A 226,750-nucleotide genomic window follows, 5' to 3' on the forward strand; every position below is an offset into this window, starting at 1 on the left:
TGTTAGTGGTAGTGTTACTGATGATGGTAGTGGTGTTATAGTGGTAGTGCTACTGATGATTTTGGCGGTGTTATAGTGGTGGTGCTACTGATGATGTTAGTGGTGTTATAGTGGTAGTGCTACTGATGATGTTAGTGGTAGTGCTACTGATGATGTTAGTGGTGATATAGTGGTAGTGCTACTAATGATGTTAGTGGTGTTATAGTGGTAGTGATACTGATGACGTTAGTGGTGTTATAGTGGTAGTGCTACTGATGATGTAAGTGGTAGTGCTACTGATGATGTTAGTGGTAGTGCTACTGATGATGTTAGTGGTGTTATAGTGGTAGTGCTACTGATGATGTTGGCGGTGTTATAGTGGTAGTGCTATTGATGATGTTAGTGGTGTTATAGTGGTAGTGCTATTGATGATGTTAGTGTTAGTGCTACTGATGATGTTAGTGTTGTTATAGTGGTAGTGCTACTGATGATGTTAGTGGTGTTATAGTGGTAGTGCTACTGATGATGATAGTGGTGTTATAGTGGTAGTGCTATTGATGATGTTAGTGGTGTTATAGTGGTAGTGCTATTGATGATGTTAGTGGTGTTATAGTGGTAGTGCTACTAATGATGTTAGTGGTGTTATAGTGGTAGTGCTACTGATGATGATAGTGGTGTTATAGTGGTAGTGCTATTGATGATGTTAGTGGTGTTATAGTGGTAGTGCTACTGATGTTGGCGGTGTTATAGTGGTAGTGCTACTGATGTTGGTGGTGTTATAGTGGTAGTGCTACTGATGTTGGTGGTTTTATAGTGGTAGTGCTACTGATGTTGGTGGTGTTATAGTGGTAGTGCTACTGATGTTGGTGGTGTTATAGTGGTAGTGCTACTGATGATGTTGGTGGTGTTATAGTGGTAGTGCTACTGATGTTAGTGGTGTTATAGTGGTAGTGCTACTGATGTTGGCGGTGTTATGGTGGTAGTGCTACTGATGATGTTGGCAGTGTTATAGTGGTAGTGCTACTGATGATGTTGGCGGTGTTATAGTGGTAGTGCTATTGAGGATGTTAGTGGTGTTATAGTGGTAGTGCTACTGATGATGTTAGTGGTGTTATAGTGGTAGTGCTACTGATGATGTTGGCGGTGTTATAGTGGTAGTGCTACTGATGATGTTGGCGATGTTATAGTGGTAGTGCTACTGATGATGTTGGCGGTGTTATAGTGGTAGTGCTATTGATGATGTTGGCGGTGTTATGTTGGTAGTGCTACTGATGTTGGCGGTGTTATGGTGGTAGTGCTATTGATGATGTTAGTGGTGTTATAGTGGTAGTGCTACTGATGATGTTGGCGGTGTTATGGTGGTAGTGCTATTGATGATGTTAGTGGTGTTATAGTGGTAGTGCTACTGATGATGTTGGCGGTGTTATGGTGGTAGTGCTATTGATGATGTTAGTGGTAGTGCTACTGATGTTGGCGGTGTTATAGTGGTAGTGCTACCGATGTTGGCGGTGTTATAGTGGTAGTGCTACTGATGTTGGCGGTTTTATAGTGGTAGTGCTACTGATGTTGGCGGTGTTATAGTGGTAGTGCTACTGATGTTGGCGGTTTTATAGTGGTAGTGCTACTGATGTTGGCGGTGTTATAGTGGTAGTGCTACTGATGTTGGCGGTTTTATAGTGGTAGTGCTACTGATGTTGGCGGTGTTATAGTGGTAGTGCTACTGATGTTGGCGGTTTTATAGTGGTAGTGCTACTGATGTTGCATTTGATAAAGCCATTTGTATCTATGTGTGAGGCCCCGGGGATGTTGTGTCTCTGAACCCCTGACCCATTTCTCCCATCATCCCTGATCTGTCGTGTGAGTTTATTTTTGTGTGTTTGACCTTCCCTCCTGCCCTCTATAACTCTATATTGATGAAGGTGAGGGAGTCACCAGTCGATTGACCCACATCAGCTGCGACTGCAGCAGAGTGATTGTCACTGGGGGTAATGAATTCCTCTAGGCTGTGCGTTTGCACGCATGTGTGTATGTGTTGTCAATATAGGGTCTTGTGTGTGAGAGTATGTGGGGCATAACAATTATTGTGGGATTGCTTCGGTTTAGAAGGGGATATGAGGGCCATAAATACATCTAGTGTGACATTTAAGGGTTAAACTAGACATTTGCATCATTCATAGTCTGAAGGAAGTCCCAGGCTGCATCTAAAATGGCACCCGATTCCCTATAGATGTCAGTCGCAAGATAAGCCTCCTTACTTAAACTACCCATTCACACGTAGAAGATTCTTTAAGATGGGTTCCATTTTTTTTCCTGGTCGGTGTTAATTATTCCCCTTGTTCTTTGTGTAAATTAACACTCTGTGGCAGCCTGGCTGGTTAGTCTCTGTTCACGTTTCATATGAACATTCTGGCAGTAGACTCTCTTAAAGGGAGAAGTCTGCTGCCGAGAGAGGGATGAAAGAAAGGCGTGGGAGAGGAGACAGTATAGATGGAAAGAGAGTGGAGGAGAAAGGGGAGCAGAGGAAGAGAAGGAGAGGTCGCATTATTTTTGTTATTACCTAGGAAAAGGAAAATGGAGGACTCTTAGCTGTGCAAATGAATGTGCTAGGTTTAAAGAGTAAGAACGAGGGTGTAATTGCATATTTTCTCTGGTGTATTAAACTCCCAAATGTAGGGCTGAGTGCACAGACACGCTCACACCGCAAACCCTAAAATACACCCGGCCTGTGACGGACCTATTCACAGGGGATGACATCACCACTTTGGCTCAGTAACCATGGTTACCATTGCCTCTCTTTCTCTCTACTGAACATCAGCCACACCCCTTTTCCCACCTTTTTTTCTTCCCGCTGTCTTCCTCTTCTCCTTCCTCTCTCTCTTTCTGTTTCGTTCTTGTCGCTCTCCGTTATCTTCCTCTTCCACCTGGCTCAGTTTCCTTCCTTTCCAACATGTCTCTCCTACTGTTTTCCATCCTCTCTCTCTCCCATCTCCCAGTGTCTCCCTGTGTATGAAGTGGAACAGTCAGAGGGCGTCATATATAATGGAGGAAACAGAGAGCAGCAGACAGAACAGCTCTCTGACCAGTGAAATGCCATGCGGTCAGCCTTGACCTTTCAAAGGCTGTACTGAGACAAGACAGATAGGAGAGTGACATGGTCAGTGGCCTGGTCGCACTGGGACCAGACAGAAAGCAAACAGGGCTACGAGAGAGAGAGAGAGAACAGAAGTGTATTAAAGACTATTAAAAAAAAGACAGAAAGGTATTTGATCTAGGAGGGCCATATATGGAGGGATGAACATTGAGATAGTTCCTTTATATTGCATATACAATCAATTATTTATAGGATCTTTATGGGAGAGAGGTTTTCTAGTCCAGGACATAGAGAGGAAGGATAGGACATGAAAGGGGAAGCGATGGCAACGGGGCCAGTAAAATGGAGACACGGCAGATAGTAAGGAGCAGTGAAATGAAGGATGAGACCGTGTTAATAGGGCAGCAGGTATAAGGCTTTATTAAAGCCCCTTCTGCAGCTTTCTTACAGTAAGCAGCTTACAGTCCCTCTGCAGGCCTGGTCTTTGGGAGAGGGACAGGGATAGGACAAAGCCCAGCCACAGGAGTGGAGACCATGGGACGGAGAAGGCAGGTTGGGAGGGCATGGAGCTATCGCTTTCTCTATTCCTCTCCATCTGTTGTCTTTTCGTACTTATTCTACCCCTCTCAATCCGTCATCTTTCTCTCTCTTTCTCTCTTTGTCTGTCTCTCTCTCTGTTAACTAATTAGAGTCTGTGCATACACCAGGTCCTGGCCACGTCTGAGTAACTCTGTTAGGGTCTCTTTGGTTTCACCTGCCCGTACATGATACCGCTAAGGTAGCTAGTCACAACCATACACAGAGTCTTGGGGAAATGGTGGGGTTACCATGGAAACTAAGGCTGTGGCCTCACTCGGAGAAACAACATCATCTGTCGCTCGGCGGCACCCAGCAGGCACATGAATTATTGAGCTTGATTTACACCGACACGCGGCACTCGCCAGCAAAACGCCGATTCACAAACCTGTCATTTAATCTGGGAAAATAGGGAAGAGGAGGAAGGTCAGAGAAAAGGAAGGTTGAAAAAAGAATTCGCATACCTAAAATATTTCATCTGGGCGAGAGAAAAGGAGAAAGAGAGATGTAGAAAATGATTGTTAGGATAAAGAGGCACACAAATTGCCAGAGCAGGAAGTGAAGATGGACAGAGAGAAAGATGGATGGGGCACAGGGGAGGAGGAGGGGTTGGAGAGCGAGAAAGAGCTTTGAGACCAGTAAACTAGGGCAGTGGAGCTGCCTTGGCTGTGATGAGCTGTTTTTTTTCTCTCTTCTTTCTTTCGTTCCTTTCATTTCTTGGAAGATCTTGTAGCATCTTCTAATTAATCCTCTCGGCAGGCAGTCTGTTTCCTCTCCAGCCATGAGAAGTACTGACTCTCTCTCTCTCTCTCTCTCTCTCAGGCAACGCTGTCTAGATGGAATTTGTATTTGTGGTCCTGGCAACTGGACCTCTATTGGAATACCATTTTTTTTTGTCTTACTGAGATTTACTGTCAGGGCCCAGGTCTGACAGAATCTGTGCAGAAGATCTAGGTACTGCTGTAGGCCCTTCTTGGTTGGGGACAGAAGCACCGGATCATCAGCGAACAGACATTTGACTTCAGATTCTAGTGTGGTGAGGCTGGGTGCTGCAGACTGTTCTAGTGCCCTTGCCAATTCGTTGAAGAGGGTGTGGCTTAAGCTGCATCTGTGGAAAGAAATGTGTGTATTTTTGGCCAATTTTAACCACACACTTGTTTGTGTACATAGATTTTATGTATGTTTTTCCCCCAACACCACTTTCCATAAATTTGTATAGCAGACCATCATGCCAAATTGAGTCTAAAGTTTTTTTTTTAAATCAACAAAGCATGAGAAGACTTTGCCTTTGTTTTGGTTTGTTTGTCAATTATGGTGTGCAGGGTGAATACGTGGTCTGTCATATGGTAATGTGGTAAAAAGCCAATTTGACATTTGCTCAGTACATTGTTTTCACTGAGGAAATGTACAAGTCTGCTATTAAAACTTCTTAGGGATAGGGGACGACATTTTCACTTTCGGATGAATTTGTGCCCAAATTAAACGGCCTCGTACTCTGTCCTAGATCTTATGATATGCATATTATTATTACTATTGGATAGAAAACACTCTGGAGTTTCTAAAACTGTTTGAATTATATATGTGAGTAAAACAGAACTCATATGGCAGGCAAACTTCCAAACAGGAAGTGAAAATTCTGAAATGGGTCGCTGTGAAAGGCATCGCCTATTCAATTGCCTTATATTTATGGATCTGTATGCACTTCATACGCCTTCCACTAGATGTCAACAGGCAGTAGAACGTGGAATGAAGCATATAGCTTCATGTGGGACCGGATGAGAGCCTTTGGAGTGACAGGTCAAGCAGATTGCCAGTTCTTGCCACACGCAGAGGGCATGTGATGTCTTTGTTTGCACTGCGTTAGATAGACATGAAGAAATGCTCCGTTTGGGACGTTATTGGATATATATGAGAAAAACATCCTGAAAATGTATTCTCGACTGAGTTTGACCAGTTTATTCGATTTGTAATATCACTTTTTGAAGTTTTCGTTCATTAGTGTAAAGTTCGATGGACACGTGAACTACACATGCTAGCCAAAGTTGCTAATTCGACAGAAGTAATGGACATTATGAAACAAAACAACGATTTATTGTGGAACTAGGATTCCTGGCACTGCATTCTGATGAAAGTTCATCAAAGGTAAGGGAATATTTATGATGTTATTTCGTATTTCTGTTGACTCTGTTGACTCCAACATGGCGGAGAATGGCTGAGCGCTGTCTCAGATTATTGCATGCTGTGCTTTTTACTAAAAAAATTTTTTTAAATCTAACACAGCGGTTGCATTAAGAACCAGTGTATCTTTAATTATATGTTAAACATGTCTCTTTCATCAAAGTTTATGATGAGTATTTCTGTATTTCACGTTGCTATCTGTAATTACTTTCGCTATTTTGGAGCAATTTCTGAACATGGCGCCAATGTAAAACCACGATTTCTGGCTATAAATATGCACATAATCGAACAAAACATAAATGTATTGTATAACATGATGTCATAAGACTGTCATCTGATGAAGTTGTTCAAAGGTTAATGATTAATTTTATCTCTACTTGTGGGTTTTGTGAAAGCTAACTTTGCTGTGGAAAAAATGGCGGTGTGTTTTGGAATATTGTGGTGAGCTAACATAAATATATGTTGTGTTTTCGCTGTAAAACATTTAAAAAATCGGACATGTTGGCTGGATTCACAAGATGTTTATCTTTCATTTGCTGTATTGGACTTGTGATTTCATGATATTATATCCCTGTGGCGATAGGCTAGGCTATTCTAGTCAGCGTTTCTGATGAGAATGACCCCGGATCCGGGATGGGTGGTCCGTAGAGGTTAATGATAATGCAGAGGATTTTCCCAAGGTTGTTGTTAACTCATATACCCCGGTAGTTATTGGGGTCAAATTTATATCTACTTTTGTGGAGTGGGGTGATCAGTCATTGGTTTCAAATATTGGGGAAGATGCCAGAGCTGAGGATGATGTTTAAGTATAGCCAGAGGCAGAGAAAATTACCGTTTACAGGGAATTTATAATTCCTAACACGGTATTGTGGGGGAAATTAAGCAGAATACTTTAAGTGAACAATTTCAATAATCAAAAACACTAAGTCCTATTGGCATACACATACCTCAGAAGTAGCTGCTACAAAATACTTTCAACAAAACTTTCACTGACTAACAACCAACACAGGACATCAAAGAAGCTCTCTCTTCCTGACAAAGGAACACTGGCTTTTATCCAGCTGGAGAAGGAGTTGGTAATTGAAGACAGCTGTTTCCCCTGACGAGAGGGAGGGTCAGAGCTCCAATCATCGATGGGGCCGACCAATCAGCTGCTTGAGGAATCCAGGATTCCATTTCCTGAAATACACACACACATACAAACCCACGACAACACAGAAACTGGGGAACATATCAAACCCCACAGGCCTTTTTGGGATTGTCCTGTAGGTCATTCAATGTAATTGGAGAATCTAGTGTGTTCTGGTAGTCTTTAATAGTTGATTCTAAGACTTGTATTTGATCATGTATATGTTTTTGCTGTTTGTTCTTTGTTATATAGCCAAAAAGATTGGAGAAGTGGTTTATTCATACATCTGCGTTTTGGATAGATAACTCTTAGTGTTTTTGTTTAGAGTTTTCCAATTTTCCCAGAAGTGGTTAGATTCTATGGATTCTTCAATTACATTGAGCTGATTTCGGACGTGCTGTTCCTTCTTTTTCCGTAGTGTATTTCTGTATTGTTTTAGTGATTCACCGTAGTGAAGGCGTAGGCTCAGGTTTTCTGGGTCTCTGTTTTTGGTTGGATAGGTTTCTCAATTTCTTTCTTAGGTTTTTGCATTCTTCATCAAACCATTTGTCATTGTTATTAATTGTGTTAGGTTGTCTACTTAACATTTTTAGATTTGATAGGGAAGCGGAGTGGTCAAATGTAATGTTTATGTTTTCTACTGCCAAGTTTACACCTTCACTACTACAGTGAAACCCTTTGTCTGGGAAATTGTCTAGAAGGGATTGAATTTGTTGTTGACTAATTGTTTTTTGGTAGATTTCCTCACTATTTTCCTTCCATCTATAGTATCTCTCAATATTAGTCAGTTCCTTTGGCGTTGATGCCTCATGATTGAGCACAGCTCTGTTCAATTAGCATGCGATTTTACTGTGATCTGATAGGGCTGTCAGTGTACTGACTGTGAACGCTCTAAGAGACTCTGGGTTGAGGGCAGTGATAAAGTAGTCTACAGTACTACTGCCAACAGATGAGCTATAGGTGTACCTACCATAAGAGTCCCCTCGAAGTCGACCATTGTACAAAGTCATACTCAGCGTCCGACAGAGCTGCAGGAGTTGTGACCCGTTTTTGTTGGCTATGTTGTCGTAGTTGTGTCTAGAGAGCATATGGCGGAGGGAATGCTGTCACCTGCGGATAGGTGTTTGTCCCCTGTGTGCTGATGGTGTCGGTTTCTTGTCCAGTTCTGGCATTTAGGTCGCCACAGACAAGTACATGTCCCTGAGCCTGGAAATGTCTGATCTCCCCCTCTAGGATGTAGAGGCTGACATCGTTAAAGTATGGGGATTCTATATGGGGGATATAGGTAGCAAAAATTAGGATATTTTTCTCTGTTGAGGTAATTTCCTTATTCATTTCTAGCCAGATGTAAAATGTTTCTGTTTTGACTAATTTAATAGAGTGGGTTAGGTCTGCTCTATACCAAATTAGTATACCCCCTGAGTCTCTTCCGTGTGGCACATCTGGTAGTTTGGTGGGACTACCAGCTCTCTGTAACCTAGAGGGCAACCAGTGGGTCCGTCTCCTTTATACCATGTTTCTTGTAGGATGACAATGTCTGTATTTCCAATTTCTTTGATGAAGTCTGGGTTCCTGCTCTTTATGCCAAAGGCAGATGACTTCAGACCTTGTATATTCCAGGATGAGAAAGTAAAAGCTTTGTGTTCCGTAGTGTGTAGTGTTGTTTTTGTGTGGTTTAGGCCCGGACCATCACAGTGATGTGAGCAGAGCATATTGAGCATCTGATACATACCTCTTAAGTCGCAGGATGGGGCTTGGGCGGGTGTAATAGTGGGAGTTGGGCCGGATGCTCTGCACGGGGCCAGATGCTCTGGTCTGAGTGGGGTGTCTGTTGCTCCTGTATGAGGTGCTGGGGCTACGGTTGAGGGTGATGTCCTTCAGGGTCCTGGCAAAAGTTGGGATTGCTGCCTTGTAGAGGTGGACCTGGTCGTAAAGGCTGTTCAAGTCCAGGGTGGAGTGGTGGGCCAGGTATATATTAGGTTTTGAGGCACAGTCTCGAGAAATGCTTGCATTAACCCACTGTATGGTGGCAGGCTGAAAGTATTTGTGGTAGCAGGGTGGAGATAACCACTTGTGTGTTGGGGAAAGGGGAAGACGCTTTTTCAATCTCTCCCTTGAGTGCTGTTGCCACAATTTCCTGCTGGGCCCTCAGGTCATTTGTGTCCATGTGAATTATGATGTGGCTGGGGGACCATTGCTGGTTGAGTCAATGAGGAGCACAATCTCTGGCTTTTGTGTGTCCTCAGTGGATGTGAGGGGGTTGTCAGGAGGGCTGTTGTCTGTCCCGTTGTGGTCCGGGTCTGAGGTGGGCTGTTCTGCTGGCTTCTCTAGGGGAGTGTCCTGCTCTCTGTCACACCTCAGGTTTCTCACCTCTTCCTTCAGTGCCACGTGTGCCTCTTTAAGTTCTCTCACCTCAGTCCGGAGAGCAGCCAGCTCTCTGACAGCCGTCCATCTCCACCTTCAGCCCTCCGGGTTTTGTTGGGGTGGGGGGTCTTGTTGTGCTGTTTTTTTTTGTGGGTTGGTTCTGTCTGGATTGTGTGGACTAGCTCTCTGAGCTCCATCATGTCTCTGTCCAGCGGTGAATTTATCCCTCTCAATGATAGAGGAGCAGTGCAGTTGTGGGACCTGGGTGTGTTCAGTGCTGGGGGGTTGACTATCCTCGTCTGCAGGACAGTTTGAAGACGTGTGATCAGACTCACTCAGGATGGGGGAGTCGTCACAGAGAGAGAGAGAGAGCTTTTCCTGCTGTGCTCTCTCTTTGATCCTGTAAAAGTCCTGCTGGAACTGCTTGAGGATGCCCTGCACCATTACTGTCCCAGACTTGCACACGTTGACAGAGGTTGTTTCAATTTCCTCAATGTCTAGTATTCTGAGTTTCCACCCTGGGCTAATACCCTCTCTCATGGCATAGGGGTAGTGTGCTCTTATAGCACTGTGCCATGCCAGAGGATGGTCTGCGTGGAAAATGAAGTTGCTGGCGTTCTCCTCTTTGTAGCAGTCGGCAAATAGTGTCTCTGAATTGTCCTTGAGGAGCTTTTTTTTGTACTTATTCCTTGCAGTGTTATTTTTAACATCCATGGGGTACTGTATTGTAATGACCTCTGGACAGGGATAAGCCATTGGGGCTTCAAAGTCCTCTGCATTTGGGTGGGTGGGCTGGGAACCTCTCCTGCTATTGTTGGGCTTAAGAGTTTCCACACACCTCTTCAGTGCTAATTGAAGGTGCCGCCAGGTCTATTCTGTCCTAGCATCTTGGTAGCTTAGTATACGTATTTACTTAGCTATACAGTTGAAGTCGGAAGTTTACATACACCTTAGCCAAATACATTTAAACTCAGTTTTTCACAATTCCTGACATTTAATCCAAATAAACATTCCCTGCCTTAAAATAAAGTGGTGATCCAAACTAACCTAAGAATGTGAAATGTCAGAATAATAGTAGAGTGATTTATTTCAGCTTTTATTTCTTTCATCACATTCCCAGTGGGTCAGAAGTTTACATACAATAAATTGGTATTTGGTAGCATTGCCTTTAAATTGTTTAACTTGGGTCAAATGTTTCGGGTAACCTTCCACAAGCCTCACCTGAAGTTGGGTGAATTTTGGCCCATTCCTCCTGCAGAGCTGGTGTAACTGAGTCAGGTTTGTAGGCCTCCTTGCTCACACACACTTTTCAGTTCTGCCCACAAATTGTCTATAGGATTGAGGTCAGGGCTTTGTGATGGCCACTACAATACCTTGACTTTGGTGTCCTTAATCCATTTTGCCATAACTTTGGAAGTATGCTTGGGGTCATTGTCCATTTGGAAGACTCATTTGCGACCAAGCTTTAACCTCCTGACTGATGTCTTGAGATGTTGCTTCAATATATCAACATACTTTTCCTTTCTCATGATGCCATCTATTTTGTGAAGTGCACCACCCACAACATGGTGCTGCCAACCCTGTGCTTCGGCTTGTAATCATCCCCCTTTTCTTCCAAACATAACGATGGACATTATGACCAAACAGTTATATTTTTGTTTCATCAGACTAGAGGACACAAAAAGTACGATCTTTGTCCCCATGTGCAGTTGCAAACTGTAGTTTGGCTTTTCTATGGCGGTTTTGTTTATACTTGCGTATTATTGTTTGTACAGATGAATGTGGTACCTTCAGGCGTTTGGAAATTGCTCCCAAGGATGAACCAAACTTGTGGAGGTCTACAATTATTTTTCCTGAGGTCTTGGCTGATTTCTTTTGATTTTCCCATGATGTCAAGCAAAGAGGCACTGAGTTTGAAGATAGGCTTTGAAATACATCCACAGGTAAAATTCCAATTGACTCAAATTATGTCAATTAGCCTATCAGAAGCTTCTACAGCCATGACATCCTTTTCTGGAAGTTTCCAAGCTGTTTAAAGGCACAAGCAACTTAGTGCATGTAAACTTCTGACCCGCTGGAATTGTGATAGTGAATTGTTAGTGAAATAATCTGTCTGTAAACAATTGTTGGAAAGATTACTTGTGTCATGCACAGAGTAGATGTCCTAACTGACTTGCCAAAACTATAGTTTGTTAACAAGAAATGTGTGGAGTGGTTGAAAAACAAGTTTTAATGACTCCAACCTAAGTGTATGTAAACTTCCGACTTCATCTGTATATAACAAAATTGTCTTTTACTTTTTGGCTTCAGACCAACTATTTCTCTCTCTCTCTCAAACACATGCAAGCAGGAACACAGACTTCACACACGGCAGTGAATTATCGGAGGAGTTGTGTGTGTGGGGTGGGGGGGCTACTCAATATGACTCTTCAGTCATCATTCACTTTTGGGAATGGCAGGGTTTGTGTTTGTCTAAGGTCTGGCTGAAGGCTGGACTAGGTGGCGTGGCAGGATAAGGATCTAATTTGATCAACCATAATCTCCATTGTAAGCTTGTCTTTAAAAGCCACTTCAAAGTCTTGCAAGACGTTAAGGGCTTTAGGCTGTTACAAGCCTGTTTCATGAAAGTTATTTTATAGTTATTATCATCGTCATACTATACTCACAGAGGGACTTTTGCAAATGTTGTTAGTAGTCAGGCCTGGGGAAATGTAGCCTACTGCAGCTGTAAGCTGTTATGTAGTCCAATGGCTGTAGCTTAGGAAAGTTAGATAAATGTTTTGGATAGTTTCTCCACCGAATGCGTTCCAGCCTCTGATCCAAGGGAAGGTTTGGTTTGGTTTGGGGTGAAAGAGAAGGGGTTTATATTGAACGCTTATTATCCTCAAATATCCATGCGACAGCTGCCCCATTTCCTCGGCAACCTCTGTCGCCATGGCGCTTCGATGTCGACATGCCTCCATGTCAAAGTCTGCGTGTCTAACACGCTCTGCATTCACTGGCCGACGAGCGGGTGAGAAACACACACACACACACACACACACCACAGGAGGCTGCGGACGGCAGGACGGCTCGTAATAATGGCTGGGATGGAATGGTATTAAACACATGGAAACCACGTATTTGATGCGTTCGACACCATTCCACGGATTCCGTTCCAGCCATTACTATGAGCCCGTCCTCCCCAATTAAGGTGCCACCAGCCGCCTGTAACACACAAACGTATTTTCTCCATTACACAAAGACGTTAGCATGCATAAAAACATTCACCAGTTTTATCCACTTGTCAACACCCTCCCGTTCTAGCTTTATGAATACATGTAGAACACACATTAACGTCAGACCCCGTTCACACACAGAGATATGCAGACAGACACGGTCACACACAGACACATGCAGACAGACACGGTCACACGCACAGCAGTCAGTTCAACACCTGGTGAATGTGTGAGGCTGGTGTGTGGTGTGAGAAAATGGTGTGTTTGTGGGTGTGTATGAGGGGCCAGTCTCCTAAAGACACAGCTACACAACAGCACTCGGAGACTTTGGCCTGTTCCTCGAATCCTTCAGGGAAGATCGCTCCCTTTGTTGTTTTTAATCTCTCCTCCTCATTAACTCTCCAGCCCCCCTTCTTCCTCCACTGTCAGAGGGGGGGAAAGCAGCGTTTCCATGTCAACTGCAGAGCTGGAGGAAATGGATTTCTGCTGTGCTGAGTGCTGATGATGTGTTTTGCAGCTTGAACAGGGAGAGCAACCGGGAATAGGGGGAGGGGGATTGGAATGGGATTTGGGGGAGTAGGGAAGGAAGGGGTGAGTGAGATTGGGGACAGGGGTGGTTGGTAAGAGGAGGGTTAAGGGGAGCTAGACTAGAAGGGTATTGGAAATGGGAGTGGGGGGGGGGGCGATTTCCCCAAAAGCACAGCACCAGATGGGAGCTTTTGATCCCACAAATGAGTCTCTCTTTCACTCATGATTAACGGATGCTATTCTACTCCCTTTGATTTAGTTCAGTACTGTTCTACGCAATTTCGACTCACTGTTTGGAGCTTTTCATAACCAAGTCCTTGAGGCGCTTGAGTTCCTTCCGTTTCCACATCAGCTGCCTCGTATAGCACTGCAATCGGCTGAGTGAATGAATTTCGCAACATGGATCTTTGACTTGTGCTCTTGTTGGGGTTAAATTGGGACAGCCAGTACCTCATGGAGGAGTGAGAATACTTTTCTTCCTCCTCTCCCTCCTCAGTTCCCTCTCTCTCGTTCTCTCTCTCCCACTCTCTCGGTCTGATTTCCTCCCAGCTGAGAAAACAGGCGCGGGGACTCTTGGCAGAGGAGACAAGGAGAGGGCTTTTCCGACGGCGAGAGAAGTGAGTTTGCTGCAGTGAAAGAGAGCATTGTGTTAGCCTTTCACTGGGCTAGGCCGTGCTAGGGTACATCTCTCGGCTCTAGCTGAGTTAGCACCCACAGCATTACTGTGCCTCTCTAAAGCAGAGAGGTTAGCCTTAGCAACGCGGTGACTGCTTCCCAGGGCTTTCACTCAATGGCTTTCTCCATTTCCTCAGTCCATCACAGGTCAAGTTCACTTCCCGCCATTTTTCCTTTACGTCACCGGAGCCACTTTGCATGAGTGAATTAAAAGGACATTTTGTTACCAGTTGTATGCATGAACTTGTTCAAACCTCCGCGTGTGTGTCAGTGTGCTGTATTTGCTGTATGTGCTGTATTTTATATGACCAAATATGCGTAAGTGCAAAACCATATGTTTGTTTGTTTAGAAGTATGTGTGAGTTTGACCATGTATGGTATTGTTTCCTCTCTGTGTGAATGGTCTGACACTAAACTGCTCCCCTGTATCCCCTGTTCAGGGGCCAACAACAGAAACAGATGTTGCATTTCCCCTCTGCTTAAATCTTCATAAATCTCTCTCTCTCTCTGCAAGTCCTGTTATGTTGGCTGGTGTCTCCACGTGGAGATGAACACACAACTCTGCTGCAGTCATCATTACACAGATATCCTCATCTTGTATTTCTCTTTGGGTTACCTGTTGATGCTCTGGAGGAGACATACACCTCTACCAGACATAGACATAACATAGACTTTATATCACAACACAGACTTTCTCCCTGTATTTAATCCTGTGTCTGTCCAGAGCTGTAATTTCTATTTGTGTTCGCCTATATTACTCTATAAAAGCACTGTGGCTCTTCATCCTGTGTCAGTGGGACAGCTGCCCGGATGCTGGGTAGGATGCTGGGTAGGGGGGGGGGGGGGGTTCCTGGCCCCTGGATGGGCCAGAGCTGTAATGGCAGCATAAAGAGCTTAAAAAGACGCGTACATGTATTTCCCGTCCCGCCATACACATATCGCATCACATCCTGCTTTCCTCACAATGGATCAGACGGCTGCCCATGAAATCAGATCCCTGTTCCCGAGCCTTCATTTGCTCCTCTGTCTTCCCCTTCCCTTCTTACGCCTCTTCTGCCGCTGCCTGGGTGGTTTAGGTGAGAAGTTGTTACTGTCCTTCCTGCCTCTGCTTTCTGTGTACATTTGTTTCTTTTTTGTTCATTTGGTCTTTCTCGAGCAGTTTAAGATGGACTAAGCAATCCATGCAAGCTAGATTTTTTCTGTTTGTTCCATATTGCCACTTTTATCTTACCCCACATTAGTTTTTTTCTCAGAGGGAGCCATAGGGTCTGTGTGGAAGCCTGCGCATGGTGTTTGTGTTCAATGTATGTGTGAGTCTGGTGTGTGTCACTCAGGGTATGATGATGTGTGATGTCCTGCGCCCAGAATGTCAGACTAACGTTATTACCACACAAAGACAGCCTATTGTCAAGGCTACCGTCAGACTGGCTAGGCCTGGGTTTTCCCTAATGCTTTTCCCAATGGATGACCCGGCTATACATTCCATATCTGTGTGTGTGTGTGTGTGTGTGTGTGTGTGTGTGTGTGTGTGTGTGTGTGTGTGTGTGTGTGTGTGTGTGTGTGTGTGTGTGTGTGTGTGTGATTGGTGGGAATGTGTCTAATGAAGGGAGATGAGGGGGTAATAAAAGAACAATCCCCCCTTTCTGTTGTGTTCCACCCAAGGCAACGCATCACTTCCTGTTGCACAGTTACAGGAAGCAGGAAATCTGTGGCACATGGAGACCACGAGGACCGTCACTATCCCTGTCACTGGGAGAATCAGGAGCCCTTTTTATACCTGGTGCTAACATATGTCCTTTGTCCTGATCTTGTCCACATTCTGATTGTGCCCACATTTTTGGACCGGTGTAGACGATTAAAAGATGCATTGTGGTCAGATTGTGATCACATCTTCCATTTAAATCATCATTATCCCATCCTATAAAACAATTGACAGGGGGCACCATTGACTTGTGGCATCAATATGTGTCTTAAAATAAATACATATTATTTTTGAAAGAATATCTGTAAAAGAAATTGCGTACAGGGAGGGACCATTCAATGTGGACGAATAAGAGGGACGTTTTAATGCAATGTGTCTGAAAATGTGGGCACAATCAGAATATGGACAAGATCAGGAAAGGGATGCATGTTAGCACCAGGTATAAACGTGTGCAAGGGGGACAGGTTGACAGAGAGGGATGGCCCCCCCACCTCCAAATTACCAATTGAACCCATGACATCTACTTTTACAGATTTTGGCTTGGGTTCCAATCAAGTGCTATGCTATTGACTCATGTTTGTGTCTGTGAGAGTGTGTGGGGGGCACATTCTAGAATGTTCCCTGCACATGGTCCTGCGCTGTGCCAAGGCTGACTAATAACAGCATATGCTTGTTTTCCAGAGCCCATTCTCTCTGCCAGTTCACCCAGAATTCATTGGGGCTGAGCTAATGATGTCAACTGGAGGGTTTAATGAAGAAGCTGAGAAACAGAACCGGGCCCTTTCAGAACACTAGAGCGACCATTACCTTGGCAACAGCACACAGGAGTAGTGTAGCGCGAGGGGGACGAAATGGTCATTTTGGGTTTAAAGGTACATCCACTGTCGCAGGCTAGCTAAGTCATCATCCGAATCGAAGGATGAGTTCCCCTCGTGGGGAAGGACTCGACCCCTGATTCACCTGGCTCACATTAGTCCTTCCTCCCTGAGTCGGGACCCATTCCCTTGGTTTTGGTTAGCGATGTGCACCGGGATATTTATAGATGTTTTGTTATTGTGTAACCTCTTGTATAAGGCAAAGAGTGTAACCTCTTGTATAAGGCAAAGAGTGTAACCTCTTGTATAAGGCAAAGAGTGTAACCTCTTGTATAAGGCAAAGAGTGTAACCTCTTGTATAAGGCAAAGAGTGTAACCTCTTGTATAAGGCAAAGAGTGTAACCTCTTGTATAAGGCAAAGAGTGTAACCTCTTGTAAAAGGCAAAGAGTGTAACCTCTTGAGCAAAGAGAACGCAAACCAGGAAAAGAGGCCTCACTGCTATGAAGAAGGGCAGGAAAAAGGACTTTCTTTATGTAATTCTGGAACTGCCCGGTGTTTTATTCTTGTGCCGTACAATAGAGGTTTCCTGTGTCTCTGTTTTGACATTGAACTGACTGTCAATGTGCAACCAATTTCTAGTTATCTTGTTGCAACTTCAACTATTTGCAGTGCAGTCGGCCACGTACTTCAAGCACCTGTAGAACAACAATCTCCCTCTTGTTTTTTTCCTTGTTCTTTTATTGCTGCTCAAGTGGTGTTGCATGTGCTTCCCAGTAGGTCTACAACTGAAGATTCTGGCGAGAGCTGGATTCATACTCGTGCCGCGAGGACTACGCACATGCAGACCCCCCCCCCCCCCCCCCCCCCCCTGAGCTACACCTGACCTCTGAACCTACCTGCTCATTTCTTCTCCTTAACCAAACAGTTTAGGCTAACAGCGTTAAAGGGACAACTCCACCCAGAAATAATCTTTCGGTATTTCTTTCACTAGTCCGTTGTTGACATAGTCCCTCAAGTGTTTTGCTTGTCAGCGATCCAGTATTCAAGCTATGCAACTTTCAAAATACAGAGATCGTCCCCGTAGGAGGCATTTTGCATCGTCAGATGCTACGCAAATTGCGTCATACGGGGGATGGTTTCTGTATTTTTGGAAGTCGCATAGCTTGAAAACTGGATTGCTGACAAGCGAAACATTTCGAGACTGTGTCAACAATGGACTAGTGAAAGAAATTCCCCAAATACCATTTTTGGGTGGAGTTTTCCCTTTAACGCAGTTTTTGGCTGGAATTTTCCATTAAGTAAGAGCAAGATTTAAGCCCATGTTGCAGGAACAGAGCCTGTAGTGGTTGACACCTGCCTTAAGCCTCTGATCCGAAACCACATCTCTGATCTCACTGGCTTTTTCGTCCTATTACAGGCTAACAGACGAGTACGGGTGGGGATTTGAATCTGTGTTTGCCATAATGACACTGGTGCTGGCCACATGCATTAACCTCCCTGAGCCACGCTAGTGGCCTGATGACACCTTCCTGTTCATCATATTTAAACAATCCCCCTCAGGCTATAACAGATAAAGACGAGCGGGATTTGAACCCTTGTCGGCGGAATTTAATCACGCTCGCAGGACAACAGCCGTATCCCTCTGATTCACACCCCAGCTCTGTCTACACCACCAGAATAATGAGCTCAAGGGGTTTCTCAATTGGGTTCCGCGAGGTGTCGCCTAAGGCCTAGATTCAAAATGGGCCAAGGAATGGTAAACGCTGCGTGTCTGCTGAATCGGCAAGCTCCTTGAAATGTCAACCCTGCTGTAAGTAACGCGGATCTTCTGCGGTCCGGATTGAAGCCCCTAGGATCCCACTGATGCTAGTCAAGCAGAAGCCACGATGTGTTATCGTATGAATGATTCTGTATTATAAACTGGGTGGTTCGAGCCCTGGATGCTGATTGGCTGACAGAACCGTTATTGTTGCTGCTCTAAATACGTTGGTGATCGGTTTATAATAGCAGTAAGGCACCTCGCGGGTTTGTGTTATATTGACAGTATTTTGTATTTTATTAGGATCCCCATTAGCTGTTGCAAAAGCAGCAGCTACTTTTCCTGGGGTCCAAAACAAAACATGAAACATAATACAGAACATCAATAGACAAGAACAGCTCAAAGACAGAGCTACACACAGGGCTAAGGGCTGTATCTAAGAACAGCCTTTAGCCATGGTATATTGCCCATATACCCCACCCCCTCGTGCCTTATTGCTTAATTAGATCACTGTGTGACGCTAAAGTAGTTCAACAATTACATAGAATTGTGTAGCCTAGTATAAAAGTGTAGTGGTTATATAGCACTGGGCTAATGTACCTAAAAGCTCAACATTTGACCTTCTTCCCATACATTTCTGTATACTGTTCTGCATAGTTCCATAGATTGCCCTACATACGTATGGAATGTGATTCATTTAAATCCCCAAATTAGTCTTCAGATATGTATTGCATAAGGTGTGTCCACATTCACTTAGAAGACTGTAGGAGAATAACACATTTCTGCTGAGGAAACATTGTCTCCTCTTTCACCCTCCCCTCATCCCATTTCCCTCCGTATTCACACTGCAGAAGATACTTCAAACGGGCGTGGGAGGGAGCGGAGTCTGCTGGGAGCAGAGGATTGTGGGAGAGCGTGGTGCTGATGAAGCTTGGTGGATGTGGGCCACAGTTAAAACGGAGAAACACTACAACCACTCAGTGAACTGATGCAGAACTACTGCCACTTAAAGCCCCTGGCAAACAAAAGACTGGAATACTTACTTATTTGATGGACTGTAATGCCTTGGGTAGGCCCATCTATAATCATGATACAGATTTTAAATTGTAGCATAATCACGTAAATTCGTATTTACAATGACGGCCTACCCCGGCCAAACCCTCCCCTAACCCGGACGACACTGGGCCAATTGTGTGCCGCCCTATGGGACTCCTGATCACGGTTGGTTGTGATACAGCCCGGGCTCAAACCAGGGTCTGTCGTGACGCCTCTAGCACTGAGATGCAGTGCCTTAGACTGCTGCACCACTCAAGGAACCCAATTATATTCATAGGGACTTTGTGTTTGTCTTGAATACTGTATCATTCTGCACTGTGAATTGTGTAGACTTTTTGTATTGTGATTTTATACAGAACAAAAAGACACCCTCTTAAGTTCCCTCGGGAAAAATAAAGTTATTGTATTTTAGTTACCGTACAAACCGAGACGGATGTTTAGAAAAGAAGGAAGATGAGCATTTAATGATTTCAGAGCCTTTTATTTGAAATGTCAGTGTTCAAGAGAAAATAAAACAGCAATATAAATATTAGCATAAAAATGAAGAGATTAACACCGGGAGGAGCGTAGGAGATCTAAGCATTTCATAAGAAAGATATTACAGCACGAGAGAGGATTAATTCAGCAGCGGACGGACGTACACACATATATAATATTTATAATAATTTGCTCATATGGACAGAGAGGCATTCTTGCGCAAATGCACAAGAAATATAAAGCACAGAAAAAGGTTACAGAAGGATAGAAACATTTTTTCAATATCATTTTTTTGTTTCGTTTCTTTACAGGGTAGTAAAATAGAGATAGAGAAAATGAACACAATAATATGCGCAACACATATCACAAGTTAACTAGTCTACGTGTGTGTCACTCTGTTTACTTATCGTCTAAAGTTATTAGCAACTTTCTTTATATTTACACTGAAGAGTTAGTTAGTTGGCCTTCGTGGTGCTTAGTTACTACATTGCAACAAAAACTGTTGAAGAACATTTCAGAGATCGTTTTTTTTTCTCCCGCTGTGGTTTTCTTATTTTTCTTGAAAAACAAATACAACACATTCCAGTAAGCCACGCCTTGAGGAGAAGGGACTTTTAGTTTGAAAATTCTGGATGTGGTCCGTACTATACAAACAATTGGCTCATACCATCGACAGGACTAGTGTTTATTTACAGAGGGGGAGAGCCTTCACAGGACCAAGGGGTGGAGGGATGGAAGCAAGGGGAGAGTCTGAGGTTAGCGTTGCCAGAAGGGATTTACACTGACGGGATAGGTACAGCGAGGAGCTAACTCTGTCCACCCTCCCTGCTTCTGAAGTGGTATCTCCTCTGTGACATGGAGGGATGTGCTTGTCTCTGTTGACCTCTAACCTGGGTCAGTGCATTAGAGGACGTTTAGGGGTGGACTAGGAGGGAGGGTCAACAGTGGTGCCTGTGTACATTCAGTGAGTAGGGCCAAGGTCATTTCCCCCCTCCCCGTCAATCTAATTGTACCAACCCAGACGTCGTACCCCTCAGCCCACCCCTCTCCACTCCCCCTTGAACCCAGCCTGCAAGCTGCCTCTTCATGCAGTGGTGTCCAGCTAGTTGCCGGACAGACGGACGGACTGACGGCAAAGAAAAGACTTCATACTTATCTTATACTACTGAGTCATCAAAAAAACACTTCCCACATCAAGAAATATAGTCATCAGCACTTCAGGGTACGTAGCAAGGGATGAACGCTCAATCTAGACTCTAGCGGCCTAAGAAGTGACTAACTCCTAAGCACGCCGTTAAAGATCTCTACTTTGAAGTTATTTTTGTTACCCTGCGTCTCATCTTTATAGTATGAACAGTGCATCTCTATGGTCTGGCTCTCAAAGTGGGACAGCCAGTGAGGGGAGGGCACATCATCTGGTTGAGGAGGGGATAGAGGTGCATGGGTGGACAGCAGGAGGGTCTCTATACCCATCTGGGTCGTTTTAAAAGGGGGCAGCGCCTACTATGCCACCAAGCCAGCAAATAGGGCTGATAGTACTATAACATGCCCTTCCCCCTCAGTGCTAGTTTTCTAATAGGGTTCATGCTCAGGTCATAAAAACAGTGAAAGATTGAAATCTTACCATTTAACTATGCTTACAAAATAATATTTATCATTTTTAGCTACCACGTCAGGTAAATGCTACGAGGGCATTCGTCGACCTGTATTTTTTTTAAGGTGGTCGTCCTCGTTGCAACACTAATTCAATGCATAGTTGAATATTCTAGAAGGTCTGTGGTTTGAACACATAGGGACATGCAGAGTGGAATACTACTGTACCAGTGCAATGGAATACCCGTTCCCGTGTCCCAAAGAGCTGTGGTGTAGGATCCTATAAGGCTGATCCTATATAGGAATCTTATCATGGCAATCTAGTATAGTCAGCAAGGATCTACTTTCCATCTCAGGAAAATAAGGAATTATAATTATAATCCAACATGAAACATCTTATGGAACATCGTTAAAATATCCACCTGTGAATACGTCACTGGCCAAAGCCTTGTTATCCAAGCAAAGTTGCTTACACTCAAACTGTTGTGTCTGAAGTGAATTCAAATTCATTGATTTAACCAAAACACAATCCCCCCTGAACCCGCATGTCTTCCGTATCTGCAAATAGTATTAATACTTTTTTTTTTTTTAAGAACACAGGCTTTCCAAAAAAACAACTGTTTCTAGATAGCTTTCAGAAAGAAAACAAAAACAAAAAACAAAATGTTAACGCTGTTCGCTCTTAAACCTTCAACCCATTCCAGAGCCCAAAGACAAACATTCGCAAACATCTCCACATTTCCTGTTATCATATGAGCGTGACCAATAGAATCCAGACCCTGGTTAGAGTAAACGCATTGAGAGGAGGTGTAGGGGATGGGGCGGTAGAGAGGGGGGGGGGGGACGATTTCAGTTCTCATCGGGTCGGTTTTCTCTTTTCTCATCGTATTTTCCATATCTATCCATCCTCCACCCATCCTACTTCTTCTCCTTCTTGGTGGACTTCTTCTTGGAGGCGGGGGTCTGGGCAGCCTTGGGGGGTTCAGGCTGAGCCGAGGCCTCGGAGGGCTGGGCCTGCAGGGCCTGATGTTGGGCTGCCATCTGCTGCTGCATCAGCATCTGCTGCTGCTGCTGCTGCTGGGGGTTGGAGGTCAAGGTGGCGGTGCTGCCAGGGATGTAGACGTTCTGCCGGTAGTCCGGCACGTGCTGCAGGGTGAACTGGGGGCTGTAACGGGTGCTTAGTCCCATGGTGCCCGGCCCCAGGGTTGCGGTCGCCTCGCTCACTTCTGGGGGAAAGAGGGGCAGAGCGGGGAGGAGGAGAGGAGAGGAGAGATGGAACATATGAATAAGGTGTTCTGACATTGCAGTGATGACCTGCAATATGCATTGATGCTCACGATTTGTTACATTTCCATTGTGACTTGTATATATGCTAAAGCACTCATTGCTTTGGTGAAACTGTTAGCATGCTTATGTGAAGCTAATTGGACTGAAAATAAGAGAATTGAGAGAGACTGCAAGAGTGTGAGTGAGGAAAAAAAAGAGAGAGACAGAGAGAGAGACTGGTGTTACAAAATGGTGAATGTGCTGACATTTTGTCGAGGTGGAGAACATTTTGCATTTATGGTGTGCATCTGTGTTCATTGCTGTGTGTGTGTGTGTGTGTGTCTTTTTCCATTATGTGTGCTCTGGCTGTGTGCGGGTGACGTAGCTTCTAGCTCGTAATTCTCTCCCAGCCCCTGCATTGCAGAGCTACAGAGACACACACACACGTCCCCTCCGCTATTCCCTGCTCTCTGGCTCTGCTCCACACAGCCGTAAACACACACACGCTTACACACACACACACACACATCTATATATACTATATGTACACACATGCTTACACACACACAAGCTCTCTCTCTCACACACACACACACACACACACACACTCAAGCTAGTATAATTAGACTTCAGAGGAAAAAAATCTGGGACAAGAGCTTCTTCCACAATGTTGTTTCTGCTTTGTAACTGGCTGTGCTATCCTGGTTGTGCAACCGCTGTTTGATAGTGTCAAGGAACAGCAGGCACCGATGGCACTACTGCATAAACATCTAGCTGCCTTGAATAACATTCTGATCGCTCTGTTTCCAGTCGTCATCGTGACTCGTCTGGCAGCCAGGCTCCGGCTCTGTCTGAGGGAGTGTTTCCTCCATCTCATTGTGATGACCAATAGACATCATCCAGCCAGAGACAGAACGTTCTATCACTCTCCCAATGGAAACCTCAGGATCATGTCCGGTGTGTGTGTGTGTGAGCAGCGTCTAGGAGGGAGGAGTGTGTGTGTGTCTGAGGGAGGGGGTAGCACTCACATCTTTAGCACTCACCCCCGCAGCACTCACATCTATAGCCGTGAAATGCTTTGAAAAGGCTGGTCATGGCTCACATCAACACCATCATCCCAGACACTCTGGACCCACTCCGATTGACATACCGCCAAAACAGATCCACAGATGACGCAATCTCTATTGCACTCCATACTGCCCTCCCCCACCTGGATAAGAGGAACACCTATGTGAGATTGCTATTCATGGACTTCATGGGCTCTGCGTTCAACACCATAGTGTCCTTCAAGCTCATCACTAAGCTCAGGACCCTGAGACTGAACACCTTCCTCTGCAACTAGATCCTGGACCTACTAACGGGCCGCCCTCAGTCGGTGAGGGTAGGCAACAACACATCCTCCACTCTGACCATCAACACGTGGACCGCACTTCAGGGGTGCGTGCTTAGTCCCCTGCTGTACTCCCAGTTCGCCCAGGACTGCATGGACACGCACAACTCCAACACCTTCATCAAGTTTGCTGACTACGAGACGGTGGTAGGACTGATAACCGATGATGAGGCAGCCTATAGGGAGAAGGTCAGTGACCTGGCAGTGTGGTGCCAGGACATCAACTTCTTCCTCAATATTAGCAAGACAAAGGAGCTGTTCGTGGACTACAGGAAATGGAGGGGCGAGCACGCCCCCATCCACATTGACGGGGCGATAGTGGAGCGGGTCAAGAGCTTCAAGTTCCTCGGTGTCACCATCACTAAGGAATTAACATGGTCGACAGTTGTGAAGAGGGAACGACGATGCCTTTTCCCCCTTAGGAGGCATAAAATATTTAGCATGTGCCCTCAGATCCTCAAAAAGTTCATTTGGACTGGCCGCATCACCGCCCGGTACGGCAACTGCAAGGTATCCGACCGCAAGAGGCGCCACCGAGTGTGGTGAGTACAGCCCACTACATCACTGGGGCCTAGCTCCCTGCGATCCAGGACCTTTATACCAGGTGGTGTCAGGGGAAGGCCCAAGAAGTTGTCAAAGACTTCAGCCACCCCAAGCCACAGACCGTTCTCTCGGCTACAGCATGGCAAGCGGTACCAGTGTACCAAGTCTGGAACCAACAGGACCCTGAGCAGCTTCTACCCCAAAGCCATAAGACTGCTAAAAAGACTGCTACTAAATTACCTCGTACCCCTGCACATCGACTCGATACTGGTACTCCCTGTATATAGCCATGTTATTGTTACTCATTATAGTTATTCACTGTATATTTATTCCTTGTGTCATTCTTTCTCTTTACGTTAAACTCTGCATTGTTGGAAAATGACACGGAAGTGAACATTTCACTGCTGGTCTACACCTGCTGTTTTATGAAGCATGTGACAAATAAAAATAGATTTTATTTGATGTGTCAATGGCAGTAATCACAATGGAAACAATGACAGGAGTCTCTGTGGTAATAGGTCTTACCACACAGAGGTGTGTGTGTTAGTGGGCCTTGCTCTCAAGGCCAATCTGATGTGTTTCTGTGTTAGACTGATTAGAAGGCAATCTGCAGCAACAGCCCAAGAATGAGTCACTCGCAGTGTGTGTGTGTGTGTGTGTGTGTGTGTGTGTGTGTGTGTGTGTGTGTGTGTGTGTGTGTGTGTGCAGTAACTGCGGCAGAAAAAGCATAGGGGGAAGGGAAGGGCTGTGATGTCATAGAGCTCTGAATCGTTTGCTCTGCACGGGCAAGAGAACATGTGTGTGTGTGCTAACACTGTGTGTGTCTGTGTCATGTGTGTGTGCTAACACTGTGTGTGTGTCTGTGTCATGTGTGTGTGCTAACACTGTGTGTGTCTGTGTCATGTGTGTGTGCTAACACTGTGTGTGTCTGTGTCATGTGTGTGTGCTAACACTGTGTGTGTCTGTGTCATGTGTGTGTGCTAACACTGTGTGTGTCTGTGTCATGTGTGTGTGCTAACACTGTGTGTGTGTCTGTGTCATGTGTGTGTGCTAACACTGTGTGTGTCTGTGTCATGTGTGTGTGCTAACACTGTGTGTGTGTCTGTGTCATGTGTGTGTGCTAACACTGTGTGTGTCTGTGTCATGTGTGTGTGCTAACACTGTGTGTGTGTCTGTGTCATGTGTGTGTGCTAACACTGTGTGTGTCTGTGTCATGTGTGTGTGCTAACACTGTGTGTGTGTCTGTGTCATGTGTGTGTGCTAACACTGTGTGTGTCTGTGTCATGTGTGTGTGCTAACACTGTGTGTGTGTCTGTGTCATGTGTGTGTGCTAACACTGTGTGTGTCTGTGTCATGTGTGTGTGCTAACACTGTGTGTGTGTCTGTGTCATGTGTGTGTGCTAACACTGTGTGTGTCTGTGTCATGTGTGTGTGCTAACACTGTGTGTGTCTGTGTCATGTGTGTGTACTAACACTGTGTGTGTGTCTGTGTCATGTGTGTGTGCTAACACTGTGTGTGTCTTTGTCATGTGTGTGTGCTAACACTGTGTGTGTGTCTGTGTCATGTGTGTGTGCTAACACTGTGTGTGTCTTTGTCATGTGTGTGTGCTAACACTGTGTGTGTGTCTGTGTCATGTGTGTGTGCTAACACTGTGTGTGTCTGTGTCATGTGTGTGTGCTAACACTGTGTGTGTCTGTGTCATGTGTGTGTACTAACACTGTGTGTGTCTGTGTCATGTGTGTGTGCTAACACTGTGTGTGTCTGTGTCATGTGTGTGTGCTAACACTGTGTGTGTCTGTGTCATGTGTGTGTACTAACACTGTGTGTGTCTGTGTCATGTGTGTGTACTAACACTGTGTGTGTCTGTGTCATGTGTGTGTGCTAACACTGTGCATTCTGTTTGCCAATATATGTTCGCAGGTGTGGGAACTGTATACAGTGCAAACACTAAGCACTGTAATATTATTGCATTAAACAGGTTTCTGTAATAGTTACTGTATATATCTGGAGTACTGCTGGTAGCATTTGATATAGTCTTTGAACTTGTGTGTGTGTGTGTGTGTGTGTGTGTGTGTGTGTGTGTGTGTGTGTGTGTGTGTGTGTGTGCGCCAGTACAGTGGGCCATAGAACATCAATGAGGATAGAGAGGGCTTTATCAATGAGTCTGGCTGCATGCCCTCTAACCAAACAGGAACAAACCCTGACCCCTCCCTACCTACCTTCCCCTCTCCCCCAACTCTGCCCTTCTCTCCATTATACAACACTACAATGAGAGAGAGGAAATTATTGAATGTCAGAGGCATAGGCATGTGGTGGTGATGAAAGGAGAGGGATAGAGTATGATATGGAGGGTCTGCAGGTAGACCATAACAAAAGAGGGCTTGAGAGAGTGGTAGAGGATGTGGGAACAAGTGATAGAAAGATGGGATAGAAAAATAGAGAGATGAATGGAGAATTGTTGGACTCACCGTTGGCTGCGGCCATCAGGGCTTGGAGCTGCTCGGCCTCAGTGGGGGGGTTGGGCCAGGGTCCTGTTCCCATGGCCATCTCAGGGGGACCTCCAGCCCTGCAGGGACAGAGCGAGAGATAGGACACATATGTCAACAACCAGCGGCCATTTTAGAACTGTCATCTTTTCTGCTTGTGTTATTGTGTGTTGCTGGTCCCTGGTGTGACGGTTGGTGGTCTTTGATGTCAAGTTACAGGGTCTGATCATTAGCAGACACAGCCTGCAGGCAACGCAGAGAAACGAAGATGGCGTACACACACACACACACACAAACGCACACAAGGTCCAGGGGACCTAACTATACAATATTATGCTGATACTTACAGTACCAGTCAAAAGTTTGGACACACCTACGCATTCAAGGGTTTTCTTTATTTTGACTATTTTCTACATTGGAGTAGAATAGTGAAGACATCAACACTATGAAATAAACCATATGGAATAATGCAGTAACCAAAAAAGTGTTAAACAAAACAAATTAGATTTTAGATTCTTCAAAGTAATCACCCTTTGCCTTGATAACAGTTTAGCACACTTGCTATTCTCTCAACCAGCTTCACGAGGAATGCTTTTCCAACAGTCTTGAATGAGTTCCCACATATGCTGAGCACTTGTTGGCTGCTTTTCTTTCACTCTGCTGTCCAACTCATCCCAAACCATCTCAATTGGGTTGAGGTCGGGTGATTGTGGAGGCCAGGTCATCTGATGCAGCACCCCATCACTCTCCTTCTTGGTCAAATAGCCCTTACACAGCCTGGAGGTGTGTTTTGGGTCATTGTCCTGTTGAAAAACAAATGATTGTCCCACTAAGTGCACACCAGATGGGATGGCGTATCGCTGCAGAATGCTGTGGTAGCCATGCTGGTTAAGTCTGCCTTGAATTCTAAATAGATTACAGACAGTGTCACCAGCAAAGCACCCCCACACCATCACACCTCCTCCTCCATGCTTCACAGTGAGAACCACACATGCGGAGATCATCTGATCACCTACTCTGCGTCTCACAAAGACACAGCGGATAAACCAAAAATCTCAAATTTGGACTCATCAGACCAAAGGACAGATTTCCACCAGTCTAATGTATATTGCTTGTGTTTCTTGGCCCAAGCAAGTCTCTTCTTATTATTGGTGTCCTTAAGTAGTGGTTTCTTTGCAGCGAAGCAACCATGACAGCCTGACTCATGCAGTCTCCTCTGAACTGTTTATGTTGAGATATGGCTGTTACTTGAACTCTGAAGCATTTATTTGGGCTCCAATTTGTGAGGCTGGTAATTCTAATTAACTTATTCTCTGCAGCAGAGGTAACTCTGGGTCTTCCTTTCCTGTGGCAGTCCTCATGAAAGCCAGTTTCATCATAGCGCTTGATGGTTTTTGCGACTGCACTTGAAGAAACTTTCAAAGTTCTTGAAATTTTCCGGATTGAGTGCTCTTGATGTCTTAAAGTAATGATGGACTGTCCTTTCTCTTTGCCTATTTCAGCTGTTCTTGCCATAATACGGACTTGGTATTTTACCAAATAGGGCTATCTTCTGAACACCACCCCTACCTTGTCACAACACAACTGATTGGCTCAAACACATTAAGAACGAAAGAAATTCCATAAATGAACATTTAACAAGGCACACCTGTTGAAGCTGGCTGAGAGAATGCCAAGAGTGTGCAAAGCTGTCATCAAGGCAAAGGGTGGCTACTTTGAAGAATCTCAAATATAAAAACGTATTTTGATTTGTTTAACACGGTTTTGGTTACTATGCGATTCCATACAGTTGAAGTCGGAAGTTTACATACACTTAGGTTGGAGTCATTAAAACTCGTTTTTCAACCCATCCACAAATGTCTTGTTAACAAACTATAGTTTTGGCAAATCGGTTAGGACATCTACTTTATGCATGACAAATGTAATTTTTCCAACAATTGTTTACTGTTTGCAACTGCACATGGGGACACAGATCATACTTTTTGGAGAAATGTCCTCTGGTCTGATGTAACAAAAATAGAACTGTTTGGCCATAATGACCATCGTTATGTTTGGTGTAAAAAGGGGGAGGCTTGCAAGCCGAAGAACACCATCCCAACCGTGAAGCACGGGGGTGACAGCATCATGTTGTGGGGGTGCTTTGCTGCAGGAGGGACTGGTTCACTTCTCAAAATAGATGGCATCATGAGGAGGGGGAATTATGTGGATATATTGAAGCAACATCTCAAGACATCAGTCAGGAAGTTAAAGCTTGGTCGCAAATGGGTCTTCCAAATGGACAATGACCCCAAGCATACTTCCAATGTTGTGGCAAAATGGCTTAAGGACAACACAGTCAAGGTATTGGAATGGCCATCACAAAGACCTGACCTCAATCCCATAGAACATTTGTGGGCAGAACTGAAAAAGCGTGTCCGAGCAAGGAGGCCTACAAACCCGACTCAGTTACACCAGCTCTGTCAGGAGGAATGGGCCAAAATTCACCCAACTTATTGTGGGAAGCTTGTGGAAGGCTACCCAAAACGTTTGACCCAAGTTAAACAATTTAAAGGCAACGCTACCAAATACTAATTGAGTGTATGTAAACTTCTGACCCACTGGGAATGTGATGAAAGAAACAAATGCTGAAATAAATCATTCTCTCTACTATTATTCTGACATTTCACATTCTGAAAAGAAAGTGGTGATCCAAACTGAACTAAGACAGGGAATTTTTCCTCTGATTAAATGTCAGGAATTGTGAAAAACTGAGTTTAAATGTATTTGGCTGAGGTGTATGTAAACTTCCGACTTCAACTGTATGTGTTATTTCATAGTGTCGATGTATCCACTATTATTCTACAATGTAGAAAATAGCCAAAACAAAGGAAAACCCTGGAATGAGTAGGTGTGTCAACTTTTGACTGGTACTGTATGTGCCGATACTAAATGTATTGTGATTCGACACTGTGGTTTTATGTTACAAACATTTTGCTCAAAATGTCTGCTGGAAATGGAAATAAAAGTACCTGAAACCTGTTGGCTCACTATTTAAACAATGGCCACCAGCACAACAAAACATAGTAAATGTGATGAAACATAATGGCACCACATTAAAAGGGAACAGCTGGCTACACAACACACACACACACGGAGCGTTGAACATTTCCATATGGGCAGCGTAAATCTTCAAAGGGCTGTTTTGTTTAAAGTCTCATTTTGCATGCAGAGGAAGAAAAGGAGTAGACCTGCTCTTGATTACACTCACCGACTTACACCAACTCCCATACCTCTTAGTGAGAGAGACACACACACACACACACACACACACACAGACAGAGAGAGATTGAGGTCTGGCATTTCTACTGATGGTTTTGATCCACATCAGTCCCTCAGTGATTGGACCATTTCAGTAGCTGTTTGATGGTCTAAAGCAGTAGCACCAGGGGGTTGTGGGTAAAGGCTGTGCCCCTGCTTGAAGCGCCAGAGAAGAAACAGAATGGCACGCGAGGGGTTAAAAGGACGTGAGAGTCTCACATCCAGCTTACTGCCTTCTATGAGCAGCAGTAAAAAAAGAATGTGTGTGTGTGTTATTGGCTGCAGTAAAAAAAAATAAGCGAATGCCCTTCCTTTGGTCTCTGCTTGGAACCAATTAAAAACCCACTGGACAAAGGCATATGGACTGAGAAAGTAACCAGGATGGAGAGAGGGAGATCAAGATTTTTGTTTTTAAGAAGTGGTGCGGTCCAGCTTGCCAAAATGTTCAGCCACATTTTTAAAGGGGGTATTACTTATGTGCCAAAGTGCGAAAGAGTCCTTGACCAGTGCCAGCATCCAAAATGAGAACCAGACCAGGTTAAAGCATGGTAAGTGGAGCCAGCAGGACTGCCATTTTGATTGGTTTCCTTTTGTGGACTAGAGAGACAAAGAGGACGCCTTGTTTATCACTAATTAGCCTCTCCCAGCTCTATGACTTCCTGTGGTCCATATAATCACTTCCTGCTTTCAGGACTATCTCTTCCTGTGGCTGAGATGATGACTGGTCATGTCCAGAGGAGTCATTCTAACTGGTCAGTCAGAGCTGCTTCTGTAACCATGCATGAAACAGGCATCTTATCTAGATAAGCCTTTCAAACCGCTTCCTAAACTCTACTGTCCACTTCAACTATGGGAACTATTGTCCAATCCTTCTATAAAGTAGATTACATTCCCTTCCTTCTTTAGACGTTCCTGTTCAATGCCCTCTCAGCCAGCTGGGTCCAATCTCTCATCAGACAGTCGTTTCAAAGCCCTCTTTTCTGGTCACCAGGAAAAGGCATATGAGAAGAAGACCACATCGTGATATAGGATATCTACAAGTGTCATTGTGTCTGGGGAACGCAGCAAACTCAACGCACCCGCTCTACTTGGGATTAACCTGTTATGGCTGCACGCTGAATATTGAAAAAACTGGAAAATGTGTGCACATTTTCAAACGGCCTCCTAAGAAACTTTTTATTTTCCAATATGCATATATTTACTACTGTTGGATAGATAACAGTCTGTAGTTTCTAAAAAGGTTTGAATTGTTTCTCTAAGTCGAACAGAAATAATTTTACAGCCATTTTCCCAGCCGAATTGAGTTTCCCAAAATGCGATGTGTCTCTTTAAGACCTTCTCTATAAAAGGCCATTTGACTTGTGACCATAGGGACACGTCAGAGGCGTTCGTCAGACTGTAATGCGGAAGTGAGAATTGAAAGGAGTCGAATATCTCGTCCCTGGACTGAATAACACAACTTCTTGTGAGACCTGCGCAGTTAAAATAAAAATCCGGGCGCGAAGGATAATTTGATCTCGGCTTCTGGAACAAGGTAGATAACGTTGAATATGATGCCTGACTACGATATTATTTGATACATGTCACAAAATCATCCTAAAGTATGTTTTTTCAATATACTTTAATTATATTATTGCAATTTATTCTGGACTTTAGATGTGAAACGACGGAAGAATTTTTTGAAGAAAAGCTTTCTAGCGCAGCAATGCTATCGTGCTAGCTAACCAAAGAGGGAAATAATTCGTTCTGGAACCCAACTAAAGACTCTACTGGACATTGGACCCCGTTACAACATTCTGATGGAGTACCAAGAAAGATAAGACCCAATTTGGGATGCTTTTTCATATATATGTCGAACTGTTGAATGCTAACTCTGCTAACTGTGCTAGGCTAGCGCTTGACTAGAATCAATGCTGCCTTATGCTAGCTTATGATGTTAGCTAATATAACGATATATTGTGTTTTCGCTGTAAAACACTTCAAAAATCGGAAATGTTGTCTGTATTCACAAGATATCTGTCTTTCATTAGTTATCCACCATATGTTTTTCTGAAATGTTTTATGAGGTGTAATTAGTAGCCGACGTTGGTGTATGTATTTTCTCTGGCTACTCCCGGCTGGATTCAGACTCAAGCTATGTATTAGCATTTTTGGGTAGCATCAATGTAAAACTGATTTATAGCTAAAATATGCACTTTTTATGAACAAAACATAGATTTATTGTGTAACATGTTATATGACTGTCATCTGAGGTCGTTTTTTCTGGGCTCTTTAGGTTGGTTTTAGTTTATTTCGGTTGGTTGTGCATGCTACTTCAATCATAATTCATACTTCATAATCATAATTCATACGTGTCTGTCCACTTTTGTATTTGGTGGTGAGCTAACATAAATATATGTGGTGTTTTCTCTGTAAAACATTTAAAAAATCGGACATGTTGGCTGGATTGACAAGATGTTTATCTTTCAAATGCTGTATTGGACTTGTTAATGTGTAAAAGTTAAATATTTTTAAAAAATAGATTTTGAATTTCGCGCCCTGCAGGGGTGTCATTTTCGGTCCGAGGTCGGGCTTGCACGCCAAACAGGTTAAACACATTTTACACCAAACTAAAAAGGACAAATATTCTATAGTCTTTGATTACACAACCACGCCACGCTAAGTAAAACTACCACGAAATACACACAGAGCACAAACTACAAACATCACACTGCACCGAAGTGAACCAATCGGAGATCTTCATCAAAGTCGGACTTTCACAGAGAGACCAATAGCCCAGTTCGGCACAGGCTAGTGAATCTGCGCTATGGCTAACGGGTCAGGGGTATCTACACACAGTACTGCAGAGCTCTACCTACCTACAGGAAGAACCACCGTAGCTTCTCTCTGCCCTTAACAACTGGTTTTAGATCAGTTTCCCTTACAAACAGTTTCAACATGACCTATTTACGGGTGCCTCAAAACAAACTGATCCAGAACAAGTTGTCGAGGCCATGAAGTGACCACACTCTCTATGCTGACACACACGTCGGTACCTTGTGCCTCGCTTCGGCGTCCATCTCATGTGATCGCCGTTGTAGTTGTAGAGACTGGAAGAACAAGAGGAGTGTTACACTATTCTATCTGGATCTACAGGCCAGGAAGAAACCAGGCAACATCAGCTCAGCGGAGCTCCGCGTTTCTGTGGAAAGTGTTGCGCCTTTGACATCCATCTCAAAGAAGAAGCCAGTTTTTTCCAAATGGATCGTTTTCCAATGTATCCATGACCTCAGTGGCGTCCAATATGGAAAGCGCTCATGTTTTTGTTCCTTGTTAAAACTGTGTGTGTGTGTGTGGGTCCCGAGTGGTAGGAGAAGCAAGCTAGGACAGGAGAGCCCCCCCCCCCCCACCCACTCACTTAGATGGTTCTTGACTCATGGAATGTGTTGTGTAAATGTTCTGTTTTGGGAACTGTTGCGGCGTGATCAGCAGTTTGGCACACAATCTAGGCCAAATAACCGATGAAAGAGGCAAACGGTCACAGACACACACAAACTGATTTATGTCAGTAGATGCAGTTTCCCCTCTACCACCATGAAACAGCCAATCACTGATGTCCAAACAGTAAATCACAAGTGATCAATCAGATGCTATCACCCAGATGGAAACACAAACGCGATCAATGAGCTAGAATGTGTATATGTTAGTGCACTTCTGTTCTCCCTTCCCCCCCCTCACTCTGCTCCTCTACTCTCCTCAGCAGTACTGAGTGATGGCACACAGACTCTGTGAGAGTAGAGGGAGGGAGAGGAATGGCGGCCATTTTGTGTGTGAGGCAGAGAGCAGCCTGGAGAATCTGACTGTTCACTCAGAGGAGTCAGGGCTCAGATGGAATCTCAGGAGCTCCAGATTCTCATCTACACAAAGTCAATGTGCTTCAGTTGCTGATATCACCTCCGCTGCGCACAATGAGTATGTTCCTACTGCTTCCTAATATAATGTATTTTTTGTATTTGATTATTTAATCTTTATGTATTTAACTAGGCAAGTCAGTTAAGAACAAATTCTTATTTACAATGACGGCCTACACCGGCCAAACCCGGACGATTGCTGGTCCAATTGTGCGCCGCCCTATGGGGCTCCCAATCACGGCCGGATGCGATGCAGCCTAGATTCGAACCAGGGACTGCAGTGACGCCCCTTGCACTCCCGAGTGGCGCAATGCCTTAGACGGCTCCGCCGCTCAGGAGCCCAATGCCATTTAGCAGATGCTAAATGATTCAAAAACGACTGACAGTCATGCGTGCATCCATTTGATGTATGGCTGGCCCATATGCTCTACCGACTGAGCCTCACAGGACCACAGCTTCTCCTTAATCCCGTCTCTCTCTCTCCCTCTCTTTGCTAGCCATCGCTCAATCTATGTCTCCCCATCTCTTGTGTGTGTGTGTGTGTGTGTGTGTGTGTGTGTGTGTGTGTGTGTGTGTGTGTGTGTGTGTGTGTGTGTGTGTGTGTGTGTGTGTGTGCGCAGAAGAGTCTATGTACTCACCCACTGGGTCCAGGTCTCTGTCCTTGGGTGAAGCGCCAGTCGGCGTTAGGAGGCTTTTGCTGTGAAGAGAACACAAAATACAACGTCAAATCTCTGTTTCTACACACCAACAGGACGTTATGCGTGTATCGTTCCAGTCTCTGTCCATCCATGTGTGTGTCAGAGGTGGCATGCCAGAGGGGCTATAGGAGGACTGTCTCATTGTAACGGCTGGGATGGAATCAATGTAACGGTATAAAACATATGGAAACCAAATGTTTGACTCCGTTCCATTACAATGAGCCTGTCCTCCTATAGCTCCTCCCACCAGCCTCCTCTCGCGTGTAGTCTTTCTGCCTGTGGTCAGGGGGCTGAATAAAAAGGCATACATCTCTCAGCCTGGATGGGTGGCCATTTTGTTCTGAAATCCATGGAGCAGAAAACGTCAGTGAAGCGCACAGAGGCACACACAGAGACGGGGACTCCGCTCCCAATTACGGGCACAAAACAAAAACTCAACCAAATGTATGGGATTCCACAAGATATGCAGTAGAGATCGGTCCCTGTTGTTGCATTAATGACTCTGTCCTCACTACAGTGCGTCAGACTTTATAAAGCCTCCACTGAAGCTTTTACATGATCAATGTCTGTGTTTCTCAGATTCAGACAAGACGAGGGCTTCATTGATGACAAACTCCCTAACATTGATCCACCGGGTTCAATACAAATAGGTGACACACAAATAGTGCTGGTCTAAAATGTGGTCTTGGCTGATTCACAGCGATGAGAACTCTGACATGCTACTAGAGCCATTAAGATCCCTAGGGCCATGACTGAGTGCCCAAAGGACTCCTCATGCAGTCAGTGGTTGTTGGGAGAGATGGAAGCTAATTGAGTGCCTGTGTAAGAGAGAGAGACACAGGGAGACCGAGAGAGAGAGAGTGACATGGGGGGTGGGGGGAGAGAGCAGTCATAGAAAATAAGCGTCCGCTGAATATAGCAGCTGTTTGTTGTTTTAATATGAACAGATACAGTTTGCGAAATTGACCAGAGAGGGAAGATTTGTTTTTTTTTAGAAGAGATAAAAGCCTCTCTCTGACCTCCTTCTCTTTCACCCCCATTTCTCTTTAATCCTAAAGTCCCAACCCACATCCATTTTTCTTCCGCCTCTACCTCTTGTCCCATCCCATCTCTCTCTCCTCTCTTTCCCTTCCCCTCTCCCTTCCTCTCTCTCCCTCTCTCTGTGGCTTGGCAGTGAGGCGGTGAATAGACCCTTGGCTGTGTTCCAGACTCTGTCTCCTAATCGACAATGGTGGAGAGAACAGGAGAGAAGAGAGAGGCTCCCCAGACAAACTAGCACGGCCGCCGCCCGCCTCCCCTGCATTATTAACACAAGTGTCCTACCACAGAGAGACCAGAGAGGGAGAGGGCAGAAGAGAGAGAAGAAGAGGGTATGGGGAGAGAGCGAGAGGGGTAGAGCGAGAAACACGCTATCCAATAACACCTTCACCACCAGCGTGTCATTTACAAGCTGCGCCAAAATGACCCAGTACGGGTGTACATGTCAGTCTACCCCAGGGTCTCTGATTTCATCGCATGTAACACAATAATACACATCACTCGCTTTGTGTGCAAATTCTATCCTGTTATGGATTCTGTAGACGGATCCAGACGAGCAGATGGACTCGAGGCGGCCATCTTTAATGGTTGGCTATCTGGTTACATATTATTTGCAAGAATGTAAATAAAACGGGAACACCCAGGTCTTTGAACTATCAATAGACCTCGAAATTACAGAATGATGACTGGGAGGGAAGAAACAGGGGGGTGGACGTGTAACCTAATCTTCTCCGCTCGTCCAGTGGGCATTTTGTCTCAATCTGAGAGACAGACTGACAGATGTATATTTCCCCCTTTCGCTCTGCTGGTTTGGCGGCAGTCGCCATGGCAGTAAAAGGGGAAAAAGAGAACAAGTGATTTTTCATCTGAAAATTAGTAGGGGGTCCAACATTCCAGCGGTGTGACGCTCACTGCAGCCACAATAAAAAATGTAAAAAACCTGTCTCACTCCCAGAGGTCATTTCCAAGGTCAGGTACCGCCACAGGCATGTAGGGAATAAAAGGAAACCGACTCGCGGCTCGGGTGACGTTCCACCGGAACGCTATGAGATCTGAGTAAGCATGTCCTATACTGTGACTGCGTTCACAGATCACACATTAAAAGGGTCAAGTGGCGTTACTAAGAGCACAACCTTCTGTTAGAACATCAACAGTTCTCAAGTAAATGTGTTCTTACTTTCTGCCCTTATAAATCCACCCATAATACTCCTGATGGGGACCAGGGCTCCAGATAGCTGATCCAGAGTCAGTTATTATTATTATTATTATTTATTTATTTATTTTTTATCCCCTTTTCTCCCCAATTTTCGTGGTATCCAATCGCTAGTAATTACTATCTTGTCTCATCGCTACAACTCCCGTACGGGCTCGGGAGAGACGAAGGTCGAAAGTCATGCGTCCTCCGAAGCACAACCCAACCAAGCCGCACTGCTTCTTTAACACAGCGCGCCTCCAACCCGGAAGCCAGCCGCACCAATGTGTCGGAGGAAACACCGTGCACCTGGCCCCCTTGGCTGGCACGCACTGCGCCCAGCCCGCCACAGGAGTCGCTGGAGCGCGATGAGACAAGGAAATCCCTACCGGCCAAACCCTCCCTAACCCGGACGACGCTAGCCCAATTGTGCGTCGCCCCACGGACCTCCCGGTCGCGGCCGGCTGCGACAGAGCCTGGGGGCGAACCCAGAGACTCTGGTGGCGCAGTTAGCACTGCGATGCAGTGCTCTAGACTACTGCGCCACCCGGGAGGCCCTCAGAGTCAGTTATTAAGGGCAGAAACCAGAAAGTGACCAGAGTAGATGAAAACCCACTGAACTCCCTCAGTGAGAAGCTCTGTCTGCTCTGAGGTCAGATAGGGATTATGGTTCTCCTGTTCTGATCCATAGAGACTTACCAGACTGACTGCTTCTAACACAGTTACCACTATCACTGGACAGAGTTACACTAATAGGTAGAGAACCTACTGCCTTACAACCTGTGCATGTCCCTAAGCTACTACTATACTAAACAAAAATATACACACAGCATGTACAGTGTTCGTCCCATGTTTCATGAGCTGAAATAAAAGATTCCCGAATTTTTCCGTACGCACAAAAAGCCTATTTCTCTCAGATTTTGGGCACAAATTTGTTTACATCCCTGTTCGTGAGCATTTCTCTTTTGCCAAGATATTCTATCCACCTGACAGATGTGGCATATCAAGTAGCTGATTACACAACATGATCATTACACAGGTGCACCTTGTGCTGCAGACAATGACAGGCCACTCTAAAATGTGCAGTTTGGTCACACAGCACAATGCCACAGATGTCCCAACTTTTGAGGGAGCGTGCAATTGGCATGCTGACTGCAGGAATGTCCAGCAAAGCTGTTGCCAGAGAATCGAATGTTCATTTCTCTACCATAAGCCACCTCCAATGTTGTTTTAGAGAATTTCGCAGTGCGTCCAACCGGCCTCACAACCGCAGACCACGTGTATGGCGTTGTGTGGGCAAGCAGTTTGCCGATGTCAACATTGTGAACAGAGTGCCTCAAGGTGGCGGTGGGGTTATGGTATGAGCAGGCATAAGCTACGGACAACAAACACGATTGAATTTTATCGATGGCAATTTGAATGCACAGAGATACCGCAATGAGATCCTAAGGCCCAATGTCGTGCCATTCATCTGCCGCCATCACCTCATGTTTCAGCATGATAATGCATGGCGCCATGTCACAAGGATCTGTACACAATTCCTGGAAGCTGAGAATGTCCCAGTTCTTCCATGGCCAGCATACTCCCCAGACATGTCACCTATTGAGCATGTTTGGGATGCTCTAGATTGACATGTACGGCAGCGTGTTCCAGTTCCCGCCAATATCCAGCAACTTCGCACTGCCATTGAAGAGGAGTAGGACAATTTCCACTGGCCACAATCAACAGCCTGATCAACTCTATGTGAAGGAGATGTGTCACACTGCATGAGGCAAATGGTGGTCACACAAGATACTTACTGGTTCTCTGATCCACGCCCCTACCTTTTTTTTTTTAGGTGTCTGTGACCAACAGATGCATATCTGCATCCTAGTCATGTGAACTCCATAGATTAGGGCCTAATTGACGTATTTCAATTGACTAATTTACTTGGTTCATGTATACTATCCTTCCTGGCCAGGTCTCCCTTGAAAAAGAGACTCTGGGAGTCAATGGGCTTTTCCTGGTTTAAATAAAGGTTAAATATATATATATTTTTTTAAATAACTCAGTATACATGTTGCCTTGATATTTTTGTTCATTACACATGAAAACAGTATCATTTGTACAGACAACGGCAGAGAATTGTATGAACTGAGGATTTATCTCAGTCCATATCTGATCTTTATCTGATAAAGAAGGACGATCACAGAGTGAAAGCTCTGGACACACAAGAGAAAAAGGCGCTAATCGCTGGGACATGAACATCTGGGCTCCATGCCAGTGTGCGTCCCGAGTCCGACCCCGGAAAAGAAAGCACATCTGGTTCAGTGGATCAATGAGAGGTTAACTCTTTGAGCACTGGCCATAATCTGATGAATGGGAGGACATTCATCGGCAGGATTCTTCCCGCTGAAACACACACACACGCGCGCGCGCGCGGACACACTTCACACACAAACCTTCCGCCGGCATGGTTCTCACACAGGCTGGGCCCCACCTGGTGCTGTGTGTCGTGTGAGGAAGTTACGGTTTCCAAACGCAAACACACACCAAAATACACACGCTCACACCCACACCTCTTGGCATTGACAGAACTGCGGCTAGACTGCACCTGGTGCTCTGTCTGAAAGAGGAAGTCTTTCTAACAGTCTCCCAACCCAAATCCCCACACGCTAACTCCCACACAATATTCTCCCGGCTATCACAATAAATGCTTTTCAGTTCCATTGTCCTCCTAAGCCATTCAGATGATGACACTGGAGGAAAAAACAGATTATCATGAATCCTAATGCTGAAAGCTATACGGATCCTAGAGACAGAGTTGACAATGTAGGACCCGCCAGGAGGCTAAGTCCAGGACTGGAGACAAAATGAGAGATGAAAAGGAAGGCTTTTGGTGAGATTTATACTGACACACAGGACCACACTGAGACACAGTCTCACACCATGTGATCCTGTAGATGACTCGGGGACGGATTCACCGAGCCACGCGGCCCAATTGGCAGCATGTGCTGCTTCTTCATCCGTAAGAACAGAGTTTTTACAACACGCTCCCACATCTAGTTGTCGCACGTGACCACACGCCCTGTAACCTGATCTCATAGTTTCATTTCGGAATGTGCCGTAATTGGATGATAACCAATTCATTCTGTGTGGTTACAGAGTTAATTCGGAATGGTTACAGGGTTCAAACAGAAACAACTCAAAGGGTTAAGTTTCGGAATGAATTCCAAGTGGTTAAGGTCAGGGCTGTGGCATGGCGAAGGCTTAAAACAAAACAATTCAAAAACAATACGCTGTTTCCATTAAGTATCATTCAAGCACTCCCTGCTCGCTGGAGAACTGAACTGCCACGGCGCGGTGGTCTGAAACAGTGCACTCTGGCTCTGAGCCTGGCCAGTTTGAGCCAAGTGCTGTGCCATCTTTTGTTTTTGGGGAGCGCCAACGAAGGCACCTGTCGACGTCCTCGGGACCTTTACAAACGTCCAAAATCGGCGTCTCTTTCTCGTGACCAGCATGCGCGCCGACCCTGACATACAGATCTAGCCACATAATGTAAATGCGACCGCACACACATAGCCTGAAGGTGGGGGTTTGCACTACACACTCAGTACTACACGTTCACAACTACACACTCCGGCGGTTCCATATACAAAAAGCCTTTGCGGAGGAACTACACACTGCTATTGAAATGAGAGGAGAAGTCACTCTGTTTGTCACAATGGGACCCTGGGGACCTAGGGCCCTGCTAAGATTACATCTTGCTGTAGGGCTTGGAGCGCCTGACTATACGCTGTTTACACACACACACGCTGATTGTGTCCTCTCTGTGGCTCTAGTCCATTAGAGGCCAATCTGTCTGTCACTGCGGCACACGTGCGTAATGTGATTCCCTCACTGTCTTTCTCTCCATCCTTCTCACCCTCCCTCTATCGTTGCTGTACTACACGTGTCACTGGAGCAGGGAGACAGATGGTACCCTAACGACCCCAGTGGACAGCCTAAGAGAGAGAGAGAAACACAGAGAGAGAGAGAGAAACACAGAGAGAGAGAGTGAGAGAAAAGAGAGAGAGAGAAACAGAGAGAGAGAAACAGAGAGACACACAGACAGAGACACACAGAGAGAGAGAGACACAGAGCGAGAGACACACAGAGCGAGAGAGAGAGAGAGAGAGAGAGTCATGATGACCATGACAGTCACGAAAGGAAAAACAGACCAATAGAAAATCAGATAACCAGGAAAACACCCGTGCTCTCCCATCATGAGATATAAGCTGTGTAATTCACCAGAGACACATAGCCTACACAAGAGGCATTATCACAAACTAAACCAGCACACTACCCACTGCCCTCTTCCTGTAGGGACTTTACCAAAACTATAATCACTAGCTAGGCTAAATGAAAAAGGGATTAAACAAATGAAAAAGGAGAAGGAGGCCACTGAGTCTCTCTACATGAATCATCAAAACTAGAGCACTGGCAGCCATCTTGGAAATCAAGATATACACAGTTAGTCAGTGAACAGGGAGAGGTCCTCTGCATGTACTGCATGTGGACAGTCAGAACATAACTTTCCATCCACACCCCGGAACACAGAGTGAAATGGTATTTCCTAACAAGTGCCCTGGGAATGAGGTTTGGGAATGTTTGACTAGAGCTGCTGCCACAGGCACACAGACAGCCACACAGGGTGAGGTCACGGTTGGCCATGTGACTCAGACATGGCATGGAACCACGCAAGGTTCAGAGGACAACAGGAAGTGAGAGGTCGCGCGCTGACCCCTGGAATTCCTTCTTTTTTTTCAGACACTGCTTTACTCTTTAACTCATTCCCCCTTTTCTCTCTTTCCTTCCCTCTGTTCCATCCTCCCCCTTCCTCACACCCCCTCTCTCTTTTCCACCCCCCTCTCTCTTCCTCTCTCTCTGTCGTCCGGTTCCCCTCCACTTCCTATCTCACTATGCTATTACTCTAAGCTCTGGTATCTATTTTCATCTGTCGTTACTCTCCTCCTCTCCATCTGTCAAAACCACCCCATCCCCTCTTCCCCTCTACCCCTCTCTGCACTCCTATCCATCCATTCCCTCTCTCTCTCTCATTCTCTTGCAGAACATTGCTTCCCTGCTGATCCTGTTTAGTAATTGGAAGTCAGAGAGAGCGAGGGAGACTGCATCCCCTATGAAATATTAAAGCAATTCTTCTCTCCTTCATTGCCTCCCCTCACTGGCTGGCAGGGCGACACAGTTGTATGAGCTATCTACTATACCACACACATCATAAAGAGAGGGTTGAGGGTCAACAACACGAGGCTTTAGGATAAATACTGCATTGCTACGTGACTTAGTCAGTCTAGGTCAGCAGGCTCAATTGGGTAAGCTAAGTCAACAAAGACCAGGATCTTTGGATAAAACCTTCAATGCCAATGCTTATAACCTAGTACTTACAGACCTATGTCATTGGTCAAGTGATTTTCACAATACTCCATTGGCCAGTATCCTGCCTCCTCCCCCCAGCGCCCTCACCTCAATGGCTGAGTTCATTAGGTGCTTCCTGTTGAGTGTCATGCTGAGGGTGTTGTTGTGACTCATCACGGGCGTCTTGACAAACACAAAGTCACTTCGGCTGGAGATGGTGGAGTAGCAGGGTCTGTAGGTCCGTGTTCCTGGGGGGTCCTGAGCCCCTCCCACCACCTCCATGTAACGGATGGGTCCGTCTGTGTTGAGCTGCAGGTGGAGGTCCTTGCTGGGCCTCTGATGGTGGGCCCGGCTGGGCCGGTGGCGGCTGTAGCAGCAGCCTGTCCCTCCGAGGTCGCTGCGGTGGCGGAGGCATCGCACCATGAGGATGAGGAAGGTGAGGAAGAACACGGCCGAGACACAGGCCAGCGAGATGATGAGGTACAGGGTGATGTCAGGCATGCCGGTGGGACGCATCACAGACGTCTTCCGGTTGTCCGTGGCGGCGTCGCTGGTGCCCTTCTCCTCCACGGTTACTGTGATGGCCACAGTGGTGGAGAGAGTGGGCTCGCCGTTGTCCTGGACGACCACGATGATGTCATAGGCGGAGCCGCCCTCCTCCTCGGCTAGTTTGCGGGCGGTGCGGAGCTCCCCAGTGTGGGGGGTGATGCGGAAGAGACCAGCGTGTGGCCCTGGGGCGATGGAGTAGAACAGCCAAGCGTTATGTCCACTATCAGAGTCCACCCCTACTAGTTTATTAATGAGATGACCCGGCCCAGCCGACTGGGGTACACTCAGCAGCAGCCCCGTGTCCTGGGGGAAGGGGGGATATACGATGAGGGGCGCGTTGTCGTTAAGATCCACTACGAACACATGCACGGTGACGTTGGCGGTCCGGGGTGGCGCCCCGGCGTCTCGGGCCTGCACCTCGATACGGAAGGCATTAAGGGTCTCGTGGTCTAGGGAACGCATGCTGTAGATATGTCCAGTCTCTGGGTTGATGTAGACATAGGAGGAAATGGAGGAGCCCTGAACCATGCTGGGCAGGATGGAGAAGGAGACGCGGGCGTTGTCCCCTGTGTCCGGGTCAGAGGCCGTCACCATGGTGATGGGGATGCTGAGATCGTTGTTCTCGGGGACGTCCACTGAGTAGGAGGGCTGGGAGAATGAAGGAGCGTTGTCGTTCACATCTGAGAGCTTGACCACGAAGGTCGTCCGTGACGACAGGGGAGGGGAGCCCGCGTCGGTCGCCATGATGACCACAGTGTACTCCGCCATGGTCTCTCGGTCCAGGTTGCCATCCGTGACGAGATTGTAGTGCTCACCAAAGGCAGAGTTGAGTTTGAAGGGCAGGCCGGACTGGACCTTTAATGTCACCTCCCCATTCTTACCAGAGTCCAGGTCCCTTGCACTGATGAGGGCGATGACTGTACCAGGAGCTGCGTCCTCTCTGATGGGACTGGTCAGTGACGTCAACGTTACCTCTGGAGAATTGTCATTCACATCAGTGACGTCAACTATGATGTTACAGGAACCCTCCATGGCGGGGGTTCCCCCATCCCTGGCCTGCACGGTGATGTGATATTCATTCGCTGTCTCATAGTCCACCTGGCCATTTACACGGATCTCCCCGGTTTTAGAATCCACGCTGAATAGCTTGAGCACCCGGTCCTGCGTGTATTTACTAAACAGGAAGGAGATCTGCCCATTCTGACCGTAATCCGCATCGGTCGCGTTCAGTTTCGTTACTAAAGTGCCCGGTTCAACATTCTCCAAAATGCTCACTTTTTTCACCGGCTCTTCAAAGACGGGCGCATTGTCATTGACATCCAGAATTTTTATGAGTAAAAGAGTGGACCCAGACTTCTCGGGCTTTCCCCCGTCTACCGCGGTGAGCAACAGGCGAAACGAGGCCTGCGTCTCCCTATCCAAAGCCTTCTCTAAAACTAATTCCGGGAACTTACTCCCGTCACTTTTCGTTTCCACATTCAAAACAAAGCAGTCATTGGGTGCAAGGTGATAAGTGCGCAGAGAGTTGATACCCACATCTGGGTCGTGCGCACTCTCCAGTCGGAACCGAGTGCCCGGCGCGGCCGCCTCTGATATCTCCAAGGAAATATTCTTAGTGGAAAACTGCGGCGCATTGTCATTCGCATCCACAATATCCACAAGAACCCGGTGTATTGCTAAAGGGTTCTCAAGTACAATCTCAAGATGTAGTGAACATGTTGAACTTAATTCGCACATGTGTTCCCTGTCAATTGTCTGTCTAATAACCAAATCCCCAGTCGCATGGTTTACCTCGAAGTACTGCGCGTTAGATTCCGAGATCACCCGCAATTTTCGCTGAATTATCCTCTGAACCGTGAAGCCCAAATCCTTAGCGATATTCCCGACCACCGCCCCGGGTCTAAGCTCCTCCAAAATAGAGTAGCTGAGCTGCGCGGTCGCGCCCGTAAAGCACGCCAGAGAAAACCAGAGCCTCAGCACTGGCCACCCTCCGTAGCCTTTCCTCTGTCTGGATTCCATTATGAGGGGTCCGGGGGATGGAAAATGTTCAAAGTTAATATTTTACCGTAACTCATCTATAGTCTCGGGAAAACGACGCTACCGGGCTGTCGGTAAACACTTCCGTTTAAGAAAAAGTGCGGTGGGAAGTTTAGAAGTTATCATGACGCCCTAATTCTATACGGCAAATAAAAAATAGGAAAAGTAAAACTCCATGAAGAATCGGCTAAAACTCTCCACACTCGTCTCCTCTGCTCTGCTCCTCTCTGGGGCGGGGACACAGACACAAAGAGCCGTATCCTATTGGCCGAGAAGCCGTGACTCGCTCCCCACACAGAACTCTCTCACAAAGCATTGAGTGAGTGAAAACTTAAGAGGCACTCATTTTGAATTTACCATCAAGTTAGAGACATGTTACACGCTAAAGACATTACCTTCAGAGCAAAAATAACTCCGAATTCACGACGACGAGGCCATGGAACGCATAAAATAATATCATAAAAAAACCAAAAACTAATTATGCCATTTCCAAGCGCTTAATGCACAGACCGGCACGAACAAGGGTAGGTATAAACCACAAGACTAAGTATGAACTTGTTGCTATGTTTTGTCAACGAACAGAACTAATTACATTGAATATAAGCAAAGTTACGCAAAGTAACTGATGGACTCATGGTCAAATTGCAATGATGGACTTAGCCGCAAGGCGGCATGGTTATCAAATGATTTACTTTCCAGTGGTGTTGATAACGCTTGAACCGTGTGCCATGATGTAAAGCACCGATTGGTCTTAGCAAGGAGACAGCAATGCCGTTGATAACCAGCATAACAACCTTTGGCCTACTTACATCTCTTTGTATTTATTAGGCCTACTAAAACAGATAATGAATGACACATGAGCTTATCACGTTTGATCCAGTGCAATTTCTACTGTAGGCTTATTGACAAAATACTTGAATGAGAAAGTATAAAGCTATGATATAGGCCTAAAGAAATCCGCATTGTTCACTGGTAAGCTAATGAAGTAATCATTTGACTGATGTCAATTCCATATTTTGATAAACCTCCATGTAATTACTGTTATGAATAGCCAAATATATTTCACATAAAACCATAGGCCTAAAACAAAATGATGAGCTGTTGATAAGTGTGAACAATTAATCATTTTTCTGGACTACTTTACAAACATTTATTAACCTGCAGATCCAGATACCATCCATTCTCATAGGCTACAACATGAAGGTGAATGTAGATACCGGTAAGAATGTTTTAGTGCTAATATTAGGCCAACATTATATCTAATCCCGCAGCATCATTGAATACTCATTTCTGATTGGCTAGAAGGGCATTCTAGAATGGACATTTATAACCAGACAGCGGGACAGTTGGAAAAGATATCTGGACAGTTGGAAAATATATCGGGACACCTTGCAATCATGACGCAATATTTGCCTAGACATGCCAAACGTTCTCGTTACAAAGTGACAACACAAACCGTAATTGGATACATTATAAACACAGGTCAAACAAGGAAACATGTTGGTAGTTAAATAGAATTGATTTGTTTTTTGCAGAAAAAAAATATTTTTTGGTACATCTGATGAACTAATGTGGGGAGTGATGAACATGAATTTCTCCGGCCCCATGCAACAAATATCTGAAGTTTTGAGGGAGTGAGCAATTGGCATGCTGACTGCAGGAATGTCCACCAGAGATGTTGCCAGAGAATTGAATGTTCATTTCTCTACCATAATCCACCTCCAATGTTGTTTTAGAGAATTTGGCAGTACGTCCAACCGGTCTCACAAACTCAGACCACGTGTAACCATTTCCAGCCCAGGACCTCCACATCCGGCTTCTTCACCTGCGTAATCACCTGAGACCAGCCACCCTGACTGCTGATGAAACTGTGGGTTTGCACAACTGAAGAACTTCTGCACAAACTGTCAGAAACCGTCTCAGGGAAGCTCATCTGCATACTGTCATTCTCACCAGGGTCTTAACCAGACTGCAGTTCGGCGTCGTAACCGACTTCAGTGTGTAAATGCTCACCTCCGATGGCCACTGGCAGGCTGGAGATGTGTGCTCTTCACGGAATAAATCCCGTGTTCAACTGGCAGATAGTATGGTGTTGTATGGGTGAGCAGTTTGCTGATGTCAACGTTGTGAACAGAGTGCCCCATGGTGCCGGTGGAGTTATGGAATGGGCAGGCATAAGCTATTGACAATCAACACAATTGTATTCTTATTGACGGCAATTTGAATGCACTGTGACAAGATCCTATACTCTACAAATGAAGGATTCAACAAGGGTTCTTCTAAGATCCTCAAAGTTCTTTGAATAACCTATTTTCAGTTCTTGGCACTGAAAATAGCCCCCAAAAGGTTCTTCCAAGAACACCATAGGAGGTGGGGTTCATCGAGGAACCTCCTTAGTTGGTGGCGATTCTTGCGGGAACCTAACTGCCCAACAAACATTTGGATTTGAATTTGAAAGGACAGCGGGTGCAGGCAATTAACTAACAAATGTAAAGATCCCCTCAATTAAAGGTAAGTTTTGTCCCTTGTGTGATATCAATCAATATTGGTTTATGATGATACCATCTATCTTTTAATATTTGTGCAAATCTTTCTAAAACAGAAAGTGGACACAATTCATTGGATATCAATCAACAAAGAGGTAAGACTATGTAGGCTTTAAGTATATGTTGAAGACTAGCTGCATTGGGTGCAGGTGACTGAACGGCTCACTTTTGTGTATACAGGTATACCAACAAGGAGGCATACAAAGGTATGTCAATTGGTATTGGTATGTTATGCAGAGCCCACTTAAAACCCGACTCCCTTACCTCTTCAATGAATAGCCCATAGGCTTCTACATTATGGACAAGGTATGTGTAAGAATACTGTCGTGTGTATGTTTTGTTAGTCATCTGTATAATTACTATTTTGGGGATTCACAGACTTGACCCTCCCTACACTGATGAATATAACAGGAAACCTGTTCGATCACCATTCACTGGAAAAATCGTTCTGCCGATGGATACGGAGAACATCAACACATTAACATCAACACGCCAGAGCATATAACCATTGTACTTGGGGCTCTGTTGGGAGTTTACCTCATATTTGGATGTTTTAATTCTGCTTTGCCACTAAAATCATAATGAACACTGACAACTAAAATATTGGGATATTGTTGTTATCGTTATGCGTATCATAATAATAATAATAGTAGTAGTTAAAACATTTACCCCAAAAGGTTATTCAAAAGATTCTTTGAGGAACCATTAAAAGGGGTTATTCAAAGAACCCCACAGTTTAAATTTGAAGAACCCCTATGGGATTCTCCAAAAACGGTTTATTTTTTAGAGTGTAAGGCTCAATGTCGTGCCATTCATCCGACGCCATCACCTCGTGTTTCAGCATGATAATGCACGGCCCCATGTCGCAAGGATCTGTACACATTTCCTAGTAGCTGAAAATGTCCCAGTTCTTCCATGGCCTGCATACTCACCAGATATGTCACCCATTGAGCATGTTTGGGATGCTCTGGATTGACATGTTCGACAGCGTGTTCCAGTTCCCACCAATATCCAGAAACTTCACAAAGACATTAAAGAGGAGTGGGACAACACTCCACAGACCACAATCAACAGCCTGATCAACTCCATGTGAAGATGTGTCACGCTGGATGGGGCAAATGGTGGTCACCCCAGATTACTGACTGGTTTTCTGATCCACGCCTTTTTTTTTAAAGGTATCTGTGACCAACAGATGCATATCTGTATTCCCAGTCATCTGAAATCCATAGATTAGGGCTTAATTCATTTATTTCAATTGACTGATTTCTTTATATGAACTGTACCTCAGTAAAATCTTTGAAATTGTTGCATGTTGCGATTAGATTTTTGTTCAGTGTATTTATAGCTTGTAGCCTTGTGTTTGATATGCTCTGCCTCGTCCTGCTGCCTCATCAATTATTTCCAAGGCGGTATAGGCTACAGAGCGTTTATTTTGTACATAAGCTGCACCCTGACATTTTAAACGTCTCGAGGTTGGTTGGTCTCCACTCACTGATTATGACATCATAGCATATAGGAAAACTAAACTCTGAATCCGCATGATAGGACGTCATATTAAAGGCACTAGAGTCAGGAATCATAATCATTACAATGGTACAGCTCACCGCTCACCTGTTGGCTCTCAAAGGTCCAGGCGCTGTCGGGTAAAGACGCGTCTAGGACGTTGATCATCTCCTTAAAATCAGTGGTGCTGCTGGGCTTAACGAAGGTGAAATCACTGAACTCTGACATGGGAGAGAGATATGACCTGAAGGACTGACTCTGAGACAACATATCCTCTCCCAGGACCTCCACGTACTTAATCGGCCCGTCAGTGTTGAGCTGGATCTGCAGGTTTCTGTTGGGGTTCTTGTAGCCGTCCAAGTCGTCCCGTCTCATGCAGCAACTACCGCTGCTCCTGCTGTTTCTAACGCACTTGACTGCTAAGATGACAAAAGTCACCAGAGACAGCACGGACACCGAGGCCAGAGAGATGATCAAATACAGGGCGATTCTCCCGCTTTTCTTGCTAGGCTCTGGCGCTTTCTGCCGGAGATCCGAGATGGGTTCATGGAGCCCGTCCTCTACCAGTATGGCCAATGTGACTGTGGCAGACTGGACCGGCTCCCCGTCATCCTGTATCTCTATAAACAGCCTCTGAGAGGAGTCGTCCTGCTCGGACACAGCGCGTTTAGTCCTCACCTCCCCCGTGTAAAGATTGACACTGAACAGAGACGTGTCTGTGGCCTCCACCAGTTTATATGAGATCCAGGCGTTATGGCCCGAGTCTGCGTCCACGGCCGTTACCTTAGTAACCAGGTAGCCTGCTTTAGCGGAGCGGGGCATCAAATGGTGAGAGAGCGAGCCCAGGGCAGCGGAGGGGTAAATAACAGCGGGGGCGTTGTCGTTCTGGTCCAGGATAAAAACATGGACAGTGGCGTTGCTGCTCAGAGAGGGAGAGCCGTGGTCTTTTGCCTGCACCAGAATCTGAAACACCTTTAGTTTCTCATAGTCAAAGGAGTGCGTACTATAGATGCTGCCGTTGTCAGAGTTAATGTACACATAGGAGGATAGAGAGACGTCCTGCACTTTGGACTCTAGGATGGAGTAGGAAATCTTGGCATTATCCCCGAAATCCAGGTCAGATGCAGATACTGATGATAACATGGAGCCTGGTGGTCCATTCTCTTTTAAAAATACATTGTAGGAAGGCTGAGTGAATTTAGGGGGGTTGTCGTTGACATCAATGATGCTGACCGGTATAGTTTTCTTGGTAGTCAGTGGAGGGGAGCCTGAATCAGTGGCTGTTATCTCAATATTATACTCTGAGAAACTCTCTCGGTCTAAAACACCGCTTGTGACCAGTGCGTAATTATTAGAAAAGGACGGTTTCAGACTGAAAGGATGGCCTTTTGGAAGTTGTAACGTTACTTTACCGTTATTCCCGGAGTCTCGGTCCCGGGCACCGATCAAAGCCACTACCGTGCCTCTAGGAGCGTCCTCGCGCACCGGGCTCGGTTTGGAGGTGAGGACAATTTCTGGAGGGTTGTCGTTTAAGTCTATTACTTCCACCTGCACGCTACAGTGTCCTTCCATCTCCGGAATACCTTCATCTTTAGCAACTACATCAATTTCATAATTTGCAGCGCTTTCAGAATCTAATTCACCTTTCAAAAACATTTCCCCCGTAACTGGATCAATATCAAATGTGGAAAGCACGGACTCGGGTGTACGCTCACCAAATGTATATTTTACCTCACCATTTTGTCCTTCGTCGTTATCCGTCGCTTTAAGTTTAACCATGAAGGTACCCTTTGGACTATTTTCGTTAATGGACACTTTATATACATTGTTTTCAAATAGGGGAACGTTGTCATTGTTATCAAGCACTATGATAGTTATCTGTGAAGTCCCGGATCTGACGGGATTCCCTCCGTCTAACGCTGTTAACAGCAGCTGATGGACAGATTTTTTCTCTCTATCAAGTGCTCTTTCTATGACCAGTTCAGGGAGTTTTCTTCCATTACGAAGCTCGTTTACTTTTAAACTGAAACAGTCATCTTTACTAATAGTATAGGACTTGAGCGAATTGCTTCCAACGTCTGGGTCCTCTGCGCTCTCCAGAGGAAAACGCATGCCCGCAACTGTCGATTCTGCTATTTTCAATGTGAGCTCCTTTGTTAAGAAACTAGGTGAATTGTCATTTATGTCGCGTATTTCCACCTCAATACGGTGCAACTGTAACGGGTTCTCAATGACAACCTGCAGAGGTAAAACGCAGCTGGCGCTTTGTCCGCATAAAGTCTCTCTGTCTATTCTCTCATTCACGACCAGCTCGCCCTTCCCCGCATCCACATTGAAATACTGCTTACCAGCCTCAGAGGCGACACGTAGCTTACGGTCAAAAACCTCAGAGAGTCCCAAACCCAGATCTTTGGCTAGATTTCCTACCACAGAGCCCTGTTTCAGTTCCTCCGAGATGGTGTAGCGAGTCTGCCCGTCTATTGTACTCCACAAGAGAAAGAAATGATGCCACCAAAGAGCCAGCCATCTCCAGTCTCGGTATCCCATTCTCTTTGTCATCCCTGATCCGTTATAACACAATTCCCATTGAAATACTGTCCAGAACGAAGAGCTTCATATCAAAAGACATCCCCAGTGTGTATATTCCAGTTAGCATGTTTCCATACATTTTGTATAACAAAAATAATGTTGTGTTGAGATTTTATTCTATCTCCGTGTATGTGAGCGCATCACTCTCTCTCTCTCTTGCAGCTCTGAGTATTGTAAGTGTTAGGTGCTGAGGCTGGGGGGGGGGGGGGGGGGGGGGGGGGGGGGGGGTAGAAGGCAGTGGGAGTAGATCTCCTTGTACATTTCTGTATGCTATTGGTGCACAGCGTGTGTCTCTAGCATCCAATAAGGGGCTAACAGAATATTTCTCTTAAAGCCACAGCAGCCAGACTAAGCGTAGAGGTCTATCTGATGCACCACAACACAGAGAGCGGCTAAAAAGACTGATTTTATATTGGAAAACACCCTGTTAATATTGGCTCGTTTGAAATGTATTATGGGCAGCCCATAGCCTGTAGATAAAAATAGGGAAAAGTGTAAGACATGTTCAAAAATATAGTCTCCCATTGCGCACAGATATCATCCAAAATACTGCCATTCTAGAAGAGTCTGTGGAAGGAAACACATTTTTGACGATTATAGTTTGCATAAAATATCGATTGAGCTTCAGTCAATCAAGTCAAGCTCAGTCAAGCTTCAGTCAATCTGAAAATATATATATTTTACAGCAATTGTATAAGAATTTCTGTCTGCCCTCTTACACACAAAAACCACACAGTTCGTTCAGCCGGGTCACTGTCCATGGTGCTGAAACCCATACGCGTCCACTAGCCAGTCAGAAAGACACAGAATGACGCTACACAGCAACTACAGTAACAATATAGATTACACAATAGCTCTCTAATGGTTACAATCAACAGGGTAGAATAATGAATTCAATATTTAGAATATTATAGAATTTTGATCAATCTGAAGGGAAGAAACATTGCAGCATTCGGTTCAATCGGGAAAATATTAGAACCGGAAAAAGTACCGTTTGAATTCAACGTTTCACTGCGACTTCAATGGTAAAACTATCCATTATTTATTTACATCCTTTTGTATCAGACATAGTCTAAAGGATAAGCTACCATAATATTAACATCTTCAGTAAATGAAAACACTGCCAAAAGAACAAGGTTTAGAGGTGTGGAATGTTGAAACACAAAAACACACGCATGTTGTTTGTGTGTTAATATCAAACGTCATAAAACGGTCTACATCCAACAATCCAATTCGTCACAATGCAGTTTACCGCTCACCTGTTGGCTCTCAAAGGTCCAGGCGCTGTCGGGTAAAGACGCGTCTAGGACGTTGATCATCTCCTTAAAGTCAGTGGTGCTGCTGGGTTTAACGAAGGTAAAATCACTGAACTCTGACATGGGAGAGAGATATGACCTGAAGGACTGACTCTGAGACAACATATCCTCTCCCAGGACCTCCACGTACTTAATCGGCCCGTCAGTGTTGAGCTGGATCTGCAGGTTTCTGTTGGGGTTCTTGTAGCCGTCCAAGTCGTCCCGTCTCATGCAGCAACTACCGCTGCTCCTGCTGTTTCTAACGCACTTGACTGCTAAGATGGCAAAAGTCACCAGAGACAGCACGGACACCGAGGCCAGAGAGATGATCAAATACAGGGCGATTCTCCCGCTTTTCTTGCTAGGCTCTGGCGCTTTCTGCCGAAGGTCCAAGATGGGTTCGTGGAGCCCGTCCTCTACCAGTATGGCCAATGTGACTGTGGCGGACTGGACTGGCACCCCGTCGTCCTGTATCTCTATAAGCAGCCTTTGAGAGGAGTCGTCCTGCTCGGACACAGCGCGTTTCGTCCTCACCTCCCCCGTGTAAAGATTAACACTGAACAGAGACGTGTCTGTGGCCTCCACCAGTTTATATGAGATCCAGGCGTTATGGCCCGAGTCTGCGTCCACGGCCGTTACCTTAGTAACCAGGTAGCCTGCTTTAGCGGAGCGGGGCATCTTCTGGTGAGAGAGCGAGCCCAGGGCAGCGGAGGGGTAAATAACAGCGGGGGCGTTGTCGTTCTCATCCAGGATAAAAACATCAACAGTGGCGTTGCTGCTCAGAGAGGGAGAGCCATGGTCCTTTGCCTGCACCAGAATCTGAAACACCTTTAGTTTCTCATAGTCAAACGAGTGCATGCTGTAGATACTACCGTTATCGGTGTTCATGTACACATAGGAGGACACAGAAACGTCCTGCACGTTGGAGTCTAAGATGGAGTAGGAGATTTTGGCATTACCCCCGAAATCCAGATCAAATGCGGATACTGATGATAACATGGAGCCTGGTAGTCCATTCTCTTTTAAATAGACATTATATGAGGACTGGCTGAATTTAGGGGGGTTGTCGTTGACATCAATGATACTGACTGTTATAGTTTTCTTGGTAGTCAGGGGAGGGGAACCTGAATCAGTGGCTGTTATCTCAATATTATACTCTGAGAAACTCTCTCTGTCTAAAACACCACTTGTGACCAGTGCGTAATTATTAGAAAAGGACGGTTTCAGACTGAAAGGATAACCTCTCGGGAGCTGTAACGTCACTTTACCGTTATTACCGGAGTCTAGGTCCCGGGCACTGATCAAAGCTACTACCGTGCCACTCGGTGCATCCTCACGCAGAGGACTTGGTTTGGAGGTTAAAATTATTTCGGGAGAGTTGTCATTTACATCTGCTACATCTACCTGCACACTACAATGCCCCTCCATTCTTGGGCTACCTTTGTCTTTCGCACTGATGTCAATTTCATAATTTGCAGCGCTCTCATAATCTAATTGCCCTTTTAAAATGATTTTTCCTGTTAGAAAATCAATCTCAAACACAGATAGCACCGAGTCTGGCGTATGGACACCGAACGAATATTCAATCTGTCCATTCTGTCCGCCATCGGCGTCTGTTGCTCTAGGATTAACTATGAAAGTGCCCTCTGCGCTTTTTTCACTTACAGAAACTTTATACACTGCATTTTCAAAAACGGGCACATTATCATTTACATCGAGAACTGTAATAGTTATTTGCGAGGTTCCGGATCTCACTGGGTTGCCCCCGTCTACAACTGTCAACAATAGTTGATGGACAGTTTTTTTCTCTCGGTCCAGAGCTCTAGTCAACACTAGTTCTGGTACCTTTCTGCCGCCAGAGAGTTCTTTTACCTTTAAAGTAAAACATTCATCTTTACTAAGAATGTATGACTTTAGAGAATTACTCCCCACATCTGGGTCTTGTGCGCTTTCCAAGGGAAAGCGTACACCTGCCACAGTTGATTCAGCTATCTCTAACGGGTGTTGTTTGGAAGGGAAACTTGGAGAATTATCATTTATATCTTGTATTTCAACCTCAACACGATACAGTTGTAACGGGTTCTCAATGACAACCTGCAGAGGTAAAACGCAGCTGGCGCTTTGTCCGCATAAAGTCTCTCTGTCTATTCTCTCATTCACGATCAGTTCGCCCTTCCCCGAATCCACGCTGAAATACTGCTTACCAGCCTCAGAGGCGACACGTAGTTTACGGTCAAAAAACTCAGATTGTCCCAAACCCAGATCTTTGGCTAGATTTCCTACCACAGAGCCCTGTTTCAGTTCCTCCGAGATGGTGTAGCGAGTCTGTCCGTCTATTGTACTCCACAAGAGAAAGAAATGATGCCACCAAAGAGCCAGCCATCTCCAGTCTCGATATCCCATTCTCTTTGTCATCACTGATCCGTTATAACACAATTCCAAAAATTCTGTCCAGAACGAAGACGTTCATATCAAAATGCATCTCCAGAACGCATATTCCATTTAGCATGTTTCTATAAATGTTGTATCACGTTAACGTTAAAGTGTTTTAGATGATATTGTGTCTCCGTGTGTGTGAGCGCATCCCTCTCTCTCCTGCAGCTCTGAGTATTCTAAGGGTTACGGTAATGAGGCTGGGGGGAGGGAGTAGATCTCTTTGTACAGTTCTGCGCACTATTGGTGCACCGCGTGCAGCTCTAGCATCCAATGAGGGGCCTCCAGAATATACTTCTTAAAGCCACAGCAGCCAGGCTCTGCCTAAGCACTTTAACTGGCATAGAGAGAGGGAGTGGATAAAGTGACTGTATTTTTCATTTAAACAATAAGGCCCGAGTTGGTGTGGTATATGGCCAATATACCATGGCTAAGAATAGTTCTTACGTACGACGCAACGCAGAGTACCTGGACACAGGTCTTAGCCGTGGTATATTGGCCATATATCACAACCCCCCGAGGAGCCTTATTGCTATTATAAACAGCTTACCAACGTAACTAGAGCAGTAAAAATACATGTTTCGTCATACCCATGGTCTATGGTCGGATATACCATTGCTGTCAGCCAATCAGCATTGAGGGCTCGAACCACCCAGTTTATAATATACAATATAGCACAGGGGAGAGTGGGGTACGTTGAGCTGCCTTTGTTTCTAGGGAACCATACACAAAATGCATAATTGGACCAAATGCTTAAGAAAAGGTCATCATTTCATGGAGTCTGAGAAGGAAGAAACCACATTGAAAAAGTGGTAAGCATTTTATGTCCAAACAACGGATTTTCTGTACATCAGTTGGGTCTCTATAAGCTTCAACATGAGGTCCTAAACTTAATATGAAAGGGCATCCTTTTACAGTAGCTGTGTGGGCTAATATAGTCCAAAATGTTTGCCTTGGGGTAAGTTGAGGGATAACGCACAGCATTGTTGCTGGGGTACGAGGTAACAACAGGGCCTGGGGCCTCATTTATAAAACGGACTTACGATCAATTTTGATCTTAAGTATGACTGGCGCAGAAAACCACGTATAAGTAGTTATTTATAAAACCTTTCCTTGACGTGGAAATTATCTTATCTCTATGTAAAGTCTCGACTTGGCGTAAGTGATTTTCCTGCTGGTTATGTAGGGGGATTGCAGTTTGGGACGCATATGCCTCCAAGCCTGTGGTGAACTTTGCATTAGCTTTATGAACAATTTGTTAGGAATTATGAACTAAAGGTGTGAGGAATGAATTGCCAGGCGCAAGGTGTTTTGAATTAATAACAGGATGTGGTGTTCTATTAAAAAATGTGTCAAATTGGACAAAAGTAACCATGGCTGTTATGTGTTATTGGAAGACATTGAAAACCGTACTTTTAGAAGGGAGAGAGTTTTCAGAGACCGGAATGACTTTTTTTGCGTATTATGATCCATGGCTATTCCTGACTAAATCCTCAATTGTGGTATTAGGGGACATCGCTGATTTAAGGCGCGTTCAGGTGCCGTCAATTTTAAGTTCCTTTGAGATTTATAGATCACAGGTGCATAAGTTACAAATGGGCTTCTTAGAACCTGCGTGAGCAAGTTTTCTTTTATGCTCAGTATCTTTTATGAATCGAACGCAAGCACACCGTCGGAAACGATCTTACGACTAAGTTCAAGTATAAATCTAAGAACATTTTTACAAACGAGGCCCCTGGCCTACGCTAAAAACAATTTTTCAAGTACATTGTGTTTATTAGGTGATGCGTCTGCGTTAAAATAAGCTTAAAATTATCAAAAGACAAAAAAAGCTATTGTGATTATATTGAATTGTGTGTTGGGAATAAAATATATCAAACCAAATCACATTTTGTTGGTCACATACACATGGTTAGCAGATGTTATTGCGAGTGTAGTGAAATGCTTGTGCTTCTAGTTCCGACAGTGCAGCAATATCAACAAGTAATTTAACAATTCCACAACAACTACACAATACACAAATCTAAGTAAAGGGATGGAATAAGAATATGTACATATAAATATAGGGATGAGCAATGACCGAGCGGCATAGGCAAGATGCAATAGATGGTATAAAATACAGTATATACAAATGGGATGAGTAATGCAAGATATGTAAACATCATTATTAAAGTGGCCTTAATAAAGGGACTAGTGATCCATTTGTTAGAGTGGCCAATGATTTCAAGTCTGTATGTAGGCAGCAGCCTCTCTGTGTTAGTGATGGCTGTTTAACAGTCTGATGGCCTTGAGATAGAAGCTATTTTTCAGTCTCTCGGTCCCAGCTTTGATGCACCTGTACTGACCTCTCCTTCTGGATGGTAGCGGGGTGAACAGGCAGTGGCTCGGGTGGTTGTTGTCCTTGATGGTCTTTTTGGCCATCCTGTGATATCGGGTGCTGTAGGTGTCCTGGAGGGCAGGTAGTTTGCCCCCGGTGATGCGTTGTGCAGACCTCACCATCCTCTGAGAGCCCTGCGGTTGTGGGCGGTGCAGCTGCCATACAAGGCGGTGATACAGCCAGACAGGATGCTCTCAATTATACATCTGTAAATGTTTGTGAGGGTTTTAGGTGAAAAGCCACATTTCTTCAGCCTCCTGAGGTTGAAGAGGTGCTGTTGCGTCTTCTTCACCACACTATCTGTGTGGATGGACTATTTCAGTTTGTCCATGTTGTTTGCTAGCTTCACCATCTGGAAGTCCAGAACCCAATAGCACAGGGCGGGATTGACACCCAGGGCCTCAAGCTTGGAGGGTACTATGGTGTTGAATGCTGAGCTGTAGTCAATGAACAGCATTCTTACATAAGTATTCCTCTTGTCCGGATGGAATAGGGCAGTGTGCAGTGTGATGGCGATTACATCATCTGTGGATTTGGTTTTAAAAAGGTAGTGGTAGTGGTAATATTTCATTCAGTACAGAAATGTGTATAGGCGCCATAACATACCCTGTCCAGCTGCTCAACTTACACAACTAAGTTTTGCCAAGAGACCAACATTTGTGGACAAGCTATGTTGTAAAAGCTGTAATATTTACATGAATTCTGATTATTTTCAGTGATACACAACATCCTGAAATATATGAAGATACTGTATCGTTGTTAGAAATAATACTATATTTCCCTTTTTTTTTTATAGAGTGATGCTGAATATTAAAAATGGCTCAATTTACCCCACTCTCCCCTACTGTCAATATTGGTGGTAAAATAAATACATTAGTAAGGACAGAATTTAGTTAGGCCGAAAGAATGAGTAAACATGTAAAACAGGATAAAACAAATATACAGAACATATTTATGTGAACATTACATATGCAGAGTTTATATAAATATTAACTGAGCAGCACTTATCCTCTACCTCTCAAACTGTTTGCAATCGCTTCCACAAAACCGCACAGTTGATTTAGCAACCAGAGTGTGTCGCTGTCCACAATAATGGTGCTGAAATCCTGAGCCTTTTAGATAACGGATCCCTGATAGAGCAAACATCATGCACAACACACAAGTCATTTGATATGTTGTATGTACTCAATAGGCCCAATGTAAACGTGGCCGTATGTCAGCTGCTAAATAATACACATGCGAACTTGGATGCGTCTAAAAAACACACCATTTGAGCATTTGTTCTTCTGTGCTGAGCTCATGATACTACAATAACGACATGTTTTCAATTATAACCTTGTAGCCAATTACTGCCAAGATATCATTTCGTATAAATCAGAAAGACTAGAACCAAATACCACCAGAAAAGCAAACTTCGACTTTTCATGGTTGGCGAGCACAGAGATCCGATTAAATTACAATACTATGGCTTCAGTATAGACATCCTAGTATTCTAATTCCTAATTATATGGCTGATAGCCTATCCGTCACCAATTAACAAGCATCACAGACCAGAAAATAGGTTGTTTTCAATAGCCAAGTGTCACAATTAAACTACACGTCACTACAGTGCTCACCTGCTGGCTCTCAAAGGTCCAGGCGCTGTCGGGTAAAGACGCGTCTAGGACGTTGATCATCTCCTTAAAATCAGTGGTGCTGCTGGGCTTAACGAAGGTGAAATCACTGAACTCTGACATGGGAGAGAGATATGACCTGAAGGACTGACTCTGAGACAACATATCCTCTCCCAGGACCTCCACGTACTTAATCGGCCCGTCAGTGTTGAGCTGGATCTGCAGGTTTCTGTTGGGGTTCTTGTAGCCGTCCAAGTCGTCCCGTCTCATGCAGCAACTACCGCTGCTCCTGCCGTTTCTAACGCACTTGACTGCTAAGATGGCAAAAGTCACCAGAGACAGCACGGACACCGAGGCCAGAGAGATGATCAAATACAGGGTGATTCTCCCGCTTTTCTTGCTAGGCTCTGGCGCTTTCTGCCGGAGGTCCGAGATGAGTTCGTGGAGCCCATCCTCTACCAGTATGGCCAATGTGACCGTGGCGGACTGGACCGGCTCCCCGTCATCCTGTATCTCTATAAGCAGCCTCTGAGAGGAGTCGTCCTGCTCGGACACAGCCCTTTTCGTCCTCACCTCCCCCGTGTAAAGATTGACACTGAACAGAGACGTGTCTGTGGCCTCCACCAGTTTATATGAGATCCAGGCATTATGGCCCGAGTCTGCGTCCACTGCCGTTACCTTAGTAACCAGGTGGCCTGCTTTAGCGGAGCGGGGCATCTTCTGGTGAGAGAGCGAGCCCAGGGCAGCGGAGGGGTAAATAACAGCGGGGGCGTTGTCGTTCTGGTCCAGGATAAAAACATGGACAGTGGCGTTGCTGCTCAGAGAGGGAGAGCCGTGGTCCTTGGCCTGCACCAGAATCTGAAACACCTTTAGTTTCTCATAGTCAAACGAGTGCATGCTGTAGATACTACCGTTATCGGTGTTCATGTACACATAGGAGGACACAGACACGTCCTGCACTTTGGAGTCTAAGATGGAGTAGGAGATCTTGGCATTATCCCCGAAATCCAGGTCAGACGCGTAAACTGAGGAGAGCATTGAGCCTGGTAGTCCATTCTCTTTTAAATATACATTATAGAAGGGCTGAGAGAATTTAGGAGGGTTGTCGTTGACATCAATGATAGTGACTGGTATAGTTTTCTTGGTGGTCAGGGGAGGGGAACCTGAATCAGTAGCTGTTATCTCAATATTATACTCTGAGAAGCTCTCTCGGTCTAAAACACCACTGGTGACCAGTGCGTAATTATCAGAAAAGGACGGTTTCAGACTGAAAGGATAACCTCGGGGGAGCTGTAACGTCACTTTACCGTTATTACCGGAGTCAAGGTCCCGGGCACTGACCAAAGCTACTACCGTGCCACTGGGCGCGTTCTCGCGCACCGGGTTTGGTTGGGAAGTGAGGACAATTTCAGGCGAATTGTCGTTAACGTCTATTACCTCTACCTGCACGCGACAGTGTCCTTCCATTTCAGGAGTGCCTTTGTCTCTCGCCGTGATATCAATGTCATATGTTGTCGCTCTTTCGAAATCTAAATCCCCCTTCAAAAAAAGATCCCCTGTGTCTGGATCCATATTAAATGTAGAAAGGACAGACGCAGGGGTGCGCTCACCAAACGAAAACTTTATCTCCCCGTTTTGACCCTCGTCAATATCTGTCGCTTTAAGTTTAATCATAAGTGTCCCCTTTGAACTATTTTCGTGGATAGACACTTTGTACACAGACTTTTCAAATACTGGAAAATTATCGTTTACGTCAAGCACAGTGATAGTTATCTCTGCCGTCCCGGATCTGACAGGATTGCCTCCGTCTAGCGCTGTTAACAGTAGTTTATGGACAGATTTTTTCTCTCGGTCTAAGGGTTTCTCTAAAACTAGTTCTGGTATTTTCTTTCCATTACCAAGCTCCTTTACCTTCAACGTAAAACACTCATCTTTACTAATAGTATAGGATTTAAGGGAATTACTGCCCGCGTCAGGGTCCTCTGCACTCTCCAACGGAAAACGTGTGCCTGCAACAGTCAATTCGACTATTTTCACTGAGAGCTCCTTTGTAAGAAAACTAGGCGAATTGTCATTTATGTCGCGTATTTCCACCTCAATACGGTGCAACTGTAACGGGTTTTCAATGACAACCTGCAGAGGCAAAACGCAGCTGGCGCTTTGTCCGCATAACGTCTCTCTGTCTATTCTCTCATTGACGACCAGCTCGCCCTTCCCCGCATCCACATTGAAATACTGCTTACCAGCCTCAGAGGCGACACGCAGCTTACGGTCAAAAACCTCAGAGAGTCCCAAACCCAGATCTTTGGCTAGATTTCCTACCACAGAGCCCTGTTTCAGTTCCTCCGAGATGGTGTAGCGAGTCTGTCCGTCTATTGTACTCCACAAGAGAAAGAAATTATGCCACCAAATAGCCAGCCATCTCCAGTCTCGGTATCCCATTCTCTTTGTCATCCCTTATCCGTTATAATACAATTCCAAAAATACTGTCCAGAACGAAGAGCTTTATATCAAAATGCATCTCCAGAACGCATATTCCATCTAGCATTTTTCTAAAGTTTGGATATCGGAAAGGATACGGTTTTTAAATTACTTTATATATTCGTCTGTGTGAACGCGTCCCTCTCTCTCCTCCAGCTCTGAGTATTCTAAGGGTTACGGTGCTGAGGCTGGGGGGAGGGAGTAGATCTCTTTGTACAGTTCTGCACACTATTGGTGCACAGTCTGCATGTAACATCCAATGAGGGGCCAACAGAACAGACTTCTTAAAGCCACAGCAGCCAGGCCTATAGGCACTGTGACACAGAACACACACAGAGAGAGAGAGAGAGAGAGAGAGAGAGAGAGAGACAGAGAGAGAGATGATAAAATGACTATTTTCGATTACACAACAATAATAATGTGAAATATGGTATGGACATGGCAGCCGATAGCCAACAGATAGGACCAGATAGGACTGCGTAAAAGTGTAAACAATGATCAGAAATAGAATCTCCCATTACGCACAGGCATCATCCAAAACATTGCTATTCTCAAAGAGCCCACTGGAAGGAAACACCTGTTTTCCCTATTATACATTAAATATTGAATGAGCTGCAATCTATTTGAAAATCGTACAGGCCATCCTATGGGCCCTGGTCAAAAGAAGCACACTATATAGGGCATAGGGTGCCAATTTGGGACGCAGCATCTGTCTGCAGTAGCGACCACAAGAAACACAGTTGATTCAGCGCTAGTGTCGCTGTCCATGATGCTGAAACTCTCAGCCCTACGGCCAAATAGAAACAGAATCACGGAAATCACCCAATACAGTAATAATATATGTTACACCGTATCTGTGACTGTGGATCACAACCAACAGATTAAAATCATTCACATGATATTTTGACATCATTCAAGTATTGGCAATATGTTTACTGCTAAAATTATTCCAAGATCATTTGGTAACGCTTCATTTTAAGGGTTCCCTATTACATTGTAGTTACATGTGTAACTACACTGTAACAAGCGCTGTAGTTAACTGTAACAACCCACAGTCAGTGTCATAACAACATGTAACTGGTAGTAATTGCGTTGTGTAATTACAAAGGTGTAACAATGACTGCTTGTTACCATGCTTACCCATTAATGTGCAATTTTGAAAATACATCTCCACACAACGTTATTTCTAGCACTTGCCACCAAAATAAAGTGTTCCCTCTGGGTTAACTTGGTCATCCCAGATGAGGAATAAGACACTGTTCCAAAGCACATGTAATGTTTGCTTAAGTGCAACTCAATTACTTGTTGTTACACTGGATTCAGCTAGTTAAAATGAAGTGTATATTGAGGGGTACTTACTTTTAACTCATGTGTATTTCTACAGTACATTACCCATCCTGAAAACCTGGCCCTCATTTTCAAGCTTCTGGACGTTTCACTTCATTTCTGTACCTTATTGGGAAATGAAGTGAAACGTCCTGAAGCTTTAAAATGAGGCCCAGGTTGTCAGAATGGGTAATGTACTGTATAAGTACACATTCATTACAAATAAGTTCTCCTCGTGATACACTAGATTTAGCTCATTAAAATGAAGTGTAACAACTAGTAATTACATTGCACGTAGGCAAACAATGCGTGCACTATGCTTTGGAATAGTGCATTTTTCCACATCTGGGATGACCACCCATTTTAGATCCCAGTCAGTGAGGTTGACCTACTGATCTGTTTTTACCTGCTCAACCAAGTTAACCCAGATGCTGCACTTTATTTTGGGAGCAAGCGCCAGCAACAACACTGGGAGATAAAGTTTGAACAGTGCACATTCAAGGGTAAGTAATTAGAGCCCATTGAGCACAGGCTGTAATCTCTCAGACGCCCAGCGCATCCACGAGGGACCACAACCTTGGTGACAGTTGTAACTGTATGCAGCTGAGAAGAAGCGAAACACCAAGTTGGTGAATTTAGTGGAAACCTGCCCATTTGTAACACGCACGGTAACAAGCATTCATTGTTACACCTCTGTAATTGCATACCACAACTACTACCAGTTATGCGACGTTACAGTTCACTACAATCCTCGTTAGTGTAATTACACGTTACTACACTGTAATTAGGACCCCTTAAAATGAAGCGTTACGATCATTTTTTATAAATCTGAATGGAAGCACCGTTGCATCGTTTAGTTGAACGCTGAAATCATTTTAACCTAAGGTTGCAAAGTTCCAGTACATTTCCCAAAATTCCCTGGTTTTGGGAAAAGATTGCCGGAATTAAGAGGGAATACGCAGGGAATCTGAGAATCATTCAACCAAGATCTTTTTGGAAGACAATGGGGAAAATTGCCATAATTTTGCAGCCCTATTTCAATATGACAAAATACTGCTTGAATTATAAATTGCACTTCAACGTCTGTTGCATATCGTTAATCGCCAGCCTATTTATTTACAGGCTGTAGCATGTCACATACTGAGTCTCAACATTAACCTGCAGTAATATTCCTATGTCATAATGCACCAATGAAAATACTGCCAAAAGGACAAGCTTCCATTCGTTGAATGTTGAAGCCCAAAACACGCATCCCACTGGGCACAGACATACAATTCAACGTCTAATCCACGTTGGTTCACATTACGTGGAATCGACGTTGATTCAAGCAGTGTGTTCCAAGCAGGATGTTCGGTAGGCTTGTATGTTGATCCTCCACATAACAGAACAGTCCACAATAAATTATAGGCCAACTTTCTCACCTGCTGGCTCTCAAAGGTCCAGGCGCTGTCGGGTAAAGACGCGTCTAGGACGTTGATCATCTCCTTAAAGTCAGTGGTGCTGCTGGGCTTAACGAAGGTAAAATCACTGAACTCTGACATGGGAGAGAGATATGACCTGAAGGACTGACTCTGAGACAACATATCCTCTCCCAGGACCTCCACGTACTTAATCGGCCCGTCAGTGTTGAGCTGGATCTGCAGGTTTCTGTTGGGGTTCTTGTAGCCGTCCAAGTCGTCCCGTCTCATGCAGCAACTACCGCTGCTCCTGCTGTTTCTAACGCACTTGACTGCTAAGATGACAAAAGTCACCAGAGACAGCACGGACACCGAGGCCAGAGAGATGATCAAATACAGGGCGATTCTCCCGCTTTTATTGCTAGGCTCTGGCGCTTTCTGCCGAAGGTCCAAGATGGGTTCGTGGAGCCCGTCCTCTACCAGTATGGCCAATGTGACCGTGGCGGACTGGACCGGCACCCCGTCGTCCTGTATCTCTATAAGCAGCCTCTGAGAGGAGTCGTCCTGCTCAGACACAGCGCGTTTCGTCCTCACCTCCCCCGTGTAAAGATTGACACTGAACAGAGACGTGTCTGTGGCCTCCACCAGTTTATATGAGATCCAGGCGTTATGGCCCGAGTCTGCGTCCACTGCCGTTATCTTAGTAACCAGGTGGCCTGCTTTAGCGGAGCGGGGCATCTTCTGGTGAGAGAGCGAGCCCAGGGCAGCGGAGGGGTAAATAACAGCGGGGGCGTTGTCGTTCTGGTCCAGGATAAAAACATGGACAGTGGCGTTGCTGCTCAGAGAGGGAGAGCCGTGGTCTTTTGCCTGCACCAGAATCTGAAACACCTTCAGTTTCTCATAGTCAAACGAGTGCATGCTGTAGATGCTGCCGTTATCAGAGTTAATGTACACATAGGAGGATACAGACACGTCCTGCACTTTGGAGTCTAAGATGGAGTAGGAAATCTTGGCATTACCCCCGAAATCCAGGTCAAATGCGGATACTGATGACAACATGGAGCCTGGTAGTCCATTCTCTTTTAAATAGACATTATATGAGGACTGGCTGAATTTAGGGGGGTTGTCGTTGACATCAATGATAGTGACTGGTATAGTTTTCTTGGTAGTCAGTGGAGGGGAACCTGAATCAGTGGCTGTTATCTCAATATTATACTCTGAGAAACTCTCTCTGTCTAAAACACCACTGGTGACCAGTGCGTAATTATCAGAAAATGACGGTTTCAGACTGAAAGGATGGCCTTTTGTAAGTTGTAACGTTACTTTACCGTTATTCCCGGAGTCTAGGTCACGGGCACTGATCAAAGCCACTACCGTGCCACTCGGTGCGTCCTCGCGCACTGGACTAGGTTTGGAGGTGAGGACAATTTCGGGAGCATTGTCATTAACGTCTGTTACTTCTACCTGTACCCGACAGTGTCCCTCCATTTCTGGGATGCCTTTGTCTACAGCAGTAATGTCGATACGATAAGAAGCCGCACTCTCATAATCTAATTCCCCTCTTAGAAACATTTCCCCCGTTACTGCATCAATATCAAACACAGATAACACCGACTCTGGTGTATGCTCGCCGAATGAATATTCTATCTCCCCGTTGACACCCTCGTCTGAGTCAGTAGCTTCAAGCTTAATCAAGGAAGTGCCCTTTTCGCTATTTTCATTAACCCGTACTTTATATACAGCTTTCTGAAATACGGGATTATTGTCATTGTTATCAAGGACAGTGACCGTGATCTGTGAAGTTCCAGACCTAGCCGGAGTGCCTCCATCTAGAGCCGTCAATAAAAGCTCGTGGACAGCTTTTTTCTCTCTGTCCAGTGGCTTCTCTAACACGAGCTCTGGGATTTTTCGTCCTCCTTCAATGTCTTTAACTTTTACACTGAAACATTCGTCTTTACTAAGAATGTAGGATTTAAGTGAATTGCTTCCCACGTCGGGGTCCTCCGCACTTTCCAACGGAAAACGAGCGCCTACAGCTGTCAATTCAGCCATTTTCAGAACACGATCTTTTGTTAAGAAACTAGGAGAATTGTCATTTATGTCGCGTATTTCCACCTCAATACGGTGCAACTGTAACGGGTTTTCAATGACAACCTGCAGAGGTAAAACGCAGCTGGCACTTTGTCCGCATAAAGTCTCTCTGTCTATTCTCTCATTCACGACCAGCTCGCCCTTCCCCGCATCCACATTGAAATACTGCTTACCAGCCTCAGAGGCGACATGCAGCTTACGGTCAAAAATCTCAGAGAGTCCCAAACCCAGATCTTTGGCTAGATTTCCTACCACAGAGCCCTGTTTCAGTTCCTCCGGGATGGTGTAGCGAGTCTGTCCGTCTATTGTACTCCACAAGAGAATGAAATGACGCCACCAAAGAGCCAGCCATCTCCAGTTTCGGTATCCAATTGTCTTTGTCATCCCTGAGCCGTTATAACACAATTCCGATTGAAATATTGTCCATAAAAAAGAGCTTCATACCAAAATACATCTCCAGAATGTGTATTCCATTTAGCATTTTCGATTAATTTTGTATAGCAGAAATGATGTTGTTTTTAGATTCGAGTGTATCTCCGTGAATGTGAGCGCGTCCCTCTCTCTCCTCCAGCTCCGAGTATTCTAAGGGTTACGGTGCTGAGGCTGGGGGAAGGGAGTAGATCTCTTTGTACAGTTCTGCACACTATTGGTGCACAGAGCACATATCTACCATCCAATAACAGACCAACAGAACAGACTCCTTGAAGCCACAGCAGTCTGCCTCTATCAGCACTCTATCTCTCACAAAAAAACAGGGAGATGGGAGAATGTAACTGTATTTTCCAATATAACATACTGTCCATATTGATGTGAAAAAATATTAGCGGCAGCCAGAAGTATAGAGAGTTATGCGTAAACAAGGATAAAAAAATATATAAATATATATATAACATTTAAAACATTTCAATTCTGATGGAGCCCCGTGGATCGAGACGCATTTTTTTTATGCCGTTATAAATGTTTTTCTTCACATAAAATATTGAATGAGCTAAAATTTGTCTGATATATATAAATATATGTACACACAGTCCCAGCCAAACGTTTTTACACACCTATTCATTCAAGGGTTTTTCTTTATTTTTACTATTTTCTACATTGTATAATAAAAGTGTTAAACAAATCAAAATATATTTGACATTTTAGATTCTTCAAAGTAGCCACCCTTTGCCTTGATGACAGCTTTGCACACTCTTGGCGTTCTCTGGACCAGCTTCATGAGGAATGCTTTTCCAACAGTCTTGAAGGAGTTCCCACATATACTGAGCGCTTGTTGGCTGCTTTTCCTTCACTCTGCAGTCCAACTCATCCCAAACCATCTCAATTGGGTTGAGGTCGGGTGATTGTGGAGGCCAGGTCATCTGATGCAGCACTCCATCACTCTCCTTGGTCAAATAGCCCTTACACAGTCTGGAGGTATGTTTTGGGTCATTGATCTGTTTAAAAACAAATGATAGTCCCACTTGCACAAACCAGACGGGATGGCGTATCGCTGCAGAATGCTGTGTTGCCCTGCTGGTTAAGTGTGCCTTGAATTCTAAATAAATCACTGACAGTGTCACCAGAAAAACATCCCCAAACCATCACACCTCCTCCTCCATGCTTCACGGTGGGAACCACACATCCGTTCACCTACTCTTTTTTTCACCCCTTTTTCCCCCCAATTTTGTGGTATCCAATTGATAGTTAGGGACAAGAACATCCCTGCCGGCCAAACCCTCCCCTCCCGGACGACGCTGGGCCGATTCTGCGCCGCCCCATGGGTCTCCAGGACTGCGCCACTCGGGAGGCCCCTCGTTCACCTACTCTGGGTCTCACAAAGACACGGTGGTTGGAACCAAAAATCAAAAATTTGGATTCATCAGACCAAAGGACACATTTCCACCGGTCTAATGTCCATTGCTCGTGTTTCTTTGCCCAAGCAAGTCTCTTCTTCTTATCGATGTCTTTTTGTAGTGGTTTCTTTGCAGCAATTCGACTATGAAGGCCTGATTCATGCAGTCTCCTCTGAACAGTTAATGTTGAGATATCTGTTACTCGAACTCTGTGAAGCATTTATTTCAGCTGCAATCTGAGGTGCAGTTAACTCTAATTAACGTATTGTGGCAGTCCTCATGAGAGCCAGTTTCATCATAGCGCTTGATGGTTTTTGCTACAGCACTTGAAGAAACTTTCAACATTCTTGACATTTTCCGGATTGACTGACATTCATGTCTTAAACTAATAATGGACTGCCATTTATCTTTGCGTATTTCAGTGGTTCTTGCCATAATAGGGACTTGGTCTTATACCAAATAAGGCTATCTTCTGTATACCACCCCACAACACAACTGATTGGCTCAAACGCATTAAGTAAGAAGGAAAGAAATTCCACAAATGAACTTTTAACAAGATACACCTGTTAATTGAAATGCATTCCAGGTGACTACCTCATGAAGCTGGTTGAGAGAATGCCATGCGCGTGCAAAGTTGTCATCAAGGCAAAGGGTGGCTACTTTGAAGAATCTAAAATCTAAAACATATTTTGACTTGTTTAACACTTTTTTGGTTACTACATGATTCCATATGTGTTTTTTCATAGTTTTGATGTCTTCACTTTTATTCAACAATGTAGAAAAGAGTAAAAATAAAGAAAAAGCCTTGAATGAGTAGATGTGTCCAAACTTTTGACTGGTACGGTATATATATATATATTGCAGCAATAGTAAAATATGCTGTCTGTCATCGCGCACACAAAACCACACAGTTGATTCAACGGGAGTATTGCTGTCAATGGTGCTGAAACCCTCAGTCGTCCACTAGCCAGTCAGATAGGCACAGAATCACGCAAAACACCCACTACAGTAACAATAGCTATTACAAGGTCTCTGAGGATTACAACCAACAGGTTAAAATACATCACAGGCTATTTTGAAATCATTCAAACCGCACGAGTATGGGTTTTAGTAATTACCAGTAGCCTATGTTGAATGCTAAATTATTACAAGATAATATGGATTGTACTGAAGGGAACCATTGCACCATTTTGATGAATACTGACAATTAATTATTTTAAACTGAATGAATAACCTATTGCTTAAATGATAACAACTGAACACAAACGTCAGTGGCATATTTATTCACAGATGGGAGTCTGTTAAATACCGAGTCATGAAAATACTGCCAAAACATCGAGCTTTGATTTGTGTAATGTTACAACACAAAACTGTATGTTGACGTCATAAAACAGCCTACATTCGATCATCTTAATCATCACAATAAATGATACGCCACTTCTCACCTGCTGGCTCTCAAAGGTCCAGGCGCTGTCAGGTAAAGACGCGTCTAGGACGTTGATCATCTCCTTAAAGTCAGTGGTGCTGCTGGGCTTAACGAAGGTGAAATCACTGAACTCTGACATGGGAGAGAGATATGACCTGAAGGACTGACTCTGAGACAACATATCCTCTCCCAGGACCTCCACGTACTTAATCGGCCCGTCAGTGTTGAGCTGAATCTGCAGGTTTCTGTTGGGGTTCTTGTAGCCGTCCAAGTCGTCCCGTCTCATGCAGCAACTACCGCTGCTCCTGCTGTTTCTAACGCACTTGACTGCTAAGATGACAAAAGTCACCAGAGACAGCACAGACACAGAGGCCAGAGAGATGATCAAATACAGGGCGATTCTCCCGCTTTTCTTGCTAGGCTCTGGCGCTTTCTGCCGAAGGTCCAAGATGGGTTCGTGGAGCCCGTCCTCTACCAGTATGGCCAATGTGACCGTGGCGGACTGGACCGGCTCCCCGTCATCCTGTATCTCTATAAGCAGCCTCTGAGAGGAGTCGTCCTGCTCGGACACGGCGCGTTTCGTCTTCACCTCCCCAGTGTAAAGATTGACACTGAACAGAGACGTATCTGTGGCCTCCACCAGTTTATATGAGATCCAGGCGTTATGGCCCGAGTCTGCGTCCACTGCCGTCACCTTAGTAATCAGGTAGCCTGCTTTAGCGGAGCGGGGCATCTTCTGGTGAGAGAGCGAGCCCAGGGCAGCGGAGGGGTAAATAACAGCGGGGGCGTTGTCGTTCTGGTCCAGGATAAAAACATGGACTGTGGCGTTGCTGCTCAGAGATGGAGAGCCGTGGTCCTTGGCCTGCACCAGAATCTGAAACACCTTTAGTTTCTCATAGTCAAACGAGTGCATGCTGTAGATACTACCGTTGTCAGAGTTTATGTACACATAGGAGGACACAGACACATCCTGCACTTTGGACTCTAGGATGGAGTAGGAGGTCTTCGCGTTATCCCCCAGGTCGGAATCAGTGGCGGAGACTGAACATAGTAGTTTCCCTGGTGCGTAATTCTCTTTCACGTACACTGTGTACGAGGGCTGAGAGAACCGCGGTGGATTGTCATTCACATCTAACACATCAACAATGATTGTTTTCTTGCTGGATAAAGGGGGTTTCCCTGAATCACTGGCACTGATTTCTATACTATACTGCGAGTAACGCTCACGGTTAAGAGGAGCAGTAGTTACCAGTGTGTAATGCTTGGATACGGACAGGTTCAACTTGAATGGAGATTTTGGTGACACGCTTAACCGCACCTTCCCATTGTCCCCCGAGTCGGAGTCTTTAGCGCCTATCAAAGCTATCACGGTTCCGATAGGTGAATCTTCTGGAACAGGTGTCGTTAGAGACGTCACAATTATCTCTGGAATATTGTCATTAACATCAATCATTTTAAATTCAACATCACAATGCCCGTCCATATCCGGGTTGCCTTTATCTTTAGCGACGATGTCAAATTTATATAAGCTCGTCTGCTCATAGTTGAGTTGTCTTTTTATTACAATCACTCCTGTGGAAGAATCTATATCAAACAATGCAGTCACTGAGTCTGGCGTCTGTTCTCCAAATGCATACGCTATCTCCCCATTTAGTCCCTCGTCCGGGTCTGTCGCTTTTACTCGTAAAATCTGAGTGCCAGGTGCAGCATTTTCGTTAACATTAGCCTCATAAAGTTGTCTCTCAAACTGGGGTGCGTTATCATTAATATCAAGTACCGTGATACTAATCTCAGAGGTTCCTGAACGCACTGGATCCCCCCCATCTACAGCGGTGAGAATAAGCGTATGAACAGGTTGCTTCTCCCGGTCGAGAGACCTTTCAAGGACCAGTTCTGGGGTTTTGCTACCATCCTTGTGATCTTTGACATTCAATTTGAAATGGTCGTTTTTGTTAATGCTGTATGAGCGTATTGTATTCGCAGCGACATCAGGATCCAGTGCGCTTTCGAGTGGAAATCTTGCTCCTGGGTTTATTGACTCTGCAATCTTTAATACTTTTTCTTTGGTGAGAAAGCTGGGAGAATTATCATTGATATCCTGTATTTCAATATCAACTCGGTGAAGCTGCAAGGGATTTTCAATCACTATCTCCAAAGGCAAAACACACGGAACTCTTTGTCCACACAGTTCCTCTCTGTCTATCCTCTCACAGACGACCAGCTCTCCTTTCCCCAGATCCACACTGAAATACTGCTTACCAGCTTCCGAGGTTATTCGTAATTTACGACGATAAATCTCAGATAGTCCCAAAACCAGATCTTTGGCTAGATTTCCTACCACAGAGCCCTGTTTCAGTTCCTCCGAGATGGTGTAGCGAGTCTGTCCGTCTATTGTACTCCACAAGAGAAATAAATGATGCCACCATAGCAGCACCTGCCACACGGGCAGTCTATTCCACATTGTTCCACGACACATCAAAACGAATATATTATTTCACCCAAAATTCGAGCCTTTCGCAGGAGTGGTGATAATCAATCTGTAATCGAATGTCAATGTCTCTCATATTTGACTGTGATGGAGACGCTTTGTGTCGAGGCACATCCCTCGTTCTCCTCCAGCTCTGAGCATTGTATTGTAAGGGTTTACGGTGCTGAGGCTGGGGGGAGGGAGTAGATCTCTTTGTACAGTTCTGCATGCTATTGGTGCACAGCGCCTAACACAAGCTACCAATCAGGATGTACCAGTCATTTAAAGCTATACAGTGAAAATACGGGCTCTTGGGAAACATATGAGGGACCATAACAATTCAACATGAGAGAAAAACAGTACTCCATTTAATGTGTAATACTATTAGTACTGCTACTATACTATTCATATCACTTAGTGTTAGTAGCCGTTCAGACACCCATCTATACCCCACAATACATGCCACCAGGGGTCTCGTCAGAGTCCCCAAATCCAAAAAGAATTCACGGCAACGCACAGATTAATACCAAGCCATGATCACATGGAACTCCCTTCCATCTCCGATTCCTCAAGCAAACAGCAAAATTACCTTTTAAAACGGGATTAAGCAACAACTCATGGAACCGCGGGGACTGTAAGGACACACACGCAACAGAACATTATTCTCGAAGTATTCTATATGCATTCCCACCGTTTCAATGCTTCCTGATATCTGTGTGGGTGACAAAGGCTCTCCGTTGCCGTCCTGTGGTAAAAGAAAGCAAGCGCAGCAGGAGTATGTCGTCAAAGCAACCCACGTGGCTCAGAATAATAATACATCGCACGGCCGGCTTAAAAAAAATACCCGTATGGAGGTCTGGAGAGCAAAGGAAAAGGGTTGCTCTGATGACTTGCTCTTCTCTCACTCTCTCTCTCTCTATCTCTCTCACACACAGACCCTGGGACCCAGGAACTGGTAAATCATGTTAGACCCTGGGACCCTGGAACTCACTCACTCCACTGTAATATTTCCATGACATGAACTAATTACCTGAGAGCTGAATAGTGATTACATAAATAAATAAACTCGATACCATTAACCATTATACACAATCACAAGCTGTAACCTACATCATATCACAATACTACAACGAATGTATCATCATATGAAAACAATAATGCATCAGCTTTGCTATTGGTTAATCCGTGCTCGTCAAGGCGACGGATGTAGATGTAGAGAGGGAGGGGGGAGCACGCTGCCACTGAGCTCTAGAGCGTGTTTCAGAACCACGCGGGTGGACAGCGCCACACAGGCGGCCAGCACGTGCTGCTGCATACTGGTGGAATGAGCGGCGACCGCGTGGTGGCTGCTACACAATAACTCACAGCTAGCTCTCGCTCTCTCTCTCTCTCGCTCTCTCTCTCTCTCTCTAGCTCTCTCTCTCTCTCTAGCTCTCTCTCTCTCTCTCTAGCTCTCTCTCTCTCTCTCTCTCTCTAAGGTGAGTCGTTTTATTTATTACAGAGATTTAAGTTACTGTCATGTACATTTTCCCAATCTATATTACAACTCAACTCCACCAGATGAATCGGCCCACATATCAAACCTCATCCACAAACAAAATGTTACCCAGATTCATTAAGAGCTCCAGCCTTATATTCTGCTTCTTGACTGTGTGTGTGACGTCAAATAAATGGTTTATTATGTCCATATGCATATTATGTTAACCCTCCTGCTGTGTTCTGGTCGAATTGGACCGATTTACAAGTTCTCTCTGAAAAATGTAGTTCATTTAATCTGATTGGCATAAGGTTCCATGACTTTGTCCACACAGAGCATCTGAAAACACAAAATACATTTTGATGATTTTCATTACATTTTGGGTGTTTTATTTAACTTTTGTACACCTGTGGTGTTCCCGGTCATTTGACTGGTCATTAGAAATGAATGGGTGAGACTACAATTAGTGTAGAAAATTGAGTTCAGGCACATGCCCATTCATCAGATGGACACACTTCCTCTCCCAGACCCCTATATACATGTGTGTTTGAGCACACACACACACACACACACACACACACACACACACCCACACACACACACACCCACACACACACACACACACACACACACACACACACACACACACACACACACACACACACACCTTCTTGGCTTCCATGGCAACCCCCAGAGGAACCTTTCCCCAATAGAATCTTTCCCCCACGGGAACAACACCTGTTGGCAGTCTCACAAACAATCGCAACATTGTTTCAACTTTTCTCACAGTTCTGGTATATAAAGCTTTTTTGAGGCCTTGCTCACAATTTCTTCTGTGGCAGCACAATGACCATATACTGTATGTGAGGCTCTTGATCATATCTTTGATCATGACACTGGTGGTGAGGAGAGAGTCCTTGTTAAACTTTGACACAAAGTAGTCTGTGATAAATAGCACAATATGCTTCATCTGAGTATTTGTTATAGTCAAAATAATCCATACATGATGCTTTTTTTTAACTAAAAAACGAGTTGTATGAGCTCAGGTCAATGAGGCCATAAATAGCATATAGAAGTTCAAAACGTGTCATGTTGACAAGAACTTAAGTTGATAAAAAGATCTAACACAACATTAGGTGATAATATACACATTATTATGGATTTATAATCAGCTATAACGGGGTGGTCATTTTGGACCGGGAACACAGAATGAATTAAGATGAAACGAACAGGAGGGTTAAGTGAGTTATTCCACTCACATGTTGGGTGATACAACACTCAGTGCTGAGTGCTTGTGTCTACGGATCACAGCGGTGGTCTTTTTAGTTCTCTTACTTCCAGTCGGAATCAGTAAGGTCATGCATGTGTTTACTGTCTATTGTCTTGTGATGGTGGAGTCATTATTACTGAAAGTATTTCTTACCTTATTTGGAGAGACGGAGGACGACAGGAAAACACGTCAGCAACAGCAGCGAAGGGAAGACATGGAAGAGAAGAACAGAGAGACAAAAGAGACACGGGTTAGAGGGATGATCAGCAGATAAAAAGAGAGTCTTGGGACAGAGACATCCCTGATACTCACCGTTCACCTTACATTGGTAATGTAGCCTTGACTGGTTCCAGAGGTGGTGACTGTGTTGATTTGCATTGCGATACCTGTGATATGTGCCCTAATGATGATGTCCCAGAATGCTGTCGCCAGTAGCTCGTTATGTGTCTCGTTAGGTGTGTCTCGTTTAGGTGTCTGTTTGCGTGTGTGGCACAGAAAGGTGGGCGAACGTAAAAGCAACACAAACAACAAAATGGATATTCAGTCAAGTTCCGATATCACGGTGTGTCTTAGCTTGTGCCCGCTGTTGCATTTTGTGAGGTGTGCTTGTTTATTTGTGGAGAGAAAGGGAAGTAGAGAGCATAGGGCATGACCCATAGGGATAGAGGAGCAGAGAAAGAGAGAGAGGGGAGGGGAGAGAGAGAGAGAGCGAGAGAGAGAGTGAGGGAGAAGAATACTTAATAAAAGAGAAATACGACAATTGGCCCAGTCCCTCTGTAACAGGAGTATGAGCAGTGCAGTATCTCATCTGCATGTCCCAGCCAGGATCATGATAGCACCATTTTGAAGGAGACTAAGGGTGTCCCCCAAATGGTACCCTCTTCCCTATATAGTGCACTCCTTTTTACCAAAGCCCTATGGGTAGCTGGTTGAAAGTAATACACTATATAGAGAATAGGTTGCCATTTCAGACGCAGTGAGTCCATAGGGGGGGTGTGTTCTCTCCCAGAGCGGCAGGATAGCATCACTACACTGCAGTACAGCACACTGCCATGCTGCAGAAGAACAGCTCCTACACAGCAACAGCAGAGGCACTCTAGGCGATGCCCAGGGATGCTGTATGCTTAATTAAGGAGATGCTTTCACTGTGTGTGTGTGTGTGTGTGTGTGTGTGTGTGTGTGTGTGTGTGTGTGTGTGTGTGTGTGTGTGTGTGTGTGTGTGTGTGTGTGTGTGTGTGTGTGTGTGTGTGTGTTTTCAGTGTTCCAGACCAGGCAGAATGAAGCTTCAGCCAAAGATGGTCAACACACCCTACTATAGCTGGAATGTTACAGTGAATATGAATATATGAATAGGAGTTATATGAATGTGATCATTATCATAGCACAGATAACCACTATGTTAGATACACAATGTGTGCATGTGAGTTCTTGTGCACAGCCACACACACAAGAATAGACATGTATCAGTCAATAAGAAATAACTGTACACCCTATAATAAAACAGCACAACCTCCACAGTGCCTTGTGGGCTTATTTTAGACAGTGTTTTCACAGTCCCAGTCAGAGCAACGGGGAGGTGAAACAGTGAGAGGCAATCAGTCCATGGCAGCATCCATTTTACGGAAACAGAGAGGTAGATCCTTCAACCTACCCCCACCCCACCCTGTCATACACCCTCTCTCTCCCCCCTCCCCTACCAATCCAGGCCAGAGCCCCTAGGACACTGCACCTCTGTGTCCTAAACAGGGGTGTGTCTGCCCCCTTTAAACCAACAGCTGCCTGTATCCTATCAGACACCAGACCCTGCATCTGCTGCTGCCCCCCTGTGGACCAAATCACAATGGTACAGTCCTGACAGTGAGTCAGCTTGTTGCTACGGCAACACATCCCACCTCTCTTCCAGAGAGCCATGAAAAAAAAGGAGCTCTAAGGAAAACAGCATGGAGGGAGGAAGAGAAAATGAACAGATTACTCAGGAACCTTCCTGTCCTTTCTTATAATAACTTATCGCTCACAACGATACCGAGGAAGCTAGTGGCATGTCTAACGGAAGAATGTACAGGCTTGTGGAAAGCGGTGTTACCATATTGACTAGTTACAGAAAGAGTCCTCTTCATGAGAAGAAAGAGCATCTTCTTCCGATTAAAACAACGCAGTGGAACACAGATGCGACTTTGGACGCATCATGGGTTTATACACAGAACAGAGGAGAGCTCATTCGCTCTCTCCTCCATCGCTCTCTCACCCACTGCAGCAGAATGGTGCAGCTGGAGAGGGGGAGGGGAGGGAAGCAGAGAAAAAACGAGAACAGAAAGAAAGAGGAGAGAAGAGGACACACAAATCCACAATGCCTCATAAAGGATACAGTTCGCCAACAAACATTCCTTTGCTACAAACATACATACATTGAGTACATTAAGACCACCTCCTCTTTCCATGACATAGACTGACCAGGTGAATCCAGGTGAAAGCTATGATTCCTTGTTGATGTCACTTGTTACATCCACTTCAATCAGTGTAGATGAAGAGGAGGAGACAGGTTAAATAATGATTTTTAAGCCTTGAGACAACTTAGACATGGATTGTGTATGTGTACAATTCAGAGGGTGAATGGGCAAGACAAAATATTGAAGTGCCTTTGAATGGGGTATGGTAGTAGATGCCAGGTGCACCGGTTTGTGTCAAGAACTGCAACACCGCTGGGTTTTTCACACTCAGCAGTTTCCTATGTGTATCAAGAATGGTCCACCACCCAAAGGACAACCAGCCAACTTGACACAACTATAGGAAGCATTGGAGTCAACATGGGCCAGCATCCCTGTGGCACGCTTTCAACACTTTGTAGAGTCCGCGCCCCGAAGAATTGAGGCCGTTCTGAGGGCCAACTCATTAGGAAGGTGTTCCTAATGTTTGTATATTCCGTGTACATGTTGAATCAAAATCATCACTATTGTTGTGACCTTTCTCCATAGACATCATCACTGATGATCATGACAATACTGGCATCATTGACACGGCCACTGTTAATACTGGCATCAATGACCATCTTGTGATCACCATAATAGTCATATTGATTACATACACAGTAAGCATATAGGTCATAACCCACAGCAACTCCTCCTTCCTGCTGGTGGTTGTCAGGGCTCAGCCTCAGGGTCTGACTGAATGAATCACTCGACCTGGTTTTCAGATCACAGAACAATGTCAGCGGTGAGTCTACCCAGCCTGACAGATCAGAACAGCGTCATACACAGCTACACACACACAGTGTGTTTTTTGTGTGTGTGTGTGTGTGTGTGTGCCGCTATTGTGCAAAGGTGTGCGTCGCGTCGCAGTGTGTATTGTGTGGAACTCAGACGGTGTGTATGAGTGTGTGTGTGTGTGACGTATAAGACAAGTCTGACTATGCCCCGCTGTTCCACCGCCCTGTATAATCCCCGGTGTAATCCTTTCCAGAGGATCAGCCTGTACAAACTCACTAGGCTTCATTCACTACTGGAAAAGTAACGACCATATACCCACACACAAACAATCAGCGTGTAGATATCAATAGGAGGGAGGGGTGTGGAGTCCCTCCCCCGACTTTATTTTTGAAAGGAACTCATTTGGGCAGTCAATTTAGTCGTGAAGGTTGTAAGAGTAGAATACACAAGTTGCGATTTGAAATTGGGCAATGCATCAGCAGTCCTCTTCTTATATCCGTCATTGTGGACCTCAGAGAGCTCTGTAGAACTTGTCGGGAATGTCCAGGTCAACGAGCGCATGTCCGCTAACGTGTCTTAGCTAGGTTTCTTAACCCATTGATGTCGTTGTGACCGTTTGTGTCAATCCGATAGCACATGAACACACACAAATGAGCTTTCAACTGCGACGTGTTCTCTCCACCCCATGTATGTTTCCCAATGATGGAACGGGGACGTTTGCAAAAAGTTTGGGAACCACCGACCTAGAACAATATAATATGTGTTTGGATGAAGTATTTAGGCCTGTCCTTAATGTATGTCAGTGTCCAACTCTATATACATGTCTCAATAGGCCAGGCTGAAGCGGTACAGATTGCGCGGTAGAATTTGAAAGGTCATTTCTTGATTGAGCCGACACGTGCGCCGTTTACCGCGAAGGCAGTCTCCGCTAACGCGGAAGTTCACGCTGTGACGCTGAATAGAGCCCTTAGGTCTCATGTGTACCAGATGCGTCAAACTCTTTGCGTTCCCGGGGGAAGTCATTCGTTCGAGGGAGTAGTCCACGGCCGTTAAATCGAGGATGCCCCACTAGGCTGCGGTGCGTTCTGTGTACTGCATTCGTTAAAAATGTTCAACTCGTGCGTTGCTTTACCGTGCGGCGGCACAAACGGAAGTACACACACACACACACTCCAACTGGCTAGCTTTTAGCTAGCTGAAAAGGGAAGCGCATGTGCATCAAGTACAAAAAAATGCGGGCTAGACATCCCGAAAAACAAAACGCATATGGTGGACATCGGGCGTTAGTGTCGAGAGGACATCTGCCCCATCATCAGAGCCAAAACTACCTCGCTTCTCTTCAGGCCTGCACACAGAGGAAATATTTAGCATGATAGACCACCAGTCATTCCATCTCTATGAGTACACCGCAAAGGTCTGAAGTAGCTTCCTCTCCTTACGTTTAGCAGATGCGACTTAAAAGAGCAATTCGGGTTAAGTGCCTTTGCTCAAGGGCACATCAACTGATATTTTGCCTTGTCGGCTCGGGGATTCAAACCAGCAACCTTTCGGTTACTGGCCCAACGCTCTTAACCACTAGGCTACCTGCCCCTCAGTGACCTGAAAACATAGGATAGGTGAAAGCAGTATAGCATATCTCAGCTATTTGCTTCCGCCTGACCCTCTCTTTCACGTCAGTGCAGACAGACAAATGAGAGGAAGCCGCTCCAGACTATCGAGACACAGCCTGGGCCGGTAGGACACATCCAAGGACACGGCAGGGAAACAGGACACTTCTACTACCAGGCCAGGGAGAAGAGCCTGGGGGTTTACTGTAATGACCTAAATAGACCGAGTGAAAAGATGTTAAGATTCAGGGGTACAGAACAGTACAGGCAGAGTTGCCTCCCTCCAACGGCCTCCATCATCCAAACCTGAACTGAGATGACATGACACCGTTTGAGTGATTCCATAAAAGTCGAAGAGGATGTAAGGAATGGAGAACGGATGGATTCACTCTCTCTAAAACGAAAATGTACACTCCCTGTTCCCGCTTCTCTTTACTAACATCAGATCACACAAAGTGACAACACAGATGGCTGGAGTTGATCAGAAACCAGCAGTGCTGTTTTAACTCCCCTTAGCTAGATTTCCAGTGGAGTGAGTGAGAATGTTTGAGTGTGAGCAGGCGCGTGTGTGTGATAGAGGATGAGGTCAATCACAAATCTACCAGGCATCCCTGATATCTAATCAAGGATCAGGTAATGGGGCAGGCGAAGCTGGGGAAGCAGATTAGATCTTCCAACCCCACTTTCCAGAATACTAGTTAAGAAACACACACACACACACAGCTCAGTGCATCCTGATCACCATACACACCAATCATAAACACTGCTCAAAAATCCAACATCCAACGTTAATCATCAGACACAGCAACGCACTGCTGCAGAAACAGCTGCACACCAGACGGCTGGGCCGGTGACGAAGGAAGTACAGTATGAGCAACAGCTTGGGGCTGTGGGGAAGCAGCTTCTTCCCATAGCAGTGTGGATGATCACAAGGTCAGGAAACTACAGGCCCTTGGCTCAGGGTGGGATCCAAAATGGCTGTCAAGGCAGTGGTTTGCTAAATCCTTCCTCAGAGGGAAAACCACTGTTCTACAGTTCAGAGTACACCAAAGTGGGGATCAGAACCAGAAGCAAGAAATCATACCCAAAGGTCTCCCACATGTTTACTGGACTGAACTGAACCAGACTGGACGTAGGGGTGTATGGGTCGGTGGGGTCTGACCCGCACAGAGACACAGTGAGTTCCCGGATTTACGGTCCATAGTAAAGCCTTCCTCGCTAATGAGCCTGAGAACCAGGGTTTAGCGGTAAAATGTGGTTAAAATGGATAAAGTGGACACAGATGTGGGGTGATAATGATGATAGACTGTTTCCAGAGGGACAGAGGTTTCCTCAATAAAACCTCAAGCATTCCTGTGTCGTGCCAGATGTTTATGAGAGCCATGTGCTACTCTTCTACACATAAACAGTGAACACACACACTTCCTGAGCCTATACCGTATAAACTGGGTGGTTTGAGCCCTGAATGCTGATTGGCTGACAGTTGTGGTATATCAGACCGCATACCACAGGTATGACAAAATATTTATTTTTACTGCTCTCATTACGTTGGTAACCAGTTTATAACAGCAATAAGGCACCTCAGAAGTTTGTAGTATATGGCCAATGTACCACGGCTAAGGGCTGTATCCAGGCAATCCGTGTGGCATCGTGCTTAAGAACAGCACTTATGCCTCCCGGGTGGCGCAGTGGTCTAGGGCACTGCATCGCAGTGCTAACTGCGCCACCAGAGTCTCTGGGTTTGCGCCCAGGCTCTGTCGCAGCCGGCCGCGACCGGGAGGTCCGTGGGGCGACGCACAATTGGCATAGCGTCGTCCGGGGTAGGGAGGGTTTGGCCGGTAGGGATATCCTTGTCTCATCGCGCTCCAGCGACTCCTGTGGCGGGCCGGGCGCAATGCGCGCCAGCCAAGGGGGCCAGGTACATGGTGTTTCCTCCGACACATTGGTGCGGCTGGCTTCCGGGTTGGAGGCGCGCTGTGTTAAGAAGCAGTACGGCTGGTTGGGTTGTGCTTCGGAGGACGCATGGCTTTCGACCTTCGTCTCTCCCGAGCCCGTACGGGAGTTGTAGCGATGAGACAAGGTAGTAATTACTAGCGATTGGATACCACGAAAATTGGGGAGAAAATGGGATAAAATTTTTAAAAAAGAAAAAAAAAAGAAAAAAAAGAACAGCACTTAGCCGTGGTATATTGGCCATATTGCTTAATTATACCAGACAGACAGCCTATATGCCAATGCCTTTATCGGTCATGCACCAGTGATTCTGCCACACCACCTATCTATATACATTTACCCACTGCAACTGGGTCAATTACACCACCACCATCTAACATTACATAACATTTCTACCCCTACAACAACATCATTACAACCTACTAATGTATCTACTCACATTGACCTGTACTAGCATCGCAACCTTGTGAAAATGAGGGTTACTGTCACCTATTTTAGGAGGTAGCCTTTTGGTTGTCGTGATGACTTCCTGTGTGTGGCGGTGGCCTGGGGTTAGTATTATGGGATGCATGTGAGAGCCATATGGAGGGCATTACCTCTCCTGTGTGTGTGTGTTACCCAGTACATATGGAGGCATGCGGGCCACGGGGCTATTATAAGCCCTTTATGACGCTGTCTGCCGTGAGAGGGGGGAAGGAGGGGTAGAAGAAAATGAATTAAAAGCTCTCCTCAGTGATGCAAACATGTGACCTGCACCATATTCAGAAATAGAGCAATGTCGTCTTATCGTTCTCTCTCTCCATCTCCCTCCTCCTCCCTTGTTCTCTCTGTCCTTTCAGCACTCAACCTCATTCCTCCTCCTCTCTTGTTCTCTCTGTCCTTTCAGCGCTCAACCTCATTCCTCCTCCTCTCTTGTTCTCTCTGTCCTTTCAGCGCTCAACCTCATTCCTCCTCCTCTCTTGTTCTCTCTGTCCTTTCAGCGCTCAACCTCATTCCTCCTCCTCTCTTGTTCTCTCTGTCCTTTCAGCGCTCAACCTCATTCCTCCTCCTCTCTTGTTCTCTCTTTCCTTTCAGCGCTCAACCTCATTCCTCCTCCTCTCCTGTTCTCTCTTTCCTTTCAGCGCTCAACCTCATTCCTCCTCCTCCCTTGTTCTCTCTATCCTTTCAGCGCTCAACCTCATTCCTCCTCCTCTCTTGTTCTCTCTGTCCTTTCAGCACTCAACCTCATTCCTCCTCCTCTCTTGTTCTCTCTTTCCTTTCAGCGCTCAACCTCATTCCCCCTCCTCTCTTGTTCTCTCTGTCCTTTCAGCGCTCAACCTCATTCCTCCTCCTCTGTTGTTCTCTCTTTCCTTTCAGCGCTCAACCTCATTCTTCCTCCTCCCTTGTTTTCTCTTTCCTTTCAGCGCTCAACCTCATTCCTCCTCCTCTCTTGTTCTCTCTGTCCTTTCAGCGCTCAACCTCATTCCTCCTCCTCTCTTGTTCTCTCTTTCCTTTCAGCGCTCAACCTCATTCCTCCTCCTCTCCTGTTCTCTCTATCCTTTCAGAGCTCAACCTCATTCCTCCTCCTCTTGCCTTTGCTGAGCTCTCATATAGCTTTCTTTCCTTCACTTCTTCCATCTTTCCCCCATATATCATTTTCTATCTGCCTCATTAAGCATAACCTCAACCCTTTCAATTATTTATAGTCGTTTAGCCAACCCCTTCCCACCTTATGCTCTCCTCATAACCTCTTCCCCTGCAAACACTGCAGCTTGTGGCGCAAAATGGCTGCCGTGCATCACTAACGCGGGTGCTGCTGCGCATGAACGGCGGATGAGATAAACTACAACACGTCTCCTCCTCCCCTCCCCCGCATTCTCCCTCTCTCTGGCTCCCTGCTACTGCCTCTCCCTGTCTCCATCCTAAATCCTTCTCTCATCACGTTTTCCACCTCTAAATCCCTGTCCTCTCTCCTTCCCTACCACTCCTCGATATGTTCTCCTCTCCCGCCCTTCATCCCTCTCTCATCCTCTGCACGGTTCAAAGACAGGAATATAACAGCAGCGTGTGAGAGAGAGGAAACTAGGTCAGTGAAATATAGTGCAATGTGTGTGAGAGAGCGAAAAAACCTCTGCAGTGATGCTTCTCCACAGCCCCAACCCAGTCCAGCCACAACACCAGCCCAGTATAGTTCGTTATGCGTCTATTGTGTGTGGCCCCTTCACCAGCACTAACCCTCTATGTCTCTATATGTTTTTATTGAACCTTTATTTAACTTGGCAAGTCAGTTAAGAACAAATTCTTATTTTCAATGACGGCCTAGGGGGCAGAACGACAGATTTTTACCTTGTCAGCTCAGGGATTCGATGTAAAAATACTTTAAAGTGCTACTTAAGTAGCTTTTGGGGATATCTGTACTTTACTGTACCATTTATATTTGTGACAACTTTTACTTTTACTTCACTACATTCCTGAAGAAAACTATGTACATTTTCCCACATACATTTTCCCTGACACCCAAAAGAACTCGTTACCTTTGGAATGCTTAGCAGGACATGAAAATGGTAAAATCCACACACTTATCAAAAGAACATCCCTGGTCATTCTTACTGCCTTTGATCTGGTCGGACTCCCTAAACATACATGCTTAATTTGTCAATGATGTCTGAGTGTTGGAGTGTGCCCCTGGCTATCCGTAAATTAATAAAAAACAAGAAAATAGTGCCGTCTGGTTTGCTTAATATAAGGAATTTGAAATTATTTATACTTTTCCTTTTGATACTCAATTAAGTATGTATTAAACCAAATACTTTAAGACTTTTACTCAAGTAGTATTTTACTGGGTGACTTTCACTTTTACTTGAGTCATTTTCTATTTATGTATCTTTAGTTTTACTTAAGTATAACAATTGAGTACTTTTTTTCCACCACTGCCTATATCACAAAGGGTATTATTGCAGGGTGAGTATAGAGGAATGTGATTACCTAATACCTGGTACAGGCATGATTCTGTTATCAAAGTTGACACACACAAATCTGTGTAAAATGAGTAGGTACATGTACGGCCTAGCTAACCACTTGTTCTTGTAAGCACGTTACAAGGATATTCGTTTTTTTTCCACTGGTAAGTTACAATGCTCACCTGACTTTCTGAAATGTCACTGATCAGTTTGTCCCTCTGCGCATGGGGGAGTGTCTGGGTTCCGTCCAGACTAATGATGCTCTGACTGTAAGGTGTGGCATATTTCATATCACTCTTCCTGGGGTCGGTGGTTCCACACACCTCGTAATTGAACACGTGCTTCAAAGTACCTGTTCCTCCTACGTCAGCGTAAAGGGGCGGGTAATACGGAATAACTGGGAGATTCCCGTTGGATTTGTAAAACATGCGCTCACGTCTCCATCTGTAGCATTTCACTGACAGGATGGCTATGATGGACACGATAAAGAAAAAAGAGACTACAGCCAGAGCCAAGACTAAGTAAAAAGTCAGGTTGTCATTGTACTCCTTGTCGTGCGTAAAGTCAGTGAACTCCGAGAGCACTTCAGGGAAACTGTCCGCCACCGCCACCTTAACATTGACTGTAGCTGAACGAGAGGGCTGCCCGTTGTCCTCCACTACAACAGTGAGCCTTTGTTTCACAACATCTTTATCATTGACTTGGCGTATAGTTCTTATTTCTCCATTCTGTAAGCCCACTTCAAACAGCGCCCTGTCTGTCGCTTTCTGCAGTTTATACGAGAGCCAGGCATTCTGTCCAGAGTCCACATCAACAGCCACCACTTTAGTGACAAGATAGCCCACATCTGCTGAACGAGGCACAATTTCAGCCACCAGAGAGCTGCTAGTCTGGACTGGGTACAGAACCTGAGGCGCGTTGTCGTTCTGGTCCTGGATCATTATTTTCACAGTTACATTGCTACTGAGTGGAGGGGAGCCTCCATCCTGCGCTTTTACGCGAATGTGGAACTCTTTCATTTGCTCATAATCGAAAGAACGCACAGCAAGAATCGCCCCACTCTCTGCATTCACTGAAACGCACGCAGACGCCGGCAATCCATTTACTTGATACTCATCGAGCAAATACGAAATATGCGCGTTGTTGCCAGAGTCTTTGTCGCTGGCCTTGACAGAAAATATTGACATTCCAGGTGAGTTATTCTCAACAACGTAAACTGTGTACGACTGTCGTGGAAACAGGGGGGCGTTGTCATTCACATCTGATATTTTCAGTGTTACTGTCTTATTAGTGGAAAACGATGGAGACCCTTCATCAGCGGCTGTTATTGTTATGTTATATTCAGACACAGTTTCACGGTCCAATGCCTGATCAGAAACTAAACTGTAGAAATTAGTAGAGGATGACTTTATACCGAATGGTAAATCAGGACTAATAGAACACTTCACCTGACCGTTTTTACCGGAGTCTAAGTCTTTGATATTGAGCATGGCTATGACCGTCTCCGGGGCAGAGTCCTCGGGAATAGGGTTGGAGAAGGAAATTATGCTAATCACTGGTGCATTGTCGTTTACGTCCGCCATTTCAATGAGCACTTTACTAGTGTCTGTTAAACCCCCTTTGTCTGTAGCCTCCACATCTATCTCATAATGTTTTACTTTTTCATAGTCAAGCATACCATTAACTGTAATATCGCCTGAAAATGTGTCAATATTAAACAGGCTTGATGCGCTACTACCAGTACTTCGAGAAAACGAATACGTCACCTCACCATTTGCTCCTTGATCTGCATCAGTTGCACTGACTCGCAAGACAATGGTGCCTTTTGATGCATTCTCTGGTAAGGTGACCCTGTATACAGACGTGCTGAACACTGGAGAATTGTCGTTTGCATCTAAGACAATTATGTTGATTTTGACTGAGCCAGATTTCTGGGGGGTCCCGCCATCATAAGCAGTTAAGATTAATTTATGCTCTTCCTGCTTTTCTCTATCAAGTGCGATCTGAAGAACCATTTCGACATATTTTGTTCCATCTGGACGAGATAGGGTATTCAATTTAAAATGATCGGTGGGATTCAGTTGGTATGTTTGGAGAGTATTTATGGCTACGTCGGGGTCTTTAGCGCTATCTAACGAGAACCGAGCACCGGGAGGAGCAGATTCACTTATCTCGAATCTGATTTCCCTCCTCTCGAAAGCAGGAGCATTGTCGTTGATGTCTAATATTTCCACGTCAATTCGATGAAGCTCCATCGGATTTTCGACGATGATCTGGAAATGCAGAGAGCAGGGAGACACTTGGGCGCACAGCTCCTCTCTGTCTATCCTTTCTTTCACCACCAGCGTCCCTTTATCCGCATTCAGACGGATGTACTCGCTGCTGTCCTCAGTAAAGATCCGCGCTCGACCAGATTTCAACCTTTTAACATCCAAACCCAGATCCTGCATGATATTCCCCACGAGCGAGCCCTTCGCCATCTCTTCTGGGATGGAATAACGGACTTGGGCGCGCGCTACCCCTGCGCCATAGAGACAGATGAAAAGCACGAGCCATGTCTGCCATGTCCATGTACGCGAGCTGGTTCTCCCTGCGCCATGACAATAAAGAACGTCCATTATCATACTCCTCAGGCTGAAAACAATACGATAAAAAAAAAACACGTTGTTGTTCACAATAACGAATATTGTGTCACCAACAGGTCCGCAACGATTGTGTGCGCGCTTTAAAGAGGATAGTTCTTATAATATAGAAGGGGAGTCCGCTGCACTGTTTTTGATTGAAATAGGAGAGGGAGGATCTACTAATGCCTGAGCCTTATATATCCTCACATTAACCAACAGTGACCCTTAGAGCGCTGAATAGATATTGCAGAAATATCTGCACCAAAAAATATCAGGATGCCATAAATTGTCAACGATGTTTGAGATTATATATAAAAGGCAGAAATTAAAATGATAAACTGTGAAATGTCCAAACCCCTGCAAACGTCAAAAACCCTTGCCTTCATCAGAAGTTTTGAATGATAAATATATTTTTTGATATCGGTACAGGGAGGCTTAATTAACCTTTGATTGAAATCAAAGGCCATTGATGACTCAAACCGTAGCGCACATGAAAAATAAAATATAGGCTGATGATGTTCTCACCTGGTTATCATCATTGATAAGTTTGTCCCTCTGCGCGCTGGGGAGTGTCTGGGTTCCGTCCAGACTAATTATGCTCTGACTGTAAGGTCTGACGTATTTCATTTCACTCTTTCTGGAGTCCGCTGTTCCACACACCTCGTAATTATACACGTGTCTCAGAGTGCCTGTGCCTCCTACGTCTGCGTAAAGGGGCGGGTAATACGGAATAACTGGGAGATTCCCGTTGGATTTGTAAAACATGCGCTCACGTCTCCATCTGTAGCATTTCACTGACATGATGGCTATGATGGATACGATAAAGAGAAATGAGACTACAGCCAGAGCCAAGACTAAGTAAAAAGTCAGATTGTCATTGTACTCCGTGTCGTGCGTAAAATCAGTGAACTCCGAGAGCACTTCGGGGAAGCTGTCCGCCACCGCCACGTTAACATTGACTGTAGCTGAACGAGAGGGCTGCCCGTTGTCCTCCACTACAACAATGAGCCTTTGTTTCACAGAATCTTTATCATTGACTTGTCGTATAGTTCTTATTTCTCCATTCTGTAAGCCCACTTCAAACAGCGCCCTGTCTGTCGCTTTCTGCAGTTTATACGAGAGCCAGGCATTCTGTCCAGAGTCCACATCAACAGCCACCACTTTAGTGACAAGATAACCCACATCTGCTGAACGAGGCACCATTTCAGCCACCAGAGAGCTGCTAGTCTGGACTGGGTACAGAACCTGAGGCGCGTTGTCGTTCTGGTCCTGGATCATTATTTTCACAGTCACATTGCTACTGAGTGGAGGGGAGCCTCCATCCTGCGCTTTTACGCGGAACTGGAAATCCTTGATCTGCTCGTAGTCAAAAGAGCGCACTGCATGGATGACTCCACTATCAGCACTAACGGACACATATGAGGAGACGGGCACTCCGTTAACCGAGGAGTCCTCCAGTATGTAAGAAACACGGGCATTCTGGTTCCAGTCAGCGTCTCTGGCTTTCACTGTGAATATAGAGAGGCCCGGTGTGTTGTTTTCTATAATGTAGGCCTCATATGAGCTCCTCTCAAAGACAGGCGCGTTGTCATTCACATCTGATATCTGTAAGGTGAGAGTGACGCTGCTGGAGAGCGAGGGCACGCCCTCATCAGAGCACGTCACACTGACGTTATACTCAGAGGCTCTCTCTCGGTCCAAGTCACTGTCAGTTACTAGGCTGTAAAAACCATTTGATGTCGATTTAATAGTAAATGGGATATTTTCATTTATACCACAGTGTACCTGACCGTTACTATCAGAGTCAGGATCGTGGACGTTGAACATAGCTACAACCGTATTTTGAATTGCGTCCTCTGGTATTGAACTAGATTTCGAAAGTACACTGATTACTGGAGCATTGTCATTGATATCGATAACATCAACTATTACCTTACTGGAATCTGATAGACCACCATTGTCTATTGCTTCGATATCGATTTGGTAATGTTTGGCTTTTTCAAAGTCAACCTTGCCGACTAATATTACCTCGCCATTTGCATGTATATGAAAAATGTCCGATACACTATCCATATTATTCGATATGGAATAAGACACTTCACCATTTGAGCCCTTGTCTGCATCAGATGCACTAACTGTCGTCAAATAGGTTCCTTTGGGGGAATTCTCTGTTATAGATGCCTTATAAACCGGCTGCGTAAAAACCGGAGCATTGTCGTTTACATCTAACACAGTGACGTGTATCTGCACTGTTCCAGACAACTGAGGCTCGCCTCCATCTACAGCAGTCAAGACTAAAGATATCTGCTCCTGTTTCTCTCGATCTAAAGGCTTCTGTAAAACCATCTCTACTTTTTTACTCCCGTCGACCTGATTTTCGAGTTTCAAGGCGAAATTGTCTGTGGGTTTCAGCGAGTAGCTTTGGAGACCATTTAAACCCATGTCTGCATCCCCGGCTTTCTCTAACACAAATTTAGATCCAATCACAGCTGATTCACTGATCTCAAAGCGTTTCTCGTTCTTTTTAAAGCTCGGAGCATTGTCATTGATGTCTGTGATCTCTATAGTTATTTGAAACAACTCCATGGGGTTCTCCAGAATGATTTGTGAATGCAGTGCGCAAGGCGTTGTCTGTCCGCAGAGCGCTTCACGGTCTATTCTCTCTTTGATAAGGAGCACTCCCCTTTCTTTATTCAGCTCGATGTATTCTGCGCTGTCTCCAGTATGAATACGAGCTCTACCTGATTTCAGTCGTTTGACATCTAAACCCAAATCCTGCGCTATGTTACCGATTAAAGAGCCTTTGGCCATTTCCTCTGAAATAGAGTAACTGACCTGCCCGTGCACTGAACTGAGAGAGAGGACCGAGATAAACAACAGTACTTGCCGTGTCATTGTTTTGTCCGACATTTTCTCAAAGATTGCACACGTTATAATCCGTAAAGAATTCTGTAAAATTCCATTAGCTTTCGTGGTATAAAAAATTCAAGGAAGATGTGCCCCAAGTCCACCACTTTGGAACAAAAGAATCGCAGCTCGGGGTATCCGTGATTAATGTTCTCTGTAACCTGGATTTGGTGCTCTGCGTGCGACTCTTTCTCTCCCTAATATATCGAGATGATGGGGGAGGTACTGCTGCAAATCTGCTCTAAAACTGCAACACACTAACCAACAGCGTCCCTCTGAGTTTAGGAGTGTAAAGTACACACAGAATATGCAAACCACATATGCTCGCCAACCATGCGTAATATACGCATATCCACACCCCAATACATATACACTATTAACAAGGCATGATAACAGTGACCATTTACCTTATATTTAAGCAGTGGTGGAAAACGTACCCAATTGTCATACTTGAGTGGAAGTGAAGATACCTGAATAGAAAATGACTCAAGTGAACGTGAAAGTCACCCCGTAAAATACTACTTGAGCAAAAGTCTAAAAGTATTAGGTTTTACATTTACTTAAGTATCCAAAGTAAAAGTATAAATCATTTTAAATTCCTTATATTAAGCGAAGCAAAATGCAACATTTTGTAGTTATTCTTTTTCCTCTGGATATCCAGGGTTACGCTTCAGCTCTCAGAAATAATTGACAAACGAAGCACGTGAGTCCGCCAGATCAGAGGCGATAGGGATGACCAGGGTTGTTTTCTTGATAAGTGTGTGAATTAGATCCTTTTTCTGTCCTGCTAAGCATTCAAAATGTAACGAGTACTTTTGGGTGTCAGAGATACCGGATGGAGTAAAAAGCACATTATTTTCCTTAGGAATGTAGTGGAGTAAAAGTAGTCAAAATGATGTATAGTAAAGTCAAGTACAGATACCCCAAAACTACTAAAGTAATAATTGAAAGTATTTTTTACTTAAGTACTTTACACCATTGTATTTGAGCTTTTATACACAACACATTAACTGATGAGCGTGAACTATTTGCTGGTTACAATTAGGCCATTATCTACTATCACTGAATGCGCGGTACAGGCATGATCATAACGGAAAGCTGCCAATAAGATAATTGGAGTAAAACAATCCATAGGAATCACAATTCAGACGTTCAAGTGTGAAGCCAACTACACAATATTTGGAAAATAATCAGGGCAACGAACCATAAAAATATTTGCTTGTGAAATCATTGAAGTGTAAGATTATGAAACGAAAAACAGTGACATCATTAATATTCTGAGGTTATGAGAGCAGATTGTTCATGCTCACCTGGTTATCCCCATTATCATTGATCAGTGTGTCCCTCTGCGCGTGGGGGAGAGTCTGTGTTCCGTCCAGACTAATGATGCTCTGACTGCAAGGTCTGACGTATTTCATATCACTCTTTCTGGAGTCAGTAGTTCCACACACCTCGTAATTATATACGTGTCGCAGTGTCCCAGTGCCACCTACGTCTGCGTAAAGGGGCGGGTAATACGGAATAACTGGGAGATTCCCGTTAGATTTGTAAAACATGCGCTCACGTCTCCATCTGTAGCATTTCACTGACAGGATGGCTATGATGGACACAATAAAGAAAAAAGAGACTACAGCCAAAGCCAAGACTAAGTAAAAAGTCAGATTGTCATTGTACTCCTTGTCGTGCGTAAAGTCAGTGAACTCCGAGATCACTTCAGGGAAGCTGTCCGCCACCGCCACGTTAACAATGACTGTAGCTGAACGAGAGGGCTGCCCGTTGTCCTCCACTACGACAGTAAGCCTTTGTTTCACAGCATCTTTATCATTGACTTGGCGTATAGTTCTTATTTCTCCATTCTGTAAGCCCACTTCAAACAGCGCCCTGTCTGTCGCTTTCTGCAGTTTATACGAGAGCCAGGCATTCTGTCCAGAGTCCACATCAACAGCCACCACTTTAGTAACAAGATAGCCCACATCTGCTGAACGAGGCACCATTTCAGCCACCAGAGAGCTGCTAGTCTGGACTGGGTACAGAACCTGAGGCGCGTTGTCGTTCTGGTCCTGGATCATTATTTTCACAGTCACATTGCTACTGAGAGGAGGGGAGCCTCCATCCTGCGCTTTTACACGGAACTGGAAATCCTTGATGTGCTCGTAGTCAAAAGAGCGCACTGCATGGATGACTCCGCTATCAGCACTAACGGACACATATGAGGAGACGGGCACTCCGTTAACAGAGGAGTCCTCCAGTATGTAAGAAACACGGGCATTCTGGTTCCAGTCAGCGTCTCTGGCTTTCACTGTGAATATAGAGAGGCCCGGTGTGTTGTTTTCTATAATGTAGGCCTCATATGAGCTCCTCTCAAAGACAGGCGCGTTGTCATTCACATCTGATATCTGTAAGGTGAGAGTGACGCTGCTGGAGAGCGAGGGCACGCCCTCATCAGAGCACGTCACACTGATGTTATACTCAGAGTCTCTCTCTCTGTCCAAGTCACTGTCAGTTACTACAGTAAAGAAATTAACAGATGTCGATTTCATTATAAAGGGAATGTTTTCGTTTATCGCGCACTGGACAATGCCATTTTCACCGGAGTCTGGATCTTGAATGTTTATCATTGTCACAACAGTACCAGCTTTAATGTCCTCTGATATGACACTAGACTTCGACATCACATTAATAGCTGGTTTGTTATCATTTTCATCAACGACGTCGACCATGATTTTACAAGAATCGGTGAGGCCTCCATCATCACTGGCCTGTACATGTATTTGATATTGTCGTGCCTTTTCATAATCAATATTTCCTACTAATATCACCCCACCGTTATCCTCATTTATTTCAAACAATTCGTGATTACCATCCTGTGAATTGGAAATCGAATAACGTATTTTACTATTGGAACCTTGATCAGAATCAGACGCACTGACAGAAATTAAAACTGTGCCCTTTGGTGAGTTCTCTCTTAGGGTAGCCTTGTAGATCGCCTGTGTAAAAACAGGTGCATTATCATTGGCGTCTAGTACAGTAATATGAATCTGCACGGTTCCAGACATCTGTGGCTCACCTCCGTCTATTGCGGTTAATATCAAAGACAAATGCTCCTGTTTCTCTCGATCTAAAGGTTTCTGTAAAACCATTTCCACTGTCTTTCCACCATCAGGTTGGTTTTGTAGTTTCAGGATGAAATTATCGGTCGGTTTTAGTGTATAGCTTTGGAGGCCATTAATACCAACATCCAGATCCATCGCCCTCTCTAACGCAAATTTTGCACCAGTAACGGCCGACTCACTAATTCTGAATTTCATTTCACTCTTTATGAAAACAGGTGCATTATCGTTTACATCGGTTACCTCAATTGTGATGCTATAAAATTCCATCGGATTCTCTAGAATGATCTGGAAATCTAGCGCACAAGGTGTAGTCTGTCCGCAGAGGGCTTCGCGGTCTATTCTCTCTTTGATGAGGAGAACTCCCCTTTCTTTATTCAGCTCGATGTATTCTGCGCTGTTTCCAGTATAAATACGAGCTTTGCCTGATTTCAGTCTTTTGATTTCTAAACCCAAATCCTGCGCTATGTTACCGACTAAAGAGCCTTTCGCCATTTCCTCCGGAATGGAGTAACTGACCTGCCCGTTCACTGAACTGAGAGAGAGGACTGAGATAAACAACAGTACTTGCCGTGTCATTGTTCTGTCCGATATTTTCCCTTCACCATGAAACAACAAGCAGGTTATGAAATCCGTAAATAAGTCAGTAATATTGCATTCGTTTCTAGTTCAAAACATCAAAGGTAAACGACTCAACAATAAACCATTTTGGAACAAGAGAATGGCAGCTCTGTATCTCGGTATTAATGTTCTCTGTAACCCGGACTGTGCGCTCTGTGTGCGGCTCTGTCTCTGTCTAATATATCGAGATGATGGGGGAGGTGCTGCGACAAATTTGCTATGGAACTGCAACACACTAACCAACAGCGTCCCTCTGAGTTCAACCCACTGAACTACTGATATAGTTTAAAAAAACATTCCAACACACTTGGGAAAGTTTGAGTCTCCAAACTATAAAACACAGTACAACTATGCCAACAACACAAACAGGCCAATGTATTGATGATAAATGAAAACCAATATGTCAATGAGATGTGAACAAACAAGGTCTAAAGATAATACACGTTGAGAGAAACTGCTACTTTAGAAAACTGCAGGCTCTGTGATTGAAATACAGATTATTTGCAACGCACCGCTGTCCATCGCCGTGGTGCTGAAATGACCACATATTAGTGGAATATAGAGCATTTTTGACCATGGAAACTTCCCAGGTACACAGACTTGATTTCAAACAGATGAAATCACCGATAGCCCACATATAGACCTATATGAAACATACAGTTTTAGGGAAAATAACTATTATTCAAATATAACAGACCTCTATTGGGGAGTCTGGTTCATCCAGGATGTTCTTTTCGTTCTGCATCCGCTGCATCGTCCCTGTAGAACTTGGGTCCATTATCAGTACGTTCTGACTACAGGGTCTGGCGAACTGACAGTCACTCTTTCTGGAGTCAGTCGTCCTGCACACCTCGTAATTGTACACGTGCTGTAGAGTTCCTGTCCCCAAAGTGTCTGCGTAACGCGGTGGATAATACGGAATAACCGGGAGGTTGGAATGATAGAGGATACGAGACTGTCTCCATCTGTATATTTTCACTGATATAATAACAACTAAACATGTGATGAACAGAAATGAGACTACAGCCAAAGCCAAGACTAAGTAAAAAGTCAGATTGTCATTGTATTCCTTGTCGTGCGTAACGTCAGTGAACTCCGAGAGCACTTCAGGGAAACTGTCCGCCACCGCCACGTTAACATTGACTGTAGCTGAACGAGAGGGCTGCCCGTTGTCCTCCACTACAACAGTGAGCCTTTGTTTCACGGCATCTTTATCATTGACTTGGCGTATAGTTCTTATTTCTCCATTCTGTAAGCCCACTTCAAACAGCGCCCTGTCCGTCACTTTCTGCAGTTTATACGAGAGCCAGGCATTCTGTCCAGAGTCCACATCAACAGCCACCACTTTAGTGACAAGATAACCCACATCTGCTGAACGAGGCACCATTTCAGCCACCAGAGAGCTGCTAGTCTGGACTGGGTACAGAACCTGAGGCGAGTTGTCGTTCTGGTCCTGGATCATTATTTTCACAGTCACATTGCTACTGAAAGGAGGGGAGCCTCCATCCTGCGCTTTTACGCGGAACTGGAAATCCTTGATCTGCTCGTAGTCAAAAGAGCGCACTGCATGGATGACTCCGCTATCAGCACTAACGGACACATATGAGGAGACGGGCACTCCGTTAACCGAGGAGTCCTCCAGTATGTAAGAAACACGGGCATTCTGGTTCCAGTCAGCGTCTCTGGCTTTCACTGTGAATATAGAGAGGCCCGGTGTGTTGTTTTCTATAATGTAGGCCTCATATGAGCTCCTCTCAAAGACAGGCGCGTTGTCATTCACATCTGATATCTGTAAGGTGAGAGTGACGCTGCTGGATAGCGAGGGCACGCCCTCATCAGAGCACGTCACACTGATGTTATACTCAGAGTCTCTCTCTCGGTCCAAGTCGCCGTCAGTTACTACAGTAAAGAAATTATTCGATGTTGATTTCATCGCAAAGGGAATGTTCTCGTTTATTGAGCACTGAACTTCGCCGTTTTCACCGAAGTCTGGGTCTTGAATATTCATCATAGTCACAACCGTACCACGTTTAATGTCTTCCGATATGACACTAGACTTCGACATCACATTGATTGCTGGTATATTGTCATTTGTATCAAGGACTTCGACCATGATTTTACACGATTCGGTGAGCCCTCCGTCATCACTGGCCTGTACATGTATCTGATATTGCCGTGTCTTTTCATAATCAATATTTCCTATTAGTCTAACTTCACCATTGTCCCCATTCATTTCAAACAATTCAGACACATCGTCGAGGGAATTGGAAATAGAATATGTTACTTTACCATAAGAACCTTGATCATTATCTGACGCACTGACTGATACTACAACTGTGCCTTTAGCCGAGTTCTCTCTTAGGGTAGCCTTGTAGATAGCCTGTGTAAAAACAGGTGCATTATCATTGGCGTCTAGTACAGTAATATGAATCGGCACTGTTCCAGACATTTGAGGCTCACCTCCGTCTATTGCGGTTAATACTAAGGACATATGCTCCTGTTTCTCTCGATCTAAAGGTTTCTGTAAAACCATTTCTACTGTCTTTCCGCCATTAGGTTGGTTTTGTAATTTCAAGATGAAATTATCGGTCGGTTTTAGTGTATAGCTTTGGAGGCCATTATAATCAACATCAAGATCCATCGCCCTCTCTAACACGAATTTCGTTCCAGTAACGGACGACTCACTAATTCTGAATTTCATTTCTCTCTTTTTGAAAACCGGAGCATTATCGTTTACATCGGTTACCTCAACGATAATGCTGTAAAATTCCATCGGATCCACCAGAATAAGCTGGAAATGCAGTGCACAAGGCGTCGTCTGTCCGCATAGAGCTTCACGGTCTATTTTCTCTTTGATAAGGAGAACTCCCCTTTCTTTATTCAGCTCGATGTATTCTGCGCTGTCTCCTGTATAAATACGAGCTTTACCTGAATTCAGTCTTTTGATATCTAAACCCAAATCCTGCGCTATGTTACCGACTAAAGAGCCTTTCGCCTTTTCCTCCGGAATGGAGTAACTGACCTGCCCGTTCACTGAACTGAGAGAGAGGACCGAGATAAACAACAGTACTTGCCGTGTCATTGTTCTATCCGACATTTTCCCTTCACCATGAAACAATACAAACGCTATAATCCGTAAAGAAGTCTGTAATGTTCCGTTAGATTCCAGTGGAAAACATCAAAATAAAATGTGCCCCAAGTCCACCACTGTGTAACAAAAGAATCGCAGCTCGGTGTCACCGTGTTCTCTACAGCCCAGACTACAGCGCTCTGCGTGCGGATCTGCGTGCGTATCTTTCTCTCTCTAATATATCGAAATGATGGGGGAGGTACTGCTGCAAATCTGCATTAAAACTGCAACACACTAACCAACAGCGTCCCTCTGAGTTCAATGCACTGAACTACATAAAATAAAAACAGTACAACATACTTGGGATGGTTTGAGTTTACAAACGATAAAATACCGTACTACTATTATATCAACATATAAGCCAATGTATATATGACAAAACAATGTCAGTGAGATGTTAACAAACAAGTTCTAATGAAATACTGGTCTAGTAAAATACACGTTGAATGAAAATATTCTATAGTAGGAAACTATTTGCTACGCATTGAAATAATCCCTATTTGCTGAGAGCCGCTGTCCATGACCATGGTGCTGAAATGGCCCCACATGTAGAACGAAGAGCATTTCTGACCATGGAAAGTCCCCATGTACCACACATACTAGATTTCAAACAGATGAAATCGCCGATGCATTTAGATAGACACGTGAAACATAGTTTTAAGGAAAAGATAATGACTCAAATATAACAGACCTCTAGTGGGGAGTCTGGTTCATCAAGGATGTTCTGTTCACTCTGAATCCGCTGCATTGTCCCTGTAGAACTGGGGTCCATTATCAGTACGTTCTGACTACAGGGTCTGGCGAACTGACAGTCACTCTTTCTGGAGTCAGTCGTCCTGCACACCTCGTAATTGTACACGTGCTGTAGCGTTCCTGTCCTCAACGTGTCTGTGTAACGCGGTGGATAATACGGAATAACCGGGAGATTGGAATGATAGAGGATGCGAGACTGTCTCCATCTGTATATTTTCACTGATATAATAACAATTAAATACGTGATGAACATAAATGAGACTACAGCCAAAGCCAAGACTAAGTAAAAAGTCAGGTTGTCATTGTACTCCTTGTCGTGAGTAAAGCTAGTGAACTCCGACAGCACTTCAGGGAAACTGTCCGCCACCGCCACGTTAACATTGACTGTAGCTGAATGAGAGGGCTGCCCGTTGTCCTCCACTACAACAGTGAGCCTTTGTTTGGCTTGGCGTATAGTTCTAATTTCTCCATTCTGTAAGCCCACTTCAAACAGCGCTCTGTCTGTCGTTTTCTGCAGTTTATATGAGAGCCAGGCATTCTGCCCAGAGTCCAAATCAACAGCCACAACTTTAGTAACAAGATAGCCAACATCTGCTGAACGAGGCACCATTTCAGCCACCAGAGAGCTGCTAGTCTGGACTGGGTACAGAACCTGAGGCGCGTTGTCGTTCTGGTCATGGATCATTATTTTCACAGTCACATTGCTACTGAGAGGAGGGGAGCCTCCATCCTGCGCTTTTACGCGGAACTGGAAATCCTTGATCTGCTCGTAGTCAAAAGAGCGCACTGCATGGATGACTCCACTATCAGCACTAACGGACACATATGAGGAGACGGGCACTCCGTTAACCGAGGAGTCCTCCAGTATGTAAGAAACACGGGCATTCTGGTTCCAGTCAGCGTCTCTGGCTTTCACTGTGAATATAGAGAGGCCCGGTGTGTTGTTTTCTATAATGTAGGCCTCATATGAGCTCCTCTCAAAGACAGGCGCGTTGTCATTCACATCTGATATCTGTAAGGTGAGAGTGACGCTGCTGGAGACCGAGGATCACTGTCCAAGTCACTGTCTCTTACTAGGCTGTAAAAACCATTTGATGTAGATTTAATAGTAACTGGGATATTTCATTTATACCACAGTGTACCTGACCGTTACTATCAGAGTCAGGATCGTAGACGCTGAACATAGCTATAACCGTATTTTGAATTGAGTCCTCTGGTATTGAACTAGATATCGAAAGTACACTGATTACTGGAGCATTGTCATTGATATCGATAACATCAACTATTACCTTACTGGAATCTGATAGACCACCATTGTTTATTGCTTCGATATCTATTTGGTAATGTTTGGCTTTTTCAATTTTTTTATCACCTCGCCATTTGCATGTATATGAAAAATGTCTGTGGGTTTCAGCGAGTAGCTTTGAAGACCATTTAAACCTGTCTGGATACCCTGCTTTCTCGAACACGAATTTAGATTAAATCACAGCTGATTCACTGATTTCAAAAGGTTTCTCATTCATGTTAAAACTGGAAGCATTGTCATTGATATCTGTGATCTCCACAGTTATTCAAAACAACTCCATTGGGTTCTCCAGAACAGTGGCAACCCATCATTCAGTGGGCCCCATCAGTTTTTTCTTGGTTGCCTGTTTTGCATGTTATTTTGGCATTAATATGTGTCACATATCAGTTTGCAAACAATGTAAAATAAATAAATAATTGAGTTAACAAAGCCACATACAAACATATTCTCTTTTTTGCTTTCGTGAGTAAGGCACCTCCAAAATGCAGGTCTTTCAGCCTAGCTCAATGCTTTCTGTGGTGGTGGGGTAGCCAGCGGAAAATACGGAGCGTAGGGGTTAGTAATGCTCTCTAGTTGCGCCGTGATTGGCTCAGTCTTCTGTCACTCATGGGGACACTATGTCACCGCAAAATCAACCGGGAGAGCTGGAAAATTTAAGCCCCTTGGATGCTGCCATAGAGTTACATTAGAAGTTAAATACAAGAAGGCTCAAGGTCATTGGCCACAGATAAAATGACGTCAAATCACATTATATCTGCCGTAGATTTGAAAGGACTGATCATGTCAACGTCATACTTTCAAAATCTTAGCCAGCAAGCTGAGAGTCATTATTATGAATCAAGACGACAATCTACTGGTAAATCCTTTTCAATCCTTGTCATATGAAGAGAAATTATGAAGAGAAATCATAGATAAACGTATCGGTGCTCATTGGTCATTGGACATAAACATTACACAACAAGTTGGAAATCGCAAATTCAACAATGAGTGGTTTGGAAGGTTTGGAAGGAGTCAGTGGCTAATTGCAAGCATTGCAAAGCAACCACTAGCCTGCTATTCAGTGGAGTGGGTGTGTGGTCCAAGTATGGGTTTAAGGGCCTCTTTTCCAAGCTTAAAAGGATAAACATTCAACATTGGCCATGCTGTCAATACAGCATGACTTCTGCCGCATTCAAAACAACTGGAAACTTGGAACTGGGAAATATCCGACATCAGTTAGTTCAAGACAACTGGGAACTCGGAGAAAAATGATCTCCGACTGGGAAAATACGTTTTGAACGGTCATCCAACTCGGGAACTGGGGCCTCTTTCTAGAGCTCTGACCTGAAGATCACTGACGTCATGATTCAAACTAGTTTTTTCAGAGTTCCCAGTTGTCTTGAAAGCACCATAAATCCAGCGAATGTCAGACTTTGATGATAAAGTTTGATAACAAAATTTGCCCACGAAGGACCGCCGCGCCACCTTCCTGTTCTAGTGAGCACAGCACAACAAGGTGAGTCCAAAAATGTTTTGAATGCTGCTGCATAAATGATGTAATATGCCAGGGAGATATGTATACTGTAGCTAAGAAAGTAATACTAAGTGTATGTTGTGTAGCAAACTGTTTGCTGTTGGTTGTGCACATGTAGTCAATAGCCTGTTTTAGAGAAATGTCATCATCGAATATTGTATTAGCTTTCATTGTCTGCTTATATGCCACCGCTATTTATCCTACGGTTCTGAATTGGTGTACAGGGAGATTAATGTAAGAACGGCCCATGTTCTGAATTCTGTCGCTGTACGTTTCAAAACTGCTTAAAAAATAGTTATACTGACTATGTCCGTCATTGCTCGCTCATTAATGTCTTCATCGAATTTACGGATTTTCTCTTGTCATCTTGTCGACCCCTTATGCCATAGTTTGTACATCTCAATTGTCAGTAGAAACCACATTTGTTTAAGCAAGTCAGCCATATCAGCTAGGTTTTTTTTAAAGGCAGTAAATGAGGCAGAATGAACTGTTTCGCTGCCAGACAAGGCTCCGCTGATAGCCAGGTGTAGCAGTGGTAAGGATTCACCTGCCCGTGCACTGAACTGAGAGAGAGGAACGAGATAAACAACAGTACTTGCTGTGTCATTGTTCTGTCCGACATTTTCTCTACGATATCAAACAACACACATATTATAATCCGTAAAGAATTCTGTATTATTCCATTAGATTCCGTGCTAAAGAATTACAGGAAGATGTGCCTAAAGTCACCCACTTTGGAACAAAATATTCGCAGCTCAGTGTTTCTGTGTTTAAAGATCTCTGTAACCATGACTTTGTGCTCTGCGTGCGGCGCTTTCTTTCGCCAATATATCGAGATGATGGGGGAGGTATTACTGCAAATCTGCAACACATTGACCAACAGCGGTCCTCTGAGTTCAGGAGTCTAAAGTACACACAGAATATGCAAAGCACATACGCTCGCCAACCATGCGTAATATACGCATATCCAAAACCAAATACGTATGCACTATTATAAAGGCATGATTACAGTGACCATTTACTGTTATGTATGAGCTGTTATGCACAACACAGTAACTGATGGTTATTGAGCATGAACTATATGCTGGTTACAATTAGGCCATTATGCACTATCACTGAATTCGCAATACTGGCATGATCACAATGGAAAGCTGTCAGAGTGTTGAACTAAACAAATCCATAGGAAACACAGTTCAGACATTCTAGAGCGAAGCCCACTGTTCAATATTTGAAATACAACCACAGGGCAAGAGAACCATAATAAAATTTGCTTGTGAAATCATTGAAGTGTTTTTTTTTGTTTTTGTTTTGTTTTTGTGAATGAATAATTTGTCTTATATATCTATTACAACAAGATTTCTCAAGTAAGCCCACACCTTCCAATCTGAGTTCTGGATAAACGTTGTGATCATTCCCAAAGCTAAGATGAGTTTTCATTAGTGTAGTTAGACCACTGGGAACGGCTTTGATCACAGAAAGAAAAACTCTCTGAAAGGTATTGGAAACTCTTTCAATGTTATAAATTGTTCATATGTGAGAATATTGCCCCTGTTGTTGAAAACATCAAAAACAAAGTCAATGTTCCTCTCATGCCAGCTGGGGTCGAACAATGACTTATTCCTTACAGTTATGTCTGAATTATTCCACAAAAGAGCTTTATGTGGGGAAAAATTGTGCAGGAAACATATTTTCCAGGCCATTAAAAAGCTTGTAGGTGAAACCTAGCCAATTTAGCAGGTAATCTTTCAGGAATATAATTACATTTCAGCAAAAACTGAAGCCCTCCCAACTTAACAAACACATTATTTGGAATGAAATACCATATTGAATTAGTATTATTCAAACATATTTTCAACCAGTTTATATTGAAAGTGTTATTTATGTCAACAAAATCCAACACTTCCAGACCGCCTTCAGCTCTTTAGTTAGAAAGGACTGACTTTTTTAGTTTGTGAGACTTATTTTTCCAGATGAAGTCAAGAAAGGTCCTATTGATCTCTTTACCAGTAGCAGGATTTAAACATAACGATAATGAGGGGTACCCAAAACGAGACAGTCCCTCTGCCTTGGACAGAAGTACTCTCCCAAAAGATCTCTTTGTAGCCAATTATTGAATATATTTTTGAAATCATTGAAGTGTAAGATTATGAAATGAGAATCAGTGACATCATTCATATTCTGAGGTTGTAAGAGCCGATTGTTCATGCTCACCTGGTTATCCCCATTATCATTGATCAGTGTGTCCCTCTGCGCGTGGGGGAGAGTCTGTGTTCCGTCCAGACTAATGATGCTCTGACTGCAAGGTCTGACGTATTTCATGTCACTCTTTCTGGAGTCGGTAGTTCCACATACCTCGTAATTATATACGTGTCGCAGTGTCCCAGTGCCACCTACGTCAGCGTAAAGGGGCGGGTAATACGGAATAACTGGGAGATTCCCGTTGGATTTGTAAAACATGCGCTCACGTCTCCATCTGTAGCATTTCACTGACAGGATGGCTATGATGGACACAATAAAGAAAAAAGAGACTACAGCCAAAGCCAAGACTAAGTAAAAAGTCAGGTTGTCATTGTACTCCTTGTCGTGCGTAAAGTCAGTGAACTCCGAGAGCACTTCAGGGAAGCTGTCCGCCACCGCCACGTTAACATTGACTGTAGCTGAACGAGAGGGCTGCCCGTTGTCCTCCACTACGACAGTGAGCCTTTGTTTCACAGCATCTTTATCATTGACTTGGCGTATAGTTCTTATTTCTCCATTCTGCAATCCCACTTCAAAGAGGGCCCTGTCGGTCGCTTTCTGAAGTTTATACGAGAGCCAGGCATTCTGTCCAGAGTCCACATCAACAGCCACCACTTTAGTAACAAGATAGCCCACATCTGCTGAACGCGGCACCATTTCAGCCACCAGAGAGCTGCTAGTCTGGACTGGGTACAGAACCTGAGGCGCGTTGTCGTTCTGGTCCTGGATCATTATTTTCACAGTCACATTGCTACTGAGTGGAGGGGAGCCTCCATCCTGCGCTTTTACGCGGAACTGGAAATCCTTGATCTGCTCGTAGTCAAAAGAGCGCACTGCATGAATGACTCCACTATCAGCACTAACGGACACATATGAGGATACGGGCACTCCGTTAACCGAGGAGTCCTCCAGTATGTAAGAAACACGGGCATTTTGGTTCCAGTCAGCGTCTCTGGCTTTCACTGTGAATATAGAGAGGCCCGGTGTGTTGTTTTCTATAATGTAGGCCTCATATGAGCTCCTCTCAAAGACAGGCGCGTTGTCATTCACATCTGATATCTGTAAGGTGAGAGTGACGCTGCTGGAGAGCGAGGGCACGCCCTCATCAGAGCACGTCACACTGATGTTATACTCAGAGTCTCTCTCTCGGTCCAAGTCACTATCAGTTACTAGACTGTAAAAGGCGTTAGATGTCGATTTAATAGTGAATGGGACGTTCTCATTTATGTCACAGTGAACTTTACCATTACTTTCTGAATCAGGGTCGTTCACGCTCATCATAGCTATTACTGTGTTCGGACGGGAATCCTCTGGTATTGAACTTGATTTGGAAATCAAATTGATAACAGGACTATTATCATTCATGTCACTAACATCTATGATTATTTGACTCGAGTCTGACAGACCTCCCTGATCTTTTGCCTCAATAAATATTTGATAATGTTTTTGTTTTTCATAATCTATATGACCAATCAATTTCAATTCGCCGCTGTCACGGTCTAACTCAAACAAATCCGATACACCAGCGGTGCCACTTGACGTAGAGTAGGTAACAAGACTATTAGACCACTTGTCCGCATCAGATGCGCTGACCGTAGTTAACACGGCTCCTTTAGGAGTATTCTCAACAACAGTGGCTTTGTAAATCTCCTGGGTAAAAACCGGAGCATTGTCATTCACGTCTTGCACTGTGACACGGATTTGCAGCGTCCCAGTCATCTGTGGCTCGCCTCCGTCCATTGCTGTTAGCACCAATTCAATATTCCCTTGTTCCTCTCGATCTATTGGCTTCTGTAAAACCATCTCTACCTTTTTACTACCATCTGGCTGGTTTTTCAGTTGTAATTTAAAGTGATCCGTGGGTTTAAGGGCGTAGGTTTGAAGACCGTTAACACCAACATCCGAATCCACTGCCCTCTCCAGCATAAATCTGGCTCCGGTACCTGCAATTTCACTAATCTCAAATTTCATTTCATTTTTTCCAAAACTGGGAGAGTTATCGTTTATATCTGTGATCTCAATCGTTATTGTATATAATTCCATTGGATTCTCTAAAATCATTTGAAAGTCAAGGGCGCAAGGCGTCGTCTGTCCGCAGAGAGCTTCACGGTCTATTTTCTCTCTGATAAGGAGAACTCCCCTTTCTTTATTCAGCTCGATGTATTCTGCGCTGTCTCCTGTATAAATACGAGCTTTACCTGATTTCAGTCTTTTGATATCTAAACCCAAATCCTGCGCTATGTTACCGACTAAAGAGCCTTTCGCCATTTCCTCTGGAATGGAGTAACTGACCTGCCCGTTCACTGAACTGAGAGAGAGGACCGAGATAAACAACAGTACTTGCCGTATCATTGTTCTGTCCGACATTTTCCCTTCACCATGAAACAACAAGCAGTTTATAATCCGTAAAACAGACTGCAATATTCCATTAGTTGCCAGTCGAAAACGTCAAAGGTAATTGACTAAAAATGTCACAATTCTGGAACAAAAGAATCTCAGGCTGGTGTCTCCGTGCTTGGTGTTCTCTCTAACTCGGACTGTGCGCTCTGCGTGGGGCTCTTTCTCTCTCTAATATATCGAGATGACGGGGGAGGTACTGCTGCAAATCTGCTCCAGAACTGCAACACACTGACCGACAGCGGCCCATTGAGTTCAATGAAATGAACTACACAATATTAATTAAAGAAAATGTATAGAGGTATTTTCGGTCAACAACAGTACTTTCAAGTTTAAACTAGCCCACTGACAGAACATATCAAACATTACACGACCTTAATTCTCATCACTCAGCAATATAAATCTAATGCCATATATATTCTGAAATACTTCAGCGTTCTATTAAGTTAAAGTAACATCACAAAGCATATCCCATGGCAAGAAAAATGCATGAAATATTAAACAAGAAGCTAATGCAGAATCTAAATGAAATGACGACACACTATATCAGAGGAGAATGACAAGATGAATGTGAGTGAAGTGGGCCGATTGAATGTTAACACGGAGTCAAATAGCAACACGTCTTCACTTGAATCATGTCACCGACATAACACATTGAAGGTACATAGGCCTGTCAGTCGTTGCTCAAAAGAGATTTAGATTGTTCTAGACAAGCGGGAAAATGTTGACACACTCGTGTAGTTGTGAATTATGCGCTGAGAACCATCTCTGACTTTAGTTCTACATCACACTTTGACGTTTGAATGGAACTCTCACTGGAGCTCAATGGAAGAAAAGCGGCGCTGTCCACAGCCCTGGTGCTGAGAAGGACACAAGTAGGCGATCTGAAAATGCAACCGGCATATGACGAAAGGCTGTAAGCAAGAACACTTGAGTCAATAGTACAAATCGTTTTCATTAACACCAACCTCTAGTGGAGAGTCTGGTTCATCCAAGATGTTCCTTTCACTCTGCATCCGCTGCATCGTCCCTGTAGAACTGGGGTCCATTATCAGTACGTTCTGACTACAGGGTCTGGCGAACTGACAGTCACTCTTTCTGGAGTCAGTCGTCCTGCACACCTCGTAATTGTACACGTGCTGTAGCGTTCCTGTCCCCAAAGTGTCTGCGTAACGCGGTGGATAATATGGAATAACCGGGAGGTTGGAATGATAGAGGATGCGAGACTGTCTCCATCTGTATATTTTCACTGATATAATAACAACTAAACATGTGATGAACAGAAATGATACTACAGCTAAAGCCAAGACTAAGTAAAATGTCAGGTTGTCATTGTACTCCTTGTCGTGCGTAAAGTCAGTGAACTCCGAGAGCACTTCAGGGAAACTGTCCGCCACCGCCACGTTAACATTGACTGTAGCTGAACGCGCGGGCTGCCCATTGTCCTCCACTACGACAGTGAGCCTTTGTTTCACAGCATCTTTATCATTGACTTGGCGTATAGTTCTTATTTCTCCATTCTGTAAGCCCACTTCAAACAGCGCCCTGTCTGTCACTTTCTGCAGTTTATACGAGAGCCAGGCATTCTGTCCAGAGTCCACATCAACAGCCACCACTTTAGTGACAAGATAGCCAACATCTGCTGAACGAGGCACCATTTCAGCCACCAGAGAGCTGCTAGTCTGGACTGGGTACAGAACCTGAGGCGCATTGTCGTTCTGGTCATGGATCATTATTTTCACAGTCACATTGCTACTGAGAGGAGGGGAGCCTCCATCCTGCGCTTTTACACGGAACTGGAAATCCTTGATCTGCTCGTAGTCAAAAGAGCGCACTGCATGGATGACTCCGCTATCAGCACTAACGGACACATATGAGGAGACGGGCACTCCGTTAACCGAGGAGTCCTCCAGTATGTAAGAAACACGGGCATTCTGGTTCCAGTCAGCGTCTCTGGCTTTCACTGTGAATATAGAGAGGCCCGGTGTGTTGTTTTCTATAATGTAGGCCTCATATGAGCTCCTCTCAAAGACAGGCGCGTTGTCATTCACATCTGATATCTGTAAGGTGAGAGTGACGCTGCTGGAGAGCGAGGGCACGCCCTCATCAGAGCACGTCACACTGATGTTATACTCAGAGTCTCTCTCTCGGTCCAAGTCACTATCAGTTACTAGGCTATAGAATCCATTAGATGTAGATTTAATGGTGAAGGGAATAGTTTCATTTATCCCACAGTTTAACTGACCGTTGTGGTCTGAGTCCGGATCGTTAACGTTGATCATAGCTATAACTATATTTGGGCTCGAGTCCTCAGCTATTGAGCTAGACTTTGACATTATATTAATAACGGGACTGTTGTCGTTGACGTCAATAATATCTATGATTATTTTACTAGAATCGGATAGCCCTCCCTCATCCATTGCCTCAATAAACATTTGATAATGTTGAGCTTTTTCATAATCTATTTGACCAATGAGTCTAAGTTCACCACTGTCGCTGTCTAACTCAAACAGATCAGTACTGCTGGACAAAGAATAGCTAACGAGACTATTTGATCCTTTATCCGCGTCAGATGCGCTGACTTTCGTCATCAAGGTTCCTTTCGGCGAATTTTCAACAACGGTTGCTTTGTATATCTCCTGCGTAAAAACCGGGGCATTGTCGTTCGCATCTAATACAATGACGTGTATCTGCACTGTTCCAGACAACTGAGGCTCACCTCCATCGAGGGCGGTTAAGACTAACGATATCTGCTCCTGTTTCTCTCGATCTAAAGGCTTCTGTAAAACCATCTCTACCTTTTTACTCCCGTCAGGTTGATTTTTCAGTTTTAACTGGAAATTAGCAGTGGGATTAAGGATGTAGCTATGGAGACCGTTCACGTCAACGTCAGGATCCATCGCCCTCTCTAGCATAAACGTAGAGCCAGTAACAGCGGTTTCGCTAATTTCAAAACGTCTCTCGTTCTTTTTAAAAGTAGGAGAGTTATCGTTTACATCTGTAATCTCAACAGTTACTCGAAAGAATTCCATGGGATTTTCTAAAATAATCTGAAAATGTAGTGCACAAGGCGTCGTCTGTCCGCAGAGCGCTTCACGGTCTATTCTCTCTTTGATAAGGAGAACTCCCCTTTCTTTATTCAGCTCGATGTATTCTGCGCTGTCTCCAGTATAAATACGAGCTTTACCTGATTTCAGTCTTTTTATATCTAAACCCAAATCCTGCGCTATGTTACCGACTAAAGAGCCTTTCGCCATTTCCTCTGGAATGGAGTAACTGACCTGCCCGTGCACTGAACTGAGAGAGAGGACTGAGATAAACAACAGTACTTGCCGTGTCATTGTTCTGTCTGACATTTTTCCTTCCCCACGAAACAACAAGCAGGTTATAATCCGTAAAAAAGTCAGTAATATTCCATTCGTTTGTAGTTCAAAACATCAAAGGTAAACGACTCAACAATAAACAATTTTGGAACAAGAGAATGGCAGCTCTGTATCTCGGTATTAATGTTCTCTGTAACCCGGACGGTGCGCTCTGTGTGCGGCTCTGTCTCTGTCTAATATATCGACATGATGGGGGAGGTACTGCTACTGCTACACATTTGCTATGAAACTGCAACACACTAACCAACAGCGTCCCTCTGAGTTCAACCCACTGAACTACAGATATACTTTTGAAAAAATTAAAATATTCGAACACACTTGGGAAAGTTTGAGTCTCCAAACTATAAAACACAGTACAACTATGCCAACAACACAAACAGGCCAATGTATTAATGATAAATGAAAACCAATATGTCAATGAGATGTGAACAAACAAGGTCTAAAGATAATACACATTGAGAGAAACTGCTACTTTAGAAAACTGCAGGCTCTGTGATTGAAATACAGATTATTTGCAAACCACCGCTGTCCATGCCCGTGGTGCTGAAATGACCACATATCAGTGGAATATAGAGTATTTATGACCATGGAAACTTCCCAGGTACACAGACTTGATTTCAAACAGATGAAATCACCGATAGCTTACATATAGACCTATATGAAACATACAGTTTTAGGGAAAATAACTATTATTCAAATATAACAGACCTCTATTGGGGAGTCTGGTTCATCCAGGATGTTCTTTTCGTTCTGCATCCGCTGCATCGTCCCTGTAGAGCTGGGGTCCATTATCAATACGTTCTGACTACAGGGTCTGGCGAACTGACAGTCACTCTTTCTGGAGTCAGTCGTCCTGCACACCTCGTAATTGTACACGTGCTGTAGCGTTCCTGTCCCCAAAGTGTCTGCGTAACGCGGTGGATAATACGGAATAACCGGGAGGTTGGAATGATAGAGGATGCGAGACTGTCTCCATCTGTATATTTTCACTGATATAATAACCACTAAACATGTGATGAACAGAAATGAGACTACAGCCAAAGCCAGGACTAAGTAAAAAGTCAGGTTGTCATTGTACTCCTTGTCGTGAGTAAAGTCAGTGAACTCCGAGAGCACTTCAGGGAAGCTGTCCGCCACCGCCACGTTAACATTGACTGTAGCTGAACGAGAGGGCTGCCCGTTGTCCTCCACTACGACAGTGAGCCTTTGTTTCACAACATCTTTATCATTGACTTGGCGTATAGTTCTTATTTCTCCATTCTGTAAGCCCACTTCAAATAGCGCCCTGTCTGTCACTTTCTGCAGTTTGTACGAGAGCCAGGCATTCTGTCCAGAGTCCACATCAACAGCCACCACTTTAGTGACAAGATAGCCCACATCTGCTGAACGAGGCACCATTTCAGCCACCAGGGAGCTGCTAGTCTGGACTGGGTACAGAACCTGAGGCGCGTTGTCGTTCTGGTCCTGGATCATTATTTTCACAGTCACATTGCTACTGAGTGGAGGGGAGCCTCCATCCTGCGCTTTTACGCGGAACTGGAAATCCTTGATCTGCTCGTAGTCAAAAGAGCGCACTGCATGGATGACTCCACTATCAGCACTAACGGACACATATGAGGAGACGGGCACTCCGTTAACCGAGGAGTCCTCCAGTATGTAAGAAACACGGGCATTCTGGTTCCAGTCATCGTCTCTGGCTTTCACTGTGAATATAGAGAGGCCCGGTGTGTTGTTTTCTATAATGTAGGCCTCATATGAGCTCCTCTCAAAGACAGGCGCGTTGTCATTCACATCTGATATCTGTAAGGTGAGAGTGACGCTGCTGGAGAGCGAGGGCACGCCCTCATCAGAGCACGTCACACTGATGTTATACTCAGAGTCTCTCTCTCGGTCCAAGTCACTATCAGTTACTAGACTGTAAAATGTGTTAGATGTTGATTTTATTGTAAAGGGGATTTTCGCATTTATGCCACAGTGAACTTTACCATTACTTTCTGAATCAGGGTCGTTCACGCTCATCATAGCTATTACTGTGTTCGGACGGGAATCCTCTGGTATTGAACTTGATTTGGAAATCAAATTAATAACAGCACTATTGTCATTCACGTCACTAACATCAATTATTATTTTACTTGAGTCTGAAAGGCCTCCATTGTCTATTGCTTCTATATCAATCTGATAATATCTGGCTTTTTCATAATCAATTGGGCCATCTAATATCAAATCCCCATCTGCATTTATATGAAACAATTCTGAACCACTGTCCATACCATTCGAAATTAGATAGGACACTTCACCATTTGTTCCTTCGTCTGCATCAGAAGCACTAACTGTAGTGACAACAGTTCCTTTTTGTGAATTCTCTGTTATTGTTGCCGTATAAACTGTTTTGGTAAAAACCGGCGCATTGTCGTTTGCATCTAACACGGTTACGTGTATCTGCATTGTCCCAGACATTTGAGGTTTGCCTCCATCCAAAGCAGTTAACAACAACGACATATGCTCCTGTTTCTCTCTATCTAAAGGTTTCTGTAAAACCATCTCTACCTTTTTACTTCCGTCAGCCTGACTATGTAATTTCAGAATAAAATTGTCTGTGGGTTTCAGCGAGTAGGTTTGGAGACCGTTTAAACCTATGTCTGGATCGACTGCTTTCTCTAACACAAATTTAGAGCCAATCACCGCCGACTCACTGATTTCCAATCTTCTCTCAGCCTTTTTAAAACTGGGAGCATTATCGTTTATATCTGTGATCTCAACAGTTACCGGGTACAATTCCATCGGGTTTTCAAGAGAAATCTGAAAATCCAGTGCACAAGGCGTCGTCTGTCCGCAGAGCGCTTCACGGTCTATTCTCTCTTTGATGAGGAGAACTCCCCTTTCTTTATTCAGCTCGATGTATTCTGCACTGTTTCCAGTATAAATACGAGCTTTACCTGATTTCAGTCTTTTGATATCTAAACCCAAATCCTGCGCTATGTTACCGACTAAAGAGCCTTTCGCCATTTCCTCCGGAATGGAGTAACTGACCTGCCCGTTCACTGAACTGAGAGAGAGGACCGAGATAAACAACAGTACTTGCCGTGTCATTGTTCTGTCCGACATTTTCAATGCGATATCAAACAACACAAACGTTATAATCCGTAAAGAAGTCTGTAATATTCCACTGGTTTCCAGTGCAAAACGTTAAAGAAAAATGGTCCCAAAATCCACCACGGTTGAACAAAAGAATCGCAGCCCTGAGTCACCGTGTTAGTGTTCCCTGCAATCCGGACTGCGCGCCCTGTGTGTGTCTTTCTCTCTCTAATATATCGAGATCATGGGGGAGGTACTGCTGCAAATCTGCTCTAAAATTGTAACACACTGACCAACACCGTCTCTCTGAGTTCAATGCACTCCACTACATAAAATAAAAACATTACAACATACTTATGGTTTCAGTTTACAAACGATAAATACCGTATTGTTCTTATATCAACAACTAAGCCAATGTAAATATGACAAAACAAAGTCAGTGAGATATTAACAAACAAGGTCTAGTAAAATACACGTTGCATGAAAATATTCTACAATAGGAAACTATTTGCTACGCATTGAAATAAACCCTATTTGCCAAGAGCCGCTGTCCATGACCATGGTGCTGAAATGGCCCCACATGTAGAACGAAGAGCATTTCTGACCATGGAAAGTCCCCAGGTATGACACATACTAGATTTTAAACAGATAAAATCGCCGATGCATTTAGACAGACACGTGAAACATATAGTTTTATGGAAAAGATAAAGACTCAAATATAACAGACCTCTAGTGGGGAGTCTGGTTCATCCAGGATGTTCTTTTCGTTCTGTATCCGCTGTATCGTCCCTGTAGAACTGGGGTCCATTATCAGTACGTTCTGACTACAGGGTCTGGCGAACTGACAGTCACTCTTTCTGGAGTCAGTCGTCCTGCACACCTCGTAATTGTACACGTGCTGTAGAGTTCCTGTCCCCAAAGTGTCTGCGTAACGCGGTGGATAATACGGAATAACCGGGAGGTTGGAATGATAGAGGATGCGAGACTGTCTCCATCTGTATATTTTCACTGATATAATAACCACTAAACACGTGATGAACAGAAATGAGACTACAGCCAAAGCCAAGACTAAGTAAAAAGTCAGGTTGTCATTGTACTCCTTGTCGTGCGTAAAGTCAGTGAACTCCGAGAGCACTTCAGGGAAGCTGTCCGCCACCGCCACGTTAACATTGACTGTAGCTGAACGAGAGGGCTGCCCGTTGTCCTCCACTACAACAGTGAGCCTTTGTTTCACAGCATCTTTATCATTGACTTGGCGTATAGTTCTTATTTCTCCATTCTGTAAGCCCACTTCAAACAGCGCTCTGTCTGTCGTTTTCTGCAGTTTATACGAGAGCCAGGCATTCTGTCCAGAGTCCACATCAACAGCCACAACTTTAGTAACAAGATAGCCAACATCTGCTGAACGGGGCACCATTTCAGCCACCAGAGAGCTGCTAGTCTGGACTGGGTACAGAACCTGAGGCGCGTTGTCGTTCTGGTCCTGGATCATTATTTTCACAGTCACATTGCTACTGAGTGGAGGGGAGCCTCCATCCTGCGCTTTTACGCGGAACTGGAAATCCTTGATCTGCTCGTAGTCAAAAGAGCGCACTGCATGGATGACTCCACTATCAGCACTAACGGACACATATGAGGAGACGGGCACTCCGTTAACCGAGGAGTCCTCCAGTACGTAAGAAACACGGGCATTCTGGTTCCAGTCATCGTCTCTGGCTTTCACTGTGAATATAGAGAGGCCCGGTGTGTTATTCTCTATAATGTAGGCCTCATATGAGCTCCTCTCAAAGACAGGCGCGTTGTCATTCACATCTGATATCTGTAAGGTGAGAGTGACGCTGCTGGAGAGCGAGGGCACGCCCTCATCAGAGCACGTCACACTGATGTTATACTCAGAGTCTCTCTCTCGGTCCAAGTCACTGTCAGTTACTAGACTGTAAAAACCATTTGATGTAGATTTAATAGTAAATGGAATGTTTTCATTTATGGAGCACTCTACTTTACCATTATCACCCGAGTCTGAGTCTTGAACATTGATAATTGTTACAACTGTGCCAGACACAGAATCTTCTAATATTGCATTTGTCTTAGACATTATATTAATGATTGGTTTGTTATCATTTAAATCAGAAACATCGACGATTACTTTGCAAGAATCTATGAGTCCTCCCGCGTCTCTAGCTTGAATGTCAATTTGATATTTTTTCATTCTTTCGTAATCAATATTTCCTAATAGACTCACTACACCGTCATCATTATCAACTTCAAATAATTCAGCACCGCCTTCGACGATGTTTGATATGGAATATGTCACTTTTCCGTATGAATCTTGATCAGCATCAGTCGCGCTTACTGTAGCTACAATGGTGCCTTTAGGCGCGTTCTCTGTTACACTAGCCTTGTAAACGGCTTGGGAACAGACAGGTGCATTATCATTGGCGTCTAGTACAGTGATGATTATCCGCATTGTTCCTGATAGCTGAGGCTCTCCTCCATCTACTGCTGTTAAAATCAGCGATATCTGCTCCTGTTTCTCTCGGTCTAGAGGCGTCTGCAAAACCATTTCCACATTTTTACTCCCGTCAGGTAAAATGTGTGATTTTAATATGAAATTATCGGTTGGTTTTAGGGTGTAGCTCTGCAGGTCATTCACACCAACGTCATTATCAACTGCTCTATCCAAAACGAACCTAGCTCCTGGCTGTGATGACTCACTTATTTCGAATTTCATTTCATTCTTTTTGAAACCCGGTGAATTATCATTGATGTCTGTGATCTCAATCGTTATGCTGTAAAATTCCAATGGGTTTTCAAGTATAATTTGATGGTGTAAAGCGCATGGCGTCGTCTCTCCACACAACGCTTCACGGTCTATTCTTTCCTTGATAAAGAGCACTCCCCTTTCTTTATTCAGCTCGATGTATTCTGCGCTGTCTCCAGTATAAATATGAGCTTTACCTGATTTCAGTCGTTTTATATCCAAACCCAAATCCTGCGCTATGTTACCGACTAAAGAGCCTTTCGCCATTTCCTCAGGAATGGAGTAACTGACCTGCCCGTTCACTGAACTGAGAGAGAGGACCGAGATAAACAACAGTACTTGCCGTATCATTGTTCTGTTCGACATATCCTTTTCACAATTAAACCATAAACACCATATAATCCGTTAGACAATTTGCAGTATTCCGTTAAAAGTAAGTTCAGAAAATAACACAATTCTCTGCCAATAATCCGTCTCACTGGAACAAAAGAATCCAAGATCGTAGTCTCCTTGCTCAGTGTTCTCTGTAACCGGACCGTGCGCTCTGCGTGCGGCTCTCTCTTTCTCTTAATATATCGAGATGATGGGGGAAGTACTGCTGCAAATCTGCTCTAAAACTGCAACACACTAACCAACAGCGTCCCTCTGAGTTCAATCCACTGAACTACAGATTGCCTTAAAACAATAAACGCACCGCAACATATTGTATATGAGTGTCACGCCGTGACCTTAGATATCTCTGTTTTTCTATATATTTTGGTTAGGTCAGGGTGTGACTAGGGTGGGTACGCTAGTTTTGTATGTCTAGGGTTTTTGTATGTCTAGGATTTTTGTATGTCTATGGGTGTTGTATGTCTAGGGGTTTTGTATGTCTATGTTGGCCTGATATGGTTCCCAATCAGAGACAGCTGTTTATCCTTGTCTCTGATTGGGGATCATATTTAGGTAGCCATTTTACTCGTTTGTGTTGTGGGATCTTGTCTACATTGAGTTGCCTGAGTGCATACCAGTAGCGTCACGTTTCGTTTGTTCTTTATTTTTTTGTTTTGTTTTGGTGAGTTTTGATTTATTAAAAATATGTGGAACTCTACCCACGCTGCGCCTTGGTCTCATCCTTACGACGATCGTGACAATGAGAAGGTTTGAGTATCCGAAGGGTAGAATACAGAATACTATTAGGTGAAATCCACACATATAGGCCAATGTATGATGACAAATGTAAACCAATATGTCAGGGGGATGTGGGCAAAGAATGTATAACGAAAAGCACGTTGCGTGAAACTAGACTACTGTGGTAGACAACAAGCAACCATTTGAAATTCACCCTCTTCGCAAAGCAACTCTGTCCATGATAGTGCTTCTGAAATGGCCACATATCAGTGGAACGAAGAGCACTTCTGACAGACTCGATTGCAAATAAAATGTAGACATTTACGGAAAATGTAATGACTAAAAAATACCAGATTTCTATTGGGGAATCTGCGGAGGGCCCACATCGTGCGCCTTTACGCGGAACTGGAAATCCTTGATCTGTTTATAGTCAAAATTATAGTCCTATCAAGTTTAACCCAACCCAGTCATGTGACCTGTATTAACACATGAACAACTGTAAACATAGAGCCCAGAGGATGTGGACATGCAATCTCCAACAAGATACACGTTGCTGAAACGACAGAATAGAAAACCGGATGTATGGACGCTAGTGTGCTTTCTATAGAAATACACATGACTGATATAGATTTAGGAATTGCACTCTTATAACAGCGAACTATCCATGTGAGTTGGTGATGAATTTACAACATCAGTGGAATAAATAGCATTTATGTACACGGACAGTTTCCAAATTAAAATGACTCGATTGTAAACAGTTAAACACGATTAAACAATAAATTAGACATACAAATATAGCTTTGAGGGAAAATGAATTATTTAAATATGACAGACCTCCAATTGCGAGTCTGGTTCATCCAGGATGTTCTGTTCACTCTGTATCCGCTGCATCGTCCCTGTAGAACTGGGGTCCATTATCAGTACGTTCTGACTACAGGGTCTGGCGAACTGACAGTCACTCTTTCTGGAGTCAGTCGTCCTGCACACCTCGTAATTGTACACGTGCTGTAGAGTTCCTGTCCCCAAAGTGTCTGCGTAACGCGGTGGATAATACGGAATAACCGGGAGGTTGGAATGATAGAGGATGCGAGACTGTCTCCATCTGTATATTTTCACTGATATAATAACCATTAAACATGTGATGAACAGAAATGAGACTACAGCCAAAGCCAAGACTAAGTAAAAAGTCAGATTGTCGTTGTACTCCTTGTCGTGCGTAAAGTCAGTGAACTCTGAGAGCACTTCAGGGAAGCTGTCCGCCACCGCCACGTTAACATTGACTGTAGTTGAACGAGAGGGCTGCCCGTTGTCCTCCACTACAACAGTGAGCCTTTGTTTCACAGCATCTTTATCATTGACTTGGCGTATAGTTCTTATTTCTCCATTCTGTGAACCCACTTCAAACAGCGCTCTGTCTGTCGCTTTCTGCAGTTTGTACGAGAGCCAGGCATTTTGCCCAGAGTCCACATCAACAGCCACCACTTTAGTAACAAGATAGCCCACATCTGCTGAACGAGGCACCATTTCAGCCACCAGAGAGCTGCTAGTCTGGACTGGGTACAGAACCTGAGGTGCGTTGTCATTCTGGTCCTGGATCATTATTTTCACAGTCACATTGCTACTGAGTGGAGGGGAGCCTCCATCCTGCGCTTTTACGCGGAACTGGAAATCCTTGATCTGCTCGTAGTCAAAAGAGCGCACTGCATGGATGACTCCACTATCAGCACTAACGGACACATATGAGGAGACGGCCACTCCGTTAACCGAGGAGTCCTCCAGTATGTAAGAAACACGGGCATTCTGGTTCCAGTCAGCGTCTCTGGCTTTCACTGTGAATATAGAGAGCCCCGGTGTGTTGTTTTCTATGATGTAGGCCTCATATGAGCTCCTCTCAAATACAGGCGCATTGTCATTCACATCAGATATCTGCAACGAGAGAGTGACGCTGCTGGAGAGCGAGGGCACGCCCTCATCAGAGCACGTCACACTGATGTTATACTCAGAGGCTCTCTCTCGGTCCAAATCACTATCTGTTACTAGGCTATAGAAGCCGTTAGATGTAGATTGAATGGTGAAAGGAATGTTTTCACTTAAAACACAATTCACCACTCCGTTGTTATCAGAGTCTGGGTCGTGGACACTCATTACAGCGATAATCGTATGAGAAGGGGAATTTTCTGCTATTGATTTAGAAGTTGACATCATGTCAATCAAAGGGTTGTTGTCGTTAACGTCTACAATGTCCACTACTAATTTACTGGAATCTGAAAGACCGCCTTGATCTTTTGCTTCTATGTCAATATGGTAATGTTTAGCTGTTTCATAGTCGACCTTGCCTATCAAACGCACTTCGCCATTGCTTTCATCTATTTCAAATAGATCCAAAATACCATCGATACTACTTGATATTGAGTAAGTGACTAAACCGTTTGATCCATTGTCTATATCAGTTGCACGAACTGTAGTTAATAAAGTACCCCTCTTCGAGTTCTCGACAACACTCGCCTTATATATTGCCTGTGTAAAAACCGGAGCGTTGTCATTTACATCCAAGACTGTGACGTGTATCTGCACTGTTCCAGACATCGTAGGCTCACCTCCATCGAGGGCAGTTAAGACTAACGATATCTGCTCCTGTTTCTCTCGGTCGAGAGGCTTCTGCAAAACCATCTCTACCTTTTTACTTCCATCAGCCTGACCTTGTAATTTTAAAATAAAATGTTCGGTTGGATTAAGGGAGTAGCTTTGGAGTCCATTTGCTCCTATATCAGAATCAAAAGCTCGTTCCAGGACAAATTTAGCTCCGGTCACAGCTGATTCACTTATTTCGAATTTCATTGCATTGTTTTTGAAAACAGGAGCATTATCATTGATATCGATGATCTCAATTGTGACTCGATAAAATTCTATTGGGTTCTCCATAATAATCTGAAAATGTAGTGCGCACGGCGTCGTCTGTCTGCAGAGAGCTTCACGGTCTATTCTCTCTTTGATAAGGAGAACTCCCCTTTCTTTATTCAGCTCGATGTATTCTGCGCTGTTTCCAACGTGAATACGAGCATTACCTGATTTCAGTCGTTTTATATCCAAACCCAAATCCTGCGCTATGTTACCGACTAAAGAGCCTTTCGCCATTTCCTCTGGAATGGAGTAACTGACTTGCCCGTGCACTGAACTGAGAGAGAGGACTGAGATAAACAACAGTACTTGCCGTGTCATTGTTCTGTCCGACATGTTCCCTTCACCATTAAACCACAACCACCATGCAATCCGTTAAGCAATTTTAAATATTCTGTTAAATATAAATCCAGAAAACAACAATAATGTCTTCCAATAATCCTTATCGCTGGAACAAAAGAATCGCAGCTTAGTGTCTCCGTGCTTGGTGTTCTCTATAACCCGGACGGTGCGCTCTGCGTGCGGCTCTTTCTCTCGGTAATATATCGAGATGACGGGGGAGGTACTGCTGCAAATCTGTTCTAAAACTGCCACACACTGACTGACCAACAGCGTCCCTCTGAGTACAATGCACTGAACTACAGCTATTCTTAAGAAAGAAACAATTCTAAAATGTTTGGGAAGGTTTGAGTCTCTAAAAAAGAATGTACAGCCCAATCATGTTTTACCCAACCCAGTCATGTGGGCTATATTAACACATGAACAACTGTAAACATAGATACCACAGGATGTGGACAAGTAATCTCAAACAAGATAAACGTTTATGAAACTATAGGGTACATCACAAACGGAAACGACTTTAGAAAACCGGATGTATGGTAGCGTGGTTTTTATACAAATACACAATTAGTTATATAGATTTATGAAATGAATTCTTATTTTATCAAATGTTTGCATGATCTTGACAACGGTGAAGACGTCAATACAATTCACCGTTTCCTATGTCAAAGGTCCCTCTTTGCGAAGCACCGCTGTCCATCTCAGTGGTGCTGAATTGGCCACATCAGGGGAATGAACAGCATTTCTGTCCACGGAAAGCTTCCAAATGTAAAGACTCGATTTAAAAACAGTTAAAGACGATTATAAAAATGCATTACACACAAAAATACAGCTGTAGGGGAACATTCATTATTTAAATATAACAGACCTCCAATGGCGAGTCTGGTTCATCCGGGGTGTTCTGTTCACTCTGCATCCGCTGCATCGTCCCTGTAGAACTGGGGTCCATTATCAGTACGTTCTGACTACAGGGTCTGGCGAACTGACAGTCACTCTTTCTGGAGTCAGTCGTCCTGCACACCTCGTAATTGTACACGTGCTGTAGCGTTCCTGTCCCCAAAGTGTCTGCGTAACGCGGTGGATAATATGGAATAACCGGGAGATTGGAATGATAGAGGATGCGAGACTGTCTCCATCTGTATATTTTCACTGATATAATAACAACTAAACATGTGATGAACAGAAATGAGACTACAGCCAAAGCCAAGACTAAGTAAAAAGTCAGGTTGTCATTGTACTCCTTGTCGTGCGTAAAGTCAGTGAACTCCGAGAGCACTTCAGGGAAGCTGTCCGCTACTGCCACATTAACATTGACTGTAGCTGAACGAGAGGGCTGCCCATTGTCCTCCACTACAACAGTGAGCCTTTGTTTCACAGCATCTTTATCATTGACTTGGCGTATAGTTCTTATTTCTCCATTCTGTAAGCCCACTTCAAACAGCGCCCTGTCTGTCGCTTTCTGTAGTTTATACGAGAGCCAGGCATTCTGTCCAGAGTCCACATCAACAGCCACCACTTTAGTGACAAGATAGCCAACATCTGCTGAACGAGGCACCATTTCAGCCACCAGAGAGCTGCTAGTCTGGACTGGGTACAGAACCTGAGGCGCGTTGTCGTTCTGGTCCTGGATCATTATTTTCACAGTCACATTGCTACTGAGTGGAGGGGAGCCTCCATCCTGCGCTTTTACGCGGAACTGGAAATCCTTGATCTGCTCGTAGTCAAAAGAGCGCACTGCATGGATGACTCCGCTATCAGCACTAACGGACACATATGAGGAGACGGGCACTCCGTTAACCGAGGAGTCCTCCAGTATGTAAGAAACACGGGCATTCTGGTTCCAGTCATCGTCTCTGGCTTTCACTGTGAATATAGAGAGGCCCGGTGTGTTGTTTTCTATAATGTAGGCCTCATATGAGCTCCTCTCAAAGACAGGCGCGTTGTCATTCACATCTGATATCTGTAAGGTGAGAGTGACGCTGCTGGAGAGCGAGGGCACGCCCTCATCAGAGCACGTCACACTGATGTTATACTCAGAGGCTCTCTCTCGGTCCAAATCACTGTCTGTGTCTAGGCTATAGAAGCCGTTCGATGTAGATTGAATGGTGAAAGGAATGTTTTCACTTAAAACACAATTCACCACTCCGTTATTATCAGAGTCTGGGTCGTGGACACTCATTACAGCGATAATCGTATGAGAAGGGGAATTTTCTGCTATTGATTTAGAAGTTGACATCATGTCAATCAAAGGGTTGTTGTCGTTAACGTCTACAATGTCCACTACTAATTTACTGGAATCTGAAAGACCGCCTTGATCTTTTGCTTCTATGTCAATCTGGTAATGTTTAGCTGTTTCATAGTCGACCTTGCCTATCAAACGCACCTCGCCATTACTCTCGCTAATTTGAAATAAGTCCAAAATACCAACTTTGCTACTTGATATTGAGTAAGTGACTAAACCGTTTGATCCATTGTCTATATCAGTTGCACGAACTGTAGTTAATAAAGTACCCCTCTTCGAGTTCTCGACAACACTCGCCTTATATATTGCCTGTGTAAAAACCGGAGCGTTGTCATTTACATCCAAGACTGTGACGTGTATCTGCACTGTTCCAGACATCGTAGGCTCACCTCCATCGAGGGCAGTTAAGACTAACGATATCTGCTCCCTTTTCTCTCGGTCGAGGGGCTTCTGCAAAACCATCTCTACCTTTTTACTTCCATCATCTTGCCCATGTAATTTCAGAACGAAATGATCAGTTGGATTAAGGGAGTAGCTTTGAAGTCCATTTATTCCTATATCAGAATCAAAAGCTCTTTCTAGTACAAATTTAGCTCCGGTCACAGCTGATTCGCTTATTTCGAATTTCATTGAATCCTTTTGGAAAACGGGAGCATTATCATTGATATCGATGATCTCAATTGTGATTCGATAAAATTCTATTGGGTTCTCCATAATAATTTGAAATTGTAAAGCACAAGGCGTCGTCTGTTCGCAGAGCGCTTCGCGGTCTATTCTCTCTTTGATAAGGAGAACTCCCCTTTCTTTATTCAGCTCGATGTATTCTGCGCTGTTTCCAACGTGTATACGAGCTCTACCCGACTTCAGTCTTTTGATTTCTAAACCCAAATCCTGCGCTATGTTACCGACTAAAGAGCCTTTCGCCATTTCCTCCGGAATGGAGTAACTGACCTGCCCGTGCACTGAACTGAGAGAGAGGACCGAGATAAACAACAGTACTTGCCGTGTCATTGTTCTGTCCGACATTTCTCACTGCACAATGAAATCACAAATACCGTAAAGGTCCGTTAAGCAATTTGCAATATTCCGTTTCACGTAAATCCAGAAAATAACACAATCTTCCGCCAATAATCCGTATCTCTGGAACAAAAGAATCGCAGCTCGTTCCGTGCTTAATGTTCTCTGTAACCCGGACTGCCAGCTCTGCGTGCGGCTCTTTCCCTCTCTAAGACATCGAGATGATGGGGGAGGTACTGCTGCAAATCTAAAACTGCAACACACTGACTAACAGCGTCCCTCTGAGTTGAACGGAATGAACTACAGAAAACGAGAAATATTCCACCATATTTGAGATGGCTTGATTGTCCGTGGGATCAAATACAGCACTATGATGCTATATCAACACACATAGCCTCATGAATGAATAACAAATGCAAATCAATATATCTGAGGGATGTGGAGAAAGAACGTCTAACGAAAGACACGTTCCGTGATATTATGTTAATATAGGAAGCTACATAATATAGGAAGCTACCTATTGAAATAGAGCCTATTTGAAAGTGTTGCTGTCCATGGCCTTGGTGCTGAAATAGCCACTTATTGGTGGAATGAAGAGCATTTTTGACGGATTCAATTTCAAACAAAAATTGCACAACACATTTAGACATAGGATACACATTAGAAAACTGGTATTGGGGAAAAGATAATAACTCAAATATAACAGACCTCTATTGGGGAGTCTGGTTCATCCAGGATGTTCTTTTCGTTCTGCATCCGCTGTATTGTTCCTGTAGAACTGGGGTCCATTATCAGTACGTTCTGACTACAGGGTCTGGCGAACTGACAGTCACTCTTTCTGGAGTCAGTCGTCCTGCACACCTCGTAATTGTACACGTGCTGTAGAGTTCCTGTCCCCAAAGTGTCTGCGTAACGTGGTGGATAATACGGAATAACCGGTAGATTAGAATGATAGAGGATGCGAGACTGTCTCCATCTGTATATTTTCACTGATAGAATAACCACTAAACATGTAATGAACAGAAATGAGACTACAGCCAAAGCCAAGACTAAGTAAAAAGTCAGGTTGTCATTGTACTCCTTGTCGTGCGTAAAGTCAGTGAACTCCGAGAGCACTTCAGGGAAGCTGTCCGCCACCGCCACGTTAACATTGACTGTAGCGGAACGAGAGGGCTGCCCGTTGTCCTCCACTACAACAGTGAGCCTTTGTTTCACAGCATCTTTATCATTGACTTGGCGTATAGTTCTTATTTCTCCATTCTGTAAGCCCACTTCAAACAGCGCCCTGTCTGTCGCTTTCTGCAGTTTGTACGAGAGCCAGGCATTCTGTCCAGAGTCCACATCAACAGCCACCACTTTAGTGACGAGATAACCCACATCTGCTGAACGAGGCACCATTTCAGCCACCAGAGAGCTGCTAGTCTGGACTGGGTACAGAACCTGAGGCGCGTTGTCGTTCTGGTCCTGGATCATTATTTTCACAGTCACATTGCTACTGAGAGGAGGGGAGCCTCCATCCTGCGCTTTTACGCGGAACTGGAAATCCTTGATCTGCTCGTAGTCAAAAGAGCGCACTGCATGGATGACTCCACTATCAGCACTAACGGACACATATGAGGAGACGGGCACTCCGTTAACCGAGGAGTTCTCCAGTATGTAAGAAACACGGGCATTCTGGTTCCAGTCAGCGTCTCTGGCTTTCACTGTGAATATAGAGAGGCCCGGTGTGTTGTTTTCTATAATGTAGGCCTCATATGAGCTCCTCTCAAAGACAGGCGCGTTGTCATTCACATCTGATATGTGTAAGGTGAGAGTGACGCTGCTGGAGAGCGAGGGCACGCCCTCGTCAGAGCACGTCACACTGATGTTATACTCAGAGTCTCTCTCTCGGTCCAAGTCGCCGTCAGTTACTACAGTAAAGAAATTATTCGATGTTGACTTCATCGCAAAAGGAATGTTTTCGTTCATAGAGCACTGCACCCTGCCATTTTCACCAGAATCAGGGTCTTGAATATTCATCATTGTTACTACAGTCCCAGGTGTAGCATCCTCAGATATGCTGTTTGTCTTTGACATGGTATTAATGGCTGGTCTGTTATCATTTGTATCCATTACTTCAATAATCACTTTGCACGCGTCAGAGTGTCCTCCCTGGTCTGTCGCCTGAACGTCTATCTCATAATGTTTCATTTTTTCATAATCAACATTTCCAACTAATCTCATGACGCCATCTTTTTCGTCTACCTCAAATAGTTCAGCAGCACCCTCGGCAGTATTCGATATAGAGTATGTGACCCTTCCGTTAGGACCTTGATCGGCATCAGATGCACTGATTGTGGTTAAAACGGTGCCTTTAGGAGCACCTTCTGATATACTGGCCGTATACTCTGCCTCGGCACAAACAGGAGCATTATCATTGGCGTCTAGTACAGTGATGATTATCTGCATTGTTCCTGATAGCTGGGGCTCTCCTCCATCCAACGCTGTCAATGTCAGAGAAATATGCCCCTGTTCCTCTCGGTCTAGAGGTTTCTGTAAAACCATCTCTACGTTTTTACTACTACCAATTTTACTATTCGGTTTTAAAATAAAATGATCAGTGGGTCTAAGGTAGTAGCTTTGAAGGCCATTTATACCTACGTCATTATCAATCGCTCTCTCCAAGACGAATCTAGCACCCGTTAAAGCAGACTCGCTTATTTCGAATGTCATTGCATTCCTTTTAAAAACCGGAGCATTGTCATTGGTATCCGTTATTTCAACCGTGATGCTGTAAAATTCCATTGGATTCTCCAGAATAATCTGAAAATGTAGCGCGCAAGGTGTAGTCTGTCCGCAGAGCGCCTCACGGTCTATTTTCTCTCTGATAAGGAGAACTCCCCTTTCTTTATTCAGCTCGATGTATTCTGCGCTGTCTCCTGTATAAATACGAGCTTTACCTGATTTCAGTCTTTTGACATCTAAACCCAAATCCTGCGCGATGTTACCGACTAAAGAGCCTTTCGCCATTTCCTCCGGAATGGAGTAACTGACCTGCCCGTGCACTGAACTGAGAGTGAGGACCGAGATAAACAACAGTACTTGCCGTGCCATTGTTCTGTTCGACATTTCCCCCTGCACATGAAAAGTCAACCACGTTATAATCCGTAAAACAGTCTGTAATATTCAGTTTGGTTTCAGTGCTGATAAACAAAGCACAATGTGTCCAAAAATCGTATCGCCTGAACAAAAGAATCGCAGCTCCGTGTCTCCGTACTTAGTGTTCTCCGTAACCTGGACTGGGTGCTCTGCGTGCGACTCTTTCTCTCTCTAATATATCGAGATAACGGGGGAGGTACTGCTGCAAATCTGCTCTAAAACGGCAACACACTGACCAACAGCGTCCCTCAGAGTTCAGACTATTAAATTACAGAATTGAACATAGAAAGACAAACACACCAGGAGAGTTGGGAATGTTAGGGCCCACATAAGAGAGAGTAGAAAGGTAACCATATAGACTATATCAATTAATTATCTTGGTCAATGCATGTAGGCCAAATGTACATAAAGGTCCCGGAAAGACGTGGAGAAAGAAAGTCTGAGCCTATCCCCACACACATGGAATTGCAATACAACAGAACACAATGTTAGACTGCAGGTGAAAAGGGAAATTAATGGAAAATTGTGCATTAAATACACGTAGCCTATCTTAAATATCATGAAATACAAACGATATGTTTGCTTGATCGTTAAAGGATGGTATTATCTTAACCATCAACGATGATTCAGCTACAATGCAAGTTACCCCATTTGCAAAGCGCCGCTGTCCATGACGGTGATGCTGAAAGTGCAATAACGATGGAAAGAAGAGCTTTTCAGACAGTGGGAATAAAATCAACTCGAACGATGCTTTTAAAGATGAAAATGAATACAAATGGAAATAGATTACAGACCTCTATTGGGGAGTCTGGTTCATCCAGGATGTTCTTTTCACTCTGCATCCGCTGCATCGTCCCTGTAGAACTGGGGTCCATTATCAGTACGTTCTGACTACAGGGTCTGGCGAACTGACAGTCACTCTTTCTGGAGTCAGTCGTCCTGCACACCTCGTAATTGTACACGTGCTGTAGAGTTCCTGTCCCCAAAGTGTCTGCGTAACGCGGTGGATAATACGGAATAACCGGGAGATTGGAATGATAGAGGATGCGAGACTGTCTCCATCTGTATATTTTCACTGATATAATAACAACTAAACATGTGATGAACAGAAATGAGACTACAGCCAAAGCCAAGACTAAGTAAAAAGTCAGGTTGTCATTGTACTCCTTGTCGTGCGTAAAGTCAGTGAACTCCGAGAGCACTTCAGGGAAGCTGTCCGCCACCGCCACGTTTACATTGACTGTAGTTGAACGAGAGGGCTGCCCGTTGTCCTCCACTACAACAGTGAGCCTTTGTTTCACAGGATCTTTATCATTGACTTGGCGTATAGTTCTTATTTCTCCATTCTGTAAGCCCACTTCAAACAGCGCTCTGTCTGTCACTTTCTGCAGTTTATACGAGAGCCAGGCATTCTGTCCAGAGTCCACATCAACAGCCACAACTTTAGTGACAAGATAGCCCACATCTGCTGAACGAGGCACCATTTCAGCCACCAGGGAGCTGCTAGTCTGGACTGGGTACAGAACCTGAGGTGCGTTGTCATTCTGGTCCTGGATCATTATTTTCACAGTCACATTGCTACTGAGAGGAGGAGAGCCTCCATCCTGCGCTTTTACGCGGAACTGGAAATCCTTGATCTGCTCGTAGTCAAAAGAGCGCACTGCATGAATGACTCCACTATCAGCACTAACGGACACATATGTGGAGACGGGCACTCCGTTAACCGAGGAGTCCTCCAGTATGTAAGAAACACGGGCATTCTGGTTCCAGTCAGCGTCTCTGGCTTTCACTGTGAATATAGAGAGGCCCGGTGTGTTGTTTTCTATAATGTAGGCCTCATATGAGCTTCTCTCAAAGACAGGCGCGTTGTCATTCACATCTGATATGTGTAAGGTGAGAGTGACGCTGCTGGAGAGCGAGGGCACGCCCTCATCAGAGCACGTCACACTGATGTTATACTCAGAGTCTCTCTCTCGGTCCAAGTCACTATCAGTTACTAGACTATAGAAATTGTTTGAGGTCGATCTCATCACAAAGGGAATATTGTCCTCAATAGAGCAATGCACTTTACCATTTCCATCAGAATCTGGGTCTTGAATATTCATCATTGTTACGACCGTGCCAGGTTTAGCATCCTCAGATATGCTGTTTGTTTTTGACATAATGTTGATGGAAGGTTTGTTGTCATTTATATCGATTACGTCAATAATCACTTTACAGGAATCGGTGTTACCTCCTTGGTCTCTGGCTTGAACGTCAATTTGATAATGTTTAGTTCTTTCGTAATCAACATTCAGGTTTAATTTGACCACTCCATCCTCTTTACCAATCTCAAATAGCTGGGCTGCTCCAGATTTTGGAACATGATAGGTAACTGTTCCATATGAACCTTGATCAGCGTCAAATGCAGTGACTGTGGTTAAAACAGTGCCTTTAGTCGCGTTCTCCAATACACTGGCCTTATAAACGGCTTGGGAACAGACAGGTGCGTTATCATTGGCGTCAAGTACAGTGATGATTATCTGCATTGTTCCAGATAGCTGAGGCTCTCCTCCATCTACTGCTGTTAATGTCAGATATATGTGCTCCTGTTTCTCTCGATCTAAAGCTTTCTGCAAAACCATTTCAACATTTTTACCACCGTCTGGCAAATTTTGCGTTTTTAAAATGAAATTATCGGACGGTTTCAGAGAATAGCTGTGAAGGCCGTTAACGCCAACGTCGTCATCAATTGCTCTTTCTAAGACAATCCTGGTTCCCGTTAAAGCGGACTCGCCTATTTCATATTTCATTTCACTCTTTTCAAAAATAGGCGAATTATCATTTACATCGGTTAACTCAATTGTTATGCTGTAAAATTCCATGGGATTCTCTAAAATGATTTGCAAATGCAATGCGCAAGGCGTCGTCTGTCTGCAGAGAGCTTCACGGTCTATTCTCTCTTTGATAAGAAGAACTCCCCTTTCTTTATTCAGCTCGATGTATTCTGCGCTGTCTCCAGTATAAATATGAGCTTTACCTGATTTCAGTCTTTTGATATCTAAACCCAAATCCTGCGCTATGTTACCGACTAAAGAGCCTTTCGCCATTTCCTCTGGAATGGAGTAACTGACCTGCCCGTTCACTGAACTGAGAGAGAGGACTGAGATAAACAACAATACTTGCCGAGCCATTGTTCTGTCCGACATTTCCCGTATGATATCAAATAATACAAACCATATAGTCCGTTAAGAAGTCAGTAATATTCCATTCGTTTTTAGTTTAAAAAAAAATCAAAGTTAAATGCCTCAACAATCCTGAAAAAAATTCTGGAACAAAAGAATCGCAGCTCGTTGTCTCCGTGCTTGGTGTACTCTGTGACCTGGACTTTGCGCTCTGCGTGCAGCAGTTTCTCTCTCTTAATACATCGAGATGATGGGGAAGGTACGGCTACAAATCCGCTCGAAAATTGTAAGACACTGACCAACAGCGTCCCTCTGAGTTCAATCCACTGAACTACAGATATTCATAAGAAAAATATGAAACATATTTGGGAAATAATATTATGCCATTTAAAAAAAGAAGCCAATCTATTAATGACAAACGGAAACCAATATGTAAGTGAGATGTAGACAAACAAGATCTAACAAAAATAGGCGTTGAGTAAACTGATACTATAAGAGATGTATTACAGGCTACATATTGAAATAAAGCTGTCCGTGGCCTTGGTGCTGAAATGGCCACATATTATTGAAATAAACATTATTTCTGACCATTGACACTTACCAGGTATGCAAGTTCGATTTCTAATAGTTCAAATCACACGATAGTCCTTGAACATACACACGGAAATCATAGCTTTAGGGAAAAGATAATTATTCAAATACAACAGACCTCTAACGGCGAGTCTGGGTCATCCAAGATGTTCTGTTCACTCTGCATCCGCTGCATCGTCCCTGTAGAACTGGGGTCCATTATCAGTACGTTCTGACTACAGGGTCTGGCGAACTGACAGTCACTCTTTCTGGAGTCAGTCGTCCTGCACACCTCGTAATTGTACACGTGCTGTAGAGTTCCTGTCCCCAAAGTGTCTGCGTAACGCGGTGGATAATACGGAATAACCGGGAGGTTGGAATGATAGAGGATGCGAGACTGTCTCCATCTGTATATTTTCACTGATATAATAACCACTAAACACGTGATGAACAGAAATGAGACTACAGCCAAAGCCAAGACTAAGTAAAAAGTCAGGTTGTCATTGTACTCCTTGTGCGTAAAGTCAGTGAACTCCGAGAGCACTTCAGGGAAGCTGTCCGCCACCGCCACGTTAACATTGACTGTAGCTGAACGAGAGGGCTGCCCGTTATCCTCGACTACGACAGTGAGCCTTTGTTTCACAGCATCTTTATCATTGACTTGGCGTATAGTTCTTATTTCTCCATTCTGTAAGCCCACTTCAAACAGCGCCCTGTCTGTCGTTTTCTGCAGTTTATATGAGAGCCAGGCATTCTGTCCAGAATCCACATCAACAGCCACCACTTTAGTCACAAGATAACCCACATCTGCTGAACGAGGCACCATTTCAGCCACCAGAGAGCTGCTTGTCTGGACTGGGTACAGAACCTGAGGCCCGTTGTCATTCTGGTCCTGGATTATTATTTTGACAGTCACATTGCTACTGAGTGGAGGAGAGCCTCCGTCTTGCGCCTTAACTAAGACCGTAAATTGTTTGATTTGTTCATAATCAAAGGAGCGCACCGCATGTAAAACTCCGGTTTCAGAGTTAATGGATATATAAGTAGAGACTGGAGTTCCACTGATCTGCGTGTCTTCTAAGAGGTACGAGATTCTCGCGTTCTGATTCCAGTCAGAGTCCCGCGCGCTGACCGTAAATATGGACATTCCAGGAGAGTTATTCTCTGTGACGTAAGCAAAGTAGGGACCTTGATCAAACAATGGGGCATTGTCATTTACGTCAGAGATTCTAAGGTGTAATGTCCTGGCGCTAGAGAGAGGAGGCGAACCAGAATCTGTTGCTGTAATTGTTATGTTGTATTCGGGCACCGCTTCTCGGTCTAAAATCGAATCTGTTATAACATTATAGTAATTAGTCATTGAGGATTTGATCTTAAATGGGAGTTTAGATTCTATAGAGCATGTAATCTCTCCATTTCTCTCTGAATCAGTATCTTTAACATTTATAATAGCAATAGTTGTGCCGGGTGGAGCATCTTCAGACACAGGGCTGGAGAAAGACATGACGTTTATAACTGGTGAGTTGTCATTAACATCAATAACTTCAATGACAACTTTACTGGTGTCTGTTAAACCTCCCTGGTCTTTAGCTTCAACTCTAACTTCGTACTTCTTGTTTTTCTCATAATCTATCTGACCCGAAACAGATATGATTCCGGTGTTCTCATTAATGATAAATATGTCAGCTATGCTGCCCTTTAACTTTGAAAAACTGTATGCTATTTCGCCGTTCGATCCACCGTCTGCATCACTGGCATTCACGGTTGTGATATATGTCCCTTTTGGGGCGTTTTCCATTACGGTAGCCCTGTACACTGACTGGTTAAACACAGGCGCATTGTCATTTACATCTAGGACAGTGATCTCTATATTTACTGTGCCAGATCTCTGCGGATTTCCACCGTCTACAGCGATTAGCTTTAAAGAGAGACGAGGATGCTCCTCTCTGTCTAACGACTTCTGGAGGAACATCTCAGCATATTTACTACCGTCTGGATTCGCATGTTGCTTGAGAATGAAATTATCATTGGGAGTTAAAATATAATTTTGTAGAGCGTTGAGTCCTACATCGGGATCCTCTGCACTCTCTAGCGGAAACCTAGCTGCAACTGTGGCCGATTCGCTGATTTCAAAATGAATATCTTTATTTGGAAAAACGGGCGCATGATCGTTTACATCTAATATTTCTACAGTGACTAAGTGCAGTTCCATCGGATTCTCTAGAATGATTTCGAAGCTGAAGCTACACGGCGTGACGTCAGTACAAAGCTGCTCTCGGTCTATTCTCTCACTCACGACTAGAATCCCTTTGTCTGTCTTCAGCTCTGTGTACTGAATGCTTTCTCCGGTCACGATACGAGCCCGGCCCGCTCGGAGCCGTTTCAAATCTAACCCCAGGTCTTGAGCTACGTTACCGATAAGAGAGCCTTTCTTCATCTCCTCCGGAATAGAATACCGGATTTGTCCACTGACAATATGACTGAGATACAGGAGAAAAATAAGTACTTGCCAACGCAGTCCACAACATGAACGCCATCTTACGCATTTAGGTTGAAGGAATCCTTCAGATGCCATAGCCAACGAAGAATAAATCCCACAGGAAAATTCCTTACACTGTATCCTCAGAAACGTTGAGCAAAGAGAGGAGTAATACGTAATGTTTTGTTTCAACGCAGGCTATTTTCACCGTCCCTTTCACCTAACAGTAATAAACATGGGTCAGAGTGTCTCTCTGTCGCGCCCCGCATCGTATGAAGCGCAGTCTCTCCAGCTCCTCTGGTAGAGCGCAGTGATAGGAGAGGGGGGGGGGGGGGGGACTCCACTGACTGACAACACCGGACACAAATTATTTCACTGATCAACAGCGGCCCTCAGAGTCTAAAACATGAACACCAGATGATATTTGAATTCATCAGAACGTATAAATGATTCAACACTTTACAGTACTACTCCCGTTCCAAACAGGTAGCTGAACACGGCGGTGCAATATAAAGGAATGCGTCGTTCAATCACTATGATACTACGACCAGCGAGGCAAGTAGCAATAATTTGATATGCTACTAAAACATGTTACACTATCCAGTCAGCGCTTGACCGGACCGTGCGTAAACATTTTCCATGGATCCACCATCCAAACCATTATTGAACAATACGGTAAAATACCTCTGTTAAGAGTCATTTGAAATGAAAAGCGGTCAACATTAAAAGCCACCCTATAGTGACTTAATAGATACACAGCAATTGGAAGAGTAGGGAGAAAAGTGTAAGAGAACGCATACAGAACTCTGCTGCAACCATGACAGAATTTGCGGTGTCCACACAGAGTGGTGCTGGAACGGCCGAGTTATGAGAAAATAAAGTAGGCATACTATAAAACCCCCAAATAATCCGAAAACAAGTTCATGCTTCTATTGTAGCACTTGGTATTGCTGCCCACAGTCCAAAACAGCTGGCAATGGAATTCTATAAAACCCAAACTAACCGCAAGAATATTTAACTGATTGACCCATATACTGTGATGACAAGAGAAATACAGAGTAAATGAACCCTAGGGCACAAAAGTTCAAAGAGTTACGAAGGATATACTGTGAAGATGTAGTACAACCTAATGAGCAATACCATTAAAACAGCAACAGACTCACCTCCAGCGGCGAGTCTGGTTCATCCAAGATGTTCTGTTCACTCTGGATCCGCTGCATCGTCCCTGTAGAACTGGGGTCCATTATCAGTACGTTCTGACTACAGGGTCTGGCGAACTGACAGTCACTCTTTCTGGAGTCAGTCGTCCTGCACACCTCGTAATTGTACACGTGCTGAAGAGTTCCTGTCCCCAAAGTGTCTGCGTAACGCGGTGGATAATACGGAATAACCGGAAGGTTGGAATGATAGAGGATGCGAGACTGTCTCCATCTGTATATTTTCACTGATATAATAACAACTAAACATGTGATGAACATAAATGAGACTACAGCCAAGGCCAAGACTAAGTAAAAAGTCAGGTTGTCATTGTACTCCTTGTCGTGCGTAAAGTCAGTGAACTCCGAGAACACTTCAGGGAAGCTGTCCGCCACCGCCACGTTAACATTGACTGTAGCTGAACGAGACGGCTGCCCGTTGTCCTCCACTACGACAGTGAGCCTTTGTTTCACAGCATCTTTATCATTGACTTGGCGTATAGTTCTTATTTCTCCATTCTGTAAGCCCACTTCAAACAGCGCTCTGTCTGTCGCTTTCTGCAGTTTATAAGAAAGCCAGGCATTCTGTCCAGAGTCCACATCAACAGCCACCACTTTAGTCACAAGATAGCCCACATCTGCCGAACGAGGCACCATTTCAGCCACCAGAGAGCTGCTAGTCTGGACTGGGTACAGAACCTGAGGCGCGTTGTCGTTCTGATCTTGGATGAAGATGGTGACACTCACATTGCTACTGAGTGGAGGAGAGCCTCCATCTTGCGCCTTAACCACGAGTCTTAGTTGTTTAATTTGTTCATAATCAAAGGAGCGCGCCGCGTGTATGACCCCACTCTCTGCGTTTACGGAAACATAAACAGACACAGGAGTCCCGCTGACATCAGAATCTTCCAGAATATAGGAAATACGGGCATTTTGATTGGAGTCGGTGTCTTCAGCTCTAACAGTAAATATAGAGACACCCGGAGAGTTATTCTCTGCTATATAAGAGTTGTACACGCCATGTGGAAACACTGGGGCATTGTCGTTGACGTCGGACACCTTCAGGTGAAAGGTTCTCTTACTTGAGAGAGGAGGCGACCCTGCGTCAGTGGCGACTACAGTGATGTTATATTCTGACACGCTCTCACGATCTAAAACAGCGTCGGTTACCAAGGTGTAGTAATTTCTTAAATTAGATTTTATTCTAAAAGGAACGTTTTGGTCCAGGCTGCAGCTCACCTGACCATTTTCACCTGAATCAAGATCTTTCACATGGATAATACCAATGGTTGTACCGAGTGGCGAATCTTCAGAGACCGGACTAGTGAACGACATGACGCTGATTACAGGGACATTATCGTTGACATCTATTACATCGACGACAACTTTACTGGAGTCAGTCAATCCACCTTGGTCTGTGGCTTCGATACTCACTTCGTATTTCTTGTCTTTTTCATAATCTAACTGTCCCACAAGCGATATAAAGCCAGTGTTCTTGTCAATATCAAACACATTGTCCACATTGTTTTGCATTTTTGAAAGAGAATAATGTACCAGACCATTTAATCCACTGTCCGTGTCAGTGGCATTTACCGTTATGATATAGGTGCCTTTCGGTACATTTTCCATCACAGTAGCCCTGTACACTGACTGGTTAAACACAGGCGCATTGTCATTGGCATCTAGGACAGTGATCTCTATATTCACTGTGCCAGATCTCTGCGGATCTCCACCGTCTACAGCGATTAGCTTTAGAGAGAGACGAGGATGCTCCTCTCTGTCTAACGGCTTCTGGAGCACCATTTCTGCATATCTTTTTCCATGTGCATTTGAATGTTGTTTTACAACGAAATTATCATTTGGGTTTAGAATGTAATTTTGTAAAGCATTAGAGCCTACATCCGGATCATCCGCAGTTGCTAGGGTAAAACGCGCCCCCACAGAAGCCGACTCACTGATTTTCAATTCTAAATCGTTATGTTGAAACACGGGTGCATTATCATTAACGTCTAATATTTCTACAGTGACGAGGTGTAGTTCCATCGGATTCTCTAGAATGATTTCGAAGCTGAAGCTACACGGTGTGACGTCGCCACAAAGCTGCTCTCGGTCTATTCTCTCACTCACGACTAGAATCCCTTTGTCTGTCTTCAGCTCTGTGTACTGAATGCTTTCTCCGGTCACGATACGGGCCCGGCCCGCCCGGAGCCGTTTCAAATCTAACCCCAGGTCTTGAGCTACGTTACCGATAAGAGAGCCTTTCTTCGTCTCCTCCGGAATGGAATATCGGATTTGACCACTGACAATATGACTGAAATACAGGAGGGAAACAAGAACTTGCCATCGCAGTCCAAAACACCAACGCCATCTTACGCATTTATGTTGAAGGAATCCATCGGACGCCATAGCCAACAATGAATTGATCCCACAAAAAAATATGCCTTATACTGTATCCTCAAACGGGAAAGACAAGAGTGTTAGTCGATGTATAATATTAAATAAGCATATTTTTAACCGTCCTCTTGTGGTATCTGTAATCCACATACACATGTGGAGAGTGAGCTTGTCTCAGTCGTGCCCCGCCTCGTATGAAGTGCAGATAGTCTCTCCCTCTCCTCTGGTAGAGCGCAGTGATAGGAGAGAGGGGGGGGGGGGGGGACTCCACTGACTGACAACACGGGACAGAATTTATTTCACTGATCAACAGCGGCCTTTAGAGTCTAAAACGTGAACACCAGATGAAATTTGAATTCATAAAAAGGTAGAAATAATTCAATACTTTAAGAGCACAACTGTCTTCCCATATAGTAGTAAGTAGATGAACACTGTGCAGGGTAAAATCGAAATAAACGCAACGTTCAATCACTATCATACTATGATGACCAGCAAGGCAAACAGCAATAATTTGATACTAAAACATGGCACCTTATCCTCTCAGCCAAAGATTGGAACGTGCGTAAAACATTTCCATGGATCGGCAATCTAAACCATTATTGAACAACACAGCAAAATATTTATGTTGAGAATTATTTGACATATGACAAGCAGATAACACTGCTTAAGCGACTCCTTAGTGACTCCATATTGACTTATTCAAAACACAGCAGTTGGAAGAAGAGAGAGCAGTGCGATAGAGAGGAGCAGACCTCTGCTGCTATCATGACAGAAGAGGCGCTGTCCACACAGAGTGATACTGAAATCTGCCTTACAGTGCTACTTTATTGCATGTGTAGTACATATGATTAAAAAAATCAACAGGCATACTATGAAAGTCAAAACTAACCAGGAAAGAAGTAGTTACTTGTATTGTAGCACTTATGTGCTAACTTCGGAACCACAATTCTAAGAAATCAGCTAGAAATGATATTCAATAAAAGCCCAACAATAAGTAATACTGATGTGCCCAAACTGTTGACTAGAGAACTATTAAGTAAATGAACCTTAAGGCAAAAGTTTAAATAGTTACAAAGGATATACTGTGAAGATGTGTTCCAACCCAATAAGAAATCCCATTTAAACTCCAATTAACTCACCTCTAGTGGCGAGTCTGATTCATCCAGGATGTTCTGTTCACTCTGCATCCGCTGCATCGTCCCTGTACAACTGGGGTCCATTATCAGTACGTTCTGACTACAGGGTCTGGCAAACTGACAGTCACTCTTTCTGGAGTCAGTCGTCCTGCACACCTCGTAATTGTACACGTGCTGTAGAGTTCCCGTCCCCAAAGTGTCTGCGTAACGCGGTGGATAATACGGAATAACCGGGAGGTTGGAATGATAGAGGACGCGAGACTGTCTCCATCTGTATATTTTCACTGATATAATAACAACTAAACACGTGATGAACAGAAATGAGACTACAGCCAAAGCCAAGACTAAGTAAAAAGTCAGATTGTCATTGTACTCCTTGTCGTGCGTAAAGTCAGTGAACTCCGAGAGCACTTCAGGGAAGCTGTCCGCCACCGCCACGTTAACATTGACTGTAGCTGAACGAGAGGGCTGCCCGTTGTCCTCCACTACGACAGTGAGCCTTTGTTTCACAGCATCTTTATCATTGACTTGGCGTATAGTTCTTATTTCTCCATTCTGTAAGCCCACTTCAAACAGCGCCCTGTCTGTTGCTTTCTGCAGTTTATACGAGAGCCAGGCATTCTGTCCAGAGTCCACATCAACAGCCACCACTTTAGTCACAAGATAGCCAACATCTGCTGAACGGGGCACCATTTCAGCCACCAGAGAGCTGCTAGTCTGGACTGGGTACAGAACCTGAGGCACGTTGTCGTTCTGATCTTGAATTAATATGTTGACACTCACATTGCTACTGAGTGGAGGAGAGCCTCCATCTTGCGCCTTAACTACGAGTTTAAGTTGTTTAATTTGTTCATAATCAAAGGAGCGCACCGCGTTTATGACCCCGCTCTCTGCGTTTACGGAAACGTAAGCAGACATAGGAGTCCCGCTGACATCACTATCCTCTATAATATAGGAAATACGGGCATTTTGATTGGCATCAGTGTCTTTAGTTCTAACAGTAAATATAGAGACACCAGGAGAGTTATTCTCTGCGATATAAGAGTTGTACACGCCATGTGGAAACAACGGGGCGTTGTCATTGACATCAGACACCTTCAGGTGAAAGGTTCTTCTACTTGAGAGAGGAGGCGACCCTGCGTCCGTCGCGACAACAGTGATGTTATATTCTGACACGCTCTCACGGTCTAAAACAGCGTCTGTTACCAAGGTGTAGTAATTTCTTAAATTTGATTTGATCTTGAACGGAATGTTTTGGTCCAGGTTACAGCTCACCTGTCCATTTTCACCTGAGTCGACATCTTTAACGTTGATAATACCAATAGTTGTACCGGGAGGAGAGTCTTCAGATATTGGACTAGTGAATGACATCACGCTAATGACAGGTGCATTGTCGTTAACGTCAATGACCTCAACAATAACTTTACTCGAATCTGTTAAACCTCCCTGATCTTTAGCTTCAATCCGTAATTCATATTTTTTGTCTTTTTCATAATCTATCAGGCCTGCAACTGACAGTATCCCAGTGTTTTCATTTATAGTCAATATATCTGCTAGATTTCCCTTCAGGTTAGACAGCGAATACGTTATATAGCCATTAGAACCACTGTCTGCATCAGACGCGTTTACATTTGTGATATAAGTGCTTTTCGGTGCGTTTTCCATCACAGCAGCCACGTACACTGACTGGTTAAACACAGGAGCATTGTCATTGGCATCTAGGACGGTGATCTCTATATTCACTGTGCCAGATCTCTGCGGATTTCCACCGTCTACAGCGATTAGCTTTAAAGAGAGACGAGGATGCTCCTCTCTATCTAACGGTTTCTGAAGAATCATTTCAGCGTATTTACTACCGTCTGGATTTGCATGTTGCTTGAGGGCGAAGTTATCATTCGGGGTTAAAACATAATTTTGTAGACTGTGAACTCCTACATCCGGATCTTCTGCATTTTCTAGCACAAAGCGCGCACCGAGGATAGCAGACTCGCTAATTTCCAATTTAACATCCGTTTTCTTAAATATCGGAGGATGATCATTAATATCTAAGACTTCTATAGTTATGTGATGGAGCTCCATCGGATTTTCTAGAATGATTTCGAAGCTGAAGCTACACGGTGTGACGTCGCCACAAAGCTGCTCTCGGTCTATTCTCTCACTCACGACGAGAATCCCTTTGTCCGTCTTCAGCTCTGTGTACTGAATGCTTTCTCCGGTCACGATACGAGCCCGGCCCGCTCGGAGCCGTTTCAAATCTAACCCCAGGTCTTGAGCTACGTTACCGATAAGAGAGCCTTTCTTCATCTCCTCCGGAATGGAATACCGGATTTGTCCACTGACAATGTGACTGAGATACAGGAGGAAAATGAGTACTTGCCACCGCAGTCCACAACACAAACGCCATTTTACACATTTAGGTTTAAGGAATCCTTCCAATGCCATAGCCAACAAAGAATAAATTCAATACAAAAATGTATTATATTGTATCCTCAGAAACCAAGAAAAAAATCTGAGACTGATATTCGACCTATTCTTTCAACCCTGGCTATTTTCAGCGTCTCCTTTTGTTTTCTGTCACATCGATCAGAGCCGAGTGTTTCTCTGTCGTGCCCCGCTTCGTATGAAGTGCAGATATTCTCTCCCTCTCCTCTGGTAGAGCGCAGTGATAAAGGAGGGGACTTCACTGACTGACAACACTGGACAGAAATAATTTCACTGATCAACAGCGGCCCTCAGAGTCCATAACGTGAACACCAGATTGTATTTGAATTCATAAAAAGGTAGAAATATTTCAATACTTTAGAGCACTTCTGTCTCCCATATAGCAAGTAGGTGACCACGGTGCAAGGTCAAATCTAAATAAATGCAACGTTCAATGACTATAATACTACGATGACCAGCAAGGCAAACAGCAATAATTTGATACTCAAACATGGCACCTTATCCTCTCAGCCATGGATTTGAACGTGCGTAAAAGCATGTCCATGGATACTCACTCTAAATCATTATTGAACCACACAGCAACATATTAATGTTGAGAATTATTTGACATATGACAAGCAGTTCACACTGCTTAAGCGACTTTTTGGTGACTCTACATTGACGTAATCAAAACACAGCAGTTGGAGGAAGGGAGAGCCGTCCTCTGCTGCTATCATGACAGAAGAGGCGCTGTCCATACAGAGTGGTTCTGAAATTGCCTTGGAGCGCTACAATAAAAAAAAATCATCAGGCATAATATGAAAGCCAAAACTAACCAGAAAAAAAGTAATTGCTTCTGCTGTAGCACTTAGTACGCTATATTCGAAACCACAGTCAGCTGACAATGACATTCAATAAAAAACTAAGCTAACCACAACAGTATGTAACAGCTGTTATGCCCATACTTTTAACTAGACAAATACTGACTAAATTAACCTTAAGGCAACATAGATGTAGGATCTTCATTTCAGCCAATTTGCTACAGCAGGATAAAAATCCTGCAGAAACAGGACATTTGAAGTATTATGAGGATTATGATTAATAAAACATGTTTTGGGGTTGATACACTTAAAAAAAGAAGTAAATCACAAACTTTAGAATACTTTTTAAACCTCAAATACACGACACGAAAGTTGTCCTGCAACAGTGTGATCAGATCAAATGAAGATCCTACATCTGCAGCTAAAATAGTTACAAAGGACATGTTGTAGAGATGTATTCCAACAGAATGAGCAATACCATTTAAACTCCACAAAATGAGCTACATCACTTTAACTCCAATTAACTCACCTCTAGCGGGGAGTCTGGTTCATCCAAGATGTTCTGTTCATTCTGCATCCGCTGCATCGTCCCTGTAGAACTGGGGTCCATTATCAGTACGTTCTGACTACAGGGTCTGGCGAACTGACAGTCACTCTTTCTGGAGTCAGTCGTCCTGCACACCTCGTAATTGTACACGTGCTGTAGAGTTCCTGTCCCCAAAGTGTCTGCGTAACGCGGTGGATAATACGGAATAACCGGGAGATTGGAATGATAGAGGACACGAGACTGTCTCCATCTGTATATTTTCACGGATATAATAACCACTAAACACGTGATGAACAGAAATGAGACTACAGCCAAAGCCAGGACTAAGTAAAAAGTCAGGTTGTCATTGTATTCCTTGTCGTGCGTAAAGTCAGTGAACTCCGACAGCACGTCGGGAAAGCTGTCCGCCACCGCTACGTTAACATTGACTGTAGCTGAACGAGAGGGCTGCCCATTGTCCTCCACTACAACAGTGAGCCTTTGTTTAACAGCGTCTTTATCATTAACTTGGCGTATAGTTCTTATTTCTCCATTCTGTAATCCCACTTCAAACAGCGCTCTGTCTGTCGCTTTCTGCTGCAGTTTATACGAAAGCCAGGCATTCTGTCCAGAGTCCACATCAACAGCCACCACTTTAGTGACAAGATAACCAACATCTGCTGAACGAGGCACCATTTCAGCCACCAGAGAGCTGCTAGTCTGGACTGGGTACAGAACCTGAGGCGCGTTGTCGTTCTGATCTTGGATGAAGATGGTGACACTCACATTGCTACTGAGTGGAGGAGAGCCTCCATCTTGCGCCTTAACCACGAGTCTTAGTTGTTTAATTTGTTCATAATCAAAGGAGCGCGCTGCGTGTATGACCCCACTCTCTGCGTTTACGGAAACATAAACAGACACAGGAGTCCCGCTGACATCAGAATCTTCCAGAATATAGGAAATACGGGCATTTTGATTGGAGTCAGTGTCTTTAGCTGTAACAGTAAGTATAGAGACGCCTGGAGAGTTATTCTCTGCGATATAAGAGTTGTACACGCCATGTGGAAACACTGGGGCATTGTCGTTGACGTCGGACACCTTCAGGTGAAAGGTTCTCTTACTTGAGAGAGGAGGCGACCCTGTGTCAGTGGCGACGACAGTGATGTTATATTCTGACACCCTCTCACGATCTAACACAGCGCCTGTTAGCAAGGTGTAGTAATTTCTTAAATTAGATTTTATATTAAAAGGAAAGTGTTGGTCTATGCTACAGCTCACCTGTCCGTTTTCACCCGAGTCAAGGTCTTTAACGTTGATAATTCCGATGGTTGTACCGTGAGGTGAATCTTCAGAGACCGGACTAGTGAATGACATCACACTTATTACAGGCTCATTGTCGTTTACATCAATTACCTCAACAATGACTTTGCTCGAATCAGTCAAGCCACCTTGGTCTGTGGCATCTATTCGAATTTCGTATTTCTTATATTTTTCATAATCTATTTCCCCTAACACGGAAATGACACCAGTGTTTGCATCAATAGTGAAGGTTTCGGAAACTGTGCCTTTTAAATTAGAAAACATGTACGATATATAGCCATTGGAACCACTGTCTGCATCACTGGCGTTCACGGTGGTAATATAGGTGCTTTTCAGTGCGTTTTCCACCACAGTAGCCCTATACACCGACTGGTTAAACACAGGAGCATTGTCATTGGCATCAAGGACAGTGATTTCTATATTTACTGTGCCAGATCTCTGCGGATTTCCACCGTCTACAGCGATTAGCTTTAGAGACAGACGAGGATGCTCCTCTCTGTCTAACGGTTTCTGGAGAACCATCTCGGCATATTTACTACCGTCTGGATTCGCATGTTGTTTTAGGACAAAATTATCATTCGGTGTTAGAATGTAATTTTGTAAGGCGTTAAGGCCTACATCAGGGTCATCTGCAGTTGCTAGGGTAAAGCGCGCCCCTACAGAAGCAGATTCGCTGATTTTCAATTGTATATCATTCTGTTGAAACACCGGTGCATTATCATTAACGTCTAATATTTCTACAGTGACTAAGTGTAGTTCCATCGGATTCTCTAGAATCATTTCGAAGCTGAAGCTACACGGTGTGACGTCGCCACAAAGCTGCTCTCGGTCTATTCTCTCACTCACGACTAGAATCCCTTTGTCCGTCTTCAGCTCTGTGTACTGAATGCTTTCTCCGGTCACGATACGGGCCCGGCCCGCCCGGATCCGTTTCAAATCTAACCCCAGGTCTTGAGCTACGTTACCGATAAGAGAGCCTTTCTTCATCTCCTCCGGAATGGAATACCGGATTTGGGAACTCACGGTATGACTGAGATACAGAAGAGAAACCAGTACTTGCCATCGCAGTCCACAACACATACGCCATCTTACGCATTGAGGTTGGAGGAAACTTTCAAATTCCATAGCCAACAAAACAAATCCAACACGAAAATTCCTTATACTGTATCCGTAAATGGGGAGCAAAGAGAAGGGTAGTAGTCGACGTATTATCTTAATCCAGTCTATTTGAACCGTCTTCGTACTTGTAATCTACATGTATGAACCAGAACGAGTGTCTCTCTGTCACCCCGCCTAGTGTGAAGCGCAGTCTCTCCAGCTCCTCTGGTAGAGCGCAGTGATAGGGGAGGGGACTCCACTTACTGACAACACCGGGCGGAATTAATTTCACTGACGAATAGCGGCCCTCAGAGTCCAAAACATGAACACCAGATGATATGTACACATATAGAACTGCACAGAAATGATTCAACACTTTCCAGCACTATTTTCTTTTCAAAATGTCACGGATAAAAACACTGTGGTATGTGCAATCGAAATAAATGCACAGTTCAATTACGAAAATACTATGACCAGAAGGGAAGTAGTAGCCTCATCACTTAATAGTAAAAACACGCCAGCCTATCTTCCCAGCCCCAGATTGGATCGTGCGTAAACATGCCAATGAAACAGCGGTCCAAACCATCACTGAAAAATACAGCAAAATACTTGTATTAAAAGTGATTTAGTTTGTTATATGACTAACTCTAAACATGGGTAAAATGTATAGTGACTCTTGATCCATATAAGGAAGTTGGAACCAGGCTCAGCATAGAGAGTGAGAGAGAGGAGAGCATACTGTTGCGCACTAAAAGTGCGCGGTACACACAGAGGGGTGCTGCCATAGTCTTACAGCGATACAGCCTTACTGTATCATGACCATTTTGAAATAATTTCCCACCAACGCAACAGGCATATACGGCCAAAAGAAAGCCCTTAAAGAATGCGTAGTAGCTGAATTAGCCCAAAAAGTAAGTTAGTCACAGAGTGAGCAAACCGAATATATCCGCACCAGAGCACAGTTGAAAATGAATAGATACAGAGGACAGATTGCAGAGATGAACTCCAACAAAATGAGCTACATCACTTTAACTCCAATTAACTCACCTCTAGTGGGGAGTCTGGTTCATCCAGGATGTTCTTTTCGTTCTGCATCCGCTGCATCGTCCCTGTAGAACTGGGGTCCAATATCAGTACGTTCTGACTACAGGGTCTGGCGAACTGACAGTCACTCTTTCTGGAGTCAGTCGTCCTGCACACCTCGTAATTGTACACGTGCTGTAGAGTTCCTGTCCCCAAAGTGTCTGCGTAACGCGGTGGATAATACGGAATAACCGGGAGGTTGGAATGATAGAGGATGCGAGACTGTCTCCATCTGTATATTTTCACTGATATAATAACAACTAAACATGTGATGAACAGAAATGAGACTACAGCCAAAGCCAAGACTAAGTAAAAAGTCAGGTTGTCATTGTACTCCTTGTCGTGCGTAAAGTCAGTGAACTCCGAGAGCACTTCAGGGAAGCTGTCCGCCACCGCTACGTTAACATTGACTGTAGCTGAACGAGAGGGCTGCCCGTTGTCCTCCACTACAACAGTAAGCCTTTGTTTCACAACATCTTTATCATTGACTTGGCGTACAGTTCTTATTTCTCCATTCTGTAATCCCACTTCAAACAGCGCCCTGTCTGTCACTTTCTGCAGTTTGTACGAGAGCCAGGCATTCTGTCCAGAGTCCACATCAACAGCCACCACTTTAGTAACAAGATAGCCAACATCTGCTGAACGAGGCACCATTTCAGCCACCAGAGAGCTGCTAGTCTGGACTGGGTACAGAACCTGAGGCGCGTTGTCGTTCTGATCTTGGATAAAAATGTTGACACTCACATTGCTACTGAGTGGAGGAGAGCCTCCATCTTGCGCCTTAACCACGAGTTTGAGCTGTTTGATTTGTTCATAATCAAAGGAGCGCACCGCATGTAAAACTCCGGTTTCAGAGTTAATGGATATATAAGTAGAGACTGGAGTTCCACTGATCTGTGTGTCTTCTAAGAGGTACGAGATTCTTGCATTTTGATTCCAGTCAGAGTCCAGCGCACTGACAGTAAATATGGACATTCCAGGAGAGTTATTCTCTGTGACGTAAGCAAAGTAGGTGCCTTTGTCGAACAATGGGGCATTGTCATTTACGTCAGAGATTTTAAGGTGTATTGTCCTGGCGCTAGAGAGAGGAGGCGAACCCGAGTCTGTCGCCTTTATGGTTATATTATATTCTGGCATAGTCTCTCGGTCGAAAGCTGAATCTGTGATTACAGTATAATAATTCGTCAATGAGGATTTGATCTTAAATGGGAGGTTGTTGTCTATTGAACACGTAACGTGACCATTTCTCTCCGAGTCAGCGTCTTTCACATTGATTATCGCTATGGTTGTTCCCAGCGGGGCATCTTCAGAAACAGGGCTGGAGAAAGACATGACGTTGACAACGGGAGAATTATCGTTGACGTCAACAATCTCGATTAAAACTTTACTGGAGTCGGTTAAACCTCCCTGGTCCATCGCCTCAATCATCAATTCATATTTCTTGTCTTTTTCATAATCTATTTCCCCTACAAGTGTCATTGCGCCAGTTGTCTCATCCATGTGAAATATATCTGATTGGTGCTCTTTCAAGTTGGAAAAATAATATGTAATGAGCCCATTCGATCCACTGTCTGCATCACTGGCATTCACAGTTGTAATATAGGTGTCTTTTGGAGCGTTTTCCACCACAGTAGCCCTGTACACTGACTGGTTAAACACAGGCGCATTGTCATTGGTATCTAGGACAGTGATCTCTATATTTACTGTGCCAGATCTCTGCGGATTTCCACCGTCTACAGCGATTAGCTTTAGAGAGAGACGAGGATGCTCCTCTCTATCTAATGGTTTCTGAAGAATTATTTCAGCATATTTTCTTCCATCTGGATTTGAATGTTGTTTCAAAACGAAATTATCATTCGGCGTTAAAATATATTTCTGCAGACCATTGTTACCTACATCTGCGTCCTCGGCACTGGCCAACATAAAACGCGACCCGAGTACAATCGACTCACTTATCTCAAATTTGATTTCATTCTTTCGAAAAATAGGTGCATTGTCATTAATATCAAGGATTTCAACAGTTACACGGTGTAGCTCCATCGGATTCTCTAGAATCATTTCGAAGCTGAAACTACACGGCGTGACGTCGCCACAAAGCTGCTCTCGGTCTATTCTCTCACTCACGACTAGAATCCCTTTGTCCGTCTTCAGCTCTGTGTACTGAATGCTTTCTCCGGTCACGATACGAGCCCGGCCCGCCCGGAGCCGTTTCAAATCTAACCCCAGGTCTTGAGCTACGTTACCGATAAGAGAGCCTTTCTTCATCTCCTCCGGAATAGAATACCGGATTTGTCCACTGACAATATGACTGAAATACAGGAGGGAAAAAAGTACTTGCCATCGCAGTCCACACCACAAACTCCATTTTACGCATCTAGGTTGGAGGAATCGTTCAGATGCCATAGCCAACAAAGATAAATCTAACACGAATATTCCTTATAGCCTACTGTATCCTCAAACGGTGAGAAAAGAGATTACTGATAGTGGAAGTGTTATTTTAATCCAGGCTAGTTCTTAACGTATCTGTTTGAGCGAGTGCTTCTCTGTAGTGCCCCGCCTCGTATGGAGCGCAGTCTCTCTTTCTACACTGGAGCGCAGTGATAGGAGAGGGGGGGACGGGACTCTACTGACTGACAACATTGGACAGAAATTATTTCACTGATCAACAGCGGCACTCAGAGTCAAAAACATGAACACCAGATATATGTGGACATATTCAACTGGGTAGAAATGTTTCAAAACTGTACAGCACTGTACTGCCATCTATAATAATTTCAAAACTGTACAGCACTGTACTGCCATTTATAATAATTTCAAAACTGTACAGCACTGTACTGCCATCTATAATAATTTCAAAACTGTACAGCACTGTACTGCCATTTATAATAATTTCAAAACTGTACAGCACTGTACTGCCATCTATAATAATTTCAAAACTGTACAGCACTGTACTGCCATCTATAATCATTTCAAAACTGTACAGCACTGTACTGCCATCTATAATCATTTCAAAACTGTACAGCACTGTACTGCCATCTATAATCATTTCAAAACTGTACAGCACTGTACTGCCATCTATAATCATTTCAAAACGCCACGTACAATTACTAAAATAACGATGACCATCAGGGTGAACGGTAATCACTTGATTGTAAAACATGCCACCATATCATCTAAACCTTAGTTTAGATCGTGGGTAAAAATGTTCCATGGATACGGCGCACAAACCCATTATTGAACAGTACGGCAACATGCATACAGTATGTCGCACTGGTTGAGAGTATTTTGCTTGGTACAGAACTAGCTACAAAAACGGCTACAATGGCTCTATAGTGACTATTGAGCTAAAGACAGTAGTTTGAACGAGAGATAGTATACGCTGCCTGAGAGCGGAACAGACCTCTGCTGCTCATGACAGAAGTAGCGCTGTCAGCACACAGTGGTGCTGAAATGCTCTTAAAGCGCAGGACTGTTAAAATTACACCATAGAACTTAGAATTGTACATTCAAAATCATTAAAAAATATATAAAAAAAATCAGCAGGCATAGTATAAAATCCGAAGCTAATCAGAAATGATACAGCCCTACATTGTACACTGTTGACTAGACATACAGAATAAATTAACCTAAAGGCACCAGAACAAAATAGTTGACATTTTCACAAAGGGCAATGTAGATAAAGATATATTCCAAGCCAATTTGCAATACCATTTAAACTCCAATCAACTCACCTCTAGTGGGGAGTCTGGTTCATCCAGGATGTTCTTTTCGTTCTGCATCCGCTGCATCGTCCCTGTAGAACTGGGGTCCATTATCAGTACGTTCTGACTACAGGGTCTGTCGAACTGACAGTCACTCTTTCTGGAGTCAGTCGTCCTGCACACCTCGTAATTGTACACGTGCTGTAGAGTTCCTGTCCCCAAAGTGTCTGCGTAACGCGGTGGATAATACGGAATAACCGGGAGATTGGAATGATAGAGGATGCGAGACTGTCTCCATCTGTATATTTTCACTGATATAATAACCACTAAACATGTAATGAACAGAAATGAGACTACAGCCAAAGCCAAGACTAAGTAAAAAGTCAGGTTGTCATTGTACTCCTTGTCGTGCGTAAAGTTAGTGAACTCCGAGAGCACTTCAGGGAAGCTGTCCGCTACTGCCACGTTAACATTGACTGTAGCTGAACGAGAGGGCTGCCCGTTGTCCTCCACTACAACAGTGAGCCTTTGTTTCACAGCATCTTTATCATTGACTTGGCGTATAGTTCTTATTTCGCCATTCTGCAAACCCACTTCAAACAGCGCCCTGTCTGTCGCTTTATGCAGTTTATACGAGAGCCAAGCATTCTGTCCAGAGTCCACATCAACAGCCACCACTTTAGTGACAAGATAGCCCACATCTGCTGAACGAGGTACCATTTCAGCCACCAGAGAGCTGCTAGTCTGGACTGGGTACAGAACCTGAGGCGCGTTGTCGTTTTGGTCTTGGATCATTATTTTCACAGTCACATTGCTACTGAGAGAAGGAGAGCCTCCGTCTTGTGCCTTTACCACGAGTTTAAGTTGCTTGATTTGTTCATAATCAAAGGAGCGCACCGCATGTAAAACTCCTGTTTCAGAGTTAATTGATATATAAGTAGAGACTGGAGTTCCACTGATCTGCGTGTCCTCCAAGATGTACGAGATTCTAGCGTTTTGGTTCCAGTCAGAGTCCCGCGCGCTGACAGTAAATATGGACATTCCAGGAGAGTTATTTTCTGTGACATAAGCAGAGTATGAGCTCTGATGAAACAATGGAGCATTGTCATTTACGTCAGAGATTCTAAGGTGTAGTATCCTGGCGCTTGAGAGAGGAGGCGAACCAGAATCTGTCGCTGTTATGGTTATGTTGTATTCTGGTGTTGTTTCTCTGTCAAAAGCTACATCTGAGATCAACGTATAATAACTGCTCAACGACGATTTTATCTTGAACGATTTGGTATCTACAGAGCATGTAATCTGTCCGTTTCTTTCTGAATCGGCATCTTTAACGTTTACAACGGCAATCGTGGTTCCAGGAGCAGCATCTTCGGACACAGGGCTAGTGAAAGACATGATGTTTATAACTGGGGCATTGTCATTTATGTCAACTATTTCTATGTCAACTTTACCGAGGTCTGTCAAACCACCTTGGTCTTTTGCCTCAACTCTAATTTCATATTTTTTATCTTTTTCAAAATCGATTTGTCCAACAACAGATATCTTGCCAGTTGTCTCATCAATGTCAAATATATCTGCCAAGTTTTCTTTCAAATTGGAAAAAGAATACATCACTAAACCATAGGAACCACTGTCTGCATCGCTGGCATTCACGGTGGTTATATAGGTTCCTTTCGGTGCGTTTTCCATTACAGTAGCCCTGTACACTGATTGGTTAAACACAGGCGCATTGTCATTGGCATCTAAGACAGTGATCTCTATATTTACTGTGCCAGATCTCTGCGGATTGCCACCGTCTACAGCGATTAGCTTTAAAGAGAGACGAGGATTCTCTTCTCTATCCAAAGGCTTTTGTAAAATCATTTCTGCAAATTTACTTCCATCAGGATTCGAATGTTGTTTCAGAACGAAATGGTCATTTTGAGTCAAAACATAGTCCTGTAGACCATTAACTCCCACATCGGGATCCTTTGCACTCTCCAGCACAAAACGAGAGCCAAGAGTAGCAGATTCGCTGATTTCAAATTTGATATGATTATTCTTAAAAATAGGTGAATGGTCATTTACATCCACAATTTCAATTGTAACACGATGTAATTCGATTGGATTTTCCAGAATAATTTCAAAGCTAAAGCTACACGGCGTGATGTCGCCACAAAGCTGCTCTCGGTCTATTCTCTCACTCACGACGAGAATCCCTTTGTCCGTCTTCAGCTCTGTGTACTGAATGCTTTCTCCGGTCACGATACGGGCCCGGCCCGCTCGGAGCCGTTTCAAATCTAACCCCAGGTCTTGAGCTACGTTACCGATAAGAGAGCCTTTCTTCATCTCCTCCGGAATGGAATACCGGATTTGACCACTGACAATATGGCTGAGATAAAGGAGAAAAATGAGTACCTGCCACCGTAGTCCACACAAACGCCATCTTACGCATTTAGGTTGAATGAATCCTTCAAATTCCATAGCCAACAAATAATACAATCCACAAGAATATTCCGTAAAGGGTAGCCTCAGAAACAGTGAGCAAATACTAGTTGACGCTTCGATTCAATCTAGCCTATTTTCACTGTCCTTTTCTGATCTATGTAAATGGATCAGAGCGAAAATCTTTCTGTCGAGCCCCACCTCGTATGAAGCGCAGAGTCTCTCTCTTTCCTCTGGTGGAGCACAGTGATAGGGAGGGGACTCCAGTGACTGACAACACTGGACAGAAATTATTTCACTGACCAACAGCGGCCCTCAGAGTCCAAAACATGTTAAAAAAAAAATGTACATCTGTGTAGAAATGGTTCAACATTGTCCAGCACTATTTTCTTTCCAAAATGTCACATTTAGAAGCACTATGGTACGTGCATGAACAATCTAAATACATGCCATGTCCAATTACTAAAATAAGACCAACAGGGAACATAGCCTAATCATTTGATACAGGAACACGGGACTATATCCTCTAAGCCCTAGATTTGATCGTGCATAAAACTTTTCCATGGAACAGCCGTCCAAACCACTACTGGAAAATACAGTAAAATACCTGTATTGAGAGCTTTTTGGTTGGTATAGGACTAACCGTAAACACGGATGAAAATGTATAGTGACTCCTGATCAATTTCGACAGCAGTTGGAAAAGGTAAAGCATACACCGTGTGAAAGAAGTGGCGCTGTCCATACAGTGTGGTTCTGAAATGGTATTTCAACGCTACATCCTTACTATTGTAGCCCCTGGTATTCTTGTTCAGTTCGAAGTCAGTTCATACCAACTCAGCAGGCATACGCAAGCCAAATCTAACAGTAAAATGCGTAGTAGCTGATATACGTTTAACCCTACAGAGATGAGCAGAAAGGGAGCCAACCGAGAAAATTAGCCATGCACCAGAGCACAATAGTTGAAAAAAGACACATTCCCGAAATGTATTCCAAAACAATGTGCTAAATTATAAAATGTCCAATAAACTCACCTCTAGTGGGGAGTCTGGTTCATCCAGGATGTTCTTTTCGTTCTGCATCCGCTGCATCGTCCCTGTAGAACTGGGGTCCATTATGAGTACGTTCTGACTACAGGGTCTGGCGAACTGACAGTCACTCTTTCTGGAGTCAGTCGTCCTGCACACCTCGTAATTGTACACGTGCTGTAGAGTTCCTGTCCCCAAAGTGTCTGCGTATCGCGGTGGATAATACGGAATAACCGGGAGGTTGGAATGATAGAGAATGCGAGACTGTCTCCATCTGTATATTTTCACTGATATAATAACCACTAAACACGTAATAAACAAAAAGGAGACTACAGCCAAAGCCAAGACTAAGTAAAAAGTCAGGTTGTCATTGTACTCCTTGTCGTGCGTAAAGTCAGTGAACTCCGACAGCACTTCAGGGAAGCTGTCCGCCACCGCCACGTTAACATTGACTGTAGCTGAACGCGAGGGCTGCCCGTTGTCCTCCACTACAACAGTGAGCCTTTGTTTCACAGCATCTTTATCATTCACTTGGCGTATAGTTCTTATTTCGCCATTCTGTGAGCCCACTTCAAACAGCGCTCTGTCTGTTGCTTTCTGCAGTTTGTACGAGAGCCAGGCATTCTGTCCAGAGTCCAAATCAACAGCCACCACTTTAGTCACAAGATAACCCACATCTGCTGAACGAGGCACCATTTCAGCCACCAGAGAGCTGCTAGTCTGGACTGGGTACAGAACCTGAGGCGCGTTGTCGTTCTGATCTTGGATGAAGATGTTGACACTCACATTGCTACTGAGTGGAGGAGAGCCTCCATCTTGCGCCTTAACCACGAGTTTGAGCTGTTTGATTTGTTCATAATCAAAGGAACGCACCGCATGTAAAACTCCGGTTTCAGAGTTAATTGATATATAAGTAGAGACTGGAGTTCCACTGATCTGCGTGTCTTCTAAGAGGTACGAGATTCTCGCGTTCTGATTCCAGTCAGAGTCCCGCGCGCTGACAGTAAATATGGACATTCCAGGAGAGTTATTCTCTGTGATGGAAGCAGAGTAGGTGCCTTTATCGAACAACGGGGCATTGTCATTTACGTCAGAGATTCTAAGGTGTAGTGTCCTGGCGCTAGAGAGAGGAGGCGAACCAGAATCTGTCGCTGTTATAGTTATGTTGTATTCTGGTGTTGTTTCTCTGTCAAAACCTTTATCAGAGATCAAATTGTAATAACTAGTTAAGGATGATTTTATCTTGAATGGGAGGTTATCATCTATAGAGCATGTAATCTGCCCATTTCTCTCTGAATCAGCGTCTTTGACGTTAATAACGGCGATCGTGGTTCCAGGAGGAGCATCTTCAGACACAGGGCTGGAGAAAGACATGACGTTTATAACTGGTGCGTTGTCATTTATGTCAAGAACTTCAATTACAACTTTACTAGAGTCTGTTAAACCACCCTGGTCTTTAGCCTCTACTCTAACCTCGTATTTCTTATCTTTCTCATAATCTACCTGTCCCGAAACGGATATGATTCCTGTTTTCTCGTCTATTATGAAAATATCAGCAATGCTCCCCTTCAACTTCGAAAAGCTATATGTGATTTGTCCATTTGTTCCACTGTCTGCATCACTTGCATTCACGGTTGTAATATAGGTGCCTTTCGGTGCGTTTTCCACCACAGCAGCCCTGTACACTGATTGGTTAAACACAGGCGAATTGTCATTGGCATCTAGGACAGTGATTTCTATATTTACTGTGCCAGATCTCTGCGGATTTCCACCGTCTACAGCGATTAGCTTTAAAGAGAGACGAGGATGCTCCTCTCTATCTAATTGTTTCTGGAGAACCATCTCTGCATATTTACTACCGTCTGGATTCGCATGTTGCTTTAGAATGAAATTATCATTGTGAGATAAAACATAATTCTGTAGAGCGTTGAGCCCTACGTCGAGGTCCTCTGCACTTTCCAACAGAAATCGCGACCCAACCGTAGCCGATTCGCTGATTTCAAAATGTATATATTTATTTGGGAAAGCAGGAGCATGATCATTTACATCTAGAATCTCCACAGTAATACGATGCAGCTCAATAGGATTCTCTAGAATCATTTCGAAGCTGAAGCTACACGGTGTGACGTCGCCACAAAGCTGCTCTCGGTCTATTCTCTCACTCACGACTAGAATCCCTTTGTCTGTCTTCAGCTCTGTGTACTGAATGCTTTCTCCGGTCACGATACGGGCCCGGCCCTCCCGGAGCCGTTTCAAATCTAACCCCAGGTCTTGAGCTACGTTACCGATAAGAGAGCCTTTCTTCATCTCCTCCGGAATGGAATACCGGATTTGTCCACTGACAATATGACTGAGATAAAGGAGAAAAAGGAGTACCTGCCACCGTAGTCCACACAAACGCCATCTTACGCATTTAGGTTGAATGAATCCTTCAAATTTCATAGCCAACAAATAATACAATCCACAAGAATATTCCGTAAAGGGTATCCTCAGAAACAGTGAGCAAATACTAGTTGACGCTTCGATTCAATCTAGCGTATTTTCACTGTCTTTTTCTGATCTATGTAAATGATCAGAGCGAAAATCTTTCTGTCGAGCCCCACCTCGTATGAAGCGCAGAGTCTCTCTCTTTCCTCTGGTGGAGCACAGTGATAGGGAGGGACTCCAGTGACTGACAACACTGGACAGAAATTATTTCACTGATCAACAGCGGCCCTCAGAGTCCAAAATATGTAAAAAATAAAATAAAATAAAAAATGTACAGCTGTGTAGAAATGATTCAACATTGTCCGGCACTATTTTCTTTCAAAAATGTCACATTTAGAAGCACTGTGGTACGTGCATGAACAATCTAAATACATGCCATGTCCAATTACGAAAATAAGACCAACAGGGAACATAGCCTAATCATTTGATACAGGAACATGGGACTATATCCTCTAAGCCCTAGATTTGATCGTGCATAAAACTTTTCCATGGAACAGCCGTCTAAACCACTACTGGAAAATACAGTAAAATACCTGTATTGAGAGCTTTTTGATTGGTATAGGACTAACCGTAAACACGGATGAAAATGTATAGTGACTCCTGATCAATTTCGACAGCAGTTGGAAAAGGTATAGCATACACCGTGTGAAAGAAATGGCGCTGTCCATACAGTGTGGTTCTGAAATGGCATTTCAACTCTACATCCTTACTATTGTAGCACTTGGTATTCTTGTTCAGTTCGAAGTCAGTTCCTACCAACTCAGCAGGCATACGCAAGCCAAATCTAACAGTAAAACGCGTAGTAGCTGATATACGTTCAAACCTACAGAGATGAGCAGAAAGGGAGCCAACCGAGTAAATTAGCAATGCACCAGAGCACAATAGTTGAAAAAAGACACATTCCAGAAATGTATTCCAAAACAATGTGCTAAATTAAAAAATGTCCAATAAACTCACCTCTAGTGGGGAGTCTGGTTCATCCAGGATGCTCTTTTCGTTCTGCATCCGCTGCATCGTCCCTGTAGAACTGGGGTCCATTATCAGTACGTTCTGACTACAGGGTCTGGCGAACTGACAGTCACTCTTTCTGGAGTCAGTCGTCCTGCACACCTCGTAATTGTACACGTGCTGTAGAGTTCCTGTCCCCAAAGTGTCTGCGTAACGCGGTGGATAATACGGAATAACCGGGAGGTTGGAATGATAGAGGATGCGAGACTGTCTCCATCTGTATATTTTCACTGATATAATAACCACTAAACACGTAATAAACAAAAAGGAGACTACAGCCAAAGCCAAGACTAAGTAAAAAGTCAGGTTGTCATTGTACTCCTTGTCGTGCGTAAAGTCAGTGAACTCCGACAGCACTTCAGGGAAGCTGTCCGCCACCGCCACGTTAACATTGACTGTAGCTGAACGAGACGGCTGCCCGTTGTCCTCCACTACAACAATGAGCCTTTGTTTCACAGCATCTTTATCATTGACTTGGCGTATAGTTCTTATTTCGCCATTCTGTGAGCCCACTTCAAACAGCGCTCTGTCTGTTGCTTTCTGCAGTTTGTACGAGAGCCAGCCATTCTGTCCAGAGTCCAAATCAACAGCCACCACTTTAGTGACAAGATAGCCCACATCTGCTGAACGAGGCACCATTTCAGCCACCAGAGAGCTGCTAGTCTGGACTGGGTACAGAACCTGAGGCGCGTTGTCGTTCTGATCTTGGATGAAAATGTTGACACTCACATTGCTACTGAGTGGAGGAGAGCCTCCATCTTGCGCCTTAACCACGAGTTTGAGTTTTTTGATTTGTTCATAATCAAAGGAACGCACCGCATGTAAAACTCCGGTTTCAGAGTTAATGGATATATAAGTAGAGACTGGAGTTCCACTGATCTGCGTGTTTTCCAACAGGTACGAGATTCTCGCGTTCTGATTCCAGTCAGAGTCCCGCGCGCTGACAGTAAATATGGACATTCCAGGAGAGTTATTCTCTGTGATGGAAGCAGAGTAGGTGCCTTTATCGAACAACGGGGCATTGTCATTTACGTCAGAGATTCTAAGGTGTAAAGTCCTGGCACTAGAGAGAGGAGGCGAACCAGAATCTGTCGCTGTTATAGTTATGTTGTATTCTGGTGTTGTTTCTCTGTCAAACCCTTTATCAGAGATCAAATTGTAATAACTAGTTAAGGATGATTGTATCTTGAATGGGAGGTTATCATCTATAGAGCATGTAATCTGCCCATTTCTCTCGGAATCAGCGTCTTTGACGTTAATAACGGCGATCGTGGTTCCAGGAGGAGCATCTTCAGACACAGGGCTGGAGAAAGACATGACGTTTATAACTGGTGCGTTGTCATTTATGTCAAGAACTTCAAATACAACTTTACTAGAGTCTGTTAAACCACCCTGGTCTTTAGCCTCTACTCTAACCTCGTATTTCTTATCTTTCTCATAATCTATCTGGCCTGAAACAGAAATAGAACCGGTCGACATATCAATGGTAAATACATCCACTATATTCCCTTTCAACTTTGAAAAATAGTAGGAAATATGTCCATTCGATCCACTATCTGCATCACTGGCATTCACAGTTGTAATATAAGTGCCCTTAGGAGCGTTTTCCATCACAGTAGCCCTGTACACTGACTGGTTAAACACAGGAGCATTATCATTGGCATCTAGGACATTGATCTCTATATTTACTGTGCCAGATTTCTGCGGATTTCCACCGTCTACAGCAATTAGCTTTAAAGAGAGACGAGGATGCTCCTCTCTGTCTAACGGTTTTTGGAGGACCATCTCTGCATATTTACTACCGTCTGGATTCGTATGCTGCTTTAGAACAAAATTATGGTTGGGAGTTAAAATATAATTTTGTAGGGCGTTAAGTGTTACATCGGGATCCACTGCACTCTCTAGTAGAAATCTCGCGCCGACAGTAGCTGACTCGCTAATTTCAAATTGTACGTCTTTTATGGGAAAAGCAGGAGCATGATCATTTACATCTAGAATTTCCACTGTAATACTATGCAGCTCGATGGGATTTTCTAGAATCATTTCGAAGCTGAAGCTACACGGTGTGATGTCGCCGCAAAGCTGTTCTCGGTCTATTCTCTCACTCACGACTAGAATCCCTTTGTCTGTCTTCAGCTCTGTGTACTGAATGCTTTCTCCGGTCACGATACGGGCCCGGCCCGCCCGGAGCCGTTTCAAATCTAACCCCAGGTCTTGAGCTACGTTACCGATAAGAGAGCCTGTCTTCATCTCCTCCGGAATGGAATACCGGATTTGTCCACTGACAATATGACTGAAATACAGGAAGGAAAAAAGTACTTGCCACCGCAGTCCACACAAACGCCATTTTAGGCATTTATGTTGAAGGAATCCTTCAAATGTCATAGCCAAACAAGAATAAATCCTACACGAATATTCCTTATACTAGATCCAGAGAAACGGTGAGGAAATAAGTAGATGTTTCGCTTTAGCCTAGCCTCTTTTTACGTAATCTTTGTTATATATTGATCAGAGCGAGTGTATCTGTGTCGTGCCCCGCCTCGTATGAAGTGCAGATATTCTCTCCCTCTCCTCTGGTAGAGCGCAGTGATAGGAGAGAGGGGGGGGGGGGGGACTCCACTGACTGACAACATTGGACACAATTTATTTCACTGATCAACAGCGGCCCTCGGAGTCTAAAACATGAACACCGCATGACACTTGAACATGTAAAACCGTTGAGAAATGATTAAACACGTGCAGTATTTTTCCCCCCCAAATAATGTATATTAATCATACTGTCTTAACACTTCACTTTCTGCAATCGAAATAAATGCATGTTTCATCTCTACAATTATATGAACATTAAAATAAATACCGACAATTTCATAGCCTACTAAAAACTTCCACCACCCCATCAACTTCAGAATGGATCGTGCGTAAAAGAGGATTCCACAACCGTCCTAACTATGACAGAACACTACAAACCAAAACTGATAGGGCCTATGTTGAAAGTAATTCGTAAATGCTCAAATCTATAGCGACATTTGTCCAATAGACTGACGTAAGAACCAGGAATAATACACTGCGTGAGAGAGCGAAGGAGCCCCCTTCTGCAATAAAGACAGAAGGGTCGCTGTCCTCAAAGGGTGGTTCTGAACCTGCATTGCAGCACTACAGAATGACCAATATATCACAAGCACTTCTGCTCAGTTCGAAATACATTTCAACAAGCTCAGCAGACATACAACTCAGCAGACATACAACACTAGCCAAAATCTTTTCATTGGAAAATATATAAATACATTATCCTTGAAATAACACTGTAATATTACGAAGAGAGAGCAACCCAACCTCTGAGATACAGACAAAGTGTCAGGCACCAGATGAAAATAGTTGCAAATATAAAATAAATTATATTTTTAAGATGTACTCCAAAAAAATAGGTAATTTGTTAAACTCCAATTAACTCACTTCTAGTGGGGAGTCTGGTTCATCCAGGATGTTCTGTTCACTCTGCATCCGCTGCATCGTCCCTGTAGAACTGGGGTCCATTATGAGTACGTTCTGACTACAGGGTCTGGCGAACTGACAGTCACTCTTTCTGGAGTCAGTCGTCCTGCACACCTCGTAATTGTACACGTGCTGTAGAGTTCCTGTCCCCAAAGTGTCTGCGTAACGCGGTGGATAATACGGAATAACCGGGAGGTTGGAATGATAGAGGACGCGAGACTGTCTCCATCTGTATATTTTCACTGATATAATAACCACTAAACATGTGATGAACAGAAATGAGACTACAGCCAAAGCCAAGACTAAGTAAAAAGTCAGGTTGTCATTGTACTCCTTGTCGTGCGTAACGTCAGTGAACTCCGAGAGCACTTCAGGGAAGCTGTCCGCCACCGCCACGTTAACATTGACTGTAGTTGAACGAGAGGGCTGCCCGTTGTCCTCCACTACAACAGTGAGCCTTTGTTTCACAGCATCTTTGTCATTGACTTGGCGTATAGTTCTAATTTCCCCATTCTGTGAGCCCACTTCAAACAGCGCCCTGTCTGTCACTTTCTGCAGTTTATACGAGAGCCAGGCATTCTGTCCAGAGTCCACATCAACAGCCACCACTTTAGTGACGAGATAGCCCACATCTGCTGAACGAGGCACCATTTCAGCCACCAGAGAGCTGCTAGTCTGGACTGGATACAGAACCTGAGGCGAGTTGTCGTTCTGATCTTGAACTAATATGTTGACACTCACATTGCTACCGAGTGGAGGAGAGCCTCCGTCTTGCGCCTTAACTACGAGTTTAAGTTGTTTGATTTGTTCATAATCAAAGGAGCGCACCGCATGTAAAACTCCGGTTTCAGAGTTAATGGTTATGTACGTGGAGAGTGGAGCTCCACTGATCTGCGTGTCCTCCAAGAGGTACGATATTCTCGCGTTCTGATTCCAGTCAGAGTCCTGCGCACTGACAGTAAATATGGACATTCCAGGAGAGTTATTCTCTTTGACGTAAGCTGAGTATGAGCTCTGATGAAACAACGGGGCATTGTCATTTACGTCAGAGATTCTAAGGTGTAGTGTCCTGGCGCTTGAAAGAGGAGGCGAACCAGAATCTGTCGCTGTTATGGTTATGTTGTATTCTGGTGTTGTTTCTCTGTCAAAACCTTTATGAGAGATCAAATTGTAATAACTAGTTATCGACGATTTTATCTTGAAAGGGAGGTTGGTATCTGTAGTGCATGAAATCTGTCCGTTCCTCTCTGAATCCCCGTCTTTTACATTTATAACGGCTATCGTAGTTCCAGGAGGAGCATCTTCAGACACAGGGCTGGAGAAAGACATTACGTTTATGACTGGTGCGTTGTCATTAACATCAATAACTTCAATGACAATTTGGCTGGTGTCTGTAAATCCGCCCTGGTCTTTAGCTTCTACTCTAATATCATATTTCTTATCTTTTTCAAAATCGATATGCCCCAAAACGGATATGATTCCTATATCCTCATCTATGACAAATATATCCGCTATGCTCCCCTTCAATTTTGAAAAACTGTATGTTATTTGTCCATTTGATCCACTGTCTGCATCGCTGGCATTAACGGTTGTAATATAGGTTCCTTTCGGTGCGTTTTCCATCACAGTAGCCCTGTACACCGACTGGTTAAACACAGGCGCATTGTCATTTACATCTAGGACAGTGATCTCTATATTTACTGTGCCAGATCTCTGCGGATTCCCACCGTCGACAGCGATTAGCTTTAAAGAGAGACGAGGATGCTCCTCTCTGTCTAACGGTTTCTGGAGAACCATCTCTGCATATTTACTACCATCTGGATTGGCAAGTTGTTTTAAAACAAAATTGTCATTTGGTGTTAATACATATTTCTGCAAATCATTAACGCCTACGTCGGGGTCCTCTGCGCTCTCTAATATAAAGCGCGCACCTATAGTGGCTGACTCACTGATTTCCAATTTTAAGTGACTATTTTGGAAGGTGGGGGCATGATCATTCACATCAAGAATTTCAACAGTAATACGATGCAGTTCAATAGGGTTTTCTAGAATCATTTCGAAGCTGAAGCTACACGGAGTTACGTCACCACAAAGCTGTTCTCGGTCTATTCTCTCACTCACGACTAGAATCCCTTTGTCTGTCTTCAGCTCTGTGTACTGAATGCTTTCTCCGGTCACGATACGGGCCCGGCCCGCTCGGAGCCGTTTCAAATCTAACCCCAGGTCTTGAGCTACGTTACCGATAAGAGATCCTGTCTTCATCTCCTCCGGAATGGAATACCGGATTTGTCCACTGACAATATGAATGAAATTCAGGAGAAAAATCAGTACTTGCCACCGTAGTCCACACAAACGCCATTTTAGGCATTTATGTTGAAGGAATCCTTCAAATGTCATAGCCAAACAAGAATAAATCCTACACGAATATTCCTTATACTAGATCCAGAGAAACGGTGAGGAAATAAGTAGATGTTTCGCTTTAGCCTAGCCTCTTTTTACGTGATCTTTGTTATATATTGATCAGAGCGAGTGTATCTGTGTCGTGCCCCGCCTCGTATGAAGTGCAGATATTCTCTCCCTCTCCTCTGGTAGAGCGCAATGATAGGGGAGGGGACTCCACTGACTGACAACATTGGACACAATTTATTTCACTGATCAACAGCGGCCCTCGGAGTCTAAAACATGAACACCGCATGACACTTGAACATGTAAAACCGTTGAGAAATGATTAAACACGTGCAGTATTTTTCCCCCCAAAATAATGTATATTAATCATACTGTCTTAACACTTCACTTTCTGCAATCGAAATAAATGCATGTTTCATCTCTACAATTATATGAACATTAAAATAAATACCGACAATTTCATAGCCTACTAAAAACTTCCACCACCCCATCAACTTCAGAATGGATCGTGCGTAAAAGAGGATTCCACAACCGTCCTAACTATGACAGAACACTACAAACCAAAACTGATAGGGCCTATGTTGAAAGTAATTCGTAAATGCTCAAATCTATAGCGACATTTGTCCAATAGACTGACGTAAGAACCAGGAATAATACACTGCGTGAGAGAGCGAAGGAGCCCCCTTCTGCAATAAAGACAGAAGGGTCGCTGTCCTCAAAGGGTGGTTCTGAACCTGCATTGCAGCACTACAGAATGACCAATATATCACAAGCACTTCTGCTCAGTTCGAAATACATTTCAACAAGCTCAGCAGACATACAACTCAGCAGACATACAACACTAGCCAAAATCTTTTCATTGGAAAATATATAAATACATTATCCTTGAAATAACACTGTAATATTACGAAGAGAGAGCAACCCAACCTCTGAGATACAGACAAAGTGTCAGGCACCAGATGAAAATAGTTGCAAATATAAAATAAATTATATTTTTAAGATGTACTCCAAAAAAATAGGTAATTTGTTAAACTCCAATTAACTCACTTCTAGTGGGGAGTCTGGTTCATCCAGGATGTTCTGTTCACTCTGCATCCGCTGCATCGTCCCTGTAGAACTGGGGTCCATTATCAGTACGTTCTGACTACAGGGTCTGGCAAACTGACAGTCACTCTTTCTGGAGTCAGTCGTCCTGCACACCTCGTAATTGTACACGTGCTGTAGAGTTCCTGTCCCCAAAGTGTCTGCGTAACGCGGTGGATAATACGGAATAACCGGGAGGTTGGAATGATAGAGGATGCGAGACTGTCTCCATCTGTATATTTTCACTGATATAATAACAACTAAACACGTGATGAACAGAAATGAGACTACAGCCAAAGCCAAGACCAAGTAAAAAGTCAGGTTGTCATTGTACTCCTTGTCGTGCATAACGTCAGTGAACTCCGAGAGCACTTCAGGGAAGCTGTCCGCCACCGCCACGTTTACATTGACTGTAGCTGAACGAGAGGGCTGCCCGTTGTCCTCCACTACAACAGTGAGCCTTTGTTTCACAGCATCTTTGTCATTGACTTGGCGTATAGTTCTAATTTCCCCATTCTGCAAGCCCACTTCAAACAGCGCCCTGTCTGTCGTTTTCTGCAGTTTATAAGAAAGCCAGGCATTCTGTCCAGAGTCCACATCAACAGCCACCACTTTAGTTACAAGATAGCCCACATCTGCTGAACGAGGCACCATTTCAGCCACCAGAGAGCTGCTAGTCTGGACTGGGTACAGAACCTGAGGCACGTTGTCGTTCTGATCTTGAATTAATATGTTGACACTCACATTGCTACTGAGTGAAGGAGAGCCTCCATCTTGCGCCTTAACTACGAGTTTAAGTTGTTTTATTTGTTCATAATCAAAGGAGCGCACCGCATGTAAAACTCCGGTTTCAGAGTTAATGGTTATGTACGTGGATACTGGAGCTCCACTGATTTGCGTGTCCTCCAAGAGGTACGATATTCTCGCGTTCTGATTCCAGTCAGAGTCCAGCGCACTGACAGTAAATATGGACATTCCAGGAGAGTTATTCTCTTTGGCGTAAGCTGAGTATGAGCTCTGATGAAACAACGGGGCATTGTCATTTACGTCGGAGATTCTAAGATGTAAAGTCCTGGCGCTAGAGAGAGGAGGCGAACCAGAATCTGTAGCTGTAATAGTTATGTTGTATTCTGGTGTTGTTTCTCTGTCAAACCCTATATCAGAGATCAAATTGTAATAACTTGTTATCGACGATTTTATCTTGAACGGGAGGTTAGTATCTGTAGTGCATGAAATCTGTCCGTTCCTCTCTGAATCCCCGTCTTTTACATTTATAACGGCTATCGTAGTTCCAGGAGGAGCATCTTCAGACACAGGGCTGGAGAAAGACATGACGTTTATGACTGGTGCATTGTCATTAACATCAATAACTTCAATGACAATTTGGCTGGTGTCTGTAAATCCGCCCTGGTCTTTAGCTTCTACTCTAATATCATATTTCTTATCTTTTTCAAAATCGATATGCCCCAAAACGGATATGATTCCTATATCCTTATCTATGACAAATATATCCGCTATGCTCCCCTTCAATTTTGAAAAACTGTATGTTATTTGTCCATTTGATCCACTGTCTGCATCGCTGGCATTAACGGTTGTAATATAGGTTCCTTTCGGTGCGTTTTCCATCACAGTAGCCCTGTACACCGACTGGTTAAACACAGGCGCATTGTCATTGGCATCTAGGACATTGATCTCTATATTTACTGTGCCAGATCTCTGCGGATTTCCACCGTCTACAGCGATTAGCTTTAAAGAGAGACGAGGATGCTCCTCTCTGTCTAACGGTTTCTGGAGAACCATCTCTGCATATTTACTACCGTCTGGATTGGCAAGTTGTTTTAAAACAAAATTGTCATTTGGTGTTAATACATATTTCTGTAAATCATTAACGCCTACGTCGGGGTCCTCTGCGCTCTCTAATATAAAGCGCGCACCTATAGTGGCTGACTCACTGATTTCCAATTTTAAGTCACTATTTTGGAAGGTGGGGGCATGATCATTCACATCAAGAATTTCAACTGTAATACGATGCAGTTCAATAGGGTTTTCTAGAATCATTTCGAAGCTGAAGCTACACGGCGTGACGTCGCCACAAAGCTGCTCTCGGTCTATTCTCTCACTCACGACTAGAATCCCTTTGTCTGTCTTCAGCTCTGTGTACTGAATGCTTTCTACGGTCACGATACGGGCCCGTCCCGCTCGGAGCCGTTTCAAATCTAACCCCAGGTCTTGAGCTACGTTACCGATAAGAGAGCCTGTCTTCATCTCCTCCGGAATAGAATACCGGATTTGTCCACTGACAATATGACTGAAATACAGGAGGGAAAAAAGTACTTGCCACCGCAGTCCACACAAACGCCATGTTTTAGGTTGAAGAAGTCCTTTAAATTCCATAGCCAACAAAGAGTAACATTCACAAGTAATGTCTTATTGTGTATTCTCAAAAATTGTGAGCAAATACTATTCGATGTTTCGTTTCAATCCAGACTATATTCGCTGCCCTTTTGTAAATCTATGAATCAAAACGAGTGTGTCTATCTCGGTCGCGCCCCACTTCGTATGAAGCGCAGAGTCTCTTCGTCTCCGGTGGTAAAGCGCAGTGATAGGGGAGGGGTCTTCACTTCTTGACAACAACGGACAGAAATTATTTCACTTATCAACAGCGGCCCTCAGAGTCCAAAACATGAACATCATAAGACACTTGAACATGTAAATCCGTTCAGAAGTGATTAAACACTGGACAGAATTATTTTCTTTCCAAAATAATCTATATCCGAATCACTAGCTAAACACTTCACTTTCTGCAATCGAAATCAATGCAAGGTTCATCATTACAATGCTATGACCAACAAAGGGGGAAAAAACTACAATTTTAATGCCCACTAAAAAATGACACCATACCATCAACCTCATATTGGATAGTGGTAAAAAAAGTCAATATAACAGCCGTCCAAACCATGACTCAACACAACAAACCATAACCTATGAATGTTGACGGTAAAATGATTGGTAAATGCTAAAAAGTGTAGTGACATTATAGAAAGAGGTAAGAACCAGGGACAGTACACTGTACAGTGTGAGAGAGCGAAGCCGCCCTCTGCTGCTATGAAGACAGAAGTGTCACTGTCCATAAAGGGTGGTGCTGAAACGGCATTACAGCGCTACCGATTGACCAATATATCACAAGCACTTCTGCCCAGTTCGAAATACATTTTACAAGCTCAGCAGACATACAACTCAGCAGACATACAACTCAGCAGACATACAACTCAGCAGACATACAACTCAGCAGACATACAACTCAGCAGACATACAGCTCAGCAGACATACAGCTCAGCAGACATACAACTCAGCAGACATACAACTCAGCAGACATACAGCTCAGCAGACATACAGCTCAGCAGACATACAACTCAGCAGACATACAACTCAGCAGACATACAACTCAGCAGACATACAACTCAGCAGACATACAACTCAGCAGACATACAGCTCAGCAGACATACAGCTCAGCAGACATACAACTCAGCAGACATACAACACGAGCCTAAACCTTTTCATAGGTAACAAAAAAATACATAATCAATGATTTACCGGAATAAAATTACAAAGAGAGAGCAACCCAACATCTGAGATACCGATAGAAAGAGTAAGACACCCGGAGGAAATAGTTCATAATTTAAAAAGGCAAATTGTAAATATGTAACTACTCAAACAAAATGTACTTCATTATTTAAACTGCAATAAACTCACCTCTAATGGAGAGTCAGGTTCATCCAGGATGTTCTTTTCGTTCTGCATCCGCTGCATCGTCCCTGTAGAACTGGGGTCCATTATCAGTACGTTCTGACTACAGGGTCTGGCGAACTGACAGTCACTCTTTCTGGAGTCAGTCGTCCTGCACACCTCGTAATTGTACACGTGCTGTAGAGTTCCCGTCCCCAAAGTGTCTGCGTAACACGGTGGATAATATGGAATAACCGGGAGGTTGGAATGATAGAGGATGCGAGACTGTCTCCATCTGTATATTTTCACTGATATAATTACAACTAAACACGCGATGAACAGAAATGAGACTACAGCCAAGGCCAAGACTAAGTAAAAAGTCAGGTTGTCATTGTACTCCTTGTCGTGCGTAAAGTCAGTGAACTCCGAGAGCACTTCAGGGAAGCTGTCCGCCACCGCCACGTTAACATTGACTGTAGCTGAACGAGAGGGCTGCCCGTTGTCCTCCACTACAACAGTGAGCCTTTGTTTCACAGCATCTTTATCATTGACTTGGCGTATAGTTCTTATTTCACCATTCTGTAAGCCCACTTCAAACAGCGCTCTGTCTGTCGCTTTCTGCAGTTTATAAGAAAGCCAGGCATTCTGTCCAGAGTCCACATCAACAGCCACCACTTTAGTTACAAGATAACCCACATCTGCTGAACGGGGCACCATTTCAGCCACCAGAGAGCTGCTAGTCTGGACTGGGTACAGAACCTGAGGCGCGTTGTCGTTCTGATCTTGAATAAAGATGTTGATACTCACATTGCTACTGAGTGGAGGAGAGCCTCCGTCTTGCGCCTTAACTACGAGTTTAAGCTGTTTTATTTGTTCATAATCAAAGGAACGCACCGCATGTAAAACTCCGGTCTCAGAGTTAATGGATATATAAGTAGAGACTGGAGTTCCACTGATCTGCGTGTCTTCCAACACGTACGATATTCTCGCGTTTTGGTTCCAGTCAGAGTCCCGCGCGCTGACAGTAAATATGGACATTCCAGGAGAGTTATTCTCTGTGACGTAAGCAAAGTAGGGACCTTTATCGAACAATGGGGCATTGTCATTTACATCAGAGATTCTAAGGTGTAATGTCCTGGCGCTAGAGAGAGGAGGCGAACCAGAATCTGTCGCTGTTATAGTTATGTTGTATTCGGCCACCGCTTCTCGGTCAAAAATCGAATCTGTTATCAAATTGTAGTAATTAGTCAATGAGGATTTGATCTTAAATGGAAGGTTAGTATCTATAGAGCATGTAATCTGTCCGTTTCTCTCTGAATCAGTATCTTTAACATTTATAATAGCAATAGTTGTGCCGGGTGGAGCATCTTCAGACACAGGGCTGGAGAAAGACATGACGTTTATAACTGGTGCGTTGTCATTAACATCAATAACTTCAATGACAACTTTACTAGAGTCTGTTAAACCTCCCTGGTCTTTAGCTTCAACTCTAACTTCATATTTCTTATCTTTCTCGAAATCTATCTGGCCCGAAACAGATATGATTCCTGAGTTTTGATCTATGACAAATATGTCCGCTATACTACCCTTCAACTTCGAAAAACTGTAGGTTATTTGTCCGTTTGTGTCGCGGTCTGCGTCACTGGCATTCACGGTTGTAATATAAATGCCCTTTGCAGCGTTTTCCACCACAGCAGCCCTGTACACTGACTGGTTAAACACAGGCGCATTGTCATTGACATCTAGGACAGTGATCTCTATATTTACTGTGCCAGATCTCTGCGGATTTCCACCGTCTACAGCGATTAGCTTTAAAGAGAGACGAGGAAGCTCCTCTCTATCTAATGGTTTCTGGAGGAACATCTCAGCATATTTACTGCCGTCTGGATTCGCATGTTGCTTGAGAATGAAATTATCGTTCGGAGTCAAAATGTAATTCTGTAGGGCGTTTAGGCCTACATCAGGGTCCTCTGCACTTTCCAATAGAAATCGTGATCCAACGGTAGCCGATTCGCTGATTTCAAAATGTATGCCTTTATTTGGAAAAGCAGGAGCATGATCATTTACATCTATTATTTCTACAGTCACACGATGGAGCTCCATTGGATTTTCTAGAATCATTTCGAAGCTGAAGCTACACGGCGTGACGTCGCCACAAAGCTGCTCTCGGTCTATTCTCTCACTCACGACTAGAATCCCTTTGTCTGTCTTCAGCTCTGTGTACTGAATGCTTTCTCCGGTCACGATACGGGCCCGGCCCGCTCGGAGCCGTTTCAAATCTAACCCCAGGTCTTGAGCTACGTTACCGATAAGAGAGCCTGTCTTCATCTCCTCCGGAATAGAATACCGGATTTGTCCTCTGACAATATGACTGAGATACAGGAGGGAAATGAGTACTTGCCACTGCAGTCCACACAAACGCCATGTTTTAGGTTGAATGAATCCTTTATATTCCATAGTCAACAAAGAATAACATCCACACGAATATTTCTTATATGATATCCTCAAAAATGGTGAGCAAATACTATTCGATGTTTCGTTTCAATCCAGACTATTTTCACTGTCCTTTTCTTATCTATGGATCAAAACGAGTATGTCGGTCTCTCCGCGCCTCGTATGAAGCGCAGTCACTCCGTCTCCTCTGGTAGAGCACAGTGATAGGGAGGGGACTCCACTGACTGACAACACTGGACATAAATTATTTCACTGATCAACAGCGGCCCTCAGAGTCCAAAACATGAATATCATAAGAAACTTGGACATGTAAAACGTTCCCGAAGTGATTAAACACTGGACAGAATGATTTTCTTTCCAAAAGTATCAATGTCAAATCACTAGCTAAACACTTCACTTTTTCAATATAAGTACATGAAGGTTCATCACTACAAAGCTTTGACCAAGAATGGAAAGAAACTGCCATTTTATAACTTAGAAAAAAAGTATACTAACCCATTAACTTCAGATTGGATCGTGCGTAAAAACAAGTCAATGGAACACCCGTTCAAACCATGACTCACTACAACAAACCAATACCGATGTATGTTGACAGTAATATGCTTGGTAAGTGATCAAATCTATAGCGACATTATAGACTAAGGTAAGATCCAGGGATAATACAGTGTGAGAGATTGAAGCAGGGCTCTGCTGCGGTAAAGACGTGTTCTTGTCCACACAGGGAGGTGGTGAAACGGCATGACAGCGCTACAGAATGATCAATATCTCACCAGCACTTGTGCTCTGCTCGAAATAGGTTACATTTATAAGAACTCAGCAGACATACAACAGGAACCTAAACCTTTTTATATGTTATCAAAAAAATACATAACACTTGCTTTACCCCTAAAAAATGACAAAGAGAGAGAGTAACCCAATCTCTGAGTTACCGATAAAAAGAGTAAGAACACCGGGGAAAATAGTTCAACATGTAAATGAAGGCATGTTGTAAAGAGGTACTCAAACAACATGAGCTACTTCGTCTGAATTCCAATCAACTCACCTCCAGTGGAGAGGCTGGTTCATCCAGGATGTGCTTTTCACTCTGCATCCGCTGCATCGTCCCTGTAGAGCTGGGGTCCATTATCAGTACGTTCTGACTACAGGGTCTGGCGAACTGACAGTCACTCTTTCTGGAGTCAGTCGTCCTGCACACCTCGTAATTGTACACGTGCTGTAGAGTTCCTGTCCCCAAAGTGTCTGCGTAACGCGGTGGATAATACGGAATAACCGGGAGATTGGAATGATAGAGGATGCGAGACTGTCTCCATCTGTATATTTTCACTGATATAATAACCACTAAACACGTGATGAACAGAAATGAGACTACAGCCAAAGCCAAGACTAAGTAAAAAGTCAGGTTGTCATTGTACTCCTTGTCGTGCGTAAAGTCAGTGAACTCCGAGAGCACTTCAGGGAAGCTGTCCGCCACCGCCACGTTAACATTGACTGTAGCTGAACGAGAGGGCTGCCCGTTGTCCTCCACTACAACAGTGAGCCTTTGTTTCACAGCATCTTTATCATTGACTTGGCGTATAGTTCTAATTTCCCCATTCTGTAAGCCCACTTCAAACAGCGCCCTGTCTGTCGCTTTCAGCAGTTTATACGAGAGCCAGGCATTCTGTCCGGAGTCCACATCAACAGCCACCACTTTAGTTACAAGATAGCCCACATCTGCTGAACGGGGCACCATTTCAGCCACCAGAGAGCTGCTAGTCTGGACTGGGTACAAAACCTGAGGCGCGTTGTCATTCTGATCACGGATACTAATTTTGACTGTGGCATTGCTGCTGAGAGAAGGGGAGCCTCCATCTTGAGCTTTGATATACATCTCAAACGATTTAGTTTGCTCATAATCAAAGGAGCGCACCGCCTGGATGACACCTGTCTCTGCATTAACGGAGATGTAAGACGATATTGGATTTCCATTTAATTGAGATTCTATGAGCAGGTAGGACACGCGTGCATTTTGACCCCAATCTAAGTCGTGGGCTCTCACAGAAAACACGGACCCCCCCGGAGAGTTGTTTTCCATCACATTCGCAGTGTATAAACTCAGCTCAAAAACGGGCGCGTTGTCATTAACATCTGAGATTCTCAGTGTGATGGATTTACTCGCGGAGAGGGGCGGGGTACCCTCATCTACGGCTGTGAATGTGATGTTATATTCGACATTGCGCTCTCTGTCCAAAACACCATCCGTCACAAGGGTGTAATAGCTCTTTAAAGACGACTGGATGGCAAACGGGATCTTAGTATTTATCGAACAATCTACCTTTCCGTTTTTATCAGAATCTATGTCTTTGACATTTATTATAGCCACGGTAGTGCCACTGATCGCATCCTCGGATACTGGACTCGAGAATGACGTCAGTGTAATCAAGGGGACATTGTCGTTCACATCAATAACGTCAATTATTACTTTTGTGGAAGCACTTTGTCCTCCTTGGTCTTTGGCTTGCACGCCGAGTTCGTAGTGTTTATTTTTTTCATAATCAATTGGTCCACTGACTGTTATGTCGCCTGTATTTTCATGCAATGCAAAAAGCTCAGCAAAATTATTGGACATGCGCGTAAAATAGTAAGTAACTTGACCATATAAGCCTTCGTCTCGGTCTGTTGCGCGGATGGTTGTCACTAATGTTCCTTTAGGTGCATTTTCTGTTACTGTCGCCTTGAAATTAGGTTGTGTAAAAACAGGGACATTATCATTGGCATCAAGTACTGATATTTGTATTTTAAGTGTCCCAGATCTCTGCGGTTCACCGCCATCCACAGCAGTCAATGTCAGAGGCAGGTTATCATTTTTCTCTCGGTCTAAAGGCGCAAACAGATACATCTCCACATATTTACTGCCGTCGGAACCAGTCTGGATTTTAATGTTGAAATTATCGGTAGGGTGCAATGTGTAGCCTTGAAGCGCGTTGATACCAACGTCGGTATCTGTCGCACTCTCCTGCAATATCGGTGTCCCCGGTAGAGCAGACTCAGAGATATCTAATTTGATTTCCTTTTCGTTAAAAAAGGGGGCATTATCGTTAACATCTAGTATTTCTACTAGAATACTATGCAGCTGCATCGGATTCATCATAATCATCTCGAAGCTCAAGCTGCAGGGCGATGTCTGCCCGCAAAGCTGCTCCCTGTCTATCCTCTCTCCCACGACCAGGGTCCCTTTGTCTACATCCAACCTGATATACTCGCTGCTATCACCACTAACAATGCGAGCACCTCCCGATTTCATTTGCTTAGCGTTCATTCCTAAATCCTCCGCCACATTTCCAACAAACGAGCCCTTTCTCATCTCCTCTTGAATAGAATAACGAATCTGCCCGAGAATCATCTGGAAAAGGCTAACAAGAATAAAGGCCTGTACTTGCCGTTTGAGACAGCGCCCATTTTTGGCAGATGCCGTGGCGTCAAACCAAAGCATCGAAATCCACATGATACAATAAGACCACACAAGCTGTATACACATGCGATGAAACACTGCTGGTCAATGTTGACGGTCTTAGAATCCATCCATTTAAAAGCTGGCGTCGACAAAACAGAATACTGGAAAAGGGAGACCCAAGAGGGCATTCGTGATGGTCCCTCAATCACTGACAAAATGAGAGAATATGGGAGGTACAGAGGAAGTAAAGCAGTATTTAAATCGACTGAAGTTTGCTTTTAAGACCAACAGCGGCCCTCTGAGTCCACTATAAGAATAGCTAGCAGGTAGTCAGTCAATGTAAAGACCTGAGAAACGCATGCATTTTCTCTCAAAGTTATGAATCAGAAACCGACTTTCAAATGTTATAAAACAATTTTTTAAAGTTATTTGCATGAGGAGAAAGAACACAAAAGGATAGATGATGTAAAAAGCATACACCATTTCTCGAATGTTCCTACAAACCGGAGGCACAAAATGCCAGATGACACCCTTTACCAAAGGAAGTTTTATGACATTTCAAAATTCACTGATGTTTTCCTAGGACAGAATTGGACATATTGAGATGTATTCCAACGCAATTTGCTATAATTTAAACTAGTTTAACTCACCTCTAGTGGGGAGGCTGGTTCATCCAGGATGTGCTTTTCACTCTGCATCCGCTGCATCGTCCCTGTAGAGCTGGGGTCCATTATCAGTACGTTCTGACTACAGGGTCTGGCGAACTGACAGTCACTCTTTCTGGAGTCAGTCGTCCTGCACACCTCGTAATTGTACACGTGCTGTAGAGTTCCTGTCCCCAAAGTGTCTGCGTAACGCGGTGGATAATACGGAATAACCGGGAGATTGGAATGATAGAGGATGCGAGACTGTCTCCATCTGTATATTTTCACGGATATAATAACCACTAAACATGTGATGAACAGAAATGAGACTACAGCCAAAGCCAAGACTAAGTAAAAAGTCAGGTTGTCATTGTATTCCTTGTCGTGCGTAAAGTCAGTGAACTCCGAGAGCACTTCAGGGAAGCTGTCCGCCACCGCCACGTTAACATTGACTGTAGCTGAACGAGAGGGCTGCCCATTGTCCTCCACTACAACAGTGAGCCTTTGTTTCACAGCATCTTTATCATTGACTTGGCGTGTAGTTCTTATTTCTCCATTCTGTAAGCCCACTTCAAACAGCGCCCTGTCTGTCGCTTTCTGCAGTTTATACGAGAGCCAGGCATTCTGTCCAGAGTCCACATCAACAGCCACCACTTTAGTGACAAGATAGCCCACATCTGCTGAACGAGGCACCATTTCAGCCACCAGAGAGCTGCTAGTCTGGACAGGGTACAGAACCTGAGGCGCGTTGTCGTTCTGGTCCTGGACCAAAATTCTAACAGCCACCACTGAACTGAGAGGTGGAGACCCCCCATCACGTGCAGTGACGTTGAAGTCAAACGACTTGATTTGTTCGAAATCGAATGACCTGGCAGCATGGATGGCGCCATTTTCTGAGTTTACCGAGACGAAAGAGGACACAGCCAACCCGTTAACCTGTTTATCATCAAGAAAGTAGGAGACACGAGCATTTTGGCCCCAATCAGCATCACTTGCCCTCACTGCGAATATGGAAAACCCTGGCGAGTTGTTTTCCTGAATAGATTTACTATATTCAGGTTGAACAAACTTGGGTGGGTTGTCATTGACATCTGATACTTTAACTGTTATGTTCTTACTGCTGGAGAGAGGCGGAGAGCCTTCATCTGAAACGTTAATAGTGACGTTATACTCAGACACCGTTTCTCTATCCAAAGGACTTTCGGTGACTATTGTGTAATAATCAGTTAACGACGACTCTATTTTGAATGGAATATCTGCATTAATAGAGCACAGAACGATACCGTTACCGTCCGAGTCTGCATCCTCTACGTTAATAACAGCTACAGTGGTACCAAGGGGAGAATCCTCGGAAATCGAATGAGAAAATGACATGAGCTGTATTGTGGGGACATTGTCGTTTTCATCAGTGATTTGTATAACGACTTTACAAGTATCGGCAAGACCCCAGTGGTCTTTTGCCTGTACATTTAATTGATAATTGTTTGTCTTTTCAAAATCTACTTTAGCTACCAATTTAATTTCTCCAGTGGTAACGTTCAGCTCAAACAGTTCTTTAGCTTCTTTGGAGACATGAGCCATAGCAAAAGTTACTTCTCCGTTTATTCCTTTATCCGCATCATTTGCACTGACTGTGGTAATCAAAGTCCCCTTCGGAGAGCTCTCTTTAACGTCTGCTTTATAAACTGGTTGGCCACACACGGGTGCATTGTCGTTAGCATCCAGCACTGTAATATGGATGCGGACAGTGCCAGACCTCTGAGGCTCGCCTCCGTCTGTAGCTATAAGCACCAACGAGAGGGTCTCCTGCTTCTCTCTGTCGAGTGGGTGTTGTAAAATCATCTCGATGTATTTACCACCGTTGGATAGGCTGTGCACCTCTAATTGGAAATTATCTGTCGGTTTGAGATGGTAATTTTGTATACCGTTGACACCGACGTCTGGGTCGACTGCGCTCTCCAGAGAAAAGCGCGTAGCTGACACCGCAGATTCACTGATTTCCAAACTGATTTCTTCCTTTGGAAATGATGGTGTATTATCGTTAATGTCGCGAACCTCGACTGTAACCCGATATAACTGAATGGGGTTTTCTATAATAAGCTCAAAGCTGAAGCTACACGGGGTAGTCTGTCCGCATAGCTCCTCTCGGTCGATTCGCTCTTTAACAACGAGAATCCCTTTGTCTCGGTTCAGATCTACATACTGTCGAGTTCCTCTGGTTATAATACGAGCTTTACCGGACACTAGCCTCTTCACCTCCAAGCCTAAATCTCTACCAATGTTTCCAACGATCGACCCCTCTGCCTGCTCCTCGGGTATGGTATACCGTGCCTGCCCAGTCACGGAATCTAGGGCGCATAGACAAAGAATGAAAAACAGTACTTGCCATCCGCGTCTGCGGCCTGTCGAACACCAATCACCCATTCCACCGGGAAAAAAACAGATAACTGATATATTTACTCCTTTAATGATACAATATGGCTCGTCTGTATATCCAGAAATGAGAAAAAAACGACTGTATTTCCGAAAGAAACGAATGGAAATAATCCGTGGGATGTCTATGCCAAGAGCTCTCTGTCCGTTTCAGAAGGTCTATCTGCGTCTGTCAGTGAGAGAGAGAATATAGGAGGGCCCCACTGTGCCACTCAGAGATAGAATTAACGTCTCGAGTGTATCACTGATCAACAGCGGCACTCGGAGTCCAAACACGGCAAACGCAATGCAGAAACACACAAATCCACGTTTCACACGCACCAAAACGTCAATAGGTATTCAATAGCGCACAGCCCAGGGAAATTAAGATTTGATGACAAAACTAAGTATTGGAAACTACAGTATTTCTAAAGTGCTTCAGGAAAAAGACAAAATGAATGAATTGAAGAAAAAAAACGAATCATATAATCTCAGAATATGTAGGGTTGTTGTAAATGCACTATAAGCACCACTGGACGAGCAATGGTCGGGTGGTTCAGCACACGTGCGGTGGACAGCGACAGGACGACTGACCAAAAGTGTCAGAGCAACCCCAGCTCAACGACAATATTTTCGTTTCCAAGCCACATATACAAAATAACCTCCACATACCATTTCCTCATAAATACCTGGTGTGTTTACATTTTTTGTTTGTAAGGGGGAAAAAAAAAATAAGTACAATGGTGATTGTAATGTAAAAATGGAAGACCAATATTTGTTTTGTTGTTGACTGATTGTGTACCTTGTGCAAGAAAAACACAACTTGGATAAAACGGTATTAGTACGTCGGCTTTCACTTCAATCGCTAACTACCAATGCAAGTCTTTATCTACTACCTAGACGCTTGAAAAACGGTATGCTACGTAGGGTAACCGTATTTACGCATGAAGTAGGCCTTACATCCCACAAAAAGAACACTTGCTCAATAGACAGCTGAAAAGAGGCAAAGTATACACTGTTTGAGTGAGCGGAGCAGGCCACTTGTTCGCTGTCAAGACAATAATAGGCGCAGCCTTTGCTCGGTTGGAAATAATTGGAAAAAGCAAACCTAAAGCTATTTCTACGGTACTAAAAACACATCATCTTTAAAAATGCCATATAAAAGGATAAAGATACTGAGAAAATGATTCCCGAGGCTCGAGGCGAAGATAGTTGAAAATGGTATTTAAACTGCAAATAAACTCACCTCTAAGCCTGGTTCATCCAGGATGTTCTTTTCGTTCTGCATCCGCTGCATCGTCCCTGTAGAACTGGGGTCCATTATCAGTACGTTCTGACTACAGGGTCTGGCGAACTGACAGTCACTCTTTCTGGAGTCAGTCGTCCTGCACACCTCGTAATTGTACACGTGCTGTAGAGTTCCTGTCCCCAAAGTGTCTGCGTAACGCGGTGGATAATACGGAATAACCGGGAGGTTGGAATGATAGAGGATGCGAGACTGTCTCCATCTGTATATTTTCACTGATATAATAACCACCAAACATGTAATAAACAGAAATGAGACTACAGCCAAAGCCAAGACTAAGTAAAAAGTCAGATTGTCATTGTACTCCTTCTCATGCGTAAAATCAGTGAACTCCGAGAGCACTTCAGGGAAACTGTCCGCCACCGCCACGTTAACATTGACTGTAGCTGAACGCGCGGGCTGCCCGTTGTCCTCCACTACAACAGTGAGCCTTTGTTTCACGACATCTTTATCATTGACTTGTCGTATAGTTCTTATTTCTCCATTCTGTAATCCCACTTCAAACAGCGCCCTGTCTGTCGCTTTCTGCAGTTTGTACGAGAGCCAGGCATTCTGTCCAGAGTCCACATCAACAGCCACCACTTTAGTAACAAGATAGCCCACATCTGCTGAACGAGGCACCATTTCAGCCACCAGAGAGCTGCTAGTCTGGACAGGGTACAGAACCTGAGGCGCGTTGTCGTTCTGATCTTGTACGTAAATGAGAACAGTAGTATTACTACTAAGAGGTGGGGAGCCTCCATCTTGCGCTTTGATTAGTATTTTGAACTCTTTAACCTGCTCATAGTCAAGTGAACGCACTGAGTGAATGACACCTTTCTCTGAGTTAATTGAAAAGTAGGTGGACATTGGGTTTCCGTTTAGCTCACTGTCAATTAGATAATAAGAGATGCGTGAGTTTTGGCCCCTGTCCGGATCCGTTGCTTGGATCGCAAGCACAGAAACGCCGGGAGAATTGTTTTCCACGACGTGCGTGCTATACACGTTTTGACTAAAGGCCGGTGCGTTGTCATTAACATCAGTGATGTCTAAAACGACAGTGTTCATGCTTGATAACGGCGGCAAACCTTCATCAGTGGCAGTGAGGGTGATGTTGTAGCGAGAAACCTTCTCTCGGTCTAAGCTCTTCTCAGTTACCAACGTGTAGTAGTTTCTAAGAGAGGTCTTTATCTTAAATGGGAGCTTTTCGTCGATTCTTAAACGCACCTGTCCATTTTGCCCAGCATCTACATCCTGGACACTTATCAATGCCACAACTGTGCCAGGAATACTATCCTCTGGGATTTTACCAGAAAATGATGTCATGGTTATGATCGGACTATTGTCATTAACGTCTAGAATCTCAATGACTAGCTTACTCGCGCCCGTTAGACCCCACGGATCTTTAGCTTGAAGGTTAATTTCGTAATTCTGAACAGTTTCGTAATCTAGGTCACCAGTGATCTTTATCTCCCCAGTATGTGGATCTATATGGAACAAAGGTGGTGTACCCTCCTCCATATGCGTAAATGAATACGTCACATTTCCATTATACCCTTGGTCTGCATCGATGGCACTTACTTGGGCTACAACTGTGCTTCGCAACGCGTTTTCTACAACAGTGACTTTGTACAAAGACTCTGTGAACACAGGCGCATTGTCATTTGCATCCAGAACAGTGATATGTATCTTAACGTTTCCAGACCTCTGTGGGTCCCCGCCATCGACTGCGGTTAATATCAGGGAGTGTTCGCTCTGTTTTTCACGGTCAAGTCCCGACTGCAACACCATTTCTGCGTATTTACTTCCATCAGCTCTACTGTGTTGCTTGAGCACAAAATGATCGGTTGGTTTAACTGTGTAGCTTTGCAGTGAGTTCATACCCACGTCAGGGTCAGCGGCTCCGTCTAATAAGAAAACAGTCCCTATTGGCGAAGACTCCCCAATTTCCAGATGAATGTCCTTTTTTGAAAACACAGGTGCGTTGTCGTTTATGTCTTCAATTTCGATGGTAATCGAATATAATTCAAGTGGGCTTTCAAGAATCATTTCCAAACTGAAGCTACACGGAGATTTCTGACCGCATAATTTCTCCCTGTCAATCCTTTCCTTAACAACCAGATGTCCTTTGTTCTGATTCAACTCTACATACTGGTTATTGCCGTCTATAACTAACCGCGCCCGGCCTGAAATCAGCCTCTTCACGTCCAAACCCAGGTCTTTCGCCACATCTCCGACAAACAAGCCCTTTCTCATTTCCTCTGGTACAGAATATCGAATTTGTCCATTCACCGCACTCAGTACGCAGACAAGCAAAATGGAGACTCGCACTTGCCATCTCAAACCCCAGACTGCGCTATTCAAAGCCTCCCCAGCGCTCATCCTCCAAAAAATATCCACAACGTTACCCAAAACTGGGAAAAATATAATACAATCCAAAACTCACATAGAATGGAAAAGCCAATTTTAGAGATCTATTTTGCTCAAGAAGATATTGTTGTACTCCGTTAAAACTGCTTCGATGGTTCTGTGCACAATGATCCTTCCTTGGTCTTGTCACTGACGCATAGTTGCCTTGTAGCAGCAGTCATATGCGCCCGAGCCGAGATGGGTCTCTTGGACAACAGCACCACTCAGAGTGAGTGTGCAGAACGACATCATAGGCCTATTAACCCTCTATTGAAACGATTAACCAATGAACGATTACCCCACCAAAATGTTGTCTCATACATCATGAAACAGAACGTCTCGAGTCAAGGGAGCAGCACCTCAGGGTTATGATCAGAAGTGAGTGCTGTCTCAAAACCTAGGTACACAGAGCCCTGAATGTGTGTAACGGGACACCAATGGGAGCTATCAGATGACATTTCTGTTACCAACACATTTCAAACATTTGACATTGACTTGTTGGGAGTAAAACAGCAGCTTATGAAGTCATTTGTCAAGTGGGTTAGAGATTGGATATCACTGTGCCATGACATGGTAATGCTGGTTTGATAGTAAATAACCACCACAGGAGGGCAATAAACAGCCATAGTATAGACTACTGATGTATATTACACTGACACTATGTACACTGACTGAGTGGACAAAATGTTAGGAACAGACTGACCAGGTGAAAGCTACGATCCCTAATGATGGATTGTGACATTGACTGTGTGTGCCATTCAGGGGGTCTCTCTCTCTCTCTCTCTCTCTCTCTCTCTCTCTCTCTCTCTCTCTCTCTCTCTCTCTCTCTCTCTCTCTCTCTCCTCTCTCTCTCTCTCTCTCTCTCTCTCTCTCTCCTCTCTCTCTCTCTCTCTCTCTCTCTCTCTCTCCTCTCTCCTCTCTCTCTCTCTCTCTCTCTCTCTCTCTCTCTCTCTCTCTCTCTCTCTCTCTCTCTCTCTCTCTCTCTCTCTCTCTCTCTCTCTCTCTCTCTCTCTCTCTCTCCTCTCTCTCTCTCTCTCTCTCTCTCTCTCTCTCTCTCTCTCTCTCTCTCTCTCTCTCTCTCTCTCTCTCTCTCTCTCTCTCTCTCTCTCCTCTCTCTCTCTCTCTCTCTCTCTCTCTCTCTCTCTTCTCTCTCCCTCTCTCTCTCTCTCTCTGATTCATATGATTCATGATCCAATCTGATAAGTCCAGTGACCTACATCTGAGATGGGAGAACAATCATTTGGCAGAAAGAGGGCCAGTTCAACACTCCACTATTGACATAGAAATCACACTAACACTGCCTTCTAATCTCAAAGCTACCACAGAGATTTGTGTGTATCCACAAGGTTGATCACCTTAATGTGTGTTTAGCTACTCTTCCTGGGTCCACATAAAACATGACATAATGCAGAACATTAACAGACAAGTACAGCACAAGGACAGAACTACATGTATTTAAAATAAGAATACACGCTTTCCTACATTTATGCCTTCATAATCATGTGACTCATAGACGCTACTGAATGCAAGTTTCATTAGGTAAAATGCAACATTCATGAACATGCCTAAATAACCAGGCCTTGAAATATTGAGCCTTGTTACAGTCTACCGCCCATGAAGGGTTGGGTGAGGTATAGTGTAATGGGTTGCAGGATTTGGACCTGCTCATAAAATGAACAAGGTTTTTTACAAGATTATACAGAAACCCAGCCTAAAACCCCAAACAGCAAGCAATGCAGATGTAGAAGCACGGTGGCTAGGAAAAACTCCCTAGAAAGGCAGGAGCCTAGGAAGAAACCTAAAGAGGAACCAGGCTCTGAGGGGTGGCTGTGCCGGATGGAGATGATAAGAGTACATGGCCATTAAGGCCAGATCGTTCTTCTAAGACGTTCAAACGTTCATAGATGACCAGCAGGGTCAAACAGACGTGAACGCAGCAACCTCGAATCATGTGGAGTTTCCTCCCGCTAAAGTTTCAACTTAATGGTTTCCACCTCTGCAATGGGTCGTACATTTCCACCTTCATTCCCCGAAACCACATTCACACCCAGCAGCATCTACCAGTCACACACATACACACATCTGCACATACTTCGGGATCAACTCAAGGACAGAACTACATTTAGGAGGGTGTGCTTTTAGTAGGTCACACAGGTGGACCCCCTGTCTGTCAGCACTGAAACAGCGGACTGCACCAGTCCTGCTGTGCTCTGCTGTGGCACAGAGCAAGGCATTAGCAGGCTATGTAGCCGCAAACCACAACACTCCCCACATTACGACTGTGTATTATTCAGTTGGCGGCTCCACATCAGGAGGCAGCAGGATAAATGTTAACGGCAGATGAAAGTAGGTCTAGAACTGCACTGAAACAAGAACACTGTTTGTAAGACAACCACCGGAGCTGTTCATTGGCGGTGGTGCTGTTATATACGTAAAAGACAAGTTCTCGGCGGCCATTTTGACGTCTGTTACCAAATCTGTCTTTGAAAACATCTCTGCGCACCCTTGAATCGTGTTGTCTCCTGTTGTTGAAGACCCCATCTGCTATTGCTGGCTCTGTGGATTGTATTTTTCAATTATTATCACAGTATGTCAAATCTGAATTTGTGCTTATGGGTGACCTGAACCTAGACTGGTTGACATCCAAGTCTGATCAACTCAACAGTCTACGTAACACCGAAAATCTTACTCAGATTGTTAACAGTGTAACCCGGTTGAATATAAAGTGTCCTCTGAAATCCCCTTTGATTGATTTTAACCAACACTCCTCATCATTTTAATGCGTGCGTTGTTTTTGCAAATGATATACGTGATCACTGTGCTGTTGCCTGTATAAGGGATGGTAGATTTTCTAAACTACCTCCATGTATACCCATGAAAAGAAACTGGAAGCAGTTTGAAATTCAGGGATTTTTTTTACATAATGTTTTTAACATTGCCCTTTAATAGAGTTGAATTCATCCCTGATGTTGAATTTGCCTATTCTTACTTCCACAAAGTATTCCAGGATGTATGCTACAAGAATGCCCCTTTCAAACGATAAAGAATGAAGTTCAGAGACAACCCTTGGTTCTCAGAGGAACTAGCTGATGTCCTAATGAAACAAACTGCTATGTGGGCTGAAGCAAGAGGGTCTGATTCAGCTTATGATTAGATGGCTTTTAAACACGAATCGGAATCAGGGTGTGGCTATGACCTGAAAACTGAAAGCGGAACACTACCTAAAATCGACTTCTGATCATCTGAATAATCTTTGTACATTTTGGCAATTATTGAAAGTGCAACAAAAGACGCACAGCTTCCTTGCTGGACTCACGTGGTAACTGAGAGAACCTCTATTCTGAACTCTTTTAAATCAGCATTTTCTCGATGCAGGCAGATTATTTAATAGGGTTTAAAGGTCAAACTGATCCCCCGTGAAATTACCTGACACTCCTGAGCACTTCTTCTCCAGGTTCTCGTCCTCACCTTCTCTGTATCAGAGGTGCATAGAGCCATGAAAGCAATTTATGTTAAAAAAAATAAGATATATATATATATCCCCTGGCCCTGATGATCTAGCCAACCTGTAACATGCATCTTCAACCTCACCCAAGAATGTAAAGTCATCCCCAAGTTGTGGAAAACAGCATTTGTCCTAACTCTTTTTGAAAGGAGGTGATCCCACACTACTGAGCAACTATTGGCCCATATCTAAATGTTCAGCTTTGGCAAAAGTATTGGAGTCCCTAGTCAATAAGCAGCTTAAGGCCTACCACCAGGAAAACAATATATTGAGTGGTATGCAATCAGCTTTCAGGTCAAGCCACAACACTGTTACAGCAACGCTGATGGTTTTGGACGATATTCACTGTGCCCTGGATAAGAAGTTGCATTGTGCATCTGTGTTCATAGACTTGTCAAAGGCATTCGACGCTGTGGACCATACTGTCTTGCAGATGACACTGTTCTCTCCTCGAGCGGCGGCAGTTTGACTTTGGCTTTTGTAAAAGCTCAACATAGCTTTTACCGTCATTCAACAGAATCTGTACGAGTTGAAGCTTGTTTCCGAATTCCTCAAAAACAAAATGCCTGGTATTTTACAACGCTAACAAAATGATGTCATTTATATGCAGACCCCAAGCACTACCCTGAAGGCACTTGATTCCGTGTATCATGCAGCTCTTAGGTTTATTACCAACCAAAAGCGTCTGACACACCACTGTGATCTCTAAAGTGCTGTTGGCTGGTCTTCGTTGACTCTACGTAGGCTTAAACGTTGGTCTACTAAGATCTATTAGGCCATTTTGGGAAAACTGCAGATCTATCTCTGTTCTTCTTTGATAAGGTCTTAAAAAGAAATAGCAGTCACGGTCTCACTCTTACTGACATTTAACGGTTCCTAAAATCAGATCATGGCAAAAAAAGTGTTTTTGCTTCTCTGCTCCGTGGTCTTGGAATTCTCTCCAGACCAGCTGGAAACGCCAGGGTCTTGTTTAAAAGTTTGGTTGACTCACATGTTACTGAGGAATGTGATTGTCATCAGGACTTGATGCAGTGGTACATACGATCGATTTAAAAAAAATCCAAAACGCTTGTATGTTTCTGTAATTGTATTGTATGTATTCACATCAAAATGTAGTTCATGGTGTGTCTATGTCTGTAAGTTGTTATCGTTCCCCCTGCTGCAGTCTTGGCTGGGCCAGGTCTCTCTTGAAAAAACAGATTTTATCTCAGTGAGACTAACCTGGATAATTGAAGGTTAAATAAAATGACTTTCCTTGCTTTGTTTTGAGCACAAAGCCACTTAGAAATAGTTTAGATTCACGTGCGGTTCTTTCTTTGGAGATATACAAAGCAAGACACAATGTAGTCGCTGTTTTGAAGGCAGGCAAGTGGAGAGAGAAAAGACATGGGCAAAAGAGAGAGAAAAGACATGGGCGAGAGAGAGAGAGAAAAGACATGGGCGAGAGAGAGAGAGAGCGAGAGAGAGAGAAGTCATGCAGAGGAACAGCTCCTGACTTGTTATAACTTTTTGGTTGTTAAGAGCGAGATTGACACGATTCAATTAGCAAAAAATGTATAGGTAATCAAATTGTACAACTGAAGATCAACACAGGAGGAAAAGATTGAGAGAGAGTGAGTTAAAAGACCAATCTTCATCGTGGTAGCTAGCCAAATTCAAATCGGTCAGCTAGCTTACCGTCTAGATCTAACTGTTTACTGGTGGTAACTATAGCAACATGGCCACTGAGGCAGCGCTAGCAGCGTTAGCAGCGACAGAAACTGAGAGACTTTCCCCACTTTTTTTTGAATACCCAGCAGAAATCAAATCAGAGAAAGGAAGAATCAATTTTAAACACAGAATTCTGAGGGAGAACCCAGAAACTTTGTTTGCCGACTGCTCACAAAACAGGACTGTTACAAACCTGTTATTTTACACAGACCACACTACTGCCTGGCATGCAGCTGTAACCAGGCATTTCAGCTATACCACGAAAAAAGGCATCTGCAAGGGAAGGCAAATCCACATTTTTGAGGACAGCGATAAGGACCAGGAAAACAGGTTTCTGACGGTAAATATGTATCAGAACGGCACTGTCATGGTCCAGGGCAGTGAGGCTGCACTCAGCTCTGTTGTGCAGGACTTCCCCACCCTAACGAAGACAGCGGAAAGCAACAAAGAAAAGGACAGTACCCCAACCTCTCCCCTCACCTCAGGCACCCCAACAGCAGGACCATCCTCCCCCCTGCCTGCCTACAACCACCAGAGCCAAGACCACACTACCATCAGCCTGTTGAGAGACAGGCTGGCTGTGATAGAGGTATGGGTTACTGAGCTGAAGGAGCAGCCCCTCAGCTACACCACCACCAGCCCAGACACAGAGCTTCTACAGGACCAGATCAACCAGTGCAGGACCCAGCTGAAGAACTCTGTCCAGGAGCTGAGAGAGAGCCTTACCACAGCGCTTGAGGAGGTAAAGGCCACCATGAGGAGAGAGCTGGTGCAGGTAAAGGAGGAGATGGCAAAGGAGTTGTCTGGCATCAAGAGGGTGCTGCAGCACAGAGAGCAGACTGTAGAGACTCCTAGAGAGAAGCTGCAGCCCCCCACCACCCCTAACAACCCCACCACCCCTAACACCCCCACTGACCCACCTTTACCCACAACCCCCCCCCCCCATACCGACAACACTTTACCCACACCCCCAGTCAACAAAAAGGCTCACATGGAAACACCTACTACAGAGAGAAGCTCTCTGGCCCCCCCTGACACACCCCCACACGCCCCTCCATGTACACAGGCCCTGTGTACTCCAGCCCCAGACCGTAAACGCACTAATCTGGTAAAACCCGCTGAGGTGGCCATCCTCATTGACTCAAATGGGAAATTCCTCCAAGAAGATAAACTCTTCCCACAACACAAGGTGCGCAAAATATGGTGCCCAAAAACACCGGATGCACTACACATCCTGTCCCAGCCTGACTTTGGCACACCAGGCCACATTATTATTCACACCGGCACCAACAACCTGCGAGAGGAGCAGGAGAGAGTAGGCAGCCTGGTCAAAAGAGTAGCAGAGAGGGCCTCTGAGCGGTTCCCCAACTCCCACATCACCATCTCCACTCTGCTGCCCCGCAAAGACTTTCATCCCCGTACCATTCAGAAAGTCAACGCTGACATCACCAGAGGGTGTGGCCTACTCCCGAACGTACACGTTGCTCACCACCAAACAATCACCCCAGAGCATCTGCACGACCACTCCCATCTGAGGAAACAGACATTAGGGATGTTTACCAAGTCTCTAAAGGACGTGGCACTTGGTAGACAAACACCCCATGCCGTATTGGACAGAGGACCACTCAGAGACCCCTACCAGACCACTGCACCAACAAGGAGCCCCAGCCCCCTTCAACGCCACACCAGACCCAGCGCACCCCACAGGCCCCACCCACCACCAGACCATCACCACTTCCATCGGCTTAGCCAGACCGGACCGGGCCCAGCCTACTACCCCGCATCAGACCACCACCCCTACCAGACCAGAGAGGAAGCCCCACAGCCCAGACCTGGCCCCCCTCCACTCCACAGGGCCCAACAGCAGGACCAGCGCAGCTACGCAGAGGTCGTCAGAGGACAGGAGAACCCTGTAGGATTAAGTGAGATTAAACAGCTCCTCCAATACTTCTGCACTAAACTGCACTAAACACACACGGACGCATGCACACACACACACACACACACCTATTGTACTAAAATGTACTTGTTCAATAAATAGGAATGTTTATATATATATATATAACAGAAAGAATGTTAGCTGTTATCCTGTTTATCTCGCTCTTAACAACTTAATAGTTAGTAGTCACTGTATTTCTGACTGCTATTCTTTCTTTTGTAACATGAAATCGCTATCAGTTAGCATGTGGAACATTCAGGGCCTAAACTCATCAACCTTTGGACTGAAGAGTTTAGCACTGGAGTTCAACAAAAACCTTAAAGATGTTGATGTCATCATTCTGCAGGAGACATGGTGTAAGGCTGACATTGTCACTCACTGTCCCACAGGCTACAGAGGTAATTGTGCCGTCACAGAAACACAGCTCTGTCAATAGAAGCAGAGACTCTGGAGGACTGATCATTTGGTACAAATCCGAAATACAACATCTAATTGACCCCCTCAAAATGGGCAAATATCACATTTGGTTAAAACTGAAAAAATAACTTGTAATGACAGAAAAAGATGTGTTCCTTTGCGCAATTTATATCCCCCCCTCAGAATCCCCATATTACTCAGAGAAGATCTTCCCCACCCTTGAGGAAGAGACGTGCCATTTCCAGGCCCAGGGAAATGTGCTCATCTGTGGGGACACAAATGCGCGCACAGGAACACTACCTGATCTAACGAGCACACGAGGGGACAGCCTTATTACAGGCCATACTGTTTCTAACTGCCTTAATCTCCCCCATAGAAACAACAGTGACAGCACCGTCAACAAAAACGGAAGGGATCTGTTGCAGCTCTGTAGAAGCCTGGGTCTGTACTTTGTCAATGGTAGGTTACAGGGGGACTCTTTGGGGAGATTCACCTACTGCTCACCTCTTGGCCACAGTACAGTAGACTATATGATCACAGACATTGACCCTTTCTCTCTCAGCTCATTCACTGTCAAGCCACTAACACCTCTGTCTGATCACAGCTAAATTACGTTGTTCCTCAAAAGAATAGACATGGAAACAACCACACATTCACAGCCCAGTAAGCTGTACAACATCAGAAATTCATACAGATGGGCCCAAAACAGCACAGAAGAATACCAGAAAGCAACCTGGAACCAAAATATCCAAACACTCTTAGATAACTTTCTGGATACCACATTCACTCACAGTAAAGAAGGCATCAATCTAGCAGTACAAAACATCAACTACATATTCAGGCAAACGGCAAAAGAAGCACAATTGAAATTGATAAAAAACAAAACAAAAAAGATCACAGATGACAACTGGTTTGATGCAGATTGTAAAATTAGAAGGAAAAAAATTAGAACACTATCCAACCAAAAGCACAGAGACCCAAATAATGGTGAATTACGCCTTCATTACTGTGAGACTTTAAAACTCTATAAACGTACACTCAGAACCAAAAAAGCACAGTACAACAGAAAGCAGCTGACGCTAATTGAGGAGTCCATAAACACAAACAAATTCTGGCAAAATTGGAAAAAATAAAAAAATCTAAACAAGAGGAATTAGCGATACAAAATGGTGACATATGGACAACTCATTTTAAAACACTCTACAACACCGTTCAAATTGACACAAACGCAGAACAACGCCAAATTCATGAGAAGTTGAATGGATTAGAAAAAGCTATAAAGGACAACCAAAATCCACTGGACTCCCCAATTACTGACCAGGAGCTCTATAAGAAACTTCAGGCTCTCAAATTTAAAAAGGCATGCGGACCTGATGGCATCCTAAATGAGATGCTCAAACTCACTAGTGCAAAATTTCAATTGGCTATATTAAAACTGTTTCATTTGATCCTGAGTGTAGGTTATTTCCCTGACATCTGGAATCAAGGACTCATAACCCCAATCTTTAAAAACGGAGACAAATTTGACCCTAACAATTACAGAGGCATTTGTGTGAACAGTAACCTGGGGAAGGTTTTCTGTAGTATTATCAATGTAAGAGTTCTAAACTTCCTTAATAAGCACAATGTCTTGAGTAAAAGCCAAATTGGATTTATACCAAAACATCGCACGACCGATCATATTTACACCCTACACACCCTGATAGGTAAACATGTCCACCAAAATAATACCAAAATATACGCTTGCTTTATCGACTTCCAAAAAGCATTTGATTCTATTTGGCATACAGGACTGTTCTACAAAGTTATTGAAAGTGGTGTAGGGGGTAAAACATATGACATAATTAAATCAATGTATACTGGCAATACGTGCAGCATTAAAATTGGCAAGAAAAGAACAGAATTCTTTAACCAGGGGCGGGGCCTTCGTCCGGGTTGTAATCTGAGCCCTGCACTCTTCAATATTTACATCAACGAATTGGCCACTATTCTAGAAAAATCCTCAGCCCCTGGTGTTAGTCTCCATAATTCAGAGGTTAAATGCCTACTCTTCGCAGATGACCTATGCCTGTTGTCACCCACAGCACATGGCCTACAGCAGAGCCTGGATCTGCTAGAGCAGTACTGCCAGACCTGGGCCCTGGCAGTAAACCCCAAAAAGACTAAAATAATGATTTTCCAGAAAAGATCCAGATCTCAGGGAATTAGACCAAAGTTCTCAATTGGTACAAAATATATAGAGTACTGCACACACTACAATTACTTAGGTTTAAAAATAAGCTCAACTGGACACCTTAATGAGGCAGTGAATGAACTGAGAGAGAAAGCACGCAGGGCATTCTACGCAATTAAAAAGCAAATTCAAATTGAAATACCTATTAAAATTTGGCTAAAACTAATTGAATATGTCATTGAACCAATTGCACTTTATGGCAGCGAGGTGTGGGGTCCACTTGCAAAACAAGATTTCATCAAATGGGACAAACATCCCATTGAAACCCTGCATGCAGAGTTCTGTAAGATTCTCCTACATGTCCAGAGGAAAACTACAAACAATGCATGCAGGGCAGAATTAGGCAAATATCCACTAATAATAAAAACTGGAAAAAAAGCAATTAAGTTTTGGAAACATCTAAAATACAGTGACCCCCTCTCATATCATACCAAGCCCTGCAATACCAAGAGCTGAGCAAAGAAAAGAGTCCCCTCATCCAGCTGGTCCTGGGGCTGAGTTCACAAACCTGTTCTACTAACACACTGAAGCCTCAGGACCAGAACATCCAATCAATCAGAATAAACCAAATTACAACACAGTCAAAACAAAACTACATTGCTTATTGGGAAACACAAGCACAAGCACAGAGCAAAATGCAGTGCTATCTGGCCTTAAATCGACAGTACACCGTGGCTAAATATTTGACCATGGTTACTGATCAAAACCTTAGAAAAACCTTGACAAAGTACAGGCTCAGTGAGCACAGCCTTGCCATTGAGAAGGGTAGACACAGGAAAACCTGGCTCCCTGTAGAGGAAAGGCTGTGCAACCACTGCACAATAGCAGAACCTGAGACGGAGCTGCATTTCCTGACAAAATGTCAAAAATATAAAACAATTAGAGAGTGTCATTTCCCCAAATTTGAAACTCTTATTCAAGGTTTCAAAGACCTCTCTGATGAGGATAGGCTACCCGTCCTGTTGGGGGAGGACGCAGAGAGCTGTGGGTTGGCAGCGCACTACATTGCTGCCTGCCATAAATTGAGGGACAGTGTCTGACAGACCAATCAACCTGCACATGTACTCTACTGTATGTTTATTGTTATTGTTGAATGTAAGGTTATTTTGACACTTAGTTATTGTTGTTACTGTTGTCCCGTTGACCATTTTGATTCTCATTTTTATATTGTAAATAAGCTTTGGCAATATGTACATTGTTACGTCATGCCAATAAAGCAAATTGAATTGAAAATTGAATTGAAAATTGAGAGAGAGAGAGAGAGAGAGAGAGAGAGAGAGAGAGAGAGAGAGATGTCCCTAAAATGTCACAGTGGCTCTTTTTTTTAGAGACCGTTGCCTACATGTGAATATATGAGAGAACTGCGACTTACAGTGTCTTACTTACTGCCGTTGTTTCTGAGCCCGTGTGTGTAGCTCATTGTGTGTGAGTTTTGCAAGTAGAATTAGAAAAGGGAACGTTTCTCACCTGTCATATATGTAGAGGAGGTCCATTCAGAGGGAGAGGGAGGCCAACGAGAGAGAGGGAAAGAGATGGGGGAAAACAAACCGTTAGTAAGACATTCCTATGATTGTTTGATATTTGATATTGTAGGCCTACACAGAATTGGACCAGACAAATTGGAAAGCAGTGTTCTGTGGAGGAATTATCATAATCTCGGTAGCAGGGCATCTGTAGTACCCCAACACTACTTATTCGCAGGTACAGGCTCTCAACAGAACTGCAGTCGATTCCTGATCAATGCAACATCTAATAGGACTATTCTGAATGTGTGCGTGCACTAAACCAGAGTGTGGAGATATCAAAAGCAAGTAAACAGAAATGTACCACTCAACTCAACACAACACACACACTTAGGTCCAGGAGTGTTTCATGATGACCTGAGCAGGAAAAGGCTCGGGCACTAGTTAAATCCCTGTAACGCACTGCATATCCCATTGGCTGGGCCATGGCTACAGTATAACATAGCATAGCAGACAAATTGGGATTTCATAATGCTGTTTATGATTCCTCTTTTTTCTTCTTCTCCCATGACTGAAATGTGGACCATTACTGAGCCTGCAGCCATAACATGAGCACACATGGGTTCACATGGAAATCTAACCAATGCGACAAGCTCTCCACTCTGCTCTGCGTTGAGGACTCACAGTCACACACACACACACACACACACACACACACACACGATAACCATTACAAAGTTTAACCTCTGACCTGAGTACAGCCAGATCACTAATGACCAGGACAACTGAACACAGCAACAGTGAAGCTGAGGCCATTACTGGGGAAACCTCTGACCTTTCCTTATAACCGTTTCAATGAGAGGTAATATGAGGTAACATAGTGTGACATAACCACTGTAGGTGTGACATAACCACTGTAGGTGTGACATAACCCCTGTAGGTGTGACATAACCCCTGTAGGTGTGACATAACCCCTGTAGGTGTGAGATAACCCCTGTAGGTGTGACATAACCCCTGTAGGTGTGACATAACCCCTGTAGGTGTGACATAACCACTGTAGGTGTGACATAACCACTGTAGGTGTGACATAACCACTGCAGGTGTGACATAACCACTGCAGGTGTGACATAACCACTGCAGGTGTGACATAACCACTGTAGGTGTGACATAAACACTGTAGGTGTGACATAACCACTGTAGGTGACATAACCACTGTAGGTGTGACATAACCACTGTAGATGTGACATAACCACTGCAGGTGTGACATAACCACTGCAGGTGTGACATAACCACTGCAGGTGTGACATAACCACTGCAGGTGTGACATAACCACTGTAGGTGTGACATAAACACTGTAGGTGTGACATAACCGCTGTAGGTGTGACATAACCGCTGTAGGTGTGACATAACCGCTGCAGGTGTGACATAACCGCTGCAGGTGTGACATAACCGCTGCAGGTGTGACATAACCACTGTAGGTGTGACATAACCACTGTAGGTGTGACATAACCACTGTAGGTGTGACATAACCACTGTAGGTGTGACATAACCCCTGTAGGTGTGACATAACCACTGTAGGTGTGACATAACCACTGTAGGTGTGACATAACCACTGTAGGTGTGACATAACCACTGTAGGTGTGACATAACCACTGTAGGTGTGACATAACCACTGCAGGTGTGACATAACCACTGTAGGTGTGACATAACAACTGTAGGTGTGACATAACCACTGTAGGTGTGACATAACCACTGTAGGTGTGACATAACCGCTGCATGTGTAACATAACCACTGTAGGTGTGACATAACCACTGTAGGTGTGACATAACCACTGTAGGTGTGACATAACCACTGTAGGTGTGACATAACCCCTGTAGGTGTGACATAACCACTGTAGGTGTGACATAACTACGTGATGATATAAGATAAAAGAAATAGCAGCTTGCAAACTGGTTTTAGCTCCCAAAACCAACAAACCAACATAGAGATCAGCCTGATAGACAACCACACACAGAGAAACAGAGTACACAGAAAGAACAGTAGAATGATAGACTACATAAGAGATGATGACACTCTTACATTTTAGTCATTTACCAGATGCTCTTTTCCAGAGCGACTTAAGTGTATACATTTGCATACTGGTCCCCCATGGGAATCGAACCCACATCCCTGGCGATGCAAGCACCATGCTCTACCAACTGAGCCACACAGTTGCTGGTAGACGAGCAGAGCGTGGTTCAGATAAGATATAAGGGAAAGAGGATACCCAGTTAGTTGCACAACTGAACGCATTCAACCGATGCGATGCTTTGCCATAGCTGACACTTAATGAACTACGTCATCAGAAACCCATTCCCATAGGCTCACCTTGAGACTTGTGCGTCTGAGTGTGCCTTTTTGATAGACCACGCTGCTTTTCCTCAATGGGTCAGTGTCCATGGAGGACCCGAAACGAAAGTCACCTTTCCACGAGCCAGTGGTCAGAAAGGAGTCGTATCGGTCATCTTTCAGGACAGTTCCACACCGGCTGACGTCCGCGTATCCCGGGGGGCCGTAGGCTGCAGGGAAGACTGGGAGGCTAGATGCGCGGTATACAAACCCGCGTCTACACGTCTTGAAGTACACGACCGCACTGATCAGAACAAGGAGGAGAGAAGACACGGTCGCCAGGGCGATTTTCAAATAAAGCGTCAAGTCATAGCTCGCCTGTGAGTCATCGTCCGGGTTCTCAAAAAGCTCGTGTAAAACAGGCACGTCATCGCCAATGACTACATTGACTGTGGCAGTGGCTGAGAGAGGCTGAGGCCCGTTGTCCCTTACCGTGATCACAAGAGTTTGTTTAGGCTCGTCCTGCTCTACAAATGGCCTCACAGTCCTGATTTCCCCGCTGTGCAGGCCAACAGTGAAGAGGTTGGGCTGCGACGCTTTGACCACATGGTAGGAGAGCCACGCGTTATTGCCAGAGTCAGCATCTACAGCAAGCACTTTGGTAACCAGGTAACCTTTAGGTGCTTCCAGTGGCACCAGGTCCTCAGCGATGAAGCCAGATGATTGGACAGGATACAGAACAACTGGCGTGTTGTCATTATGGTCACCGACGAACACCCTCACAGTGCAAGTACCGGAAAGAGGAGGGTCACCACCGTCTTGAGCTGTCACTCCCACCTGATAGTGACTGGCCTGCTCATAATCAAAGGGGCGCGAGGTGAAGAGCTCTCCGGTCTCCGCGTTAAGGGAGAGGGAAGAGAATGTTTCTGGGTTCATGCCTTCTGATAAAGAGTACAGTATTTTAGCATTGGGTCCTGCGTCTAGGTCCTCGGCTCTCACCCTTATCACTAACGTGCCTCTGTGTTGGTTTTCCCAAACTTTGGCGGTGTACTCGCTCTGCGTAAATGTAGGGGGGTTGTCATTCACGTCACCCACTGTGATGGATATCACGTTTCTACTGAACAGTTCGGGAGAACCAGAGTCAATAGCCGTCACCGTGATGTTATAGTGTGGGTTCATCTCTCTATCTAATATACCATCAGTCACTAACATATAGTAATTCTTAACCTCTGATATCAACTTGAAAGGTATGTCGTTTGAGATGGCACACTTGACCCGACCACTGTTTCCAGTGTCCAGGTCATACACGTTTAGCAGAGCAACCATGGTACCGGGTTTAGAATCCTCAGAAACGATAGCCGAGGCTGATTTCACTGCAATAACTGGTTCATTGTCGTTCACATCAATCACTTCAATGATGAGTTTACAGTGTGATGCCTGACCCCCGCCATCTTTAGCCTGGACGTCAAGTTCATGCGCACTCGCCTCCTCATAGTCCACTTGACCCGCCACCCTCACCTCCCCACTCACAGGGTCAATTTCAACGATGCCTCTAGTTTTGTCAGACACGTGACTGAAATAGTAGGTTACTTCCCCATATACACCGTCATCTAAATCAGTGGCGTTCAGCGTCGCCACCACAACGCCCATGGCACAATTCTCGATCAGAGAGGCTTTGTATGTCCTCTGGCTGAAAACGGGGACGTTGTCATTGGCATCCAGAACTTGGATGTGAACAGACGCGGTACCTGACCTGGCAGGATTACCCCCGTCAACCCCACTGATGGTCAGAGTGTATTCTGCCTGGCTCTCCCGGTCCAAAGCTTTTATCAGAACCAGCTCTGGGTATGCTATTCCATTCACTTGCGTGTTCATTTCTAAGGCAAAATGATCATTGTGACTCAGTTTATAATCACAAACCGAGTTGGTGCCCAAATCAGGGTCATGCGCACTCTCCAGAGGGAAGCGTCTCCCCAGCACCGTCGACTCGACCAGGTCCAGATCAATTTTCCCAGTAGCAAAAGCAGGGCTATTGTCATTTATATCCTGAATGTCCAAAACAAGACCGTACACTTTGAGCGGATCCTCCAGCAGCAGCTGATACTGTAGGACGCAGACAGCTGCCTGCACGCACAACTCCTCTCTATCTATCCTCTGGCTGACCAACAGAGAGCCCGAACCATAGTCAAGCTCACAAAGCTGCCGAGTGCCCTCCGCCACGATGCGGGCTCGACGTGCACCAATCTCAACTAATTCCAGCCCCAGATCCAGAGCCAGGTTCCCAATGACCGAGCCGCGCTCCATCTCCTCTGGTACGGAGTAGCGCACATCTCCAAACGACGCGCCGAAGAGAAGCACAATCACCCAAAATCGCAGCCAGCTACTCCGTTTTACGCACAGTTGCTCTATGGTAAATCCCTTGTTGATAATACGATTTATTAGTAGTAAAACCATGTTTAAACACGACTAAGATTAGTCATAAAATATATCGTTTGGTTGAAAATAAATATAGCATCAAAGCAACGCAGTGACCCTCTTATACTCGTCTCGAGCCGACTAGAGCATGCCCTACTCTGGAGCCCGCTCGTGTCAGTTTGGATTTCTCTCCTCCCGCCCCAACCGCGCGCACTCACTCACTCTCACTATGACTGGGCTACCAAAGTTCTCGCTCTCACACACACACACACACACACACACACACACACACACACACACACACACACACACACACACACACACACACACACACACACACACACACACACACACACACACACACACACACACAATTCTTGTAACAATGACACGGATGGGGAGGGAGAGCATTGGATTGTATTAAGCCATATTCCAATCCAACGCGATAAAATAGCGTCACCCAGAGACCTAGATAATAATTACATTATATAATATCTGATGATGTGAATTGATCTACAAAATACGTTGCATTAGAAATGTCTATCGTGTTTGCATGTTACTGTCATGTCCTCTGTTTACTGTGCCCTAAGAGAATGTCAAAGTAGTTCGACCATTAAGGTTGTCAACAAGTTGTTGTAAAAGTCTATAATGTCACTTCAACAACAGACATGTAGCCAACACATGTGAACATGACACATATTCGCGAGACAAACTGGACCAATTAGGTTGTCGGATCGCGTACGATAAAATGGACGAAGACATTTGCTGAGTGTTACGACACGTTAGCTCAACGGCACCCGAGCTTTATGACAACACCAGTGGGTGGAGAACTGGATCTATAAAAACACAGCTGGTGAACAGCGACACTTTGAGTATACCTTTAAAAATTACACACAGCAACTATTTTTCAAAATGATTTAGAAAACGTGAATAATGCCTATAGTCTGCTTTTTAGCTATTGGGAATAACTTTGACCCTGCGTTTATCGGAATAAGCATAACCAAATAGACGGATAGGAAATGCCCCTATGTATAGCCACAACATATAAATCATCGCATGTAGACAGCCCGCTTACTCAGGTGAAACAAACATTAATTACAAAAGAGTAGTTTAGGCCCACACATTTGAAATATAAAGTGCAATGCAAAGAAGATGTATTATCCTGGTTTTACAGCCAGCGCACCCAATGTCATCTACAAAAACAGAGAAGATGGCATGAAAGGAAAGCGTTGACACGACAGTCAATCAATGATGAAGGATCCCTACTGGCTTTTCGACATTTTCCACATTTCAGCACCATGGACAGAAACAATGAGAGGCCTTCAGAAACTCGCACACTGCTTCTCTCATAATTCTACAGAAAGCTTGCCACACACAGCAACTATCTCTTGTAAACTCTTTCCAAACAAACATTCACTCAAAAAATACCAATTTCGATTATCAACTCATTTTCTGTAACCTCAAATCTGTGAAGCACGAGTGAAATATCACCCGAATATACAATATATATACAAAAGTATGTGGACACCCCTTCAAATTAGTGGATTCGGCTTATTCAGCCACACCCGTTGCCGACAGGTGTATAAAATCGAGCACACAGACATGCAATTTCCAAAGACAAACATTGGCAGTATATTGGCCTTACTGAATAGCTTAGTGACTTTCAACATGGCACAGTCATAGGATGCCTCCTTTCCAACAAGTCAGTTCATCAGTTCATCAAACTTCCGCCCTGCTACAGCTGCTCTGGTCCACTGTAAGTGCTGCTATGTACATCTAGGAGCAACAACGGCTTAGCCGTAAAGTGGTCGGGCACAAAAACTCACAGAACGGGACCACCGAGTGCTAAAGCGCATTACCTGTAACAACCGTCTGTCCTCGGTTGCAACACTCACCACAGAGTTCAAAACTGCCTCTGGAAGCAACGTCAGCATAATCACTTTTTTCGCTGGGAGCTTCATTAAATGTGCTTCCATGTCCGAACAGCCTAAGATCACCATGCAGAATGCCAAGCGTCGGCTGGGGTGGTGTGAAGCTCACCGCCATTGGACTCTGGAGCTGTGGAAACGCGTTCTCTGGAGTGATGAATCACGCTTCACCATCTGGCAGTCAGACGGTCGAATCTGGCTTTGGCGGATGCCAGGAGAACGCTACCTGCCTGAATGCATACTGCCAACTGTAAAGTTTGGTGGAGGAGGAATAATGGTTTGGGGCTGTTTTTTATGGTTCGGGCTAGGCCCCTTAGTTCCAGTGAAGGGAAATCTTAATGCTACAGCACACAATGACATTCTAGACAATTCTGTCCTTCCAACTTTGTGGCAATAGTTTGGGGAAGGCCCTTTCCTGTTTCAGAATGACAATGACCCTGTGCACAAAGCGAGGTCCATACAGAAATGGTTTGTTGAGATCGGTGTGGAAGAACTTGACTGGCCTGCAAAGAGCCCTGCCCATCAAACACTTTTGGGATGAATTGGAATGCCGACTGCGAGCCAGGCCCAATCGCCCAACATCAGTCAGTGTCTGACCTCACTAATGCTCTTGTGGCTGAATGGAAGCAATTCCCTGCAGCAATGTTACAACATCGAGTGAAAAGCCTTCCCAGAAGAGGGGAGGCTGTTATTCCAGCAAAGGGGGGACCAACTCCTTATTAATGCCCATGATTTTGGAACGAGATATTCGACGAGCAGGTGTCCACATACTTTTGGTCATGTAGTACATCAATCACAAACATAGGCCTACCCCATCAGAAGTTTTTTTTTTAAACACACATATAATAACAAATCAAGAGTAGGTTATCATTTATATTGCATGTGGAGGAAATAATTATCTAAAACATCACAAATTCTATTAAACCTGGAGCATGTATAATCGATACCTAGTAGGGAATGAGTAAATTCGTGGGTGCAGCCTTGTAATTTCTCCAGGGGGAAAAGTGATTGTACAAAGCATTTTAGCTGAAATTCTAAGAGAAGTATAGCCTTTATTCTATCATATGTAGGCCTAAAAACAAATGTAATTTCTTATTATTTGCCTACCTCTGGGGACCCATCAGAGTCATCAAACGCTTCAGCAAAGTCAGTGGGAGTTTTTTTCAGAGTCTGGTCGGTGGCCAGCGTGTTGTCATTGTAGGATCTGACGAACTTGAAGTCACTGGAGCGCGAACCCGTCGTCAGGTAGGCGTCATAATTGTAGGTGCTGCGGAGAGTTCCCGCGCCATCTACATCTGCGTAGTTTGGAGGGAGATAAGCACTCGGGATGGCGACCGCTCCATCAAACAACAGTCTAGGCTTTCTTCTGCGGCAAAACCTCACGGCCAGGATGACAACAATGAAGGTGAGGAAAAAGGTGGAGACGGACACCAGCGCGATGATCAGATAAGAGGTGAGTTTGGAATTGCTCTCATCATAAGATATATCTTTCAGTTCTGGCACTTCAGCCAAGTTATCAGAAATCACTAAATACATGGCACAGGTCGCAGAGAGAGAGGGCTCTCCGTTATCTTTCACTGACACAATAAGGTTCTGTTTCATGCTGTCAGATTCAGAAATGTCCCGCTGTGTCCTGATCTCTCCGCTGTGGAGACCAATAGTGAAAAGTCCCGGATCAGTGGATTTGACTATATGATAGGACAGCCAGGCGTTCTGGCCGGAGTCCGCGTCCACCGCTATCACCTTGGAAACCAGAGAGCCCCCGTGTGCAGCTTTGGGGACCAGCTCGGTCATGAAAGAGTTCCCCTCCGGAGCGGGATATAGTATCTGAGGAGAGTTGTCATTCACATCCGTTATGAACACACTGACGGTGACGTTGCTGCTGAGCGGAGGAGAACCATTGTCTCTGGCCATCACATGGACTTTAAATCTAATGAACTGCTCATAATCAAACGACCTCACAGCGTGGATCAACCCCGTGTCTCCATTAACGGATAAAAACGAGGACACCGGGACACCGTTCACATCACCGGGTAAGAGAGAGTAAATCACTGTGCCGTTCTGTCTCCAGTCTGGGTCTCGAGCAGTAACGGAACACACAGAGGAACCAGGTTTGTTATTTTCAGTCACGTGGGCGCTATAGGACTGTTCCTCAAACACAGGTGGGTTGTCGTTCACGTCAGCTACAGATAACTGAACACTTTTAGAGGAGGACAGAGGTGGAGAGCCCTCGTCGGTGGCAATGATTGTAATGTTGTAATCAGACACTAGTTCACGGTCCAGTTCGCCCGTGGTCACCAGAGAATAGTAGTTTTTGATGGATGGCAACAGCTTAAAAGGAACGTTTTGCTGAATGGAGCAGTGGACCTGACGGTTATTCTCAGAGTCTCTATCCTGCACGTTAATGATGCCCACCTCTGTGCCAGGTGACGCGTTCTCAGGTATGGGGTTACTCAGAGATTTCAGATATATTACAGGTGCGTTGTCATTTACATCCGTGATATCAATAATTACTTTTGAATCAGATGAAAGGCCATAGCCATCTTTACCCTCTATGCGCATTTCATATTTTGGGTCGCCTTCGAAATCTATCGGACCTATCACCTTAATTTCTCCAGTATTGTGGCCCAAAGAAAATACCTTTATTGCTTTGTCAGATATGCGACTGAATTCATACGTCACTTCCCCATTCACTCCCTCGTCTGCATCTGTAGCACTTACTGTAACCACTACAGTACCTAAAGGAGAGTTTTCAGGCAGACTGGCTTTATAGACGGCCTGGCTAAACACTGGGGCATTATCGTTAGCATCCAGTACAGTGACGTGTATGACTACAGCACCCGATCTCTGCGGAGAGCCACCGTCTACTGCTGTTAGCAGTAAACTCATGTCCTGTTTTTCTTCACGATCTAGTTCTTTATCTAAAACCAACTCGACGTTCTTTCTTCCATCTGTGTAATCGTGAACAGACAGCACAAAATGTTCATTACTTTGTAATGTATACCTTTGCACTGCGTTCTGACCCATGTCTGCGTCATGCGCCTCGTTAACACGATAGCGAGCCCCTTTGACTGCCAACTCACTAATTTCCCATTTGATTGTGTCCTTCGGGAAAATGGGTGAATTATCATTGACATCCTCAATCAGTAGTGATACACGATGCAATTCCAACGGACCTTCCAGAACCAACTCGAATGTAAGCATACATGAAACCTTATCTCCACATAGCTCCTCTCTGTCAATCCTTTCCGCAACAATCAAATCCCCGGTACTCTGATTAATATCACAATAACGTTCATAGTTCCCCTCCGTATCAATTCGGGCCTTACGAGCGGACAGTCTACTGGCTTCCAAACCGAGATCTTTGGCTATATTTCCAATAACAGATCCGCGTTTCATCTCCTCCGGAAAAGAATAGCTCACGTCTCCAAAGGCGGAGTGCAGTGTTAGGAGAAAGAATGCAAAGCCGCAGACCAGGCCTGTCACCGATATTCCTTTGTGACCCATCCTTGGACTATAAACTGCAAACTAACATATCATTAGAAACTGGAATGTGAAGAAATAGTGTTCCACAAAACGATGGAGTCTGATTGAAATAATATCCAACGAAAGTGGCAGAAATCTGACCGTTTCCTAACCTTTTCCTCGGCTAAATGGCACCAGAGCACACTGGCCTGGAAACAGAACAACGTGGGTGGAGAAGTGGGACTATAAAAACACAGCTGGTGAATAGCGACACAGTGAGTACTACTAAGAAATTACATATGATAACAAACGTTCTTCTAAATCTACCGTATATTTCACGAAAAGTCCTCATAGGAATCTGCAGCCTATATACGTAGGCTGCATGATTGAATAGGTAGACTACTGTAATTATTGGGGGGGGGGGGGGGGGGGGGAATCACCCCAACCTTATGTAAATAAGCCAAATATATAGAAAAACCGTAAACGGCAGTAAAACGCCCAACACATAAATTACGGAAGGGTAAATTCATTCGAGTTCAATCCCTTTTTGACAGCATCCCTTAAACAAAACGTTCTGTTCAAGTTTGCCCATAGAAAAGTTGGTCAGAAAGTGACTTTTTGGACGTGAATGCCAAAACATCCAGGAGATAACGGTGCTCAACGTTTACTCATGTTGCATACCATTGGGCATCCATGTGTTCATCACTGGAAGATATAAACGGTGGAGTTGGATATCATTTAAAAGCTTACAAACAAGTGTTGTCAAAACCATGTTATTATTTCTAAAAATATATTTATTTTTAAAAGGTCATGAACAACCATTCTGATTCCCATGTACAATAGCCTTTTTGAGTGACTAGAATATAACCCATAGTATTTGTTTTGGATAGCCTTTAAATGTTATATATTGTTAGATATCAACCTTTAACGTCAAGTATCTAACAATGTGTCATCTGTGATTTTTTTTAAATATTTGCATATGTTGTAGCTCAGACCCTATTTTGCGCTGTGCCCGCTATCGGTTGAGATACAACATGCTCTTGAATACTCGGTGGGTGTCATTTCAATCATAGAAATACATTTAATAGAATGGACCTATCCCTTCAGACCACAGTAGTTTATCTTGTAGACCGACCACTGTCGAATGTCAACTTGAATGGTCATGTCTATTCTATGATCTAGATTTCTATGATATCAATAGGTTTACAGTATATTGAGGATTGACAGTATAATTTAAAACAACAGATATTCCCATTCAAGTCAACATTCTCTGATGTGTAGACCTCCAACCATCTTTGTGGTACTATTTCAAGGTTGAAATGTAAATGTTACTGCAATTTCTTGTACATTTATCAGCCAAAACATGACACCCACACTGTATTCAAAATAGGGTCTAAGATACAACAAAAGTGAACATGAAAAAACTCTGAGTTTACACGTTTTTTAGATAATTCATGTTAAAGGTTAAAAAATATATATATATTTTTTTTTACTCCACCCCCAATATAGTTTAACAACCCTGTTCGTAAGCTTTTATATGATATCAATCTAAACCGTTTGGTGATCTTTTCCAGCGATGAAGACATTTATCTCTTGAATATTTGGCAATTCCTGTCCAAAAAGTCACTTACTGAACACTTCTACAACAGGCAAATATGTATGGAAGGTTTCGTTCAAATCAAAACGGGTGACGTCAAAAAGTGATTGAGTTCAAATGGATGTACCAGGCATTAAAATCCATATCAGACTATTTTCACGAGTTAAGATATAGATTGAAAGAAATACGTTCCAAAGTGAACACATATCCAAAAAGGTATAGGTCTACATTGCAGGTATCATATTTGAGGTGCCGGTATTTTAGTTAACACAATCTCATCGATGCAATATAAAAAAACAGAGAGTATGGCAATGAATGAAAGTAATGACAGTCAAAAGGCGATGAAAAGTCAACCCTAAAGGTCTTAAAAATGTCATTTCAGCACCATGGACAGCGACATACACATGCCTCTGCGCAACGCTTCTCTCATCACTCTGTCTTAGTCGCTCTCTTCATACCGTATTAATATTTTGTAACCCTTTTCCAAATAGTCCTGCACTCGAACAGGACAAATTAGGCTACTAACTCATTTTAACCTCAAACATGCAGCGTGTAGGCATATGTAAAAAATCGAAATAAATCACAACATCGACCTCACAGCTCAAAGCACATACTCAAATCAAAATAATTCAAACCACAAAATATATTAACAGAAAACATTTTCACTTCAATTTTGAGGGTACATATACATTATCATCAATAGAATCAAACCTAAAGCATGAACAAGTTGACCAATATGGTGCTTTCAAGACAACTCGGAAACTCTGATCCTCTGAGTAAAAATGTGGGTACGTTTTTTGCGCAGAGCTTCCTATTGGTTGATTCTGATCATTTCCAAGTGGGAAACTCGGAGTTCATCTTTCTACATTGAGTTTACAAGTAGGAAATGTGCGAATTTTCCGAGTTCCAAGTTGTCTTGAAAAGGGCAAACTGGGATATTGACTTAGGTTACTCCTGTCAGAATACTGAATTAATCCAGGGGAAAAAAGGTTATTGTACAAATCAAATCAAATATTATTGGTCACATACACATGGTTAGCAGATGTTAATGCGAGTGTAGCGAAATGCTTGTGCTTCTAGTTCCGACAGTGCAGTAATATCTAACAAGTAATCTAACAATTCCACAACAACTACCTAATACACACAAATCTAAAGGGATGGAATAAGAATATGTACATATAAAAAAAACTCTGTAAAAAAAGAAACGTCCTCTCACTGTCAACTGCATTTATTTTGACATGTGTAAATATTTGTATGAACATAACAAATTTCAACAACTGAGACATAAACTGAACAAGTTTCACAGACATGTGACTAACAGAAATGGAATAATGTGTCTCCGAACAAAGGGGGGGAGGGGGGGGTGTCAAAATCAAAAGTAAGTCAGTATCTGGTGTGGCCACCAGCTGCATTAAGTACTGCAGTGCATCTCCTACTCATGAACTTCACCAGATTTGCCAGTTCTTGCTGTGAGATGCTACTCCACTCTTCCACCAAGGCACATGCAAGTTCCCGGACATTTCTGGGGGGAATGGCCCTAGCCCTCACCCTCTGATCCAACAGGTCCCAGATGTGCTCAATGGGATTGAGATTCGGGCTCTTCGCTGGCCATGGCAGAACACTGACATTCCTGTCTTGCAGGAAATCACACACAGAACGAGCAGTATGGCTGGTGGCATTTTCATGCTGGAGAGTCATGTCAGGATGAGCCTGCAGGAAGAGTACCACATGAGGGAGGAGGATGCCTTCCTTGTAACGCACAGCGTTGAGATTGCCTGCAATGACAGCAAGCTCAGTCCGATGATGCTGTGACACAGACCATGACGAGAGGAGTTTCCAAAAACGACGAGTGGAGATTAGACCAAAAAGCTCTATTTTTGTCTCATCAGACCACATGACCTTCTCCCATTCCTCCTCTGGAACATCCAGATGGTCATTGGCAAACTTCAGACGGACCTGGACATGCGCTGGCTTGAGCAGGGGGACCTTGCGTGCGCTGCAGGATTTTAATACATGACGGCGTAGTGTGTTACTAATGGTTTTCTTTGAGACGGTGGTCCCAGCTCTCTTCAGGTCATTGACCAGGTCCTGCCGTGTAGTTCTGGGCTGATCCCTCACCTTCCTCATGATCATTGATGCCCCACGAGGTGAGATCTTGTATGGAGCCCCAGACCGAGGGTGATTGACCGTAATCTTGAACTTCTTCCATTTTCTAATAATTGCGCCAACAGTTGTTGCCTTCTCACCAAGCTGCTTGCCTATTGTGCTGTAGCCCAGTCTTGGCCATTGTTGAGAGGTTGGAGTCTGTTTGATTGAGTGTGTGGACAGGTGTCTTTTATATAGGTAACGAGTTCAAACAGGTGCAGTTAATACAGGTAATGAGTGGAGAACAGGAGGGCTTCTTAAAGAAAAACTAACAGGTCTGTGAGAGCTGGAATTCTTACTGGTTGGTAGGTGATCAAATACTTATGTTATGCAATAAAATGCAAATTATTTACTTAAAAATCATACAATGTGATTTTCTGGATTTTTGTTTTAGATTCCGTCTCACAGTTGAAGTGTACCTATGATAACAATTACAGATCTCTACATGCTTTGTAAGTAGGAAAACCTGCAAAATCGGCAGTGTTTCCAATACTTGTTCTCCCCACTGTATGTATGTATGTATGTATGTATGTATGTATGTATGTATGTATGTATGTATGTATGTATGTATGTATGTATGTATGTATGTATGTATGTATGTATGTATGTATATATATATATGTATACATACATACATACATACATACATACATACATACATACATACATACATATTTATTTATAAAATCAAATTAACCCTCCCTCAGAATCTTCAAAAGTTTCTGCAAAGTCAGTAGGTGTTTTTCTCTGAGTCTGTTCCGAGGGCAGCGTGTTGTCATTGTAAGATCTGAAGACCTTGAAGTTCGTCAGATCAATTCTGATGGTGAACAACAGTTGAACTAAGCTCATGAGGCATTTATAAGATATATTCATCAAAAAATCAATGGGGACACATCATCAACGTAGCAGTCAAAAATGTATTTAGCAACTGCTGATTGCTACTTTAAATGTCTCAATAACGTTTTTTGTTCGCTTCGGTATCAATACGGGCCTTACGACCAGGCAGTCTGCTCGCCATCAGACCGAGATCCTTGGCTAAATTTCCAATAACAGATCAGCGTTTCATCTCCTCCAGTAAAGAATAGATGACATCTACGCAATCTGACCGTCTCCAAACCTTTCTGCAGTGAAATGGCCCCAGATTTAGCGACACAGTGAGGACCCTTCAGAAATTACACAAATGATCTGATATTGTCCTGAATGCTTTTCAAACAAAGACGTGCATTCTTGATCAACTATTCGATACATTTATCTCTTTAGATCAATTAATAACCAAATAGAAAGACAGGTTATAACATAAAAGCACCACAAATAAACCATTGTATGTTGCTGTTGGTCTTAAGGTTAGCAGTTTGCATAAAAAGAGTGACGTAAGCAAAGTGATAACTTTCAATCCATAATGACTAGTTAGTCTTACCGCTTTTGAATACACGATTTCAGCACCTCGGACAGCCACACTCAGTTCAGTTGGTCCTTGCTATGTGGAATCATTGGGACGTAACTACCACATTGAAGTTCACGTTTAAAATGATTACGGTAATGGTTAGGGTTAGATAAGTGTTATGTAATGGTTAGGGTTAGGGTTAGATAAGGTTTAGGGTTATGGTTAAGGTTAGGTAATGGTTAGGGTAAGGGTCGGGACGCTCCAAGGATCTCGGATAGCACAATCGTTCAGAGTTGCTGCTGTTTTTAACTGATGAGTTATAACTGATTTTCTCATCACTTTAGCTCGTGAAATGATTATATACAAACAGGTCTACATGTAAACTGTACCACAATAGGCTACCTAACTACCAACCACAATTTACAAAACTACCATGATCACATTCTCTGTAAGGACATCTATACAGCGTACATGCTGCACAAGTGTCCAGCCAATCTATCAATCACAATAAACCGGTCACAACATCAATAAGATGTTTCCCTTTGAAATAAAAGGGGATTAAATCGTTGCATTTTATCTCTCTTTGTAAAAAACTTGCTGTGAAATAATATTCTTAAAACATCAAAGCAAATCTCCTCAATTTCTATTTGCAGGAAAGGCCTACCTCGGCTGATCCCTCAGAATCGTCAAGTTCTTCAGCAAAGTCTGTTGGAATTTTTCTCAGAGTCTGGTCCGCGGGCAGCGTGTGGTCATTGTAGGAACTGACGAACTTGAAGTCACTAGTGCGTGACCCGGTCGTCAGGTAGGCGTCATAATTGTAAGTGCTGCGGAGAGTTCCAGCTCCATCCACCTCTGCGTAGTTGGGCGGGAGATAAGCACTGGGGATAGCGACCGCTCCGTCAAACAACACTCTAGGCTTTTTATGGTGGCAAAACCTCACGGCCAGGATGACAATAATGAAGGTGAGGAAAAAGGTGGAAACGGACACCAGCGCGATGATCAGATAAGAGGTGAGTTTGGAATTGCTCTCATCATAAGATATATCTTTCAGTTCTGGCACTTCAGCCAAGTTATCAGAAATCACTAAATACATGGCACAGGTCGCAGAGAGAGAGGGCTGTCCGTTATCTTTTACTGACACAATAAGGTTCTGTTTCATGCTGTCAGATTCAGAAATGTCCCGCTGTGTCCTGATCTCTCCGCTGTGGAGACCAATAGTGAAAAGTCCCGGATCAGTGGATTTTACTATATGATAGGACAGCCAGGCGTTCTGGCCGGAGTCCGCGTCCACCGCTATCACCTTGGAAACCAGAGAGCCCCCGTGCGCAGCTTTGAGGACCAGCTCGGTCATGAAAGAGTTCCCCTCCGGAGCGGGATATAGTATCTGAGGAGAGTTGTCATTGACATCCGTTATGAACACACTGACGGTGACGTTGCTGCTGAGCGGAGGAGAACCGTTGTCTCTGGCCATCACATGGACTTTAAATCTCATGAACTGTTCATAATCAAACGACCTCACAGCGTGGATCACCCCCGTGTCTCCATTAACGGATAAAAACGAGGACATTGGGACACCGTTCACCTCACCGGGTAAGAGAGAGTAAATCACTGTGCCGTTCTGTCTCCAGTCTGGGTCTCGAGCAGTAACAGAACACACGGAGGAGCCTGGTTTGTTATTTTCAGTCACGTGGGCGCTATAGGACTGTTCCTCAAACACAGGTGGGTTGTCGTTCACGTCAGCTACAGATAACTGAAAACTTTTAGAGGAGGACAGAGGCGGAGAGCCCTCGTCGGTGGCAATGATTGTAATGTTGTAATCAGACACCAGTTCACGGTCCAGTTCGCCCGTGGTCACCAGAGAATAGTAGTTTTTGATGGATGGCACCAGTTTAAAAGGAACGTTTTGCTGAATGGAGCAGTGGACCTGACGGTTATTCTCAGAGTCTCTATCCTGCACGTTAATGATGCCCACCTCTGTACCAGGTGACGCGTTCTCAGGTATGGGGTTAGTCAGAGATTTTAGATATATCACTGGGGCGTTGTCATTTATATCTGTAATGTCTATTATCACTTTAGTGTCTGAAGAAAGGCCATAGCCATCTTTTCCTTCCACAAACATTTCATATTTTGATTCCTCTTCATAGTCTAACTCCCCTATCACTGTAATGTCCCCCGTTTTCTGGTCCAACGTAAACATTTTTCTCGCCTTATCAGACATTCGACTGAATTCATACATTACTTCGCCGTTCACTCCTTCATCTGCATCAGTACTGCTCACAGTAACAACTAGTGTACCTAAAGGAGATGTTTCGGGCAGACTGGCTTTATAGACGGCTTGGCTAAACACTGGGGCATTGTCGTTTGCATCTAGTACAGTGACGTGTATGACTACAGTACCTGATCTCTGCGGAGTGCCCCCGTCCACAGCTGTAATCAATAATTGTAATTCCTGCTGCTTCTCACGGTCTAATTCTTTGTCAAGCACTAACTCGCCGTATTTGCTACCTGCAGAAGTGGTTTGACCACTCAACACAAAATGATTATTCCTTTGTAGCACGTAACTTTGAACTGCATTCTGTCCTATGTCTGCGTCATGAGCAGCGTTCACACGATAGCGAGCTCCTTTGTCAGCTGATTCTCTGATGTCCAGTTTAATTGTATCCTTCGGAAATATGGGTGAATTGTCATTGACATCTTGTATTTGAAGTGATATGCGATGCAACTCAAGAGGATTCTCTAGGACTAACTCAAAGCTCAGAAGGCATGACACCTTTTCTCCGCAAAGCTCCTCTCTGTCAATTCTTTCGGTAACAATCAAATCACCACTAGTCAGATGAATGTCACAATAACGTTTGCGGTTCCCTTCGGTATCAATTCGAGCCTTACGAGCGGAGAGTCTGCTCGCCTCCAACCCCAGATCCTTGGCTATATTTCCAATAACAGATCCGCGTTTCATCTCCTCGGGAAAAGAATAGCTCACGTCTCCATAGGCGGAGTGCAGTGGAAGAAGAAAGAAAGAAACGCTGCAAACCAGGACTGCGACCGAAAATCCTTTGTGCCCCATCATGGGATTAAAACGTCAAATCACCTTACAGCCAAGATACTATACACAATGCAAACAAATAGTATTTCATCAAAAAATACAGTTTCATCGAAATGACATTCTCAAAATGCGCACGCAATCTGACCGTCTCCAACCTCTTCCGCGGCTAAATGGCACCCGAGCCTTGTAACAACACAAGTGGGTGGAGAACTGGATCTATAAAAACATAGCTGGTGAATAGCGACACAGTGAGTACCCTTCAGATATTACACATATTTTCCCACATTCGTTTATATGTCACCAAAAGTATTTCAATAGGCCTATGAATAGCCTAGGCTGAATTGGTTGATAAGCTATTGGAAATAACAAAAGAAAAGAACAGCAAACGACAGTATGTAAAACTCCAAACACATAAATTATTGCCAATAACCCGCATTCTATTGATATGAGTTAAGATCAGGTGGAATGAACATATTACAAAAAAGAACACATCTGCGATAGGAAGTAGGCTACAATGCAAATATCAGATTTAGGTTATGCAATTTATGCGGCTTCTTCAGCCATTACAAAAGCATCAGTGCGTTCACACAAAAAAACAGAGTACGGCAAGAAATGAAAGTTGTGACACTAAACAATAAGTAGATCTTATTGGCGTAAAAGCGGATTGTATGCATTTTCAGCACCATGGACAGTGACATTGCGAGGCCGCTGCACGTCAGACACTCACACCGCTACTCTCATCACTCTGTTTGATTAAATAGCTCTCAATGTAAAGTATTTATCTTCTTCCTAAAACGAGCTAAATAGCACTTCACTCGTATAGAGCCAAACTCATATATCAACCCTTTTCCTGTCACCTCAAAAATGTGCAGCGTGTATGTGAAAAATGAAATCCCAAACAGGAGGCCACATATCCCACATGACAAACCAAACCACATAATATTAGCATCCCTGGATTTCTCACAAGGGATTGAAATGCGTTACAAACTACATCACTCGTGGAGAACTAACAAGTTGCCTAAATAGACAAGCTAAATTACGCATTCCTGTGGGCCCGTGGGGAGAATGATTTTCTTCAGCGGATTTTTTTTTAGAAACCATCTTAGGTGTAATTGAATGAAAGAAATAGCCGTATTCCATAACATTATGAACCCAAGTGTAGATTATTTATATTTACAGTGAGGCCTTTGGAGACCCATCAGTCATCCATTTCTTCAGCAAAGTCTGTTGGGAGGACAGAGGCGGAGAGCCCTCGTCGGTGGCAGTGATTGGAAATGATTGTAATCAGACACCAGTTCACGGCCCAGTTCGCCCGTGGTCACCAGAGAATAGTAGTTTTTGATGGATGGCACCAGCTTAAAAGGAACGTTTTGCTGAAAGGAGCAGCGGACTTGTCGGTTATTCTCAGAGTCTCTATCCTGCACGTTAATGATGCCCACCTCTGTACCAGGTGACGCGTTCTCGGGAATGGGGTTAGTCAGAGATTTTAGATATTTTACAGGGGTGTTGTCATTTATGTCGGTTATTTCTATAATTAATACAGAATCTGAAGTTAACCCAGGCCCATCCATGGCTCTAATTTGCATGTCATATGACGACCCCTCTTGATAATCAACTGACCCAACAACCCTTATTTCCTCTTTCGTAGGATCAAACGAGAGTAGTTCAACATTCTCATCTGAGTCAAAGTCGTACGTCTCTCCACCATTTCCTTCCTCGTCTGCATCTGTAGCACTCACTGTAACTAGAGTATCTAAAGGAGGGTTTTCAGGCAGACGGGCATCACAGACGGTCTGGATAAACACTGGGGCATTATCGTTTGCCTCCAGTACAGTGACGTGTATGCCTACAGTGCCTTATCTTTGCAGAATGCCACCATCTACAGTTGTCAATAGTAATTGTATCTCCCGCCGCTGTTCAAGGTCTAACACTTTGTCTAAGATTAACTCAAAGTATCTGCGTCCACCACTTTTCGCATTAATGCTCAAAACGAAATGGCCATTTGTTTGCATTGTATAGCTCTGGAGCACATTCTGTCCGATACCTGCATCGTGGGCCTCATCTAATGAAAAATGCGCAACTTCAATTGCAGATTCGGCGATCTAAATTGTAATTATGTCGTTTTCAATTGTGGGGAATTATCATTAATATCTTCAACATCCTGTTTTAAAAACGAGAGAAGACTTCTTGCCACAAAGCCCATCTCTGTCAAATCCTCTCGGCAACAATCAATTCCACGGTACTCAGATTAAAGCGGCAATACGCCGTGTAAACAACAACATAGCGTACGCCGTCCCTGGTTCGGTAAAAAGCTGAGGGATGGAGCTGGGGAAATCTAACCACTCTCAAATCTAGACAGAGCTATGGATGCAAGGACTAATCATCCAAGGTACAACGTTATAGTTTTAACCATGTTTTGAGGATATATAGCGTTTGCTTACATTTTCTTTGTTTACAAACAATAGAGTTAAAAAAATTGCTTATATTTGGGGTTCTGGTGGGGAACGACAGTTGAACTAAGCTCATGGCGCATTTCTAAGATATATTCTTCAAGAATCAATGGGTACACATCATTAACGTAGCAGTCAAAAATGTATTCAGCAACTGCTGATTGCCACTTTAATGTCACAATAACGTTTTTGGCTCCCTTCGGTATCAACAATTGCCATACGACCAGGCAGTCTGCTCGCCATCAGCCCGAGATCCTGGGCTATATTTCCAATAACAGATCAGCGTTTAATCTCCTCCAGTAAAGAATAGCTCACATTTCCATAGGCAGAGTGCAGCATGAGAAGAAAGAAAGCAACGTAACATTTCAGGACTGTCACGGAAAAGCCTTTGTTTCCCATAAAAATAGAAAAATAGTGACGTGAACAAAGTGATAACTTTCAACCAATAATGACTAGCTGGTCTTACCGCTCTTGAATACATGATTTCAGCACCTCAGACAGTCACACTTAGTTCAGAGTTTGTCCTTGCTATGTAGATTCATTGGAACGTCACTACCACATTGAAGTTCACGTTTCAAATGATTACGGTAAGGGATAAGGTTAGGGTTAGATAAGTGTTATGTAATGGTTAGGGTTAGGGTTAGATAAGGTTTAGGGTTATGGTTAAGGTTAGGTAATGGTTAGGGTAAGGGTAGGGACGCCCCAAGGATCTCGGATAGCACTACTCGTTCAGAGTTACTGCTGTTTTTAACTGATGAGTTATAACTGATGTTCTCATCACTTTAGCTCGTGAAATGATTATATACAAACAGGTCTACATGTAAACTGTACCACAATAGGCTACCTAACTACCAACCACAATTTACAAAACTACCATGAACACATTCTCTGTAAGAACATCTGTGCAGCGTACATGCTGCACAAGTGTCCAGCCAATCTATCAATCACAATAATCTGGTCACAACATCAATAAGATGTTTCCCTTTGAAATAAAAAGGGATTAAATCGTTGCATTTTATCTCTCTTTGTAAAAATCTTGCTGTGAAATAATATTCTTAAAACATCAAAGCAAATCTCCTCAATTTCTATTTGCAGGAAAGGCCTACCTCGGCTGATCCCTCAGAATCGTCATGTTCTTCAGCAAAGTCTGTTGGAATTTTTCTCAGAGTCTGGTCCGCGGGCAGCGTGTGGTCATTGTAGGAACTGACGAACTTGAAGTCACTAGTGCGTGACCCGGTTGTCAGGTAGGCGTCATAATTGTAAGTGCTGCGGAGAGTTCCAGCTCCATCCACCTCTGCGTAGTTGGGCGGGAGATAAGCACTTGGGATAGCGACCGCTCCGTCAAACAACAGTCTAGGCTTTTTATGGTGGCAAAACCTCACGGCCAGGATGACAATAATGAAGGTGAGGAAAAAGGTGGAAACGGACACCAGCGCGATGATCAGATAAGAGGTGAGTTTGGAATTGCTATCATCATAAGATATATCTTTCAGTTCTGGCACTTCAGCCAAGTTATCAGAAATCACTAAATACATGGCACAGGTCGCAGAGAGAGAGGGCTGTCCGTTATCTTTCACTGACACAATAAGGTTCTGTTTCATGCTGTCAGATTCAGAAATGTCCCGCTGTGTCCTGATCTCTCCGCTGTGGAGACCAATAGTGAAAAGTCCCGGATCAGTGGATTTGACTATATGATAGGACAGCCAGGCGTTCTGGCCGGAGTCCGCGTCCACCGCTATCACCTTGGAAACCAGAGAGCCCCCGTGCGCAGCTTTGAGGACCAGCTCGGTCATGAAAGAGTTCCCCTCCGGAGCGGGATATAGTATCTGAGGAGAGTTGTCATTGACATCCGTTATTAACACACTGACGGTGACGTTGCTGCTGAGCGGAGGAGAACCGTTGTCTCTGGCCATCACATGGACTTTAAATCTCATGAACTGTTCATAATCAAACGACCTCACAGCGTGGACCACCCCCGTGTCTCCATTAACGGATAAAAACGAGGACATTGGGACACCGTTCACCTCACCGGGTAAGAGAGAGTAAATCACTGTGCCGTTCTGTCTCCAGTCTGGGTCTTGAGCAGTAACAGAACACACGGAGGAGCCTGGTTTGTTATTTTCAGTCACGTGGGCGCTATAGGACTGTTCCTCAAACACAGGTGGGTTGTCGTTCACGTCAGCTACAGATAACTGAACACTTTTAGAGGAGGACAGAGGCGGAGAGCCCTCGTCGGTGGCAATGATTGTAATGTTGTAATCAGACACTAGTTCACGGTCCAGTTCGCCCGTGGTCACCAGAGAATAGTAGTTTTTGATGGATGGCACCAGTTTAAAAGGAACGTTTTGCTGAATGGAGCAGTGGACCTGACGGTTATTCTCAGAGTCTCTATCCTGCACGTTAATGATGCCCACCTCTGTACCAGGTGACGCGTTCTCAGGAATGGGGTTAGTCAGAGATTTTAGATATATCTCAGGGGCGTTGTCATTTATGTCTGTGATTTCTATAATCACTTTAGTGTCTGATGAAAGACCGTAACCATCTTTCCCTTCAATAATTATTTCATGTTTAGCTTCTTCTTCGTAATCTATTTCTCCTATTAGTCTAATTTCTCCAGTTGTCTGATCTAATGCAAATATTTTTCTGGCTATGTCAGATATGCGACTGAATTCATACGTCACTTCCCCATTCACTCCCTCGTCTGCATCTGTAGCACTCACTGTAGCCACTACAATATCTAAAGGAGAGTTTTCTGGCAGACTGGCTTTATAGACGGCCTGGCTAAACACTGGGGCATTATCGTTAGCATCCAGTACAGTGACGTGTATGACTACAGTACCTGATCTCTGCGGAGTGCCACCGTCTACTGCTGTTAGCAATAGTTTTACCTCCCGCTGCTCCTCGCGGTCTAATTCTTTATTTAGTACCAACTCACCGTATTTACTACCGACCGTATTGGTTTGAACATTCAGCAGAAAATGGCCATTCCTTTGTAACATGTAGTTCTGCACTGCGTTCTGTCCTATGTCTGCGTCGTGGGCAGCATTCACACGAAAGCGAGCGCCTTTGACAGCCAACTCACTAATCTCGAGCTTGATAGACTCCTTTGGGAAGATAGGCGTGTTATCGTTAACATCCTGAATTTGCAATGTGATTCGGTGCAACTCAAGTGGATCTTCAAGCACAAATTCGAATTTTAGAGCACATGAAACCTTCTCTCCACAAAGCCCCTCTCTGTCATTCCTCTCGGCAATAATAAATTCCCCGGTACTCAGATTTATGTCACAATAACGTTTTCGGTTCCCTTCTGTATCTATACGAGCCTTACGGGCGGACAGTCTGCGAACATCGATGCCGAGATCCTTGGCTATATTTCCAATCACAGATCCGCGTTCCATCTCCTCCGGAAAAGAATAGCTCACGTCTCCATACACGGAATGCAGTGTAAGAAGAAAGAGAGCAACGCAGTAGACCAGGCCTGTCACCAATATTCCTTTGTGCCCCATCCTGGCATTAAAAACGTTGAAATACCATCAAGTCTAAATACTACAATGTAAAGAAATCGTATTCCACAAAATATTCAGTATGATCTAAACAATATCCACAAAATGTGCCAGAAATCTGACCGTCTCCAGTCTTTTCCGCAGCTAAATGGTATCCGAGTCTTGTAACACCACCAGTGGGTGGAGAACGGGATCTACCCAAACACAGCTGGTGAACAGCGACACAGCGAGTACTCGTTAGATATGACACATGTTAACATTCTTCTAAATCTATACGTCACGAAATGTAGATTCTATATTTCACCAAATATAGATTTAGAAGAATGTTTGTTCATGTGTAGTATGTAAAAGAGTAGACCTACTCACTCTGTCGTCGTTCACCAGATGTGTTTGGATAAATAGCCTTCTGAATGATTGAGGACTGTAACTATTCGGGGGAAATCACCGCAAGCTCATATAAATAACCAAAAAAGAAACACAGGAAACGGAAATAAAACACCTACAGAATGAATTACTGCAATAAAAGCCTCAAACTATTTTCACGAGTTAAGATTAACTAGAATAAATACTTTACAGAAGGGAAGGCATCTGCGAGAAGGTAGGCTTTAGTTGTACGTTGCAAGCATCAGATGTACAACGCTGGTATTTTAGTGAACACTCATCAATGCAATATAAATAAACGGAGAGTATGGCAATGAATTAAAGTAATTGCAGTGATAAAGCTATAAGACGTATACACTGCTAGCTACAAATTGGATTTCAGCACCATGGATAGCGGCACAACAATGCCGCTGGGCTTCAGACCCTATCACACCACTTCTATCGTCACTGTCTTAATAGCTCTGTACATAAAGTCGTTGTTTTTCGTAATCTCTTCCCAAAATGGCCTCCACTCCAACAGGCCAAACTCCTAATAGTAACACATTTAACCTCAAAACATGTGCAGCGTGTATGTCAAAGAACAATCACAAACAGAACCAATCACAAGTCAAACCCATACTCAAACCAGTAGCATCAATATTTCCCCTTTCAACTGTGAGGGGATTTCAGTAATCATAAATGCATTGCAAATTGCATCAAACGTAAAGCATGAACAGGTTGCCTTATAGACAAGCTGTGGTATTCACACACTCCCGTTCAAAAGGCTACATGATTTTCTCCATGAAAAAAGCATTATTGTACAAAGCTGCTTTACTGTAATTGTACAAAAAGATAGGCATATATTCTATGATAAATACAATCAAATCTATAGTTGATATTTATTTACAGTTCAAGCCTACCTGTGAGGACACATCAGAATCATCAAGTTCTTCAGCAAAGTCTGTTGGAGTTTTTCTCAAAGTCTGATCCGCAGGCAGGGTGGTGTCAATGTAAGATGTGACAAAGTTGAAGTCACTTGTGCGTGAACCCGTCGTCAGGTAGGCGTCATAATTGTAGGTGCTGCGGAGAGTTCCCGCGCCATCTACATCTGCGTAGTTTGGAGGGAGATAAGCACTTGGGATGGCGACCGCTCCATCAAACAACAGTCTAGGCTTTCTTCTGCGGCAAAACCTCACGGCCAGGTTGACAACAATGAAGGTGAGGAAAAAGGTGGAGACGGACACCAGCGCGATGATCAGATGAGAGGTGAGTTTGGAATTGCTCTCATCATAAGATATATCTTTCAGTTCTGGCACTTCAGCCAAGTTATCAGAAATCACTAAATACATGACACAGGTCGCAGAGAGAGAGGGCTGTCCGTTATCTTTCACTGACACAATAAGGTTCTGTTTCATGCCGTCAGATTCAGAAATGTCCCGCTGTGTCCTGATCTCTCCGCTGTGGAGACCAATAGTGAAAAGTCCTGGATCCGTGGATTTGACTATATGATAGGACAGCCAGGCGTTCTGGCCGGAGTCCGCGTCCACCGCTATCACCTTGGAAACCAGAGAGCCCCCGTGTGCAGCTTTGGGGACCAGCTCGGTCATGAAAGAGTTCCCCTCCGGAGCGGGATATAGTATCTGAGGAGAGTTGTCATTCACATCCGTTATGAACACACTGACTGTGACGTTGCTGCTGAGCGGAGGAGAACCGTTGTCCCTGGCCACAACGTGGACTTTAAAGCTCCTGAACTGTTCATAATCAAACGACCTCACAGCGTGGATCACCCCAGTGTCTCCGTTAACAGATAACAATGAGGACACCGGGACACCGTTCATCTCGCCAGGTAAAAGGGAATAAATAACTGTGCCATTCTGTCTCCAGTCTGGGTCTCGAGCAGTAACGGAACACACGGAGGAACCAGGTTTGTTATTTTCAGTCACGTGGGTGCTATAGGACTGTTCCTCAAACACAGGTGGGTTGTCGTTCACGTCAGCTACAGATAACTGAACACTTTTAGAGGAGGACAGAGGCGGAGAGCCCCCGTCGGTGGCAATGATTGTAATGTTGTAATCAGACACTAGTTCACGGTCCAGTTCGCCCGTGGTCACCAGAGAATAGTAGTTTTTGATGGATGGCAACAGCTTAAAAGGAACGTTTTGCTGAATGGAGCAGCGGACCTGACGGTTATTCTCAGAGTCTCTATCCTGCACGTTAATGATGCCCACCTCTGTGCCAGGTGACGCGTTCTCAGGTATGGGGTTAGTCAGAGATTTTAGATATATCACTGGGGCGTTGTCATTTATGTCAGTAATTTCTATTATCACTTTGGCATATGAGGCTAAGCCTAAACCATCCTTCGCTTTAATGCGCAGCTCAAACAACGGAACGTCTTCAAAGTCAACAGCGCCGATAACTTGAATTATTCCTGTCTTACGGTCCATAGAAAATATTGTCTTATCCTCATCTGAAATGTGATCGAAATCATAAGCCATCTCCCCGTTCACGCCCTCATCTGCATCTGTAGCACTCACTGTTACCACTACAGTATCTAAAGGAGAGTTTTCCTGGAGACTGACTTTATAGACGGCCTGGCTAAACACTGGGGCATTATCGTTAGCATCCAGGACAGTGACGTGTATGACCACAGTACCTGATCTCTGAGGAATGCCGCCGTCCATCGTCGTGAGTAATAATTTGAGATCGTTCTTTTTTTCTCGATCGAGCTCTTTCTCTAGAACAAGCTCAACACTGTTACTGTCAACAATCAAAACGAAATTCTCATTCCTTTCTAGCGTGTATGTTTGGACTGAGTTGGGTCCTATGTCTGCGTCATGGGCCTCCCCTAATAAGAAACGAGCGCCTTTAGATGCCGATTAGCTTATTTCCATATCTATCACGTGCTCATTAAATTGTGGGGAATTATCATTTATATCTTGAACATGAAGACTAATACGTTGCAGCTCCAACGGATTCTCTAATACAAGTTCTTGATTTAAAACGCACGAACCCTTCTTGCCACAAAGCCCCTCTCTGTCAATCCTTTCCGCAACAATAAGATCTCCGGTGCTCAGATTAATGTCACAATAACGTTTGCGGTTCCCTTCGGTATCAATTCGGGCCTTACGAGCGGAGAGTCTGCTCGCCTCCAACCCCAGATCTTTGGCTATATTTCCAATCACAGATCCGCGTTTCATCTCCTCGGGAAAAGAATAGCTCACGTCTCCATAGGCGGAGTGCAGTGGAAGAAGAAAGAAAGAAACGCTGCAAACCAGGACTGCGACCGAAAATCCTTTGTGTCCCATCATGGGATTAAAACGTGAACACACCATATAATTAAGATAGTACAATTTTAACAAATAGTATTCTGCAAAAAAAAACATACAGTTTCATCAAAATGACAAGCTCAAAATGTGCACGCAATCTGACCGTCTCCAACCTCTTCCGCGGCTAAATGGCACCGGAGCCTTGTAACAACACAAGTGGGTGGAGAACTGGATCTATAAAAACATAGCTGGTGAATAGCGACACAGTGAGTACCCTTCAGATATTACACATATTATCGTTCAAAAATGCCTATAGCCTAGGCTGAATTGATTGGGAAACTATTGGAAATAACCAAAGAAAAGAACAGCAAACGACAGCATATAAAACCACAAAAACATCCATGATTGTCAATGAACCGGACTCTGTTGATATGAGTTAGGATCAGGCAGAATGAATGCATTACAAAAGGGAACGCATCTGCGATTGGACATATAAGCTACAATGCAAATATTAGATGTATGCCATTTATAGTGCTGGTACTTCAGCGAGGAAAATCTCATACACAAAAGCAGAGAATGTGAAAGAAAGTCCTAAGAGTCCACAATCATTGAGTAAACCCCACTGGCTTAAACATGGATTGTATGAGATTTCAACATCATGGTCAGCGACATAGCGAGGCCGCTGCACGCCAGACACTCTCACGCTTCGAACACACCGAAAGAGTTTACATTTTGGTACACCAGAATTACATTCATTTCCAATTACACGCTGCGTTTGCCTTGTAGCATTGCGTTGCAGAGGCAGTTGCAGTGCTTTCGGTGTGGTGCATACGTTGGATTTATCTAACGTATGCGTTAAACTGTATGCGTAGACTGCTTGACAGGAATGGTATCAGAAGGTGAATGTTGAATTTTTGTTGCATACATAGTCAGATGATGCTGCGTACTATTATGCGCAAAAAGCAATGTCGGTGTGTTCGAAGCATCACATTGTATCGCTAATTATGCCTACGCTGTGTAAATACACTATATATTTACAAAAGTATGTGGACACACCTTCAAATTAGTGGATTCGGCTATTTCAGGCACACCCGTTGCTGACAGGTGTAAAAAGTCGAGCCAACAGCCATGCAATCTCCATAGACAAACATTGGCAGTAGAATGACCTTCCTGAAGAGCTGTGACTTTCAGTGTGGCACAGTCACAGGAAACTACATTTCCAACAAGTCAGTTTGTCAAATTTCTGCCCTGCTAGAGCTGCCCCTGTCAACAGTAAGAGCTGTTATTGTGAAGTTGAAACTTCTAGGAGCAACAACGGCTCAGCCGCGAATTGGTAGGCCACACAAGCTCACAGAACGGGACCGCAGAGTGCTGAAGCATGTAGCACGTAAAAATCGTCTGTCCTCGGTTGCAACACTCACTACCAAGTTCCAAACTGCCTCTGGAAGCAACATCAGCACAAGAACTGTTCGTCGGGAGCTTCATTAAATGGTTTTCCATGGCCCGAGCAGCCGCACACAAGCCTATGATCACCATGCGGAATGCCAAGCATCGGCTGGAGTGGTGTAAACCTTGCCGCCATTGGACTCTGGATCAGTGGAAACGCGTTCTCTGGAGTGATGAATCATGCTTCACCACCTGGCAGTCCGACGGATAAATCTGGGTTTGGCGTATGCCATTAGAACGCTACCTGCCCCAATGCCTACTGTAAAGTTTGGTGTAAGAGGAATGTTTTTCATGGTTCGGGATAGGCCTCTTAGCATTCAAAAGTGACCAAAACATCAGCCAGGAAGCATAGGAACTGAGAAGTGGTCTGTGGTCACCACCTGCAGATTCACTCCTTTATTGGGGGTGTCTTGCTAATTGCCTATAATTTCCACCTTTTGTCTATTCCATTTACACAACAGCATGTGAAATTTATTGTCAATCAGTGTTGCTTCCTAAGTGGACAGTTTGATTTCACAGAAGTGTGATTGACTTGGAGTTACATTGTGTTGTTTAAGTGTTCCCTTTATTTTTTTGAGCAGTGTATTATTGATCGATTGACTATGACTTTTCAGATCACCCAGTGTTGCTATCTGCAGCGTTAGCTCCAGGCAAACGTTACAATTCTTCAGCCATTCCTGGACCTGTGACCGAAAACAAGCTACATATAGACAGTACCAAAATAAATGATCTAATGACTCTGTCTCTTTGCAGCAAAATCTGCAGAGCTGGGATGATTGTATCCCCCATATATATTACATTCTATCGGTTGCAAGAATTTTATATAATAATTGAAATAGAAAAATTCTAAGCTTTGCGTCATTTTGCATATCAGTTCATTAACCATGTGTCATGGAATCGGTACGTCACAAATCTCTTCCCAACTATTTTGCAATCTATATGGCATTCTTTGGACCTTAAATTAAACTGATATACTTTTTTATTTATCACAATTTTCTTCTAGCAGTTATGTTGTTTAATGCAGGGCCGACAGACAAGTTCCCTACTTTTTCCCCCCTTCCACATTCCTCTTCCATTTTTGCAGTAATGCTGCAATTTGTTGGTTGTAATTTTGGGTAAAGCAGACATTTCCATATATTTTTGTTAGCTGCATGTGTGACATAAATCATAAATAGGACTGGTGGAGTTAATTTACAAAGATTATACCTATTTTTATTTTTATTATGTTTTTAAAAAATCTATTAGTATATGTGAGTTTAACCATAATATTTGTTGTATTATTTGTTCAGGTTTTTTTTCTGGTTGATTCAATTTAAATAAAAATAGCGATATTTGGGATATGATTTACTTTTCAAATAACTGAAAGTGCGAGGTTGTAATCTGAATAAAGCAAAAAGGCCAGTCTTGAACATGGGGTGAAACATTCTTATTAATTTGCTGGAGAATTAGTTCTGATTTAAGTAGAACTTTTGTATGACTGAAGCCTCTAGTGAGAGGTCTTATGCTTTAATATTTCATCATTTCTGCCCTCTGAATTCATATTCAGTACATAAATAGGCCCGTTAAATTTGGTTTAGCTTGCCGTTACAAATAAAATTGAATATTTTTTTCTCATATAATATAAATAACTGTTCGCTAGGTGTAGGCAATACCATAAGAAAATAGCCAAACAGGAATATGACTAATGAGTTAATCAGGCTGATTTTTCTACAAATAGAAAGCTATTTTCCTTTCCATGGTAGCAAGATCTTATCCATTTTTGCAAACTTTTTATAAAAATGTATTGGAGTGAGATCATTTCTTTCGCGATATGTATATCGGCTGCGGCAGGTAGCCTAGTGGTTAGAGCGTTGGGCTAGATCGAATCCCCGAGCAGACAAGGTAAAAACCTGTCGTTCTGCCCCTGTCATTGTTAATAAGAATTTGTTCTTAACTAACTTGCCTAGTTAAATATATATATTTTTTTAAATTAAATTAAACTGTCCACATCAACATTAGACCATTGTATTGGTAAACTACAATGTAACGTAATGTAAAACTTGTATTTGTTTGTGATCAAATACGAAATATAGTACAAAGAGGTTAGAATATATCCAGAGAGGTTAGATCATCAGCGTACAATGACACCTTTGTTTTTAAGCCCTGGATCTTTAATGGACTAAATCTTTATATTTACCACTTGTATCCTGTTTCAGTAATAATGAAATCAGACCTTGTTGAGTGTCCGATAATCTACCATTTTCATAGGAGTGGTTAAAACATGCTAATAACGATCCTCTGACTATATCAAAACAACTCCATCCAGCCATGGAGTTTCCCCGGACTCAAAGGCTTTAAACTGCATCAAGAAGTTCCTCTTCTGTAATTTCGCCTTCACATGAGTCTTTCTGTACAGATGTTAATTTTATCTCATTAATTTAAAAAAAATCCATACAATTAGCTTCGATTAGAGGAGATGGAGGAGACTGAAACGAAAACCACCTTAAAGTACTTTGCTTCCTCTTTCAAAATATAATTTGGTGAATCATGGGTGACTCCGTCATTTGTAACAAGTTTCAGTAAATTCTTTTTGGTAGCATTTCTATGTTGAAGATACATACATAATTTGGTGCATTTCCCCCATATTCCATCCAGCTTGCTTTATTTGTATAATATCTTACACTTAATCTTTCTTGAATAAGTCCCTCCATTTCTTTTTGTTTTTCCTCTAACTTATTCTGAGCCTCTATGGTACCGTTTTATTGCTACTTATCTGTTCTGTTAGGCCTTCTATTTCCTTTGTTCATTAGGACTCTTTTGACATAAATTGCTTATATTTTATAGATGAGTACTGAATTGCATGGCCTCTAAAGGAACATTTAAAAGTATCCCATACAATAAGGGAATCTGCTGTACCTATATTATGTGGGAAAAAATAAGTTATACATTTCTCTGTCCTAGTCATCGATTACATTTCCTATATCCTCGCCCACGTGGAAATTCAGTACGAGCAATGGAAATGCTAATTATCTGATTGTCCGACCGCATTCGGTCCCATAACAACACTTTTTACACTTTTGGTGCCAACGAGAATGACATAAGAAAGTAGTCAAGACTAGCTTGATTGAGCCTCCACCATGTATATCCCACTAGGTCAGGATATTTAAGCCTCCATATATCCACTAGTTCCAATATATCCATGACATTTGTGTTTTCCTTAAGAGCATGGAGGGCGATCGTTTGTAGTGTGATTTCCTTTAAGGTCCATTGAGGTATTTCAAACAGTATTATAATCTCCCACCATAATAATGTGGTCTTGTGTTGCTTGTAGGGTTGATCATTTATTATATATATTTTCAAAGAATCGTGGATCATCATTATTTCGTCCGTAAAGGTTAATGAGCCATATCTGTTAATGGTCCAATAACATATTTAAAATCATCCATCTACCTTGCGGATATGTTTGGATAATTTGGATCACTCACGCCGCAAAACATACCCTAGTAAAACTGACTATCCTACCGATCCTCGACTTCGGCCATGTCATTTACAAAGTAGCTTCCAATACTCTACTCAGCAAACTGGATGCAGTCTATCACAATGCCATCCGTTTTGTCACCAAAGCCCCATATACCACCCACCACTGTGACCTGTATACTCAAGTCGGCTGGCCCTTGCTACATATTCGTCGCCAGACCCACTGGCTCCAGGTCATCTATAAGTCTATGCTAGGTAAAGCTCCGCCTTATCTCAGCTCACTGGTCACGATAACAACACCCACCCGTAGCACGCGCTCCAGCAGGTATATCTCAGTGGTCATCCCCAAAGCCAACACCTCCTTTGGCCGCCTTTCCTTCCAGTTCTCTGCTGCCAATGACTGGAACGAATTGCAAAAATCGCTGAAGCTGGAGACTTATATTTCCCTCACTAACTTTAAACATCAGCTATCAGAGCAGCTAACTGATCACTGCAGCTGTACACAGCCCATCTGTAAATAACCCATCCAATCTACCTACCTCATCCCCATATTGTTTTTTTAACTTTTCTGCGCTTTTGCACACCAGTATTTCTACTTGCACATCATCATCTGCTAATCTATCATTCCAGTGTTAATTTTCTAAATTGTAATTACTTTGCTACTATGGCCTTTTTATTGCCATACCTCCTCATGCCATTTGCAGACACTGTATATAGACTTCCTTTTTTTCTATTGTGTTGACTGTACGCTTGTTTATCTTGGCCAGGTCGCAGTTGTACATGAAAACTTGTTCTCAACTAGCCTACCTGGTTAAATAAAGGTGAAATAAATAAAAAATAAAAAAATAAAAATTCCTGTTAATTAATATCATCACCCCTTTTGAGTTTTTTTGCCCATGGGATAAGTATATCCCCCACCCTAGTCTTTTTCCCACACAACTTCATCTAAAATTGTTGAAGGAGTTTCCTGTAAACAATAGATATTATATTCCTTCTCTTTAAGCCAGATAAATATTTTACGTATTTTCTTATTATCTGCTAAGCTTTTATCTGTATTAACAAAGCCATTGTTTATACAGAGCAACATGTTTCAACATGTTTCAGCACCATGGACAGCGGTCACCCGGGGAAGCGCTAGAAATACTCTCACGCTTCCTCTTCTCGTCCCTATGTCAGCAAATAGCCTCGTTTTCCAACCTGGAAACTGAATACCACAGAATACTGCCATTTCAGGCCCAATGTAGTGACAGAGAGATGGTGGGTTAAAACGAGCTAAATCCCGACCTATAAAGATGCTGCATGTCAACCAAATTAACCGACGGGAAAAAGCCGGACACGGACCCATTGTACACGATGTGTAGGCTAACACACATGCGGTTCACAAGTGCTGCGCTCGCATTACAGTATTTACTGTAGGCTATCCTGAAGGGACAGGGAGGGAGGGAGGGAAAGAGACGCGCCTGCGCAATTCTTTGAGAGTAACTCGTGGCTGATGCTACACAGCGGCATGCAGAGAGTCATTTTAGAACTGCACACATCGACTAAATGAAGGCGCCGACTGCAGTTGACCCAATGATTAGTCCTGGTATTTGTTCACGCGATCCACTGAACCCAGTAACACGAAACAACAACTTGCCTACGCATTTCGGCTTGTCGAGGACTAGACCATATTCGTTCGAAACACATAAAGCCTCAACATTCGGTTTCTGTACGGCAACATTCCAAACACACGAAGCTTCTGCGTCGTGCAACTCGTATTCGATATTCCAACAGGCCGTCAATCCTCAGCAACAGTTATATGAATCTAGGAATCAATACACAACATCCCACCTTTTCTCTGTGGCATCTATGACGACATCCTCCTTGCACGTGATCCAGTGACAGTGGGAAATAGGGGACAACCTGCAGTGATAAAAGAAGCTCGTTAAATATACTTGCTAGCACAGTGTGAGGCCTATATATTGCTGCTTGCTTGCAAAGAATGGAACGTGACGGTAACATACACGTTTATCTGATATGTAGGCATACATCGGGAAATAATGGTGGGGTCCTATTCTGGTTAATTGTTAAGTTGTGAATCAGTTTAGCGTGATAGACCCGCTCTCCAAAGGGACTGGTCAGGGCATGCACTGCTAAACTTGCATTTGGATTAATCAAACTATTCTCGTGTGAACATGCATTTTTGGGCAAGGATGATGATACTGTGTCGTAAATGCAGACATTACCCGTTGTTGGTTGTAGACGAAAGCAACTATAACCGCACTGCCCCCCCCCCCCCCCTGTTTGGCCTTAAAACAAGGGTGTATTCATTACGTTTTGCGGCAGAAACAGTTTACTCCAAATAGAAAACGTTTTGCACGAAAACGCGAAAAACACATTCAGGTAGTTCCCTACCGTTTTGTTCCGTTTGCTCTGTTTGCTTCCGTTGGGTTTCCGTTGCAAGACGTAATGAATACGACCTGCCAGGTCCGTGTGTGCTGTGTTTCTCCAGCAGATAGCGCCTTTCTCTCACAGCGCGAGCCAACAAGACTCAATGTGGACGAAACAGACGAGAGCGATAAACGGTCTTCCAACTAATTGTGCTCTACAACAGCTTTGCAACGTGTTACGCTGGTGGTATACAGCTGATCTAAATTGCATACAGAATTGCAGACGCGTGTTATCAACCTGTAAGCTGTTTGTTTGTGTGTGACTGTAAAAGTGTTGCTTTCCAGGGAGATCGAAGCGTGTGTTGCGTCGTCCACCCATTGCATCGTGGGGCGCATAGTCTGCGCATTTTCCTCAGTGCAAGGCAAGGAAGGGCTTTTTGGTTGTAGGCAGATTTGCATCTATAGCCAAATCATTTAGGTCTATGAAGAAACACTGAGAATCCACTTGGCACAGACGTCAATTCAAGGTCTATTTCACGTTGGTTCAACGTAATTTCATTGAAATGGCGTGGAAACAACATTGATTCAACCAGTGTGTGCCCAGTGGGAAGCATGTTTATGTCTTCTATCGCGTAGACTATGCTATACATATGAGAAAGGGAGAATAGAGAACTCATGGTCAAATCTGATCGACTTCAGCCCTGTAGTCTCTGGGCTCCTCATTAGACCAGTCTCTCTGGCCACTGCAGCCAATATAGCGTCAGCAGCCATTTTGTTTGGTCTAATCAGCCCTTTTAAGACCTCTCTTGTGCCCTGTTCACTGTGCCCTCGCTCTTATGACCATCCAGCTACAGTCATGTCCCTGGCACATAGTCAGGAGCGGAACAGACGACACACACGCCAGGCGACCTCTGAGGTGTGGCTGTGAATGTGACCGTGAATGGTTGGTTGGTCATCAGAGATGGACAGCGCTGTGCTGCTGTAAGCCTGCTTTGTGTAGTGGAGGCAGCATGGGGACATGGTGTTTGTCTGGCACGTCCTGTGAGGCAGGTGTGACTGCCAGCTCCGTGAGTCAGCAACACTACCATGCTCTGCTATAGAGTAGGTAAATACCGTAAGAGTTCAATATGATGAATGGCAAACTGCAAATGACAGACGCAACCCTCCATAGAAATATATGGAGCTTTATTAAAATCAAAAGTGCACATTGCGTCTTTCGAGGGGTTGGGTTTATGGTAATGCTCTTGTCTAAACTTCACGTCCTTCACACACCCACCGCACACACCGACGCTGTCCTTGCCCGCTCCCTCTCCGCAGACCCGATGTGAGTTTACCGTCAGTCACTTCATTTCCACGCCTGTCTGCCCCTCTTTCATTATCTCTCTCTCACACTCTCTTAGGCGCTCTGTATTTCTCCCTGGCAAGCTTTGTTGCTGCGGAGTGGATTTATTACAGACATCCATCTCCACGTCTGCTTGGCTGTGGTCGTGTCTCCGACCCACCCTGTTCGCTTCCCTCTGCAGGATGCTGTTCTTGCCGAGTCACTGCGGCTGGAGAGCTGGCTGTCTGTCACCCCATGACAAACCCCACCACAAACCCCCCCAAAACCTTTAACCCCTGAAACATTACATCTCAATCCCTCAAACCCAAACACTCCAACCCGGTACGGTATACATTCACATCCCAAATACTCTGTTAAAAGCCATAATAAGCAACTATGAACTCTTACAGGGAACGGAGTGGGAGTGACAGCGAGGTAGCCATGATGAAATGAAGTGTTTCAGTCATTTAAGTATGCACTGCGCAGCACCTTACCTGCTTTTTGCATTTCAGTCATCCAGTGCTGACCTCGTCCTGACTTCAGGTTAAGCAGCACTCCTTCATCTCCCTCTCCACAATCCCTCACTCCATTTTCAGGGTTAAGTCAGTTCTTTTTTTTTTGTTGCAGTGAGCTGAAGGGTTGGAGTCACTCAGGGCTTTTTAGTTTTTAATTTTTACATTCCTTCTCTCAAAACCAGTCCTAGTAGTCATCATAATGTTGTGTGTGACTAAATCGGCTCCTCTTTATCTTTGTGGACGGCATATAACTAGATCACGGTCGTGTAGAAGAGAGACCAGAGACCCCTGTTAGTATAGCAGTCTATTGCTAGTAGTGCTCGAGGTCTGTTAGTTCTGCCACAATGCATATCCATATTCATTAACTGGAGCGATTCACTACTCTACAGACCACACACTGCTGGCTACTCTTTCCCTCCTCCCCCTCGCTTGTATGTTTGTTTGTTTGTGTTACTGAGAGAGTTGAAGTAATACAAAATGCAGAAATTAAGAAGGCTAGGACCCCCCTTGTGAATGCTCTGGGGAGAGTTGAGATGCTATTCCCACGCGTGCAGACCAGGATGTCTGTGATTCTGTATGTTTGTCTGGTGTTGTGTCTGGAACACAGGGTGTGCTGGGTCAGTGCAGCTGCAGTTTGTCTTGACAGTGTACCTGTGATCGGAGGAGGGTTCAGGGGAACCATCTCATCTCATTGACGTAGACACCAAGAGCGAGAAAAGGTTTGTGTGTGTGTGTGTGTGTGTGTGTGTGTGTGTGTGTGTGTGTGTGTGTGTGTGTGTGTGTGTGTGTGTGTGTGTGTGTGTGTGTGTGTGTGTGTGTGTGTGTGTGTGAGAGAGAGAGTCTTCTGACAGTCCATTGAACCATTGTCTGTCAGATGGAAGGAACCCCGCCCATCCTGCCTTCCTGGTCCCCCACTGTTTCCAACCTCCACCTCTGCGCAATGAGTTTATCATAAGGCTGTTGCCATGGAGACATGTCCCCTATT

General features: G+C 44.1%; 9 protein-coding genes and 1 pseudogene across 38 annotated transcripts; all 10 read right to left on the reverse strand.

The window, feature by feature from the left end:
* Window positions 1-19,531: 19,531 nt before the first annotated feature.
* LOC129857957 (protocadherin gamma-C5-like) lies at window positions 19,532-213,197 on the reverse strand. Of its 30 annotated transcripts, none has more exons than XM_055926747.1 (4): window positions 210,636-213,197; window positions 34,653-34,711; window positions 26,810-26,907; window positions 19,532-22,367 (listed from the first exon to the last, which is right to left on the reverse strand). In XM_055926747.1, exons 1-4 carry the CDS (start codon window positions 213,033-213,035, stop codon window positions 22,060-22,062), a joined length of 2,865 nt encoding a protein of 954 aa, XP_055782722.1. In that variant the 5' UTR covers window positions 213,036-213,197; the 3' UTR covers window positions 19,532-22,059. The 30 variants fall into 30 exon arrangements, with proteins under 30 accessions (XP_055782722.1, XP_055782716.1, XP_055782721.1 ...); XM_055926741.1 differs by lacking the exon at window positions 210,636-213,197 and adding an exon at window positions 204,701-207,258; XM_055926746.1 differs by lacking the exon at window positions 210,636-213,197 and adding an exon at window positions 196,553-199,127.
* On the reverse strand, window positions 63,301-67,005 carry LOC129857970 (protocadherin gamma-C5-like). Its single transcript, XM_055926764.1, has one exon. The coding sequence runs from the start codon at window positions 66,955-66,957 to the stop codon at window positions 64,258-64,260; it is 2,700 nt and encodes an 899-aa protein (XP_055782739.1). The 5' UTR covers window positions 66,958-67,005; the 3' UTR covers window positions 63,301-64,257.
* LOC129857959 (protocadherin beta-16-like) lies at window positions 101,343-106,303 on the reverse strand. Its single transcript, XM_055926753.1, has one exon. The coding sequence runs from the start codon at window positions 105,314-105,316 to the stop codon at window positions 102,728-102,730; it is 2,589 nt and encodes an 862-aa protein (XP_055782728.1). The 5' UTR covers window positions 105,317-106,303; the 3' UTR covers window positions 101,343-102,727.
* Window positions 109,423-112,459, reverse strand: LOC129857966 (protocadherin beta-16-like). Its single transcript, XM_055926759.1, has one exon. It carries the CDS (start codon window positions 111,832-111,834, stop codon window positions 109,423-109,425), a length of 2,412 nt encoding a protein of 803 aa, XP_055782734.1. The 5' UTR covers window positions 111,835-112,459.
* On the reverse strand, window positions 122,507-125,469 carry LOC129857965 (protocadherin beta-16-like). Its single transcript, XM_055926758.1, has one exon. The coding sequence runs from the start codon at window positions 125,277-125,279 to the stop codon at window positions 122,865-122,867; it is 2,415 nt and encodes an 804-aa protein (XP_055782733.1). The 5' UTR covers window positions 125,280-125,469; the 3' UTR covers window positions 122,507-122,864.
* LOC129857962 (protocadherin gamma-A4-like) lies at window positions 147,225-149,869 on the reverse strand. The gene has a single exon (XM_055926756.1). It carries the CDS (start codon window positions 149,679-149,681, stop codon window positions 147,240-147,242), a length of 2,442 nt encoding a protein of 813 aa, XP_055782731.1. The 5' UTR covers window positions 149,682-149,869; the 3' UTR covers window positions 147,225-147,239.
* Window positions 150,573-153,296, reverse strand: LOC129857961 (protocadherin gamma-A4-like). The gene has a single exon (XM_055926755.1). The coding sequence runs from the start codon at window positions 153,107-153,109 to the stop codon at window positions 150,650-150,652; it is 2,460 nt and encodes an 819-aa protein (XP_055782730.1). The 5' UTR covers window positions 153,110-153,296; the 3' UTR covers window positions 150,573-150,649.
* LOC129857964 (protocadherin gamma-A11-like) lies at window positions 161,084-163,712 on the reverse strand. The gene has a single exon (XM_055926757.1). The coding sequence runs from the start codon at window positions 163,535-163,537 to the stop codon at window positions 161,099-161,101; it is 2,439 nt and encodes an 812-aa protein (XP_055782732.1). The 5' UTR covers window positions 163,538-163,712; the 3' UTR covers window positions 161,084-161,098.
* On the reverse strand, window positions 189,360-193,765 carry LOC129858679 (protocadherin gamma-A4). The gene is made up of 2 exons (XM_055927975.1): window positions 191,142-193,765; window positions 189,360-189,368 (listed from the first exon to the last, which is right to left on the reverse strand). Exons 1-2 carry the CDS (start codon window positions 193,554-193,556, stop codon window positions 189,360-189,362), a joined length of 2,424 nt encoding a protein of 807 aa, XP_055783950.1. The 5' UTR covers window positions 193,557-193,765.
* Window positions 213,198-214,291: 1,094 nt separating the features above from the next.
* On the reverse strand, window positions 214,292-216,956 carry LOC129857960 (protocadherin beta-16-like; annotated as a pseudogene).
* Window positions 216,957-226,750: the final 9,794 nt, after the last annotated feature.

This window comes from Salvelinus fontinalis, chromosome 6 (assembly GCF_029448725.1).
Source record: "Salvelinus fontinalis isolate EN_2023a chromosome 6, ASM2944872v1, whole genome shotgun sequence".
In the NCBI taxonomy this organism is placed as follows: domain Eukaryota; kingdom Metazoa; phylum Chordata; class Actinopteri; order Salmoniformes; family Salmonidae; genus Salvelinus; species Salvelinus fontinalis.

What these genes read in the sequence shown, in the direction of transcription:
- LOC129857962 (XM_055926756.1), bottom strand. Translation starts at nt 149,681, where the DNA reads ATGGAATTTGAAGGATTCATTCAACCTAAATGCGTAAGATGGCGTTTG.
- LOC129857961 (XM_055926755.1), bottom strand. Translation starts at nt 153,109, where the DNA reads ATGAAATTTGAAGGATTCATTCAACCTAAATGCGTAAGATGGCGTTTG.
- LOC129857966 (XM_055926759.1), bottom strand. Translation starts at nt 111,834, where the DNA reads ATGTCGGACAGAACAATGACACGGCAAGTACTGTTGTTTATCTCGGTC.
- LOC129858679 (XM_055927975.1), bottom strand. Translation starts at nt 193,556, where the DNA reads ATGGTTTTACTACTAATAAATCGTATTATCAACAAGGGATTTACCATA.
- LOC129857959 (XM_055926753.1), bottom strand. Translation starts at nt 105,316, where the DNA reads ATGTCGGACAGAACAATGATACGGCAAGTACTGTTGTTTATCTCGGTC.
- LOC129857957 (XM_055926720.1), bottom strand. Translation starts at nt 170,840, where the DNA reads ATGTGTATACAGCTTGTGTGGTCTTATTGTATCATGTGGATTTCGATG. An exon ending in AACCAGCCTCTCCACTGGAG is followed by an intron (nt 34,712 to 168,365) that starts GTGAGTTGATTG and finishes TTCTCTTCACAG; the next exon opens with CAAAAGCCTCCTAACGCCGA. An exon ending in CCTGATGGCCGCAGCCAACG is followed by an intron (nt 22,368 to 26,809) that starts GTGAGTCCAACA and finishes TCTTTCCCCCAG; the next exon opens with AAGTGAGCGAGGCGACCGCA.
- LOC129857964 (XM_055926757.1), bottom strand. Translation starts at nt 163,537, where the DNA reads ATGGAATTTAAAGGACTTCTTCAACCTAAAACATGGCGTTTGTGTGGA.
- LOC129857965 (XM_055926758.1), bottom strand. Translation starts at nt 125,279, where the DNA reads ATGTCGAACAGAACAATGGCACGGCAAGTACTGTTGTTTATCTCGGTC.
- LOC129857970 (XM_055926764.1), bottom strand. Translation starts at nt 66,957, where the DNA reads ATGACAAAGACAATTGGATACCGAAACTGGAGATGGCTGGCTCTTTGG.